Below are 239,022 nucleotides of genomic sequence, written 5' to 3' on the forward strand. Positions count from 1 at the left end.
GGGGAGCGCCGGGACGCGGGGACTGTGCCCGCGGAGGGCCCGGCCGCGAGGGGGGGCGCCCTTCTCGCCCGTGGGGTTTTTTAAGTTCCTTTTCACGGTCAGCCGGAGGGACAAAGTGTCTTCTTCCCCTCCTCCCCTGCTCCCCCGCCACCCTCCCGCCGACCCCGGCCCCGCGGCCGGGTGTGGTCCTTCCTCCGCCGTCCCGTGTCACTGTCCCTCCGTTGGGTCTCGGGTCTCTTCGTTGCCGCCGCCGCCGGCGCCCCGCCGGGCTCAGCTCTGACCCGGCGGCCGCCGCCGCTTCCTGTACCGCGGATCCTGCAGGGCCCGCGCCCCTCACGGCGGGCGGCCTGTATTTATTATTAATTAATTATTATTAATTATTATTATTACACGGTCTACGCAGTTTTTAGGCATCTCCGTTAGGGTTTTCTAATTTTATTTTAAAAGGCACAATCTATAGCTCTTAGTTGAATGTCGCCAGGTATGCTTTCTCTTTTTCCGTGTCTTTCTACAACTGTGTTCTGTGACTCAACTGTATAGTGTTAATATCAGTACAGACTTGTCTAGTTGACCGTATAAATAATGTTTTCCCTTCTCGTAGTCTCTATGGCGTGTCTTTATGGAGAAATAAGGTTCTCACGGGTTCGGTTCCCTTTGCGTTTAGAGAGACCAGGTTCAGGCGATTATATATATTTTTATTATTGGTTGCATGTCGTCTCATTTTTTTTCTTATCCCTACCTGTTGGAATATGTTTGTGAGCATAATGGTCATAAATTATGTTCAGGGTTTCCAGATTTATTTATATGTGGTTAAAATGAATGCTTCTATTTAAAAGGGGAAATATTTCTACATGTGCATATAGTTTTCCAAGAGTGTACCATTAATTGATTGTTGATAATAAAAGCCAAAAGCAAACTTAGTTATGGTGCTCTTCTGACTTCTTGCAGGGGCTTTATTTGGGGGCAGGTCTCGGGGTTATTTCTGATAGAGATCCAAGGCCCATGTCGCATAACCTGAACTGTGTCATACAAAGATTTGCTCAGTAGCATCAATCTCCGTTACCATCAGGAAGACCATAACCTCCCGTCCCGTCATTATTGTCTAATTGGGCCCTTATTAATTATTTGCAAACAGACTGACTGGGGGGAGGAAGATGTGTCAGATTTGACCTTTTGTCACTACCTCGGAAACTGGAGATGGACAGTATTAAGCGATACCTCTTAAAGGGGGAAAAAAAAAAAGGGCAAAAATCACAGTCCCGGTTTGTCAGCGGGCGCAGCGTCACGCCGGCTGGGATTACCCCATCTCTTGTGCTGAATCCCCCTGCCGACAGCGAGGGCAGAGAGCGGGAACAGAGAGCTCCCACCCGGGCCAGGAGCCACGCCGGGACTGGGCTACGTTTAGCGCCCGGCAGCGGAAGGCAGCGGGACGGGACAGCGCCCGGACCGGCCCGCCCCGGCTGCGGTCCTTATCCCGGCTGCGGTCCTTATCCCGGCTGCGGTCCTTATCCCGGCTGCGGTCCTTGTCCCGGCTGCAGTCCTTGTCCCGGCCGGGGTCCTTGTCCCGGCTGCGGTCCCGTCCCGGCCGCGGTCCTTATCTCGGCTGCCGTTCTTGTCCCGGTGACTCCCCCGCATCCCGGCCGGGGGAGCGGGGCCTGTGCCGGCCCCCCCGCGGGACACGGGGAGCTGAAGACACCCGGCGTCGCCAAGTGGAGCAGGCAACCCGTCGAAAACCCTCGGGCAAGGACAGGTTCCCTCGCCGAGGAGAGCCGGGGTCGCCGCTCAGCCCCGTGCCCCCAGCCGGGCACTCGCGGGTTCGCTGAAAGGACGTCGGGGCGATGAACTCTGTCTGACTCTGGCACAGTCCGTGGAAAAAAAAAAAAAAAAAAAAAAGATAAAAAATGTCTGTTTGCCGGTTTGGCAGAGATGCAAACTTTGCAAGGGCCTTGTCATCTGCAGTGTGCAACATCTGCACGGCAGGCGGGGTTGGGGATAGCAGGGTTAAAAATGTGGCAAATGGAGCAAGTGCTGTTTCACTACTAAAGTACTTGAATCATCAGGTTTAAAATGCTACAATGAAGCATGCAGTGTATTTTCTGGAGGAAAACAACTTGAATGCATTTTTTGAATATGTGTTTTGTTTTAATGTGGGCAGATTTTGCATTTTACTTTTTCTTCCAGAAGTGATTCCATGATCTACGAATATCTTTGTTAAAAAGTAAATGGACTGCCTCTAGGAATTACCCAGTCGTGGACTGCAGAGCATTTCTGCTAATGGTGATCTATATGTAAAGGTTTTCCTGCTGGAGAAGCTGTAGTGCCTAATGTGCTTTACCATGGCTGAATTGACCCCTGAGCTTCTAGAGAAGGTGTGACCTGTGTTACCAGTAAAGCAACCAATCAGCCAAAGGTGATTTCAAGATATCTCTCCTGGTCAGACCTTGCTGTGTGAAGATGGGGTTAGATTTTATGGCATGCAGTTGTGATTGGGAAACATCAAAGGATGACAACACACTACTATTTTTTGGCCAAGATCACTACTTTTTCTGCTAAAACTTGGGTTTTGTTTCTAATACAAAGGCTTCAGCTTCCTACAGTAGATCTAGCTGCCTATCTGCTAGACCTCTGTTTTCTCACACTGTAAACTGGCTTGCATTTTGATCTATCTTCTTCCGGTTAAGTTAAATGGGCCGTGTTCTTTACGTCTCTCACAATCCCTAAGGCTCAAACTTCTACAAATTTTTCAGATGTGGAATCACTCTCCTGTTTCTGAAGATGCCTTGCAGAAGGGATACTAGGATAGTACCAAAAAGAGCATTGCCTCTCTTATAAATGGTTCATACAGAGGTAAAATCACTGATCACAATTTTCCACTTAGGTATCTAAACTTATCATTAGTCCTTTTGGGTGACTTCTGTCACTGACCCATAAATCCTTTCCCAAGCCACTGCTTTCTATATTCTGGTCACCCCCACAGCAAGGGGAACCATGGCAGGCCTAAGGCATATGGCACTCCTCTTTCATAAGGAGCAGTGGGCCTCTGCCAGACCAGTTGGAATGGTTAATACATTAACCTTCGTTATTGCTCAGGTAGAAATGGATGGATTGAAAATACACAAAGTTTACTTCTCCTGCCTGACAATAACCTAAGGATTGCTGCTAGAGGAAGGCCATGGGGTATGCAACAGGAGCCCAGGCAGGAAGAGGATGCCAAAAGGCTGCTTACCAGTGGTACCAGTGAGAGCTGAACAGGCAAGAGCATCCTTAATACTAAGAGGTGCTCTGGGGCTCACAAAGCAAGGAAATCTGGACAAAAGGACCTAAGAAGCCAGAAGATGTTCCCGTAAAGAAATGAATTTAGGGGGTTTTATGTTTCTTGGGTTTACCCCCCTGCATTGTTCTAATAATGGATAATTCATTATACAATCCAACTCAAATTCAGTATGAACATATTGCATTTTGAAGAGTTTGGAGGTAAATTGTGTGTTTGGAGCAATTTGAGTGTCATTATTTGCTCTTCTAAATATCAAGAGTTAGAATTCAGGTCTAATGTTGGATTTGACTCTTGCACACACTCTCCCTTCTCTCCAATACTTTAACAGAAGAATTAATTCCGATTGCAGTATGAATCTCTTTGATGGATGCATGACAATGCAAACATTAATTTTGCTACTAAGGAATATGAGGCCGGCATACAGGAAAACTACAATTAGTAAAAACAATCCCTTTCAATTTTAACTGTGTCTAAATTGTTTAATCTTTATGTATTTGCACTGATTTAACAGAATCATCAAACTATTAACAACCAATAGTAAAAGGAGATGTCATGAAAAGCACCTTTGGTCCATCAGAATATCTTCTTAAATACTTTTTTCCTCCCACCTTATTTTGATACTGTTGAAGTGTACCTGTCAGGAATTCCCTGGATGAGCCTGACTCCAGTCAAGGCTGTCAGCTCACTGCTGTGGTCTGAAACACATATGAAACATCAGCTCCTTCTGAAGTCAAAATCTGGGGTTTCTTTGCATGGAAAGCATCCCCGCTATACAGAGGGGGAAGGGGACACAAAACCCACTGTTAATTCCTTGATACCTATGAAACTATTACCTGTGAGTAACTCTCAATGCACATTTAGCATGAATCATTAAGAGTCAAAAAATATCAATGTGTAGATTACTCTCATCATCTGTAGAGCAGATCAGCACTATGAAGGTTATACATCAATGGGAGATGAAGCTTTCTATTTCTGCCACCCATTAAATTTGTTTTTTTACAAGCTATCACCCTACAACTGCTATGAAATGAACTGGTGGCTTCATCCCAGGTGCTACTAAAATCTGGTTCTATCCTAGAAAAACACCTTTGTCCCTTGTGCTTCACACAAAAGCTCATCATGCAGGCCAAGGAATGATTTGACAGGAAAAGTATTTCATTTGTGGGAAATTCATCCAGAAACAGCTCAAGAAATTTTAGCCATGAAATTAAAGCTCATGTTTTCACATTTTAGGATGAAAATTTCCTTAAGAGAGAGGAAATACTCTTTTGGGCTGGTCTTTGTCACGACTGTCATATCAACAGGAAATAAAAATATTTGCACTTAGAAAGAGGTATTATTTCATACTAGTACGACAGGCTAAGGCCTACTTATTCCCATTTCTTTCTGAAAAAGAGGTGGTAAGGAAATGCCAGTGACATCTCTTGTTCCTTCAAAGAGTGTTTAAATTACAGTATTAGATAAAAGTTTAAGTGGTCTGGGGAAGTACAAGTGATCAAAACTCTACCTTTCCAGTGGTCTGAAATCTAATATCAGCACTGAGGCCTCTATCATCAGACTTAATACATGGATGGGGTCTTCAGAAGCATTCCCTTCAGTATTGTTTCACAGAAAGATGTTTATAGAAATAGAATCAATATATCAATTTCCTCTAAGAGGAAAGCCTCTCTAGGAAACAAAGCACACCTTTTATGAATTTCTGTGGTTATTCATTTAAGAGAAGAAATGGAGTTTGTGAAACCTGTGTCTAAGAGACCTGGTCATCTGGCATGGACATGGTATTTGGGAAACCTTGGGTTGAGTTTCTCCTTTCAGAGGCATGCATTGCCCAGAGCACCCAGATGGAACTTGGATACTCAATGTCCTTGGAAATTAATTCCCTTCTTGAAACCTCCTGAGAGAGTGCCTGCAGCAGTCCCTGCCCAAGGACATGGCCACAAACAGCTGTGCTTTCAGGGCTGTCAAAACCCACCGGGTGGGGGCTCATCCCTCTGAGCCATGCCAGGGAGCAGGGGGTTCATGCAGCTGCAGCAGCAGCCCCAGCTGTCTGCCCATTCCCAGCCCACTGCGCTTTTTCCTGATGGCAAAGGAGCTGAGCTACCTGCAGCCAGCTGTGGCACACAGCACTCACATTCTGGGGCTCACTAACAAGAGGAGACAGGAATAATTTCTTCCCTCCACCTGCTTCCTTGTAAGTAACCATGAACAAGCTGGATTGGGCTCAGCATTGGCCTGCTTTCCTTCTGTGATGCTCTGGGATGCTTCCCACCACTGCAGCTTCCTGGGGCTTGTAGGACTCTCTTCCAGGGAACCAAGAACAAAATTCAGCTTCAGTGAGTCCTTGTGTGCTTGCCTCAGCTTTGCAGATGGGGAGCACAGCAGAGTTGCTACAAGGCAGAAATTTTCGTTTTCATTGAGGTTTATCATGACAATGTTAATGGAGTTCAATGCAACGTACAGATACATTCCAGAGGCTGTCACAAGCTGCAGGTTATTCCTACCTTTTTTTTCAACCTAAAGAGTCTGATATTACAGCTTTAAATAATTTCAAAACAGTGTTGTCAGGAGAATTCAGAAGTTCTTGGCCCTGAATTTATTTCACAATATCAAACTGTTTCTAGAAAGAGCTACCAAAATATTTGTGCTGTATTATCCTTAAAAAGGTTACCAAAAGGGGTGAACTCTGAAAATAAGCAATTCAGGAAACTCCATAAATAATATTGCAAACAAAATGCTGCCACAACTAGCATGCAAATATCAGAGGAACTCACTTTAGTAACAAAGTCATATACTTTATTTTAAAACTGTGTGTCTCTTCATTTTTAATAACAAAATCTCCTTGTATCTGGAACAAGAGGTAGTTAAAACTCTATCTGATGCTACTGCATGCACTTGTAATGCATTATGTGACAGCCTATCTTAGAGCAGTGATGCTTTAAACATCCCAATCTAATTATCACTAGGACTATCTCTATGGAGACAAAAAGTTAGATAAACATGGTGTGGGTGGTTTTGTCCTGCTGCAGGAAAAGAGGATGCTCTAGATGGATGTCTAAGCCCTTCACTCTCGTCATGATAAATCCCCACTGGGAATGTAGCACTCCTGAAATATTTCTGGCCTGATTCACTGACTATCAAACTTGGTGCCATTCACAGAAAAGTGGTAAGAAGGATCAAGGGCACATATAATTCAAGAGAAGTGGAGAAGTTATTTATAGTAATTTTTATTACTCAGTGCTGTACTGTGGAATACTAAGTATGAATACTGAAACACTGTAAAGACCAGAGAAATTAGACCAGGCCCTTCAGGTGTTTACTGATTTCATCTCACCTTTCAGTGACTGCATCACTTGACTTCCTTCCTAAACTAGTTAGGAGGAAAAAAATTGGGCTGACACATAACAGTGTGATTGTTTGATTCCCAACTTAGGTGAGCTTAGAACCAGAAAATGGTTCTAGATAGCCCAGTCACTAGATAGCCAAACTGAGACTCATTGCCACAAGATTGGGTTGATGTGAAGATTTTAACCCAATTCTGAAAAAAACTGAGCTCTTAAGTAAGAATATATGGGTGGTACAGATTCAGTTAATAAAATATTCTGAAATATTTCTGACATAAATTTCAGGGTGGAAGCCAATCTGCACTTCCTGAAGGGGAAACCTTTAACAAAAAATTTTCATCAACAAATTTCTTGTGTCTTCTTCTAAATCAACTGTTGCTGTTCAAATCCAGAAATTGATTTAGGAACAGTAGATCAGAAGCCTTAGGCTGTATGCCACTCCTTATTTCAATAGGAGGTTGAAGCATGCCCTCCCAGCTTTCCCTCGTTTACATGTCTTTGTCTTTTTGTTTGGTAATAGTTCCTGTTATATTCACAGGGTCAACTTCAGTCCTGGCCACAGAACATTCCACAGCTGAAGTCAAATAAACCTTCGAAAGTGATTAATTTTTCCTATTATTGCTGATTACTTTCAGTGATCAATACTTTCACTGGTGTATACCACTAATACATTTAAATGTCAATGTAGGAATCAATTAACCTCAATTATTTCCTTTCAAAGATCATGACATTTTGTTGTTGTTGAGATTTTAGGATAGATACACACACAAACTTATGGCTACATTTGTGTTTAAAATTGTACAGAATTATATGTACAAAATCTCATAAGTATAAAATGCTTTCAAAGAATTCTTACAAAATACTTAAAAGGAATAAACCTGAAAATATTTGAACACATAAAAATAGGCATATTAAACCCCCTGTAAATTTTAAACCCAGTCATATGTGAATTCTGAACAAAAAGCAATTTCTCTAACCAATGTAAAACATTAATGATACACGAGAAGATTCAATTATATTGCTCTGTATTGTGATTCTCTGTGATTCATAAAAGGCAAAATTCAGATATGCTATACAATAAATTATCGTTATGATGCGACTACAGTTTGGTCTAATAGAATCCCATTATTTAGAAATGGAAAAAGAAACCCCATTAGATTATAGGCTTAATTCCCTGCCAGTGCTGAGGTCACTGCTCTTTCAGGCTTGTCTATGTGAAAGCTGCTGGTACAGTTGGAGAATCTTCTTGAGCAGGCAGACATACAGAAGGCAAGAAGAACTCTGTGTTGACATTAGCACCCCCATGAATAAATAAAAATAGCTGTAGTGGGTAAATCTTCTTAATCAATAATTTTAAAGAAGAAAAATCTGTTAAGATCTAGTGGACAAATATCCCAAAATGGCAATACACACCAGTAGTGTCAGTATATGAGGATTAAGGGTCAATGGAACCAAAGCCACAATAGTGCTCTGAAATAAAAGTAGTCCTAGCACAGCATGAAGAGCCTTGTAACACAGCTGAATGCATGAGATTTTTCTGGACCTACAGCTGTTGAGAAGTTTCAGCTGGTACTGGTTTCAATGGGATCTACTCAGCAGAACTTTTAAGAACTTTTAAGAATAAAACATTGGGATCAGTTTTATCTCAAAGCAAAATGAGGTAGGAGAAGAAAAGCTCTCTTATAGGCATTTAATTGGGGTAGCAGGGAAGAGAGACAGATACAACAGATTAATTCCCCAAAATTCCCCAGCAAAATTATACCTGTTGTGGGCAGAACAGATGAGAGACCTTTAAAAACTCTCCTTTCTGAGTCTTCAGGCAGAGGAGAAGGTCAGGGTGAGACGTGCTGCTATGTGTGTCTGGAGGACTGTGATCCCACTGAAACTCAGGTGTGCCAAAACCTCCACAGCCTGCAAGTGCAGGCTCAGAAACTCCTCTGTGTGTCTCTTCTGCATTTCCCAGATCAGTTCGGGTTCTGTGATCTCCTTTTCCCCCCAGTGATAAATTAGCCACAAGGGATATGTTTTTTGAAGAGGCTCCTTCAGCACAGCAGTTTCAGGCAGAGGAGAGCTCAGATTTCAGCTGGGTGTCCTGCCGTCCTGGGGGGAGTCATGTCTCCCAGATTTTTCTGCACAGAGGTAAAAGCTGAGACATGTGTCTTTACAAGTGTGGGTTTTTTTCTTACATGGGGGACAGGTGCACTAGAAATTCAATTTATTCTCCTCCATAATAGCTATTTCTTCTGTCACAGCAATCACCCACCCACAAACGGCAGCAGGGCTTCAGGGGATTGTTCAACAGTGCATCCAACCTGCTTTCACTGGTCACTTTTTGCTCGCTGGGGTTATGAATTGTCCCCTAACAGTTCTTCTTCATGAAAACCATTCAGTTCTCTTTTCCATGAGCACCTGGACCCTCCCTTTCCCCCTGGAACCAAACTGCCACACTGCTTAGGGAGTTGCAATGACAGGTGTCAAAATGCCCAGGTGCTACCATCCCTGCCGACAAACCTCTGCTGCTGACAAAATCACCACCATGATTCAAGGAGCTGTGAAAGAAAACTTTACTTATAGCAGGACTTCTATTTATCCTTGATTAAAGGGGATTTGTGACTTTAACAAACCATGTATTAACCATGCTGATGGCTTTTGAACAAAGATATTAAAGTTATAGCTTACTATCAGTAGCAAAGCTGTTGAGAAATAACTTTCCTGTTACTAGGTGAGAAGGCACAAATTGCTTAATCACTTGTGTCAGTGAGTGAGACTAACATTAGTTTTAAAAACATATCAGATACTGCTAATCAGTGCAGCTCCATGAGGACACGGTATTTCAAAGCTCACACCAATTTCATGCTCTAAGAAAAAAACTTTAAAATGTATTTTTTTTTATTTAGCTGCCAAGGTGCATTTTTTAATTTCTAAATTCATGAGCTGAGTAGTTGACTCACTAGTACACAACTCAAACAAATGAGATATCACTGATGGAAAACTGATGGAAAAGAAGATCTGAACAATTATTCAGAACAGATAAGCCATTAGCTTCTCCCAGGACCTAATGATGAGCTCTGTGGATCATTCAGGCTGCAGCCATAATTAAAACTGGTTCTGAGTCATTCTGTTGCAACAGCAAACAACAAAAAGGGAATCTTTGGCAACCTCCATGCAAGGGAGGATGAGACTAGTGTCTGACACAAGTAGGACTGAAATAGTTTTGAAACACAAAGCTGTAAGAAAGAATTGGCAATTTATCACTATTTTATTTAACCAGCTATTGTTATTGTTTGGAAGCATAATCACAGCTGAATAAAGACAATGCTTTTCCACCTTGTGTCACCTGTGGGAAGGTCATTATTCAATTATGCTAAATGTGTTATATTATTCTATTTATTCCATGCTTAAATTACTCAGCTGTTTCACCCACATTCTTTCATCCTGTTGCTTTAATTAGTTGATATATGCCACCTCTGACAGCTGCATTTTTGCATTGGTTTCTTTTTCCCAGTTGAGAAACACAATCTTGTGATACATGATGAAGTGTGAACCCCATTCCACGTGGCCGGTTTGTTCAATCCGTCTCAAAAACTCCTTGGGAAATAAGACCTGATAGGTCTGTGCTGCCAAAAGGAAACCATTTAGACTGTTTATTGCTGTCCTGGGCCACTTTACAATTACAAACAGAATTGCTTATAAACATTCCATTTTAAAAAGAATAGGCATACATACAAAGGTGTTCCTGGCTCTAAACTCGTTGGTATTTAAGCAATTCCAACTACAGTTCTCAGAGCAGGTGGCCTTCTTTTTTGGCCACCCCAGTATTTTCAGGAAACAGCTTCTATTGGTAGAACTCTACACATAGACTTAATTGAGCTGGCTCCTGATTTTACCCTGTTGGTCAGAGTTTTGCCTTCAAATTTCCTGTGTTCTGTCCAAAATTTCATTCTGAACTACCTTCCCCAGTGGCTTACCTCTGTGAAACATCTTCTCTATGTACAGTACTATGTAAATTTTACTGCATTGGCCAGAGTTAAGAAGAACATTCACTTTTATGCCATTTTTTCTGTGTTTTGCCAAACTAAATATTTAACTAACCAACAGCATCTGTTAACATGCTAATAACTGAATAAATAAACCTAATGCAGATTAAACACATTCTGTAATCCAGAGTACTCCTGAGGGACTTTCTGTTATCTTTTAAAGTGACTGGGAGGAGCATGAGGAAAAAAAAAACATGAAATGGGCCCACCTAATGAAATGGTCCCTGCTCTAAGACATACTTTTAAAAGTTAATTAATATTTTTTAAATACTTTGATGAAAATACATGTTTCGTTTGATTCTACTTGAAATAATTCAGCTGGTAATCCTTTTTCGGAAAGCAAATTATTGTTGCTGCCTCACAGCTCAAATTATTACCCAAAGTAATAAGCTTGGCAAAAAAAGCCTATTATTTCAATTCTTGAATAAGGACTTCGTTCACATGTCTAATACCCTGTGTAAGAGAATTAGCAGAAACTCATCTCAATGTGGTCTCAAAAGAGGAAACTAAGCAGACAGCCTTGTTAATTTAGCATATAGACTTGGAATAAAGTACAACATCCATCATCTCTTGAAATTCAATTAAAAATTGGTCTTGTGTCCAAGGAGAAGGAGCCAATTTTCTGCTGGAAGCAGAGTCTTGGAAGATCACTAAAACCCTTAATGGTTCTTTCATTGTGGGAGCCAATATGAAAGAAAAACCAGTTGGCGAGTTCAAATTACCCCTCACATTAAATGCTACAACATGTGCAATCTTCAGCTTGGCCTGTTGCTGTTGATGCAATGCTTTCTGTCACCCTGGACACACAGGGAATTCCAGCTGTGCATCTCTCCTGGTCCTTAAAACCTTCCCACGTGCTACTGGATGCTGCAGCAATGCTGAAGAGGCTTTTGCATGCAGGGTGAAATGCCCATCCTTACCATATGTCGTGTATAGTTCTCGTTCTCGCACAGTAGGTTTCTGCGTGTGATAAAAAGATGCTCGCAAACACACTGAGATTTAATATCTGGGGAAAAGGAAGCCTGAAAATATGTTAACAAGATTTTCAGCATTAAACACAATTTTGTTTCAGATTTCAGCTGTTAAACATCTTAATTTGTTTTGCTTTTTACTCCAGCAACATAATGCTGATACACTCTGACAGCTTGTGACTCCACGCCGAGGAGGTTTCGCAAACCAATCTCTTTACTTGAAATTTGATTCACAAAGTGCCTTAGTCCTTTAGCTGTGTGGCAGCAGTCACCCTCACGACACTTGCCATGACTTAAAGTAGGAGCACGATCTGGGCAGTTTTTCCTTGTTTGTTTATTTTCTCCTAGTGAAGGATTCACTGGGATGCAAGAATCCTCTTAACTATTTAATGTTCTCATCCCTCAATAAACTCAGTCCAGAAAATACTGCCATGCAATGTCTGGCTAAGACCAAAGGAAAGGGTGGATATTTTTGTTTTGAAACATATAATAAACTCCTGCTGCAGGTAGCATCTATGCAGTTTATTTTTACAATATTTGTTTTGAATGAGTTGATCTAACAGTTAATGCACAAATATTTTGGGTTCCACGTTCTCCTTCCAGCCCAACCTAGCTTTGGCTCCAGGGGTAACCTCTGGTTACTCTCTGGGTGCTTATCCTACATACAGCTGCAGTCACTGCTGAGCCAGCAGGACCACTTCTTCAGCTACTGGCCAGCCCCAACCTTGTGTGGGCCATCAATTTTCCTGTGAAATCAGGTTTTTGACACGTGGGGAGTACATGAAGTGGCACATCATATCACAAATCCTGCAGAACAGGCAACAAAAAGAAGAGATGACCACAAACAGCTGCTCTCAGAGGCAGCCCCCCAGGCTGCTGCCTGCCCTTGGCGGGGCAGTCTGCCACCTGCATGTGACTGTATGGAGCATATCTTGTCACATCCCAGCATCCTGGTAGGTGTGCTACATAGCAACCACCTCCAGAGGATACACACCATGTGGACTATTCCTTTAAGTCACTTTATAATTAGCTAGAGAAGCTCATTTGGCACCAAAACCTAGGAAAATACTTTTCTTCCTCTCTTCTCCAGCAAGTAAATTTTTAGATTAAAAAAAATTTGTTTTACTAAGAAAAACTATCTGTTGATCTCTAGGCAGAAGGTTGTGGGAACAGCAGTGTGGATGTTTCCATCTCTCCTTTTCCATAGATGAGACATATGAGCCAAGGTGACATGATCCAGCTGAGAAGTCAGTCTTGCAAAGAAGACCAGAAAACAAACCACAGTTCCTGCCCCACCGTGGCAGGCATCACTCATGAACACAATCTGCTTACATCTTTTAAATCTCCTTTCTTCCAGAAAAGGAACACCTTTTGCCACCTTTTCTATCAAAAGGGCTTTTCCCCAGGAGGGTCCAGCTTGCCTCACCGAGCTGGGAGCACAGGGAATGATTTCCCAACACCTCCAGCTCTGTGCTCCCAGCAGCAGCGATGCTGGCTCCAGCCCAGCCGGCTGCTCCTGCTGCTCTGGTGTAGGCAGGGCAGACTCTGCTGCTGCTGCTGCTTTGTGTGCTGTGTTTCTAGACAGACTGTCTCCACGCTGATGGGCTTCTGGTGTTTTTTGCAGCAGTATTCAGCCTGGTCCTTCTGAACCCCACAGTCACTATGCTGTTAGTCACAGTAGCTGGTAAATGCATGCAAAATAGTTTGGTTTGGTTTTCCTCTCAGTTTCAAGCACATTTGTTGTCAGGTTTTAGGCTAAATCAAATTCACTTGTGAAGACATTCTTTCTCTGCACAAATTAAATGGATCTGTGACCAACATATCCATTTGTAAAAATAGGAAAATAGTATTTTTTCATCTCACAGTGGTGTTTTAAAATCTGATTTAACTAACAATTGAAAAGGGCTTCACTGTTTTCTGGTGATGATGAGCTCTAAAAACCTGAAAAACCAAGGTTAGGTACCTATGCTTTCACATAAGACCAGTGGCTCTGTACCTGACTTGGGGCCTGATAATGATGTCTGTGTATCTGGGAGTGTGCATCAGATATGCTTGAAAATCCAGCTGTTTCCAAAACTCTGACATTTTGTACTCCTGCATTGTGGTATTCAAAACTGTTCAAAATCTGGTCCAGGTTATTTTATATTACTGCAATAATAAGGAAGTAATTGCTATTTGTATTTAAGCTGCAGTTCAGTACTCTCAAAAGAGACACATATTGTATTAAAACTGAAAATAAATAAAATGGTATTTATTCCTTGAGGAAAAGTACTATGGCAGCCCATAGAGAGACGTCTTCTTACATTTGCCTTGGTAGCCACAAGGTTTTCATAGAGTCTCAGTGCATCTTTGACACACTTGGGCTGCTCCAACCAAACTCTTATGCACCCATTTGTGCTAGAGCCCTCCCGCAGCAGGCAGTGCTGCCCTGTTTGCAGGAGTCTTTCCAAAGCCCACCAAGCAGCAATGTTGGTTATTTTACAGCCCTTTGTGCTGACTGAACATGTGCAGGAAGCAGCTGGGAAATGCTGTATTGATCAACTGAGAATTTCTTGCTAAAAAAATCGAAATCCCCAGCATCTAATGGAGAACATTGAAACTGTCTGTAGTAGATGCACTGCAAAGGTGCAGAGAGAGCAGAGGGGCCCTGAGCCCAGTGGGGCTATGCTGAGTGGGCAGCTGTGCACAGCTGGCTACAGCCAAACAAACCTCCTGGCAAACTGGGATGTGCCATGGGGAAACAGCTGCATTTAATTGGCGTGCAGAACAAGGCAGGCTATGTCCTAGGCTGAGAACAAGAGGGGAGAAATGCTACAACTCCACCATTTACCTGGTGAGAGCTTGATCCTTGTTGAAGTAGTTTTCCCAAGACAGATACACAGTTTCTGGAAGTCAGGATGCATGCCTGCTCTGCATACAATGATTTATTTGTCTTTTCATCTTACCCTGCCTGTATCTGGTAGAAATTAAAACTGATCACTTTTGCATCAAAGTTTACCAAGCACAATGTAAATCTTCAGCTGCTGGGGTAAAAACACATGAGCATTATAGTCAGCTGGAAGTGTGTGAAAACAGCCACATGCTTGAATACCCTTGATGCAGTAAAGAGGAACACATCTATATGTTTAATTGTATTCATGCTGTAAACAGATTTTAAGCACTCAAGACAGAGATGTTGAGAAAACCAAGTGACTATATTCACCTACACCTTGTTCAGTTGTTTAACTGTTAACACACAGCCCCACGTGGAAAAATACAGCTGTGAAGTTATTGTACCATCTACATCAATTTGAAGCAATGCAAATATAAATGTCACTGTATATATTCATGCAGGCTTTTTTCCTAGCTATAAACCCATTGCATAGAGGACTTGCAGCTTGTGCAAGTGAAAAGTTTTCTCCTTCCCCTTCATGCCCCACAATGAAAAGAATGCCTGCAAAGGCACTGCCACCCAAGCTCCTTGGAGTTCGTTTTTTCTGAAGGTTTCTCAGAAGTCTATTGTCTGAAAAGATGATTTAATGAAACAAGCCTTGCAAAGCACTATCCTTTTCTGCATAAAATGAAACACAGTGAGGGCATCATTTGGCTGTGATGATTTTGATTCACCACTGTGCATTGCACCAGGTGGGATATGCTGGCCCCCATGTTGCAGAATATTGTGGTGGATGGGCTGCCACCACAGGCAGAAAAGTCAGCTGTCATGATTTTTTTTGAGAGGTTCTTTTAAGTTCTGATTATCAAACCACATGTAAAGAAACTTTAAATTACATATTTGCTAATGCCAGAAGGATATAAAAATACCAATCAACAGTTCCAGGACAAATATAAGAAGAAAGCTACCAGAAAAGATTTGCAGGAAATAAAGACCTCTATTTCTCTAAAAAAAAAAAAATTATTAGGAAAATGCAGCTGTTTTTCCACAAGGTAAACACAGCTGATTCTACAGCAAAATCTTCCTATGACTTTCCACATTGCTGTGGGCAAAAGCACATTAGTCACTACTTTTGAAAGAGATAATGGCTTTTCAACTGCTGTGTCTCCTGGTGTATCTGTGACAAATGTTCTGAGAGATAACAGCTTTGGCAGAAGCAAAGTGGGGGGATGAGAGGTCAGGATGGTTGATTGTCCTCTGCCACTACTTTCCAGCATTGCCATTGTCAAGCAGATGCATGCTGGACATGTAGGTGGCATTCCAACAGAAATGGTTGATGTGGGTTTGTGAGGTGCAAGTTAATTTTAAAATTCAGCTTTAGTCCACTGGAACAGATTTGTAATTACATCAGTTAGCAGCATAGATCCCCTCTTAATGTCATCCTACCTGTTTCAAAATAATAACAAGGTGCAAAATACATTTAGGAGTATGATGAGATATATGTTAACTGGCTTCTTTTTTACATAGAGTGCTGTCCTTTTATCCATCCATTTTAAACTCCGCTGCAGATCTGTGAATACTCAGAATAAAGACAGAATGCATTTCATAGGTCTGTCTAACACTGCTGTCTTCACATTTAACCTATCTAAAGCCTAACTGGGATATGGCTGGGCACAGAGGGTTTGGTCCCAGGAAAGTACCTTTGGAGGTGACATCTTCAATCTGAATGACAGGGACATATTGCTCCACTGAGGATTATTGTAGCACCTCCTTTGAGTTGTGCAGGCTCACAGAGTTTATGAACCACACTAAAGACAACCAAAGAGCACTTGGCCACTGAAAAAAAAGGGACCTTAAAAAAGGGGACAAACCCCCAAGTCCAGGTCCCTGGAACAGCAGTTCCAGAATTACTACATGTAGTTTCCAGAGATATGGATAGCATGTCTCTGTTTTTGTGCTTGTAATTTGACTGGTTTTGTCTATAATCTAATGTAACAGAAAATTAGAATTTAAAAAAAAATCTTTCTTTCTTTTCCTGTTTGATAGGGAGGAAGCCAAGGACAGATTTGCAGTTTTGTTCGTTTTGATTTAGTTTCTAGACCCATGGTTGGCTTCTGCAGGTTTTAACCAGGTCATCTGCTTAGGAAAGAATATATCTGTGGACTGTGGATGTGGCATTAGCTAAGAGAATTTACAGTGCATCACGTGCAGTGAAGCAGATGGACTCCATGGATGAGTTAACAGCCACTTGTAAGATTATCTTAAATAATGGAGGTTTTTTTTTTCCTAAATGACTTAAAACCCCATATGCTTTGGGGTTTACCTAGCTTCACTAGCTACTCTTGCAGAGCAAGATCTACAGAGCAGCAGCTCCCTCTTGCATGTTTAACTCATGCTACATTTTACAAAAAACGTGAACTAGAAAATTGAGATTCCCCCCCGCCAACCCCTCGAATAACAACCTCCCACTGTACTGTGGAAGAGTCATATCCTGTCCTATACCTTCTATCTCTTTTTTTGTGCTCTTATTACTTGAAAAACTTGAGCAGCTTCCAGTTTAGTCATTTCCCCTTATCAGGAAATTCAGATGAAATTACATTCCTACCGGAGGCTTTTAAAACTCTGTAGGAGACCTGTTTGTCCTTACAGGAGATATGTTTTACTGACATTTTTTTTTTCCCATCCAGGTGGTGGTCATCTGCTTATTTCGAGCATCCACAACCCCTTCTGATTTTCACTGCAGACTGTCATATTGTCATTTTGTCATCTGGTCATTTTGTCACCTTGTAATTTTGCTCCCCAGTTACCCAACCTCGTAAAGGGAAGAAAAGGACAGGCTTCCACCCAGTAAATTTTATTGAGTAACTATTTGAGCAGCCTCTCATTACCAGGAAGGAGACCCATCAAGAACTGTACCTAAAGCTAATTTTCTAAACAAAGTGGTAGCTGCCTGCTTTTAACTATGCTCCAGAAGAGCTTTTGGGATAAGGATCAATATTCACAAGGTAAGCAAGCTACTGATGTTCATTACCTGTGCCTAGAGCCTCCTGCAGCTACCAGCACCTGTCTGTGCTCACTGATGACCTCTGCACCAAAACATCTGGTAAGGAGAGAAAAAAAATGAGCAGAGCAAAGTTGGTTGGATGGAGGAAACTGAGCACTTGTCCCAACAGGCTGTGATGAAGGAAAGGAGAGGGATGGAGGCATCACAGCTGGAGGGGAAGTAGAGGAGGCACAGAGCTCTCCTGGGGGGCCATGCACACACAACCCTTTGCATGAGGTGTCTTCTGCTCCGATGTTTGAACCTCAGCTGTAATAACAGCCCACCCCTCTCTCCCATCATCTCCTATTTCTTCCATATGCCCCCAGCTTCATCCCACTGCTCAACAAGCCAGTGTGCTCTCCTGGGGCATGCCAAGGCCCTGTTAGCACTGTGGTTTCTCTAGGGGCCCTCCAGGCAGCCTTTGCTACCTGCAGGTGAAGGGCCTGGGGAATGACCAGGTGACACAACTCCCCATTTATAAGGTATTCAAAATTATTTTGCCCAGTGAATGCACTCCCAATGGTTCCCTTTTTAGGATCACAGATGATTGCACAAGTCACATTCACTAGAAAATAGTAATAATATTAATAATACTATCACAAAAACTCGTACCAGGATTGCCACCATTTTCCCTGCCTCATAAGGGTCACAAACAGTGTTTTGTCTGTGTGCCAAGTAGCCTTGGTGCAGAGTAGCTGGAGCAGAAATAGCTGCCTGACTGCCTCCAAATCCAGCCTCAGAGCAACCTCCAGTGGCAGCGAGGTGTTCCCGCAGACAGGGCACCGATGGCACTGCTGGGAACCCCAGCATGCCTCTGCCAGCAGAGAGAATGCTGGCCCTCATGGACGTGCAGGAATAATGTATGACCACCACCACTGCCATTACAGCACCAGGATGAAAATGAATTAATGAATGAATGAATTAAAAAAAATTAAATTGTCTGTACATCCCCATGACTCATCTAACAGCGGAGATGCTCTACTGGCACAAACCCAAACTCGTCATCCACTTAAGACCCAATTAAAAAGTAGAAAAAGGGACATTGTCAGTTTAAGATTTTGTGTGAACTTTCTGCTGGTGACTGGACAAGTCACACACTTGTTGCAATTCAAGAATTAGTGAGATACCCCAGCATAGGCAAAACTAAGCACAAACTCCAGGATCTTTGCTACGTAGAAGTGGAATTAACCAAATACATATTTGCATTGTCACATATAAAGTGCTTTGTTGAGTGAAGATCTGAACCACAGCTCACCAACACTGATGAAAGATCTGGGGACTCTGGGTTTGCCTCTCTACAGAAAATCTTTTTTGTTCATGTTTTACCACAACAGGCACACATGCTCTTGTGAATAGAGGGCTATACACTGTATTTTGCCATCTCAGCTATGTATTTTTTATTGTCTCATCTTGTATACTAAGTCCTGGGGAACATAGCTTGGCTCAGCCAAACCCAACCAAGCAGAAGCCTGCACTCTGCAATCCAGGTTCATGCAACAGAAGTTAGTTAGAAGAAGTAAAATCAACACCACCAAAGGTAATCAACACTTTATTTATAAACATACATTTACTATAAAAGCTGTTGAGTTTTAGACAAGTTTTCCTAATTTCCAGAGGCATTTTAGAATAAATAAAATAAAGGGAAAATTAGCATAATTGGTATTCAACATTAGCCCCAGCTAGGAGAGCGATCCTTGTCCCTGAATGGACATGCAGATAAGGATGGTCCCCTTCTGGTTCACCAACCTTTACAACATTCACTGGAAATTACAGATGTACTGCATCAATAACACTACATAGCAAGAGTAAGAAAAAATACACCATGAAAATGGGCTTGTAAAATACAGATGGGTTATGACACCTGTTCAGGTTCTTTGAAGTAGTAAGAGGCTAAATAAATTCCAGAACATCTAAAACCCATTACACATATTGTACTTGCTCAGTAATAATAAATCATTTTTTGCAACAAATACATTTACATTGCAGTTCGAATGTAGGAAAGCATTACTTTTTTCTGTGCTCAAAGTTCCTGATTAGAAATGCATGATCTTAATGTGTTTAAACTAGAAAAAAAAAAGGAAAAAAAGAAAGAAAAAAAAATCTTAGCCTGAATGAATTTTCCATGTAAGATTCCAGAGGGAATAAAAAAATCAAACATAAGAAGTTGGCAAGTACGATTTAGAAAACTGTTGAAAATTATGCTGTGCTGGTGAATAGATGTTCATTAGGGGAAAAAATTGTCATTGTCGAGCGCTGCTTCATTTCACTTCACATACAATCAACTTTGCTAAAGCATGCATATACAAAACTACCTGATAGACACTGGGATCAAGTTCTAAGCAGCTCCAGAGACCCAGTGATGTGTCTGCAGTGCGATGTAATATCCCTCCCCCCTCGTTCATGCACTTCATCCCAGCCATGCTCCTAAGCCCTTTGGGCACTTACCCCCACATGAATGAGAAGCAGACCTGACCTCTGAGACAACCAACCCTTAGAATCACTTGGGGACTGATTTTCACATCTACTCTATCACATGGGTGAAGCAGTGCTAGAGACTCATATCGAATAGATGCACAAGCATGCACAGTCTCATTTAAAAATTAGGTTCAGACATTATATAATTACATATCCTTAATGCAGCGCATGGAGTTATACAGATGTACCAAGTCAGTTACAAAATCCGCTTCTTGAAATTCCATGTTGCACACTCTTTGTGGGAAAATGTTACAACAACCACAAGCAAAGAATAAGCATCCTGGTTATCAAAACCCTTTAACAGTAGATCATGCAGGTGGTTGATTAAAATATAGGGTATCACTTTTAGTTCCAAAACATTTGTCTGATTTATTTTATTTTTACTTAAAAATATTCCCCAGGTGAAGTCCATGAAGGACTTCAGCTTTTTGGATTTATTGCATCCATAAGTCATTGCTGACAGTGTGCAACAGCTTTGCATTTTCTAAGGCACAATATTTAAGAAGTAACATGTAACTTTCCAGCAGATAGTCACAATGTCCTCCAACGACATCACATGTGTGTTTGATGACACGCAGTTTTGCATGGTTATGCAACTCACATGCAAGCAACTGTCTAGCATTTCAATAAATAATTGCTACCTAGAGAACAACTCAGAATTATTGCTTCCCTAATAACCACTTCATTTATATTTACTAATACATCAAAAGATGACAGATATGCACATAGATAAAAGAAATCTCTATACATTTAGTTTTATAGTGGTTTTAAGGCAGAAAAAGATCTTTTTTCCCCTCATTTGAAGGTATTTCCGGTAACTGTTCACCAAAAAGTGCTAGGATATTTTACAGTTGCAACACATTCCCTAACTTTGTTTGTGTATTGTTGATACCTGCTGAACCTCTGTTTCAATGAGCAGTTGGATCACTTTAGTAAGGAGCACATGCTTAATCAAAGAGCACAAAGGAAAATTATCCCAAACACAGGCAAGGTGGTTTTTCTGTCTGTGGCTCCAGCCTCCTCCCTGCCCATCCTCCACACTTCTGGGATTTGCTGACTATTTTTGGGTAGTGGATGGAGGAACACAGGCTCAAGGCTGTCTAATTCTCTACCCTGGGGGGTACCCAAACCACACGTGTCTCTGCATGAGAGTTCAACCAAGTGTAATGCTTGCAAGTGAACGAGCAGATGTCCAACCCACTCAAATCGATTGGTAAGTTATGTACCACAGAGAAAAGCTTCACTGCAGCATCGAACTGCAGCTCAGAGACTCACAACTCTGCTGGGTCTGCCTGCTCGGCTGCCTCTCCCCCACATCACCTTTCATTGAGTTTAATAGCAATACAGGCTGCTGAACTTACTAAGAAGGATTGCTCCTGATGGGAATTTTTCCATTGTTAATGGTATGCAGTCTTTAGGTTTAATGAAGGAATCTTTATTTCAGAGAATATTAAGCTATAGACATGAACATTACTTGAGGTACACAAACAAAAAATCCTATGACTAAAGGTGCAATAATTTATTTGTTTAACTTCTACCCTCCATTGAAGGTAATATAAACACAAAAGGCTTCAGAATTACAGGATGTATTATCAAACTAGTCTCTGTATAAAAAAAAGTTATAGCTTCAGTTATAACAGAGAAGTCGTGCTGTGATGTTTAGTTTTTCAAATGCACTGATTAGATACTATCTCAAAATTACTTCTCAGCTCAAGTTGGCATAATCTATAAAGGTTCTGTAAACTTAAACTTTTTAATTGCTAGAAATATTAAAACAAAACAGCTTTATTGCATGTTTATTCTCTTATTACTTTCAAAAGAACAAGATAACAGACTGGGTATCATAAGCATACCTGAAAGTGGTTTTATTTTTATTTATAGTACTTAGGCTTTGCCTTCCCAAACACAGTCATACATACTTTGCAAATTTCTTAAGGAAGCAAAAACCAACATATTGCATTTCAAAGGAGCAGGTGCAGCTTTTTTGTGAGTTTTTAAAAACAAGATGAGAGCCATAATGTCCATGGATTCAAGCTTTTACAAGTGATTGTCTGGAGGCAGCCGATACATATGAGAAGAGAGTTCCTTCTTGAAAGTTATTACGACTGAAAGTCATGTCACAATGTAGTTGGCTGTCCAGCAGCTAGGTAAAACAAAACCAAAACAAGTAATTGGTTACAAATTTTAACAAATACAGACTTTTCTTTACATGATCTCTACAATTTAAAAAAATGCATCTGGAGCTATATATATTTGTGCCCTGTTTTTTCTTTCTCCTGCAAAGCTGGGTCAGCAACTACTACAGAGAGAATTCAGCATAATTCCAGAGGAAATACATTTTCCTTGCCACATGTTGATTGCATTCTGCATGAAGTTTTATCTTATTTTACAGCCAAAGTACTTATGTGTATATTTATTTTAGGCTCTGCAGCAGCAAATAGTAAAGCAAAGGACTGCTGAGCCATCTTCAGCTGTGCCTAGTTTGTGCTACCTGGTGCTACAGACTCCTTGTGCTATTTGACCATATACAGAACCTCATTAATTTATTTCTCACTTTGACTTCGACACTCATCAACCTGTGACCATTCTGTGTGTTTGACATTGAATAGAGAATTTCCTTCCTTGTGAGGTTTGGTGGTACAGAAACAACCTACTGATAAAAACCGCATCCACTTTTATCTGAAAACCAGAAATACTTTGGACCTTGGACCACTACATAATCCTTGATGCTAGTCACCTTTTTTATGATTTATTTTGAAACAGTTTTTCAGATAAGCTGCTGGGAGCCAAAATATTTAATCAAGATGTCCATATGTGTCTCTAAACTACAGTGACTAACACTAGGTTAGACAGAGACTGTCACTCCTGCCCACTGCTGCACAGGTTTCAGATGCAGCCGTGGGGGCAGGAAGGCACGCAATAAAACTACTGATTTGACATTTTTCACCATTATTCCCAGAACTGAAAGACAAAACACTGACATTGCACGAGTTTATTCTTAATTTCAGGTGTGCAGTGTATCAAATTTTAGTTAAAAATTAGCAACTAGTAATATTTGCAATTCTACCAAGACCAGTCCATTTGAATTGTCAATAACAGTTACTGTAGCTTAAATTCAACTAACTGGATTTTGAGATTTTGCATGACCAGTGGACAGAGCAGGAAGAGGCAATTTGTAGTAAAAATTAAGAACCTCTTGCTATTATTATTCTTCAGGAGTCATACACTTTCTCAAAACCTATTTCCTCTGTCATGGTCTTGGTTACCATTCTGCTGGGTACATACAAATGCAAAACATTATTACATGAAACACTGCACACAGCTCTGTAATGCATTTTCTAATAACACTGCTGTAGAAATGATAATGGACAGAGTGATTTCTACAGTATATAAGCTGATAATTTCTTTGACTTTTCATCTATCCTCAAGGGACATCAATTTCTATTTAAGTGAAAAGGACTAAGAGAAAAAGGAAATGATAACTTTTATACCTTCCTCCTCTCTTTTGTGTAAAGATGGATGTGCAAATCTGCATTTTAAGGTTCAGGAACTCATCCACAAAAGGAAGGTTTATAGTATCAAGCACAAAGGGAAAAAGATATTTCTAAATATTTCAAGTTAAATAATAAAAAGTTGATAACATTTCTTAGCAGAATTTAAGAAAAAAAACGCCAAAAAAACAGTTATACAATAGCACCCTCTAGCTCTGCTGATGGAGAAGTATCTCCTTCCTGAAGCATCAGAGCAAAAGTATCCATTTTTCTTTTGGCAAAGGTAGGGAGGTTCCTTTCCTACTCCTGGATTGCTACAGCCAGTGCTTTTGAGAGAGGACAAGGGAAATCGGAAGCAAAAAGAGCTCTAGATGTGCACTTATCAGTTGTAACTGTAGGCAGTGAATATACCAAATAATATTTAAACAGGAAGACAAGAATTACTCCTATTGTTTTGCATCTTACTGTTTTCCACAAGATGGAAACCAGCATGAGCCCTGACCATCACGGGTGACATTGGAGTGAAGCTAAAATGTTCTAGTAATTTGGTATCAGCCACAGAAATCCAGGACTTGGAAAGACATTTAGGTGACCTGCTCTAAGGCAGCAAAATCACAAAGTATTCATTCTGACATGCAATTGTCTGGCTCATTCTTCAAAATTTATGACAAGCAACACTATTTAGCACATATCTAGGAATACCACCACAAGGCTTCACTACGAGTTACAGAATGTTCTCAATATTTCACATGAGCATTTTGTCCACAAAAGGGAGCCCTAGAGATTTAAAAATTGGGAACTTCTCCAGACACAGCCCAGAGTCCTAGACTGGGTAGATTTATCTATATTATCTCATGTGATGTGAGAGGTTCAAGCCTCCAGGTCATGCAATATGTGTGCATAGTATAGGAGTTTATGTTTATGCACAGAAATAGCCTTTAAGTCTGATAGTGCTGAGCAGAGATCCTCTGGGCAAAATTTAATTGGCTGGGAAATTTTTTTCAGATAGGAGAAAATAATTAAAATGACATGGGAAGATTTCTCTTCCCATGGTGAAGCTATGCCTGAGTGTCAGAGCCAGACAAAGCTGCCAGTTAAAATCATGGCCAGGGGATTGTTGGAGGTCCCAGTATTTGGTACTTACTTCTGGATCGGATGTAACAATCATTGCAGTTAAGGAGACCATTTCTAATCCTGACATCTGTGCCACTTGCTGCATCTCCCAGCTGTCCCTTGCAAACACCACACTGTCAGTTTAAGAACAGAGAAAGTAAGAGAGATTATGCCCTACTGTCTGTCACAACTCTTCCCAAATTTTTACTTTTGTTTAAGTAGTTCTTGGAACAGTAAGAAAAATACCCCCTAGAACCCAGCCCACACTCCTGGGGAACACTGCAAATCAGTAAGAGGGTTCTTCTAGAGTCAAAACTGTTTAGGACTAGATTTCAGCAGCCTTCACTTACACAGAAGTGAAGTCTTATTATTGTATGGGACATCAGACTTCGAGGCTGTGTTCTGGAGGCAGGTCAGTTGTGATGGATAAAGCTTAAAGAGGCCAGAGATTTAGTCTGGGTAAATGTTTAAATTCAAAAAAGTCTTCACAAATGTGTAATATCAATTGAGTCAGAGATAATGGAAACAAATACTTTCTGAGTTCTCTAGAAAACACTTTGGGGTATTTCCAAACTGAAAGACTCAAGAACAGTCAGGAAATATTTGTGGTAAAAACCAGAATACATCATTCATTCCATAGTCAAAGCTTTGCAAGCATGGGGCACATAAGAGATGGCTTTGGGACTAATTACGATTTTGGAAGGAAAAAAAAAACACCTAAAAAAACCCACAAGGTGAATAATGTTATATTTAAAAAACAATGAGCACAACAGAGAAATTATATGATGCTTTCCCCCACCCCCATAAGTACAGAAGCTAAGTTTGCTTGCTTGATCACAGGTTTCAGTCCAATTAATGTGCCTGTCTGCAAAATAACACATTATCTTTACAAACACACTTAGACATAACAACCATGTAAATTCCCTGGTCCTCTCATTTTCAGTTTCATATCTACTCTCTACTTGCACTGTGCATGACTTGAGATTTTTCTTGATAAAACAAGAACCATACCCTGAAGCACTGAATATGGAAATAAAGACCGAGTGTTTCAATAATCATGGCAGCTCCTTTTCCAAGAGGGAGACCACAGGTCGAACAAAGCTTCTTCCCACTGACAGACCTAGGAAACAAACATGGCTCTAAGAACACAGCAACTGATGCTAAAATGAAGCCAAATATTTGATAAGTATCAAGAGGGACAGAAGGGGAGGAGGGAGCACTGGAGGAGTTTTCATAAATACACATTGACCCTTCAGCCATGTTACTGAATCGACCTGCATGTCTGCCTTCCAGATGAGCAAGCAAAGGGCTTAAAATGCTTAAATGCACAGCAACTCAGGCACATTTCCCTGCCAGTCTGCTGTGCTAGATCAAAGGAGACGCAAGCCTCTTAACAGAGGCCTGGATGACAGGGAACCATGCCTGTGGATTCACAAAATCACAGAACAGTTAGGGTTGGAAAGGACCTTAGAGATTATGTAGCTCCAACCCCCCTGCCATAGGCAAGGAATCTTCCACTAGATCGATTATCCAACCCGGCCTTTAACACCTTTAGGGATGGGGAGTCCACAGTCTCTCTGGGCAATCTGCTCCAGTGCCACTCTTACAGTAAAGGTTACTTAGACCTAATCAATACCACAGCAATTCACACAAATTACCTGAATCATATTCTCAGCCTGGAAAATTTTCAATTTGTTTACAAATGGACTTGCTCACTGCAAGTCAGAAAACAGGGATGCTATTCTTGCACCCAATCAAGCTGGTGAAGTCAACAGCGACAGTGTAAGTACAGTAGCACAGACCAGGCACTGGCTGACTCATTTCAGTCTGTGATGCTGCATCCATTAAATACTGTAACTGGCCAGAGAAAGCCTGAAATTGGACCTCCATCTGCAATGCAGAAAATATTTCAATTTTCTCCTTCAGCAGTCCTGAAGGACTGTCTAGACCTCTCTCATAAATCTGCTGTAGGTGATAGGTGGGTGAAAGCTCAGAGCCCCAGGAATAACTGGTACCCTTTTTCATAATGGTTTTAATAGCAGTGCAGGTGCCCTCTTCTATGGGTCTCATGCTCTTCACTTCTCTCCTGCCTGTCAGCCTGCCAGAACTGATGCTTGGCCTAGTGAGATGAACTGTTGTTCTGTGTCATCCATGCTTTTTTCAGCCAGTACTGAAACCAGGAGAGAAACCTTGTGATACTTCATGAGATTTGAAAAGACAGTTTGATGAAATCCTATTCAGATAAGCAAGTTTACAATCTCTTGCTTTAAGGTTTTGATGCAGCAACATAACAAGCCACCAACAGAGACAGATCTGGACTGCAGCATGACAAAGAGCCATTTTGGGAAAAAAAGCCAAAATAAAACCCAGACACAGAGAAAGACAGACAGAAGCAGCAGAAAAACTCATCTCAATTAGAAAATTGTCCTTGCTTCCAACTCTTGAGTCCACCACGCACACAGGCAGCACAGACACATGACTGTCTTGTTGCTTCATTATCATATTCCTTTTAGAATAACTTTGCTGGGTTTTTTTCCCCTCCTATAGCCTCAACCCTTCTGGTCCTATGTTATTCCTGAGTTCACCTTTGTTTTTACTTCTTCTCCACTAGCAGAATTACTACAAGAGCAAGTTAAAAATCTTGAATCTTGGGAAGTTTTTAAGAGTTTTCTAATGTTTTAGTGGAAAATGAATTACATCCTATCAATTATTTACAAAACTACGATTTAGTTCAGGAAAAGATCATGCAAAAGATTCTCAGATCAGAATACAGCTGCTAAATAGTATGAAGTAGCTATCACAACTAGTGACCTGTAGCAAGGAAATGATATGCAATCCCATGAAAACTGCAGCTATGGTTAAAAACATAATAAATTGTTCATGTAAAAAATTCCCAATAGCTTCACATCAATGCAAGTGACAACAGGAGGGCTTTTCTCTGAAAAGTGAAGAACAATGTAATTTAAAGAGAAAGAAACTTGCTGTGTTCTGTGTTTATTAATTTACCCTATTTAATAAGCAAATTGATTTTAGTATACCCCAAATTATCAGTGATTTAATCAGTCTAGAGTTAACATTTATTTAGAGTTGGTACACATAACTCATTGAAAGATGGACAGATTGCTTGAGAGAATCAAATCTCTAGGAGATTAGCATGATTGTGGGCAAACTAAAAATCAGTAAAAAAGCAAAATGCATTTCCAGCTTGGAAATGAAAGGAAAAAATTATTTTAAAATCAGCAAGTAAGTGCCAATGTCTAGAACAGATCTTACTCCTGAGCATGTGACTATTTACAATGAAGGCATCCTTTGGCTTACGTGGTCTGAGCTCACACTTTCAAGTTTATACTGTCCCATTTCAATTTTATTGAAACTACAATGATCTAGCAGGTTCTAGAGCTGCTTTCTGAACTGTGTTATTTGAAAACATAACAGTACCAGTGAAGCAGGCAAGAAATATGGGAGAGTGAGCTGCACGTTTATCCCATGGACAGTTATGAATTGCAGCATTTAGCAGACTTAATAGTGCATCCACATAATACTATTGGGATTTTCACTCTGGCAGTTCACCAGCAACTACAAGATGTGTTTGGTCTGCAAAATTCGTTATTGACCTTTAGTACCTGTTGGGTGACTGACTTAGAGCAGCAGGAGAGCAAGGAGATGACGGCCCAGATCGAAAATTCTCATGATAGCCAACCCTGAAATACAGCAGAGAAGATGCATTACTACAGCAGAACAACAAATAAAACCAAGTTTTGTATGGAGAAATTCCAGTTAGTGAATTTCTGGATTTTGGTTCTTAATCTGTTCACAACTGCTCAGTCAGGTACCTCAAGGAAATCAGCCATGTGGAGACTCCTGCCCACCCCACCAATCCATCATAGCTCCTACCATGATGAAGGAGGGTTAAACCAAGCCACCATACCCCACCACACTCTCTGTTGGCCCTTTACTGAGTAAAAAGGAAGCTACCAACACCAAAAAGTGGTTTATTTGGTTAATGGTTAATTTGTATCCATGCTACTCTGAAAGAGTTTAGTGACCAAACCCATGGTTTTTATCAGAAATCATAGGACTGATCCAAACTCTAACAGCTTAAAATGGTTCACAGATTAAATAACAATTTTCTCAAACACATACACAAGCAGTTTATAATGAGGAATAGGTAATCAAACCTCAATCTACATTAACTTTGACTGGATACAACCTTAATAGAGGTAACAGGTCCTGCAGAAGACTGTGCTCATATATATGCTAATGAAAACAGATGTTCATTTCTTGTTACATAGCTTCTTTTTGTAAATATAAGGTAAACAGATACCTTTTTTACCAAAAGAACTGGAGTTACCGTTCAGCAAGGCTTACTCAAAAGCACAAGCAAAGCAGCAAAGAAAAAAGACATCACCAAAATCTACAGCAGAAAGAAAATACTACTCTACATGTATCTTCTTTTAAAAAGTAAGATCTTTAAAGAACTGGAAAGTAACAATCTATATGTGTTTGGAAGAAGTTCTTGGATATCGGCTTCAAAGAGGCAGATATAACCTGACATTCTCACCCTCATATTTAGTTATTTAGTAGCTATAAATGTTTGTCTCAGGCACTTAAAACAAATTCAGCACATGAAAAGTTATGCAGAAGTGTGCTAGAAACGCTATGGAGAAAGAAGTGGGAGGCATGCAGGGGGTGTGCTCCCTCCTGAAATTAGTAACCTTGGTGGGAAAGCCAAACACAAATGGTGTCTTCACACTGCAGGACCAATCAAACCCAAGCAATAAAGGATGCTGAGCAGGAATATAAGGGAGAACAGAGCAAGTAGGACTTCTCAATCTCTTCAGTAACTTTTGTCTTCTCACCTCCTTGCTTCCCCTGTGGAGCTTGGTTGCTGTCCCACAGTCTGGCCCAGGAATTGTCTCTGCCGAACATCCTCTGTGCACTGTGGAGATCGCTTTGTCAACTGCTGATTCCAGGACACATCTACAGCAAGAGGTGGGAAAAACTCAGTATTTGAGGCAAAATGTTTTTGTCAATATTTGCAGACCATCATAGATTGTAGGCACACCACAAAGGAGAGAAATGTACTGTTCTCTAAAACGAACTTCTCAGAAACCCTCCAGGAAGTCAGAGACTGGCTTTGCTACATCAGAAGACCTCTATGGAACATCCTTTTGCATTACCTTCATACACACATGATCTACCCTGCTGCTGAATGGATTTCTGAAAGGGGAACCAGAGACTGAAATTTCTATGGTGCTGGAGGATCCAAACTTCTCAATAGCAAGTTAACTGGATGGTGGTAGAGTCACTTCTCTCCATAAACCTACTGATGAACAGCAACTCCTATGTAATTTTCTTCTGTGATTCAAATGTTGCAGTGACAATTAAAGCCTCACAGCAAAAAGCAATGATCTGGGAGATGCCCAGGCAGCCAACCATTCCATCTTTGAGAAACAGTGCATTACCTTGACCCTGGCAAGATGAATTTTGTGGGGCACACGCTGGGGAGAAGCCTTACCCTGCTGTGTGCCAATCATCTGGTTAAGAGAATGAAAACTTTGCTGAGGCCTATGAAAGACCTATTATCTATTTTGGTATCAAGACAATAAACCCACACGCCTGATTATTTAAGGGCTTAAGGAGGGAGCAAGGATGGGATGCCTTAAAAGCCAAGAAAGGAGTTGTCAGAATACTTGCAGAGGACGAAATTGTTGAAAAGAACCTAGGAAAATCCTGAAGCAGAGTTATTAGCAGACATAGTTTAAAACTGTCAGACCTGTTAAGTCTGCTTAATCACTACTACAAATCTCCAAGGCTATATTGCTGGATAATATATATTCTGCTTTCTTTCTTTCTTTCTTTGTGCAACTTTGATCAAACACTAAGAATACAATAAAACTGAGACAAAGAAAGCAAACCTACTAAGTTTAGGAGATCAAATTTGCATTTGGAGCAAGTAATAACACCGAAAGCTTTTCCATGCATAGACACTTCATTTTTTAGAATAATGATTTTTTTATGCTGAACTGAAAACAAAAATCTAAAATTTGATTTCAAAATTTGCATTCACTTTCTGTCTTTAGTCTACTTATTTACTTTCCACTGTCTGCTTGTATTAGATGGATAATTCGTGCATAATTCGTGCTAAATTTGTGCATTTGCCCTTTTTTTTAGGGTCACCCTCATGACAGCAATGCTTTAGGGAAATTTCTTCCTTCAAAAACATCAATACATATGGGAGCTAAAAAAATAAATTAACTTTAAATGTCATTAGACATTGTTAATGACAAAATTGAGGCAGGTGTCGCTTTAGGCTTGGCTTGAAAAGGTTACATATCACAAGTAGTGATTTTTACTGGACTGAAATGGACATGAAGAATTTAATTAGGTATAAAAACACAAAATAAGTGGTGGAAATATACTCTCAAGATAAATCCTATATGTATGTAAGATTACGGAAAAGATTTGAAGAGAACCATTTTAACTGCTACTGTGAACATGCACGCCTATAAACAAGATATATACCTGCTGCAAAAACTCTCATGAAAACAAGAGGAGTTTAAATTTCACCTTAACATATTTATCTTTGCTAACATAAAATAAATTTTTAGTCTGAGACATTCCAGTTGTGAAGATATATGTGTACTGTCAATCTCCAAAAACCTTTGAGTTAGATTTGTGCTTGATTTCTGTCTGGAGAAGAACACATGCATAGGAAGAGTCTTACTTTCATCCTGAGTCAGTGGCAGATTCAGTCTGGCAGGTGAGCTGCGCTCCATCACTGGCAAGGGGTGCTCCTGTTCACTTCCTCCTTTCAAGATACCAGTCTCTGGGTATCCTGTGAGCACTTTATTTCCACTGCCAAAAAAAAAAAAAAGTCACATTGTATAAATAAAGCCAGGAAAAACGTCACCTAGAATAAAATGGCAAAAATCAGACTTTTGAATATCAGTCTATTTTTTTTCAAAAAAGATTTTCGTTATTGTGTCAATTTTGCAATGACAAAGCAATGAGAAAACTTTAATTAATTAACATGTTTGTCTCCAAATAGTCCAAGTCTTCCTGATTACCTCAAACTGTCACTTAGATGTGCTGAAAATAATTTTGGATTTGTGGAAAAGGGTTTCTTTGACAGAAAAAAAAAAGCTTTTATCCATGCTCCCTATACACTGCTCAGCATCATCAGATGCCTCTTCTCTTTTGTGAAACCTGTTAATTAGCAGTTGAGCAAAGTCCAGGACTTTAAGCACCACCTGGCAAGCCTGGGTATGGCTTTCTGAGATGGCCAGGCAATTTCACACAGGTTCAGAGTGAAAACAGCTATCACTCCCTTAGTCCTTCAGATGGCTTGTGAAATGTACACAAGACACAGTGCAGTGCACAGATGTCTGAGCTGTCTAAGGTCTGGTTGCTGTGACAGCCCCTTGGCAAAGCCATACAAGGAAAAGCCAAGCCTTCTGATATGCACAGCTAGCACTGCGCGCTGCCACACGTGCATCGGTCTGTGGGCCCAGTGAATATTGATCAGGATATATTTTATTGAGCCCATGTTCCAGCATCAGTTGTGGGTACATGTGATATCCCAGAAGCCAACAGAATACAAAGCTCCACAGGTTATGAAATGCTTAAGCTTAATACATACCTCCTCTTTTCTTGCCAGAATTCACTTTCCTTGCTTTTCAGAGATGACATACTGTCCTGCTCCCAGAGTAGCTTTTTCTGCTTTGCAACTTCTTTTTGTTTGCCTTCCCCTGGACAGCTGTTTGAATCAGTTGAGTTCTAGAAGACAGATGAAGAGGGAACAAGAAGCTCCCTTTGAATTTGGCATTGGTGCACACATGGGAAAAGCACAGGCTGCCCCTAGTTACATCATGTTGACACACCTTTAGCATCTCACATTTATATAGTAGAACCATTTGACTCTGGTAAGGCTAACTTTAGATTTAATTAAGACTTTAGCTGAAACAACAACTAGTTAGAGTAAGCTGAACATGAAATAAGTTAGGTACAAATTATGGTGCTAAGGACAGCAAACTGAAACTTTCCATTACATACTCTTTGGCAGAAATCCTTGAATTACTTTGAGAGTCTAGACAGTCTCCCATTGGACTTGTGAGGACTTTGTCAGTGACCTCAGCTTGTTGTCACTACCTAAGAGCAATGCATTATTCACATGCCCTGGGCATCGTCAAAGGGCAACACCAGTCCTACTTCCAAAGTGGTACAGGAGTGACTCATACCTGGCTTGTGGAGCTTGGGTAAGCAATGCATGAGATCCTTCACTTCTGCATGCAGGCAGGGTCCTGGCATAAGCAACTCCACCAAGGAAGTTGCTGCTACACAGCCATGTGGAAAATTTGCCATGGCCAATGCCTTTGCACAGGGATGAGTGAGTACAGGAGGCAGGAAGAGTTAGAGGAGAACCAAATGATAAGTACTCCTAATCCTGAAGTTGAATGGAAAATGGCAGATGACTGGGTGCAGGTGCCTTAGGCAAGAGAAAACTATGTCTGTGAATCCCACATTTATTGTGGTCTCACCTGGGTGTAATTTCCTGATCTCTGCAAACACTAATTAAATGCTAGATGCATTGAATTAAACATTCTGTGCTGCATGAGTAAAAAAAACAAACAGAGAATAAACATTCATCTGTTTGTTTTGCTGCCTTCTAGGAGGGATGATGGGAGAGAAAACGAAGAGAACTGGGGAGGTAGGATTCAGTCTCATCTGAGATATATCTATAAAATACTATTTTGCACTTGAGATTTTGGATTCAGAGAAACGGATTGAAATTTTGTTGGCTTTGGAAGATAATTAAAATTTCACAGCACTGGTTAAAGAACAGAGGTGGCTGCAGAAAGAAAGTATCATTCTCTACTCTAGTTGAAAATGGGATGGTAGAAGTTTTCTTGGAAATACAGCTATTCACTTGTGAAAATCTGTAAGTCATAGCACTCTGAGGTACCACCAGCTAGAGAAGGGACCCAGGGAATACCTTTACTCTTACTGCTCCTAGGCTTTGGCAGCTTTTAGCAAAGGATTAAAATTTGCACTAAAGATGGCTTACTCCTCAGTGCCTTACTCACCACTGTCTTGTTTCCTTCAGTGGTAGAGGAAGAAGAGGAGAGCAGCTCAGCAGAGTTTGAAGAAACAATGAATGGAACTACAGTATCCTCAATTATCTTGCGTTCCTAAAGAAAGAGGATCAGGAGACAGTGGGGGTTAAAAATACAGAATGTAAACTATGAATTTGTGAGACACATAAGAAAAATAAGATTTGGCTATATGCCCTATTTAGATGGCTAGATAAGAACTTGTGGTACCAAGAATAATCGTAGCATCTCAATTTTTAATTTGCTTCAAAGTTTTGCACTTCCATTCCTTTTACCCTGAGATGGAATTTCCAAAACAGGAAAAAATATTTCACTTGCCTGGAACCACTGTTTCTCAGAACACCAGTGTATTAAGTTTAATATGAAAGTATGAAATTACCCTTGGTACATGAGAAACTTATTCTGAAAGTTGAAAACAATTCTTGTTTAGACCACAAGTATGTCCCTCAAGCACAGATGAGAAACCATCTCTTTACATAATGTATAGACAAACTTATAAATATTTTCCCGTTTCCTGCAATAATGACCTACATAAAACAGAAGAAAACCACTATCGTAGAGATTGTTAATATTCTACAACTGCAAGCTTTGAACATCTGTGGATTTTATTTAAAGGCCAGTCACAAAATACCTCCATAATGAAACCCAAGGCAGACAACAATTTCATCTGGAGTTCTACCAAGTCTAGGCACCAAGTACATGCCAAAATACACAGGGCTCTGCCCCTGCAGGAAGTCTGAGCATGCCCAGACACAGCTGCACTGACTCACCAGGCTTGCACAGCAATTAGACACCTCCACCTATGCGGAGGTGCTGAGGATATCTGTCCAAATATTTAAATATTTTTCCTCAACATCTATGGCAGTGTTTAAGAGAAACAATCCTCCTCAGAATTCAGCCTTGAAGAGGACTTTCATTAATTAATCCAGATATGGGATGATTATTTTTGTTACATAAGTAGGTGCATTTAAATACAAAAAAAAAACCAACCAGAAAACAACCTCCTCCTTTGAGCCTTATACCTCCTCATAGTATCTACGCTCCTCCTCTTCAACTTCTCTCTGGGCCTTTTCCCATTCCTCTTTCAGCTTGCACTGCTCCTTCTGGTACTTCTCCTGTACATGGATACAAATGCAGGTAAATTCAGAGCATTCAGTATTAAGAGTAAATTCTGTAGTAGCTCCACAGCAACAATTAATTTGCTAAGAGTGGTTTAATGAGAAGTAGGATAAAATAAAAGGATAAAAAATGGAAACATACATGGGTGTCAAAAAAAGGCTTCTTTTTCACTTTGCCCATTTTCTTCTAGGACTTACATTTAACACTTTCAAACTTCAAGGACTTTTTGGTACATTAGAAGAAGTTTAATTTCTTAGAATTTTTAAAATCTTTGGTCAGAAATTAGGTTTATGCTCAAAAATTTTAATAATTCCTTGTTTATCTTACTATATTAAGTTTCAAAAATGTTTCACAAACCCTGAAACACTGAAACAATGGTTGTACATTAAAAACTTCAGCAAAGTAGCATATAAATAAGCAGATTTTGCAGATACTGGTACTAATTTAGGAGATGTGCCAATACAATTTAACGAATGATGATTAACTCCACAAGTTTAAAAGATAAATGAATAGTGTGTAAAGGTTTCAAGAGAGTTAGATTATAATTAGCTAAGTAGCTTGTTTTCTTCCTTGAAGATTGCTTAAGAATTGTTTTCACAGAGTTTTGTGCAAAAAATTATCTCAGAGAGGTGTTTAAAATTGTTTGCCATTACTGGTTTGAATATAGAGAGAATGGTGACTTCCATTTCCCTCTTACACCAGTTCCAACATCTGTTCAGATTTGTACCACATCTGTCTAATCCAGAAGAGAAGCATTTACTATTGAGAGAACACCCACATGTGCCAGACAAATTACTATGGGAATTTTACACCATTTTAAGAGGTGCAAAATTAGGTGATCACAAGAAAGTGTAGAGATACACAAGCCCTTCTTAAAGGATTAAAAAACCCCATTTCATTATTCTCCATCCTTTGACAGTTGTTTGCTCTTCTGTTATATGGAACAAAGACATGATTACTTTGGGATCAAAGCTAGTCACAGTTTCATAAGACACTCCTGACTGACTGGGTAATTCAGGTTCTCATGTCCACTGCATTTCTTCCAAGGACACAAACATAGAACTTCTAAGAGTTTACCAGTAGGCAAAACTAATGATTGTCTTGAAGATATTTCCCTCTCTCACAAAACCCTCTCAAACCCAAGTCCTTTCATATCCAAATTTAGCTTGATATTTTCCCAGAAGAACCTGTGAACAAAGCAGAATTCTACAAAAAGCTATTAAGACCATAATTTTAAAGAAGAGTTGCATAGGCATCAGGGTTAGACAGTCTTGACAAAGAGGCTCCAAGTAATTAAGTGCTTTGCAGTCTATGCTCAGCATAATTTAAATATAATTCAGGTCCTACATATTTGGTTTAACTCTGCACTGGATGGCAAGACCAAGTTCTTTTGGTCTTTCCATGGAGTGGGGAAGGGAGACATGAGAGTGCCTACATCACAGAGAATGTGTGTGTGTGCTCATTTATCATTCAGAATTTGCTCAAGCATCCACAAAGGATGTGGAAAACATGACACAAGACTCCTAACTTTTGTCCAAAGGGACAATTCAACAGCTGAACCACACAGTGGAACACATACAGTTTCTTCCCTACCTGAAGCAAGCGTTCTTGCTCATGCTGCCACCTTTCCTGGCGCTTTCGCTCTTCTTCTGGATCCCAGGCCCAAAAATTGAAACGCTTACGTGAAGGAAAACCAAGCTATTAGACTGTGACACTACACTTCAATGGCTACCAGAGAAAACTGCACTGTGCCTGATTAAGCTCTGCTGATGATGTTACAATGGGAAATTGAGAAACAGATTAAGGTTCTCTCAGAAGACAATATTCTTAGCTTCACTGACACTTGGGGTTGCCCATTTGTAGCCACATGATAATAGAATCATTTGGTATGCAAAGTCAGTCTTGGGAAACTTCAACTGAAGGGGGGGAAAAGGTCTTAAAGAAAGCTCTAAGCATCACTGAACAGAGCCACCTCCAGGGACTCAAATTTAAAGAACATATTTATTTTGCCTCTCTGTCATCTTCTTTACAACATGAAAAGCAACTTTAGGTTGTAAAAAATAGTCTCTCATTTTATGTCTGCCAGCACAACAGCCTATAACCATGCTTTGAATTTTTATCCATAATTAAATAAATCCTCAGGCTTCACTAAGGTTCCTATTACATGATATGTTTAAAATCCTTATAGTCAAGGCAAGTTTAGATAGTTGCTGTCATATCCCTTTCCACTATAAGTAGTATTTGAATCTCATAGGAAGAGAGTATATCTATTTCTATATGACAAACAGAATGTGAAATACTGTGTACTTCAGAGTAGCATTTGTGGTGTGTTGGGTTTTTTTGTTTCATTGAGGAAAACAGTAGAATTGTGAAGTCCTTTCATTTCTATGCATTTAAAAGACAATGGATAATTTAAAATTACATATTATTTAGAGATTGTGGCTCCAGCAACCAAATACAGTATAGCTAGCTCCACATAAGAGGAGAATGCATGAATTCCAGATTCATACAATGCCTTGATTTGGGTTGTACTTTTCCTCTCACATGTCCATGAGAAAAAATTCTCATACTGATTTAGGGATGTTACAAGACCGTTTGCATAAAAAAATAATTTCTGCTAAACACAAATCGCTGAACCAAACAATAATATAAAAAAGGTACTCACATTTGATTTATCACCAGTATCAGAATCAGCTATTAAAAAAAAAACAGAACAATGAAAGATTAAATTTAACATAGCAAAATTTCATCAGCCTGTAAATAAATCTACATTGTATGTGTATAAGAGCTTCATGTTAGTTTCCTATTTACTCCCACAACCAAAGGCAAGGACTAATTGCAAGCAAATAAATCAGAAAAACCAGATTACACCCATCACCAACAAAACTACTTTTTATCTGGGTATAGAGGAGCACAATATTATCTAATATCAGGTTCTAATCTACCACTAGCTAATGCCATCTACTTCTGGCCACAGATGTTAGCAGTGTTCAGACACTGAGTCTTACCTACCTTGATCCACTTTTCCCTTCGTGATTCAGTGCAAGGAAGGAAAAAGTACAGCAATGCTAAAAGGATGGGACTGCACTATTCAAGAGCCACAGTTACGAAGAGAACCATTGCCATTTTCTATCCAAATGTCTTTGAAAATTAGACTGATTAAAAGAAATTAAGAAAAAAGTATTTATAGGCAAGGGATTTCTTTTGGGTGCCTGAAACCAGAGCATCACAACAATGTGCAACCCAACAGCTCTTTGTCAACTGTGCAGCAGGAATAGATATTTTCTACGAAAGCAAGAGGTAGAACAAGTGCCCATGATCGTCAGCTTTCACCCCAGCCCGGTGTTTGAAGACACCTCTGGCTGGAGCAGCAGAAGGGCTGGAGCTGTTCTCAGCGCCGCGTTTACCTGACTGCGAGAAAAATTGTGAGCGCCGCCAGTTGTTGCGGACCCTAAGCGGAACCATGGCCCCGCGGGGCAGCTCTGCAGGCAATGGCACAGAGACAAAACAAGAAACAGTGTGGTGAAAAGGTGATGACAGACTCTCAGACCTGAGCCACCTTGGCCATGAGAGGGATTTGTCTACAGTCGCTTTGGCTCATGGTGGCTAATTGACAACAGACCTGAAAATCACATGGACTGTCTGTATTTAAATATACTTTTGCAACTATTTTTGCAACTTTTTATTTTTTTGTTTCATGGCACCTGAACTTACATGAGAGCTCTAGCACACTGATGTAAAGGCAGCTACCCTTTTGAGTCTTTGCACGGTGCTTCCATTCATTCCTATTGCAGATATAGATTTTAACGGATTTTGTGAGCCTTTCGATGCTCTATATGCTGTGAACACTAGAGTGCAGCCAAGTGTTTCAGCACCAGTCAGAAAACTGACAAGAGACCTACAACCTGTTACTTGATATTTAGTTTGATTTGCTCTACATAAAATGATACTGTACACAAAGTCTGCTTGGGTAGCATATACCCACTAAAAAAAGTGAGAATTCCATTCCTATTTAGACAATCATAGCGTGGTTTGGGTTGGAATGAACCTTAAAGATCATCTAATTTCAATTCCCTCTGCCATGGCCTGGGACAGTATCCACTGGATCAGATTGCTCAAAGTTCCATCCAGACCAGCTTTGAATGCTTCCAGGGAAGGGGCAACTACAACTTCTCTTTGCAACCCGTTCCAGTGCCTCACCACACTCATTGTAAAGAATTTCTTCCTAATACCTAATCTAAATCTACTCTCTTTCAGGTTAAAGTTTTTATTCCTTGTCCTATTACTACATGGCTTTGTAAAAAGCCCCTCTTCAGTTTTTTCAAAGTGGATCATCTTCAGCAGTTTTAACCTTGAAAACATTAGGCTAATCACTATATCACCTATAGCTTAACAACCTAGGAAGTTCTTATGGAGAAAAAAACCTCAGTTGATTTTTCTCTCTTTCTTCTACAATACCTACATATATGTATATTTAAAATAAATATAAAATCAAACTACCAATCATTATTAGTCTCAAGAAAAACTTAGTCATAAAGGCAAGGGAAAAACAGGTTCTGCATTGCAAGAACTTGTGTTAGGCAGTAGTCAAATTCAAGTATATGGTCAGATATTTATATTGTTCATCTACAAAAAGGAGCTCCACAAGAGCAGCTGAGTGCAGAATTTATCTCCAGAAAATTTTATTGTGAGATAAAGCCAATTGCTAAGTCATTTTCATCTTTGAGCCTCAGTATGAAATACTCATTGACATAATACAGCCTTTACTGCTAGGCCAAATGCAAGTTAGGACTCTCCCTCTGTGTGTCAAATTTCTGCTGTTGTGTTTAAGAGTAATAGCCAGAAGAGTCCTTTTCATCACAGAAGCCACACTACCAATATCAGTCAATGAAACTAGAAAATAACTGTTTTAGCACCAAAACTGTCCAAGTCATGGACTAGGCACATCTCCCTGAACACCACATGCCCATATTCAACTACTGTCTGCTGAGTTTTCCAAATGCTTTTTTCTCACCTTGTAGACCAGAGTTATGCAGAGTAACTTGGCTGGTTTCAGGTAGTTTCTTCAAAAATGGCAGCACTACACTCCCCTTTTCTTCCAGGGCTTTTGCTTTAATCACCTGTTCAGACATTTGGGAGCAGAAAAAAGCATTAAAAAGCAACAGGTTCAATCAAAGGCTTAAACCTTTTCTATTTATTTTCTGAAACAACATTATCAAAGATAAAGCCCCCATGTCCAGAATGACAACAGGGAATTGCAATACTGAAGTCCTGTAAGTAACTGTTTCCTGGTGACATTCACACTGCCCAGCACACCAAAGTCATTTCTCCAACAACATCTAACAAACCAACATCTAACTTACCCAAAAGAGCAGTATGGTCACAGCCATTTGTTACCTCTGCCACCACCAGCACTTGCTCAGCACTTCAAGACGACTAAGAGGACAAGCTCCACTGTCTACACCTTCTGGATACTCTGCCCTCCCAATAGGTGGTGGGACTGGGGTTTGTAGGTTAAGTTGTCATTTCTAGTCTCATCAGTTTACAAGCAGACCCTGAGGAGTTCCTTTTGATGGGGAACTCTCTGATGACCACATGATTTGGCAGTTGAAACAGTCCTTCAGGGTCATGTTTTGAATGAACTCCTGAAGTGACATTTCATGGAGAAAAATACCAATTTACACAATAAACATTCCTGCGTAAGATCTTTCTCTTTTGTTGGTGGTTTTTTGTTTTGTTTTGTTTGTTTTCCCTCTTTTTCTTGCCTGTACATACCTCCTGTGTAGGAGGGAGTGCTGCTTCCTTCTGTTGCTCTGTTTCAGCTTTCTTCACATCTTTCTTGCTTGAAGCAGTTTCCTCTGAAGGGACAGGACTGGGAAGAAATTCTAATCTCTTCACAACAGGGCTGGCACAAGCTGCAGTTGACTTGAATTGCTTTTGATCTAAACCCAAGCCACACATATAAGAGATAATGTTGCAAGGTTAAGGTGCTTTTTCAAATAAAACATACACCTATTTCTTACAGTCCAATTTCTTACTGAATATACTGAATGTTTTGCAAAAATAAACTTTTTTTCTTTAATACAGGAAAAATTAATCTCTCAGAGAAGACAAGACTCAAATAATGAAATTCACCTATCAAAATTTATGTGCTTACATTTGACTTGGGCATCATAGGGCATCCTTCATGGTCAACAAAATCAGTGTAGAAGTAATTTGGAAAGAGTCACACAAACTTTTATTTCAGGCACTCCTCTGGCTGAGATGAGCTGTAACCTACAATGGGCCTACTGAGCTAAGATTTCTTTACTGAAGTTATGTGATGAATCCTACCTTAAGATGTTACAAAGATAAGTAGCTATATGACATGGTCTCAGTGTCAGCACTGGAGGATATTTCAGCTTGCCTGTTTTCACTAAACTTACCACTTCCACTGACAGCATCAGACAACAAACTGCTAACAGGCAGCCTTGGACTGGAATAACCTAGTTGTCATTTAATTCTTAAAGAAAACCAACAAGTTGATGCTGGTTTCCGGGAGAAGACACTAAAAGCACAGAGGTCTACAGCTGACTGACAGCTGGACTGCTGACAGCTGATACCTCCTCTGGAAGCAGAGCAGTCACCAGCACCTCAGCCACTGAATAAGCACTCGGACATCTCTCCAACCTCCTAACGCAGAAACTTCAGATCCTGTCCCTTTTCCAACCACAGCAGCATTGGCAGCTTCTGAATACAGCCCTCTTTGACAGGCTGGGAGAGTAAGCTAAGAAAGAGATGCAGCCTACAACTCCACTAAGAATGTGGACACAAGTAGAGGCAAGAGCTGCTGGTGCCAAGGCAGATGCTCCCTCCTCTGGAGCCGTTCCCCCACCATTAGAGGCATAGACGCCAGAGCATGGAAGTGTTTGGCTTGTACTGAACAGCAGAAGAAGTTGTTTACAAGAAGTTCACAGAGTTTGGACCCCATCTATCCCTCCAAAGCACACATAATGAAAACTCCATGTTACTTTATCATTTCAATTTTTGCAATGCTATCTCAGTTTTCCTTCCCAGACAATATTAAAATTTGCTGTCAATACTTAAGGTTTAGCATTTCTGACAGCTGGGGAGCTGAAGCCAAGATGCCTTTATGATTTGTAGACAGCACCAGCTCATCACTGTTGACTCCTGAGAGGAGAATTTGGTCATTTCATTACAAGACTACACCTTCTACATTACCTGCCAGATGCAATCCAAAATTGTTAAACTATGTACTTTGGCATCTAGGAGCCAAAGTAATTAAGGTAGCTAATGAGCCCTTGCTAACAGCTCATGTGCTTCTAATCTTTGGGGAATGGTACTTCATTGACGTTTGAGGGCAAAGCTCAATTGTTTAAGTCATATTTATCCCCAACAAATAGGAGCATTATGCTTACATACCAACTACAGCCAGAGATCTCATTTACACACCTACTTGACATAGTACTTTTTACTTACCCATACCAAGCTGAAATTTGATAGACTAATTAAAAAAAAACGAACAAAAAGATACCACAAACTTAGTATAATAGCATACAGAAAATAAAGTGGCTACTCAAAGACAGTGTTTCAGAAACACACTTTTGAGGAAAACAGCTTAAAATTCTACCAGCAAATTCCTTTCCCCAGATTAGGAATCATGCATAAAGGCTTTAAGGCAGATAATTAGAAGTCTGCACAATACTGTCCATTTAAAGCCCGTATGGAGACTGAAGTGCCCCTTCTTACTCTTTCTCCCCATTCCTTAATGTTTTGAGGGGAAAAATGTGTCAAACAGAAACTATTACTGACTGGTAGATTCTAGCCTTGCTGCTTTCTGGCAACAGAAAGCTGTGGAACTTGCTCAAATGGTCAAGTGGACAACTCAGGTGCGTCATTTCAACCACAGAATGACAGAACAGCCCAGGCTGGAAAGGACCTCAACAGACCATCTAGTCCTGCCTTTTGTGGGAAAGAGAGCCTAGGGGAGATTCTCTAGCACCCTGTCCACTTGCACTTGAAAAACCTCCTGCTACAGGGGCTCTAACACATCCCTTGGGAAGCTGCTATAGTGAAAGACAGTTCTGACAACATACAATTTCATTTTGTGTCAAGATTACTGATATTTGCAGCATTTTCTAATGAGCCCTGTTGGTACTGCTGGTGATGCTCCTGGCAGATTCCTGACACAGGGTGTGCCTCAACCCAGGCCCGTAAGTGAGGAAGGGCAGGGGCAGTGGTGAGGGCAGCAGCACACCCACCTGGGGATGGGCAGGGGCAGGGTTAGGGCAGCAGCACACCCACCTGGGGATGGGCAGGGGCAGGGTTAGGGCAGCAGCACACCCACCTGGGGATGGGCAGGGGCAGGGTTAGGGCAGCAGCACACCCACCTGGGGATGGGCAGGGGCAGGGTGAGGGCAGCAGCACACCCACCTGGGGATGGGCAGGGGCAGGGTGAGGGCAGCAGCACACCCACCTGGGGATGGGCAGGGGCAGGGGCAGGGTGAGGGCAGCAGCACACCCATCTGGGGACGGGCAGGGGCAGGGTGAAGGCAGCAGTACACCCACCTGGGGATGGGCACTCCAAGGGGGCAGGTGTCTCACTGCTGGGGCTGGGCTTGGCTTGCAGGCTGTCAGCTCCATCCAGTTCCACCGGGGAGGCCTGGAGAGAGGAACACAGCATGGAGTGAGTACGGTGGAAATAAAAGTATGTGCTAGTTCCTCAAGGCAGTGCTTGCTGCTCCTTTGTAGTGTGCTCAAACCACATCAGTGTGGAGCTCAGCAGGGTATTGGGGAGAAGGTTTCAGAGCAATATGTGCCCGTTTGGGTACTGAATGGCTGTGCTTTAATCTCCTTTCAAATTGCTCATCATCAGGCTTTAATGTGGTTGGTTTGGAATAGCTCCTACAAGCTTTTAAAACTGTAGGATGTCTTGGATTGTGTTAGCTGGAGATAAGCATACATTTCACCCCTAGTTTCCTCTTCCAGAATAACACAAAAACATATGCATTAGTGAATAGATAGCACATACTAGGGTTTGGAAAGTGGCAAAGTAATTAAATACTTCCTTTATTTCACGGTTGTCTAAACAATTTGTTATCTGAAGGGAAAAGCCAGAGTTGGTATTAAAAGTAATGAAATACTTGAAACACTATTGAGAGAGGACTGAAAAAATATGGTGAGACTGTATCAAGCCAATAATTTAAATGCCTTTGAAAAGCAAGCTTCCTGACCTGGACAGGGCTGTTGCAGAGTTAAAACCATACTGTCAAAACAAGGGTAACACTTCAGCTTGTCTGTTCAGCAGCTTTTCCAAAAGGCAAATCAAGAAAAATCTGCAGCAAAGCTATCAGCCATTGCCGATAGCTAGCGCTCCTAATTCATCCAAGATCAAGCAAATGGCACATTCAATGGAGGAAAACAAAAAATGTGGACTACTTCTAGAAATAAAAAGTAACATATTTCAGAAATAGCCTATTGTAGACTCTCTTTCCTGTCCTACTCCCACTCCTCCATTTTCTTAACAGCTGCGAAAGAGGAAATTGATGAAATTTCCTCTTTTCTGCAGGCAGGAATCAGACCTCCACCTATTGTATGGATCCTATTTCCTATCCCTGCAGGGACACATGAGCCTATGGTCCCTTATCTGAATGCACCCCATGAAAAACAGACCTGGGCTCTCACAGCTCCAGAACTGGAGACATCTGCTGGCAATGCCAACAGGATGTCAACACCTGTGGACACGCCACAAGGCTCCAGGGAACTTTACTTCTGGCAAAGCTTTTGAATCCCTGCCTCGTCTCCCCTCTGGAAGGAGACACGCTCTCAAGAGTGGCAGGAGCATGTCTAGGAAGATGCCCTCCAAGGAAATGGTGCAGACTGGTGTGGGGGCATGGCTAGGGCCAGTGACCCAGGCAAGCCCAGCAGGCAGCCAGCAGCGCTGGGAACAGGAGAAGGGGCCTGCAGCTGCCAAGCTCAGCAGGACAGGCGCCAGATCACAGCCGTGAGTCTCTAGAAGTGGCAGCGCTTGCTGGGGCTGGCTGTCTGCCATCCTTGCCACTGCTGCCACTTTCCAGGGCACCCTCACCTCTGCCACTCAGCCTCTGGCCCAGGCAAGACATGGAGACACATCTTCCACTTGCCTAAAAGCAGTTCTTGAACTGGATGAGGCAGAAAGCGAAATAGAGTCTCTACAAAGGTAACACTGAAAGTTCAGGACTTTGTCTCTACTGTATCCACCCGTGAATGAATGCATCTATACCAAGAGCGAAGGAAGCGCAGATCTCTCCCTCCATGTCTCACACACTCTCAGGAGGGATGGTCACTGGAGATGAGGCACAGGCTAAAACACTGCCTCAGGGAAATGTTCCAAAGACTGCAAGTCCTGTGCCCCAGAGGTTTATCTCTAGCACTTAGTTGCTCTTTTCCTTCATATAACCCACCTCTTTCTCCAGTTCTTCTGGACACCAGCCTGGTGTGTCACTGAGAGTTTTCATTGCAAAAGCCCCAGCAGAATTGTACTGCAACTAAAGAAAATTTCCCCTTCAGCCTCAGTTCTGGCTCCTGATACAACAGTGGCCAGGGGAGAAACTACAGGAAATCCTTCCCAACCCTGCTTAAAGCATTTATTTTCTGCATGAGGACAGGCAGGCCAGTACAACAGGCTAGCCAGATAGGTCATGCCATATCTGTCCTCAGAAGTTTCCAAGATTTGAATGATCAAGCCCTTAGTGACCTGTTCTGATCTCAAGTCTGATCCTGTTTTAAGCAGCAGACTCAGCTAGAGACCTACAACCTGAATTATTCTGTCATTCTACAACCTACAAAACTGTTAAACCTAAAAAAATGGCTATTATTGAGAGTTAGGATTTGCCCTAAACAAGGTAGTTTTCACATGGAAAAGCAGGAGGCTCCACACCCACTGGTCCAAACCACAAGTCTCCCAAAGAAACTGTTGTAGATTCAATGATTAATTTTTAGATTGAAAATATTTTTGGTAAAACAATGGAATTCACCCTTCACTATCAAAAAGGAACTGTCCAAATTGAAAAATTGAAATAAATAAATACATTCTACCTTAATTTTCACCTCAGGGGCTTTAAAGCTATAAACTGTTGTATTCCCAAGGCCAATAGAGGAAGTGTGAACTATTATACCCACGAAAGTCAATTGCTGATGTCAGCTGCTGTTGGAGAAAGAGCACAGCCACAATGGCCTCTCCAAGGGGATAAAATTCACTGTTGCTCAGTGAATGCTGCAGTGATGCATGATGCACAGACACGATGCACTTGTATCACCTCTGGGTCTAGAGTTACCTCAGGAATCTGAACATGGTGCTGTCATGCAGCTGTCCTTCACAAGCACAAAAACCAAACCTACCCATAGGCTATATCCAGGAGGTCGAACCAGGTGTAGACATAGATGTTATTTATAGAAAAAAAGAGCTACTACTTGCTGCAGGAAACCTGACTTTCCAATGACATGCTGCAGAAGTTCTGTTCCTGCTCACGAGACTTGACTCTTTCTCCTCTCTCTGCTGAGCAATTAAATGCTAGTGACATACAGCTAAAAATATAAAACTGATTAATAACTAATTTATAAAAAAATTAAGTCAACTTCACTGGGGAACTCTCTTATTTCCACTAAATTTAATTCTATTTATAATACCAAGTTAATGTACTATTATCCAGTATTTTATCCACAGGTATATGATACACTTAAGAAAATTCTTGTGCTGATACTATTGATAAAATATCTTTTCTACCACAGACTATCACACTTCACATTTCATAAATATTTGTAATCAGATGATGATGTTATCACTGAACATAAAAAAAAAGGCATACATTTCTTTATACCTAAGAGGACTGTATTTTGACTGAAAGACTCAGTAACCTAGTGAGTGACATTTCTGAGGTGATTCAGTTTTCTGAGGAGATCTCATGCCTTGGGATGAAGGACTGGGTAGCCTCTCAGCACCCTTCTGTCATATGTGTTTGTGTGGGAAGAGGTCTCTTTCTGCAGGCCACAGAGCCATTCCAAACATAGGATGTGCAGCAGGTCACACACCACCACCACAAGCAATGAAGCCTTCAAGAGGAGTATGAAAAACCTCAGTGCAAGGGGGCTCTGATTATCTCTGCCCACATATCAGTCTGGTGTCGAGACCGTCCTACTAAGACGTCTAAAAACTGAAGAATGCTGTCTACTTGGACAGGTGTTTTTATTACCCCATGCATCTGGATGCCCGGGAGTTAAAGCAAATCTTAATTGATTTAACCTTAATTCATGATGAAAAGTTAAATATTGCGATGGCAGTTGTGGTTATGAGCACATCAGTAGCGAGGACGAAGCAACACTGGTGTTCTGCTAAACAAAGTATCCATTTAACAAAGACACAAGCACAAGCATAAAGTGTTCCCAAAAAAATGTGAAAATGAAAATAAATTAGTTCAGTTTTTGCAGATGGGATTTTTTATCACATAAACTAGAATATCAGTCCAAGAATTTTTTTAAGACCATACAAGCCAGAAATGGCCATATTGACTACTGCTGTGGCAGAACTTTACACCCTTAATCAAACCCTAAAAATACAATAACCAGAAATACCTACCACACAAAATATCACAACTTCTGCAAGAATACAAACTCCAAAGGAAGTTACAGTAGAACTTTATTAATCCTTCTTGTAAATTAAATTGAAACATAGCTCAGTTAACACTGCTTGCAGACAAAATAATGTGAAATATTGTTATTGTACTTTCTATGAAAACAGGACAAAACAAGCTGTCTAGAAACAATGAGAATGCAGAGATATCAGAAAGAATCAGATTAAAACTACAATTTAAATTCTGTAAAACCATTCAGGAATTAAATTGGTTGCAACATCAATAGCCACATCTAGAAATTGTCTGACAAATCACAAAACTTCTGTGATTCGAATTCTACTCAAAATTTTTGTACAAAGACTTCCTCATCAAAATTAATGTTGGCAACTGATGTGAGTGATAATGATGTCATAACTTTGGGCTACCACAGCTTAGTTTCTTGCATGCTATGCCAGATATAGTACTACAGCCAGAGCACAGGTTAAATCATCTGCCAGCTACATAATGCTATACTCAGGCCAGCTATTTACAACAAAAGATCAGGGTAATCAGTAACTGACAGAGAACTCTTGAAAATGTTGCGAGAAAGTGTGAAGTATTCCTGATAGTCATTGGAGTTATTACTGCTCAACTGAGGTGCAAAATTATCTTCTTTCACTGACAGACACTGAAACGTACATGGCTGGCGGAAGGACAGGAGATAGGCATGTTATATGTTCATAACCAAATACTGAGCAGAGTTCCCTTCTAGCTACTTTGAAGCTTTGCTGCTCGCAGTTCTCATCCTACACCTTTTTCCCTTTGGGTAGTCCAGCCCTCCGCGCATCTTTTCATGTGTGGTTCAAGGCAAGGCTGTCAATCTGGAACAGACAGACTTACTCTGAGTGTTTCTCATAATGAATCAAAGAACAAAGACTTGCCATACTGGATATGTACAAACCAGGATTTCAGCCCTGCTCTCCTGTAGCTTGGCCAACAATCCTCAACCACAAGAAAGCTTATACTTTAATCTCAGTTCAATCAGTGAATTTTTCAACATGAAGGAGAGTGTTACTTGGATATAGAAAACAAGTGCATTTTGTGCCAAGCATGCAGTGAGTAGAAATGGACAAGTTTAAGCTAGCTAGAGAAAAATTAAAAGAAAGCTGTCTCTCCCCACCACCACCACCTCACCCTGATCTTTTTTAGGTTGCTGCCTATATTTATTTTTTTTTGGTTGATCAGAGCAAAGTTATAATTAGAGCTATAGAAAGCCAATGATTTCTAAGTGCTCACATAAAGATTGGTTAAAATAAAGTGATGTTACTTACTTACTGACAAATTAATTCCCCTACACTAAAATCTGCACAAAAACTGTTCTAAAACAAAACATTTACTTTGCCAACTTCTGATTCAAAGAACTAGCAGATACAACTTCTCAGCATTTGTAGTGTCCATCACTATTCTGTATAATGGGAAGAAAACAGCCTAAATGGCTGACAGGTAGGAGGACCAGGATGAAGAGATGATTTTCACAATATTGCTGGTATTACCAGTGGTTGATCAGTTTTTGGACTTGTGCCCCAGTTTTTCTAACTGCATTGAGAGGTATAGGTATGCTTTACCTACCACCCCTCACAGCACCACATTTCTCCACAAACACCAGTGGGATATTTTCCTCCTGTTTATCCTTTTTAGCCTTTAATCATAGCCAAAATTTCATAACCTACTTTAAGCCAAGGTAAGACTCTTGTAAAATCACTAACACACTATCTATACCTAATACTCTAACTATACTCTAGAGATATATTTTTTGATAATAATTTTCTTTACTGTCCTGCCTACTTGCTGCAGTTCTTTGCATCACATTTCACAGTAGATTTAGGCAGGATGTACGTAAGATTCCCAGTCAGTCTCTGACTGCTGAACATTATTTGATTCACATATAGATGTAGTCCTTCTCTTGTCAAAAAGACAACTGACATTGAGGTCTCACCCACAGGAAATGATCTCTGCGCTTCCCTAGCTCCCCAAAAGCCTCAATGGTATTAGTGCTTTAAGTGGTGCAACTTAAATAAACTCCAGGCCAAAAGCACTGCTGGAGTACAGTTGCACAGCATCTTCCACTGTTGCAGACAATGCCTGAGGGCAGCTAGACATGCAAACTAAGTCTACAGAAGGGACTTCAAAGGGAAGCCTGCCAGGCTGAGAGAAGACAGAACTGGTCCATTTGACAGATGAACTGAAACAGCAGCGGAGCAGCCCTGCGAGGGATGGAGGAGGAGGAAGGGACATGTAAAGAACAGGAAGAGAATCAGAAGGGAGGACAGGAGTGCCATAGGTAAGGTACATATGAAAAGAAATATATATTTCACAACAGAGACCTGGAGCAGAAAATGAATGAACAAGACACAAAACCAACCAAATCTACATGCAACTAGAGGGTGAAAAAACAAACCCCTGACTCACATTTCTTAACAGAGGAACTATTGCCTGTGAATCTTATTCAAAGCATGGGAAGCTAACAAGAACTGAATCAATAAAATATACAAATAAACACAATGAAAGCAAGTTTAGAAATGGCTTTGAAAATATGCTTAATTTGTAGAAGTTTTCTCAAGACAAAAGAGCTTTAGTGATTTCTTCCACTCTAGACAGCTCTTCTTCATCTCAGCTGCTTTTCTATGCCTGTTTCTGTCATTTTCTCCTCCTCTTCTAGAACATCAGAAGGGTTAAGGCTACATCCCTGTTTTTTTTTGTGGGAGGTGATAATGGAGGCTTTCAGAAGGCTTCCTTACTTCTAAGAATGTGTAGATTGGAAGTCCCATCCCTGGAGCAAACATCAAAACTCTTTTTCCCTTCTGGAATTCTGGCAGTGACTGCTAGATGCAGTATCCTACTGAGAAAGAGGTCTTGTTTTATGGGGAGTGGGACATGCCCAGCACGATTTTACCTTTCCTAATCTGGATTCTCAGCCTTCCTAGGAAGGGTTATATCCTTCAAAGAGCAGTTTAGCCTTTCAGGGTATGCAGATGAGGCTGACATTGTGTTAGTTGTCCAAAGTCCAAAGTAAAATAAGTACAGGGAGGAGGCTGAGTGAAGTGAGTCCAAGGTAGCTGTCCAGTTCTTGCAGATAAGGCTCCAGACCAATTACATCTATATCAAGCTGTGCTTGTCTGTGTCCCTTAGCAAAGAAGCCAAGCATCAGTACCATGCCCCATCTCTGTAACCTGGCATCAACAAAGCAAGTTGTTGGTAGTGTTGTGTCCTGTATGCTCAATAGCCAAGTTACTGCTCATGCCTTTGTATGAGGCATGGAAACCTGGAAAATTACAAAGAAGCATCTGGGTAAAGAGAAGTAAACATCCAGAAGAAATAGAACCGGAAGTCTTATTATAGGCTGCCAAATTCCCTTCCAGCCACAGGCAGATCTCCTTCTCTTCTCTCTCATCACTTTCAGTGCATTCCACCTGTTTTTCCATGGAAGATCCCCTTCAAAGTAGTCTGCTCTCCTTGCTCTGCCTTTGACATGCTTAATACACAGACCTTTGCATGAAGCTGAAGTGCCAAGGGTAATTATGATGATTTGCACTACCAAGTCACATTGCTGATGGAATTGTGAGGCTAGTGATATAAAAGTTGTAGTTAGAGCACAGACACTCTGTCACTAGCACCATTTTGGCACATACATTCTCTCTTGTAGGCATCATCAAGCGCATTCAAGCTTACAAAGCAGGAGCTATTCTATAAAAGTCAAGAGTCACATGGAATCTGAGGAGTCAAAGTCTTCTGCCTCCTTTGCAGTATCACCACAAGAGCTAAGAATTGGAAGGAGAAACCAGACACACAGAAAAATTTGCATTCAGCTGTCCATTTCATCCTCAAAGCCGTAGAAAGGGGAGGATGAGAGGGCATCAAACAGATACAAGCACACTCAAGAACTGACAGTGACTTCTGCTGCTGAGTTTCTTCATAACTCTAACTAGGCCTGAAAATCCTAAAAAAGGAGACATTAACACTTTCACTAGGTTACTTTTCTGATTGTCATTGAACTTCTAATCTCCAGCAAGCTGAGGTTCTTTATTCTCCAAACACTCCCATTACCTGCTCTTCTGCAACAGATGTAATGCTTACCTGGCTTTTCCCTCACAATCAAATTGTTGTGACAGAAGCAGCCTCAGCTCTGCTCTCCCTGCAAATCATTCACTTTTGACTCAATACCAGATCTCTCTGACAGGATCAAGTCTGTGCTCATGGCACACCCCAGTCCCCATGATTGCTGCAGGCTCCATGGTTTGGTTGTCCATAGCTAGAGACCAGCATTAAGCAGGGGAATAAAACACAAACCCTTTCTCATGAATGAGCCATCATGCCCCAGGACAGATCTTTGCCTGCTCCCTTTTATCCATCTGGCCAATGGCTGGATGAAATCTGAGATGAAAGAAAAAATTATCATACTACAACTCTCACCACATCTCAAATTCTCTTTGTTGTTACACAGAAAAAATGGTGAGAATTCCCTCTGCTGTCACTTGCTTGCAGCCCTTTTACACGCTCTCTTTGCAATCCTCTCCTTATTTCTTGTTTTATTTTTGCTATCTAGTTTTATTACAGTTTTGTAGCATCTAGATGCCTGCTGTGATGTGCTCTAATTTTACTCCTGCCTTTTTCTCTTGGGAAGAGGGGGAAAGAAAGATGAAAAGGTAAAATTAATTTGTTTCTCTGATAAGGCAGTTAAGAAGCATGTTGGCCCCTCTGAGCATTTCAATAGCTTATCCCCTTTTCTAATGTTTCTGAGAGGGGAATGAAAACCAAATGCTCAAAACTGCCAGCACATCCACATCCTCTTTTGAAAACTGAAAACTGAGACTAATTATAATGGCTCACACAGTCCAATTATGTTGCTGATCTAATCAGCTTACATTAGGAGAAGTGCTGAATAAACCTGCACAATGGCTGGGACACTGAATCAATTTCTCCCTGGCCCAGCACATTTAAAGCATGCTTACCAGTTGCATGACATCTGGAAAAAAACCCAAAACAACAACAACAAAAAGACAAAAAAAAAAAAGAAATCTCCCCAAAATCCCCAGTGGCTGCAAAAAGGTTTTTTAATCTTACCCTCCTATTTTTTTTACCCACATACAAAAGGAAGAAGCCTTTAATTTACAAAGGATTTGGGGTTTTGTTTATAGTTTTTTCCAGGTCTGGACACACCCTTTTGAAAGAAGGCAAACACAGGCACTTGGGTATCATTAGTTAGTGATTAAACACATCATGAGACAGAAAATTGGCAAAGAAAGTAAGGCTGTTTTGTTCGTGTTGGTCTTACTGTTGGCTCTTTGTGCACACTCTGAGTGGCAGGCCTCTGTAAACTGAGCTCAACACTTGGGGGGTCCTTCTTCAACTCTACCGGGGGCTTGTCCCCTCTGGCTACTCCATCAAATTTCAGAGATCTGGTTGGTGAAGGAGTAAATATTACTGTTGTACATTCTTTATCCTTTTCTTCCATGCCGTTGACATTTTCTCCATTCATGCTGACTTTTCCATCTACCTGCAGAATACAGTTAAATAAATATGCTGAGACAAGTAGCATTCAAAGGAATTCAGGAAATCAGGAGTTCAGCGTGATACTACAATCATTTATACAGTCTGTGTTATCAGTGTGGGATGAAGCCAAGCACATATTTCATTCAACAGGCCAAAACAGAAGAAGAACCTATGACCCTAGGGGGCTCATAAACAAAACACAGACACAAGGAAATAATTTTTCTGGATTTCCTGGTTTCTCACATTCCATTCTCTCAGTAACATACAGACACCCTTTGTGTGCATAACAGATCAAAGGATGTTTTAAAAAGATCAATTTTTGTGTTAAATTTAGACCACCAAAACTGCTGAGTTTTGCATTGCCGTATGCAAGAGCCAACTAGGTTCTCCAGGACTAATTATGCTGATGAACTGCTTATGTACCTCAATGACCTCACCACAGTATTAGCAGTCTGTGCTTTTTTGAAGCACTGTCATGTGAACTTTGAAGAGACAGGAGCAGCAGAGTTCATCCACTTGTTTCTTTATTGTTCATAATAGGGAATCAAGGCACCAGCAAATAAAACTGGCCATTTCACTCTCTCCATAAGGCAATCAAATAGATTAGGTGTTTTCCCAAAAATTTACTTCAGGCAATCTGCTTGAAAAGGGGAGTGTGGAAACAGTTTAACTACCTTTTTTTTCTCAGGGTCAAGCTGGCTTCGTCCTCTGCACTGATACAACTTCTTGGCACTTTTATACTGGAATTTCAGAATGGAGGTGGCATGTAAAGACTCCCTTCTATTTGAAGGGCTCCTTGTAGAAGCATACAGGAAAAGTCTTGCAACAGAGAACTCACTAGCCATTCATCTCAAGAGGGTCCAGGTGGAGAGAGACCAGGAGAGGACCAGGTCTCAGTACCACCACATTGCTCCTGCCTGGCCACAGCACAGATGTTTGTTTACAGGCCTGTCAGCAGGTGTGAGCAGTAAGGAAGGCTTTGCTATTCTGTGCACAGAGATCCTGCCTTACTTACTGAGTGAACAGCTTGGATACCTCACTAGTGGCACTCCAACTTAGTTTGTATCATCAGCACCAAGCTGAGGGCAAACTCCTTCCACTGACTTCTTGTACATGTGCATCCAGAGGCTTGTTCTTTAGGAGCATGATTAAGAGACCATCTCTGAGGTGCTGGGCATCCTTAACTCTTCCAGATATGCAGGAAGGTGGAGGCAGTTAGCCCTTGCACAATCAGCTTCACCACCTGTTTCAGCCCTCCTGAGTGTTTTTCAGATGAAAATGTTCCCTCCCTTTCCATACTGACACAATCCACTTAACACAGTACCTCTCTTAGGGTTTATTTCCAAACACAAATGTGAGCAGGAACTGAGCCCCAGGTCTTCTGGGTCTGTGTGCTGGATTATCTGCTGGAGAGGCAGGTTATGAAAGATCTCAAAAATAAAAAGCCCAGGAAAAAACTGGCAGGCCGCACCATCCATTTCAGTGTTTCTGTTTAGACTAAGACATTTTTCTATTTATATTAAGGAGGAAAACCAAGTTTTTGAATGAGCAGGACAGATGCCCTGGCTGCAAAGTTCAGCAAACATACTTCATTCCTTCTGACCTGGAGGAAGTCAACATATTGTCACCAGAGCAAAGAATCATTGAGAGACTGGTGTTTCAAGGGAAAACAACGCTGCAGCTACATGTACTAGGGAATAATTCCTACTGAGACACATCACATTTTTTACATCATGTGAACAAGATTCAGACAGATTTTTTTGTGGTGGCTCGTGGCACACAGGAACCTTCATGGGTTAGTTTCTTCCCATGAAACTAAACTCTTTAATGTGAGTTAGTTATGCAATAACATTATGGTGAAACACACACATATCTTGGTCCTCTGATGAAAAAAGTGTCAAGGATCAGGAAAAAACCAAAGATACACAATTCACTGATACCTAAAAGTTAACTATGGGCATACCAACTGAGGTATAAGAGAAACAGGAATTATCAGTTTCATGTTTCAACTAGGAAACTAGGGTGGGGTGTGGTTTCCACATGAGCTGGGACAGACTTCAATAAATTATGTATCACAGCATACTTTTTTCAACAGCTATAAAAAGCTGACTTATTTTTTAGAACATAAACAACCTGAATACGCATGGTAGCAGTGCTACTGGGATATCAGCAGGGCTTCAGGGCCCTGCAAGTGAATGCCACTTGCAAAGTATGAGCAATGGCAGACAGAAGGGAACCCAAACTCTAGAGGCTGGGGACACCCATGCCATTAGGTTTCACACTGCTCACAACATGACTACTATGAGACTTGGGTAAGCTCTAATTGTAGTACAGGCATTGTGAACAGCAGATGTTTTCGAACTTGACTTACTCTGGTCAGTTATTTTTAATACATCCCAGTTCTTTGCTTTTTCCATCATTGGTTTAGTATCTTAATCCCTTTCTCCACAACCACCCAGTCAAAAGATACACTCCTCATATTTCATCTTTTGGTTTCAGAATATTGTTTCCTATTCTCCTATCCTCTTCTCCCACAAATGTCACAGCTAACTTATTCCCAGCAGCCTTGCTTTCATCCAAGTTCTCTTACTTCTTTTACTCTTATGATCTTTGCAGTTCTTGTGATCCAACAGGGCCTCTCCACCTCTCCCACCATTAATCTCCAGTTACCCTGCTATCCCAGTACCAACTTGTTTCACTGAACTTCCATGTACAACCTAAATCCTCTCTTTATGCCTATGAAGCCGATTTCCCCATTCATCCTTGTTGAGAATCATGTTTAAGATAGAGCATACCTTTGGGCAAGCTGGCTCTTGGCTCTGAAGGAGTAGGGACACCCTTGTTCGGGTATGGCAAAAATCAGATCCCTGACACAAAAGTCAGTTCAGGTCTTGCTTCAATAGCCAGGGCCTCCACACTCCCTGCATCTTCCATTTTGTTCAGAAACAAAAAACAGGACCACATACTCTTTTCTAAAAACTTTCTGAGGAAAAGCCTTACTTCTTTCTTAAATCTCCCCTTTCCCCAAAAAAATTTAGCCTGAGGAAAAATGACCAGCGCAAATATTTCAGTCTGAAGAGGTCAAGATTCTATGAAGACTGGTAAACATGAAGAAACCACTACACCAGGCAGCACAGAGCATGAAGCTGAATTTTATATCAGAATGCTACCACCATTTTCTACATAACTGCATTAAACATTTATATGTTCAGATGGCTTAGTCAAGATCTCTTTGCCTCCTGGTTGCCTTTGGGGCATGTGATGTATCCTACCTTAAAGTTCTTTAAAACTTCCTGTGTATTTTTGGGTTGTGAGTAAGGCTTGGGTGTCAGCATAGGCACAGCCTTGGAGACATTTTTGCTGGGAGATGTGCGTCCTGTTGAACTGCTGGGCTCTAGTTCAGTGGTGGGAACAATGGTTGCTTCAATTGTGGCAGTGAATTTTGGAGCAGGAAGTGACTGTTGCCTTAAATATCTCAGAGGATTTGGGTCTTTCAGTGGGGAATTTGGTTCCACTGAATGGCTTCTTTCCAGAATTTTTGGCATCTGCAGACGCTCAAGGACAGCTTCACTGATAGTGAATCTTTCAGTGTACTGCTGGAGGATGCTCTCAGCCTCCTCCTGTGTCTTTGCATTCTTGTACGCCTCGTGAAGCTCCCGCTCCCTTCTCTCTCTGCAAGGAAGACAACACAAGAGAAACCATCACATTAACACTGGAAATCACCCTCATTTCCTCTGCTCCATCAACATCCTCCCCTTTCCCCCACTCAGGTTTGCAGGCATGGCTGCCCACAGTTACCTATCACCTATGGAGCACACAGAATTTTCAGACATGCCACTACACTGCAGGAAAACAACGTACTTCTCCTCCACGATTTCTCGGTAGGTTTTGATGCTTTTTCTGCGTTCACTCATTCCGTCTCCAGCCAATAACCTCTCCATTTTCTTTCTCTCAGCCTCCTTTTTAATCAAATCCTGTGAAGCACTCCTTCGACGACTCTTCCACCGAGCCAGGTCCTGTGAGAGAAGGAAGGCACCTGAATGCAGAGTTGCAAATAACTAAAAAGTGGCCTCAGGTAACAACAAACTCAACCAGCTGGTTGCAATACTTGTTCTTGCCTGTGGACTAGGCTCCCATCACCTGCAGGCAGCCTTGTTTATGTCAATGACAAAAGGAGATCATGCCATAAATGAAGATGTTGCCTGAATTTTCTGATAACAGAAGGATATAGCAAGGGTTTCATAGCTTCACTGTTTAGTTTGCTTTTGGCAGGACATTTGGCCTAAAAGGACCAGTCAGGACACGCTTTCACTTGGGCCAACACTAGGAACACTAATCACAGAATCTGATTCCCCAGAAAAATTAAGTTAAAAAATTATGTTTGGTGAAGAATTTTTATATATATGGGAAGTAGGGTCTCATTGGAAGAATGGATGCTGCTTCACCATGAGCTACAGCTGCACTGACAGTCTGCCTTGGAGAGCCGATAGTTCTATACTTTGCCCATGCTATCAGTCAGCTATATGAAAATATGGTTGACCCATGACATTTGGGTTTTTTGATAGAATAATCCAGTGCAGCATCCAAATTAAAATTCTTCATCACGGCCACCCTGCAGTATTTTGGATCCAGACGTAAGCAAGAGAGGTTAGGGAGTGATGTGGCTCATATCTGGCTGGTGTGAGGGATGACAGAGTAAAAAGCCTATGGTTTGTATCCAGCTATATAGAGATGACCTTGTTGAAAAAACGATCTCACTCTTTTCGGAATCTGCCTGCCTGAAACTGTGCAGAAGATTGACTGAATCTGGTTCTCTGTCTTTTCTGAAAAACTAGCCTGACACTAAACAAGAGTCACAGGAGGAACCTGTTATGGGCCCCTATGATGTCCTGCATCCTTTATGAATTCACAAATCCTGGAGGATACAGAAGCAAGATCTTTTTCACAGTACAAGTATTACAGTAAAGAAATTTCTAAACCGTAAAACATCTTTGCAGCCAACTTGCAAAGGAACAAAATTTAAATGTATAGAAGTAACCAGTGCAGAAAAGAAAAATAACTTCCTAGGAAACTGAAAGGGAACATTTGCCAATTACTTTTCAACATCAAGGGATGAGTATACACATTATATTTCATGCACTCTAACAAATTTTGGTTTTAATAAAACCCAGATATTCAAAACACATACTCATTTAAATGGCTATTTCACTAATTACATTGTTTCCCAAATATTTTAATTGCATTTTTACTGGTAAACAGCAGAAGGTATTGCAAGCAAAACTTATTAAAATCAGGAAAAAACATCATTACATTTAATTTAACTTAAAACCACAAATTATTGATGTCACACTTAAGGGAATGTTCATTGAAGTACTTCTTCACATGACCTACATATATCAGTCTATAATCCTCCTTCATGAAACATTGGCCTAATAATTTTCCTCAGTTAGTAATTATTCTCATTGAAGTACCAAAGCATTTCTTTATTTTGCTATTGTCTACTGCTTGGAAATTAGTTTTTCATTAGCAAATTTTCAAACATAAGCCCTCTTCCTCTTTTCATAATTAAAATCCAGACATGTTTGTCTTTTCCAGTTCTGATCCTTTAGAATAACAATAATTTTTAAAAGCCATGAAACTATTAATTCTTGGCAAGTTTATAGCATGGGTATCTAAAATATCAGCCCATGACACATGTCTCTATAAAGCCCTCAGAATGCCAAGGACATTCTAATAAAGGTATTTTCAGTACATCTTCAGAACTTTTAGTTCATGGCAGAAGGTGATGAGGGCTTGGAAAATGCAGAAACTTTAGCTCAGAGGATTTTCAATTCAACAGCAGTGTATTCAAGCTTCTTGAATGACTTCGGATTTATTCTTATCTCTGCTGGGAAATTATGACTTCCCACACATAAAGACCTTTCAGCTGAAGTCCTTCATTGTTCTACTAAAAAAAGATACTTATTAGTTGTATATACAATTTGATTTTAACTTTTCCTTAAATTTTCTACCAAAAACCTCTCTAAGGTGTTTCACAGAAGCTTTCCTTGTAATGAGAAACTACCATACCTGAAGAGATGTGTTTTATTGTGTTCTGGGTTTTTTTAAATTAAAAACATTCCCCAATTCCTCACTTAAAACCAGCCCTTAGGAATGAACAGAATTGAAACTAAAGCTCCTTACACTAACTTACCTGCAGATCATGTTTTCCTGTCCTTGCTAATTTTCTGCAGACAATGCCAAATGCCTGGACAGCTTAATAAAACGCATCAAGGAAAGAGGGTTTGGAAAGGCCTTGTAAACCAAGCAGGGTGTAGCTAAAATGAAGTGCCATTTGTTTGCTTGGACAAGATGGAAAACATTACCATTTTCTGTTTCTATGCAAATTTATTAAAGAAAAGGCCGACCTATTTATTCCCTGTCCTACTTAGTCTTGTATTTTGCCACTTTGGACATTGACTAATTAGAAAAGTTAGAGAAGTCAGCAGTTAGAAGTTGTTCTTCCATTTTTAAACCTAATAATAGTTTCTTTATATTTTTTAAAAAAGCAAAATACCTGGTGAACAGGCAGAGGGACTGGAAGATCTTGTATTCTTTGATTTACATCAAATTATGAACTGCTCTGCTTTTAGCAACAATCCACCAAAGGAAAAAAAACTCTCCTGATTATTTTAAGCACTTGACAGCAAGTGCAGATTTAGCAGGTTGTCCTGTTTTTGTCCAGCTGGCTGGCCCCAGTACCTGCCAGCATTGCAGACAATGTTGTATACTCACATCTTGCCATCTGGTCTCATCCTCTTTCAGCTGGTTGTGTATATTCTGCAGCTTCTCATGGCGAGCTTTGCTATGAGGCTGAGCCACAGCTTCTTCTTCACATCTCATGTCAAACATGCTCATACTCCTAAACAAGGGGAAAATAACAACAGGCCCAGTCTTATTTAGAAGCTTATATTACTTCAGCTTGTAAGAGCTGAAGCCACATGAGGGTGCTACAGCAGAATCAGACACCTCTGCTCTGTTACAAAGCTCCCAAAAGCAGCAGTCCCCAAGACAGGCTTGTTAGCATCCCTATGGCTCCCACACAGTACTTCAGGCATTACACTCCTCAACTTCCCATTTTGTTAATCAACCACAACTTTGTCTCTTGCTAAGAAGCACTACTAACTTTACACTTCCTCTGATAGCTCTTATTAAAATAATTTTATCATTCAGAACATTTTACTTTCTGAAGATTTGTGCCCAATGGGTTTTCAAGATCACTTTGATTAACACCACAGATGGAAGTTCCCATTTCAGGATAAAAGAAGGCTTGAGGAGTACATCAGGGGCAGCATGGCTAGCAAAATGCTATTGCTACAAACCCAGAGAAGTACACTAAGTCAAAATGCATGGTACATTCTTCCCTCTCCTTTCCTTCTCTCCCTGCCTTGAAGAAATCCAATACTACCAGCACCAATTTATTAATACAGCTAGCCTAACAAGGAAAAGATGATGTCCAGGACAAAAAAAAAAAAAAAAAGTTTTTTTCTCTATTTATGTCTCTGACCTTTGGAGAGTTAAAGGAAAACAAAGGTTATGGTTTGATGTTATATATCTCCTTCTATTATATAAAGATCTTCACACAAAGATAACATGCTTACTACTCCACCTCTACCACCTATTATAAATAAAACATGACCTCAGTTGTGCCATTCAAAGCAAAAAAAAAAACTTAAAAGAAAGCCATGCAGTTCCACATGAAGTGATTTCACAGCAGTCCTCAAATGATTACCTGCAGCTTTACGTGAGCCAATAAGCCAACTATCAGGAGAAGCACCCAATGAAGATAAAACTGTAGGCAATTGTGTCCACAGTAATCAAAGTGAATAGTCACAGAAAGCTGTGCATATATTTATGAGCCAGCATTTGCATTCAGACAAGCAAAGACAGGAATGCCACTCTCAAGGAAAAACTTGAAAGGTCTGGACAGAGTATGGAAAAGGACATACACAAATTCCATCTTCCTAAATAGGTATTCACTCAGAAATGAAGGACAGAATAAACATCCTATTGCCTTTAAGCAATACAATGAAGTTCATATATTACTGTGCTTCACTCTTTAAACAGAGTGATGAGGGTTACACTAATTTGGGTTTTTCTGTGGGTAGTTTAAAAGTTTCATTGTTCAGGATTGGATTGGAACACGCCTAAATAAAAGAACCTAAAGAGATGGCAAGTGTCATTGTTTTGTAAAACTTAAATATTAGTCATATTTTGCAGACTGGTGAGGTAAGTTGGGAAATTATAACTTGCAATAAAGTCACTCTTACAGGGTTTATTCCAGTTTCAGAGCTTTTGAAACTCACACTAAGAAAGCCTTCAGTGTTCATCGTTTGATACCTTGTGCCTACTGGGTAAAACTGGTTGTGTAGCTCCTCTCTTGTACTCTTTCCTCATGTCAAAGAATTTTTCATTCACATGCAGTAAGAGAAAAGGTAAAACCTGAAATGTTGTTACTGGTTCTAGTAGAGTGCATGACTACACACTCTCTGCCATTTCGGATGGAAGAATCTCGCCTTTCTAGCAGGAGTACCTGGATTTCCTAAGTAAATCTAATGTTTGTTCCCTGAATTCATGCAGGTCTCACGGGGTGCACAAAGACAGCAACAGGTTTTATAACTATTAACAGTGCAGTAAAGAAGGTTCTCTGGAAAAAGCTTTAGCCTTGGCTAGGAGTAGAACTATACACTACAACCCCAGATGCACCTTCTACTCCAGCAGTCACCTCCTGCTGCTGGGCCTTCATTGTCATGGATAAGCAACTGGGTAGGTTCAAACTTCAACTCTGCAGCAACATGTTATTCCACAGCAGTACCTTCCCAAGACAGCAATCTGAAGGAGTCCCATCCCAAAGCCCTGTGCTCCACTCTGACCAATATGTAGTAATCATCAAGGAGAAAAACCTCCTTTCCTGAGGACATGGACAAGGCCATCTGGAAGGTCTACATCAACTTCTCTGCCTGACAAGTTCATCCTCAGAAAAGAATCAAAGAGGCCAAAACTCTGAGCTTCTATCAAAAGACACTTTTCATTATGAGTCCCACATAATTTCCTCCTATTTCTGTCTTGTATAATCTACAAATGGCTCCAGACAATCACTAACACCTCCATGAACAGAACTATATTCACTCCTTCCTCAACCACATGCTGAGCCAGCAGGCATGTAGCACACAAATAGGCAGGGAATATGTAACTGCACCAATTGCACTTGAGCAGTTTTCAAGTTCATTAACTTTCTGCCATTAGAAAGCTCTAGAGATTGTGTACAAACTGCCCTCAAGCAAGAGGCCTTTTTGCTGACCAGTGTACCAGAGCTGCAGTTCTAGCAATGATCTGGGAAAAAGCAGATAACAGATAATGTATTTGGGATGTTGGGATTTTCAAGCTACACTGCTTTACTATCACAAATTACAATTGTTCTTGTCAGCAATATCAGGCAGCAATTTTTTTTTTTTTAACAGGTCTAAAAAAATTTTGGATTAAAAAAATCTGAAGGACTTCAGTGTTTAGATTAATAAATTTAAAAGTGAGAGATAAGGTAAAAAACCTTTTTATGAGACTATGTTAACAATCTTCATGTAAGGCATTTATCATGTTGCTGCATTACCATTTTACAGTCACACTGTAAACTCCAACAAAACATAAAAGATGACAGACTGGCTCAAAATCAGATTCTAGTAAAGAAATACTCAAAAATCTCAGCTCACTATGAGCCTAAACTCACATTGGACTATCATGGTACCACCAGAATTCTCTCTTCCGGAGATGGGAATGGGCCTGATCAGCACCAACACACTAAGTAATGCCTTTTCTGAACCCTGAGACAGACCAAGGCTGATGACATTATATAGTTTCCTCTAACTAGCAAAGGGAACTTTGACAGTCTAATAAAAGAGTCCTTAGTTTTGCTGCTGGAATAAAGAACATCTAGTCTAAGACTAAATTCAAATGACACTTTTCAATGGGGACTTGACAAAAATTTAAAAAGTATTTAAAATGTCGGTTCAATTTATTTTTCCTACTTGAGAACCAAGTTTTACTAGAGTCTTCATAAATACTTTGTTTTCAGTAGGGAAAACACGGTCTTACTTTTATAGGAATTTAAAAAACAGTATAGGAAAATGGTTGCTCTGTAAATTGCAGCACATCTAGAAAGGATGACAATGAAGTTTGAACATTAATTGTTTTGCCTTTTAAAACAAAATCAGAATCAGCCTGGAATAAGCAACATAATTTGTTGATTGTAGCTACTCTCACATTATAACATCAAGCCCATTGCAATGTCTCTTTGAAGGCATCTCCATCTACCTTCTCTTGTGATTGCATTTAATACAGACATGCACAGATGAAAAAATCAATCATATAAGCATATAAGCAGGCTTTCTGAAATAGTTGCAATGTCCCCATTGTTAAGTATAGCACTTCTATGTCATATTGCTTTTTTTATCTCATCCCTTCATTTGACTGGACAGATTCCTGCTGCTTGAAAATGATCATGTTTACTCTGTAGTCAGAGAACAGAGACTTTGCTCAGCATAAAGGTATTACAGAACATATAGATAAACTTAGTTCATGATTCTAAGCTTTATCATTAGAGGGAAAGGTTTAAAATTGTATGTGAGTCTCTGCCTATATTCATTATAAAACTCACACAACTCTCCATACTGTTTCTATTTTGGGATTTAATCTGGGAGACAGAGAAGGTCATGTGCATTTCTGTGAACAGAAGGAAATTAAAGATATTATTAAGTGGGTGGTGCCCAACTATTTCTCTTCTAAATAGCTAATACTTCCAAAGAACTTTTCAAATGACATTGCATACTATTCTGTACTAAAGTTTGTATGCATACATGAACAATTAAAATTTTTGAGTCTAATAAATGTCAGTTCTACTCATTCTATGAAAAGTAATGCATCAAGATGAAGAGCTTAAAAATTGAAATGTAGTACATTATTAAACTAAACCTAACCTGGAAGGGATTGAATGTAAAGTTTTTAAAAGAGATTAAAGGCTCAGCTGAAGATGTATGTGCCTGGTAATTTTTATGAAGATCACAACAATATTATTTTGCTTTCGGATTTCTTTATTTCTTCCTATTCCTCCTCGTACTTCATTTTTTTCTTCAACACCCAGATTCAACCAAACTCTCTTTACCTGTAGCTGATTAGAGGCAATGGAAATTCAGAAGAAAACCAAGACAAAATAAAAGATAAAAAGAGGAAACAATACTTTAAGCAACAGCTGGACATTAGTATTAAACTTAGTTTTTATGAGCTTTTATATAGAAATTATTTTTAACTGCAATGTAAGCCATATTGCATTCCATTTTTCAGTGCTGTCTGAAAAATTTATTTGCCAAAACACTGCAAAATAATAATGATGCATCAACTGCATTTTAAATTAGTAGAAAGATGGGAAAGCATGCAGTGTAAGTTGTTTAAAACAGAATCTTGTGAACACAAGACAACTTACTCTGCGTCATCAGACACAGCAGTTCTGGGGCCGAATCTACAAGACCAAATATAAAATTAGATTGTGTGTAAATACATTAAGTAGTAATTGCAATTGGACCCATATAATTTGCACAACTGGCACTTCTACTAGCGAAGCTGACCAAAATAAAACCATATTGTTCAGGGATTATGTATTCATCGAACAAGACTTACCTGGCTCATCCTGAAGTCAAACTACATGAGAGCACCACCCTTCCCTCCTTAAACACATACTTAAACCCCACATTATAAAAATCTGCTGAAGTACACCCAAAATGTGTATAGAAAATAGTTTTTGAAAATACACAATGTTTTAGCATTTACATTGTGCCATACATGCAATGACTGGAGACAAAACTTAAGTTGCATTCCATAGCAGTGCTTAGTACCATTATTACTGAAGTATGAAGAGACAAATATTATAGCGACAAAGAGACTCACAGGATTTCCTTTTTCTTTTTGTAGGTCTTGCTTTTGTGTTTGGGGATTTATTTTTTTGTTGGTTGTTTTTCAGAGATTTTTGTTTTGTTTTTTCTTTGTTCATTTGTTTTGTTGTTGCCGTTTTTGGTTTGAAGTTCTTTTTTTTGTTTTGTTTTGTTTTTTTGTTTTGTTTTTTGTTAGTTGGTTTTGGTTTCTGTCCTCAAGGCGGGAGAGTATAGCTGGAAAAAGTTACTGGTAATGCACTAACCAGAGGCATTCACTAGAATTATGGTCTTGTTTAGAGCTATGCAAACCACATATTTATATCTGGGATTTATGATAAAAGAGCATAAAGTACAAAATTCAACACTACCACATTTCTAATCATGAAAGAAATAGAATAAACATCTCTCAATGAGCAGAGTCCATTTTAGTATCTCCTCTTCATAAACTTTTCTTGCAATTCGACATATATACTGTAATCAAACATTCCTTTCATTTAGGTTTCAATTAAATCTTTTTAAAAAATCAAAATAAAATGCATTACACAACTATTCTTTTTGTTTCTAAAATGTGCATTACTGACACACAGTGTTTTAGTTGGGACTGAAAACACACCAGGCAATGCACACTCTGAACTGTGACGTGCACACAGGGGTGTACAAGCTGCGTGATTCACACCAGAAAGCTCACGTTTGCAGATGTTCATCCTTGGATGAAAGTGTTTCCATTTTGTTTTCCACAGGAACCTCCTGAAGCTTAGATGTTTGACCAAGGTGGACTTCATTGTGGCCATCTTCAGCCACTTGGGCAGTACTAATAATCTCATCTTGTCCTGTAGGTGGGAGACTGTCCTCCTGCCCTTGCTGCTGTTCTTGTGGTGGTTCTACTGCAGGTTTTCCAGAGCTATTAGTGTAGACTTGTGGACATTTTTCAGGCCTGAGTGAGCCAAAGGCAGTAGTGCAAAGGGATTTATTAAGCAATATTTCAAAAATCACAAATACATAATGAAAAGTGTAACTGTAAGTTAATAAGAACACAGCCCTTAGAAACCCAAATAACTAACACAAGACAAGCTAAGTGAGGCAGGAGCAAAAACCATAATTTTAAGAATCAAATGCTTGCATCATTTTTTAAAGTCAGAAAATAAACTGTCCAGAACACCATTGAAATTTAAAATAATAAGTCTTTTCAACACCAAGTCACTGTTTAATTCTATAGTAGATGAGAGGTTTGTTTTCTCCTGGCAAAGACGTAAGCTAGTTTTTCATCCATGTCTGTACAGGTGCATGCATATCCTTCTCCTCAAGTACTCTGAAGAGACTGATGAGTAAGAACCTTTCCACTCTTGGCTTGCATATGGCTCAGCCACCAAATGATAACTCTGTTCAAACACTCACACAGCCTCAAACATCTGAACAAAGGTGGTTAGAAAGACATTGAGCATTATCAGGAACAATCTTGGGATCTAGATTTCCTGCTAGGAAGTCACTGGCACTAGTTAAACCACAGACAATCATCCAACCCATCACATCCAGCATCTCCATTTCTAGCTGAAAACATTTGTAATGGTTACTTCATATTTAACCAGAAACTTCTGCAAACGTAATGCAAATGGAATTGCTATGTAGATCTGTTTTCATATGTTCTTAGAATTTTGCATCTAGCAGAGCTCTGGTCTGAGTCTCCACATGGTTCTTCTAAAAGGGCTAGAAACCTTATACTGCCTTCTACTGAGCAGAAAGAATTAGCAGAGAACTGAGGACAAGCATGAAAATAACTACTACTGGCCACCAGCAAATCTTCCTGATAAAGAGATCTTGACAAACAGCCCACAAGGCTAGCTAAAAGGGACGGAGAAAAACAACTTCCTTACCTCGTGGTTTTCTTCTCAAGTTCTGTAGCTGTGCCCTGCTTATTCTGCTGCTTTGAAAATGGCATGGGAAGGAACTGCTTAACATTGGGCCCAGGCTGTTTAAGAAAAGCTCCAGTTCTTCTGGCTAACATGTCATCTCTTTGTGGGTCTGGAAATCTCATGTTTTCTGTTCCATCATTCTGCAGCTGAGGGATTTCAAGCTGTTGGCTCTCTTCTTGTCTGATAGTACTGCTCAGAGAGACAAGTGACACTGTTCCATCATAATGCTCACTTGTACAGCAAGTGGCTGCTTAGGCAATGTGAGCTACTGTTACTCAAAACAAAGTTGAGAATGATGGATGATGGACAACTAGGCAAACTAGGTATCTTTAGCCACAGCACAGGGAGTAAGAGGAAATTATGTTGAACCTCCCCACTTACATAGGTGATTAGTTAGAAGTTGGAAATTGCATACAAATCTATGCAATGACTTACTCACTTGGAAGCTGGCATAAAAATCTAGACTAAGCACCATGGTTTGCCAAAGAAATCTCCCCTAAAGATGAAAGACTATTTTCATGCTGAACAACAATTAACGACTAAAGTACTAAAGTATTATGAAAGAAAACAGGATGTTTTATAGGATACATCCTTGTAAGTAATTTTACAAAACAGAACACATGCCATGATGAAGGAGTAAAGCACATCTTTAAAGCCCTTGTGAAGAATAGGACAACACTGCTGACTGATCCAAGATAACCCCACACACAAACCAGGTTCAGAGGGATCTGCTTCTGTTCTCTGACCTTTCTCCTTCCTGCAGAGTCTTCAAATCCTTTTCACGAGCTACAACCTCCTCCTGCTGCTGCTGCAGCAGGTAAGGAGTTACTGACAGGGGAGGACAATTTATGGGAATGGAGCTTGTGGCACGCCTTGAAAAAGTTCCCATCCTTCTAACCAACATATCATCTCTCTCAAAATCTGGTAAATTCCTGTCACATTCTTCCTTGGTGCTTTCTTGCTGTTTGCTCAGATTCCATGGGGTTTGTTTCTCAGGGATGACATCGGAAGCCAGTACAGGTGATGGAATCTTCCTGCAAGAGTCATCTGTACCTGACTTGACTCCTCCCTCACTAGTGATGAGAATGAAAGGAGGGGTGAGACAGATAAAACATTCTCAGGTCAAATGAAAGGTAAGAAAAGGAGTCATCTAACTCAGTTTGCAAATGTTTTATAAACACACAAACTTAGCTGAATGAATTGATTGCTAAAAGCATTCATTAAAAATTCTTGCTGCAGTCAAAGACTGTGATTAAAAAAGCACCAAAGAAACAGAAGATCTGTTAATGTGTTAATGACCCAGATAATTCCTCTCCAGATAAATGCCAGAAACACAGAGCAGCAGTACACCATCTTCAAAAAGAAAGTAAATCCATTAGGTTTAAAAAAGCCATTTTTTGATGATCAGCAAGCTGAATGACAAACTCCTAATGTGCAGAAAGCAGGCAGAGCAAAGTTGCTGGAATTCAAGCAGCAGAAAAATCATGAATGATAGCTCAGCCTCTGAGATACCAGTGACTTCACTGCCCATCAGAAATTTTGAGCAAGCGTTCAGAAGATCTGTGCACAGCATTTTGCACAATCCTAAACATGTTTAGATATTGTGAAGACATCAGATGTCTTCTGAACGAGTTCCGAGTTCATGTGCATAAACAGCTCTTGGGTTTATGCTGCAGTTCACTCCCATGCAGATCAGCATCTGGCAAGAACAGGTCTCATTTATAGCTCAGCAGCACTTTCCTAAACCACACCAAATACCTGGACTCATTTTCTGGCTGAGATACTTCACTGCTGTGTTCAGCAAACCTGGGACTGACAGCAGTGCTTGAAGGAGAGCTTTCAACACCAGAAAGACTCTCCACAACATTTTTCTTGCTTTCCTCTTCTGTTCCACTCTTGGATGAAGTTTTGCCAATGACGAGCTTGTCCCATTTCTGTTGATCAATCTCAGTTACTGGCCCAAAATGCACAAACTTCTGCTTGGGGCTACCAGCCTTTTTGTTTGCTCTGGTTTTGCGGACAGCAAAATCATCATGGGCTACTGCTTTCACTGTGGTATCAGTTGGTGGCAGAGTGTTGCTGGAACATCTGAAATCTTCTTCACTGGTCATAATGAGGAATAAAAGAATGCCCCCACCATGAGATCCTCAGAATAAAATGAATTAAATGCTCCTAAGGTTTTGAAGGGGTTTTATTTTAAAATTCAAGGACACAGGTAAAAACAGCTGTGGCATACTGAGTCTCAAATGGCATATAAAATGCAAAGATACTGCAGACCGGCGGGGAAAACTCAGGGAGTACATCCATGGAAGTACTTCCTAAGGGCAAGGAATATAGCATATGCCCTGTTCCAAATTCAGTTCTTCACCTTAACAAAACCACAGTTTCCTTATCTGCTCATGTATACCCACGCCACACACTGTATGTGACTGCATGGAACTAGAACTTACTTTAGCACTAGGGAGTTACAGTGGCATGGAAGCAGTTACAGCGGCATGTGAACACTAGCAAGGGCAATTCACTTACCCTAAACTAAGCAGACTGAATCCTGATTTTAAGAAATCCCTCAAAAATAACAGAGAGACTGCTAATATCTTTAGAGTGAAAGATTGATTGAGTTTTGATTTATTAGAGCTAAAATGACATACAATAACCACATTGTTAGAAGAATGCCAGAACAGACAGCCGTCTTTAATTGCAAAATGGCATGCACCTAAATAGGAAGGCTAGGAGTTGCTATCCTTTCCTACTGGAGTCACAAATCACCTGCCTATGTTATAGTCTATCTCCATAGGGAAACAGCTTAGAATAACTGCTTTATACTGGCTCCCTTTGTAGAGCTTTTGTTAATAACAAGAGCATACAAACACCGTACAATGAGGCTCCTGAAAGCCCTGCTGCAGTGAGAAACAGTGCTGGTGTATTTACACAGCACTGGAGTACAATGCTGTGCTGATGCATCAGCTCAGGTCTCAAAATAGCACAGAGATATTAATGCAAAGATGCTGATCCTCAGGTAATACTCTCAAGGTATAAAACACCCCAAGTCCTGAAGATAGCTTGGTAAGGAGCAATGTAGTTGCTAGCGTATTAGCGGTACCTCTTGGAACTTTGTGCTGTTCAGCCTCAAGCAGCTTCAAAGCAAATTCAGCCACATGACAAGAGGGACCTTTCTGACACTGTATTAAGAGTATCTACAAGAAAAGGGACTGTGAAACTACTGTAGTGCTCTAAATGATGGACACACTTTCATTTCACAGCATATCTGTACAGATTTTTGGACTCCTCCTGAAAACTGAAATAGGTAAGGACTGGTTGTCAACAAGGCATTCTTCAAGTATAAAATCACAAGCACACACAGCAGATTGTGGCAAACTAAACATGCTTCCCAGGGTGGCAATCCTGCCCACAAGCAGAAACCATACCTGGGCTCCCCTGACAGTTTCAATCTTTTCCAGGTCTCCAGATCTGCTTTTGTTATAGAAGCATTGACAAAAAGTCCATCTTCTTGTAGCTGAGGAAGAACCCTTTGAAATTTCCGTTTCGCCAAATCATCTCTCTCATTATCAAGCTCTTTCACCTGCTGTTCCTCCTCTGACTCAGTCTTCTCATTTTGCAGAAGTGAGTTCTCTTTGCTTGTAACTATTTGTCTTACTGATGCCATGTGCACCCGTCTTCTTCTAATTTAATGCATATTCCAGTTCAGCAAGAAAAGATATTTTGGGGAAGCAATTATAAATCAGTGTCAAAAGAAGAGGTTCAGATCTCAAGAAGATAAAACTGAATTTATAATATTAATTTCACATTAATTTTAGGAAGTAAACATGGAATGAATCATTTGAAGTTCAAACCTCTCAGCTATGCTACCCCCCTCATGCACTACTGAGACCATTTCTTCACATGAATGTCTATTCCCAGCTCAAGTAAGAAAAATCTTTATGTTATTACTCCATTAAGCATTTCTGCAAGAAATAAGCTTTCTCTTAAATAGTTACAAATATCTCATTTGCATATTATTCACACAGTGAAATCAGGTTTTGCTCTCAAACATACTACAGAATTTCTTTCATCTTAAGTGTCATGTCAATAGCATGGACTCCTTGGACTAATAAAATTTGGTTAAGTTCTTCTCAGATGTCCTGCCAAACTAGTAATTAGAAAATGCTAATGTAATCAAATTACTAGGAACTGAACAGCACATTTGACATTTGAAAATTGAAAAGAGCTCCTAAATATTAGAAGTTTTCTGAACATATCAGTTGTTAGTCAAGGTTTCCCACAATATGTATATAGTGGTTTTATCTAGAATCACATCTGTTTGCACAAATAAAACAAATATCCTTGTTTCCTGAAAAAGATCTCTACCTAGAAAATATTTGTGTTCAGCAATTTCTTAAAGATCTGTATCACTGAACTGAAGAAAGAAGAGATTTTATAGGTTGAAGCCTTGTAACCTCTGATCTGTTTCTCAAACCAATGCTGCATAACACACATTAGGACCAGGTGCAACATAATTCAGAGCAGTGTAGCAGGCATATATATCCAGTGCCCTAACTAAAGATTCATCTGGTCCATGTTTTATGCAGGGTATTAAAAGAGTATGAGATGAAAGAAATGCATAGAAAAATGTGCACTGAAAGTGATCAGAAAAAGAGCTGAGATGCAAAATGTATTTCCTAAATTTATTCTCCACTATTCAAGCTCATGACCTGTCTCATGAGCTTAGATAACAAAAGTGTCCTGCCTTTATCTTATTTACACTCACAGACAATTAAAACTTATCCTCATACTCTAACAAAAAATTAATTTGTTTCACTTTATGAAAAAGCATTAGCATTTACTTTAACCTATATGTTATTTTTTGTAGCCAAGACAGCTTTAGGCCTATACAGCAACATATCATGGTGAAATTAAGCATTATAATTGAAAGAATAAGACCATGAATGCACACCTTGCATGTTCCTTTTTTTCCGTCTGCAATGGCTTTTTAACATCTTCCAGTTTACCTTTCTCTTTACTTGTATAGGGTCCAACTAAAAAGGAGTTAAATGGAACTATGTGTTTGGGTTGATTCATTCTGGCTCTCCTGGTGGCAAAGTCATCCTTTTCTAAATCAGGAACTCTGCTGGCTGCTTCATCTTCTGAACCAGAATCCTTTCCTTGATAATGTGTCATGAATGGGTTGTCCTTGCGAAGGATGATGTCTGGGATGCTTCCGCTGTCTTCACATATTGGCTTTTTACTGACACAGAGCAAAATTAAATAAAGCTCTTGATGCACCAGGGGAGGAGAGGGCAGTGCAGCACTCATCTCCAGGTCAAAAAACAAGCACAGTTCATCAAATATGCCCCAAGTTGCTGTTAGATTGCACAAAGCCTAGCTAGAAATAAAACTTATCATATACACACAGCAAATACACAAAGACTTCACGTAAAAAAACCCAGGATGATGGACCTTTACTTATTTTATCTATAGCTGGAAGACTGAGTCAGAATAAATTTTAGCATATGAGATGCAGTGAATGTAGTACCATAACTGGCAGTATTAAACTTCTTGAAAGCTTCAAACAAAAGAAGAAATTAGTGATACTAATACCTGATCCCTAAAAAACATTGTTGAGTCCTTAAATAACATATTTGGCATTTTTCTTAATAGCTCTATTCAAAAAACCCCCACCTGAGTAATCACTGAGGCTGCCTACCCCAGTATGCTTAACTGCTTTCTTCTCACATGCACCATGACTGATTCTTCTCCTAATTAACCTTTTCTTTCCCACAGAATAATCTCTCTATACCAATGCTGATATACAGTAGCTGCAATGATAGCACACCAGTGATATTGGCATGCTGAAAAACATTGCCACCTGCCTTCATCAGAAACACAACTGTCATCAACACAGCCTTGCTGTTACTGAAGATTATGACAATAAAGACACTTGACAGCTGGTACCCATAAAGATTAAGCTTATTTTAACTTTTAAGGGTCAATACTCTTAGGCAAACTGAAAAGACAGATGGCAGGAGCTAGGCAACTCTCACATTTAAAAATCCAATTGTTTGTATTGGTATTTTAGGAAGTTGGGTAGCAAGGACTATTGCATGCAATACTTTTGTAGGCATTTGTTCTGTCGTGTAGCACACCTTGCTATACAAAGTGAAATAGAGGGGATCACAAAGGATAAAACAGACTGGTATTAAGAAAGCAAATCTAAATAGCTCAGTGGTTGCTCCCAGTTTCTCTACTACCTTAAAGAGTGCTTTTTAAAAGCATTTAAAACATTTTTAATCCCTGCAAGCCCGCTACATACAGAACTTATTTTATGTTCTCAGCTGTCCTTTCAAAGTACTGCTCCACAAAGTTGCTGGAGAAACTTATGGGGAAACCATAAACCATCTCTGACAGAGCAGCCTGGCTGGGGCTCAAAGGATATATGAAACTGTCTGCCTTTGCCTTCCCATGCAGCAAAACACAGGATCCCCTGTGAGTGATGCGGAGAGTATGGTCACAAATTAGCTAAAGGCAACTTTTTCCTTAGATCTCTCTGAAGGATCAAGATTTCACTTAAGGCAACAGAACAACACTGGCCAATAGCATTCCAAATGGCAACTGCTGTCCTTTTTCCTCATGAATATTTGTGTTCACAACAGCTTCAGAAACAGCTGGCTCACCAAGTGTTTATTTAGCAAAAACTGCTGGATTTTTCAGTCTCATGTCCACCAATGTTAGTGAGGCTTCAAAGCATCAAATGTAGCATTTCTGAGAGCAGTGTTTTTGGCAACAAAGAAATACTGAGTTACGGTACTCAAAAGGGCAACTAAGACATTGCAATGAGAAACTTACACTTTTAGTATGTAACTAGACTTCAGTAACCCCTTTCTAGGTTGAGAACATTTTCCATTCATTTACTATTTTTTTCATGGAATCAAAGATTATCTGTGACATTTTGGGGCCCCCTGAAACAGTTTATGATGGTATCAAAAGTATTTTTTAAGATCAGTTGACCATGGTATAGATAGTAAAGACTAAATAGTAGATTTAGCTGCACACCCAGCCCCAGCTGTTGCAGAAACAGTAAATGGGTTAATGCTGGTACAGCAGGTGCTTCCAAAGTGACTGCAGGCATTTGCACTCCCTGAAGAAAGGTCTCATATAGGCTTATGGGTCCTTATATTGCATTTCAGAACAATGGAAAGGTTTTGGATTCCTATGCTCTGTCAAGGTAAGAGTCCATGTTATTTTTCAATGAACATATCATAAATGATTGCTCACATTTCTCTCTTAAATTCTCCTCTCAATCATCTCTTTAAGCACACTTAATTATTCTCTTTTTAGGGTGCATCTATGAATGTGATCCTTACCTTGCATATACAATACAGTAATTAAGAGACAGATGTGCAGGCAATAAGCAAGCAAGGAGGATCACATATCAATAAAACATGCAATAGAAACAATTCACTCTTTTTGGAAAGGGGAATTACTTTTTGGCATGCATTTGTATAGCAATCTAATTCAGCTAACTAAAGCAGCTCTTTCCTAGAACATGCTACAGCAATAGAGACAAGCACTTAGACTTCAAGAAAAAAATACATTTGCATACAAGTTCAATTCCTTCCTGTTCAGGACTCAGAAGAGTCCCCTACTGAGTTTAAGCTTTAGGAACAATTAGATGCCTTGTAGAACTCAAATGTCACAGTGGGTGTCCTCCAGAGGTCAATAAGTTGAGTGGAAACAGCCTGTAAACAGCTCTAAGGAACTAAAATAAAACTGACAACCTCAGGTGAAAAAAAATGAGGCTGGTATCAGAACAAGATGAGGGAATAAGAGGGGTGAAAGGAAAAAAAAATCAGAACACAGAAAAACAAGAGGGACTGAGAATTGCTGAGTGCCATTAGTGCATGGAATATTGAACTTTATGCCAAGAAGAGATATAAAATGGAGATGTTCAGAGAAGAATATTAAGACTTTACAAAATACGATTAAATGCTCCCCTGCATCCTAATGCGTAATTCTAAATTACTAAATTCTTTCATTCTCCTCACCCACTATTCTTCCACTTTCACATACAAAGAATTTTCCTTACAGACTTCTGTCCCCTGTGCCTTCTCTGCTGTGTCTTCCAACAATCCCCAGAAGCAGGCTCCTACGCCACAACAGTGATGCCTGGGTTACAAAGCTCTGCTCTTTGACCCTTAGCTGGGACAGAAAACTATCATCTCCTCCTTCTTCCAGCTGCCAAATTCCACAAGTCACTTCCACTGGGAGCAAGAAGGGAAAATTACTTGTTATTTCTCCTCCCTTCTCCATAAGGCATGTAATGACAACAGATTGTCCAAGGAAAGAACCACACATTTGTTCACATTTCCTTCCTTTGTGGACATCAAAACAGTAGATCAAGCACAGAGTTGGAAAAGGGTCTCTCAACATGGGGAGCATCCTCCAAATGCAAACAGAGCTATTTGTTACGCACTGCACTGCTAAACACAAGCAGCACAATGACTACATTTTACTTATTACCACATTACTACCATTAATACTACAGCCTTGGACTATACTTGGACAGTAGAACAGGATTATACTAATACCCCTCTGGTTATGGATTCTCATTCGATTAGCACACTGCGACTGAAGAACTATTTTATGCCAGGTAGCTCCTCATCATTATTACTGGGCTTTGTCAAAAGTAATACCCCACAACCAGACATAAACACTGATTCAGTGCAGCTCAACAACAGTGAGGTAGACCTGAGAAGAGGACATGTAACAGCATATATTCTGTGACTATTTCATCTGCATATGGCATATCTGTATGTGGCTGAACACCAGCTTCACTGTACCTATGAATAAACTGTACCACATACAAGCTGCATTTCTTCCTACTACATTTCAAAGCCCAGACTCTAGAACAGCATCTGCTAAACTACTCACTGTTAGGATTTCACCCCACAACCCACAACAAAATGTTTTGGACAGGAGGACATATGGACACTTACCCTTTAGCCAAACCATTTTGATAATTTGTAAGTGCCTAATCTTCTGGTAGGTTAGGTAAAACTCTACAGGTCATCCCCATGAGCAGAAGAGGTTGAGATGATGCAAAGGCATGGGCTGTGAACCCAGCTGGCATTCAGCGCGCAAGTTAAAGAATAGGAAATATCCAAATTGAACCACATCCAAAGATAAGTAACACAGGTAATAGGTGAATAACTACATAAATTCAATTCTAAAGTCAGTCACATTATGTCTGCTGAACTATGCCTCCATACTTTAACTGGTACATGTGTTAACAAGCACTGTGCTTTTATAGTTCCTGCCATTAAAAATAAATGGATCATTTATTAACACAGCTAAAAATATCAACCACCTAAAAAAGTGTGGTTAAGTAAACATCCCACCAGCAACAAGTAATGTAAGTTTCTGAAACTTTTACCTAGACTAGGCATTTTTAATGTAGAGTTGTAAATATTTTTATTAAATTCAAGAGAGCATTAAGTGGAAGGTAACAAGTAGTCTCTGTAGTAGTTCTCCTGGAGCCTGTTTACATTATGCTGTAAGACAATACAATTTCCCAACACAAACACAGTTAGCTTCATACAACTTTGCAATCTACAGATGCCACATCACAAGCTTTTTCAGACCAAGACCATCACTAGTGATTGTGAGTGCTTAGCAGACTGGATTTTTGTTAGATGTGAAATTGCAGAGGATCAAGGAAGCCCACACTTCAGCCAATCCTAAAATTGTGAAGCGTGCACGATTTCCCACACCGTTGGGCTAACCTGCCGTAGCGCTGGGCTGCTGACATGACCTTAATACCAGCTTGTTCAAGTCTTCTTAACTTTTTGATCTCTTCCACATCTTTCCCCTTGGGTGTTGATGTTTCTTTTGCACTACACAAAGGAGACTGGTCTATGGAGTTTTCCTCACTTTGATTCACACTTAATTGATTTTTAAGGGAGCTTGCTTCAGGAGCTATGGAGCCCACTTTCTCCTCTTCACACAGTCCTGATGTTTCATTCAGTTCTTCTTCTATGGTTTCAGGATGGGGTTTGCTATTGAATTATACAAGGTAGTTTAGTGTAGGCTGTGCCTAAAACATACACACTTATAAGCACATTTTGCTGAAATCAAGATGTCAAAGGATGAATTCTGATGAATAACCAGGGACGATAGTTATGCTCTTTAAAGGAAGTTGCTTCTTAGTCCAAATCAAAAGTGAAGTATTAGTTGACAAAACCAACATGCAAAGTCACACACACAGTCACAGCTATATAAACCTACCAGTGTATTAAATACAACATACAAATAAATTTATTTTACAAAAAACCGTACCAGAAATATTTATTTTGATTAAATATATAAAACATTACTTTTAAGTACAATTTGTCAGTAATTGTCTTGAGAACTGAAACAGATTGTCCAGTTTTTTCCACCCTTGGGTTTGAGTAAACATCCACGTTACTTACAGTAACCAACATCTTGTCAAACACAAGCTATACATTGCATTGTATGGTAAATAATGACATCACAACAATGATTTTCCACTTGTTGCTTTTCTATTTGTTTCACCAATTGCTAAAAACTACTTCTCAGTACCACACCAGCAAGAGATTTATTACAGGATCATACACCTTGTGAAAAGAATGAAAATTGGGAAAGTGTCAAAGCATCACCACTGAGGAAAGGAGAAGGTGGACAGGCCAGTCTTACCTGAAAGGTCTGTCTCCTAGCGGTGAAGTCGCTGTGCTCCAGCTCTTTCGGTACTCCTCTCGTTCAGCTTTCTTTTTCCGAAGTGGAGCAGGTACATAGAAAGTCTGATTACTCTTGTTTGGGAGGTACTGGTTAAAAGGCACAGCTGATTTAGGTTCACCATGTGAGGTCCGCCTTGCCAGCATATCATCTTTTTTTACATCTGGCATCTTTCTGTGTGGCAGGTCAGTTTCCGAGTCACTTCCTCTCCCTAGTGAGGAAGGAGAAAAAAAAAATCCTTTTTATTTTCACTTTCAGCCAGTTGTTTGGGTTATTTTTGAACTATAAATCAGAGAAGACACCACCAAAAAATTACATTTAGCCACTTTTACCTGCATTTTTATTTTAAAATCAGTCACTCATGTTAGCAGTCATAACATCTACACAGACAGTGGACTACTTTTCATCATTCCCTGAAAAATTAATCTTCAGCCACAGGCCACATCAAAAAAAACTTAAGTTAAAACTAAACCAGACTTCTCAATCACATAGAACAGAAGTTCACCTAAAACCCAGATGACTCCTAGTTGTACATAAGGCCATGTCTGACTTGATTCACAATCTTGAACCTAGACTAATACGTGCCTAGCTCAAGCACAAGCAAAGAAAGGTTCCATGTTGTATAGCTACAGAATGGAATATGGAATATGTGGATGTTTCTACACACACATTAACACAGCAATTTGAACACAGACAGTAGCAGCTTTGGTCAAGACCTGAGAATAGCAGCAGTAGATTTGAACCAGAAGGCTTGATGGTCTCTTTCCAGTCTCACTGGTTGCCTAGTCAGTCTAACACACTGCAAAACAGACAGAGACTTGATCCCCAGATGGAAAGGTGTAAGGAGAGAGGCAAGTGATCTCAGGATTTAGATGTTAGATTAATACAATGAAGAAACAAAGTGGCAGAGAAAAATCAAGAGCTGGAGAGAATAAGATGTGGGGTTAGCAGAGCTAGATATTGTTCAAATGAACATTTGATTTTGTTCAAATGAACTAAGCTTCCTGATATTTACAACCCATTTAAAACACTCAAATTTAGGCAAGATTCTGACTTGCAGCTCCCAAATTGTAGGAGTGTGGGAGAAACACCGTAAAGAGCATTTGCAATGTGGAACTGCTCTCATACCCATTTTTGAAGCCACTTCATAGACGTACATTAGATTCCCTGCACCATCACGAGCCTTTTAAAATAATTCACAAAGAAGTTATGCAAAGAGTTTTCTCCCAGCAGTGTAACCTTATCATGGGTCCTGGTTTGAAGAGTGAAATGGAGTGTGTTCAGCCATTTGTCCCATCAGCATTTGTATGTTCTCCAAGTTTGGGGAGTTGATGTCTCTGGTCCTTGGCCCCTTTGCAACACTTGCATATGCAATTAGTTGTTATTTTGTATATGCAATGTTCCCCTTTTTAGGGTGAAGGGAAGCCACTCAGGTTGTGTCCTCTTGTTAATCCAAAACACTAGTAAATTAATAGCTAATTCACTGTGGTATGTACTGAAAAACTGAAAACAATGAAGTCATAAAAATCACAAGTAGCTTGTGTATAATTCAAAGTGGGGGAAGAAAAAGAGGTCTAAATATGCTAGGAATGTTACTCGCAAAGAGCTTTTGCAGTAGATTGAGTTATTCATGATTTGCTTGGAGAGAGATGAAGAATGAAAAGGAACAGTAGGAAAAGACATGACACAATGGAAATGAATGTTAGACAAAAATCACAATGCACTTTTTTGTCAGTAATCTTTCGCTTGAACAATTTTTGTAAAGAACTTATGACAACTAGCACCACAATTGGTACCCTGAATCTATGTCTAAACAAAAAGTGGAGACACCATCACAAAATTACGGGTGTCTGAGGACAGCTTAGGTTTGAAGGGCTGTAGTGTCATTAGACAGAGAAGGGCACAAAGTAAAAGATAAGAAAAAGATCCCCTACTGTTATTTACTATTCTGATTGCTTTTGACTTTGCTCTGGTGTCTATTTTTGTAACACATGAAAACCAGTCTTGAACTGGCAGACAGAAATGCTGAAATAGATAATCACAGTAGTACAGGAATTAGAACACACTCCTCTCCCTTGCTACTGATGTGCCTACCAGCATCCCCATGCTGAGTACTTCAAAGAAAAACAGCTTGTTTAATTATTCATATCTTACTCATGAAATTATTTTCAGCTCAAATCGGCAAAAAAAGTACTTGAAGTCAAAGTACCAAATGGAAGATGCAGCTGTGCTCTACATTTATACCCTTAAGTTTGTTGTTCTGCATTTCCAAGTAGAAGCAGCAGCAGTTTCCTACTACAGCAACTAGTAACAAGCAATTATACATTACAGACATGCAAAAATCCTTCTTAAAAGGATCCATGCACAACTGCTGGCCAAGCAGAGGATTTTATTCTTTGGCAACTCTACTGTGTTTTAAATGACCATTCTACTTCAACACTGGTTTTGTTTGTTTTTTGCTAAGGGACAGACCCTACATGGGATACCAGAGCAGTTCCTCAACAGTGAGACTAATCACAGATGGCATTTGTGAAGGTAGTATTACCTACTGCTTCCACCAAAACTAATCACATTAGGATCACTTAAATAACATCCATTCGGGCTTTTTCTTTCTTCTAGGAGTGGAAGGAGCCATAGTTTTAGTTTGCAATAATATTATTTGGTTTATAAAGCTCTTATTTGAATGGAGAAAGAAGTAATGAAAACAAAATGTTTTCCTCCATCCAGCTTTGCATATAGAATCATGGAATTGTTTAGGTTGGAAAAGACCTCTAAGATCATTGAGTCCAATATACTGTTTCTACCAAAAACTACTCACAGCTGAGTAAAACACTGGCCTGCTGGGACCACAGGAAAAGGTTCAACATAAAAGAGGTCAGCCAAGTTACACCTCACCTGCAACTGTTGGAGGAGACAGCTGTGAAGTTATGGCAGCAGTAAGCAGGGAAAATAGGACACATTAGAAAGTGTTGGCTGGACAAGTCGTACATGTGCACACAGCATCTGCACGCACCCTGGTTAAAGACTAACTTTTCTTTGAAAAAACAAAGAACAAGCTTTGTGTGCTTTCATCTTATTTTGTGCTTCTTACAGACTCAGGAATGTGACAAGATAATATGTCTTAGCAAACAATCTGTGTCAAACAAACATGAAACCTATCTAACATTGATAATACAGCTGAAGTTGACAGGAATCACCTACAGGACATACCTAACTGGCTGCCTACCAGCGCCAAGTAAGCAGAGACACCGGACATCCCTTGAGCACCCAGGATAGAGCAACTTTTCAATTAGGACATGTGAGGTGTTCCTATTTGCCAACACCATGCTTGTCTCATTTGAGAAGCCAGAAGAAATTTTTATAATGTGGAGCCTGGGCTCTGCTCAGTGTCTGAGGGGTCACGAGGCTGTTTCAGGGAATCAGTCTCAGGTAGCTGGTTCTGGATGGTCAACCAGTAACAGCCCAAACACCAAAGGCCACTCAGAGCAGCAGAGCAGATCTCAGCTGTGACTTTCCCAGACCTCTTTCATAACTCTACTGTGATACCAGCTTTCCCTGCCAGCTTTCCAGTTCTAAGGAGTTCCCCATCACCTCAGGAAATCTCTCATATGTCCGGTTATGATTAGTACCAGTTTTTTACACACTGCCAAAAGCAGTACGAACATCTGGTTCCTACCAAAAAGTCTTCCTGCTTTTCCTTTTTAAATTAAATAAACAACATTACTAAGGAGAAGTGATTCATGTGTGCAACGTAACTTCATCTGATGATGAAGTTTGACTTATTCATCTGTTTATCAGGAATGTAACTGCACAGAAAGAGTTTCAATCATGCATCCTTTTGTCCTAAACCAGAATCCTGCTCATGACAGGACCATGAAACCTAAGTGCATGGTCCACACTTATTCCTAGTAAATCCTACTTCATGTAGCATGCTGTGTTTATAATCCTCTGAAAACTCAGAATCAGAAAAGAAAGGCAGAGAAGCAGCAGCCCTTCTGCATGCCTAGAGCTGCCTGTCCTCTCACAAATGTGTACAAAACTCTGATACTGAGAGGTATTATTTTACCCAATTTTCTAAATGCCATAAAAAAATATATAACATTTGATAAAGTGCTGTACATCAGATTTCAAAACTCTGTCAAGTATCAGACATACTCAAGATATTATTATGTCATTTATTTGCCTTGCATTTACTTAAGCAAATATTTTATTCACTACAATTCACTACATTCTGTTCCTGTAATTTTATTTTTTGCTTCAACCTAGTTTGTAAGTTAAAATGAGTCTGCATAACATCCTCTTACACCAAAACCCACTCTTCCCATCATAAAATTACATTGCAATGATGTAACACATTTCCCAATGCTATGCTGTCTTGAGACAAACTTCAGGTAAACTGTTGGCAAAGTCATCTACAGCTCAGGGAGCACAGATCAGCATTCACAGAGAAGTTCTCCCATCGGCTTTGCCCGATTCAGAGGCTGTATGTAACTTCTGAATGGCACATTTATTCCAGAAACATTACTTCTATGTCACAGTGTCACGCTGTGGCTGGTACTTACCATCACTACTCCCTCTGAGCACTACATCTGGAGATGGTGTCTGCTGCGAGCGGGAGCCAAAGGAGTCCAGACTGTCAAAGGAATCATCTCTGCCGTGGCGAGGCGGGGACAGGGAATCACTGCGCTCAGAGTCCCAGCAGTCTATGTAGCCGCTGTCACGAATGCTGCGCTTGGGGCTCTCGATATCCTCTGTTTCCTACATGGAAATACAGCAGGAACGTCTTCATAAAGAAGGCACTGACATACTCGTGAGATGCATGACACATCAGAGAACAAAGCATCTTCCCAAATACTAAAAATCTCCTCCCCAAAAAAGGGCTTCTTGGGTTTTGCCCCTTCTTCCCTTCAAAACAAAGTGCAAGCTTGCAATAAACAAGTTTTATGCTGTTTAAGAAGAAACTACTCTCCTTAGATTAGTACAATGAACTGAGAAAAAGTTCCAATAGACCAGTTAATAAACTGATCAAAAGTGAAAGTAACCTGAAACTTGACTTGTCGTCCACAGTCCATAGCACAGCCAAAGGCACTACAATTTTAACATCGTGCCTGCATCAGGTTTAAGTTTGCTGCTTTCCAAAAGATTTCCCCCCCCTTTCCCCTTGCCCATCTATTCTATCTGGCCAGGACCCCAGCAGACAGCATTTGTTGTTGCTGCTTCAGCTCGGCAAAATAATAAAGCAGTGTGCCCCAGCCTCCGTCTACCTTGAAGAGAAATTCCTGTTATGAAAGAGGGATGTCTTTCTCAAGCAATCAGCAATGAAAAATATGCAAAATGCTTTTCCCGATGCCTCAGAAGAATTCAGTTGTGCTCTTTACTCTTTGCCAGCTCCTGGCTCTGGGGGATATGAAAGCACTTGTAGCTGACCCACATGTTCAGAGCAGGGAGAACAATGGTTGTCTTTGACAGCCCTGTGATTATAAATTCTTTCCAGTGCAAGCAGCACATACTAAAACACTGAAACTCCAGCAGAGGGAAAGGTCAATAGAAGCCATCCTCACCCTTGCATTATAATAAATCCCTTGTTTTAGAGACTGTCTTAACATTAATTGCAATCGCACAGACTGAGAAAAAACAAAAATAACTAAGTTTGTTCAGAGATAAATCTGTTTTTTTCTCCCTTGAAAGTAAGTAAAGTCAGAGATGTGGGTGCCATTATCAGAGTGACATTTTGTGACCCAAAGAGGCTGGAATGTGATTTTTTTTTCCCCCAGAAGCATTTGAATATTAATTCCTAATTAAGAAGCACCCCCTGCTTACCACTAGCTGAAGCACAATGGCTATATTGAGCAGAGCTCTCACTGTCCCTGACTGCTAAGGTTTTACCCATCACTAGTATTGTCAATGAGAAGATCAATCAGGAATATCACAGTATGCTATGGCGGGATGCCTCCACAAAAAGCGAGTTTGCTGGAAAAGTGATGCAGAGTAGAGAGCTCCACAGCAATACACCAGCACTCCCCTGCCAAACAAGAGGGAGGCTTGAAGTAGGACTGAGACATCAGACCAAATGCCCTGCAAACTTTTCAGGAAGAAGGCCTAATTAGTGCCACTTACTACTAATCTGCCAAAATACCACATTAAGGGCAGCAGCAAAGGTCACCTAAGGCCAAGCTAAACCGTGGTAATACCATTAAGTAACCTCACAGTAAACAGAAACGAAAATATATTCTAGAAACAGATAAAATGCATCTAAAATGTTGTAAGGAGTCCTATGCAATTTCTTTTCCCAGTTCTGCTCAGTGAACTAAAATATTGATAGAAATAATAGACAACAAAAATCTACCTCACTGAAATCTGCATGAATTATACACAGCCAAGAACAAATCTACAAATCCTATCAAAGTCCCGCTTGTGACATGATCCAAAAATCTTTTAAAAAATCCTAATTCCTTAAATCGCTCATCCCTTCATACCAATCAGCTATTCTCAATCTTTAGGCACACTTCCATTTTCCTAAATTACTGTATTTGAATGGCACAGAACTGCTCAGCAGCCACAAGGACTTTAACTGGGCAAAAAGCCCCATCCCACATTCACTATCTCCCAGAGTCTGAAAACAGTCCAATTGTGAACTAATGAGTTCTGCAGAACCTTCTTTCAATGGCCTGTTTATGTTAATTTCGCTGCTCACTAAGAATTAGGAGGCAGGCACCAGCACAGGACCCTAGACTTCTGTAAACATGTTCTTTACAGCTTTTCCCTTGGCAAAGACACTCTCTCAACACAATGCCGTCACACAGATGGGTACTTGTCCTGCCTTGAACAAACGTCATCTCTCAAATGCTATCAGTGGGAATGTGCTTATCTGTGGGACTGATAACACCATGACATGACACACAACAGCACGTTAGTCTTTTATATTATCTAATTAAAAACACAGTATGTCACTGAGGAGCAGTTAAAGTGTGATTGCCAAATACAAGATGCATTTGTCCAGGAAGTTCCAACCACTGAATATAATCAAAAAGCCATGGATATTTTGTCATTGGGAATTTCTAGTTTAAAAGTAAAGAAGAATGAGTACTCAAATAGTTAATGAAATTAAAAACAGAGTAGCATGATTAAAATTAGAAATTAATATCCCCTTCAGCATGAGAAGTAGAAAAAGATGAGTCCAAGACAACTTACATCAGAGCTGTCTTTTGATTTACTTATTAAAAAAAGGAGGGTAGAGAGGATTTACAACAGAAAAACTAAACCACACTAAATTTATGGTCGATTTAGTTATTAAATTCTGTGGAAAAAAAGCCAGTAGAGAATGTGATAAAGTGTCTTTTCATCACCCAAGCTCAGCTCTAAAGAACATCAGAGTGTTGCACAGCATGATTAACATGTTATATTTTACAACCAAATCCTCTTCAAATGCAGTAATATACAAATCCACAATTGCCAGTGGGAAATACTGCAGGGGTACAAGACTAGGGACGTGATAAAAGAAGTTGCCAGCAGCCCTCACAGCAGCATCACCCTAAATAAGACTTTTCAGGACTGCAAAATGCTCTGTTTATGCATTAAAGGCATATCTAGCTTTCAGCTTTTATGAGACCTCTACTCTTCTCCCAGCTCCAACATTTGCAACAAATCAAGTACCAGCTTCTTGCTTTTGTCCTTAATTTGCAGCACTCTGCAATGCCCAGCCAGACCCTTCAAAACCACCAGCTCCCTGGAGAATGCTTCCTTTTGCCCCTAGCCTATTTCATCTCACAAAAGGGTTGAAGATAGACCTCCAAAATGCTCTGATGATTAGTTTCATGGGTAAATATCACCTGGAAAAAGAGGAGCCTCATGGTGTGAGATTAAACATTAAAAAATAAATCATGACACCATACAACATTAACATTGCAACAACCTGCACTTTGGCAATTTTTCTGTGCTAGCTCCCTTTTTTGGGTTTGTTTCACCTTTCACACCCTTTGGAGTGTGAACTGCTCCTTCCCCACATCTTCTATTTGCAAACAACTCAACTACTAACTTCATCTTTTTATTGCTTTTTTTATGGCTCAGTCATATCACTCTTGAGTGCCAAAGTCCCAAGCACAGGTCATTAAAATGAAGACTAAAATAAACTTCTCCAGAGAAGCAGGATGCTCTCTCTTCCTCTCCATTTTCACCTGCTTGTTCAGAGGAACTGGGCTCACAAACAGGAATTTTACCCATCTTTTACCCAGAGTTCAGGTTCTCTGGTCACACCAGGGTGTAGGAACTTCTATCAGTCAGACAAGCAATTCTTCCTCTCCAGTGGTGCGGGCCCTGTGAGATCCCAGAATGAAGAGCTGCAGCTGGCACAGCTGCAGCAGCACACAGCTGAAGCAGAATTTAAGACCAGAGTCTCCCATGGTCCCCAAACCCTACTGCCTGTGATGACTTGGCCATTACATGAGGTGGGGAGGAAATAGCAGGCTTTTTGTGGACTGCAGAATGTAACTGCACAGCCTTCCTTGAGCAGTATGTCTAATACAGGCACTGCCAGCACATGGTGCTGCTAATCTTCCACTCTTGCTCCTTGCCCCTTCCATCCCAAAGAAAGGCAGGTTTGGTTATCAGTGCTTACCATTAGCATTAATCATGAGGTTAAGCATCGAATGTGAAGGTTCAGGGCATGCTCAATGAAAAATCCCCAAACCATCCTGCAGCAAACACAATTTTTCCCTTTCAACAGAGATCAGCTCATCATAAACCACCAAATATTATTTCAGCCAGAATTTAGAACTTGGCAAAAACAGATTTATCCTAACTATGCCCTTGGTGAAACATAATCTCCTTCTCTTCCACTTCAGCTTTATTTAAATCCTTTGGTTTGATGCTTTATGTTGCAATACAAAACCAAAAAAAGCTGCCCTTGATATTGAATGTTTTAAAGAAAAAAAAATTATGCTCTTGTGAGTCCCAACACATTACTTTTGAATCTCAGCTCTTCTAGCTGAAACTCGGTGTCATAAATGAAAATAATTCAAACTAAAACATATGGAAATTAAGATGAAAGAGCCACATGACAATTCTAAAGCCCTGTTTGACATCACTTGCTACATCACTGATACCACCATAAAGCTGGCTGTCAAAGTAGTTTTCAGAGTTTGGTAAATCAAAAACATTTTTTATGTAGGTGGAGGTTTACTAAAGAATTTGCACTCCAGCCCCCTCTCTCCTATTTAGCAAGAAACTTTGGAGTAATAATTTGAAGCAAATTCCCATTCCCAAAACATAACAAAAAGATACCTTTCTCATTTGTGCCAGGAAGCCTTCAAACTCCTTCAGGTTCAGGGTTGATCCACTATATGACGTGCAGCTGTTTGCTGCTTTCCCTAGCCAATAAATGGTGACTAATACCTGCAGAAGTTAATAAGAATTAATTTAAGCCATCTACACAGTCCTGTAGCTAAATTTACTTCCCTGCAATATCCCTCATTTATTCTAAACTGCACAGTGGCACAAGATTTTGTTATAAATCAGAACTGAAAGGGAAGTGTCTGTCAAAGGTTAAACATAAATACATCAGGCAACTATGAAAATTTAAACATTCCTACAAAATATGTAACTTAACATATTATATCTTTGGTATTTTTAATAAAAATAATAATGTCTGCCTGGAAAATAAACAGGAAAGATGGATCTGAGTAGAAAAACTAGACAAATAGATTTGAGACTTCTAGAAAACACACATAAATATATTTGTTCATAAATTAAATACCAAAAAAATCCCCAGAGTACTAATATTAGCAGTCATTAATGAAAACCATTAAGACCTGCCTGCCTAAAAGCATATTGAATATGTCCTATTTCAAGGACAGCAAAGTGAGTCCCATTTTTAATCATCTTAATGTAAGTAACAAGATGACATAGGAACATTTATTTCCAGGCTTCTGCTAGTTAAAGAATTGCTTCGCCCGAGATTAATCAAAAGCTTTGAGCATTCTGTTGTTTCTATCAGACTGTAGCATTAAGTTAGTGATTTCGCTTAAGTTCTGACATGATATCTCTCCATAACTTAAAAATCCCTTCAAAACTGGTGAGGGAAAAGGACCAAGAATTGCTCTTGCAAGTAGCAAAGAAACCTGACCTGACACTGCTAGTGTTGCACTTGTTTTAGAAAATGAGAAATTAAGATGCTTAGGATGGTCAAATCCAATACATCCAAAAATGCTGACATTTATATCAAAAATGCAGGGAAAAGCCTTTTCTACACCCACATATGTCTCCACTTAGATTAATGTCTTTAATGATACCTGTGCAGAAGCTATTTGGACTGGAAACGGCTCATCAAAGGCAATTCAATTTACAGTTTTGCACTGGCTAAAAGTGACAAACCATCACCTAGAACTTAGGGCTTTTGTTCATTTAATGCTCTTTATTTCAGCATATTCCATGACATCGCAAAGTATTTAACTGCAGAACAAACAGGAAATATTTTGATGTGGAAAAGAGATGCAACCAATAATAAATAATAGTTACCACTAACTGTATCAAAAAAGATTAATAAACTGAAATGTAGTATTTTATGTTTTGGTGGGACAGGGCCATATACTTCATGCTATATAGGAAACAAGACTAGCAGAAATCCCAAAGTGGGATTTCACTGGGAACAGACATCTCTCAGAGTCTTCTTCCCTAAAACATGCATCCACATTCCTTCTCAGCAGCATGCCAGACTTTTTGTATCAACTTGCTCTAGCATCCCCATTTTTAATTTGATGTCCAAAATTATGCAGAACTGCAGCTGAGGCCCTGTCAGAAAAGGATACAGCATCATACAGACCTTCTGTTTAGAAACAACTGTGATACATAATGTAAAATATGTATTTTATATATAAATACAATTTATATTTTTCTTCAGTTTACAAGTAGTATAAATGTCATGAAATAAGTAACATTTTTTAAAAAGTTCAAAAACTTCTCCCTTTTTACAAAAAAATTACATCCAAATCAATACTACTTTGCTCAATGAAAGGAGGTCATGTTGCTAGTACTGATTTTTTTTGTCTTGAAACAATGTTTATCTGAACTATTTTCCTTTAACCAATACCACTTGATAAATTTAATGCAAAAAAAGTCTTACAGTATACGTTCTCAAGTTAGATGAAAATATTTGCAAATAACAGTATTTCTAGCAACTAGGAAACAGTCCAATTAATTTGCCATTTAGTTCGTTGATGAAGGTTATGGTATTTTTGGTATTTTTATTTATTTCTGCTAGAATTTAATCACTTTCTCTCTTCTTCCTTTCTGTATTTAAAAAAAAAAAAAAAAAAAAAAAAAAGGAAAAAAGGGCAGAAAATTTCACATTTGCAAGCAATTCTGGTTGCCTGCCAGCTGAGGCTGCAGGATCATGCACCTGGAAAGCATATATTGCCTACAAGCACATTATGGAGCATACTTTTGAAATTTCACCTTTAAAGCAATACATCTGTACAAAGACGTTTAGCCAGCGCCCATAAAGAATGTCGAATTCTAAAGCTGAATCCTTCCCCTAAAACTCTGTGCACTGGATGCAGAAGACACTATTCTACTGATGATGGAAAAGACAGGATGAAACAGTTTGGGGGAGGGGGTGGTTTTGGTGTTGTTTGGGGTTTTTTTTTAACCTCCAGTCATGGCAGTTATGATTATTGGCTTTCAAAGTTATTAAAAAAAATCTTGGCATATCCTATCAGGATACAGGGATGTGAGCCAAATAAAAATTACAGCTAACTAACGACAGACAGCTTGCTAGGCTTTAAACTGAGTCCAGAAAAGCTTAGATATTTTCTTTTCTAGTTAACAAATACAGGATCCAATACTATTGCCCTTAGTTTAAATTCACAGGAAAATGGAATTAAATGGAATAATCTTTCTGGGAAAATACTAATTTATTTGGAAGAACATTGAGAAAGGTAGCAAACCTGATAGTAAAGCCTTGCATCCCAATTTAAAGGTCATTTTGCGCCATTTTAAATGCTTTGTGCAACTGTACTCTATGCTTATATATTTGTGAAGGGCTACAGAAGTGTGGCTTCATGATTGAATCAGACTGTTCCCAAAAACACCACAATGGACAGCACAGAAATCACTTTGTTTATCACTTATCTAAGAGTATCTAAGAAGAGACAAATGTTCTCATTTTATTTCTATTGTAAGACTACTTTGCCATAGCAGCTCTACCTAAATTTGCAGCAGAACCCAGTCAGGTTTTTATTCAGAAGGGCTTTTCAGCAACACTCATGTGTACCCAAGTTTTTACTGACATAATTCTTGGTCAGGCCACTGACAAGATTAACCAGACAAAAACTCCAAGTGATGTACTTACATTTTTCAGCTTCCTACTATAGTCAATGTTCCTGGTTGCACACACAAACACATACAAAGATAAAGAAAAAAAAAATCAGAAAGTAGACATACTTTCCAAGAGGCTGTATGCAGCAAATCACATTTTCCCTAACAAAAGCCTACTGAATGCTTCTGCTGTCTGGAAACACATGAAAGTTAAGAAAATGTAGTTCACACATTCATTTATTCATAACATGGGAGTATTTTGTCACCATTATTTCAATCATTAAATTAGAATTCTGGAAGTACAAAAGAAAATGTGTTTATAATGGTCCCACAGTAAAGTAGGACAATGCCAAAATATCTCCTTTAAACAGAATTGTTGATTTCTTAAAAAAGGAAGACAAAAGTTGTCACTGCTAAAATATGTTCTAGAGTTATCCAACAGTCAGATTCTGCTCTGCAACCCATACAGATTCTGGAAACAACTGAACAAGCATAAAAGGCATCACCAAATATTAAAGAAATATTGCGGGTGCTTTTGTGGAAACAAACACTACAAAGAACAAAGTGAATGGACGAAGCAACAAAGACCCTGCCATGTAAAACAGAACGTGCCATGGAAAACATTTATTTTTTAAACGTATACTTAAGCACTCAAACTGAACATTGGCATCATCGTTCTCAATTTATTTTTTTTCTCTTATGTTCATGGAAGAGTAGCAGATTTATGTTAAAAACAACAAGGTGCAAAGTTTGTGCAAACATAAACAACATTTCAAAATCCAGTAAAGAAAGCATTAAAAAATAAAGGAAATATGTATCACATTTAGGTGCTGAAAACAAAATAAGACTACTTGAGATTTAGCAAAGATTGTGTCCTGATTATTTATAGTGCAGTTGTCTTCTACTATAACAGTAAGACCACTCCAGCATTAAAGTTTATCTGAAAAAACCAAAAATAAATGTACTCAAATCTGTTAAAAGAACAAAAGCCTAAATACAGGCAATGGTAAACAAAGTGTATTTTTGATAACATCTTTTTAAACCAATATTTTGTCCACTAAGACCCACACAATAAGAAAAATAGAACAGTCCTGGGTTTTTTCTTAGTAAAATAATAGTGGAAAAGAGACTTAATAAGTCACAAAAAAATTCCTTACAGCATTAGCTCATAACTTTTATAAGCAGAGTGATCCAAAAAATAGAGCTAATGCATGCCTCAATTAATATCTATATGGAAAAAAAAAAAGTTAAAATGTCATTACCTTAAGCATGTGCAATAATGTCATACTCATCCTTTACCACAGAACAAATAATATTTTCACCATGCTTAAAAAAAAATCACCCAAAAAAGTCTTCAAAGAGGGAAAAAATCACCTTTGTGATTTGGGAGTTAGCTAGCAGAAGACAGCCTCCAGCATATTTCTCTAAAACAGTCATGGACTTGGCTTGTACACCTCAACTCAGTTACTCAGCGTGAACTTGGACAGTGCTAGGAAAACATTTGGCTCATTTCCACAGCTGCTTTCTCTGAAGCCCTCATATGCAGCAGAGAGTGAGGCCAGCTCTGTGGAGTTTATGATGCCAGGTTTAACCTGGTGACATACTGAACAGCTCTGCTTTGAGCTCCACCCTGCCTCCACCAAGGTACTCCATTCATCCTCAACCCCAAAAGATGAAGGTTTTCATGAGAAAGACTCTTCCTCTCTGGTTTCATATGCAGATTACGGTTTTATGTGAAGATTATGGGTTGTTTTGCAACTCTCTGCAGTCAATTGTAATGATTTTACAAGAAATCATCAACACCATATTTCACTGAAGTATTACCAGATTTAGAAAAAATACATGACTTAGCCCCCACTCACTGCCATGTAGATGGTAAGAAGAACCTCATGTTAGAGTCAGAAACTTGGGAAGGAACAAAAAATTGTATTCCTTAGAACAAGGACACTGGCCAATTTGATTTTCAGAGTCTTTGAATTTTCCCAGACAATGCCTGAAAACTACGAAAACTTGTCCAGCTTCCACTGCCAGAAAGGAATAAAAAAACGCTACCGAAATTTAGTGAATTGTTTCCATATACTTTTGTAAAATGGATATGGACCAGGACCAGGATTTCATTAGTGATCTTTTTGACCAAATGAAATTAGACCATTCAATCAACTCAGCAGCATTTCCTTGTCTCTAGAGCAATAACTCCTGTTATAACTGTAATATTACATTATAGAAACAAAACTTTCAGGAAAACTTCTAAATAACACCAATTATAAATTTTGTTGATTTTATGAAAGTGTGGGGTGCATTTTCTTTTAAAAGGTGGGGGGGCCTTTGCAATTTGTGTGGCGGTGGGAGTGCAGCTTTTGTGAAAAACTATCTAAATTGTGGCATTTCCAGTTCACACAGACTTCCTCAGCCCAATTACTGTGTCTCAAGCTAAAGCTCTTGCAAGCAAGCGAAGAGACCATGCTTATGTCTGCATCTCATAGAATCTGAGAAGCTTCTAAATGTCCTATACTGCACCGTCAGAACAGTTTAATCTGAAATAACAGAGCTGTGACTTCTTGTTCCCCAGACTACAATATTTTATTAGTTGGGACAGACAAAGAATGCCATCAATTTAGATTAGGAAAACCCCTAAATCCCTCAGAATTTCATTGCCTAACTAAGACAGTACTTTCACAAAATCACAGAATAAACTGAGTTGGAAGGGACCCACAAGGATCATCAAACTGAACTCCCAGCCCTGCACAAGATATCCCCAAGAGTCACACCACAGGCCTGAGAGCATTCTCCAAGTCCTGTTTTACAGAGCTGTGGTTGATGTCTCTGAGACAAAACCTGTTGAATAGAACAATGTATTTGTCCCAACTCTGAAAGTTTCCCAAACCTCTGCTTTCTATTTGCCTTATACAAATTACAGTTCTATAGACTTTTTGCTCATTCTTAAATATTTAGTATTGCATCACATGTACCTGAGGCTGTAACATGCTAGTCACAGACTGCTGCTGTACTTACTTGATGGTTACTCTGTTTGATGTGTCCTGCAGATCACCAGGATCAAAAAGCTGAGATTCTTTAAGTCCCAGTTCTTTGCAGCCTCTTAAGAATAATATGATATTATCCTGAAAAGAGACAAAAAGAGATAAAATCTCAACACCTTTAACTCTTCTTAACTGAAAAAAAACTTACCAAACCAACTTCTCTCTAATTCAGTAACTGCTCATGAACATTCATACCATTAGCTAAATGAAGAACCAGACATTTCCAGTCACATAATTTAAGAAGTCAGTGTAGATTTTGTTTGAAAACCAGATACATATGAAACTTTTTTTCCTTTTTTTTCCTAAGATATGTAACTACAACAAGCTTGTTGATTTGCTTTTTTTCAGAGACATTGTCAACTTTTTTAACTGGAAAAGGCCCACTAATTTCTCTACCTACTGCTGCAGGCTGCCACACAACCTCAGCACGCTACAGAGTAGAAAAAAACGTGATTTTTGCATGGAGCAAGAAGAGTAGCTATGAAAAAGCCCACCACCATTTAAGCAAGCAATTTGTTCAGAAAACACTTTGCCTGTCAGATATGAGCAATCCAGTTAACACAACAGTTCTCTTGCCTCTCCAAATGTAACCAGTTAGAAGCCACTGAGAAAAGAGGTAGGTGCTTTCTCCTGAAATAAAAACCTTGAAGCTACACCACAAGGCCACTGAGGTCTCTAAGAAGAAACAGCACCAATTTCGTAACACTTCTTATGGAGGTCTTTTCAAAGTGTAAAAATTAGGAGTCAATAACTAAGAGAGGCTAAGTAACAACTGATATAAGTCTCTTTCAAACCAAGTCCAAGTACCAAGCACTGACACTTTGGTTTGCACCAAGTAGATGGAATCTGCATGCAGGCATATATAGTTAATACAGGTTTTATACGTATGCATGTACACCACTCCCATGTTACAGCATGGATGTTTTACATGGATAAATCTTGCAGGCCAGTAGAAAATAAATTTTTAGATAGATACATTTCTATATCAGCTACTGCAATGCCAGATGTGTGGACCAGTAAAGATACAATGTACAGCTTGATATTCTCTGAGGGATCTCATCTCAAACCTAAAGCTAAGCTGCCACATGAAGAGTTACAGAGAAGCTGAACCACAGCGTGCGGCAGAGACCTGCTTTCATAAAAACTGGGAAGCAGAGGAGCCTGGTGGTGCTCAGCTCTTACCCACTCTGCATGACAGAGCAGGACTGGGGAGCAGGGTTCTCCCCACATCTGCTCCCCGGCCTTTCCTGGGGCTTGGGGAGAGCAGCCCTGTTTGTTCTGCAAGCAGCATGCTAATCACCGTGGCTCTCGGCATGCCAACACTCTCACACAAAAAGATCGCCAGCCACACCACAGAAAACACAGACTTGGAAATTCAGAGGAGTTCAAATCTCCCTTTCTTCCCTGGCTGAAACTTAACAGCTCTGGAGGAGAGCCAGCAGGGGGAAGGAACAGCAGTGGAGAGAGCAGAGAGCCCATAACCCAGAGAGACAGCATCATTCATGACATGAAAAGATGCCTGTAAAATTTTCCATCTGGCTTACTGTTTGCATTATAATTTTTCCAACTGCATCGTGAATAACTCTTATGTTTAGTCTTTGATGAAGGACAGTCCTGGTCACTCTCAAATGGCTGGTGGAGTAATGTGTAAATCTAACAAACTGAACAAAAATGCAAAAGCATTTAAAAAAAATTCCTAACAATATTTCCAAATTTAACAAAAATATACAGGGCACTGAGGTCATAGTAACCTAATAGACTTAAAAAACAATCAAAGGAGAAGGAATGCTGAAGATAACTAATTGCACCCATCTCCATGCCAGAAATTCAAATCTGAGTTATAATAAGCAGTAACAAAAATACCAGTTATTTGGCAGCCACGTAGTTAGGAAACTCAGTTCTTCTGATGAACAAATGCCTGCTTCTCAAAAAAACCAGCACCACCTACTCCTGCTGGCTACATGCTTTTATTTTGATGGTCATCATACGAATAATGTTTGCCAACAGTCACTAACACTATCACCCAAACAATTCCTCAGAAAGCTGGTATCTTGTATGGACACAAATAACCACATGTGCCAACAAGATGCAATCTGTAAGCCCTGAAAGGAGTTTCTGTTTTTGCTAACAAACTCATAATTATTACTTCCCAATGTGAGCACTTAAAAAAAAATGATTGAAGAAAAATCCGACAAAGAAAATGCTTTCAAGTGATACTCCAGTTTACTCCAGGACACCTGACTAGGCTGCCTAACCACAAGCCAAAAATGTATCTCATACTACTGCAAAACTAAACTTTTCCTGATTTGCTCTGGTACAGATGATACTCACATTTTTTACTTCCATTGAGTCACTGGAGAAAAGCACTCTTAAGCCACTAAAGGGAGAAAGGAGTCTTAAAGTTAAGACTCAGCTCCCAACAAAGCTTTCTTCAGGATTACTACATCTTGCACTGACCAGGTTCTGACTTCTTCAGTTCTCAGAAAATTTTGCTTTCATCTTTCAAGAGGATTTATTGTTCAGTGTCTGTTGGCTGCAACTATGCATTTTTTGTAGTCACCTAAAATGACACTCTTTGTCATCCCCGAAGAAACTAAAGAAAGCTGAAAAAACAGGTTTACTAGTAGAGATATAAAAAACATCCTTACTTTAAATAGGTAACTGAAAAGACACATTTAATGTGCCTGCCCAGCTCCTTACAACTTGGCAGAGTTAAATAGGTCATGCAAATGGGTCACAGTGTAGTGGCAAGGATTTCAGAGTGGCCAGCTGCTGTCCTCAGCTAACAGAGCAGTATCTTTTACAGTGGTCTCAGAAGACACACAACCAGAATTTGGTCCCTCTGGCAGCCCCTATGAGGCACTATCACACAATTTCCTCAATATATTAAATGGAGATGATACTGCTTTTCTCTCAGCCATTACTTTCTGCATCTGCAGTGCTGGAGTAGACAGAGAATTGGTCATTTGGTCAGCACATCATTTCCTACAGCCCCAGAGGATCTGCAAGTGTCTCTTGCCGGCTCATCTTAGTTTTATCCCACATCATGATACAAACAGAAATAATCTTCTGGCTTTTGTCCTTCATACACACAGAGGAAGAACAAGCTGATAGGTTACAGCCTACATTTATTTTGCAAATTTTCTCTATTATTTTAATATATAAGATTTTATGTCCATAAATATCTATATTTATATAGATCTACAAATTATAAATCTGTGATCTATAGATAACACAGATATCTATACAATTTTATCTGTGCTTAATCTATAAAATGACAGAAAGTCTAAATAGGTTGCATAGAGAAGACAAACACTTCAGACAGACCCAGGACACAAACACAGGATACACTGAGGGGTTAAATCCCAACTCTTTTCTGCTTACCTCAGCAGAGTCCTGACAGTTACTGTTACATCAGCACTACAGGCAATATCATTCACTTCTAAGTATAGAAAACCAAAAATTGTTAATGTAAATGTTTCACTATCTTGAATTTCAGAAACAAAAAATTAATCAACACACAAAACTGCCAACTTCCAGGCAAAGCCAGCCATGAACCAGTAAGAAGGGTCATGGACAGATAAGGGTGCAGAGCACTGACTCCCTGAGAACTCAGTCAGAAGGATGCATGGGAAGGAAGCTAAAATGTTCCTGCTCTCATAGCTGGATTTCTACACCATTACCTTTTCATACTTTCTGGTGTATAATCTTACAGGCTCACCTCTACAAAATCACTTTGTCAGGACAATTATCTGAACATAATTGCAGTTATTGAAGATAATCTCTGAAGACAATGCAGAGAGAGTAGATGGTGGGCTTATACCTTCGTGAATGTGGAGGGACAGAATGAGAGAGGGGGAAAAGATAACACACTACTCACTTCTAATATATTTTTTGTTTTAACCTATGTGTTATAAATACGAAAAAATGTTCACTGTACAGCACTAAGTAATTTTCCTCACACACAAAGTGGAGCACAAAATCCTGAACCCTGTAAAAAAATTGGCAGTCGAGCAGGACAGACACCCTGGAAAGTCACCACAAATTCACACAGTAGCACTGCCAACACACAAGATAGTTCAAGCTAGCGAGAATCAAATATTCACAGCAGGCAAATTCTCTCCATAGGATCTGCTGATCAGATGCAATGGCAAACAGCTTGAATTTGGCCCACTTCCATTCCTTTCATCCGCCACAATACATACAAAACAGTCTCACTGTATTCTCGCTGCAAATCGGTTCTGCAGCTTATCACTGTGGAGCCATCGTTTGTCAGATGTGCTACTGCATGGCCCGGATGAGATATTCAGATAAACTTGGGGAAAATAAAAGCAAGCCAAGCTGTATGTCTGCACAGAACACTGAATAAAATGCCAAATTCATGCCACTTCTGCAAGCTGGAGATATTATTAGCTGCCAGTAGCACTGCTCTGTTTTGCAGGACAGCTGCAGACAAACAGGTGGTCTTTTTCATTTCTGGAATGCTGATATTTTCCCTACTCCAGAATTAATTAGAAGATCTCTAAAATTAAAAAAAAAAAAATAAAAAATTCAAAACTGCTCTTCTGAGTAGTTTCCAATAGACTCTTAAAACCCTTTTTTTAGGACTCAACATTTCTTCCTAATTCCCTTACTTTTCCATTTTATGTAAGTCATTAGCGGTGATGATTTATCTTCATAAAAGCAGGGGATCTTGCCTGATCCATCAGGAAAAAACTTTTCTAAGAAAGGTTGGGAACTTTTCATATATATATATATATATATATATATATATATATATATATATATATACACTTACACACACATATATACATACATGCATATATATATATGCATGTATGTATATATATGTATACACATATATATGTGTGGATATATACATGTATGCATATATATATATAAAAAGATGCATATATATGTGTTACTATTTATGCTTTTCTGTGTGTTTAACTATATACATACATTTAAAAATACATATGTGCGTGTGTGTGTGCCTTTTACTGTTCTTCCAATATGCTTTGTTGTATATATAATAAAACTATATAAAAGATTGTTTTCTATGGCAAACTCCAAATCAGTAGATTTGGAAGGAAATGGATCATAGTTAGCACACATTCCCTTAGAAGCTGAGGATGGTTAATCCCCAGAAGAAGGCTGACAGCCTTCAGAACTGAAGTCACCTCCTAGAACAGCAAGGGGGGACAGGGCTGCTTTACACCCCGAAAGGATCGTGACACACAGCAGCCTCACCCACGAAAATTAAACGCTAGTGGGAACAAACCCTGCAAGACAAGATCCCTGGGAGCAGGGAGGGGGAGCAGGACTTACCAGCCCGTCAGCCGGCCCGATCCTCGCCTGCCCAGGGCCGGGACCCCGCGGCAGGGCAGCGGCGGGGCCGGGGCAGCAGCCGGGCCGGGGCAGCAGCGGGGCCGGGGTAGCAGCGGGGCCGGGGCAGCAGTGGGGCCGGGACAGCAGCGGGGCCGGGACAGCAGCGGGGCCGGGGCAGCCGCAGCCCCCGGGCTCCACCCACGGCAGCGCCGCTTCCCGGCACCCGCCCGGGCCCGCGGGGGGACGGGCAGGGCGGCAGCAGCGCGGGGCGCCGATCGTGCGAGCCGAAAGGCAAGAGGCAGTCCGGGGAATCATCACCGCGATGATCAGATTGAATCGGGAGGACACCGGTGGAGCCTTGCAGCGCGCCCTTCAGAAGCTGGCGAAGGCTGCCTTTGCCAAGAAAGCTCAGCCTTTTTCTGCTTCTTTTTGGGTAGTCAAGAAGGCAAAGTGTCTCCTTCAATAACAGTCCTGCTTTCTTGTCAGAAACTCAAAAAACACCTTTAAAACGGTGTGAAGAAATGGGCCAGTTGGTATTGAACTTCAATTGCACAAAACACACCAGAAACCCCAAACGTGACTTTCAGGTAATATCTAAGTCTGCCTGAAGATAAAAATCATAGAATCATAAAGTCATCGAGGTTGGAAAAGATGTTTAAAATCATCCAGTGCAACCATCCACCCAGCATTACCCCTGTAACCCCAAACCACATCCCCCAGCGCCCGATCCAGATGTGCCTTGAGTTCCTCCATGGATGTGACTCCACCATATCCATGGGCAACCTATTCCAATGCCTGTTCATCATACAATGAATTTTTTTCTAATGCCCAATCTGAATTTCTGTCTCACCTTAAAGTCGCATCCTTTAGTCCTCTCACTGTAGGTACAGCAGAAGAGATCAGCCCCCACCTCACTACAACCTCCTTTTGTGAACTGTAGAGAGCAATGACGTCCACCCTAAGCCTCCTCTTCTCCAGGCTAAACAACCCCATCTCCCTTTGGGTGTCTCAGTACCTGACTTCAAAGATAACTTGGCTGGAAGTGCCAAGGTGCTTAGATCCTATTGCTCCCAACCAGGCTCACTGGGGCAAAAACTGGCAAGTGCCTAGAGCAGGAAGATAGTGCACAACTCTGATGTTGCTATTGATTGTATAAAAACTTACAAATTTTCAATAATGTGAATGGAGGCTGAGCAAAGGAGGGAACACAAGCAAGAGCAGACTTCAACCCAACAGGCAGAAGCAAACCACGGGAGGGTGGGAGGGGTGCACACAGCATGAGCACAAGGCTGATGGTATGACTTCACTAGTTAAGTAGGTCCTGATATTACCCCTTGCTACATCAAATCATTATCCCTGAAGGCACAAATAAAACATTTCAACAAATGGAGGCTCAGTCAACTTCCATGTCTTTGGGGGAGAGAGCAGATGATGATCAGATGATGTGAACTCCCTCAGATTTGCCAAACCCAAGATACACCCTAAGATGGCTTTGTTTACAACACTGAAGACAGAACATAGGCAGGCAGGGAAAAAACCCAAAACATTTCCAGGCTACTCACTGGCTCTGATGCTGATGAATTCACAGCCAGATGACAAACAGATGTTAGATTTAACCAGGCCTTGAAGAGGGGATACCTATCTGATGCCATGTTCTATGGTAACAGCCAAGGAAGAGGATATTTCCTTTCCCCTCCTTCTCTGCAGCTAAGTCTCTCAGCTTTTTAGTACCAGATGATAGTGCTTGGTTTGTGAGGGATTTGGTTTCTGTTTTATGACTTCTTCTGTTACCCACCTTTCACTGTTTTAATTTTTTTTTTTTTTTTTAAATAAAGTTCACAAAGACCAGGGTTAAAAACAAGCTCTCATACAGTGAATTGTAGCCAAGCACTCCTAGAAGCCACTGGGAATTCACCTTGCAAATCCAGAGCCAGATGGGTAAAAGAACAAAACCAGCAAAAACATAAGGCATGGTTCCTTTTGCTGTGATGGAAAGGACTGTTATTTATCTCACTCTGCCTTCTTGGTGGGTCTATGAAGTGGGTCAATACAAAAGTTATGGCAGAGTGGGTTGGGGAAAGACCTACAAAAGAGGCAAGAATGAAAGAAACATCACAACATCATGCTCTAGGGGCAACCTGAGCTCCCATCTGTGCCAGTTACTTCTTATCCTTCCTCCTGGCAATAGGTGTGCTGTCTTTTTGAAGGAGAGGAAGAAACGTCCTGAAGAAAAATTTGACCTTTATTTGTACTCACATTATGAGTGCAGGAGTATGACTAAGCTAAACACAGATCACAAGGGTTTCAATCCTGAAACCGTAGGTAGTGCCACAACAGTTCCTTTTGGACATCCTCTGGGGAAACTGGACACGTTCCTTTCTCAGCACATCCCTGCAGCTGTTGTCCCCAAAAATGAGCTCTACAGCAAAATATAAAAATGGGCAAGAAATTCACAAGCAAGGAGAAACTGTTGTTTCCTAAGTTTGGTTTATTTGTGTGTTATTATCCAGATCCAACGTACAGAGTCTGACTATGGATTTGTAAGTACAGTAATTTCACAATTATAAGACGCACCTGATTATAAACCGCACATCCGGGTGTCGGCAATGGTCTTGGGTTACAATACAGAGTGCGATAAAAGGTATCTATTCTATCACCATCTGTTGAGGGTAGGGGCAGTGATCCTTATCTCCGTGGGAGATGTTCTGCTAATGGGCCATCATTTGAAACCAGGTGGGGCATTGTTCTTTATCTTTTCACAACCCATCCTTCTTCCAGAGAGTCATTTTCTGCTAATGGCCCATTGAGTCCCACTGTGTAACTGATAAAATTACTGCATCCCATTGGAAGTTGCTCCAGCCAGGGGGAAGAGCCCAACATTTCTTACCAAGATAAAAACAGAGGTTTTGGGACACTAAGGTAGCCCTTTCTCCACTGGACTCCAGAGGAAAACCGGATTTCTCCACATCACCACTGGACCTTTAGAGGGAAACTGCACCTTCTACAGGAGCACTGCTCCAACTGAATCACATCTGTCACTGCAGGAGGATGCAGCCACCATTTAATGGGACTGCTACCAACACCCTGCCTGATGGGGTGTCAGGTTGTACTCTGACTCTGTCAGGGTTTGGAGTTTGTTTCTTTGTAGTACTGTATTTCTATTTTAATTTCCCTAGAAAAGAACTGTTATTCCTAATTCCCATATCTTTGCCTGAAAGCCCCTTGATCTCAAAATTATAATAATTTGGAGGGAGGGGATTTACATTCTCCATTTCAAAGAGAAGCTCCTGCCTTTCTCAGCAGACACCTGTCCTCCAAACTAAACCAGCAACTTTTCGTTCCTTGTCCGTATATAAGCCGCACCTGATTATAAGCCGCACTTTGGGTTCGGACCAAAATTTTAGTCAAAATGGTGCAGTTTATAATCATGAAATTACTGTACTCAAAAGACAGCCATCCCAAACAAACTGCCTAAAGAAAACAAAAATACATAAACTTTAAATCTAAAGTTTTAATTCATAAGAACCACTACACCAGATATTGTGGAAACAAAATTTAAGTAAAGGAGACCACCAAAGAAACTAACCTGAGCATTAAATATGGGAGAGTATTTTTTTTTCGCTAGGCATACTGCTAAAGCTTATCACTCTGCATAGAAAAAAAAACCCCAAAACAAACAAAAAACAAACAAACAAAAAAAAAACCAGACCAAAAAACAAAAAAACCCTCCAAAAATCAATCAAAAAACCATGGATAAATCAATTTGAATTACCTCATGAGCAATATACCCAAAAGATACAGCCTTTGGGTAGTCCAAAGGAACACCACAAATAGCTTAATCTCCAACACAAGTATGTCCTTCATGTGTTATGTGTAGTCATCAGTTAAACTAAGCAGTGCTGAATAAACCTTTCCAGGTTTATTTCCAGGTGTCTTTCCAGACTCCTGTCAGGGCAATTGTGTGTTAACTCATGGCACAACAGATATTTTTTAAAAACTACTTATGCATTCCTGCTAAGAGGGGTATTTTGGTGGTAAAGATGATTACTTGTGCAAAGCAAATGTATGTGCTAAGATTTATTCCATGTTTTCCTTAATTATACTGGCAAGTCTACAAAAGATAATACCTTTTTCTCACATAACCTGGCTTCTTTTCTCTGCCTGCAGAGCCTGAGCTTCATGGGATCCCTTTGATCACATTTGATATCCCAGGGCACTGATACCCAACACCTGCTTTCTATATTTTGACTTGACTGTAGAGAAAATAACCTTGTTTTCCAGGAAGAGCAGTGTTGACTACTCAAGGGACCCAGCTCCAGGAAATCATCAGATTCAACTTGCAAAAAAACCTGAGGGATGAAGTGGGTCTTGCAGAGAAGGAAACGAGGAAAATTTCTGTGTATCATGAGCCTGTCCATCTGAAAAGGTGTGTCTGATTGTATTATTAATTATCTGGCCAGTACAGGTAACACAAAGCATAATCAGGGCATCTGCATGCTTCAGAGATTACTATCTTAAAAAGTACTTCTCAACCTGTGATCACTACTAACTGCTTTTATTTTTTTTCTGTCACTACATCCAAAGCAGATGGCAAGGACAAGAAAATAAAGGAAACAAAAAAGAACAATAGTGAGAATTATACATAATGGTTTTCTGATACACAAGAACCTGATTAATTAGAGACTCAAAACTGTGTTAAAGATATAGCCTCAATTCTTACCTTCCCCATGTAATTTATCAGCTGTCTTCCCAATCAAGCACAGAAGCAGATTTCATCACAATTGTATAATCCCCAAAATACAAGGTTTTAATGAAAATAGGTGCATGATGAACATAATCTAAGTTTTGCAATTGTATTGGACTAGCTGAGCATTCAAGGCCAGAGAACAGCTGAAATTTTCTTATGCTTATTTTTAAGGTCTGAAGCTGTAAAGGTACAAAAGGAATTGGTACCTACAATTAAAATCAATATTACTTCAAACCTCTAAAACTGAATGTATGACCACCACCTGGCAGCCTTGTAACATTTTTTCTAATTGCAGTAACTACTCCCTTCTAGTATGACTTTAATTTCTTGCCCCTTTCCTTTTACATGATATATTCTCTTTTGCTTAGTATACTAAGTAAAGCTATCTCCCATTTAAGGCAGCAAATTGTAACTTCTCAATACTTGGACTTCTCTCAGTAGACAGCAGTCCACCTCAGGGATCAAGATACTTTGCATCCTGAGCTGTTGGAGGGCCTCTTCATCCCTCTGTCCAAGTACAACTGCTGTAGGTGGGCCTCAAAAGATGCAAGAAAGCTGCTTGTGGGGGCCGGGGACCTGGCAGTAGCTGTTAAAATCAAACCAAATCTCTATTCCCCAAGGCAAACAGCAAAATAGTGAAACCGCCAAGGAGAACTCATTCCTGTTCAGTTCATGACCTCTGCAAAAAAAGCAACAAATTCCACTTCTCCTTTCAAACTAAACATCTACTCTTTATTGCCAAGGAATATGTTTTAATAATCTATGGTGTTCAAGGTTTGATAAACATCAGAAATCTTTTTGCTGCTGTTAAACGATACCTGACATACATTATCCCCACACTCACAGCTTTGCATTTTCATGCCAGCATTACATAAAACCAACTGGACTTCTTAAACGTACAGGTTGGGGTCTCCTTCAAACACTTCTAAAAGAAGCTGTTCAAGTCCAAAAACCACTTTTTTTTTTTAATTGGCTATTTCTACTGAATGAAGTTTCAGCACATTTCCCATGAAAAACCTACCTTGTTGTTTTTACTTCCATTAAAAAATAAATAGAAAACTTTCATATTTAGGTGTCTAGAATTACTTTGGTAAGGAAAAGGAGGGGGAAGAAAATGAATAATTTTCAAATTTCTACAAGCGAATTTTACAGACAATCAAAATATCTGTGCAAAAACATGCTCAGTAAATCAGTGCCCATTTGTGACTTTGACCATATACAGTATAACAGCTTGAGTTATTGAATACTCCAATACTATATCCATGTATCTGTTGTTGCTTTCCCAGAGATGAAAATAAACATTTGGTGTCTAGATGGCATGGCCATAATTATCAGTGATTCTGAATATCTCCAGCTTTGGTGGGATTTTTTTTATGGTAAATATTCATGGCAAGATGAGCTACCCAGTGGTTTGGCAGTGATTTCTTTTCCATTCCTTTTCGACCATCAGTAAGCAGTCTCTATATTCAAGACATAGCCTGGCTATTCCTGAAGCTATTGTAGCTGTAAACCTAGATTGACTACACAAAATAGCCTACTTAAATTACTTAAATTGCTACTGTTCACTAAGTCTATAGTGGTCATGCAAGTATGCCTTTGAAGAGCCATTTGGAAATCAGGATTCATGGATTACATCTGGATGCCAGTGTAATTTGCAGTTGTGAAGACTAAGCTTTCAGGATAAATAAAATGTAGTACAATAATACGATGGATTTAAGAAGCAGAATTTCCCTAAATTAATGGAACAAAATCAATGATTAAAGCAAGAGAGAAAGAACAGAAAACTTCTTTAATATGGTGCATCCCTATTGCAAAGCATTTTCCCAGCTTTTCACAATGTCTTTGTTTTGGTTTCTCTGGACAGCAGAACAGAGGATGGGAAAGGATGTGCCCTCTTACAAGACTGATATCTCTGTTGTTCAGTTTTCTTCAGTGCATCAGAGGTGTACTATTGCAACACTCTCTCTCCCCTCAGAATACACAAAGCAACAAGGGGAGGAAGATGTATTCATCACGTGGATCATACCAGGTCTTTAGAAACAGGACCTAAACAGCAAAGATGTCAGAAATAGCTTGTATTGTTTGTTAGTGAAGGGGACAGAAAAGGAAAACAAATCAGCTATCACTGAGAATTTTTTCTTAAAACTTCAGTTAATACCCTGACCCCTGTCCTTGCCAGACCTGAGATAAACTTTTGTTTCTTAGAAGAAAAGAGCCAATCATGCTTATAATTCAGCTTACCTGGTATAGCCAGTGGCTCCTGCTCACAACAGTCACAAATAAGGCCAGCAGAGATGTTCATGTACCAGCAAATAACAAGCTTCCAACTCCTCACCTACTACTTCTGAAAACTGTTTCAATTTAAAGCCACATAAAAAAAAGTAATAAAATTTAACTGATGAGACTGTATAAAGGAAAATAGTAAATTTTACATAAATATGATTTTTTCCTTTCCTCAACAAAGGGCCAGGACTCAGAGCTGATCAGAGAGTGGTATATCTAGACAGCAGAACCAGTAGAGCTTAGCAAGAATATTGGACCAGGCATCAAAGACCTTGAAAGCAGCTATACTAGCTCCAGCACCAATAAGAAGCTGCCAGCAAACTATCTGATTTAAAGTACTGCAGAGTCCCAGTCGCCAGCCAGCTCACGTCTCCAAACCACTCCCATAGGCACAGATTTCTGGAGAATGCAAATGTTACACATGGCTACCCAAAATCAACTCAAGGCCAGAAGGACTTACTGGCTTTGGCAAGCACTTCTACAGTGTCCTTCCTGGCTACTGGGGAATACATTCATCAGACACAGGACTGCCTTGCTTGAATGCACTGACCCAGCTGACACTTAGCACTGTGCTGAAGCCAATCAACCCTTAAGTCTGGAGACCCTACTAAGAGTTACCTGGGGTTTATAAGGTCAAGAGATGTAGCCCCATCCAAATACAGGGGCTACAGAGCTATGCATCCACCTTAGGTGATGCAGGAACCCTGCCCAAACTGCAGCACAGGAGCCCACCCACCCAGGAGGCACTAGACCCTGGTCACACATGTTTTGCATACTCTTTGTGTATGTGCCAGCTGGCCCAGAGCTGCATAGGGGCTTCAGCATACCTGTGACTGCAGAGACTGTGGAGGGTCAGCTAGCACCTGAGCAGCACTCATTTTCTGGGGCTTTTTGGCTACCTAGAAATTCCTAAATGTGCTGTGTTGCACTGCTAAGGCCATTTGGGCCATTTGCCCTCAAATGGGAAAGGCATTGGCAGCAAGCTGCTCTCCTGTAAGAGATGATGTGGCCAGTCCTGAGCAAGGGTGGGGCTGCCAAACTCAAGTAGACTGCTCAGTGAGTTGCCCACACCCACACCACAGAGGTTATCCAGGGTTCTGCATTCTCTGGCACATCCTAAACTCCACCTTCCATTATCCTGAATAGAGTAGTTGACTGTTTTTCCTCTTATTTACTTCCCTTTCTCAGTCTGGCATTTTTATTTCTCCAACTTGCAAAGCTATAGAAGAGAAGAATATTTCTATGCTGCCTTAAAAAGACAATAAATTGTATTGGAAGCTGTGGTGGAGAACACTGACCACAATCTTTGAAGTTCTCGGCGTGCAATTTACTTACATAATAGTTTGTATTAAGGTTTTAAGTGTTGGATTTCTAGTATTGCTCATCAAATTTCAGCCAAATGAAAAAGAATAAGGAAGGTGAACTATTCTTGGGAAGATAAACTATCTGCAAGAATTTTTGATGCAAGTGTGAGAACACCAATAAATCTCAATTCTTCAAAAATATGTAAAGGTCTGGAATTCCAGGAGTTTCAGTTCTCTAGGATCATAATTTAGAAAGTAAATTTTAATCAGGATTGGGTGGCTCAAGAGATTGGGTAATAGTATTTTAAAAAGCAAGTGATTAATCTCTGATCAACCAGAGGGTAAAGACTAAAGAGCATTTAAGGTCTCAACACCCCTGGGAACTAGCCAACTTAGTCTAATACTGTGGGTGCTGACTCTAGGCAGATTTTGGATTTTCTCACATACAGTCCTCATGCTTATGAGCAGTCTCCTCCAAATTTCATTAGAACTATTCCATCATCCTCCCCAAAATTCTGCATTAGTTATGCCTTTGAAATGCCAATGACATATAGATACTGAATTTGCTGATAACACTGTGCTGACAAATACCTTGCTCCTTTCTGTTCCTTTTTACTACACCTATGTGTTTTTTTCTTAATTACAGACTCCTGAAGGCAACAGATTGAGGTGCCATATAGCATAACAGAAAAGAGGAGATTCGTATCAGCAAGTTGATACTTTGCAGGAAAGTGGATTTTGGTCAGTACTGACTGTGTCATTCAAAGATCTGAGATGTACAAAAATGGAGGCCATGAAAATCTGAAGATACAGCTCCTGAACTCCCTTCAAACTAATATTAATATTGGATGGAATTTTGCTTTTTAGGTTGTTTTAGATAGAATGAAAGAACAAGAAAAAACTGTTGCAATATTGGTGAAGATAAAGCATCACGCATTCTAAAATAATTCTGCTAATACCTTGCTTACTCTAATATTTGCTGAACTGTAGCAGTTGTACAAGAGGATCTAATTATCTTACTTCTTCCTTGTCTAAAATTCTAGTCCACTGACATGTCAGTTTCCACTCAGTCACTATTCAGCAGTGCAAAAATAAAATACAGGCATGTACACTAAGGGAGAAGATCAATCTACCCTGACTTCTCAAAACATACAGAGCAAAACAAAACTCAGCGTCCTGTGACAAACTTTATGTCATGTTACTTTTTTACATTAGTCTGTCACTAAACACTGAATTTAGTTACAAATTTTATGTTCTCTTTTGGTCCACAACATTTACAGTAATTTCACGATTACAAGCTGCACCATTTTGACCAAAATTTAGCTCCCAACCCGGAAGTGCGGCGTACGCTCTGGAGCGGCTAATATATTAACAAATTTAGGAAATTTCCAAACCCAGAAATGACAGCCTGCAAGCGCAGCGGTGCTGCCCGCCCCCAACAAGCGCAGCGGCGCTGCCCAGCCCCGATAACTGCAGCAGCACCGCTCGCCCTCCGCAAGCACGGCAGCGCCACTCGCCCCTGACAATGCAGCAGCGCCGCTCACCCCCCCCAAGCACGGCAGCGCCGCTCGCCCCCCTCAAGCGCAGCGGTGCTGCCCAGCCCCGCAAGCGTGGCGGCAGTGGCGGCCGGGCACGCCGCTCTCCCGCTTCCTGGCAGCTGCAGCGAGGGGGGCCGGGGCCGCTCCCTGGCAGCCGCCCTGAGCAGGGCCGAGCCAGTAAACCCCACCATGCTGCGATTCTGTTACTATTTGGCAACTTTGTTGCATGCGGGTCCTCACTGCGAACGACAGAGCGGCTTATAATTGGGTGCGGCTTGTGTATGGACAAAGAACGAAATGTTTGCCAGCACCCGGAGATGCGGCTTATAGTCAGTGCGGCTTGTAATCATGAAATTACTGTATTTATATACTTCTCTTTACCTCTTTAGAGCTTTTGTAAGAGCTCTGACAGCACTCCTTGGGAACCATTCTCTTTAATTTACCAGTTTGCAACTAGTTTTGCCAATGATTGATGCAATACCTGTATTGGTTCATAATTTTTTTTCCTGAGATATCAGAAAATGCATTTTTCCAATATATAGTATCAAGTCTGTAGTAGTAGTTACTAGTTTTTAAAAATCTGCTTGTATTTTCTTTGAAATGAAACAAACAGTACAGCAGAAACAGTGGATCTGTATCTGGTGCATGTGGCACTCTCAGAACATTTCAAGTTTTCCTTTTCATGCAATTGCTATAGTTTAAGAAGCAACTACTATCTGACTTCCTTAGAGGTAACAGGAGAAACTTAATGAAAGAAAACATCCAGGAATTGTACAAAACTAAAGGCGTTTTTTTCTGCTTTTGCAGATGTCAAGTGAAAGTCCCATGAAATATTTTTCTAGATCAAAAGCTGAGATATTTTATTAGCTGGTGCTACTGACCTGTGCAGACAGTCTTCTGGCACAATTTTCACAACTTGTTTACAGTATCACCTCAGTTATCTAGAACTTCGTGTTATCCCCACCAGGGTCAAATTCCTGACATGTATTAATTACACTGAAAATTGCCCTGGATTACTTGAAACCTCAAATAACTGAACCTATCCACTATTCTCCCTTTTAAATAACAAAGGATGTACTGTATAGTGGTGTTAATGCTTTGTGGCTGATCCCTGTAACTCCAGAAATTAATATATAAATGTCACATTTCTTATCTAGCAGGTCTGCCAGCTTTGGTCTGAAAACCAGGCTTGAGAGGCAGACAGCATTTTTAGCATGGTTCTATTCACTGCTGTGGGCTGCCGGACAGGAGGAGATAGGAAGGACAGGAAGGTTATAACCAAAAAACCACTGACCAGCATTCCTGGTCCATGCACTGCTAGCCAAGGAAACAGACCTGCTTCACAGTTCAGCTCTCTTTAGTTGCCAAAATGACCTTGGATCCGTCCTGTAGTCAGCCAAAGACTGGGTGCTGACTGCACAGTAAGCCTATGTCCCACTGATACTTTTTATTGTGCTGCATCTTCTTATGCCCATTACCAGCAAGTAAAGCCTGCAGCTTCCTCCTGAAAGCACTCACCAAACAGCTTTGCAGGAACCTCTAGAACTTCATTATATCGGGGCTTGAATGCAAAGATGTCAATTCAACGACCTACTGACAACTTAGGTAATTTAGCCAACAGCAGGCATTGGCTCTAAGATCCCTAATGCTGTTGCTAGGCAGAAGTGGTAAAGTTAGGATTGGTTCTGGAAACATCAGGGAGACTCTTTCCAACCAAACTAGAAATGGTATTCAAGGAACAACAGCAATGAGGCAGCTTTCATTAAGAAAAGGTATGAGAAATATCCAGGAACACTTGGTAACACCCATAGGATTTTTTGGCTGTGCAGCCAAGCTACACAGCACCCATCCAACCCAACAGTTATAAATGGCAAGCAGCAAGAGCATCAGTAGCCTGGGCTATCAGTTAAAGGCCTGAAACTTGTTGCCCCACAACAGGTGCAAGGGTAAGTATCACAATCTGGCACTCACTCCAACATGCCTCCCAACACACCAACACCACTTTGCAACATATCAAGTCAAGTAACATCTCTTTAGCAGTAAAAGAAGACCAAATAATACCAACATTATGATTAAAAAATAAGAGAAAGGGAAAGGGGGGAAAGCATCATGTTTACCATTGGCCTTGTGGGGTTACACAAACTTGGTTCTAAATTGTGCATAAGAACTGCTACAATTCAAAGGAGAAAAGCCAAGGTAATGAAATACCATAACAGAATGGACTGAAAAAAGCTGAGCTGAACTCAGTACACACTTGGATGCATGCACACATTTAGCGAGTTCAATACTCTCTCCTTATTGAAAAGCCTGAAAACTCCCTTTCACACATCATGCAGTAATAAATCAGCGTGCACTATTACTCCAAAGAAAAAGACATTCACCATCTAAGTAAGAGTGCTTCCCACATGAAGATGAGGAGGCAGAAACAAACAAATATATGGCAGTGGTGAGAACTTTAACAGAAGGACACCATGCCAAAGAGCTGAGGATTTCCTCTGTGTTGCAGTATTAATTTTCTAGACCACTAGTTATATAGCTTGTCCATAAACGAATGTGTAATTCTCCTACTAAGCTGAGGGGCAGATTTGCACATGATATCACTAGGTTTTTCAGCTTTCAAAAGGTTAATAGTGAATGGTTTTGATGACCCTCAGTCAGATAGTTCAGCCTATCACTGTATTTTCCATAAGCAATTAACTTAGCTGTTTCCTCTGCTGCATTAATTTTAACAGGTTTACAATAGTAGCATTAGACCTCTGGACATTTAAGAGGAAATGCATTACAATTGGAAAGTACCATGCCAAGCAGGAAGCAAGTGGCTTTAATCCAGGAGCAGCGAGGAATGCAGAGACAAGGAGAATTCAGTGTCAGGTATTTCAGTCTCTATGAACTCTTGACCGCAGCACCAAACTACAGGACTTTACTAGGCTCTTAAACTACAGGAATCACTTTGCATGGATCTTTAAGCCACCAGTTTTCCATTGGTTTGCCTTTTTTTGCTTGTTTGCTTTAAGTCAGGGAAACAACTGCAATGTGATCTTTGGAGCAAGATACGTTCCATCATCTGCATTCAGCACATAGGCTGCTGCTAGCAACACGCACATCATTTAAAATAAATCCACGTAAGAGTGCCCGGAAAGGTTTTCAGCATAGAAACAGTATGAACAGTTGCTAGCAGACATTAACTGCAATAGATTTCACCAAGTTGATTTGCAGCCAGGGAGGGGATTAGAGAGAGCATTCTTCTGCCACCATCTTCAGTCCAAGGGCTGGGGTCACAACAGGCTGTTGCTTGCTCTCTTTTCACAAGAGAAGGTCAAGGAAGCTTGAGCTTCCCTGGACTGTTTTGAGGTGGCCAATCTGTTGGTCTGACCACACGTGAAAACTTTTCCTGCTTGCCACCCAAGGGCTTCTCAGGTTAAGAGCTTTTGGGAGGATACCTTTTCACATTTACAGTGGTGCTGTTATCTGGTTATCAACATTGATCTAGCTGTTCCCTGCAGCAGAGGCTACGTGTCACTGAAAAAGACAGTTGGGGATCAGAGATGGTATTTATAGCGCAGACCTACAGACTCCAACCTGTGAGAGGCTTTCCAGAATTAGGGAGTGAGAATACTACTAAGTATAATTTTAAACACAGACAACCTTTAAATGAAGGATTTAATATTGAGACTTTCCTGGGTTCCTGTGTCCTTTGCTTTTGGCCTATAACTTAAGGAGTATATCTAAGTTTAAACTTGGTAGCTGCAGTTTCAGAACTATTTTAAACTGATGGAATGACACCTCTTTTCCCAGCTTGGTGAGCCTCTTCCTTCTCTCCTGCCTGCATTTCTGTTCATGTTGCAAGATGAAGGGTATTTTTTAGCCAGGTCAGTTGCTCACTCCAGCTAATATGAAGGCTAGTGCTGTCATTTGTAGGAATGCCAAATTCAGACCAGCTGAAAGCAGCCATGTCAGGTCTAGTTTTCCTTGCTAAGGACAAAAGGTGATAGTTACTCAGTTTCAAGACATGGATAGTTGTAGCTCTGCATATTTTATGTGTGTTGGCCTAAACACTTGCAGTGCACCTGCTCAGTGCTTCTTTTTATATCCTCATTGCAAATTAATCAATTTTGAAACAGAAGACACACAAAAATTTCAGGTGCCTGGGTACAATTGCAACAGTGCTACATTTCCCACAGGACATAGGCAACACATTCACAGACTCAGGGAATCTAACTCCTTCACTGAAAACTCTGAAGATGGTACATGTCTCCAGAGGATGTGGTATTTGCCCAACTATTAAGAGAAGTCATAATCTTCAACAGTGGTATTTGTTTTGAAGAGTAGAAATCATTGCTCAGGAGGCTCTTTGTTTCAAAGATAGCGGCTCAAGGAAGGCACTGATCCTTCATTAAGTGCAAATTTAAGCTATGTGGCAAATGGCATTTGTTGTTAAACTATTATTTCTTAGATACTTAGAGGTTATTCTTCAAAAGCTTGCCATTTCTGAAATACTCACTCAACTCAGTGTCATTAAACCAACATAATGCAAGTCATGGCTGAACTTGCAGAAGGACCCCAGCATTTGAAAGCAAATCTAACAGCTATTCCAGTGGGCAACCTACATTTTTCACAGATACAAAATGAGCTCTTCCTGGAAGCCAGTTGCCCTCCCAAACCAAGGAAAGACTGTCGTTTATAGTTAATGCCATGATAAGGGCAAGTTTACATTTCAGCTGCCTAACATTATCGTTTCAGCAGTAGCAATGTTTTTCTTTTTGCCATTTTCAAGTGTTATGCCTGAAATCCTCCAGTTTACTAAACCTCCTATGAAAAAGAAAACCAACCAAAAAAACCAAAAAACCAACAACCAACAAAAAAATTTGAAAACAATCATTGCAATATTTTATAAATAACTTATTTGAGAAGTCACTTGATAGCCCTAAACAGGCAAACTCTTTGCTTTTAACTGAATACTTTTTTTCTAAAGCATGCTAAGGCTGGACAAGAAAAGGGTGTCTCCATACAGCAAAAAAAAAAAAAAAAACATTCAGAAAAAGACATCCTCTGCAGTGACCATCCTCTCTTGGTCCTTCTTTAGCCTAGAAAAGGTTCCTCTTGCCTCCAAATTTGCATATTAACATTCTAAATTATTCAGTGAGAATAAAGCTAATTATAAACCTACTGATTAAACACACAGTTGTTGGGAGAGCAGTCTAAAATGAGACTGTGAATGACATAGGGAATGCTTGTGATATTTTTATAACTGTTATTTATTATTTGTATTAACATACTGTCTAGGAGTCCTGGCCATGGAGCAGGACTCATGGGGTGAGGTGTTAGACAAAAACAGACTAACAGATGATCCCTGCCACAAAAAGCTTGCAAGTATTATTAGCTTTTGGCCAAACCAAGTCCTGACATTCTCGGCAGCAGAGCTCAGCAGGTTGAGGGCACAGCTTAAGCTGACTGTGAAAATGCTGCACCTTTGAATCCTAACCAGTCTAGTCTGGCAAGAAGTCTCAACAACATGACAAAGTTTGCATACATCCACAGCAGCTATGGATCACAGCCATCCTTCACATGTATCCTGCAAATATTTACCCATCTTGGCTGGTGCTGTTCTGACCCAACAAGGAAACTGTTCAGGGCATCCTGGGTACTGAGAGACTTCATCTTATACCAAGGGACTAACTCCTGGACACTGGCAGAAAGCGCCAGTATCCTTAGCATGACAAGGAGTGGTTCCTGCCAAAAACAGCTTAGTTTATTGAGTGCACTGTAAGCACTCCAGCCAAGGAAGCATCCAGAAGATGGGACTTTAGGGCCAGCAGTGAGGCTGATCTGCCGAAGTCCTGGCTGAGTTCTGGCTGGGGCCACTGGTGCAGGAAGCCCACAAAAACCCCTGAGGGATCAATAACAGGCAATTTGGAAACAAACAAGGTTCTTCACTTCAAGTTTCACCTCCAGCCATCATAAACACACCACTGCAAGCTGGTAGTTGAGGAAAGAAGTGATCGCCCATGGATGTTAGGAACAACTCATGAGCCATACAGAGGTGGTGAACATGAAGGCTACAAGGAGTTGGCTGAACTCACTTCTCTGAAGTTGTGTGTTACAGCTCTGACCATCACAAACAAATAAATAAGGTGGGGTTATGCACCTCCCTTTGTTTTGTTTGTTTGTTTTTCTATAGTACATGCCTTTTATTAATTTCCTATTATTTCAGCCTCTCTTGCATGCATATATCAGATTATAGTACTTGGAAGCCAGGCAACACAGGCTGAGCACAAGTGCAGCACTAGAATGTCTCCAGTACATTTGCTGTCAGATCAATTATTAGTTTCCAGCATCAAATGTTTGAGAATTTTGGAACCAAACCCCATGCAATAGAGTAAGCACAGCCATTTTAATTGATAAAATACTAAATGAGATGCCAGCATCGTATTTTGCATTTATATTACTAGTTTAAATGGAGGAGAGCAATGCTTCCTGGACAGCATTTGTATGGTTAATTGGAAGCAATAAAAACCTTCAATCCAGTTTAAAAAAGAAAAATAGCTGAATTTCCATATAAACTTTTAATTTTTATTTGTTTGTGTCTCGTTTTCCCCGCAGTACTGCTTTCTCTGTGCTTTCTGCCAAATTTGAACTGGTGGCTGTTTTCCTCTTCTGCCATGAATTAACTACAACTTCACTGCAGATTGTTCCATACAGACTCTGTTTACAAACAATGTGATTAAGAAACACCTGTTACTTTGCTTTTATATTCTTTGTGTAACTTAGAAATGTTCATGAATACAATATACAGCTAAATTCATTAAACAGGAATTTTATAAGGTCCAGATTAATTCTGTCCAGCTCAGATGGCACCCAAGGCAAGAAAATCTGAATGAAAAATCAATTTGAAGGCAGTCTAGAAAGCTAGGGGATTAAAAAACTCAAACACAAAGAATACAGGGACATGATACTAACCATTAATTTTTTTCAAGGATACTCTTGCTTTAGTGAAGAGATTCATTATACATTGCAGTGTGTGATGAGCCAAAGCACACAGTGCTGCTCTCATCTACTGGCCAGACCCTAAATATTCAGATTTCAGAACTGAAAGCACAAGAGATGTAGAGAAACCACTTACTCTCTAGCAAGGAACATCCACAGAAAACACGGCAGAATGGTTTGCACAGTATTTTGCTATGCTGTTGACACTTTGATTTCCGTCAACATTCACAAAAATGCTTTTGGAATGTGAGTGCCAAGAACTTATTGTTTTTAGATAGTCAGGAAATTTTGCTTCTGTTTACTTCACATGTACCACAACATACACAGCAAGACTTTTTTATGAACACAATTGCACTGGGAAATGAATATGTTCAGCAGAGAATAGTAGTACAAAACAAGGAAACAGAAATTATCATATATTATGAATCGATATATTACAATAGAAGCAGGTTTTCTCCAGAAAGGACTAGAATTAAAGGGAGAGTGATAAATTTGAAAGAAAAAAGCAAGAAGAAAATTTTTAACAAAAAAAAATAGGAACAAGGAGGTATGAATGAAAAAAGTGATGAAAATAATGCATATCAAAGCGCGTCAAAGTTTTGTGTATTTCTCTATCTTTGCTGTTTATTTTAACTGTGTGAAACACATGATATTTTTTGGGGGTCTTGTAATTTGATTTTGAGGTTCATACCTGAATGAAGAAACAAGATCTCATTTGCTGAATTTAATTAGTAGTGCAAACTCCTGAAAGCTAACAATGATGACATTTCTTTGAAATAACATATAAGATAGAAAAGCCCTAAACTTAAAATTTGTGCAATATTACAGCATAAGAATAAACTACCAGCACCAGCAGACAGATAGCTGTTCTTAATAGGAGTAATAGCAAGCTCTCAGAGAACACTTTGCCAAAAGAAACTTCCTAGGAAAATAATGAGGGGAAAAAACCCAACCTCGCTTTCAAATGAACAAGCTTTCTTAAGCAGCATAATACGGCTCTGTTCATCTTGGTGCAATAACCATGCAACCAGGTAACTACTGCAGCTCTATTTTTTCCAGTGCTATATATCATACATATGTCACAAAGTTAAGGACCATAAGCAAACTAAAAACTGGATGCCACTGCAACCAGATTTTTATTCAGTAGTGCTAGAACATGAGCCAAGAGCCAAGCTAAAGTTCATCTCTCCATCTTTGTCTTGACTATTTCCTCCTATTATATGTGAGAATCGTTCACACAGCCTCTGAAGTAAGTGTCTGAGCTCCTGTGGGGATTGTTCAAGGAACTGAAGTAATGCTATAAACTCCCCTAAATCCTGTCAAACAAAAGATAAGGCAGAAACCTTTTCTTTTCTCACAGAGTGACATTATTCAGGGACAGGAAGCAAAAGCTGGAATCTTTTTAAGGAAAAAAGAAAGTCAACATACAGTGGTTAGTAATATACCGCAAAGCTTATCTATGGCGATGCTGGTAATTTTTATAGACTAGATAATAAGGTATGGAGGTACACAACTGCAATTAGTAGAAACCTTAAAAATTAGTTGTATTCACTATGAATGTCATACAAAATGAAAGAAACCAACAGCAACTCACTGAATAAATTACTGGTTTTGCAAAAGTCGCTCAATTATATCATTGTACCCTAATACATCTTTGCAAGTCTTCTGCAACTCCAGATGGTTTTTTAATTAAGAACTTACCAAAACGCTTCTCCAGCCTTCTACAATTAAATACGTGAAATGATGGTGCTAGAAACTTGACAGTCTTAGAACAAAGATGCTCAGTATCAATTTCTCACATGAGAAAATTTTTTCTGGCAACAAGGCTTTTAGTAAAGCCTATTATTCCTACCTATGCCTAATATGTTCTTTGAATGTTTTGTGAATTTGCTTTGTGGTGGGAGCATTAGCTTTCAGGATTAATGAGTACTGAACAAGAATGAGAAAACATTTCATCAGATTTAATACTGTAAGTCTGAATACCAAAGTAGTGGTCCTACATTTTCTTTCATTAAAGCAATGTATCATTTCTGATGTGATAACAGAAACAGTCGGCACTTCTGGAGATCAAAGCAAGTTACAAACAAGCCTGCCAAGCTGAACATATGTAATTCTATATGTAATGCTGCGTACAATTCACATCCTGACTTGCAACTAGACAAAGATCATCTTTATGTATTTATATGGCCTGTGTTAAGTATGGTGGTGTTCAGATTCTTGAGTTCTTAATTTAACACCACAGCACTATAACCAATAAATTTTACTTAAATGAGTGATGTTCTGGTATGCAAGATCTACAAATAAATTATTCCCTGTTAAAATATATGAGCAAGTCATAGTGAGAATTTCAGTGTAACTGCAGATTCATTTAGTTTTAATTGCCAGGAAAAGTTTGAAGAATTCAGTCTGTCAACACTGAAGGAGTTATACATAATACTTACAGAAGCGTTGTGAGACGTCACTCAAACAGGCAAAATTTTTACACCTGATGATACTTCCAAGTGAACACCTCAGCATGTGTCTGATATGGGCTTCAAGTTCACTGTTAGTTTCCTTTAATAAAGGACACTTCTTAATTTTTCCTTACCATAACAAAGGAGAAAAATAGACTATCATCTGAAGAATTAGACTGAAGTAGTCGTTTTGCAGATCTGTATAACTGTTTGTGTCTCTAGAGGCTAAAGATGAAACAAAAGGCACTTTGAATACTCCACAATTACTCATAAGTTGCTCCTACTGTGTATGAAAGAAAACATACCTATTGTCTCTCCTAGCACAATAAATACTTATTCTATCAGCTATGGGAAATAAATTAATTCAGTTACAATAATTAGGTTACACTTTTTAGGCAGTAGCAGTATCTAGGATTTTAAAGCACGTATCTCATACAAGGAAGAAAAGGCACTGAAGTTTTCACAGCACTAGAAACTTGTACTTGAGGAAATCACACTTGGGTGAAATAACTGGAAAGAAGTAACTATTTAGTATGTGAAGCCAACTAAAACTAAGATAATAAAGAAAAATTGGCAACTAATAAGGGAATGTCTTTCCTATAGAGTCAACTACCTAGGAGGTATAACTGCTTCTGGACTATAGTGTCAATATATTTTTTTTTTTTTTAGACACATAGGCATGGTATATGTAAGTGAAAAGAAAAGGATACACTCTATGCTCAAACACATCCTTTTAAATAATACACCATAAATAAGCCTAACAGACTAGTTAGAACACTTGATCATTTAAATTCACATGCAATCCACTATAACTACAAATGGCAACAAAATCAGCAGGTATGAAATGAGACATCTTGGGAAGCTAGGGGAAATTTTGTTAGTTTATTTTGTTGGGAGAAATCTAATCACAGAACACTAGATTAAAACATCCATTGGTAATGTTCAAGAACTCAGAAACAGCAAAATTTTAAAATAGCCTAATTACTTGTTAGGAAAAACATTTAGAAAAGTAGTTACAGTAATTTCACGACCATAAGGCGCACCGGACTATAAGGCGCACCCCCAGGAGTCGGCAAAATTCGCAACTTTGTAGATCAGATAAGGCGCACCGGACTATAGGGCGCACTTTTTTTCTTTTCAGCGAGGCTCCGCCCCCAGCTCCCCCCGCGTGTTTGCTGGACGAGGCCCCGCCTCCATCCGGCAAGCCCGACCCCGCCTCCAGCCAGGAGCCCCGGCCTTGCAGCCCCGCAGGCACCCAGCAGCCCCAGTCCCGCGGGCACCAGGAAGCCCCGGCCTTGCCTCCACCCAGCAGCCCCTGTCCCGTGGCCCCGCGGGCACCTGGAAGCCCGGTGCTGCCGGCACCCAGCAGCCCCGGTCCCGCGGCCCCACGGGCACCCAGCAGCCCCGATCCCGTGGCCCCGCGGGCACCCAGCAGTCCCGGTCCCACAGGCACCCGGAAGCCCCGGTCCCGTGGCCCTGCAAGCACCTGGAAGCCCCGGTCCCGCAACCCCGCGGGCCTTGCAGCCCCGGCCTTGCAGCCCCGCAGGCACCCAGCAGCCCCGGTCCCACAGGCACCTGGAAGCCCCGGTCCCGCAGCCCCGCGGGCAGCCAGCAGCCCTGGTGTGCGGCCCCACGGGCACCCAGCAGCCCCTGTCGGGCAGGCACCCAGCAGCCCCGGTCCCATGGCCCCGCGGGCACCTAGCAGCCCCGGTCCTGCAGGCACCCAGCAGCCCCCGTCCCGCGGGCACCCAGCAGCCCCGGTGCTGCCGGCACCTGGAAGCCCCGGTCCCGCGGCCCCGCGGGCACCCAGCAGCCCCGGTCAGGCAGGCACCCAGTAGCCTCAGTCCTGCAGGCACCCGGAAGCCCCGCTCCCACCGGCACCCAGCAGCCCCAGTCCCGCGGCCCCGCAGGCACCCGGAAGCCCAGGTCCCGAAGGCACCCAGCAGCCCCAGCCTCGCCTCCACCCAGCGGCCCCGGTCCCGCGGCCCCGCCTCCAGTCAACAGCCCCGGCCCCGCAGGCAGCTGCAGCCCCGTGGCCCCGCCTCCACCCAGCAGCTGCGGCCCTGCCGGCTCGCCCCGCGGCTCGCAGCTCTCACTTCTGGGTTTGCAAATTTCCGAACTTTGCACATCAGATAAGGCGCACCGGACTATAAGGCGCACTTCCGGGTTCAGGGGAAAATTTTAGTCAAAAGGGTGCGCCTTATAGTTGTGAAATTACTGTACTAAAGAATATCAGATGACACAGTATAGAGGTAATAAAGCCACTTTACAGCACAAAAATAAAGATCTTCTGTATCATTAGTAGCCTGAAAACTTATTTTTTCATAATGCTTTGAAGATCTACATCTTGTAGGAGAGCTTTATCTCAAGGAATGAGAAAAATACACACAATACATACACTTTTTTCTATGTCCTTCCTACTATAACCACCTTACCATTGGGATTTTACATATGAATAAGGAAACAAACCAATGTAATTCAATATCATCTTCTTAAAACAGTCATAACAAAAATTGAGTCTTTCCTGAAAGTGAGCCAAGGAAAAGAAAAAACTACACTACTGGTACTTTTTTCAGCTGTTTATATCAAATATTCCTTTCAAAAAGGACTGCAAAGGAATAAAACTAGGTGAGTTTTAGAGGCAAAAGAAAGGCACTCAAGAAAACTTTAGAAAAAGGGTGATGGGGCCCAAAAATGAGATTCTAAAGCCAGGCAGAAATATCATGCAGAAATATCCTTGTCAATCTACAGGTTGAAAGACCCAGCCTCAAAGGCTGTAACATTATAGAACATTGCATTACATTATAGTGTAACAAAATTATAGAACTAATTTAATAGCAAATGTAATGATTTCTGATACACTGAAACTTTTTAATGCCTTTTAATGCCCAAAGGAATATTTACTTCACCTATCAACAAGTAATATATTCTTGATCTTGTATAAGCCACAATGTGAACAGTGCCAAAACACAAAGGAACTATGTACATATATGATGAGTCTAAATAGAGAGTGGCCACCTTCCACATGCTCAAGGACCCTTTTATTCCCAATTACTACTGAAGGTAAAATCAATACAGACAGATTTCTATGTGGCTAATGCTGTTAGACCCAACAAGTACTCACACCCCCACCTTCTGCCCCAGCAGCAAGCACAGGTCTGTGCCATCACTTGAGGTGACCCCCTGAGCACCCAATGCTCCCAACAGCCCACGAGCTGTCAGCACATCCTCTGTGGTCTTCCTTGCTTGCAACAGAGTATGGCCAAATTTTGCTCTGCCCTTAAAGTCAACATGAAACAGTTCCCCACATAGTCCCACAATGAATGTTATCTGCAGACTGTGGTATTTTGGGGAAAGGGAAAATGAGACAAAATATACAAGTACAGTTTTATTCCTTTTCAAAAACTATCTTTTTGTGGCGGTGGCTTCTAATGCATGCATTCCAGTTTTTCTAAAGCTAGTGCCACAGTTGAGACATGATATATAACCAAGAAGATCATCTTTCTCTAAAAATATACCCTGCCACTTGAATACTGCCTACTTCTGGAAAAAAAAAGACTGAAAGGTCTTAAGGTGACTACACAGAACATTCCTATTTCAGAGGACTGTCTGAGTTTACTGGGCTAGAAGAGTTCAAATTACAAAAATAATTGCTATCTGAATCACATAGTCAATGTACAGGTGCAAAAAGCAGCACTAAAATACTTTCCTCCATTTGATATACTCACCAAACCTGCAATGGGGGTCGGCAGTCTATTGATCTTTTTTACCAATCCTGGCTTTATTGCATTCAGCAACCTGTTACGAGAAAGGAGTATTTTATGAGTGGTAAGTCACAAAATCCAAATTATCAAATATTTCCTCCCAGCACATAAAGATTTCAGTGTGACTGAAAAAAAAATATCTCTACCTTCTGAAAACATACATGGACACCCAAATTGCATCAATGAAAAGAAGAAAGACTAGGATGAATATCCACAGTACAGTAACTCAACAGTATCTGTTTTAAATTCTAAATTGATCTAGACCACATCAGTGACCCAGACAGATTCTGGGTGAATTTTGACACATGAGTCTGCCTTACCTGTGTACAGGCAGATCATGCCTGGAAGGGCCTGAGAGTAGAAACTCAGAAGGCATCCAGGTCTGGCAGTTTCTGCACTGCAGGAAAGTGAGAAAGGATGTACACTTCATAGGTGGCCTATTTTTTTCATGTTAACTTGACATTAAATGCCATCCTTTCATATATTGTGTTGAATGGAGGGCTCCATAAATCATAACTGAGAGAAGACAAATAAAAAGGGAATCCATAAACCCTCCATCTCATCATGAATACACCATTAGGCCAGTGATACCACAATTCAACACTATTCAGGGTCCAAAGATTAGCAACCCCCCAAAAGCAAGTTCCTCACCACCCATGAGCATGCTATGAAATGTGTCAATGTGGCTCATTGTTAGAATACTCAAAAAATTTACCAAGCCTCTAAAAGTGGGGAATTTTAATTGTAAAATTGTGTTGCAACAAACACTATGTCTTCACCACCCTTCCCCCAAGAGAAAACCATAATGCCTTTTATCCAAAGAAAAATTCAACCAGTTCAATCCACTGGGAAGAAAACCATCAGGTCAAAATATGGACTTAAAATTCAAGATCTTTGAAGAGAAAAAATCATGTCTGCTTAAATTTAAAACTGTCTGAAAATTAGAATAGCTCTGTGGAAGAGAGGAACCTCATTTTGGGCTGACATGGTCTCCAAGACCAGACTTCTCTGCTCACAGTGTACTATGGTGGTAAAATTATTCATATTTAATATTTGAGAGGTCTGGCTGAGAATTTTATCACAACAAAAACAATATTCCTTTCAACTAAAAGCTAACAGTCTGTGATGATTTCCAGTTCCCTGCTTCTGAGTTGGGACAACAGGCTATGTGCCACTGCTCAAAGCATCACCAAGAGCCATCTCTCCATAGTGGCACATTATTTGTTGCTTGATTTCTTTGGACTGTGGCAGTTAGCAAGCTCATGAAGGCATTTATCCCTCCTGGAGTGAATATTCAATATTATGAATATTGAAATGATAGCTTTTCCTCACCTCTTTCCCTTTGTGTCTCCCTGAAACAGTATACAGGTTGGGTTTTTGCAATCACTTAGACAGAACAGGGAAGCAGAGTGGGAGATGCTATTCTCAGTTTTCTATAATCATAGGTAATAAAGCTTCTGTTCCACTTGTCCTAAACTGTATGCATATTATTACATTCTTGAAGTCTCCACATCTCCAACACCATCATATATTGGGAGTAGCATCAAAACCAATATGAACAATACTTTTGGGAGTTGTGGGCATTTTTTTAGCATTCTTGAACTTAAGAACTCCAAGCTCATACAGACGGCTGTACTATTCTTCTTCTGCTTAAGGTAGACTCTAACAGTTATGTCCTAAAAACAAATGAATCAATATACTTCTATTTACAAAAAAATCACTTTTCTTCATTAGAAGAGAACTGCCATTGCACAGATGTAAAATAAAATTACTTTTCCCCCCCCAAATTACTATGGTACTTTTTAACCTTACACAGCAGCAACTTTGTAAAACTACTATTTTCCATTTAGCTGCTACACCAGGCAATTTCAGATATCTTTTTTTTTGCCAGAGGACTTCTTTCTAAGTACTGTAGCTCTCTTGTGGTTTCAATCCTCAGTCTGCCTATTCTGTGTCAGGAAAAAAAGGAATATATTAGCTAAAGCATCCCATTTTCTTTATTACTCAAACGTGAATGCGTCAGCACCATAACCAATATTGCAGGTGCAGATTAAAAGTCATAGGCAATAACAGAAGGCAAAATAAAGAATTCTTATTGGAAACCTCAAATGCCAAAACCCATTCTAAATAAATCTTCAAAATGGCTTGTACAGAACTCCCTGTGAAATACAGGAGTAGCATAAATTGAAAGGAAGGTAAGAAGTAGGGAACAAACAACATTTTAGGTCACCATTTGGAGGCTGAAGAAAAAGGAAATGCAAGATGGAAAACCCTGAGGAAAAAAATAAAATTATTATTAAAAAGTTTGTCTCCTGTTGGAAACATTTCTAAGCAGTCTGGCACCAAATCCCCCAGGACTTGCTTGCTGCAGAATATGTCAAAAGGAGGTTTCTTCCAGAGCAGACCAACCGTTTCTGAATTATTGCCTCATCTAGAGCAACAATCCAGATGCCAAAACATTGAGTGGTTTAAGCTTGCTCTGCTACCAAGTCAGCTGAAAAGTCATGCTGTTCGTGCAGCGTCTCAATGGTTGCCTTCACTCTCACAGTTATTGTCCATCCCTGTGTCTCAAAAATCCACTAACTATACCTCTTCTGATATAGGCCTGTATACACAAACTAAATTTTCTGCGCCAGTTTAGACTTTCATAGAGCATGTGTCTTGATTATGTAAAGTTTTATCAGCTCTGGTAGGTTTCTGTTGAAATACTGGACAAACAAGACCAATCACTGTTTTGCACTGGGGACCTGGCAAAAGATCCTCAGCCGTGGCCCAAGGGAAAGACTCTGCAGGTGAGAAAAAACACCAACCCACACCTTCTCCTAGAAGCCCCTCACAACTGCAGCCTCATGTTTTCTTGCCCCACCAGTCCTAACCAAAAGACTTGGTTGCCCTAGGCCTCCTGTCCCCAGTCATGCCCTAGCCTAAGGAGTTTTCAGGAGAGGAAACCTGTAGCACATGTCTTCCTCTGGCAGCCCCAACTGCATCTGCAGCTCCAGCCTGTGCTCTCTCCCCCAGTCCTAATCCCAATCCTTGACTCATTTTGAGTGATCCCAAGAATCCCACCAAGCATCCAAAAGACAATAACCAAACCAGGATACAACTAAGATTTTTTAGGCTTCATCCGCAAAACCTGAGCCTCTACATTCACACCTGACCTATTCTCAGAACCTTCAGGCTCTCTGTGGGGATTTCTGCCCACTACCCCTAGCATTTATGCACCTGTCCTGAGGCAGAATAATCATCTGTGCTTCTCAGAGTTCTCTCGTAATTTTCAGTCCAACATAGACTAATCAAGGTTGGAAAAGACCTCAAAGATCACCAAGTCTAACTGTTAACCCAGCACTGCTGGGGATGGTAACTGGGCAGCATGTTCCAATGCTTTACAACCCTTCAGGTGAGAAAATTTTTTCTAATATCTGATCTAAATCTCCCCTAGAGCAACCAGACACTCATCCTCCCTTTTACCCTGTGCCAGGTGCTGGCTTGGACTCTCCAGAAGCTACCTGTTAAATGAAGCAGAGTAAGACATTGCATAGAAGCTAAGATCTTAGACCTATCTTATAGAAATAAAAGGGCATGATGGAAGTGGAAAGCTGCTCTAGTCCCATGCATAGGGAGAAGCTAGGTCAATTCCTTCCGCTGATAAAAAGCCGCTCTCATAGGTATGGGAAGAATCAATTGCTCTCCTCATGCTGTCTCCAGGGCTTGGCATTCCAGGAGATAAGCTATCTCCAAAGCTGGACAGACAAGCTAAAATCAGCGCTAGCCACTGTGTGACTAATTTATTAGACCTTCCTGGGGTTTTTTATCATGAGTTAAGAATTTGAAAAACTTCTGCCATAAGAGAAGGCGTTTCAGGCAACAGTTGATAAAAGAGCTAATGAAAAGCACCAATAAACTGCCCATGAAATTCTTGTAAGAAAGCGTCAGTTAAGAAAATATTCGGAGGATGGCTGCCAAAACCCAACCTCCAAAAAGACCTTGATTCTAGAAGGAAATAGAAGAGAAGCATTTTCAGAGAATAAACTTCAGAAACGGAGAAAAGAAATATTGAAGTGATGTGTGTTCACAGATCAATCCAGGCTGGAGGGAGAGGTATCCAACAGAACTCTTTGCTCAAGAAACAGATCATATTCCTAAAAAGAAGACCTGACTAATGATCTGATCTGAAAGTAAAAGGGCATTTCATATTTGAGAATTCAGGAAATTCTATCCACAGTAAAACTTCACAGAGACATTTCTCTCTTCAAATTAAGTTTTACAGACTTATATTCAAACAATCAGCCTTTCAGCACTTGATAATTATTAGCCTACACAGCCTCAGTATCCACGTATTTTTAACTCATGCTCTAGTGGCAGTTCCAAAATGCCCCCAGATATTTGAAAAGGACAGAAAAATCCACTACTAGTCTTAAAGATGAACAAATCACCTTGAAACAGTGAACAATGAAAAGTCAAAATATTTTGTTGCAAAAGACATGGCTAAGGAGTTTCAAAATATAAACATGTTCCTGGGGTCACAAAAATATTTTTGGGAAAACATTCTTGAGTGATTGCTAATGATGCCCCTGACATCATTTGTTTAGAATCAGATGAACAAGGTGCTTTTTTTAACAAGCAGGACAAAACTGACTTTGTCCTATAAAGGGCTCACAGTCCAGTCTAATATGTGAATAAAGACCCATGCAAATATGTAGTATTGACAAAACAATATTCCAAACACAGGACTGGATGAGTTGCTCTGCCAAAAACGAAAATATGAAGAAAATAGAGGCCTTGCAAACATCTCAAGGAAGGCAACAGGGAAGATTGCAAGCAATTTCACAAGCTATTTATACAAAACCTACAATCACAACAACTGATGATGTGAATAGCATCTCATGTACCTATAAATTTACAATTCATGCATCGTTTTTACACTGGGTAGCAATGGCCATGGATATGCTTTCTAAAACTGCTAAATATGCTTTCTTAAACATACACTCTAGAAAATCTGAAACTTCTCACAGGATTACCTTGCCTTGCATTTGAGCAACACTCCTTTTGAGTTAGTGTCCCAGTCTCCTGCCCTGTCAAAAACCTAGCATAAGTGAAACTATTCAGTCTGCTGAAATGAATTTTTAAAAAAACTTAAATACAAAGTCATTCTGTCTGTATTCAAGTATGCCACCCACTGGCTATTCCCTTCTTCTCATCATGGGCTTAGCATTAGGGTTTTTGTTACCTTTGGCCTCTTACCTGAAACATATTATTAAATAGCTCTTCATTATGAAACAGCAGTAAAACTTACAGATTAAGGACTCTGTATTCATATAAAAGTGTTTCAAGCGTCCTCACATGAACCTAAATCTTAATGCTTAATGAGCCTTGGGGCCCATCTCTCAAACCTGGAGACATGCCAAATTCACGATGCTGATAATGTTTTGGCTTTACAGCACAGAGCCTGAAAACCACAGGAGAACACCAATTCCTTCTCACCTCAAAGCATGGGTCACATTCAAAACTTTAAATATGCTTGTGAAACTCAAATACCTTCTTAGCTTCCAAGAATAAGAAAGTCAAGCAAAATACTAATTAAGCATAGGGGCTGGGCATCTACTGGCTTCTCCACTGTTCACTACACGGTCAAGTGCTGTACTGAGGCCCATAACATTAACAGACAATTAGAATGACATATCTGAAAAATCCTATCATCTACAAAGACTATTTGTTTTCCCTTACCAGATGACGTAAGTGACATTAACTCACAAGAATAACAACTGAAACACCATATATACAGCAAAGGCTGTTCTTCGTACCTCACAGTATCACTGACTTGGAGCACAAAAGTTTTATTATTCCACAGCATTACACTTGTACTGATCTGGCACATAGCCAGCCCTTGTTGAGAACTGCATTCATGCCAGCCCAAACCTTGGTCAGATGCACTAGAACCAGGATACACATTCAAAGAAACTGGTCTTTGAGAAAATGCAGCTCATTCATCACCAAAAACATGAAGAACACAAGCTAAGGGGATTTCTTACTTATGGAAGAAAATCATTCTCATGACAGAATAAATGATAAATTCCATTAAGTAATTCTCAGTTATAATCACTTTCACTTCACTCAGATTTGTAGCCACTCTTCACATTTTCTTTAAACACTATTAAAATAACCTATGTGCATGACTAATTTCTCATCTTTCTTATTTAAAAGTAAAACCTAAAAAATTTCTCATAGTTTTTAAGAGCATATATTCCAAGTATGCACAGCAGAAGAGAACTGCCTTTCCTATATATCGTCCTACAGGAGAAAAAATGTAAAGCTTTTTCTTTATTTCACTGTACATATGCAATTTTACCAAGATTACTTAAAAACAGTAAAACATCTTTGCATCTCCTCTTTCAAAGAACAATTTTAAAAAGTTACAGAGTCAAAGAGTCCCAGTTTCAAAGAATAAGTGTAGTTTCTGCACATTTTACTAAGTTACATAATGTCATGTGCTAATAGATGAAATAACTGTCTCTAAAAAACAAAGAAGACCTTGGAAAAGTGCTCATAAGTTGTTATCCAGAACTGCACAGGAAAGTGACATCCATCTTTAACCACATACAGTTAGCCCTTTTTCACTTTTATATGTGTATGCCATTATTTCTTGAGATATGCAGTTAAATATTTGTTAGAAATTTCATGCTTGAGAAAAATCAGATTTAATATGCCTGCATGTACTGCTATAAATTGATTTGAATAGTTATGTAAACCAGACATGCAGCTAAACTGTTCTACATACAGAACTCGAGGTATTACACACAATCATGACGTTGTTTGACTCTACAGAAAAGACAAATAATTTCTGCTAATATCAAATTGGATACAGTTTTAGTTCACTGTTTAGGGTCTTTTGCGCAGGATCCGTATCCCAATTATTGTTGTTTTTGGTTTATGGTCTGGTCCTGTTCCTTACATTAGAATCTCATTGCTACTAATACAAACTTTCAGGGTGATTGGATTGCTTGATTCTGGAGAAAGCTTGAGAGAAAATACAATCCCAGTTGCATGTCAGAAGTTCTAAGAGATATATTTGATATATCCTGTTTGGATAATCATATCAAAGCAAGCAATTAACTCAGATTTTTGAAGTCTCACATCCCTACAGAGACCTCTTTAACTACTGAATGCCCAGCATGAAGGAAGGAATCCTGCAGTAGCAGAGCTCAACAAGGAGAGGTTGGCAACCAGAAGAGGGGCAAAAAAATTGAAAATACATTTGCAAGGATGTTAGAGCAGTAACAAGTGGACAAGGTTGCAGCAAGACATGCATTTTTTCTACTTGTAATAATCTCTAAGCTTATTAATGGCAATGGTTGCATGGTTATAAATAAAAGCAACCTTGACTTCCTTACCTGCTGTTTCAAAAAACGCAACAGAACCACCCAAACCAGCAGAGCAGACAGAGACAGGATATGCATTTTTTTGGCAGTCAACCTTCATTCAGATGCCTGAATCCATAGAATAGGAACACCTAAGCATTGCAACAACGGGATCTAATTTATTTCTGATTAATCCTCTAGCTTCTTATGATATCTGGGTCAAACCTAAACATTAAGTCTATGTAACAAGGGAGAAAAAAATATTTAACATATGCTGGAGCAGCAGTAGGGGAATTCCAGAGGTATTTCTTGTTACAGGTGGTGTATTCCTGCATCATATAGCTTTCAGCCATGACCCCAGGAAGGCACATTTGCCCACCCATGCAGAAACTCTTCAGTCTTTTCATACGAGAATTTAATTCACAAAGCATGAACAGAGCAAGAATGGCCTCTGCCTATATAGCTATTATATCCCTGCTGAAATCACCATCTGCACTGATGTCAGACAGCTATGCTAAAAAAACATGAACTCATTTCAGACAAATAGAAGTTGTAGTGACTGGGTTCTGAGCACAGCTGGGTGAACAATTAGAGTCACCACTGTCTGGGCAACTGCACAAGTAGGCTTTCAAACAGCCAGAGAGAAGAAAGGGCTTGTGTTGCTCTCATCTGTTGACTTGTTACTTTATGGCATCCTGCATTGTTTAAATTTGCCCCTCAGCTCCTCAGCTGAGTGCGTTAAGCTATAAAGTTCATACTGAGGCCAGATTGAAATGCCAGCCACAGCACAAACACTACCAGAGGGGCAGGTGCAAGGCTTGTGTGTTCCTGTGGCAAGCATACATCTGAACTGCCCTGCTAGTCAGGATAGTGCTCCTCAACACATTCATCCCAAAAGCTTGAGCTTTTGGCATTGCACAGTTGCATTTGTTTTCATTTATTAAAATATGTGGGTTGTTGCTAGATATGAATGAATCATTTATAACCAGTGTAGTGATGTCTGCTTGTGTCTGTAGACTGTCTAGGACGCTGAGATTGGGATCAAGTGGAGGCAGGACTGGCATTACTGTGCATAAAGGTCAAACAATCCTGCTACAGACAGAGACAGAGATTCCCCCTGCATTCTTTTGCACAGACCAGTCTCTTTGGGGAGTGGACTCTGGCATAGTAACTTCCCCATTCCCTTCTGCAAAACACCTGCAAAGCCAGAAGGTAACTTGAGATATGTTTGGGACATTTAAGGCATGCTGACTGTGTCCCCCCTCCTGGCAGCAGTTTCCAGTCCTCTAGCTGCTTGGATCCCTCAGAGCCCAAGCCAGCTTTCAGTCTTCCTCACAAAATACAACAGGGGAGGAAAACCCTGGACCAGTCATGTGTAAGTTAAGCACAGCTATTCCACATTCACATGGCCATCACCCACACAAGTGACTGGCTATGAGTTGCCAGTTAATGCCATTTGCAGTGAGTACTGTCCTGTGGATGAGGTAAGAGGTAAGTTTGCTTTTCCCTAAAACATCAATAAATCAGATAAACTCTGTTCAAAAGCAATGAGTTCTTCCATCTTCAGAAACCAACACAGCTATAATTTGTTTCTTGTCTTCTGAAGTTGCCAGAGACTTGTATCAGGTTTTCATCTACTTGTTGAGGTCAGCTTCAATGAAAGCACAACAGACTGGAAGGGAGTTAAGAGAAAGTTTGTATGCCACATTTTTTTTATTAGGTACTCTGGTAATTTTCCAATACATCACAAAAACCTGTACAGAAAGACAATATTGCTTGTGGCAGCATTACAATGCTTCTTCACTGAGCAGCAGATAAAAAATTAACAATCAGTGCTTCACTTGCCAAAGTACTTTTTGAAGATACTCTAAAAGTTCTCAGTGACCCAAAAATTTCGGTTGAGTTCTCTGTTTTATAGTGGACTTGGAAACAGTGAGGAGTACACTTCTACTGCTGGTGCTGTAGTTTGTTTGCCATCAAGAAACTAAACTTGAAGGCCAATTTGGTGGCTTTCTTGTTAATGCTCTGTAGCCTAATAGAGTTTTACACACTAGCTACAACTTGCTAACCAAGAGCAGGGTGCAATACAAAGTTAATGGCTTTTAAGATTTGAGGCTGAGGAGACAGATTCCTTCACGCTGATTTGCACTGATCCACAAATGGTAAATGAGGACAAACAATTTGCCCAATATCACAGAACAGTTATGTAGTATAATCAAGTGTTGTCCCTTGACCTGATTATGACTGGAGCTCACAACCTTCTAAGAAATACATATTTAGTAGTCTCATTAGCAAAACATTAGTTAGTTAAGCCTTCCATCTTAAAGATTTACAGCATTTAAATCAGACTACCTCTGCTTACTTGCAGATAAGATTACAATCTAATCTTGAAATACACAGCCCTTGCTTTTCATGCAACACAATTCAACCTTAACATTTAAAGAACACTGTGAAGTGATTCAGCACACAGCACTTCCCTTCAACGAACAGAGGAGAGAGATTTTGTGTGAGGTAGCCCTTAAATACAAAGAGGTAAGCTCCTTCTGAATTACACAGCTTTGATCAACAATAACAACTACTTCCCTCCTCCCAAAGACACTCCTCAGCAAAGACACGCAACTATAATCAAAATAGATCACATCATTTCCTTTCTATTTTTTCACCTTTAAAAGCTAAAGTTCAAGCTGTCTGATTAATGACACCAGTGAGACATAGAACAGTATTTACACAAGTAAGTTTCAGATCTATGGTAAGTTACCTAGAGCTGAGTTACAGGATATTAGCTCAACTCTACTGCTGAAAACACCTTCCAAGTTCCAGTACCTGGAATAGCATAAAACTTTAGCAATAGCTGCAATAGTCCAGCTATACATCTCAGGAGATCTCCTTTATAAGTATGGATTCAGTCCTGAACAAGTTTCATCATTCTGGTGTGCAAAGACAGCTTTTATCAACTTCAGTGACAATCCTGCATATCCAGGGAAATAAATTGGTCCGTACATGCAATCCAGATCAACAGATTCTCCCAAATGCCTGACAACCTGATTTTCAAAGGACTGAGGGTATCAGGGCACATTTCCAAATTGCTCTTAGAAGTCACCAGCTTTGGCATGTAAACCTATAACAAGGTTTTGGGAGACACTTCCAAAAAACTAGGCATTAGAAGCACAGAGAGAAATGTGCAAAAGCTGACTTGTGTCTCTCATCCAAAAATTACAAAACACATCATAGAAACACACCTTTAGGCAAAATATAGAGGATGTCTAACCTTTACAGAATCTATTAAAGCAGCTGTGTATTGATGGTGTTCAGATGGCTAACTCCTGACAGCACTCAGACTTGGAGTCAGTTCAAAATGCCTCATTGTAGCAGAGACGTCCACAGGCAGGTGTGGAACACTGTTTGCCAATCTGTGGTTAACAGCGTTAAATAAAAGGAAACCAAAAAACAAACTTTGGTTTTGTTTTTTTTTTTTGCATAACTCAGCTAAGGAGCTGGGGTGGAGTAAAAGAAGCACTTCGTAAAACCTGTTTTCTTTAAGCCACATTTCAACCCTCACCATAACAATAGCTTTGGCACTGAAATGCTACTGCAGTGAAATACCGCTGCGCACAATGTCAAAACTCTCAAAAGGAAATCAACAATGGACGTACCAGCTAAGGTTGTGTTCCACTTTAGTCAAGGCTCAAAACTGTAAGCATTACTTACTCACACAGAAGAATGCCGTTTTCTAATCCGGAACGAAAATCTTTCTCACCAAAACTTCTGCCCGTCACTTGCTGCAAAAGAGTAGAGGGAAACAAAAGAGTGACATCTATTAGTAAGTGAGTTTTACAAGTGCAATTCATAATATCCAGTTAAGAGCAAATACTGTGTAAGGAACATTGCAAAGGACTAAGTCATGTCCATTTCTCCTTCCCATTTCATCAAGCTATTTAGCCTATAGGACAAAGTATTTGCTGTGGCCAGTGCAATTGCAGATTATAAAAGAACTGTTTCCTAGCAATAAAAAAAAAAAAAGACAAAACAAAAACGACAATGTAATCTTCAGAATATTTTAGAAGTTTTGTTTTATAGTGCTTTGAAATTTAAAACAATTGCATTTAGACAAACTATATATTTTTATTGCTCTTTTTGCGCCGCATTAAACATTTTGTACTGGTCTTGAGCTTTAGTCCTTAACTTACCATCTTTATGGAGTAAGCAAAGACAACTGAAAGCACTGGCATGAGTTATAGCCCCTCAGACACATGCCTCAATACTCATGGTCATATTAAAAGGTACCACATCAGCAATTCAATCACTCAGTGGAAGCTAAGGGTCCCCCCAGGTACACTCAGACCAGGCGACATACTTTGCCTTACAAGCTCTTAAGCCAGTCTTGCTGCTTAGGGATGGACCATCTAGAAACCTTCCAGGAATCCCAATCTTGTCTAAGGGTGCTAGATGCTAAAAGAATGACTGAACCCCCATTTATGACTCACTACTGTGTTGACAATGTCTTGCCATTCATCCTCATGTCATTCTCAACAGATGATAAGTTCAGTTCAAAGTAAAGAATACTTTTTATTATCATCACAAAAGATATAAAAATAGTTACAATGTTTAGAAAGCAGAAACAATACAAAGGGAAAAAAGGTTCTAATTGTCCTACAGGAGGTCTTCTCTTTACTCAGGCAAAACATTTACTGGATGCTTATAGAGTTCTCATGGCTTGCATCCAATCTTTCAGCAAGATCCTTTCTCTGTGTGCTGCTTCCACCATAGAGAACAGTGACTTAGGGACACATCTGTCATTATGTCCCTGTTTTCTCCTTGCTGTTATATTCAGATATAAGACCCTTCCCCTCCCAGTTTCCTGTCATAAAGACAGCAATTTATAAAAACTGACAAGTTTGGCACTATCTCACAGGATTAGCGAATGCATCAGTTTCAGAAATGCTGGTTATAGCTGTGCAATCTTGAACAGAGAGCAACACTTTTTAAATTGAAATGTAAATGCAAAGCCGAAAATCTAATCCTTCACTGAATTATAAACATGTTGTGTTGTTCAACGTGAAGGAAGTTCTTCCATACTCTGAAAAATGTATCATAAGGGCATCAGTGAACAAACATATCTTATGCAAATGCATAAAGTAGAACAAGGCACTGTGTTGCACTCATATCTCTGAAAAAACCACATGTACAGTAATTTCACGATTACAAGCCATACCGTTTTGACTAAAATTTTGCTCCCACCCCGGAAATGCAACTTACACTCAGGAGCGGCTAATATGTGAATAATTTTCTGACATTTCCAACTCTGGAAGTGCAAACCAAGGTGCCGAGTTGAGCACCTGTCAGTAAAACCTGGCTTTACGCAATTGTTACAAATTGGTTACTCTGTTGTGCTGCGGGTGGATCCGGGCTCCGTGCCGGCAGCATGGGGAGGGGAGGCAGGGGGCTCCCTCTTGCTGGCCCCGCGGCTCGGGGGTAGGCAGGGGGCTCCCATCCCCTCCTGCTGCCGCCGCCATGGGTGCCAGTGGGCTCCATCCCCGCCTCCCACCACCGCTGCAGGTGCCGGCGGGCTCTGTGCCCCCCTGCCACCGTGGCGCAGCGCCGGGCCGGGCTGAGCAAGCCCAGCGGCAGCGGCGGCTGGCCCCGAGTGGCCCCGCCGAGTGGCCCCACCGAGCTGGGCCACCTGGCCCCGTCGGCAGCCCCGAGCCCTCATGGCCCGAGCTGAGCCAGTAAACCCCGCCCTGCCGCGATTCTGTTACTATTTGGTAACTTTGTTGCACGCGGGTCCTCGCTGCGAACGACAGAGCGGCTTATAATTGGGTGCGGCTTGTGTATGGACAAAGAACGAAATGTTTGCCAATACCCAGAGATGTGGCTTATAGTCAGTGCGGTTTGTAATCGTGAGATTACTGTAATTTGTAGCAAATGACCTTTAATCATTTAAACTATATCTAGTCATAATAAATCATCTCTAATCTTGATCTGCTGCGACATGGGGAAATCATGACAAAAAAAACATTAGCTTTTAAGATTAATTATAGGTGGAGTGTATCAAAACTGACTTCTGTTTCATCCACAAGATATAGTACAGAAAGGAGTAGGAAGAGCTACTTCACAGCACACTGACTCCAAGTGATTTTTTCATCTATGAAAAAATTAAAGAAAAATTATAGTCATCCTATTTTACTCCTCAACACCAAATGTCCCAGGTATGGAGATCAGCCTTTTTATGCATTTGTTGAAGACCCTCGTTTAGCAGGAAGCAGTACTGAAACTGTTACCACAATTCAAGTAGAAATCTACCTGCCAAAAGCTGTCACATGAGTATTGCTGTTATTACTGATGATGTAGGAAGGTTTCATACATAACTTCTGTCTGCACAAATAAAATCATGAAATACAAATGCACAGCTGGCACATGAATTCATCCAGTGAGAGGTACAACACATACTGACAGGAGGTGAGGAAAGACAGGAAGGTCCAGGAACAGTGCACGTTTGTTTGAAAAGGAACTGGAAGTAAATGAGCCATGGCAAGGTTTATGCCTGTTCTAGATGATGCAGCTGCAAAAGGGAAAACATTAATCACCTACAGGCCTCCTGATTTAGTCAATTAAAATGTAAAAGCAGTCCAACAGAGAAAGGCTAGAAACTAAAAATAAGCACAAAGATGACATTATAAATGACAAAGATAAACTCAAGGGGCTTAGAGAAGCATGAAGCTGGATCCGCCTTCTCCAGAGGAAACGAGAGCTCAGTTGCTTGGCGTACACACACACATACACCTTCCTCTCTGCAGGGGCCACTTTAGGCCATGCCGTCATGAACAACTACTGCAGGCCCACAGGTCAACCTGGTGCACATTGCTGAGACAACCTCTGTTCAGCACACCCAGAGCAGCAGGAGACAAAGGGACTTCAAGCAAAAGGATTGGCACTCCTGTATTTGCACACAAACAATCTCACAGCAAAATGCGTTCTTTACCCAAACTTCAGAAAAAATGAAAGCGCATGAATTAGTCACAATATCACAATAATGCTGCACACATCACAGGACTGTGCTCATGTTATTCATATAAGCAGTGGTCTGTTCTCACTAGCTTATCTTCCATATCAGGAACTAAAAGCCTCCAGTTTGCTGGATGAAACTCTGAAAACAGTAACACATGAGGACTGAAGGATAGCATTTGCAGTGCTTCCACTGAACTTCACTTGAAAAATGGAAATTGTTCATCTGCAACCAGGTACAGAGAACTGCAAAATGGAAGAATAAATCTTTAGCCCATTAACTTTCATAGTACAGAGAACTGGTGTTCAGAACAGAACCTGCACAAAACCAGTCATGAACAGATGGAAGGCACTCTGTATTCTGGACTGCTGTCTTCAGGAAAGGAAAAAAGAAAAGTAACACACCAAACCCCAAGATGTTAACTGAGAGAACTTTTGAGAACTGGCCTTTCTTTGCAAGGCCAGTTTTCAGACCGCCACATCTTAAATGCCTTGGAGACACAACTCCATCTTCCACCTTGCACTCTTCCCACCTCACTGTAGCTGTGCTGGCACAGACCAGCACACTTAGGCAGTGCAGGAGGAAGCAGGATAGATGGAAGAGTTCCCTATCCACCCTGCAATAGCAGAATACTTGCCATTGCAACTCTTGCGTGCCAAAGTTAGAACAAAGTACCTTAAAGACAAAACACAAACTGTATCTTTGCTAATGATTAGCAGAGCAGCCTCCCACTTCTTTAATAAGTTCAATAAAGCTGAGTGTAAAAAAGTTGCATTTCCCTGTCATACTGGAAATTAAAAATAAAGAACAGAACCAAAACAGTATCATTTATTACTGTGTGCTTCATCTATGTGAGGAGGTGTTGTTTTTATTTATCATCTGGATGATATTCCCTTCTCTGTAAAAAGCTACAGCAATTATTCGTGTGTCAGGTGCATTTCTCAGTTTCCCTGTCACTTAACAACAGAAAATGAACCTAAAATGAGTAATAAAAGTTTTTCATGGCAATAACTTTAATACATATTTGCATACAGTGACACTTGGTATATATTGTATTGTTGCCGATTAACTGTTTTGCTCTTTGCAGTTACACAGGCTGCGAAATTTATATCATCAAGGATGGCTGTCATCCAGCCACTAACCATTGCCATATTGTACAATTTTACTTTCCCAAAGCTTCAGTTTATGCATTTTATACTGCTGCTGGTTCTTCCTGAGATGGAGCTTGCAAAGCCTCTCATGTCAAAACAGCTTAGGGGCATGAAAAAGAAAAGGTGACAAATTAGTGAACAGATGCTGGCCTCAGGTGAAATTTATCTAGGTCAACAAGATATAAGTAGTTGAATAAACACTTGGTCATCAGGGATAACACAGTGAAAAAAGTGAAAAAAATTAGAGACACAGCAAAAAGAGGTCTTTGTTTCTCATTACATATTTTTGAGCGCTTATGAAGCATGACAGTAAAGAGAGGAAGATTTTCAGAGTTTCTTAAGCTGTTCATTTCTTTTTATGTGAGTATGTTGCCTTTCCATTTTGTACAACCATTATTTTCCCCTAAATTATATTTTTTCTTAAATGGAAAAATCAGACCCTGCTACCTAAGTAGGAAGATATAACAGTAAGGCTTAAACTGTAATAATCAGGTATGTATATAGAAAGCATTGGACTGTACAAGCAACAGGGAGCGCAAACCACCAAAAGAAGCATGACAGCTTTTGGGGCATCAAGATTTGGCTCCTCTAGAGCAATGAATGCCTACTTTTCTGTTTCTGAGTTATAATCTGAGATAATAAGACGAATATGCAAGTTAAATTCCATTTCCATAGGCAAGAGATTTCTGTACTAAACAACCCTGACTAGTTAAAGCCAGCTTCACCCTTGCAGCCCAGAACTGCACCACATTGCTGTGACAGTGCAATGGAGCCCGGAGACCCTTCACTGGCTCCTGGTTCAACCACCTATCAATGTCTCTGTCTGCAAAAGTGGACACAACACATCATCTAGGCATGAGTTCCCTCTCTCTTACCTCACAGACACATTTAAATGGCTAAAATCATAGCAACAGAAACCAGTCCTGAACAGCTTTATTAAAATAATAAGAAGCCACTTGATTTAGTACAGAGAAAACTGATGATTGCATGAATGGAGATTTCCAGGGGCAACAACCACTGATCCAGCATAGCTGTCTTCCAGGAAAGCTGAATGATGACAAGCACTCTGCTCAAAGCCTTTCATGGTTTTACAGGATTGAGGTAATTTGCCACTGAAATCAGTAAAAGAACAAACAAATATCTGTAGTGTGTAATTCTACTCTCAGGGACAAAACCAGCAGGAGCTCAGAATGACTAATGTGGCCAGCAATGAATCACCTGAAATTCTGTGGTACAGTACTTGAAAATTTAAAGAATATATGGGAGAATGACAGGAGATTTCACACTTAGGGAACAAGATTAATCTGCAAAGAAAGCCCTTAACATTATTTTTAGGTCTTCCACTTCCTGGTCACTTAAGTTTAACTGCCATTTGCAAAGTTAACTGCTTGTGCTGAAGTCCCTTTTGTTCTTTTCCTCTGACTATTCACCCTCCTATTATTCTTTAATGAGACAAAAAGCTGAGTCGCTCTTTTTATACTTCATATAAACCTCACTTTTTCTAGCAGCAATGGAATAAAATAGCATATTCTCCACTATTTTCTTTATTCCTTTCTACCACACTGCTGATCAGGTCAGCGGACAGTTTGTTGTCAACATACAGCATGGATAAACCATATCCACTGATACAAACACACTCCCCTTTGGTGGGCCCAATTCTAAAGGAATTATATTCCTCACTAAAGGAATAATTTAGTTACGAAGGGATGCTAGTAACTGCTTTTTGTTTTCCATGAAGGGAGCAACAACTAAAAAACCACAACAGCTGGGTTTTTTTCTGATCCTTTGCATAGATTAACGAAGACATGATCCTATGAATGGACACCAATATTTGAACCGGCTCAGTTAGTACTTTGTTTAGGAGACATGACAAAAGAAATACTGAAAGCATAGTACATACCACCACCAGCAGCAGTTTTACCTTACCTAAGGCTTTAAATCTAAGCCTGGGAAGATTTTGTCCTTGCTAAATCCTGCCTACCACCAGAGCTTTCCACGCTGAAATTCTGCACTACTAACAGCGGTATTAAATATGCAGGATTGCCATACGTTGCTTGGATTTATGATCTTGCAGAGCCGTGCACATTTCTGCCAGGACATCTGGTAGTGTAATCCTGTTTGGCTGGCAAGCTGCTAAGGAGCGTTAAAATTTAATGACAGAGTAAAATCAGCTTCCTTTTCATCTCCCCTCCCTAATTCTGTTTGTATACATTTCCAGGTGCATTGCCAGATACTGCAGCCTTCCCTTTGGGGTGGGGTTGGGCAGAAAACATTTCAGTCAAGGTTGAACATTTTGTGAAGAAAGAGAGCAAAGAGCATGAAGGGAACTTAAAAGTGACTTCTGTCAGATTTCTCTTGGCTGCAGCACATGCCCTGAAAGTTTCACCTAGCATCAGGTCATCTGTTACATCCAATTTGTATTTGACAGTCAGTAGATCGGCATTGCATTGTTTTATGGGCAACCAGACTCTTATATCCTATGTTATCGAAATTAGGTACCAGATGACAGACATGACAGACCACCCTAAGCTGTTTTTAATCAATTGTTCAATTTAGGATCCTTTTTATTGCCTAAATAAATAAATAAATTTTAAAAAGTGTAATCCCTTATTTCCTATCCTGTGGGATCCATCATCCCTTTCTTAGTTTTAATGGGAATTAAAGAAGGGGAGAATTGTAGGGTTTTGCCACAAATTTATCAGTAGAGTGAGTGGGGAGAAGGAAAATTAAGCACTATTTCAGGAAAATGACTTGCATTTGGTAGAAGGTATGTCTTACCATAATGATACATTCTTTAGCCGTTTGCTCTTTTCTGTAAAAACAAGACTCCATGAAGATGGTCAGAGGAGCAGAGATCAGAGGAGCACAAATGATATAAGGTCAACAGGTACAAGAGACCAGAAGACAAGCCTGCACTTCCTCAGTCCAAGGCCCTCATTTAATCTAGCCCTGTCTGCCTGGACTGTCTGGCCCTAGTCTCTACTCTGCCTGGAGAAAGCTCCCTGTTCAGCTGTCCCTTTAACTACTCCATAACCTATCCCGCTTTGGGGTGAGTCACAGTGCCGGTTCCTGCACCTTTGAAGGGAAGAGGAGAAGATGACTTGTAATTACTATCATGAACATCCTTTCCCAAGGTCTTACTTTCTTATCCAACCAAGCTAAAGAAGCAGTCTGCTCACTGACAAATGAAGGGCTAATTAAAGTTATCATGAATTTGCTTTTTGTGTGATTCCCTGGGGCTTTCCATGGACAGACAAGCATTCACACTGCCTTTTATTGTGCCTCTTCTGTTACAAACAGAAAGAAAAGTGTATGCAAGGAACTCATCTCAAAAGCAGAAACTGTTGATTCAGCTCTTATTTTTTTCCCTAACTAATCCTTCTTGAAGCTGGAATCAGTAGTGATGATGGGAGATTACTCAAGCTCTGGCTACTGAAAACAGAGTAGCTGTCCCACAAATACCTATTTGCCTTACATTTTATCACTAAGTCAAGATGTTTTTAGCAAAGGACAGGAGAATTTTTTTTCCTTTGTCTCAGGTTGATTACATTAGCAACTGTCCAGCAGAACAGGAAATTTGCTTTCTGGCCATCTCTAAAAGACCAAGGAATCAAACCAGACTTTTTTTTTTATCCTTAGACTCCTTTTTCTAGGTCAAGTATTTCATGTTCTTGAAAAACTGCTCCTCCAAGATTTATGCTATGCTGTATCATCTATATGTTGAAACTGAAGCATCTGTTAATATTTTCTGTTTTCTCTCTTTCAGTTTAGAAAGTTTAGACAGTCCTGAATCAGAAGTGTTTGAAGCTGTCAGTTGCAGCTACAGAGGCAGAGCAAAACATAGCACAGACAGCAGACTCCTCGTTGAACTCAACATCTTGTCTCACCCTCAAAGCAATGAAGAGATCAACAGCTCTGTAGGAGATGATAGGATCACTGCAGTATCTAGATTTGCTAATCCCCACTTTACATTGCTTTAACCTATTTTACATTAATTGCTGCATTTATATTTTACAAGACCACTGAACTACTTCTTGGACAAGCAGTTTTTGACACCAGCGTGTTACTTTCTGCCAGGAATGTGCATCTTGGCAGACAACTTTAAAACTGCACACATTTAAAGCTGCACAGAGACAGGAATACAAACATATGAGATGCTCCAAGTTAGAGAGGCCCAGCACTAGAAGCACTTCAGCCTATCATTAACTACTGTCAGAGAGACTACCAAAGCTCAGTACTATTACAGAGATTTTGCAATGAAAAATGTCTGGTAGGAAACACCAGCTTCCCTTTTTGAAGAAATTAAGTGTTCACTTGAGCAAAACATTATTAAATTTAACCATCCATTTAAAGATGACACTCAATGTCTTAGGTCTCAGTGAAGCCTCTGAAATGCCAATGATGAGCATCAGTAGGCACCAGTCTACCTTGAAGCTTTTAAATTTAATACCATCAAGTCGTTTCAAGGCAAGTCCACATGTAAAGTGTCTCATTTACAGTCTGTGAAATTTAAATAGATATCTTTCTATATATACAAAAATATGGCTCAGCAAGGCATTTAAGACTTGATTTTCCAGACAATAAGCCTGGAAGCCTAGAGCAATCAAAGCAGGAAATACCATGGGGAATAGAGATGTGTCGCACAAACACTGCTGAAAGGCATAATTCTATCTGCTATCAATATAGCTCTTCAAAACTTTGCTCCTTTCAAATAAAAGGGAAGAGGTAAACCACAACGCTTTTGAGAATAATATCTGAGCTTCTTGGATGCTTCTTCTGTACTCTAGGTCCTCCCTTGGCACATTCTCCAGCAGGAACAGGGCTGCGTGCCATGGTTTTGCAGCCACTTGCACACAAACCACAGAATTATCAGCAAGTAGTTCTAAACAGGAAAAACAGTGCATTTCAAAAATCACAGACTGAAGGAAAATTATCCACTTTCCTGCAGAAATAAAGCTAACCTTAATTCAGTCATACACTTTTGAGACTTTTTTAAATAACTCTTGGAAAGTAGATCTGCTTTGTCCCTGCTTCTCTAGACACAAAGTTAAGGAAATGCATTCTAAATGCTTTTCCAGCTAAGCCAGTTTTCAAGCATTTGGCTACCAAGCATGGATAAAACTAAACTCAAACGAATTTAGGAGGGCACACAGTCAGGACAGCTGATCCCAATTGACCCAAGGGATATCCCATACCATATGGATCATGCTCAGCAACAGAACCAGAACGAAGCTGCTGCTGGGGGACTGTCTGGGCATTGGCAGGTTGATGGTGAGAAATTGTCTTCTATTGCAACACTTGCCTTTGTTGGGTTTTATTTATCACTCTTCGTTATTTTCCTATTCATTAGAATGTAGGATTATTTTATTTCAATTTTTAAATTATTCTTACTTCTGCCCATGAATTTTCTCACTTTAACCTTACCAATTCTCTTCCCCTCATCTTCCTGGAGGGGAGAAGTGAGTGAGCTGTGTCGTGCTTAGTTGCCAGCTGGTATTAAAACACAACACAGACACAAAAAGAACACTGTCATAAGCAAATAAAACCACCAGAAACTAAATAGGGAGGTATGGTGAAACAGAACAATTATATCTCTCTAAATTATGATGACATTACAAGCAGATAGAAAACCCACTGCAGCCTCTACTGGAATAAAATGATTTTCTGTTCTCTTCAACTCTTCTCCACGGCTCCTTTGACCCAGATCCTGAAGGATGGGCAATAGCCCTGCAAAAGGGAATAGTGACTGCAATTAATACTCCAGACAAGAAAAACACTGTAGAATATCTAGAATCAACTGATGTGTTAGAGCACATGGATATAAGATGTTGGTAGATTTAACTGCCTATAAATAGAAAAGGAAGTACTTCTGTAAGATTTCAAACCACAGCTTACTCTTGAAAAGACAGTTCCAAGAGCCGTCGGCATCTTAAGTAGAAGAACCTTTATTTATTTCTCTGTCCTCCTCCTCCTTCTCCCAAAAGTTACAATTTTCTCCAATTAAAGACTGTTTAGACCCATCTTTCAACAGATTGCTCCCACAGGAGCTAGAGATCTTGCAGTGCATTATGAGTACTAGATTGAAAGCCATTTTTCATTCATCTGATTTAGCTGGAACAGGGCAGTTACAAATAACAGCAACAGTAAGAGTTTCCTGATAGTTCATAAATCAATACTGTTTTCCCCTGCAATGATAAATATGATAACATTCACAGACCCTGAGCATCAAATCAAGACCTATTTACTAGATTGCCCCTGAGACAAAACCCGGGAATGTTACACAGGGTAAGTTGTTGCTCTTTTCTCCTCTGTTGCTGCAGATATAGGGAGCCTTTGTTTGGAGGACACAGAAAGCAGAGGGAGAAAGGGAGAAGGATTGATGATGCATACAACAATAATAAGCACTGCTCTTTTTTATTACTAGAGCACCTGTTGCCTCCATCAGTTTTGGCTCATCCATTATGCAGCAGACCAGCCCTGACAGTTCCAGAAGCACCAGCTCTGAAGACATGACAGACCTGACCAGGAAGCAAGACACAGAATGTGCACCTCTCCTATCAGATCAACAAGCTGTACTGGGGCTCATTCTATGCCCTGTTTATTGTTGGGTGAAACAAACTAGGAACAATTATACTTCAAATATAGTCAGAGCAATAAATGAAATTTGCCTTCTATAAAATTTAACAATTTTGCCTTGTAGAAAATATATTCCTGAAGAGGAAAAAAAACCCCTGACAATTATTTTACTACTGTTACTCTTATTTTTACTTATAATGGAAATCATGTAAGGTCTAAAATGGACTGAAAGGAATGCAATTATTTCACCATAATGCTTCAATAGTAGAAAAGGAGACTATTAAAAATATGCTTAGCATTTCCAATCTAAACAATAAGAACTGCAAGTTTCAAAACAGTCACTACATTTCTACAATTCCAAGAAATCTTTTCAGTTGGCCACCTCCCTGACAGAATCAGACCTGTCCCAAGGACATTTTCACTCTTACCAATCCAGAGTACCCCACTCATGCCAAGAGGGCAACTCAAATGCCACATTAAACATGAAGCACTGTCAGGAATCAACATTGAAAAGCCTGTTTAAATATCATCAGAGTTGGATTGCAAAGCACTTTTAGGAATTGGTTAATTTACAGTTTTCAGATGTCAAAATGAGAGGAAAAGGTATGATTGACTGAAGTCCTTTATCAGCACATTGGTTTTCCATGTACTTCCTGAGACTCAGTGTACACTCAGCAACCTCCTTCTATATCGAAATTTTAAAAATCCATAGATCTTCAAACTCATCATTAATTAATGATACTGTTATATTAAAAAGGGAAATATTTTCTTTAGGTTACTTTCCTAAATAGGTTGTTTTCAAATTTCACTTATTACTCAGATAGATTAAATTAAATTAAAAGCAAATTAATATCATCAACTTTCTCTGTTTCTTTTTAAAAGCATATAGTACTGACAGTGTTATGCAGCACTCATCAGTAATATTGTAGGTGCAACCATGGATGAATACTGCTGTCATACAAATTGGAAAATGAACCAGAACTGTCGGAACAAGAATACCTGCCTAATATACAAGCAAAATTATACACAAAGAAAGGGGAAAAAAATCAAACAAACCCTACACTTTATTTAAATAATCCAGATATCAGCCACAACACTCTTTTGAGAAGGCATTCACATACAGGAATTGTATTTCTCTCCTGTTGTTTTTTAATGTGACAACGTATCCGCATGACAACAGGAGCTTTGTTGTTGAGTTCACATGCTCAAACAGTTTTTCAGTCCTGTCTGTCTGTAAGTGCACCAAAGCCATATTAAAACCTGAGATAACCCCTGTGATGTTTTAAAAGGGAAAGCTCAGGAAGAGCCCAAAGCTTCTTTCTCTGGCTAAAATTAAAAGTGTCTCTTGCAATCAGCTGACTTTATTAGGTGCAAATTCTAAACCTCTCATGCTAAATATTGCCCAGCTTAGGCTGGAAGAAGCAGTCACCTACAGCAAGCTACCAGGAGCAGCTGCTTGATAACAACCTGTCATCTGGAATTAAGGGCAAGTGTTTAAGACTTCCCATGAGAGGGGAAAAAAGAAAAGGAAAAACACAAAAAAATAAACTGACACAGGTATATTTGCCATGAAAGCTCCATTGACACCTCCCTGAAATTTGGACAGTTTCACCTTAACAGTCAATCAGTTTTCTGAATATTTGCTTATTTTTCACTCCATGACTAGGGGCTCAGCAGAATACGAAAAGGTTTATATGGAGTTGGAGCGGGTGGTGGAAACTCAATGTTATTTTGCCAACACTGATCTGCTGAGACATTTGCAACCACCACATGATTTAAACTATGCCACTTAATCTGTCTTGAAGTTAATTTGTCTTCTGGTATCAAGCCCACTATTGCTGGTTTTGTACATGATGAGAGGCACCAGATATCTGAGTATGAGCGGTCTCATTTCAGCCCAAACAGGAATATCAGCACAATCTCCAACCATCTGTTTTTACCATACCCTGCAAAGTTGGCCGAACAATTTTAAGTCCACTACTTTTGTAGTGTTTTGCATACTCTGTGCTCTGACTCCACATTTTAAAAAACTGTTAGAAAATTTCTCCCAATTAGCTTTAAATGATGCTTGTTTATACTTGCCATTCTCTACCTTTCAAAACACCACTGAATTTTACCACTTAGCAATAAAACAAGATACTTTTACACTAAAAGAAAGAAAATTAATTTTCTTGCTGCCTCTACACTTGGTGGACAACAAAGGCATGGGAGCAGAAGGAAGAGTGCTAGATGCCTTAAACACATAGTATGGAATCCCATAAATTTTGTGCATTTCACTTTCAGATGAAATCTGATTAATTTCTCTAGTTTCTTAAAGTTTTGACTTGGGCAAAAATAAGAGGAGACACATGAGGATAAAAATAAAGTTGCAGACAGAAAGTACTTTATGCATTAGGAGCCACACATAAGTCTGTTTGATGCAAGTTAACTCCTACAGGAAAGCACAGCTGCTGTCTCCAAGAGTTAGAAATCCCACATTCATATAAACTCTAGCAACATAAGAAGAGGCCTCACATCATTTATTCGAGTGATTTAATTTTTGTCTTGAGGAACTGACACCACATAACGCAAAGGCATTTGCATTAGTACAAATTAACAAGTTAAATAAACTATGTCTCAAGAGCTAATTGTCTCTTACTGCCTGTCTGAAGAATCATTATATAATGGAACAAAATCGGATGTCTACTAATATGAAAAAAACAGATTTGACATCAGAAAAAATAACACTATTTTTGTATGTTTCACATCCAAACCACAAACCAGCAAGTATTCGAATTTTTTCCAAGACTAATAAAAGTTAAATTACTTTGCGGTCTTTGGTTACTGGGTTAAAACCAGATATGCTCCTTTAAAACTTAGTCTTTACGTAGCAGGGTTTACAATTTAAACCAGACAGCAAATGTAAATGAACATTGAGACATTTGAAGTTGGGTTTTGAGCACTGTTCAGCACCCCTCTACCTAGGTCTGAACTGTCTCTTGAACCATTTCACAAAAGCACATTCTCTTCATGATTCAGTTTTGCCATTTTGTCCCACTCCCTCTCCAGTTTTACTCCATCCAACGAGATTCATTTTGGCTACTTGTTATAACAACTGAAGCAGGATTCTCTAGAGACAAGAACCAGATTAAATGATCTTGTTTTTTCCCAGTTTAGTGGTTTTCTTTTGTGCTTTGGATAGCAGGAGAAGATGGAATGGTTCTATAAAATCAAGTAGACAAATTGAATAACAAATATACTGTCCCTTGCTACATCATCAACAGACAGTGATGTCTTTTGCAGACTTTGTATGTAGAAGCACACCACTACATCTAGATACACAAATCTGCATTTTGTGTCTTCTTTAACATTTTGCAAGATAACCTTTGCAAAGCTGAGCAGAGGTGCTTACTAGGATAAATGGCAAGGTCCAGACTTGTCCAGGGAAAGTCAGTGACCCATATGATCACACAGCACCCATTACTCTTGTGATTTATTCTTATGAAATAAACTCAATGTGGATAATGAGAAAAAAAAAAAGAAAACAGTAAATGGAAAGACCAGAAATCCAAACTGATGCATTTGGATGAGTTGTCACAACTGCATGTGGAGGAGATAAAACCAAAACTGAAAATACAAAGTTTGTTTCAATCTATTCCTAATGTTAACTCATGATCCCTTTACCAACATTGCCATGACCCTCTTCAAGCAGCTCTGGTTTGCTTTGCCATGCATGCACCATTTTAAATTATTTCACTCTTGCTATTATAGTCACAGTAATGCATTCTCTCTAGTTTATCCAGTTTTCTACACTAAGAATAGAAAATAAGTATTTCCACTCAGGAGAGAAAACTAACGTCTAGATAAATATGTCTCAAGCTTCCATTCTGGTTTCTCATTAATTTTGAGTTAGGCATGTGGTATTTGAGCCAAGGTAATAACAACTATCCCAACTTGTATTATAACTAGCAAAAACCAAACCGTTCAATTCTCAACAGGGAGCTAACTGTGCCTTGACCAGTTCAGCTATTTCCAGACCATTTCTGTATCAGGGTTAGAGAAGGTGCTACCTCTGCAGCTAATAACTCCCACGCAGAGCAAGAAGGTTGAGACCTGCTGCTTCTTTCAAATGCCCTAAAATAAACAAACCCCTTTGTTCCTTTCTCTTGTAGTAACAGAAGTGACCAGATGGGAAAAATCAAACAAAGGTTTTCCTGATTATATCCATTTTATTATAAACAGCTGTTTTTCTCCAAGTCATTGTTAGATCTTACACAATTTCTTGATGGTCTTATGCACAAAAGTCTGCCAACAATCATTGTTATATCTATGTATATAGAAGGCTTTTAAGTCTTCATATTGCTGATTTGCATTCATTCATCAGCTAAATACAACTAACAATTTAGCAGACAAGATGATCTCTACAGCTAACACATTTTACAGGTTTTATCAGTTTGCAAATTCACAGAGCAGCCTCCCAGGGACCAACACTTACATGTCTCACAATCAAAACAAACAACATCTGCGGCTCTCAGAAGATACTTAGTAAACAAAACAAGGTGTGTGCTGACTGCAGCATTAGGATAAACAAATACCATTAAAATAATTTTTTCCCATACTTCAGAAGTCAGAATTATTTTCAGATTCTCAGGAGCAAAACACAACCTGAATCTCTGCTCAAAGTCACCTAAATGCTGGGAGATCAGCCCTAAAAAGGACTCTGAACCAGTACCTTTCTGAATTTTAAAAAAACAGCAATTTGTCATAATCACCAAACAAGATATTAATAAGGATGTTTGCAATTAGCTTGGAAAAAAGAAACATCAGCAATAACCCTGCCAGATCTTAGGCTGACTGCAGCCCCAGAGAGTAGGAGACAGCTGAGCAATATTGGCAGAGCCTCCCAGCATAAAGCCTGAGGGTGTGAGAAAGGAGAGGAAGTGGAAAGGGAAAGGGTGATGGTTTCCCAGCCCCTTCCAAGATTTTTGTCTGCAGAGTATCTGTACGTGTTAGCAAAGCCCCGAGGTTATGCTGCTGACAAATAAACTGTGTGTGGCTCGTGTCCATGTGTGCCATGTGTGTGACTGAACAAGCCCTGATGCACCACGCCGAGCTCACTCGAATCACAAACTTCAGCCTCACCAGTATCAGTGGTTGCCACATCTAAGCTGTGCTAAGCAAATTATGAACGTTTAATTCTATTTTTATATTCACTAAATCTTTAAAAACCATGTAGTAAATTTAAAAAGTCTGAAAAACTTAACTTGGTTTTGAACATTGAACATAACCTATACTGAAGACTTTTGAAGGAAGCTGCAGAATAAAAACAAACTTATATTTTAAAAATGTGTTTGGAAACATTTCAGCTGCTTTTCTTTCTAGTATTTCACATGTAACTATTTGTGGTTTAGCTAGGAATTTTTTAATATTCATTTGATTCAATGAACAGATGCCAAAGCTTCATCTTAAAATTCTCTGTAAGAGTTTAATTTATTTAAGAAAAGGAGGTAATAGGTTTTAAATATCTAAGTCTTCTTCAAAAAAAAGCCCAGAAACAAAACTCAGCCAAAGGTCAGGCTTGTTAAACACATATATCTATGAAATTCAGATCAAAACACTGCTTCCTGCAATTAAAACATTTGCCACATTTCTCACTGGGCTCAAAATTCATTCCTTTTGCTATTGAGACAGAGGGTAAAAATGAACTATTTTCTAAAACTAACAGTTTAGAAACATCCAGCTGTGCAACTTCTGAACTACACAGAGCCACACCAAATATACGCGTGCTCTGGAGAGGTCACCCTCCTTGTTACTCATATGACCGAGGGATGAGATAAAAACAGTTATCTGATCCAAAAGTCAGGAAATGCAATTCCCTGTTACACTATAAGCCCAAACCCACATTCCAGCAGCTCCCTCAGCCACTGCAGGACCAGCCCAGCACCACCCAGAGCATTGCTGGAGACCTTCCTGAGCCCCTGTCACGTCAGCTCTCCGGTCACCATCAGCTCCTGCCAGTGCTCCCCTTCCCAATGTCACCACCAAATCCTGAAAGGAACTTTGCAGCCACTCCCAGCCTGACTGTGAGAGGTCGTTAAGGAATCCTAGAGAAAAGTGGAACTCAGCAGGAGGAGGGGAAACAACATAACATTATATTACATTACATTACATTACAGCCAAAACAAGTTCCCCTGGAGTTATGATGCCTAAGACACAGGTGTCCAGGTCTAGTTTGCATCTCATTCACAAGTTGCTTGGTTAGACAAAAATCTCAACATACCTATTGCATTATACAAATCCAGCTTCTTGGCTAGGATTTTCAATCTCTCTTTGCATGGGGACATAATTTTGTTGTTTTTTTAAAAATTATATTTTATGTTAGCTATTTAATCAGCAAATTGTTTAACAAAACAACACACTTCTCACCAGCTTTTAAAATCTAATCCTTTTTCTGGACCAGCCTCTCATGTAGTACAGTTACTTTACACATATCAGGCCACCCAATTTGTAGGTATAAGCACTTACATGTTAGAGATGGAGGCACTCTTGCAAAAAAAAAATCCTTTTCAAGTCTGTCAGGCAAAGCAGAACACACAAAGAAAGGAATGTAGGAACCTTAGACTAATAGTTCTGTAAAAACAAATGCTAAATCTGCTCAAATGTGTTATTAATTAAAAAGAAGTCTCTTCTGAAAATTGAATATTTTTTTGGAAGTCCCCTAACACTACAGAAACAAATAGAAAGTTTTCTATACAGTTAAAAATTAAAATTTCTTTCCCTACATAGAATACAGTGATCATTTTGTTTTAAGAAATTAATCTGTTATTCAAAACAAAGTACTCTCAGTTCCTGAGGCTTCTGTTAGTAGTGCCGCTAAAAAAACACTCATGCCAACAGCACAAAACACATTTCATGTACCAATCTGCATTTGCCACCTCAGTTACTCTCTCTGGAGATGAGCTTTTCTCTACTTCTCAACTCAAAGACACAAGGAAGCAGCATTCTTCCCTCATATTTTTCTTCCTTTCTCCTCTCAGAACAATTCTCACCTTCTGCAAGAGCACTTTTCAGTTCTTCAGAAAACTATACAGAATCCAATTCAGTAGATTTTTTGATCGAGTCACAGTTGATTACAGCATCTTATTTATCCTAGTAAATACAGAGAATATTCTGGTTAAACTGTTACACAAAATCCAGTAAGCTGGAACCAAAAAATGTAATGGAAATCTGCACATTACCTTTTGAAGTAAATGCTGTTCCAAGGAGTGAAAAAGAACATTTATATAAGCATTTCCTCCTACACTATCATGGCAATATCTTTGTCTTGTGTTATTCCCAGATGGTCACTTGTGTAGTTTAGAGGCTCTACAGGAAAAAATCCCTTATTTTTGAAAAGGCCCTTAGAGGCCAAATAATTTTTGTCTCAAAGCTGAATCAAACATCTCAAATTCAAAATATTTGAAGTTTATTTAAAATCAAATTCCATAATATTCAAATATTTTTACATTAACCATTGCCATGAACACTCCTCAACAGCAGTGGACATTCTTCCCTTAGTAAATCCAAAGAAAAGTACTCCAAAAATAATACTTCAAAATATAAATAAATAAGTTAAGCAACTTTTTCTGTAATTCTGCTCCAAGCTTCTATACTCTCAGGGAACTAGATCTGACATACATTGACACTTTGTTATATTAACCTAAAACCCCCACACAAGCAGTTACACTGATGCAGAATAGCCTGAAATCACTTCACACTGCCTTTGAAGGCAGGCACCACAGGAGTATGCATAGCAACCAGGAACCACCGAAGACCACGATTCCTCGCCCGTTCAATGACATGGAAACCAATAAACAGCCTCTTTCTGTATCAGCATTAGATATGGATTTATTACTGGCTCTGTTAAGAATTGGTTTCTTTTCTACTTGAAAATGTCACGCTGAACTAAATGAGGTATTTTTTATTAAAAATTTCTTTATGCAATAAATAATTTAGTCTGCTCTATGTATGAATGAAAAACTAGCAGCCATCTAAACGAAGTGTCACATGCCAAGACGGCTACCAGAAAAATGCCAAGGCCACTAAGCCACAGGAGCAAAACTCACACATTTCAACCATAGCATGAAAAAATGCTCCCAAAACTTGAGCTTTGAAGTGCTACTAATGAATAGATGATACAGCAGAATGCATAATCTATGGAAGTCCACTTGCATAACACAGGACTTAACGGGTTAAAAAAATAAATGTAACACCAACTAACCACCCAAATCCAACAACCAAAAACCCCCCAAACAGTATGCTATGAAAATTTAGGTGGTCCAGAGGATTAGCACACTCCTGAATTTCCTCGTGGTGCTTGAAAAGCATGCTGCCATCACTTGCAAAGAGGTCGCATGCCTGACGCTGCCTTTGCAGCACCGCGGCTCTGGCCTGTTGGGCCGGTTACCAACAGGGACACAGCAGAGGGCCTGAAATGTGAGAACTGTTCACAACTCACTGATGGTCTGCTGCTGGTCAATGAAGAAAAGCAACCTTGAGAGCCTGGAAGAGACTGCTTACAGCTGACAGCAAGACAAGGAACAGTAAAAGGCGCTCAATGCGGCCTAGGAAAGTAACACCATCCACATCACAGGTACGCAGGCCTGGGCCTGTAGGCAAAAGGACAAGACTCGTCTCCAGGTTCCACATCTAATGAAAGGACAGCAACTCCAGGGCAAGTGTGAGAAGGATGTGAAGGAGTTGTCATGGGAGCGCTGGAGCTGTGCAGTTCCTCTTTCCCACCAGCTACGAGGCCCTGTGTCAGTACCTGCGCGCCCAGAGAGGCTCCCCTGCCCCTCCTCCTGCAGCCCAAGGACAGAACGGCTCAGCAACCGCCCAGAACCACGCACGGGAGTGTGCGCGTGTGCTCCTCACAGCTCTGGGCTGCGCTTCACTGGAGCTCAACACCTACTTGTTCAGCAATGGTACTAAAATGGTCCTTCTGCAAATGGATTTTGAAATCTGAGGTACATACAAGTTGCTGTCTCTTTCTGCCTATCCCTTGTACACCTTTAGAAGTTGAATTTAACTAGCCTGTGTTTCCAGCTTGAGTAATAAAAACCTTGTGCTGCAAACTCCCGTGGTGAGGGAGAACAGTTCTTGCAGTTGAATATACTCCGCCAGTTTAATTGCAAAAGACAAACAAAAACAGGAACAAAAAAAAAGGCCAAGTTGCTCTTTTTGTATCTCATGCAATTCTTACTTCTCCCTCAATTTCTTTGATGACCAATGAACTCTGCAAAAAGTTCTGGCGGCTACTTTGTCCTTCTATTCAAGCCCATAACTTGCAATTTAGTAAAGCAGTTATAATTAGCTTTGGGATATCTGAATGACTTGCTATTTGTCCCAGGGAAAGAACAGTAACAGAGCAGAATTGCTTCTTGCAGTACAAATGAAAATGAAAGAATATCTGTTTAGCAGTCAAATACATCAGAGAATCATGTTTTTCACATGACAACCTTGGTCGGAAGTAGATTATTAAAAAAAAAAAAAAAAAACAACAACCAACAAACCTATGCACTTTTCCCTTTTACTTACCTTTCAGAAAATATTTGCTAAAGCGTTCTGTTTATTCCGTGTCAGACAAAATCCAAGCACATACATCCAAGCACAAAAATCTACATTTTCAATTCCTACATTCATGAAAATCTTATTATTTTGTTCATCCCAGATAGATAACTAATTCCTCTGCCTTAAAGATAATTTATATTCATTCAAGTGTCCTCAGTCCTATTCTTTCCATTTTAAACAATGTATTTTAAATTTTTATTTTATTTTTTTCTCACCAATATTGTTTCACTTAGTTATGATACCCTAAATATTAACTGAAGCCAAACCACCATTTACTTCACCCCCACTCATTTAGTGCTAGCTTTCCCAAATTCATGAAGGTGGCTGTCTGATAAAACAGACAAGGCTCCTTAACAGAGACCCACCAAGTATTCAGCTGTAGACCATGGAAGTCACAGAGAAATTTCCAATGCCAAGCCAAAAAGAATTATCTTTTTACTCTCTTGACAAACTATTGGGTTAGATTGCATATTTTGCAAACAATTTTACACAGTGAATATGTCACCAGCATGCTTTTGTTCTATTACTTGAGGGGCAGTACAAAAGATTTCAAAATTTCAAATAGTCCAGCAGTTTCTCAGCCTGGCTAGGCACATCCCAAATGTGTTTTATATAGAGGGCAATGTTGTAAAATGTACTCTGGCACCTTCAGCCTACTTTTCACACCACAGAGCAACTCTAAAAGGATTAGAGGATTTTACCAGGATGCAGAGATGTATACTTAGGAATCAGCAGCAGCAGTATAAAAAGACTAAAGCTGTGCTCTATGTGTCTGGGTGTGTGTTTTCATCCTTCTGAGCTTCCTTTATTTATGAAATTAATCATCTCTAATAGTAACTTGCTAGTGAATGCAAGCTGCTCTTGACAACATGGGAAAGACTAATGTCTTACTCTTAAGAAATCTGTGATACTCCACACAAAGTGGATGCCCTTTTAATAATGACTAACTCTTCCCTTCACCAAACAGACTGGGGGTGGAAAGAGGAATGTGTTGCTCTTTTCTTCTGCATTCAGGCAGTTCTGCTGGAGGAATGCTGAAGAAACACCATCCTTCTCATCAAGCTCTCAGTCACATCATTCTCTCAGGCAAAGTCATTTGTCTACACTTGCTTTAGTTTGCAAAATAAACACTAAACTTATCTCAGGTAAGGATCTAAAACTAGCAGTCTCTGTAAAATAATGGAATTGATTCTGGGTGTTATCAGCTTCATTTTGTATCACATGAGTACACTACCATCTGTTGATGCATATAAAGGATAAGGTATACTTCCAGCATAAAATCTCTCATTTGGAATTTAGCATCAACTACTTCATTCCGTTTTCTCCAATTAGCAGTGCTACTCCCCATCCAGTTAAAAGAACAGGGTATGTTTATTTTTTGGACCATTCTAGCACCAAACAAACAAAAAATTTTTGTGATCAGTGAGAAGATTTACAGAGAACGCATTGAGCATAATATTTTGCATTATGTGTGAAATACCAGATCATTAACCTCTTAAGAAGCAAGTCTTCCACACAGCTTCTCTGGGCAGAGCTTCAGACAGGTCTTTCTTATCCACACTAAAATTAAATTGGATCATCATCTCAGGAAGCAGCCTGCCTACTAGGGAAACAAGCAGTCAAACACATACAAGCATCAGCCTATTAATAGACAAAACCACAGTTGCAAGGCAATAAATACTGTTCTTTACAATTCATGCTGATTACAAGTAAACATAAGAGACAAAAACAACTTCACCTCCCAACAATTCAAAAGCCAGCTCATTGGCTGTTGAAAAGTCTTGATGTATGAAGAGTCAGGAAATGAAGGAGTTGGTATCCACAAGCAACATAAACTGAAAAGCAAATGGCCTTGAAATATAATTTCTCCAGAAATGAAAATTATATTTGGAATGGGAAATGGGTACGTAATCAATTTTTTACATATACATGAAGTCTTTAGGAGCAGTATATTTTCAATTATATTTCAGGGATGGCCTGTTTCTGGTTTCCCATTAGAATCTGTGTTAATAATTCTCATTCTCCAATGAGCCTGGGGCCGAGACACCACCTCTTCCTGCATGCAATACATTACACTGTAATAATTATGCATACATCAATGAGTTCTATCTTTACTCTTTTTTTTCATTCTTTATCAAAAGATTCCCAAGGCAGGACTAACTGCTCGCTCACCCAGAGAAATTGTTTGCACTCTAAACTCACTCAACCTCCTGTTCTTAAGACTGTTGAGCTGCATGATCGTTAAACAATGAAGAGCATTTGGAACCAGGAGAGTTTTAAGTCAAAGGACAACACTGACAAAGGAATAGGCACACTTGTAGATGCAGTCACTGATACATGTTTTAAATATATGTTGAGTTTTCCATCCTCTCTAGTCTTGCATGATGAGGTATCTTCACAAAATCTATCCTATGACAACAGCCAAGATTTTGGCCACATCCATATACAGCAAGTTTCCTCTCTCAACTACTGTAGATCCATGAATTTGTACAGTGCTCTTCTGTGTGCCTATACAAACTCTGAACTGCAACATACTGATTTCTGTTGGTAATATCTCAAGTCTGAAATTCAGAAGTGAATGAAGATACAATTGTGCTTTAAGTTGTGAAGCACAGTCAACCCCACTGCAGAGGAAGGTGTAACAGGTTAAATAAGCCAGTAAATAAGATCAATACAAGGCAATTAACTATTTTTCTTCTATCTTAACTCACGTAACTGCTCAGGTGTACTGAAATATAATAAAAAAGACAAGGATGAAAACTCAAAACAATAAATTACCAAAGCTGTTTTCAGCAATGTGTTTAGTTACCACGCAATAATCCTGGAGTGAATAAACACTAAATAAAGGTTAGTACTGACCAGCTGCCCTAGAAGAGAGCCTATGAATATGTAGGTAAAGACCAGAATTTGTGCTGCATCTTAGAAGTAAGACCAGAAGGGCAGACTAAATATTAATACTAGCTTTTGAGTGCTTACCTTCAAATTCACTCTACTTTTTTAAATACTGCAAGTTATGTCAAAATATTGAATATAAATTTAAAGATCTCTTATGAATGCAGCAACCATATTAGAATGTTCATCAGAAGATTGTTCACTGGTAGATCTTTTTTGAACCATGGCAGAATTTGCACACAGAAATCTTAAGTATTCAGCAAGCCCTAAAAGCTGCAAGAAATTCAAAAAGCCCTAAAACCTGCAAGCTAAATTAGGCAAATGATTCATTGTTTGTAGGTCCTTTGAAAGCAGCTCCTACATACAAACACATAGCTTCCCAAATGATTTCTGTATGAAGTGCTTGTAATTCCAAGAAAAAATGTCCAAAATAAGCACACATTTCCAAGAGTTGCTCTGAAATGCCAAGTGGACAGCCCATGTCTAGAACAGGCAGTGTGGATATTTAGAAAAGTAAATATGAGCTACCAAAAAAATCCTCAATTCTACAGCAGTTTTGCTTCATGAAGGACAAAAGTGTTACTTGAAAGATGATGTGCAAACACAGTCTGCATTGCCAGATCTTAGATATCTATGTCTCTTAGAACAGATGGTTCACAGAAATTCTGCTGCAGGCAACTCTACAAGTTGATTTTAGGTTTTAGGTAAAAGAAATGGTGTGCACAAATACTGAACCTCAAATGCTTTACTAGTCACAAGAAACAAAGCTGTGCTTCAGGCAAATGGCAGTAGAACAGCTGACGAAGTACATACCTTCAATGCATTTTATGTCCCATTTTGTAACAAACAAATATCAGTATATGACATCACTGTGGATCAGTTGTATATGAAATCACTAACTGATCAGTTGTGGATCAGTTTACACATAAAAATGTGAAATCACTTTTATGTTTTATCAAAACAAGTTACTGTAGGCACCACGTTCCCTCTGATCTCACACGTTTTCGTGCTTATTCACAGCAGAGAGGAGTGGAGAACCACAGCCTCAAGAAAATTTTTACATGAAGATGATTGCATAGACAAAAAAGGTCCTGACCAAGCAGGTCAATGTAGTTGGACAATCAAAAGTCTGTTGCAAAGCTCCACAATCCAACTCACACAAGGATTCTTGGCCTCACCTCTGAGATTCTGAAGCTGACAGACTGAATGCCCTGCTCTGCGGTCTGAAGACTGTTAAGAAAATCTTGCATCTTTCACTAGTTCATTCTTTTGCACTAGTCATCATCAAACATGTTCAGCAGCTGGATAAACAGAGGTTTGTACTGAACAGAAACATTTCTTTTGATTTGCAATGAAAACCATTACTGGCCATCACAGCTCACCTGATATGGAACCAATAATAGTTTTAAATGTTAGGCATCAAAGGAGCCTTAAGCACAGAATCCAGTCTGAGTTCTGGTATTTATGCCTCTTAAGACACATATTCAACAAAGAAATAATTTCCACTTTTGCACATGTAAGACTTCTCATACCTGTGTTGCAGTCCTGACTAAAACAGGATCCAAAAACAGTACTAGCCCTAAGCAAAAATTTAGGGAGGGTTTTTTGTTTTGTTTGGATTTGTCCATGAGGAAGCAATAATCCTCCTTAAAAGGAATGCATTCTCTTCCCATTTCCTTTTTTCTGGGGTTTTATTAGATACCTAATGGACAACTATGGGCACTTGTCATCTTCAGCCACCTCATTCTCAGTTAAAGGCCTAAAGACTGCTTGTGGACAGAAGCCAGAGAAATCATGTTTTGGCCTTTATGGTCTCTCTTATCATTCCTTTCTGCCTCACAAAATAGGTGTCCCTAACAGAACCAAGATGTTTAAAGTAGCTGTGAACCTCTACAAGTCCAGCTAATGATAACTACATAAAGTCAATGACAGAAGTGAGTCCGGATGGCTTTCTGTATAGCATGGCACAAACAATCAGATGTATTATGTACATCTTCCTCTGCATTTAAACAATAAAAAAATTAAATCATACCAAACAACCAAATGAGCTCAGCAAAACACAATAGGTCCTGTCACTGTGTATAAGGACTAAAATGCAATTTAAGGCCACTGCAAGGCAAAGGGCTGTGGAAACCTGCAAGATGTACAGTGAAGCAGAAACCAAAATTCAAAGCTCTAGGATAGCTCATGTAAAGAAAGCTGGGTAACTGCCAACAGTAGTAAAGGAAGAAGACAGCATGGAATCTCAGATGAAACAGTGTTAAGCATAGTTGTATGTGGTTGGATTGATACTGATGTATGAGCCTGGAAGTCCACAAACTTCCTGACAGAAAGCTACATAGTCATAAATCTAGGCAGATGTCTACAGAAAGACACAAAAAATGGAAGGATCAGCCTTAGTCACAACATGCATCTGCTGAAGAACACCAGTAGTAAATGACCACCAACTGAACTAAACAGTTACTAAGCAGTGGTCTTTCTGTCCAGTCTGTTTTCCACCTATCTGGCAGACTTCAGTGAATTGCTTTCTAACTTGTCTTAAAGAACACTAAGGGAGACAACATCAAAAATCAAGGAAAAGAACATTCGCAGCACCACCCTCAGCCACTGAGCCAGTTATCTCACCACATAAGGCAAGCAAGTTAGTCAGCCAAAATTTACCTATGACAATTCAAGCTGACCATTTCTAATCACCTCCTCATTCTTCATATAGCCTCAAAGAGCTTCCAAGTTAATCTATTTCTGCCATAGTCTTCCTGCAGACAAAGGTTAGGTCAATCCTCCAGTGTCACTCTCCTTCACATCTGCCTCTTACAGGATCACTCCTACAAGTTTCCTGAGCAAGTTGAAGCCCGCTCTCCTGAAGTCCAGTTGGTTCCATTATTCTCTTTCTTTTCACTGATAATTTTAAATGTCATCATTTCACAGCTGTAGCTGCCAAATCTGTCATCAACCCAAAATCCATTCTTAATTACCCAAGAGTAGTGGGTATGACAAAACAGCTCTGCTAGTCAGTTGTTCAACACCAGTGTCTCAAAAGCAATCACCAGGAATATGGGATATGCCAGCTTCCAGCCAACAGTGTCATCATATGGAAAACCGTATTTTTTTGCATAAGATCTGGTGAGTTGACAGTCAGAAAGCACAGTACTCTGGCTTTGCTCTTCTCTCATGATGCATAGAGGAACCAGCTTTATGGAATAGAGGACTCCACACAGACTATTTCCTGGACACAACTTCAGGAATGACTTCTACAAGAGTTCAATATAATTTTAGCAAGCATCTGAATTCTTTGGAGGCTGAAAACCTTAATTTAAGTGCATCAGGACCATGCACTTACATCAGCCTAGTTTTTCAGTATTAAGAAAATGGAAAGAGAAGAAATTAAAGAGGCAGTCATGGAATTTGACAACACTGTCTTTGTTTATCCTTTTGATTAATTTCAGTCTCTGGCACACACAGAACTTCCAGAAGGATTTGACTGTCACAGACAGAAACAGGGTCCAGATGTCTACCACTCAAATAACAGAGCCAGTGTAGAGTTGTTGGGGAGACAGAGTGAAAGAAATCTGGTGTATTTACGTTATGTTTGAGTATTAAAATATGATTTTCTAATGAGAAAGCTGAATGAATGTCTGGATTTTGACACCAGAAGGATTACTCTGAAAAACTGGAGACTGTTAAAAACTACACTATGTCTAGATTAATGTTCAAGCACTCTTTTATTTAAGGTCAAGTGTAGATCAAGCAAGGATAAAATATGGAGGTCATCTTCCATAAGAAGGTCTTCACCAGGAATGCTTCTCTCAGGCCATTCAAGTGGCAGAGTTCTGAAATCACTTAGTAGGCCATCTCCTCTGCTTGGGTGGGCACTCATGCCATGGGTCACACGATCATGTTTACAGATCCTGCAGAAAGCTGCAACATTTAACATAGCTGTTTTGGGCCTTTGTGGACAGTTTCTTCCAGCTTCTTAGGGCTTCTGCTCCCTGCAAAGCTCTCTCATTCGCTAGGAGCAGACTGTCAGGAGACATGCACACTCCTTTTCCAAAGTGGCTTCATGTCTGCTCTTTTGATAGTCTACAGTACAGATCATTCAGCTGAAGAGAGAGGTTTGCCAATATTATTTATAGTCAATACCTTTCCCAATTAAATGCTTGGCAGCCCTAGCCATACTTTGAGCTTACTTTCTAAAGAGAGCTGTATGGGAGTCAAAGGCAAGAAATGAGACATCATACTCAGTATGAAACACCATATGAAAACACTGAATCATCCAGTTTGAAGAAATAGAGCCAACAGAGACATGCACACCTCCAAGAGGACTTCTGGAGCAGTTATGCACAGAAATACTCTTTATTATGTCCCAAGCTACCTTCCTGATATTAGAAGTCACTCTACACTTAAGATCCAAGTTGGAAGTTCAAAGTAGACTGCACAGATATCAGCAACAATTACAGAAAATTTCAAGAATGCATAATCTTTATAGACACCTGGCAAAATAGTTGTTAATGCTAAGACCTAGAAATTCTTGCCAAAGAGGCTTAAAAATAAATAAATAAGGAACTTCAGTCATCTGACATGCATTTACAAAATTGCTGTGGAAATAACAGAGTTGTCCCTGTGTTCTGTCCTCACCATGCATTCTATAGCATTGTTAGGGTTGTATCAGGCCCACAGAATCACTACAGTTTGGGTGCAGCTCTGGAAAAGAAGTATAAGGAGGGAAAACACTGAATGAACAGAAGGAAGGACTGGAAAGCTTAATGATAATGCCCAGTAATTCAGCTAGGTTGTAGTAGAGCACTGCATCAACATGATTATCAGCAGAGTTGGCAATATTTTTCATACATACACCTTACCTGACCCCCAGCATGTGATAGAAGTTCTACATGCCCTTGGTCTATTCTCTGTAGAACAAATAATACTTTCCTTAAGAACAGAGTAAGTTTGCAATTTATACTCCCCCTTCCCCTTCCTATACTGCACATATTTGGTCATTAAAGTCAGAGATTATGAGATAAAGCTCTGTACATCTGTGAAGGTCCATCTATAATCATGAGGACACAATTCTATTCAAAAGATATGTAATACCCTTCATACATTTTTCCTCGGTAACATCCTTTCATAATGAGGGATAGAAAGACATGGGCGCACTTCTACCCAGTGACTGTCCTTCATCCTTTATCTCACACAACCGCCTCTATTATGCAGTATTAGCAAACAGTTTTTGAAGTTTTCCAGATCCATTTACAAGCATAAATATTCTTAATATATGGCTACAAATGTGTGGTCACAAAACTCACAGAGAATGTGGTGAAGGGATTGAAACCAAGGCATCAAAACAAGTTGAAAGGCAACCAAATATAAAGGAACTTGAGAAAAAAGTTTCCTTTCATGCAAAAATAGGGAAGTCTTTTGCAACTGTTGTTATCACTGACTACTGAAAGTCAAATAAATAACATATTAAATGATATTCCATCTTAAAAATTGCATTCTGTCTGCTCAACTTCATCTGAATTTATCCTGTAGTATTAAACCAGTTTATGTTTGAGTCAAAGTAAGTGTTCAGAAACCTGAGAAAGAGAACCAGTTCTATTTCACGATATTGAAAATGCCTTCCACTATTGAAACCTACTAGGACTTGAAATCCTTAAAACAAGAAACAAAAATGTTGCTGTTTCCTTTATTAGGAAAGAGAATAGAATTTTCTGAGACCATCTTTTCAACTTAGTTATGACTGTAACATTTTCCTGGCTTATATAGGCATTCTGATGTCTGCCTGTTTATTTTTATTTAGTTAAAACCAATCAAAATATATTGAGGTTGTTACCAAAATGCACACATGGCACAGGAGAAGGCTTCATGTGTGTGCATTAAGATGACAAAAAAATAATTAATAGTTTAAAAATTCATGCAATACCATTCACAAATGAAAATCTAAATCTTATAATTATTAAGCTATCAATAACGGGGGACAAAAATAAAAGACCAAAGCTCAAATACAGTTTGAATGCAGCACCTGAGAACTATCTGAGCTCTACCCATTCAATTATATAAACTATATAGAGAAAATGTTGTTAAAATATTTCAATGTCTAATTAACAATACAATACAACAATACAGCAACTTTTATAAAATGGCAGAAACAAGCTATGCCTACATCAGCCCAACTTCAAACAGCCTAAGCTCAAACCAAAGGAAAGTCAAAATAGAACATATTTATTTAGATTTAGTAGGACAAGACTAAAATATCCACTTTACAGTGAAACACAGTTCCTTATTTTTACCCCCTGTGAAAATGTAAGATGACTCCAAAAAGCCCCAAAACCAAAAGTGCTGTCAATGAGGTCTTTGCTCCCCGTCCTTTCTGCTCCTGCTACACCCAAGACACAAGTCTTTCACAACAGTATGGATGCAGCCTGATGGATTCCAGAAAACTGACCTCTTCAAAAAGTTTTTCCAGGAAATGTATTTGGCATGCTAGTGATAATTTCCTCTTCTTGACAAGCACTCCCTACTCAACAAAAACGTGTTTGGCGCACAACTCCAGAGTACACCTGTGCTTTTTACTCCATTCAGCAGATCCAACACTACAATCAGCCTCACTGATCCAGCTACCCAAGCTGTACTCAGATGACAACTGTTCCATGATTTTCTTCCACTTGATTTCAGGTAAAATACACCCAAGAATCAGCAAGTGTGAATTTCAGATTAAAAAATTCAATAAGGAGTTTCTAATGAATCTCCAATATCCCTCTTACCCCAAAAATGGGACATTCTACTGAATTTAAGACAAGTACTAGGCATGTCTGCTGTCTCAACCTTAAAACTAGATTTAGGATTAACAAACCATACATTTCAAAAAACATCTGACATCAAAACAGGATTCAAGTGTGGACAAAAGCTTGCCTCTATCACAATGCAAAAACAAGGAGCAAGCTACAGAGAAAACAGGTTTGCCTCAGTGATGTTGTAATCTTTACAAAATTAACTTGAGCAACAAAATAAAAATATTTCAATTTGACCAAGACTTCCTGATGCCCATATAACAGTCTCAGTTCATGCTAGCTCAAAGCTGAGAGACTTGAAGACATACTACACACCAAGACATATGTGATCTGAGACTTTCATAAAGTTTTTCATTGTTTATACAGTTGGTAACCATTTACTGCTAAAGGCAATATGCAGTAAAGGGTTTTTTTGTTGAGGTTTTCCTTTTTATTTTTTTTTTATGAGTTGATACCACATGTTTTCACAGACAAAAGAAAAAATTCTCTAAAAGCCAAAGCAGCCAGATTCATTTTGGAACGAAGTTTGCAAAACCCGATGAACCACATCTGCAGAGTAATGATATAAAGTGATTCTCCTCGTTCATAGTTCTGTGTACTAATGTAAAAGTTTATCCCTTTGTTTTACACAGAACTGTCTCTGAAAAAGGCTCCTTCTGCCTTGGATACCATCTAATTAGTTTACTCCATACCCCACTAAAACTGGTTAAACATTTCCACTGCATCCACCAAACCAGAGACTACATCCCATGGGATTATCGTGACACCTCTACAAAATTTAGCAACTCATATGAAACTGGGGCAGGCAAATGAATCACGAATAACCTGTAACTCTTGCAGCAAATTTTGCTGGCTTGGAAAATCAAATATCTTGGACTAAAGCAGTTCCACAATGACTTGAAGGAGTTGCACAAAAGTGCAACTGACTCCGTCTCCCAGCTCTGAGCAGTTAAGCTGCCTCATTTCAAAGAAATTCCACAAGTTGGCTCTAGCTCTAAGCATTCCACATTTTAAGAAGTGTTGGGGTTTTTAAACACAAGCCTGCAATAGGAAGCCACACATATTCATAAACTGAACTCTGAAAGCAAGTCACAGACTTGACCACAGACTACTCTGAACCAAAACATGGAAGTTTGACAGGAAAGCACAGTCTATTCCTACAAAAGAAGGGCTTCAGTGTCTTACTAAAGAAATGTCTTGGGAAATCCAAGAAGCCTGTTTTGTCTCTCACTTCATCTGTTCATTGTAGGGGGGAAAAATTCCATCTGTGCATAGAAAGTTCTCCAATCCAGCACTACAGACTGCATGCTGTTAAATTAGTGCATTCATTAGTAGTGTTTTGGAAATGTGCCTACACATTGTGTGGGGAGGAGGAAGGATCTTTCATTTTTTAAAAAATAGAGAAAGACAGAGAAAAATTGCCCCAAGCTGGTCTATCCTATCCTAATATCTCAGCACCACCAAAAAGTATCATAGAACTTCCCCTGAACTTTTACATGAAACATATTATCTCAGGCATCAGAGTAACTGGTAGCACAGTTACAACTTGATCATACGGGATACATCTCCTAAAAAAAGAGTATGCATTATGCATCTTTGGCATATTGTTGACTTCCTTGCTTTCCTTCGTGATCTTTATTTATCCTGGCACAAGCATGGACAGCTGTCCCTCCTCACAGCCATGGATACATCACAAAGAATAAAGCTAGTTAGCTTTTACATTTTCAAAAGCAACACAAGAAAGCTCCTTTCCCTGCACTGACATAGGTACCTGACTCTAATTGCCTTTCCTATTTCATTTCACCTACTGCCAAAAACTTATTTGAGTATGATCATCTAGCGTAAGAAGTCACTTCCCCACTTTTATCCACAGTTGTGAAAAATTATTGATTACTTTCTTATACAGCCATTTAAAATAATTAATGAACTTGGGTTTTGCCACCCTGGCAGTTGCATCTTCTTGGTGTTGACTATACTGACTGTGTTTTGACACTTGGCAAGAAAGGTGATTCCTACCAACTAACCTTGCTACCTTACTTTAAAGGGCTTTCCATTAGGAGCTCAACCTTGGGAGCCCAACTCCACTGACTTACAGGCTCCTAAGAAAATTAATAACTTCATTTCCTTGATGCACCGTATAACTTAAGGCATCTAACACTACTTAGCTTTCATTCTTCACTCCCCAACTTTAAGACCTGACAATATTTCTATATGCATAAATATGCTCAAGATCCAGTTTTACATTATTTGTATTTCAGCCTTTGCCTATCCCACAATTTTAAAACTCCTGCCTACATGTCTTCCATCTGGGGATCCAAGTTTAAAGAAGATGGAGATCGTCAACAAAGTACCACTCAAGCCTGAATCTGCAAGCACTAAAGCACATCAGCAGTTTTCCACATGGAGATAGAAGTCCTCTGAGTGCAGCAGAACTACTCGGGTGTGTAAAGTCTCTTATGTACTTAAGCACTTTAGGATCAGTCCTCAGTTTTTAAAGCAAGTTTTCTGCCAAAATGGCAAGGAGTTCTACAACAATCAGCAGTTCTTGGGAGATTTCCTCTTCTTGTTCTATATCTTATAAGAACAGCTGTACTGGAGAAAACTTGGCCATATCTGAATGTCCAGACAGGCTCCAAAACCACAGGTACAGGCTCCAAGCCAGGCATGCATATGTTAAGTCTTTCTGAAATTCGATGAGATTCAGGTTTTCTCCTTTCTCCAAGTACAAAGCCACCCACTACAGAAGGCACAGTGATCAGCAATAAAGCTTCAGGAAAGGACATGTATTTGCTGCTCACATGGTACAGTCAACACTATTAATGAGATTTAGAGTTGAGACAATTTAGCAAGACTTTTTGCACTGTTCTCACTACTGACTTGTCCTATTGTATCAAGCTTAGAGTGTTTTAGTACTGCAGGTCAGTAGGGAAACAAGAAAACTAGAGCATGTGTTGTGTGGGCAGGGTCCTCGAGGGCAGAGGGCTACCTTGCTGTATCAGTAGAAAAGACATTTGTTCACAGCATGATTACAGTATTCCACACACTGTAATCAGCAAACACTGGCTGGAACAACCCTGAGAGTAATTCCTACTGAAGATTTTCGTCTTTGTTAGCTTTACCAGCTAGCACGAGACATGAAGCAGGGACTCCACTAATTCATAAGACCTCTACATCTTTCTCAGTTAAAAAACTTGGCTCTAAAAAAAAAATAGTTCTCACCTACCTTGTGGTACCATTTTTCAGCATACCTGTCTTTGGTCTCCTCCAACAGAAAGTTTGCAGTTAGTGAAACTTTTAACAAGTCAGACTTTTTTTTTCCTGTCATCTACCACTGGGAGAAAATCTGGATGGAGTTCTTTATATCTTTCTTCATTCATTTATATTAATTTGACAAAAAGCATATTAATTTGTTCATATTACCTTATTAATGAGTTGTAAGACTTGAAACCACATATTTACTTGCTTATTTGAGTCTTGTAGCACATACACATTCTACAAGTCACCACAAATGTATGTACATAGTCATGATCTAGGAAGTGGAAAAGGTGAAACAATTTTAGATTCTAAAGTTTATGTTATGATATTATTGCCTCTGTGGCTAAATTGTTCCTTTAACCAGTTTTTGCTCAGTCAGCTCAAGACCAAATTTGCATTGGAGGGTGATCTTTATAGTCTTATTATTTTACAAGACCACTCAACTGTGTTCATGTGTAGTAACACATAATCAACCGTGTTTTATTAAAGGCTACAAGAATATTCTATTTTATGCAATATGACTCAAGTCCAAAAACCAGAAGATATCAAAATGGCTTCACTTGAAACAACAACTAAAAAATCAACCCTGAAAAACTGCTTATTCAAAACCTGAAACAGTCAGGATTGGAGAATGACAGAAAAAACCCTCAAATTATAAAATTATAAAATTAAATTAAAAATACTCTCTAAATCACATTCCAGCAGCTACAGATTATTCACTCCTACACACCAACTCCCAGGTAGCACCAAACTCCAGTACTACAACAGTGATGTCTTCACAACATGAGAAACAATTTCTAGAATTTTGCAGCTTGTAAGGTGCAGGTGGAGAACATAAAGTGGTCTCTAATGCTCGAAACAACCACTTTAAATTCCTTGTCTGTTGTTTGCTTGTTGGAGGAGTTCAGTAATCTCTAAGGGGGTAACTTCAGTAAGGATCAAAAAACTCAAGTAAAACCTGTGATAGCTTTTCATGCTCGTATTTGTACTTTGACTCCCTTAAGGTACAAATTGAACTGTATTATAAGGTTATTAAAAGTCAAGAGAAAACAAGTTCTCAACTCTCTAGAGCTAATGGGTTAAAACAAAAGTTCAGGACTCATGGATTAGCATAGAAGCAGTAGATAAATTTACTGACACCTCTATCCCTTGATAGTTCCCAGTCAACAGAGACTGGCAATGGACAGCAGTTTTGTGCTATATATGGCTGGATTTGTCTCACCTAATTGCAGTGGATTTCTCCCAGCATCTTGTAGGTGGGGGCTAGTGAGGAGACCCTACATGGGATGACTAGTTAAATTAAAAGGTGTCCAAATAGCCAAACCATTTGTCTTGGCAATTACCCACAGCAAAGTCCCAAGATGATTTTCAATCAGTATTTTCTTGGCTAGCAGTTTTCTTCCTCTGCTTCCCATCAGAGGCACTGATAATGGCAAAGAGCACAACGCACACAGTATGAGAGTAGCACAGGTACTGCAGGTGGGAAAGCTGGGCAAAACCTACTTCCTTTCTAAAGGACACAGATTCTTCAGGAGGAGTGGGAAAGCTGGGCAAAACCTACTTCCTTTCTAAAGGATACAGATTGTTCAGGAGGTGTGGGAAAGCAGGGCAAAACCTACTTCCTTTCTAAAGGATACAGGTTCTTCAGGAGGTGTGGGTGTGCATTTCTAACAAAGCCTTCACCATAAAACTGACATGGACTTGAGAACTCGTGAAGAACAACAGGAGCAGGCTGGAAAACAAAAGTCTTTAAAGTCAAGGAAGGAGCTTGGTTTTCCTCTCTCTGCTGGACAGAAGAGCACAGTTTGCTATCCCAACACAGCCCCCCATAATTTTGTCAATAGAAAGAGTATTACATAAAGGATTAATCTGATGGAAATAAATGATACAGAAGATTATGTCATCTTTAAGCTTTACTGCTAGGGAGGCTTATTTTGTTTCCATACAGAGCTCCAAACACTCCACTCTTTCAGAGCATTAATTCCAAGTATTTCTCTGCTTTACTCTTCCATGTCAGAAACAAAACAATGCCACCCACCAAAACTTAGGCATTGGTCTCATTCTAGACCACAATAAAATGCTGTGGAGAGTCAATGCTAACAGGATGAAAATCAGTCAGCATCTTTCATAATTTTGGAGAGAAAACAAAAAATGCAGACAGAATTGCACTAAACTTTTTTAAGACTTGCAAAATTTAAAAAATATGTTCATTCTAGCATTCCCAGAGGTCATCCCGATATGTATTTTGTTTAAATGCAAGTAATATTGGAGAAGGAGAGAGCAGAAAGGAAAGTGGTCATACCATATGCATATATCTACAAGTGGCAACACTCCCAAACCTGCCATATAGATTTATTGCATCATCTGTGGCTCAGTCAAAATTCATTAGCTCCATATGACCATATGTGAGTATGGGAGAGTGTGTGTGTGCATATTCACACATCTGCTTTCAATTGCTGCACTGAGGAAATCCTACACAGTAGACACATGAAATGTCTTTACAACCTGTACCAAAGTGTGAAAGAGACAGAAAGAATGTTAGAGAGAGAGAATTTTTTTTCTCCCAAAAGGAGGACTGAGCTGCAAAAATGAGTCACTACATACCAAGATTTTTTCACATTTATGCTAAAGCATCAGTAAAATTTTGGTTTTGGGACTGAAAGCAGTATGCTAGGATGAGGTATACAAAAGATAGGTGGGTTTTTGTGGGAATTAGCAACTATTGTCACACCAGCTTCTTGAGAAACAACTCAAAAAAGCTCAATTCTGTTAGCCAAGTCCTCAGTGAAGACAAGTGTGATGTGATACTAAGTTCAGTTGCAATAAGCAGGAAGATTCTCTTTTCTATATTCAGCTCTGACTATAATAAGCAAACAGAAGGTGTAAGGGCGTGGGAGAAGCCAATTACGTAGCTCAAAATCTTAAGACCTAGAAAAGGCTCCAAAGGACTCTGCACTCTCTATTCACTAAATCTTGTGCCATGTAATGGGCCAACTCAACTTCAAGTGTCAGGTACCCCAAGGACCTAATGAAGACAGCAGTGTCCAGCTCCAATCCACCTGCCAGGGTTCTCTGCTCTACATGAAGCTCCACCAGAGAATGACCAGAGTCTTCTGATTCAAAGAACTGTTAAATGAACAAGGTCAAAAGTGCCTACAAATGTTCTTTCATGCCAGACTGCAAAAGAAATAACTACTTTGATCACAAGCAACCTACAAGTCAGAGAAAGTCTTTGACTTCAGTCCCAACCTTGATGGCAAGAGCATCCTACCTACAATTCTTACTAAAGAGTTTGTGTACATAAACTGAAAGACAGCCACTTTCATCTATCTAGAAGTCATATAAAAGGGAGGACTCCTCCTTAGCTGTAAGTCTCCACACAATGTAATTTTGCAGTTAGTAAAAGGTAGGAGAGCTGTCCTAGCCCTTTGTACATTTAACAAACTTTTGCATCTCTGCCCCAGTTCTGGTTTTGAAGCAACACGCATAGGTCTGAAGGAGAATATAACATATGCAAGTGGTATTTTACATAATTTTACTGGAAAAAAAAAAGTTTTAAAGGACAAATAGGATTCTACAAAATAGTAGCTTGTATCTATGGTTATCCATGGTTCTCTTTGCTGATTGTTTCTTGTATTAACTGGGTATTTAGCATTGCCAAATCTTTTCAGATTTGCAGTTCTTTTTGCAGAGCTTCTATGCCAATTCCGTTTGAAGATGAACATCATAAACTACTTGGGAGGGAATTTTTAAATGAAACCAAGGAAGAAACAGTAGACATTTTCAAAGCTACTAGAATTCTACAGAACAATATTCATACAAACATCTCCTCAGTCATTTGCTCTTGTGAAATAGCTTTAATTATTAAAATTTTCCTGGCAGAACAACACTCCTCCTCTAGATGTTTTCTTGTCTCATGTAAGTCTTTTAGGACAGCAACTACAACAACTATAAATAATCAGTGTATTCTAGGAGTCAGGTGATTATTCTAGTTATGTGTCACTGTGTTTTCTTTCCAAAAACTTTTCAATGTCATGCAGAGAGACATTTTCATACAGAACACTTAAAATATTGAAGAAGAAACATAGTAAAGCTATTGAAAACTGAATACGTATACTAATATCCTGGTTACACATTGTTAGTAGTATTCAGAGATAATGCCATCTGAAAAATGTTATTCTGGTAATAAGAAGTTGTCACATTTTTCAATATCACAGTTTTGTTCAGCACCACTAAAACATTTCTTTGATCTTTATTTCCATTTATGCTTTGAAGATGCTAATCAATATTTCAAACATGGAAGAGAGAAAAAAAATCTATACATTTGTATGTATCTGCTGTATTCCAGATATTTTAGAAGCGTGCAGATAAGAGTGATTTTTATAGTAAGGAAAAGGAAATGGGCAATTTTAACCTGCCACTTGAAAAGTTCTCCCACAAAAAACTCCACAGGGAAGTAATTTTGCTTGACTACTTGAAATGGGATATTCTTGTCCAGGTCTTCTATCGTAACACTATTCAACACAAAACAAAGGCTACCCAATCGTGTTACTTGTCAACCAAAACTTAGGCCAAAATCACACTTTTATCAGCAGTGCCATTTTTCCTGTCCAGTGTTATTTCCTGGCTCTCTCCTAAACCTGGGACCCTTCCTGCCAGCATGTACTCTGACCTATAGAGCTGAGAAAACTAATTTACCAGCATAAATTTGCTGATGGCATTAAAAGCCACTAAAAGATGGACTATCCAAGTACATAAAGCCTCCAAATTATTTTTCAGAGGATTTAAATCATTGTGTTACAGCTGATCAGAAAGGCTGGTAAGATACTGATGAGACAAGATTTATGGAAAGTCAAACCTCAGCACTACTCCAAAGATAAAAATTTGTTTTACAGTAATTTCACAAATACAAGCCGCACCAATTTGACTAAGATTTTGCTCCTAAACCGGAAATGCGGCTAATAATCAGGAGCGGCTAATATGTGAATAATTTTCTGACATTTACAACCTCAGAAGTGCCAGCCAGAGTGCCAGTCGAGCTGCTGCAAAGTCGGCATTTTGCGATTGTTACAAATCGCTACTCTGTTGCACCATGGGTGGAGCCTGGCTCCCTGCAGGCAGCACGGGGGGCGGGGAGAGAGGCGGGAGAGCTCCCTCCTTCCCTCCTCTGCCTCAGCCCGGGGAGAGATGGGGGGGCCCTGCACCGCCATTGCCGCGGCTTGGGGAGGCGGCGGGGAGCTCCGTCCCCGCCACTGCCGCTGCGGGAGCGGGGAGGGCTCCGTCCCTGCCTGCCACCACAGGGCAGCGCTGGGCTGTGGTGACTGGGCCCAGTGGCAGCAGCGGCTGGCCCCCAGTGGCCCCGCTGAGCGGCAGCGCCGGGCTGGGCTACCTGGCCCCGTCAGCAGCCCCGAGTGGGCTGAGCCTGCACAGCCCGAGCCGAGCCAGTAAACCCCGCCCTGCCGCCGTTCTGTTACTATTTGGCAACTTTGTTGCACGTGGGTCCTCACTGCGAACGACAGAGCGGCTTATATTCAGGTGTGGCTTATTTATGGACAAAAAACAAAATGTTTGCCAACACCCAGGGATGCGGCTTATACTCAGTGCGGCTTGTATTTGTGAATTTACTGTAATTTATAGTCAGAGGCCAAACATAAATCTATCATTTATTGTTTGGCTGCCCCTTCCCCAGCAGGAGCTTGAACAGTGAACTGCAAGAGGCCATTCATGGTAGGGCCATAAAGAACAGCAGAGTATTCTTTAATTTTTTTGAATTTTTATCTTTTTTTAATGAAAAAGAAAGACAGATCCATAAGCTTTTGCAGGAACTATTTGCAGAATGTCCATTCTCAAACTGTGCCTTCTCCTTGCTCTTGACAGGGCGGATGTGTCTGAAGGAGAACAGTTACTTTCCAACGAATTTCCAATGTCTCCTTCCCTTAGAGTCTAGTGACAGGGGGAGATTGTTGCCACAGGCTTGCGACCACCAACCCAAGAAACTCACTGACTCAAAAGAAGAGAAAGACTTAGCATGGGGACTAAATATCATGAGAAGCAAGTAGTCAGTGAGCACTAATTTCTTTGTTCGCTAAAATGTATAAATTATAAGAAGTTTAATAAAAAAATTGGTGTGCTTGATTTGTGGAATACTCAGGCTTGCACAACTCTGAAAGAAATAACCAATGTCTCTCTTGTTGCACACCAGGTAACAAATCTGGTTTTTGTGGACAACACTCTGAAAAGCCACTCAAAGCTTTCCCTTGTGTTAGCACACACCTACTTCTCAAATTAACCATCTCTCTACCTGCTGCTGGCTTACTGCAGTGCCTTTGGTCACTGTAATGCAGAACAGAAAGTCACCATGATCTGTGTGAGGCAACTGGCAATGCCAGGACTCGAGGTCTGCCTGGGGGTGCTACATGTGAGCTGGGTCACCTGCTCAACACTCATCTGTACAGTGGGACTCAATGCCAAGAGCAATGGCAATAGCATCTCTTCAATTAATATAGCAACCTTTAGCTTTAAAACATGAGAAAATTCAGCAGCAACAGTGCTGTCCCAAAGTCCATTCAATCTTCATTAATAATGCAAATGCATTAACGTTACGGTTAGAAAAAATACAGTGGAATTTGTTTGCTAGGAACACACTTTAATTGATGAGCCATGTAAAGCTCAGTGGTTGAACTGGACTTTTGAAACGAGTCTATTACCAATTTCTAAATTAATCAGTGGTAGTCCTTGTATGAGACAGCTGGCACCTGTATTTCCTATGGATATATGTTAGAAGCACTCTTCCAATAAACTGCCAATACTCAAAAGTCAAGAAAACAATAAAAGAATTCTTTGGTCAGTAAATCTTTGAACAAGAGCCTTTATTTTCCCCTTGCTTAAGTAAGAGGAGCTAGAAAGCAAAAGGATCACAGCATCAGTCACAGAGAGAAGAACTGCATAGCAATGAAAGCTTTCAACATCCCACAAGAAAGCAAGCCAGGAGGATGCAGGGAGGTTTAAGTAACTGCAGCTTAAGAGTGCTTTTTCACATCACAAACTCAACATAAATGCTCACTAAGAATGCCACTTAGCTCCCAAAACCTGATTTACAGCCAGACTTTCTGAATTTCTGAAGGATTTGATTTTTTTTTCTTTTTTTGGTAATAAAGACTTTAGCATCATAATCCTGCAAATAGGAAACTTCTGCTATCTCAGTCTTTCAGGACAGCGTGTGCATGATCTTGTTGTTTTTAGGAGCTGGCAGAATATTAAACCACTAGGCAGATCTATAGGAGCGAGGGGATTGAAAAACAGAGAGAAAACTTGCGGGGTGTAGCTTTCCATAGATCAAATGGTATCAAATATATCATTGTGCAACCATTTGTTCCCAGTTCTATTGCATGCCACAAGCTACAAGCAACATGATAGCAGTTTCTAAATTTGTCCAAAAGGAAGAAGCTATTTGGACTTGTTGCAAAAGCTTAAGGATAGAGGACAGAAAAAAAAAGCTCCAAACAATAGAGTTGAGACCTGAACTGATTTGAAGACCTCCCTGGTAAAAGATAAACAATACTCTTTGCTACCAGATTAATTCCAGATTAATTGAGACAGCTCAGCCCAGCAGCTGTAAGCCATGTCACAAGAGCACAGCACAGCACAAGGCAGGACTACCCCAGCTGCCTTCCCTGGCACGGACAAAGTAGTTTAGTGAACATATATATGCCAACAAGCAACAGAGATTTGAGATACCCTTATTTTACTCACAGAAATTCAAAGACAAGAAAAGCTGGGGTTTTTTTTCAGTAAATTTAGGCAAACTGCTACAGGAGCACCTTCTTCTCTGCCATCCAGTGATGAAAATGAGCCACACACATCAACTGCATATAAGAATGCCCAGAAATGCCAAAAATGTAACAACTGCCCCTTAAAGGGGGGAAAATGAATGCTGAAGGGAAGGAGAAAAAAAAAAAAAAAAAGCAAGCCACATGCAAACCCAACTTGAGACAGCCACATATAAATACAGATTCCACAGGGGATGGGGAGGGGAGGCTGTTGATTAAGAAAGCATAGAAAAATACAAGACCAAACTCAAGAATTCCAAAATGCGTTGCCCCTGTAGAGTGTCTCTTGAGCCCATTACAGGAGCTCACCTCATTGCAAAATTTGTTTCCCTAAATATTCATCCCCTCTAATTGACTGATGTGCAGAAGAAAAGGGTGAAGACATCTTTACCTTCACTGAAAGAACATTGGGTTATCCTGTCAAGACAAAGTTGCAGTCCTCAGCCTACATTTTCCTTAAAATCCATGTATTTCAATCATCATCCTGCAGTCCTTGAAGTTCTAGGTTTGGATTTTATTCTTCCCACACAGCTAATTTTTTCTCATCTTTGAACTAAACAGAAAAATCCTGAGAGCCCACTTGTGGCCCCAGGAGCCCTGCAGAGAGATGAGCAGCACAGTTGTGCTGAGATGAACCTCAGGCACTGGAAGGCTGGGCTGGAGCAGCACCTGACAGCTCATTTGAGAGCAGCCACTTCCCTTAACCAGACCGCCACTGCAGCACAGTCTTCACCTCATAGCTCTGAGAACAGCAAGGATACACCATTTTCATGGTTTAACTTAAACACAACAACACTTAAAAAACATAAATGTATGTGCCCTTTCTTTGAGCCCACTGCCCCTGGGAAACCTAGAGGTATGGTCAGTGAACCTGTCCACCATGTTTGTTCCTTGATGGATGTCATTACAGCAGTGGAAACAATCAACCAAATATCAGTTGCAATGGAATCAGGCAATGCAACCAGGCATTAAATACACATTCTGGTGTATTTTGACCAATTACATGACCAATTACATTTCCAGTTGACACTTTTTCAAATATATAGCCTCGCCTGGAGGGTGTTGCTGAGCCTGCTTAGCATTTGAAGTGGACTAGCCAATCTCTAGGATGGGTTTTGGTTGAAGGTACTGAAGAGAGCAAGACATCTCCATGCCATCGATTCTGATGGTTGTGTGGTCAGCACTTAAAAACAGAGGGGAAACACTGCAAGTCTCATGGTCAGGAAGAGTGGCTGACAACAGGACTTTTTTGAGGCCAGCAAACCATCTGGACGAGGCAGAGGAGGAGGGAGAGAATCAGGATCTGGGTAGAGAGGGAGGAGGAGGGAATTCCAGGAACAGTTGGACGTGACAGGGTATTTGGTTTCAGTGTATGTTTTCGAAAAGGAATGGCATGCTTGAAGATGGCCACAGGCGTCACTCAAGCTGTGCTCTCAATATAGCCGCCCCCTTCCAGAGTATTCCCCATTGAGCTGCATCAATGATACAGCTGGATGAGTCTTGTCACCAAACTGAAAGGCCAGGATCTGCACTGCAGGCACTCAAATGTCCCCATTTATTACAGAACATTTTCTGGGCACCAGAGTTGGCTAACAATACCCTGTCTCACCTCAGATATCCTAGTTCAGAAGGCACATTCCCAAGTCCAGTTGGTGACAATATTCATTTACCTGTGTGCCTACCCCAGAGGCAGATTTTACACAGAATGCTGCAGAAGTACAGCTGTTCCCATATATGATGCTATTAGCTGTTATTAGTGCTGTTTGGACAGTGTCAACTAGGTACAAGTGTTTCCTATTGATTATCTGGTTAGACTGTGTACATAGACCATGGGGTAACAGTTACCAAGAACTAAAGGACTCATCTACTTAGCTGTGCACTAGGTAATTTTTCCACTCTAATATGAACTAAAATCTACAAAGAAAGAGATAAGGAGAGAGGGTCATTCTAACACCAGAGAAAATTACAGTAATTTCAGGACTATAAGGCGCACCCTTTTGACTAAAATTTTGGCCCAAACCTGGAAGTGCACCTTATACTCCGATGTGCCTTATATAATGGACAAAGTTCAGAAATTTGCGAACCCGGAAGTGTGAACCGTGAGCTGTGGGGGGAGCCAGCAGGGCCGCAGTTGTCGGGTGGAGGCGGGGCCTTGGCCAGCAACCACGCAGGGGGAGCCGGCGGCAGATCCTTGTTGCCAAAAAAAAGTGCACCTTATAGTCCAGTGCACCTTATACATGGGCAAAAGTTCAGAAATTTGCTGACACCCGGAAGTGCGCCTTATAATCCGGTGCGCTTTATAGTCGTGAAATTACTGTACCTCCCAGAGGAACCTGCCTAATAACTCTTAGGGATCACAGTTGCAAGCCCCGGAAACCATGGAAGTAGGGAAATGCTGCTACAGGGGCTCGGTGCCTTGGGTGGAAGAGCTGCATGCGAAAGATATCCTTAACCTTACTGAAGCATCAAGGGTCTTCAATGTGCTATACAAAAACAGTACCTGGGGGCCTTTTGAAAGCCAAGTTAGGTCAGAAATCTGGTAGATGTTCCCATTAGAAGCTAAGCATGTTCCCAGGTTCAGCAATGATGGGGAGGATCTCTGTTATAGAGAGTTAAAAAAGAAAATCCACAAACAGGCTATTTTCCAGGATGCCAGCCAAGTACAATGGAAAAGGATGCTGGCTGTGCTCTGACTGCCTCACCTCATAGCAAAGGCCATCTTTGAGGTCAGCCCTCAGAGAGACAGGTGGTCTTTTGGCTCGAGTTGAGGGCCAGCCTACATCAGGTGACACGAGCTGCCTCCAGCTGTGTGAAGCTGGTCACTGTTCTCATTCCTTTAACCACAAGCCCTTAACTGAATGTAAGGGAGAGGGGTGAAATGGTCAGGTGTCCTGCACCTACACATATTCAACATTGTATACATGGTTAGATGGAATAAAACCCAGCTGATGACTGACAATCAAAATCGTACTTCAGCCCCTGTGTGTCATCCTGACTCATAAATGCATGTGAACAGTTGTAAAATGAACTTCAACTCAATTTGTCATAACATTGTTATGTTGAAATTAATTTTCCCCTGAAATAGAGATGGTGTTGCTTCTCATGCTGGCAGTCACAATAATCTCCGCAGGAACTGAATTTATAGAACCAATTTAACCTTCAACACCATCTTGCCCAGTCAAAAATTAATATGCCAAGTAAATAGTTTACATAAAGCTCAGATATTCAGTTCATGTGAGACAACAATCTAGTTTTTGACAAAGTCAATGAAGAAAAATTCTAGCTTTACAATTTTCATTTACTGCCTTTACTTAAGTATCGGGAAAAAGCCCACCAAGTTCTTTAAGAGGTGGTAAGATATTGCAAAGTTCTGAATCAACTTTGTTTATTCAAATCTATCCCTAAGAGTTTCTTAGCAAATCTTTTCTTCCATATGCACATGTCTGCTTGTTTATTTTCTCCCAATTTATATTTGTTTTCAGAATTTAGGATCTCAGTAGCATCTAATGAGCAAACTGAGTATCAATAAAACACAGATTTTTTACTCAAAATGCTTGATGTTGTCCTAATACCACATTAAACCAAACCACAACAGGACTTACAAGAGTCATAAGACTCCCGGGCAAATGCTGTGAGACCCTATTCAGAGAAATCAAAGGAAAAAAAGCTATGAGTGGAACTCCAAAAACATATCCTACTGCCCAAAACCTCAACCCTCAAATTTTCGAGCAACTAGATAAACACTGGTCCATTGTGGCTATCTTCCATAAGGCTTTCTGCAAGGGCACCCAAGAGAGAACTTGGGGAGTGAGCCAGCTGCCTACTCTCACCCTTTGCAGAATATATAGCCTGATTTTCAAAGATGACAAACTGATGGTGCTCACATCAAATTAAAGAAAAGCTCCAGATAGAATGATCATACTCTTGCCAGAAGGATATAAATACCTTCTTTACTTTATTTGAGGCTTTATCTAGAGACCCACAGGATAATGTCTAGCTCAAATTAGTGCAACAGGCACAATCCAGTTTCAAAAAGTGTGCATTTTCAGTTTTTCCGAAGCCACCTGGACCTACAGGATTTAACATCAAAAGGCATTTTGCTTAGTGCCTGATTATCAAGTGCCTGCCATGCAACTTTCCACATTCTCTTTGCCATCAACAGAAACCTGCACAAAGCTACCTTGTGCTAGAATCTCAAGTTTCTTCTCTTTTTCCACAAGAGACACTAGCTGCAAGCATTTTCCCAGGGTTCCAGCCAAAACTTTTGTTCTGCTTACCTGTGTCCCCATTTGGGAGCCTATCCTCCACTTCTACCCACTGTCATAGTGCAAGTATTGTTCTGAGGGATGATTTCATGCCAACACACCAAAAGAGACTTGCATGATGTAGTCCCTGTGCTTCAAAGAAAGACAGATAAGGTTTCCTTTCTGATCAACACTTATCTTGTAAAATGGTAATAGGAGTCTTACAAATGGCATCCTAAAACTTAACTTAAATATATAGCTTTCTGATTCCCTGGAGCTTTTTTTGTCAGATAAACCAGTTCATGTTACAGTGACAGCATGATACTATCGCTTTGCGGTTCCTAGAGCCTTCCAAGCTGCAGAGAAACATGGCATCACATTGACTGCATGGTTGGTGTGCCTGTGTGCACATTTAACACACACTTCCTCTTTACGTCTCCCAGTTTCATGAAGAATCACCAGCTAGTAGGACCTGAGCTTATTGACAGTTAGCCTCAAAAATAGTTGGTATATTTTACAACTGAAGGGTTGTATGTTGAGACAGTGCTGTCCCTACAACTGCACTGACCCTTCTGGGCTGTTACAGGACTTGTGCCTGCTCAAAGTCCTATGGGGTCAAAAAAGCAAAATAGTCAGCTAGAGTTGTTTGGATTATTCTGCATGTCATTCCTTTAGGGATCCTTTATTTTGCCAAATACCCACTACCTAAGAACATTTGGTTAAGCTCAAATACAAATACAAAACATTACTGTATATAACATTATTATATCAGACATACCACTTAGACTCCAAGTCATCCCACTTCCATGACACTTAATTGATTTATTGCCTACCAATATTAAGTCAAATTTATTAAGGTTCCTTGTCAAACTTATTATGTACCCTTCATTACAGTGCACTTTCCATTATTACAGAGACATTCATTAATTTCTGCTGAAATCACTATAAAAAATTATATGCATCTATTTATAAATGTACGAAACAGCCTTAGGCTGTTTTCACATCTCATAGCTTGATCAAAGTAGGAAAATTAAATTTGTAGATTTTTAAATTTAAAAATAAAGATCCCTACTTTAAATCTACCACAAGGCAGACATTTTAGATGCCAGAGTATTCCAAAAGAATACTCTTGTATGATGATAATAATGGGCATAGTGGGTATTAAATTTATCATTTCACTTTATCATTTATCATTTGACTTTTCATTCCAATTACAGAAGTCACCTATGATGTTACTGAGATAAAGCAGATTTAGAAAAGCATAGTCATAACAAACAGATTCCCTACCAGGACAAACTGGCAAAATAAGCTTCCACAGCCTTTTTGATAGAAAAAAATTGATCTAATAATCTTCATATGTTGAATTTCAGCCAGAAATTCAGACAACCTGAATACCAAGGAACAGATGATGCTACACAGTAGGACAGATGTTATGGGCTGGCCTCCCCAGCCCTCTCTCCTACTACCACATGTCTTTTAAAAACTCCTAATGTATGAACGACTAATCCATCATGACTTCTTACTTCCAAAAAGTGATCATAAGCATGCAAAATGTTACATTCCAATTGAAATGTATATAGCAAGCCAGAAAATTTGTGCTGGACAAGCTCTTTAATTGTCTTTATCCAGGGAGGTGAAGATAGAAGATCTGCAATGCTAGTCAGAAAAGCATTTATAATCACAGCAGTTTATCTTCTATTAGCAAGGCAAATAAGTCATTAGGACTGTACCCTGATAGAATAAAAAAAAAGTTTCCTAGTTATGGGCATTTCAGCCCCACTTCTTCCCTGTTAGAACAGTACCAAACCTTAGGATTCAACAGCACCCAACTGCTCCTTCACTTTGGCTGGTGCTAAGTTCAAAGCACACAGTCCAGTGAGGTATGAGAGTGAGGGAAGTGAGAAGACAAAGAAAAGGAAAATTGCCTGAGAATTATTAAGAATAAAGATCTGGTATTAAAACAAGACAAATTTATTATGTTGCTTATATCACAGAAGACCGAGACTGAAAAACTTAGGAACCAGCATTTCAGGCAAGGACAACGATATTTCCTTGCCTGTATAATTTGCATGTGGGCAGCAAAAGCAGGAAAGAATTGCAGGGAGCTGAAAAGATGATCTTATATTTCAGCCAGCTACACGCCTGATCTGAGATCTGAGTCTTGGCTTATGCCACTGTACTCAGTGGTGTCACCCGCGCAATCAGTGGTATCAAGATTCGATAGCTGATCACTAGTCACACACTGCTCATTTGCTAAGAGTGCTCGGCATCCCAGCACAGGAAGAGAGCCATAGCCGTGCCTCTATAATGCTACAGAATGCTAAGTACATGGCAAAGAATACAAGGTCTTGAGAGTCTCAAATTAGCATACAGTCTTGAATCAATTTCTCTGTACCACAATTCTGGTACTTACAGTGAAAGCATGAAATAAGGTTCATGTTTGCACAGAACTTTTTTGCAAAGATACTTTAGTGATGAGCACCACAAAAGTCTGAGAAAATAATTCCATCCTTGGAATTTGGTTTGAACTGCAAACAAAGAGCATGGCATAGGACTGCATGTTGAACAGTGAGGAGAAAATGAAACACTGAATAGCTGTTCATTGAGAGCTGTGCTATTCATTCTGTGCACTAAAGAGATACTCAGGAGAAACACAGCAGTGACCATGTATTTAATATGCATGCCCATGAAGGGGAACTGAGCTTGCAGAGACAACACTATTGTGTTATTTTAGCAGGCCTGACCTTGCAAATTTCATCACGTTCTCCAAGACTGAAGACAGAAACATATTACTGAGATAATTCTTATTTCACTTGCATTTAGCTGTCTTCAGTAAGATCAGGCTCTGAGGTGCCATATGAGGGGGGCAAAAACCTGCCTGTTTTCTAAAGGAGAATACAGCACACCTCTTGATAATTTAACATTTTTAAGCTTGTACATGCAATTCAGTCTAACAAACGCTGCAAGCAAAGATCAAGAGATGAAGTGTCAAAAGAGTGGTGAGACAAAGTATACATTCAAAATAAAATTAGCAGTAATAAAACAATTTAAAAGCCCAATGGAAGAAAGTTTGTTGTCCTCTCCTGAAGTCAAACAGTTTGCCTGTGCTCTAGTGGAGGTTAAACCTTCAGCATTAGCCCAGAAATATCCTACATATACAGGAAACCATCATTTGCATTAGTATTCACTTTTCTTACAAGCTCTGCTGTTCATGGGGGTGTGAAGCTGGGTTTTCCAGTACTTGCATACATGAAAGCTCTACTGGTGTAGAAAGTAAGATATTCTTGGAGGAATGCACAGAGTTTTCCTCAACTCTCTGTGAAATTATACCAACTGACTTCTGTGGTATGGGAAGCTATCATAATGGATTTTTAAATTATCATTAATGTACTTAAAAATGCAAATAATTTTGTTTCCCATTTGGATGATGAAATTTACTTTTGCTACCCTAACTTGAAGCCACAACAGAAGATAGAAAACTGACTAATGCCAAGTTACTCTTAGCACATTAAATTTCTATTACAAAATTAGAAGTCTCCTGTAAAAATTTAAGTATATAATCTTATGGTAACAACAACTACCAAAAAACCCAGAAGGACTCACTCTATCTAGAGTTACAAAACTTACCTTAAAATCAGAAAACAAAATTACTAAACATCTGGATTCAATAAGGAAATGAGACACTATCACCAAGGGTGCAAATATACAAAGTACGGTCTTTCAAGACACACAATTATGAAATCTCCCAACGAGGAGCCAAATAACAATATCATCTTGAGCTACAATCTCATCTCCAGTCTGGGTCACTTTCAAAGGCTGTCAAATTCCAAGCAGTATTTTTAACACAAGTATTACATAGTAATCTCTGTAGTCTGCTTTATAAAAATGAAAATGGAAGCTGGCTGATGGACTTTTGGGCACCAATGGGCTTTGGCTTTGTAGGGCAGGGCTAGCAGCTTTTACTTTAACTGCAAAAATAACAAAGGTCCAGAAAGTTCTGTTCCACTTCCAACAAGCTTAGCTGGATCATCTGCTTGGTCTGCAATGTGACCCTAAACCTATCCTTGGGATAGCAAAGTACATCACAGTATAAAGAGAAGGAATGGGATTTAAATTATTTGGTCTTTAAGAGAAGGATGGATATATAGATTGATTCTCTCATTTATGAAAAAAAAAAAAGTATTTCTCAGTGCTTATCTAGGAAATCTTTCTGCTGATGATATTCAAGGAAGCAGGTCATTTTTGACAGTCTTGAGTTTTAAGATGAACCTTCTGGTAACAGACATGATATAAGAATTTTATACTTTTTCAGTACTATTTAACACTGTTGTATCTTTCAGAGACAGAATTCTGTTGTGCCAGTTCATACCTATGAACACGTCTGCTTTTCCAAAGATTTTCAAATATAAATTGGGATGTAATCCAAAATTAGTAGTCTTAAACCAAAGTTAAGTCTAAAAATATAATACAAGTCAGCTGAACAGACTGTTAGAAATTTGTCTCCATCTGAAAGGGACATCAGTTCTTTTGTCCTTTTATTGAAGACTGTTCCTTTCAATAATAAAAACCATCATTTTTTTTCCTTTCATGCCCATGGTTAGCCCACAAGAGTGCTCTCACCAGAAGCATACCAAATTCATTCAATGCCCTCTGGTAGCAGGACAAATTGATAAGCCAAGGGAAAGGGCAGATATGATAAAAAATAAAGGGTTATCACAATTCTTTCTAGAATTACACCAAACATTATAGATTCAAGGTGTGAGTAGGTGGCACTACAGCTGAAATTGGATGCAGACCATGAGAGAGTAACACACAAGCTTAACATTCTCTTCATTATGCAATAGATCCAAGGCCAGTAAGAAACATATTAGTAAAGAAACAGATGTTCTGAGAACATGCAGCCCAGACAGAGTTCTTCCTTTTACCTGCTTAGCAGCAGTAAAGAAGTCTGCAGAAGGAAACAGCTTTTCCATCCAGTCTGGACTAGTGCCAGGATAAACTAAGCTACAGATCCAAAAGAGAACTGATCCTTGATTTTAATTACAGGAAGATTGCTTATACGTTAGTTTAAAACTACAACTTTCAAAGCATAAGACAAGTTACTATCAGGTGACTGCCAAGGAGCAGAGAAGTGAAAGAAATGTCCTTCAAGCACCAAGTATCCACAAAACACAAAGCACTCTCCTCCCAGCCCAACTGTGCTGGCAAAAACCACTTTTTTACCTCCTTGAGAGCTGAGGACATCAGGTTGAAGGGACACCACCTGTACCACCAGCACTGGCAGAAGGAGGTAGCACCAGTGTCATCACCACCACCTTTACAAGTAAGTAATTTCACAATTATAAGCCGCATCTCCGGGTGTCAGCAACATTTTTTTCTCTGTCCATACACAAGCCGCACCCAATTATAAGCCGCTGTGTCGTTTGCAGCGAGGACCCGTGTGCAACAAAGTTGCCAAATAGTAACAGAATCGCAGGATTGGGGGGGTCTACTGGCTCGGCTCGGGTTGTGAGGGGCTGCTTACGGGGCCAGGTGGCCCAGCTCGGCGCTGCCACTCGGCAGGGCCGCTCGGGGCCGGCCGCCGCTGCCGCTGGGCTCGCTTGCCCCGGACGGGCGCTGCCCCGCGGCAGCAGGGGGGCACGGAGCCCGCCGGTACCCGCAGCGGTGGTAGGAGGCGGGGATGGAGCCCGCTGGCACCCACGGCAGTGGCAGGAGCGGAAGGAGTACCCCCACTCCCGTGGCAGGCAGGGACAGAGCCTGCCTGCTCCTGCGGCGGCAGGCGAGGACGGGAGCCCCCTGCCTTCCCCCTGGGCCGCGGGGATGGCAGCATGGAGCCCCCCGTCTCTCCCCCGGGTTGCGCTGCCTGAATGAGGGAGTCTCCCGCCTTCCCCCACCATCCTCCCCCCTTCGCTGCTGGCACTGAGCCAGCTCCACCCACCGCGAAGCAGAGTAACCAATTTGTAACAATCGCGAAAAGCCAGGTTTTACTGGCAGTTGCTCGATTCGGCACCTCGGTTTGCACTTCTGGGGTTGGAAATGTCAGAAAATTATTCACATATTAGCCGCCCCTGAGTGTAAGCAGCATTTCCGGGGTGGGAGCAAAATTTTAGTCAAAACGGTGCGGCTTGTGATCGTGAAATTACTGTACTCTCCTCCCAGGATCTTGCTACCCATGGGACCAAATCTGGAAACTAAAGCAATCACCTTCAGAGACTGAACAAGGCAAAGAAATGCAGAGTTACCTTCTTGCTGCTCGTGGACTTCACTCAGTGTTCAAGGAACAGCTGTATACAGAGTCCCAAGCCCACACATGGAACATGTGTCACCCCAGGAAAAAGCAACCCTCACCATAATCTCGCGCTTAAAGTTCTGGCTTGAAAATATTGTGGGGAAGGGGAACAGGTAAAATTGAGGGTATTTATAGTAAATTTTTATTCTTTGCCCACAAAGCAATTAAGTTGGAACTCCAAATATGAAGAATGTAGGGCAAATTTAAATTTTTAAGTGCTGTAGAATTACTGGTTTAATGGTCTGCCAAATGACAGCACAGCCCCAGCAAAGAGTTCTGGCTGCAGAAAGCCCTTAATCCCAATGAATAGCTAACTGGGAATAATGTCAGCAAAACAGCTGTTAGGATGAAATGCTGTTCAAGTCGACTAGAAGAATAACTGCTAGAGTTGGAAAGCAATATGTCCAGCCCAAACTCAAAGCAAAACCAGGAGTTCACACCACAGTTTAACTAAAATCTGCCTCCACCACCTTCTATCTTAAAAATAGGGTTCATGCAGGACAAAGACAGAAGCAGTAAAGAAGCAAATGTTCTCTTCAGAAACAGATCAGGGTCAATTTGGAATTACAGTAATTTCACGATTACAAGCTGCACCTGATTATAAGCCGCAGGTCTGGGTGTCGGCAACATTTAGGTCTTTGTCCATATACAAGCCACACCGGATTGTAAGCCACACTTTCGTTCGCAGCGAGGATCCGCGTGCAACTTTCACAAAGTTGCCAATTAGTAACAGAATCGCATGATCACGGGGTTTACTGGCTTGGCCCTGCTCAGGGTGGCCGCCAGGGAGCAGCCCCGGCCCCGCTCACCACTGCCTCCGGGAGGCAGGGGAGGGGCCTGCCCGGCCGGTGCTGCCGGGAAGAGGGAGGGGGCGTGCCCGGCCAGTGCCGCCAGGAGGAGGGAGAGGGAGTGCCCGGCCAGTGCTGCCGCTGCACCCCCCGGGGTCGGGTGGGCTCCGGCTCGGCTCGGGGCTGCTGCTGGCTGGGACTTCCGGGTTGGGAAATTTCCAAAATTTGTTCATATATGCCACTCCTGAATGTAAGCTGCACTTCCAGTTTGGGAGCAAAATTTTAGTCAAAATGGTGCAGCTTATAATCGTGAAATTACTGTAATTTGAGAGTTGAGTTCAAGTGTCTTCCAAAGACATGATCTGGCAAATTGGTATCTGGCTGTACTCATGCTTCTCACTTTCTACTGTGGGAGAAGGGAATACTAAATGCAGAACTCTCAAAGACACAACTTCACAGAAACAATGTACCAGGGAATCTCTGTTAAGCCCTGCTGAGTAACTCACTCTAGTCAGAATTGCTGTCAAATATTTCCAGTAGAAAGAGCTACATCTTGCCTGCAACATGATCAGGGCCTGAGATCTCCCCTCCAACCAGGACTTCCTGGGGAAATGGAGATTTTACAGTGGATTAGACACGCCTGATCTAGCTTATATTCTCTGAAGTGCTTGTTACAGGGTGCATTCTGTTGAAGCTCTTTATCCAGGCTCTGCTAATTCTCATTTCTTCCCATGTCTCAACTAAATTTCTTAAATATCTTTATTTCTGTGCAAGTTTACAAGAAAAACCTTGAAGTTATATGCACCAGGATATGAAGATACAAGGGGCATGGATGACCAACTGCACACCAATTACTCAAGTAAGCTTGCAATAACCATTACCCAGTATAAAGATATTTTAAGCCCTTAATGTACATGGGAGGCAGAGAGCTGGCAGAATCCATGTGAAAAACTCATTGAGTGAGTGCCTTTTGCCCCCCGATATTTCTGTGCATTAACAGATGGATTACTGGGCAGTCATTTACAGACGAAAAATCCCCCAACATTGTCCACACAAGCAGAAAGTAAAATGATCCAAAGTCCTTCAGTCAAAAGCCCTATTTTAAGTTAGATGAGCAAAAAACAGACTGTTGATGAGTTAAAAAAAAAAAAAAAGGCATTTTGCTTTACTAGTAAGAACAAAGTTGTAATTCTCCTAACTTGTATTTGTTCAAATATTCTGTCACTGCACTGGGAGTGAAAGAGCTATAGCTACCCCAGCCCAGAAATTCCCAAATGTTCTCTTTCCCTCCAACAGCCTCATTAGACTTCTGGCAGGAAGAAATCATGGCTCTGAGGAGTAGGACAAGTGCACAGGCCAACACACTTGGCCTCAAGCTCAGTCGTTTACAAGACATTTTCATGGCAACCTATAAATGCAATGGTTGTGGAAGACTTGTCAGGCAGCAGCTCTTTTTATCTCATGCCATGTCCTAAGGAGTTCTGCTGTGATACACCTCTGGACAGCATAGGACACGGGTGTGCACATTTGAAGTGACCTTCTGCCCCTGCCAGCAGCTTTCTACATTGTAGAAGAGCCATTTCTCTAACTTGCTTTTTGTTGAAGAAATAAAAGCTTATCATCAACAGAGTAGCAGCAAGAGTTTTTGGAATCTTGGAAGCATCTCAACTTTGTTGATTCTGCCACATCTGTTTCACCAACCATTTACAGCTTTCATGCTGTAAATGTTGCAGTTCTAAATTTAAAACACTCTACCTCCCTACCAAATACAAAAATAGGAGCTTATGTGTTTCTCTTTTCATATGTTTTTGTGCACAAGATTCTTATGTTTTCCCTCTCAATCCTAAAAGAAAACTTTGACCTGGTTGAAGTTGCATGCACTGAAAAATCACTGCTCATAGTTAACACTGACAGTGCTTTCTCCATGAGCACTTTTTCCAGCCGTACCTATTTCCTGGGTGTACTGGAGGCCAGGTCAAGCCATGGGAAACTATTGCTTTGATACTCCATACCAGAGCTCCTCATCCTGTGCAAAGCCTGTCCCCGCTGCTCCTTGTGAAAATCAGCACCTTCCAGTCACACAGCCTTGCACCCCAAGCATGCAATGATGGCATGCAACTCCCCTTGCTCTTCACAGAGACCCCCCCATGGTCTTCCTCCTCTTGGGAGATACCAAGAGACAGGAAAAAGGCAGAAAACAAAAGCTTTCAACACAGTTTGAAATTGCACCACTTCCAGCAAGTCTGCTCAGGCTTTGATCTATTGATTTCAAGGCCCTTAATGTGGGAAGCTGAAATGCAAGTTTTTCCACACAATTTATTAATAAAAAGAAAAGAAAAAGAAAATACAATATGGCAATGGAGAACTAAGCATTGCACTGAAAAACTAAAAAATATTGGATGTAAAAACCACAAGTATCAGATCTGCCTATAACCACAATATGCACTCAAGAGTATTGGTTGAAATACACAAATAAAAAGTACAGGATCAAAGCTATTGTTCACCAGTGCAATATCAGAGACACTAGTGAACTACAATGAAGGAAAATTATTGGATAAAGTCCTGCAAGCACTGGTAGACAAGTTTTTTATTATATCTTACTGGAATGTCACCCGGAACTACCCCTGTGAATTTTCATTAAATTGTCCCATACATATCTATATCAGTTTTGCTTATTTTCTCCCCTGAAGCTACTAAAATGAAGCAAAAGGAGTGAAAGGAATGAAGTTACAAAGCATTTATTACTAAGATGCATTTTTAAATAAAAATAGGAATCTTCTTCTGTTTAGGGTACTCCAAGAAGGTTCTCCCACCAATTGCAGTGCATCCTTCATAAACTGCATGTCCTTCACAGATGTGGGGTGGTGCTTGTAGTTGGAGGGCACCCATAGCAAGTGAACATCTGCAAATCTAGCTGAGGATTGCTTGCTGGGAGAAAATAATTATTGAAAGATAAACAAGGGAGGTAAAATTACTGCGATGTTGGAGCCCCGAAGCCTGGGAGTTTTGAACTTTCTGTGCTTTCTGGCACTAATCCCCAAAACAGCACTGCTTTTGACTTGAGGCCTTGGAGAAGGTTTCCAAATTTGAGTGATGCAGTAAGAATCACTGGTGTGTAGTTTGAATAGAAGCGTGTACAGTAAATTCACGAATACAAGCCGCACTGACTATAAGCCGCATCTCTGGGTGTTGGCAAATATTTCGGTTTTTGTCCATAGATAAGCCGCACACGAATATAAGCCGCTTTGTCGTTCGCAGCGAGGACCCGCGTGCAATTAGTAACAGAACCGCGGCAGGGCGGGGTTTGCTGGCTGAGCTAAGGTTGTGCAGGCTCGGCCCGCTAGGGGCCGCTGACGGGGCCAGGTGGGCCAGCACGGTGCTGCAGCTCGGGGCCGGCCGCCGCTGCCACTGGGCTCGGTCACCCCGGGTCGGCGCTGCCCCGCGGTGGCAGGCAGGGACGGAGCTTCCCCTGCTCCTACGGCAGCGGCGGCGGGCGGGGACGGAGCTTTCCCGTGCCCGTGGCGCCGGCGGCGGGCAGGGACGGAGTTTCCCCGCTCCTGCCGCGGCGGCGGCGGGCGGGGACAAAGCACCCCGTCGGCTCCCCGAGCCACGGCAATGGCTGCGCGGGGCTCCCGTCGGCTCCCCGGGCCACAGCAATGGTGGCGCGCGCTTCCCCCCCCCTCCCCGGGCCACAGCAATGGCGGTGCGCGCTTCCCCCCCGCTCCCCGGGCCGCAGCAATGGCAGCGCGGGCTTCCCCCCCCCTCCCTGGGCCGCAGCAATGGCAGCGCGGGGCTCCCGTCGGCTCCCCGAGCCGCAGCAATGGCGGCGCGGGCTTCCCCCCGCCTCCCCGGGCCGCAGCAATGGCGGCGTGGGCTTCCCCCCCCCTCCCCGGGCCGCGGTAGGGGCGGCCCGGGTCCCCCCTCTCCTCCCCGGGCCGCGGCAATGGCGGCGCCGGGCCCCCCCCAGTCTCTCCTCTGGGCTGTGGCAGAGGAGGAAAGAGAGCTCTCCCGCCTCTCTCCCCGCCCCTCGTGCTTCCTACAGGGAGCCAGGCTCCACCCGCAGTGCAACAAAGTAGCGATTTGTAACAATCGCAAAATGCCGACTTTGCAGCTGCTCGGCTCAGCACTCTGGCAGGCACTTCTGAGGTTGTATTAGCCGCTCCTGATTATTAGCCGCATTTCCGGTTTAGGAGCAAAATCTTAGTCAAATTGGTGCGGCTTGTATTCGTGAAATTACTGTAATATCACATGGCGAAGGGTTTGGAATTTAGGGTTTTAGAATACAGTAATGGGTATGGAACAAGATGGAGGTTCTGGGGAGTTGGTTCTTCTTCCTTCTGCTCCTTCTTCTTCTTCTTGATTTTAAGTAGTAGTTGTTGGTTGGATAGAAAATACCACATCACAGGTCACGGGTCAAAAGTATAAATAATGTAAATGTTAGCTCTTAACTGGACTTGTAACAAGGAAAAGACAGCTCTATTTTATTATTTTTAGCTTATTAGCTAGAAGTGCTGTAGCGCTCATTGTACAATAGATAAGAATTAATAAACAGCTGAGTCCAAAGACAAAAATCCTGTCACCTGTACTTCAATCCCAACTCTGACTGAAGACAGAAGAAAAAATAAGCTAGCCACTAATACTGCAACTTCACCATCTTTATTTTTAACACTCTGTGCTCCCTTTATGCTCATCTCCTCACAGGACATACCTCACCCTTCGCTGTGCTGTGCCAATCTGAGAGTCTCTGGATGTCAGGAGCAGCAATATCACAGCTGCCTGTGCTGGAACCACTGTTGGAACCACCACCAAGGACCAGCACCTCCACTCTGAGCATGGCCATGCCCCTGGGCCATCCTGAGAGACCCATGTAGCACTGCCTACAGCCCTTACCACCAGCAGGCAGAAGTCCTGCCTTGACATAAAGTGCTCCTCAGCCCAGCACCCTCAGCAGAGCAGTGGCATGGGCAGAGTGGCTCTGGTCCGAGGGAAGGGGAAAACAAAGTCCCAGCAAGACTGAAGATCTGCATGTTCATAATTAAAATGCTTAGAGGGTACTTTTTCTTCCCCTTGGAAGAGGTAAGATGTTTCTAATAAAGGATCATTTGAGTCAATTAAACTTTGTTGAGTTTTGGTTTTTTAACATGTTATTCCAAAACTGAAGGCCCCCTTGTTAAAATAAAAACTGGTTTTGGGAGGGGTAGGATATTAGGCTAAGGTTTTATATAATTTCTCTGAACTCAGGCAAGATTCACCTTTGTGACTTACTGATTATGACACCTTCTTTTCCTTGCAAGCATAATTTTTTTTCTGGAAAACAAATTATTTCCTTGCCTGTCTTTAATTGATCCAAACACTGTCAGAAGACAGACACTGCACATGCGTACTCCTAAATTCATAGCTTCCTTTTTCCAAACCACAACTTTAAAAAACAACTCATCAGAATCAGAAAAAGGACAAGGGAAAAAAACAAAAAACCAAACCAAACCAAACCAAACCAAAAAAACCAAAAAAAAACCAAACAAAAAAACACGTGCATAGTTACTCCCTTTTTTTTTTTTTTTTTTTTTTTTTTTGTTCTGTTTATATCACATAGTTACATTTATGCCTCTGGACAGAAAAAATTTCCAGAGTTGTTTTTGTTGCAGCAATATACGTGAGTTAGCCCACTGAAATGAATCACAACAATCACACAGAAACAAAGCCAAGGGATTCATGGCTGATTATCCTGGCACACTGGGCATCCCTGCCTGCACCAGCCTGACAGACACAAGGCAGGCACTTCTGCCTCTTCTCATCCCTCCCCCTTTCCCAAACACAGTCAGAAAATGCTCACTGACAAGTATCAGACTTCAGCTAACACACCATGACTCTTTTTAAATTGGAAAATACAAGCAAAATTGCCATCAAAGGCACGAAGTTAATATTCAAAACCAGGAATTCATGAAAAAAAATGCGGAGAAAGACGTCAGTGCTTTTTCTCAGACACAGAAGCTTCCCTCTCTGACAACAGACTTAGAAAAATCTCTTACTTAAGAATTTTCTAGATTAGTAGAGTAGATATTTGGACAAAGGATTTTCAGTATTTCTTGGAAGTAGAATTGAAAGGGAGTGTCCAATACACCGATACTAGATAAAAAATTTGCAGAAGAAATTAAATCCTTATGAATTCCATAATTTCCTTGAAAATTTATATGAAGGTGAAGACTAAAGTTAGAGCTTTGGATTTGGGAGTTACATTTGTTTTAAGACACATAGCAAGACCTCTAACCTCCACCAGAGCCACAATCTGCTGTGATACAACAGGATAACTTTGTGCATTTCATGGAGAACAGTGCTGGCAAAGCCCCACAAAGAGAATTTTAATCTCAATCCCCTGTCCTCTGTAGCCATGTAGGCATTCTGCTCCCACTTGAAATCAGTTATTTATGGGCATCACCCTCTGCTTTTGCAAAAGCAAGGTTGTGCTTCTCAAGACAGAGAACAGTTAAAACTCTTTGTGCCAGTCTGTGACCTGGTGCTGAACTACAAATTCCTTTGAGTCCCTTGGCCTTCTAGTTTTAGTGGAAAGATCATTCAGAGCTTTTTCCTGCCACTCTGGAAATACAAAGGTCCCAAAATGGAAGACCATACTTTTCTTCCTCAGTTCATAACTTCTCCTTCCAAGCATCCCATTCCATGTGAAGGAATTCGGATGATGCAGTGCTATCAAGCATTATCAATACCTTATGTAAAACACTTGACCTGCATTTTTGCTGAATGCATGTTATCAGAGTTAAAATAGATTTTTGGAACTCTCATGTATTAGTCTTTCCATAGATTTTGCTTCCTCATTGTTGGTGAGAAAAACCTGAAACACAGTGATGTCTGAGGAACTGCAAGTAGCAGCTTAATTTATTTTTTAAATGATACTGTAATCCATCCAGACATTTGATTGCTTCTGACTGCAACACCCTAGGGAGATCTACCAACATGAGGAGGAAAGGAAACTGGAGGGAATGTATTTACAGTATCAGGATGAGGTCTCCTGGATTTTGTACATTACACAAAGTATGTGCAGCCACTTTCCATATGGCTTGCAAATAACTGAAGGCCCGGGATTCATCTGAGGACTGTGGAAAAGTCAAATGGAGGTAGAGAAAATTTGTATGTTGGAACAGCATAAAGAAAAGCCATCACAGAGAACTTTTTCTTTGACATTCTTCCTGAAACTCACGGTGGGATCACACATTGCAAAATCCCTGTCTTATTTCCATCATGAACCAGGGATCATGCAGAACACTCTGTGAAGGAGCAATTAATGAAGAGCATTTCTCTCTTACCTTACTCATCCATCCGTTCAGAGCAGAATTAAAGAATTGCTTCCCCTGCCTCCATCATCCCTAGCCTGTGAAGTGCTCTGTGAATCACTGACAATGATGCCAAAGCCAAGAAGCCACAGCAGTATTATTTTTCAGAATCTTAGCTTGTCAAAGTTGATTTCAAAATCAAGCTGTCTTTGGTACTAGGCATGAGACCTCTGAATAGCCGAAAGTAGCAAAATAGGGTTTGTCTTCAAATGAGCAAATGAAGAGGATTTTCTTCTTTCCTCATCAATCAAGAATTCAGTGGACTACTTTAAGCAAATTTTAACATCAGATGCAAGCTCTATTATTAACTCTATTGTTTAGTTTTCCAGGGTGAGAATTGCGGGCAATAATCATCATATATGCATACAATTGAAGAAAAACCCTAGTTAACAGTAGCAAGTTACACTGGGACTGAGCAGAGTGACAATCAAGGTAAAGGATTCTTTTAAACAACTAATACCACAAACAAAAAGCCTCTTAAGGATTTAGCATCTAAACTCTGAAGAATTAAGCCTGCATGTCATCCTCTCAAGATCTGGAAAGGATGGGAAATTTAAATTCCTTAATGGTCAATTATAGCAGTGCACAATGAATTAAATAACAACTGAAAAAAATTCAAACCAAGCCAAATAAATAAGTAATTTTTACAGTTTCCTATAATCAAACAGGTTTAGTAAAAAGTTAGATTAGAAGTCAAACATATGTCACATTGCCTTGATGAGTTTCTACAAAGAAAACTCAGTAGCATACCCTGAAGATGCCTGCCATAAGCCTTAGGAATTTTGCTTTTGTATAAAGAAGGATCTTGCTTATATAAACAGGCTCTTTACTACAATAACACAAGAGCAAAGTAAAGTAGCATTGAAAATAAAATCAAGTAATGCTTATTGACCCACTGTCAAGGAGTTATAGATGCACAGAATAACCACGTTGCTAAGGACCTCAGAAAGCCTTTAGTCCAACCTCCTGCTATGTGCAAGTACAGCTCTCGGGTCTGGGCAGGCATTCCCAGCTTTGTCCAGACAGGAATGAAGCATTCCAGGGACAGTGTTCTCCCAGCATTTCTGGTTAACCTGCATCAATGTACGGCTGGCTGTACACAGTGAAAAACTTCTCCCTATATCATGGCATAATTTTTCCTATTTTAATTTATGACAAGGATCTCATCTTCCTGTCACACACCTCTGTGAAATGTCTGAATCTGTCTTCTCAAAAACGTGCTCTCAGGTACAGGGATGCTGCTGGCATGTCCACACAAAGCCACCTCTCCTGAAGAAGCCCAGCTCCATCACCCTCCCTCTCATGGCAAGTATCCTAGCCCACTTCAGCCTGGGGGCTCCCTGCTCCGTTTCCTCCAGCTTATGGATGTCCCTCCCACACTCTGGGCTCCAAAACTGGATGCAGTATTCCAAGAAGGGCCTAGCAAGTTCCAAACAGGAGCAAACAGCCACTTCCACCACTACCATCTCCAGAAGATCACGAAGGGGTAGCCTCTCCTCCTGCTAGAACACCACAGGCTTGTACCCAGCCTGTTTCCCCACAGATTCTCCCCGTCCTTTCTATCACGGTTGCTGCTCCAGCAGTCAGTCCCCATCCTGCCCCAGGTACAGGAAGTGCATTTATGCTGTTTATAAAATAAAAGGCTGTAATAAGCAGGGATTTCTTCATTTCAAGTTGTGGTACATTACTGTTCTTCACGTTCTGACAAGGCTGTCTCAAGGCCACCACCCTTTCACCCAGGACAGTAATTAACATAGCTGGGAGAAGTTTCAGTTATCAATTTTAATGTCATGTTCCTGGTGCCATGGTATCTGTTGTACTCATTGTGCTCTAAGGGCCTGAGCGAGCCAAGTCTTTGTTCTTTAAGTAATAATATTGGAAGGAGGAGAAGGAGAAGGAGAAGGAGAAGGAGAAGGAGAAGGAGAAGGAGAAGGAGAAGGAGAAGGAGAAGGAGAAGGAGAAGGAGGAGGACGAGGAGGACGAGGAGGACGAGGAGGAGGAGGAGAAGGAGAAGGAGAAGAAGAAGAAGAGGAGGAGAAGGAGAAGGAGAAGAAGAAGAAGAAGGAGAAGGAGAAGGAGAAGGAGAAGGAGAAGGAGAAGGAGAAGGAGAAGGAGAAGGAGAAGGAGAAGGAGAAGGAGAAGGAGAAGGAGAAGGAGAAGGAGAAGGAGAAGGAGAAGGAGAAGGAGAAGGAGAAGGAGAAGGAGGGAAATCTTAGATCTTCATGCTCACCAAAATGTTCCTACCTTCCACCATGCAGGTGTCCTTTTAAGTGACACTTTCACCCCATAATTCTTGGAATGTTTGCAGAGACTGAATGAACAGAATTTTTCATTCATGGATGAAAAGCTCCTAGACTGCTAGATTTTCCAAACAGAAGATAATGTAGTTTTTATAACCTGATAAGCCAAAACATTTCAGAAGCTAGAAAATTCTTCTGTATCTACTACTTAAGCTCCATCTTTGAAAAGATTTCACCTTCCTTTCTAGAGGACTAAAGCTTGCCTTAAAAAAAAATTTTAAAAATGTAGCTACTAGCAGAACAAGCACAGTGACCTTACACAGCTGTGCTAACTGGTCTCCACCACCAACTGCATAATGGCATCCCAGACTGGTGTTAAGGTCAGATCTTTTACCTATTTTAAAGTTTCAGTACTGAAAGTAGAAATTACTTCAGGTTTGGGACAATTAAAAGTTCAGTCCTGCATTTCCTGACATTATCCCTGCATCAATAGTATTGTTGTTCTGATTATTTTCACCCCTGTGCCAAGCACTACTTGTAACATGGCTTAAACAGACCTCATGACAAGGGAACTGGGTTCATGTATACAGCACAGGAGGTCAGCTGCCAGGCAACTGGAGAGGAGAACATTTCTAGGTGGTAGTCTGACAGGGTCAGAGAGTTTGGGGGGTTCTTCTACCCCCATTAAATCAATTTAGCTCTCATTCCACAGAATGACTAATTAAGCCAGAATGAAGAGCATCCCCTCTGTCCTGCCTGCAGTCCCTAAACACTGCCCAGGAGGAGATGAAGAGATAGCAGTGAAGCATTTCTCTCCAAGTCCAGTCACTGTAACCACAGTAAAGCTATCCTGCATTCACATGCATCTAGGGCCAACACCTTTTGACTCTTCACAGTTACCTTACACTGTGGGAAGAATTTTTCTGGCCTCTACTTCAGTTTGTCCACCTATCAGGCAACTTGTCTAACACATTTGCATAGGTTTCTTCTAGTCTGAGAATACACTTGCTCACTTTAATAAATTAATTCTCACAAAGTATATCAGTAAGACACACCTCCAGCAGAAGAAAAAGGGCTAAAAAGAAAGAGAGGCTAAAGGCTGAGAAATTTGACCTGTGAACACTGCTGGGAGGCTCATTCAACAGCTATTCTACAATATTTGATTAATAAAACTATTCGGTTTTAGAGCTTGGTGCAACATTCTACACTTAAGTGGTTGTATTGAAATACACTCATAAAGTAGTTAAACTGAATTCTCTGGAAGTGCTTGCTAGAGAGGATGTCTGTTGCAATTAATGCATTCCTATCCAAATAATGGCATGACTGTAGTGGCACCCAAAGGTCCCAGTTTGACTACAGGCACCACTGTTCTAGGAACTGCATCAGTGTTCGGAGGAACTGGAGTCCCTATTCAAGGGTCTTAGAATCAGCTTCACAGAAGAGTAGATGTCTACACATGTTTGGAAATAGAAACACTCCTGCAGGACGCAGGTCACTCGTATACTCAGTGAATCACTCAGCTTCCCCAACACATTTCACCAAAAGAGCTTTATCTCTGATGTTCCTCAAAGGTCGTACTGCATTCCGAAGATCATATAAACAAACTTGCAAATTACTCAAGTTCCCGGCCGCCACTGCAGATGCTCCAAACAAGTCCATCACCATCAGGAAAGATTTGCTCAATGAACTTCCTTCAACACCTTTTAAGTTACATTTTTGCAGCAGGAACCTCAGCTCTCGGAGACACCCTATAGAAACCTTGTTTCTAGACTTCAGGTTCAAGCAAATTACATGAAGTTTATTTGCCTGAGTCACTTCCCTGAATTTATGAGGCATATAATTCTCATACTCTTCCATAGAGAACGTAGTGCAGGAGCGGTTTGCCTATGCTGCTGTATTATGTGACACATCTGGAGGCACTAGGGAATGAACATGGTCCTAAGCCTCTCCTAGAAGCAGCACCACTGTTACCAACTTAAAGCACCACCTCAAATACAAAAATCTTAAAAGTGTTTTGCTAAAAGGCAAAAAGAAGTAACAAAACACCCAACAAATTTCTCTGGCTGGCAAATTTCTCCATAATACAAGAATTCTCCTGGGGAATGTATATAGGAAAAAAGCAGCAGATTATTAGAAGTTGATAGGGTTCAGGCTTACACACATCTAGAGGGAATGATAAAGTCAAGCACTGGTCACAAGGGACAGAAAAACACAACCAGTTTATTATTGTCATACAACTATAAAGGAAGTATTCTTATCAGCTGGCAAAGTTTCTAAGGAATACAAATCTATGGAAAAAGCCATCCCTAATTGAACCAAGTCTCAGCAATGAGGAGAGAGCATATTAATGAGGCAAGGCTAGGAGGCACAATGAGGAGATAACAATACCCCCAGGAGTTAGACCAGTATTAAATGTGACTTTATTACCGTATTATTCTCCTATGAGTCTTTACAGCAAGAATAACTCTGTTTATACAGATGTTCTTTCAACCACTAGTTATTCTAGATTAAACAAGCATATATAGAACCTTGGTATTTTAAGATTACAGACCACTAGATTAAATTAGATTTGTTATTTTGCTGTAGTATGCCGCTAGGCTTTACAAGGTTGATATATTCTTTCAGTGAAACTGAGACGCACTAATTGAAATGAGATACCACACCTTTAATAATGCAGACTGATGTAGTTCTCTCACTGAGTTTTTCATACAGTGCCTTTATTTTTAATTCCTCTGAGTGCTAGTAATAAGGTGCATTTTATCATTAACAGGGCATTCTTCACTTAAGAAGTACAGGTCAAGCTAAATTAAAACAGACTATTTTGCTGTTAGAAGAGAGATGGATAGATGATATTTATGCAAAATTAAGCAAGCCCAAAGGGACTCATGATCAAAACTCGACAGAATTCCAAAATCCCACCTTCTGCAACACAGAGAAGAGATCAAATCTATTACTTTAAATACTCTCTTACAAAACACAGATTGTTAGATAGATAAACAGCCTTAGCAGCAGGTCAGAGCTCTGGCCTTTTTTCCTGCTCAGGTGAACACAGTGCTACTGGGTCAGAGCCCCAGGGAGAGGCAAGAGGATTAGTACAAGAATCCACAAAATTTCAGTGTAATTCAGACCACCCTACACTGCACCATCCAGATTAAAGTAATGCTGGCAGAGAAAAATTAAGGCTTCTGGCACCCAGAAGACCATCTCTGGTTAAAAGTGACAGACCCAAGGAATAAAGACAAGATCCCAGTGGAACGGAAGTTCCTTGATCCTTGCAGATCTAAACATTCATCACTTAATGTCTTGGCTGCCCATCTGCAAGAAGAGAAGAAGCCTCCCCTTCCATTCCCACCAGAGGAGAAATGCACTACAGACCGCAGGGTGGATTTCTGCAGCCCTACAACAATAGTGACAGTAAAAATCCTCACAGGAGGATTTAAACCAGATGAGAATAGAACAAGCAAGTCACACAATTTAATCGTTAGAAATAAAAATGCACAGTAAGCTGGGAGAGTTTTCAATCTGCCTATTTCAACTTTTATTTTCTTTCATGGCACTATTTTACAGCCTAAGACAAGTTTTAAGCTGTCTTACACTGCTAACATTTTCACTAGTTTGTCTGCTCCTTACAACAGGTTCAATAACTCTCCTTGCAATCATAACAATTTCTTTTATTTGAGAGAGCTACTTTAAATGGTCAGAAGAAAGTTGGAAGACACAACACACTGGACATTAGCTAGGCCAGAGAATAAACTGGTGAGACACAAGTACGGAGCCAGATGAAGCAGATGGATTTAGTAGCCAGACACAGCATGACCCCCATTTCTGCCTTTCATGCAAATTGATAGGGCTTGGCACACTGAATGTTGATACCTTATCATTTCCTTTTTTTTTTATTTATTTCTTTTTAAGACTGACATTACTTTTCAATAACTTTGCAGTAGCATATCAAGTTCTGCATAATTCAGTCAGTTCAAATCATCCAGATTTAGAAGACTGAATGCTGACCAGATTTTTGGAAGAGGTAATAACCCTCATGCTCCAGAGCTTAAGCCAAACTGGGATTAAAAGGAAATACAATGTGTTAGGCAAATTAAGGCACATTTGCTTCACTGGCAGCTTCTTCCTTCTTTCTCTTAGTGGGAGAATCAACTCTAGGCACTACTGGAAAGGCAGATGCTTCCCTCTCACACCACAGCCACGGCAATGCTCCAGGCTCCTGACACATTCCCCTCAGGCAAGGGCATGGTTGCAAAATTAACAGTGCATTACAGTTCTGTCATTCGTGCATCATGCAGATGATGCTTTAAAAAGTGGAAGAAGCACAAGAAATTATTGACACCTTCCCCTGTACACATGAAACTCTTGGACTTGCATGGAGGACAAAGAAGTTAAAGGGCCCTCCTGCTCTGGTCACCAGGGCCTGCATAGCACAAGAGACAGGCATGAGATTTGCCACAGTGAACTGCCCAAGAGAGAAGTTTCTGCCTGACCCACAAGGTTCTGTTCTAATACAGGAAGACTTATATTCCCTTAATTATTATTATCATGCCTGGAGTGGCAGATGACAGCTTTGTTATCTGCAGAGAACTGCTCCACCATTGAGTTCTTGGCTTCATTAGCAGTCAGCAGGACTCATGGTCACAAGGTATTTTTATACCATATGTATGATGGAGCCACGTGCCTCTCTCCCCTGGTCCTCTGTCATAAAGACGGATATACAGAAACTGCCATATTCATCTTCCCAAGACAAATGGTGTTTACGTGCACTTCACGTTTCCAAGCTGCATGCTCACCTTTCCTTGGCACAAAAGCCCTTCTTTTCACATTCATCGTGGTTCCTCTGCCTCTGCTCCTACACCAGCCAGATTCACATCGTGTCAGGGCCAATTCCCTGAAGACTGACACAGCATTACTTTTCCAATAGATACTGGAGTAAAACATCACAGCCTGAAATTCCCAAGGCTTCACAGAACCCTAAAGTCACAAGGATTTTTACAACCTTTTGCCTAGTCACTTTCAGAACAGAGAACCCACTGAGGCTTTCTAAAAGCTGCAGATTACATCCAAAGCCCACAGCTGAAGGGAGCAGCTAGCCTGGTATCTGGGTTTATGCCACCTTCACGCATGTGCTGTACCGGAAATCAGATGGAGAGCTATTTTAAGCGTCTATTGGCACATGCCAAAATATTTAACTATTAAATTCGACCCACCACCTGCCCATCTTTCCGTTTTACGGCGCGAGCAAGCACAACAAGCGCATCTATTTTTTCTACCCTGCTTGAACAGCCAGACTAAATATCTCTCCTTGGCGGGCTGAGGGACGGGAACAGGGGCAGCAGGGCTGTCCCCGGCCTGGCAGCGGTGACGGCCCGCCCCTCGCGCACTGCGGAGCGCTACCTGCGCGGCCGCCGCCGCCCGAGGCCGCGGGGAGCCGGGGCCGGGCCGGAGCTGCCGGCGGGGCCGGGGCCCTTCGCCGCCCCGGGAGCCCCGCGGGGGACGGGGGAGCATCCGCGTCCGCTCCGCGGCTCCGCGCACCTGCCCGGCTCGTGTTTACAGCCGTGCCGTTCATCCCAGCGCCGGGGGCGGGGAGGGGAAATGCGATTAGCAGATTAAGTTTGGAAGGGACGGGAGGGGGGCGGGGGCCCATCCAAAGGCGCGCACCCTGCGCGGGGGCTGAGTGGTGGCTCGGTCAGCCCCGGCTGCTTTCCCTGCAGGAAAAGATGGGGAAAGCGGCGGGGAGGCCGGGATGGAGATCAGTGTGGAATAAAACGCCCCCAGTCCCCGGGGGGGACGGCGACCGGGGGGGGAAGGGAAGGACACCGGGTTGTCCCGCGGGGTGTCCCCGATGGGGTCGGGCGCCCGCACCCCTGCCATCCCGCGGGCTTACCTCGATCCACTTCTGAGCCTCGGTGAAGGCCAGCTCAGGATGGGGGGGCTCGGGAGGAGGCTGAACCTCTCCCAGCTCCAGCCCAGGACTGGCCATCTGCAGGGCCCCGGCGCGCCGCGGCTGCGGCGGGGGAGAAGCCAGGCACCGAGTCGCCAGCCCGGGGTGAGCGGCGGCCGCAGCGAGGGAGCGCCGGAGGCCGCTGCCCGTCTCTCCCTGCCTCTCCCTGCCTGTCCCTGCTCGCAGCCGGCGGGGCGGGAGCCGGGGGCGGCGGCGCTCCGCAGCCCGGCTGGCTGCAGCTCGCCTGCGGTCACCTCTCTCCGCCGGTGCCCCGTCCGCCCGCCCGCCCTGCCGGCTCGGTCCTCCCTCGCCTGCCGCCCCGCCCGCCCCGCCGGCGGAGCGGAGCTGTGCTGCGCTGTCCTGAGCTGCCAGCTAAAAATAAAACAGACGGGCGAAGCCGCTTTGCCTTCAGCCCATGCAAATGCCCGCGCCGCCGCCTCCCCGCCGCGAGCATCGCACCGCGGGCGGCGCTGCGACGGGGGAGGGAGGGCGGGGGACTCGGGCACCCCGCGTGGGGGACGGGGACGGTGATGCCAAGGCGCTCCCTGCTTGGGGAAGAGCCGCTCCCCCCACCCCGCAGCTCCGGGGGAGGGGGAGACTCGATGGCAGGGCACCCCCTGCTTTGGGGGGCGGCCAGTCCCCCACCCTCAGCTCTCGAAGGGCATCCAGCCGCGCACGGGGAATTGCTGTTTGCGGCTGCTGCCTTCAACACCTCATTAACCGCTGTGGCTGCGCGGAGCAGCCGAGAATGGCCATCCCCGGGCGGGAAAGCGCGCTGCTCCTGGGCCGTCCCTCAGCTCCGCCGAGGGCCGGGGACTCGGCAGCGGGAGCGGAGCCCGGCAGGTGCCTCTGGCACTGCGGAACAGCTCCTCGGGCTGCGAGGGGCCGCACTGGCCTTGGGGAAACGCGTGAGGGTCAGCACAGGCCCGGACTGCGCTTGTCTTCCTTGAAAAGCAGAGCAGGCATCAAGGCGTGCTTAGAAATATACACCATGGGTGAAAACGTCCCATCCTTTTATGCAGAGGAAGAAATACAGCTCTGTCCTGCAGAGACTTGCATGCTGAACTTACATGGTGCAAGTAGCTCAAGTAGATGCTTTTTAACCTAAGGTTAAGCAAAGAAGTTTCCAAAAACAGAAAGAAATTTTTTTCACTAGGCATTTTAAGACAAGTCCTAAAAATCTCTCACAAGTGTTCAAAAGACAATCCAGAGTTACTTGCTTATATTCATGCAAGCATAGAAAGGTGTCTGTGTGTTGGAAATGCAGGTGTGTGAACCTTAACCCCTTAAGGTTTTTTTGAAAGGGGTCGTAACTGGCCACTTCTTCAGCTTGTGATAGGTGTCAACAAGTTTTGACAAGTACCAAACTGTAGGATCTACTTTTCAACGTGCCCTTGGTTTGGGCCTTATTTCCCCTCAGTTCAGTAGCTGGGATTTTGAATCCTTTGTGTTTTGATAGTCAACAAAAATTACCAACTCTTAAAACATAAATATACCACAAAAGTGCATATATTTGACTCTGTTTCCATTCTAGGAATTTGTCTTTATTGTTCATTATCTCTATTTTCAGTCTTTGTTTATTGCTTCAAACATGCTGGAGTAACAAAGGGCCTAAAAACAGGATATAAGGTTTATAGGGATTTTTCTGAGAACTGCAACTAGACAAAAACTGGGAGAATGGGTAATCTAATCTCAAATATTTAAAGATAAATAATAAGTGTATTTTGAAATACTTATGCTAACAACCTATTTTCTGATTCTTGTAATATTTAAATAACATTGATGTTTATCAGACAACAATTAGATTCATTCTCCTGGGGCAGTGAAAGACTAACAATTTAAAATAATTATCCTACCTCTTTTTTTAAAATTATTATTACCGTGCAATATCAAATGCATGATTTTCCTGTCTGGTGATCTCAACATCACCTCTTGGAGAACTAGAAGAGCTGGCTTGGTCTGGGGTAAGCACCATACCAACAAGAGCAGCATTCAAGACAAAGACCACCACCCTGGACCTCATCTAGAAGTGAGGGGTGAGCATTCATTTCCCATTTATGCAGTCAATTTTCATGGATCATTAAAGAAAATGTGCTCTGATAGACACTTCTATTTATATGCTTACAGTCAAGCACACACAACTTTTTAAATTTATTAAATCCTCACAGCGGCACATGGATATCGAGTTAGTGCAGTCTTTAAAGAGCCCTGTTATGTATTTAAGAGTTTAAAAGACACTTTGACTGGCAGTAGGAATCTGGCCACTTCTTTTCTAATCCTAATCCTGAACCAGCTTCTCATTTGGTCAAGTACAAGGCAGCATCCCTACCTCCCTGTTCCCATGGAAACGCACTTCTAGCATCAGCCCAGCTTGCTTTTTTTTTTTTTTTTTAAATCACCATCTGCCTGTGGAGCTGTAGGGCTTGCTCTAAGCCCCTTGAATACCAGTCACAGGTTTTTCAGTGATTCTCCTTTCTGTATTATAACCACCCTGGCAACTGCAGAAGACAAAATATGAAAACTAGAATGTTAGAAACTCCGGCAAGGTTTTCTGAAGATCACTCAGTTGCTCCTAACCAGAAACATTGCTGGAAACTTAGTGGTGGAATTCGTAGCAGCAAAAAAATAGGAGATTTTTTTCTTGAAGTTCTTTTCAAAATTCTCTCATTTAAAAGCAAGTGCTTCAGTTTAACTTCTTTTTTCTTTCCACAAAAAAACTCAAGCCAGCACTTCAACAATCCTTATCAACACACTCATATCTGTATTTACTAGACAGGGGAAAACCTCTGGGGGTGCAGGTATCAGTGACAAACTGCATATCTTTGTTCAGGTTCAGCTGCCCTTCCCAAAAGCAGACTGTGCCTATGCATAAGTAAAGTAACTGTAGAAAAATGCATAATATACTGGTTATGGGAGAAAGCAGAAACCGAGAAAGAGTGTCTGGGAAGAGGAACTTTCCTGTTTCTTTTTGTCTTCAACTAGCATCTAAAATTGTTAAGCCTCTTGAGTAGCAGGAGCAGAGGTTTAATAAGGCCTGACTGCTGTTATGGCAGGTCTGATCTTATCCCATGGCAGCAAGGAAGCTGTGTCCTGAACAGCTTCTGCCACTATAATCTGTCTCCCTGAATGAACTAGTCTGGTGCTCAGGACCAAGCTCTCAGCAAAACTACTCCTAGATGGCATCTTTGTGCCCTTGCTACTCTTTCTAGCTGTACCTTTTTCTTCAAAGCCAATCTGTCATAAATGCTTCCAGCAACATGCATAACCTCCATTTGAAAGACATTTCTTCTACCAAAAAGCATGGCACAGAGAACAAATAGGTGAAAGACCCAAGGATCATATATTTCTATTCTATTTTACCTTGCTCATTAATCTTTTCTTTGTGAGCTTTTACCGATGTGCCTTAAACCAGCAAGGCCCCTGGGCTGTTTAAGAAAGGAAGTTATCCTGCTGGCATCAGGGCTTTTCTGCCTCCTTCTCTCCTTCACAATCTGCACCCCAGGCTGAAATTCTCTGAGCAGTACTTCTTTTTTCTCCAGACCATAATGGTGATATTTTGGGATGTTGCACAGTCCTGGGCCAGATCTCCAGAAATCTGAGCCGAGCTATAAACATACTGTTCTGGCTAAGTATCTTTCCTGCTTGCTCAAGAACTTCTATACATTCCTTTGTTTTGCTTGTCTTTTTTGTGCCTTTAAGAAGTCACTGAATATCATGCAGAGAACTTGAGGTTGTATGGCATCTATTGCAAAAATTCTGCTTGGAATTCCTTCATTTTTTAAAGCATAAGCCATGGGTAGGCACACCCAGCACAGCTCTGTTCAATCTCCAGATAATTTCAGAGCTGCTGTGTCTGAACTGCCATGGGCCTCACTGTTGTAAAGAGCAGCGTGGCTGCCTGGTGATGCTGTGGGAGCTGGACAGCTCTGGCATAAAGATGTTGGTATTAATACTGCCCATCTCAACAGGTATTTACCCTGCCAGAAAGTATTTGGAGATTTTTTTATTGACTTTACTGATTTGACTTTACTGCCTTTACAAAGGCAGTCAGTATTTTCATTTGTGTGTGCATTTTCACAGCCTGTCCTGTGTGGAAGGGTGAGTTGAGAGATAAGCTGAGTGAGCAGAGGAGAAGAGCCCTTAAAGCAGCATGTATCAAGGCAGAGGAGGATGGTGGAGGAGATGGTTAAAAGGAGTTTAGAATTCTCTTCCTTGATAAAACTAGATTCAGAGACAGTTCTACTCCCAATGACATGCAAGCTGTGTTGGAGAGAGGGCTGGTAATAATATCCACTTGGAAGCAAGGCACAGAAAATCCCTACTTTTGAAAAATTACTCTTTAAATGAGCTTTAGTTATTTTTAATTCTCATGAAAAATCAATGAATCTGTGACCATGAGAGCATGTTGATTTTTCCCAACCACTCAGACAAATGTTGTGACTTCACATTTTATTTAATCAGGGCATCTGCTGTAGTATATTTGCAGTGTTCAGCATTTGGCTGACAGCATCTGTTTGTTTATCCCAGCCATGCTGTCTTCTATCACAGTCACTTTCTCTCTGGTACCACTCATTCAGCAACATATTGTCAGGCTTGGCATTGATGTTCTGTGGCATTCTGGGAATTACAGGAGTAGATGGATCATCTGAATTTGCTCTTTCCTGGGAGAAAAGCAGGATTATCCCTTCTCATACTGTTCTGGAAGAAGGTGAAGCCCTTTGTGAAGCAGTTTTTCTCTATATTGATTTTACATTGATTTTTGAAAGCTAGTACAGCCAATTGTCATCTGTTAGCTGAGTACCATTTGCTATTTTCCTGGTTTTCTGTCTTTGCATTTACAGTAATTTCATGACCATAAGGCGCACCAGACTATAAGACTCACCCCCCGGGAGTCGGAAAAATTCGCAACTTTGTAGATCAGATAAGGTGCATCGGACTATAAGGCGCACTTCCGGGTTCGGGCCAAAATTTTTGTCAAAAGGGTGCGCCTTATAGTCGTGAAATTACTGTAATTAATTTTTTTAGATTTTAAAAACTGTTGAAACTCCAGGATTGGATATACTATTGGATATGCTATTTAATGAGCTATAAGCCTAATGAGTCAGAGTGTAGGTAATTCAAAATGAGAGGTCATGTGCATAAATGCATGTAAATATTCAATGTCATTTACAAGCAGCAATTTTGAGGGGCTACACCATCCTCTCTGTTCCCTGTCTAAGAAATCCCTTATTAATATCTCTTTGTTTTAAATGCTGTTTTGCATTTAGTTGTGAGGTTTTCCTGCCTGACCTTCCTTTCTGGCTTTGAGACTTGCTTCTGCCTCTCCTGGAGGCCTCCAGATCCCAGGCTGACAGCTCTGCTAATGGCACAGAGCCTGGCTTAGCTTCTCCTTTCATCCACAACCATGGCCAATTCTCCTACTCACCCAAACAACCATTTCCTTCCTTCTTTTTATTGTTCTCATCAAGACCTGCCTTTCCTCTGGTATAGGAAATTCCTATATCCAGCCTCCTCTTTAACAAGCATCTCTTTTTTTCTCTGTGAGCCTGCTTTCTTTTGTCCCAGTTTGCCATAATCTTGTGTCTTTCACCTCCAGTATGTATCTCAGGTATTTCTCACTTCCTCTTGTTCATATGTAGTATGTGGATGGAAAACCCAAAACATAAAAAAACCATGAAAACCACTGGGAAAGAAAAGAGAAGGCCAGTGAAAGGAGAAAGATCACAAATAAGTGATAAGTTACACAAGGTTAAAAAGACATTAACTCGGTTGACAAGTGAGCAGTAATATAAGAAAATAAGTGGAGGAGTGGTGAAAGGGAAGTGAAGCAATCAGGAAAAAATAGGTACCAAGGTAAAGGGAATAATAAATCTGAGCACAGAACCAGTGAACTTGTCAGAGTATCCTTTCATTCTGCATTGCAGGATCCAAGTCCATATATGTCCTTTCCAGATCCTCTCATAAAATATATGTCAGATTACAAGAGGAAAATGTCCACATGCCCAGACCAGCAAGTGAAAGGGTACTCTGAAGGAAAGTGTGGCTCTTCCACCCTGCTCTCTGCTCCTAGGGTTGCATAGCTCTACCCTCTTGACAGGTCAAGCCGGGAAAAGGATGTGGCAGGACAATGGGTCTTTCACCAGCTGTTATCAAAGATCTTTTTAGCCCATTAAAACAAAAGTGCATTGATGGGGAGGGGATGCTTATAGGTTTGAGTACCTGCCAATATGACATCCTGTTTCTTTAATGTAAAGACAACAAACAGCCTTCGCTTCTCTGCTGAACTGGAAGTGACACAGAAGCTCAAAACAGCATTTCTCCTCCAGTATTTTTTCAATTTTGACTGCTTTCCAGCTACTTTCTCAAAATTTCCTTCATTCAGGACTGGAAGTGGAAGTGGGGGTGCTCTTCCAAACACACTCTGGTCCAGAGCAGGACTCTCCACTTCCAGGATGAGTCTGCAATAACCTTCCCGCTGATTTTGCACTCTGCTCATTCGAATGCAGGATCTTCCCCCGCTACCCACACACCCAGTACACACATTACCTGCTCCCTTTTACCTTCCAAAGTAAATTGGCAAGCACAGGAAGCTACTCAAAATTTTCTCAGTGAAGAATGTGTTTAGAGGGGTTTTAGTACCCTCAGAGAGATGTTTCTCAACACATCTTTCATTCTGACACCATCAAGGAAGGGGGTCTTTTAAGTTGCCTAACATGCTCAGAGAGCACATGCCAGCTTCAAGTTCCATGAGTACAGCGGAGTCTGACTGGGCTCAGTCAGACAAGGAGAGACAAGGAGCCAAAGTAGGTCGTTCAGGGGGTCTACAAACCTCTGCAGCAAGCTGTGGCCTCAAACAAGTGCTGTGGTATTTGGGGAAAGAGAGGGGATGTCATGTATGAGACAGCATGCAAAGAATGCAGTCAGAACCTTTTGCCAAACTGGTGAAAAACGGGATGAAAATCAAAAACTGTATGTGGGAAGAAAAGGTGATTTGAAAACCAGTTCCTAGCTTCCAAAGTAAATTCCTGGGTATTATATTCATTTTGTTGGTGTACAATAAATTTTGTGCAGTGGTGGCATAAACATATAGTACACCAAACCACATTGTTTTCATCAAATGAGCAAAAAGAATAGCAAAAACCCCTCTCACTGATGTTAGAACAGCTATTTGCTAGGTAGCTGCTGGTGTAAGTTTGAGAAATGTGGGAAAATCCACGTCACATCTAGTCTTTAATTTTAGCAGTGACTTGCATCATTCAGAAAGAACTGGTGAATAATATCTTCCCTCTCCTTTTCTTAGTAAATAATTCCTGTGCAGAAGATCAAAAAGGAAAACCTGTACCTGAAATTAACACTGGGCTTTATCCAAATTTGTTTGGAGTTTAGCTGGTTGGCAGCAAATTGGAATATTCATTTGTTCAAGATAAAGAAATAGGCAAACAAAGGTGGAAAATGGAAAGGAAAGGGAGAAGCAGGTCAGAAAACAAGAAAAATAATAAAAGACTTGCCTCCATGCAGTAGGACTACAATGCATCTTATTTAGCAACAGTATGATTTAGTTCCACAGCACAAGAATATTAGGGGTGGGGTTTTTCTCCTTTGATTGAACATTTAAAGGACAGAATTTAGCAGAGGATCATGTTCAGCTAGCAGCAGAGAAGGCAGAGTAGGATATAGGTGAGATTTTTCTCTGTAAGCAGGCTCTTTTGCTCAGTGATCTCCTTCATGACAATCCTTGCAGAACAAGACACTCATCAAAGCCTGTGAAGGTGCTTTTGTACCACAGGTACCATTTCTGGACAGATGGGATCTGCTGTGCCATCACAGACATGGTTTGTCACATATTCATAAGAGTCAGGGCGTCAAAGACAGTCATCAGTCTTAACCCTATTATGTTTTCTTTGTTTTGTTCTACCCATCATTTCAAAGCATAGAGTATAATTTGTAACCCTGCCTAAATTACTACTGTGAGCTGTGAGATAATTTCACTATTTACACATACCTACCAGCTAAAAACTCGTTCACCAGAGATACTGGTGGTGAAAAATGTAAATCTAAGTCTGACTGTAGATACAGAATGCTTCTTGATAAAAATGTCTAACACCTACTATTAAAGAAACAAGGAGTACTGTTAATATCTGTTGGGCCTCCCTAATGCCTTTCAGCACTCTAAGGGAGTAACTTCCTCTGCTGTCTTCTGGACCTCTTGGAGATTGTACTGGATTTCACTGAACTCCACAGGAACTTTCCTGAATCCAAAGACCCTATCCTGCAAGAATATGGATGCATTACAGCCTTCCACACCTCTCGATGCTCAAGTGTTCATGTAAGTTTTTCACTTTGCTCTTTTGAGCCCAGCCATAAGATGATTCTGCTCCCAGCTGGCCAGATGTGAGCCACCTCCAAACCAGTAGCTCCAGTCAGAACCACTGATTCTGGCTTAAAAATCTGGCTTATGTGCTTGGGTTTAAACCCAAGAACCATGGAGCAGATTTTGGAGCAGAGTTTGCTCTTTTCCAGCCTGCTTCAGGACTGGATGTGATGGTGCAGGTCTGCCTGTTGGGCCATAGTCCATGCTGACAAATTGTCAGGGAAAAGAAAGATACTATACTGTTGAATCACTGTCTGAGCTGCTAAATTATTTGTTACATGAAGGCTGCCCACCCATATGAAAGTGGAGCTAACAAGATTGCCAAGAAAACACTACTGTTGAATACAGCCAAAAAGGATTATGAGCATGGCCCTTAAAATAGCAAAACTGGAGAGGGGGGTGGTTCCTTTAAAGTAATTTTCATAACTTTCTTTTATAATTTCCTCTGTAATTATATATTTCTCTCCAGCAAGGAAAGGGCCTGAAGTTTTTCCCTAATTTGGAGGCCCCAGTGCTCTTCTATGGGCATTCACAAGAAGCCCAAAGGTCAGGAAAATTTCGAACAATCACTAAAGGGAACAGAAAATACTTTCTGATAATTGATAATCTACATTACTGAAATGGTGCCAGATACCCGTTGACTCTTATTCTCAGGCACTTTTTGGCTTCTGGTGGGACTGTCTTTCACAGGAGCTCCTGATTAGCCAGAAGAAAGGACAGACAATCCACGGGCTCCAGAACTATCATAGTTGTGGTTGATCCAAGCTACATTTTTTCATTAATCACTGCTTTTTAAAAGGGCCATATTAGCATTTTTTTCTTCTTGAAATACAGTACTCATTGTATGTATCCTCATTGTCCATTCACTTCAGGGTTGGACTTGATGCTCCTTGTGGGTCCCTTTCAACACAGGAGATTCTGTGATCTGTGACTGTGTTGATGAACCATGTCCAGGAAACTGGAGAGGGATTTTGATAAGACGTTAAAGGAGTTAGATGCTCAAATCTCAAAAATTAATGGGGTCAAGCCCCTAAGGACTGGAATTAAAGAATTCCAGTCCTAAGACATCAGTGACCCCATGTTTGCATAGCATGCTAGTGTGGGAGAACAGATTGTGGAAGATTAGGAATGGGGCTGCAGCCTCATCCCTATTGGGGTGCAGCCGTGTAAGACTGAGCAGCATTGAAGGAGAAGAAGCACAGAATGTTGATGTGTATTGACCAACCACAAAAGAGCAAAAGGGCACACTGGCGTTATGCATGTGAGAGAAAAGATATAAAGGACTAGGAAGAGAGAGGTAGTGGTGTTGGAATTAGCAGGTTGTGCTGTGAGAGGAAAGAGTCGGTGTCATGCGATGCTGTTCCTCATGGGATTGCAACAGGGAAAAGGCAAGAAGGATTTGATAAACTGCTGGTGCTTGCTACTATCTTTGGTGTCAGCATTTTGAGCTCACAGTCAATCAGGGGAAAGGTATGAAAGTTTTTAGATAAGGGACTGATGCTTGTACCAGTTGTGAGCCCACTGTCAATGCAATTAGAGTCCCGTGTAAGGAGCGATGGCAGGCACCATACCAGTAGTTGAGCAGAAGGTCAAAATGAGGGTGTATCTCTAAGTGGCTGGAGTGTTACTGCTAAGGAAACATTTTAGAAGGAGGCTGAAAGTTCAGGTCAGACAGCACAGGGAGCACTAGAGTAATTAATAATTTGGCAGACTTCAGGATCAAGGTTTTCTACGGGACAAGGGGCCTTCAGTTAACTTTAGACAGTGTGCAGGATGATATTTCTCTGAGAATTAGTACTTTAATCAGGTTTCTGTGCTGAATTAGGATATGCCACATTTATGTCTGTAAACTACTTCCAAACTACTTCCAGCTTGATTTTCAATCAAGATTCAGTGCAAATGCTTCTCTGCATAGACCACTTTGCAACCACAGTGTAAAAAAGATTGTTGTGCAGGAAAGATGATCAGCCTCTGGAGCACCTTGTGAGACTGGCCAGCATCTTACATGCCTCAGGGAAACTGGGAAATCATGAGCCTGTCAGGAATAAACTCAAACCGTGTTGACAATTAGGACCTGTGGGATCTTCATCCCAGTGTGTAAGGGAAGTCATATAAGTGGTTCCACAGAGTGGATTTTCCAGCCGTGAAGAGGGATGGGCTATCAGCTGTGGGAGCTCCTGTAACATGGGACAAATTATACTTTGAGGTGGCTGGTGTCAGCATAGCACTCAAGTTTTCATGATATAAACCTAGAGGAGGAAGACACATCTGCAAGGAAAATGGAGTCTCCTGTTTGGAATGTATGACATCTTAGAGGAACAGTAGCTCTTCAAGGCACGTACTATGTCAGTCTGTGGGTATGTCCCAGCATCATCAGGTGGCTATAGTCTTCCCTTCCACTTTCTACAGTAGTTAATTTCTTCAGCTTCTGAAATACTGTGAAAAATTTTGAGTACAGAGCACTGAAATTGGCCTAATAGGAGAAGCCAGCTGGAAACCATCATAGTGTGCATAATGACATGCTGGGGGTGCTGTGCAGAAGAGTAAAGCTGTACATATGCTCCATTAAACCTGCCACTTCTTAGGGCTGCTTCATTGCAAAGACTGTGATAGCTCTTATTTTCAGAGAACTTGAAAGTGCTGGGGACTCCAGAAGCAATGCAGGGGAAGGAATACACGGTGGAGAAACTCCAGCCCTGGGGCAGGTGAAGAGCTCTGAGGGAGGAGGGAGACAATCTGTTTCTCTGTGGGTAGATATGGAGCTCTGGGGTTTTTTTCCTAATTCTGCTTCACTCCCCTTGTGAACTTGGCAAGAGCACATAGGTTTTCTGAACATGTTTGTATTTTTCAATGCTTGTGACTGTGAAACCCACAGGAGACAGAGGAGGTTTCTGCACCCCACTCCAGAGAAGAGGCTGGACAGTGAGAAAATTGTACCTTAACTTCTGGTGTTAATGTCTTATCTCCCTCTAAAACTTCTGGTCTTCCACGCCTGAAAGGAAATTACTTAATTGAAACTCTCTGTATTTAAAGCTTGTGATAATACAAAAAGCCATCCCCTGATTCACCTCTTCTTACAAAAACACTGTGCAGAAGTATGGAGGGAGATGTTTACATCAACAGATACCCTCAGTTTATAACACAGTGAATGATTATGAAACTTAGGACTGACTTTCCAAACCTGTGATTGTAGCCCAGTTAACACATCCTTTACAGAAAACATGCACAAAAATAAGGAAATGAATGCTTAAAGACATAATAAATCTCTTGCTCTCCACCAAATAAATGCACTGTGCTTATCAGCTGTAAACCATGGCCTATTTCTTCATGATTGTAACCATAAATCTGGCTCAGTTACTGTATACATTCTATATCCCTTTATTTAATTTTGAAGAATACTACTCTAAATTTCCAAAAGATAAAGGCATTAATTTTTTTCATAGATATTTGCAAGTTATTAGTCTGGGTGATAAAAGCAGGAGAACTGTCAGAAAGGAAGTTATATAATGACAATTCACTCTAAAATTACATATGCAACTGAAGATGCATCTGAGATTGAAAATTCAATTTGATGTTGCTTTTATAACATATATATATACATGTATATAGAGAGAGATTATTGAAAAAGGAACATAAATCTTTGGGGACCATGACTGAAGGAGTTATGCAGAAATATTTCTTTCATTTGAGCTTAAAAGGGAATGGTGTAAATGTGTAACTGCTCCTTTGCTTTCAGTGGTGAGGTGATTGTTGGTGTTACAATAGGTTAAAGCTGGAACATTTAAAAAGGCCACCTTGCTGTAAGGTGAGCTCCGTGTTCTGAGAAAAGCCAGGCTGCTGGGCTGTCCCTGTGGATTTCATTGTCCCTGTGGATTTCATGAAGTGTTTTGACTCTGAATGGAAGTAATTTGTTGATACTCCTGTAAATTTGACGAACAAACCTTTCTATACAGGTTGTTTTTATTCAATTATATTTTTAGAAATGTTCTGTGGTTACAAACAGAGTTTATTGAGTTGGTGTATTTGACCTGGTTTTATTGGCAATGATGTTTGCTAAACTACCAAAGAGCACTGAGGATGCTGAGAGTGCCCTTTATTCAAGGTAGTGTTGAGACAAAAGAGGTTATGTGCAAAGAGAGAGATAATGGCGGGAATCACATATGACTTGTCATGTGTGAGCAGGTGTTTTTAGTTAGCTCCTGCTCTTAATGACAATAATTTGCATATTAATTGCTTCAAATGTCTTATAATGTATTTGAATTTATGTTCACTCTGGAAAAATTCAGAAATTGTTTCAACCGGGACCATCTGATTTGCTATGGATGTTTAAAGTTCATGTGCAAAAGCAATTGAAGAAACTCACCAAAGAAAAATCTGTCAAACACTACCATATGTTTAGCCTCCTTTTACATTCTACCCCAAGTTCACATTACTGATGATTCACAGATCCTGCATGAGGATGCTTTTTGATCAGATCCTGTAAAATGCTATCATGCTCTTGAAATCACACCCGTGATCTGAGGAGCATCTCAGTGTTACCGACGGTTTTGAGGGATTTTTTTCACCCTGAGTGTGCTTTTTGAGATGGCATAACGTTGATAGCATCAGAAAAGTTTTGGGCAGGGAAACGACGCATTCGGTAAGTTACAGTGCCATCTACAGACAGAACACAGCACCAGCCGGCAAACTGAGGTCTCCCTTCCTTCCCAAACCTCGTTTTGTACCTTCAGCAACCACGGCACTGTTTTAACTATCAGGTGAGACTAAACACTGAATCCAACAGGAAACCTGAGCACTGCACTCAATCTTCAGGCACTACTAAGATACTCAGAAAACTTGTTCAGCTTTCCTGCCCTTAGGCCAAATTTTGTTGTGACGAATTTTTGTTGTCACTGTTTTGTGTTTATTTTTTTCTAGATGGTCTCCATCTCCTGGTAACAGAGAATTGCTTGGTGATCTGAGTTAAGGGTCAGGGTACTCAGACTCAGCCTTCTTCTTGCCAACTGAGCAAAGTACTTAAATGAGGCTTTGCACAGAACAGAACTGACTAAAGTCTTGTATTTCTCAAAGTACATATCTGTTATCACACTGTGGGAAAGGCTCAGGTGGGAGGTTGGGGTCTGCCTTCAGCTTCCTTGTTTTTTCTGCATCTGATGCCTCTGTATTTTAGCAGCTGTATACCACCACCAGATAATCTTGCACAATAAAATGTACAGATCTCTGAAATACATTTTGCATAAAGAAACTGGATATACATTAAGGCAAGGAGAGATGTTGCCTTCATGGTAGGAAGTCAGAAACTGGTGTGAAAGAGTCAGAGTCAAATCCAGTGACTATTCATTGCTTTAAAATGGGGGACCACTGCAGGAAGAGAGAACCATTCACCATAATGTGCCAGATAGCTTAATAGCTAAACTTAGTTAAACATAGAGTGATTCAGTGTATGTTTTGGCAGCAGAGCAGAAGAAAACGTCTAGCCAGAGAAGTGACATAACCCAGGACAGCCTGTCTGGTCTCTTTCTCTCATTCAAAAGGGCATCTAGCAGTAGGAGACTATTCACTGTAGGAGTATTAAGCAGGGATAAATATCTCCTTCTTGCCATCACAATGTTTAACTCCTTTTGGGGAAAAACTGTGTCTAGACTCAGTATTCCCATCATTAAGCAATGCCCTCCTCTGTAGGGCAGTGCTCCCCAGCCATAAGCCCCTTGTTCCTCCCATTGGTTTTGTAGAGGATCATGCTGCCTAACTGAAGGCCGAGATTTACTTGAGTGACAAAATGTGTGGGAGCAGGGCTTTGCTTTGTGCTCAAGAGCAGTGGTGGCAGAGCAGGGTGTTGAATGTAAGACTGGTCTGACCACCCGGCCCTCCTACTTTTTTCTACCACTTGTCCACAGTACTGTGGCTTCTCAGTGAGCATCCTCATTGCTTGGACAATGACGGCTTTCTTGCCTCTTATAGGTTTGTAGGTTTTTGTTAGCGGAATAAAAGAAGATTCAGGACCTAAACAGTACAATGTGCCATCCCTGAACACTTTGTCACCAGCTCCAGCTGGCTTAGGAGTTGGGTTTATGACCCTGAAGGAACTGGATGAACTGATCTTAAGCTAAATGAGAGGAATTTTTAACTCCAGTTACTTTTTACTGTCTTCTTGTCCAAACTTACTTCATTCAAACCCTGATTCTGGAGGATATAAAACTGGAATAAACAGCTTCCCTGTGCAAGTTAATTTCTTGTGCCTCTTTACATCACTATGGTTTCATTTTCAACACTGGCAAAAATCTACTTGCAAAACAACTTGAGAAAATGAAAACAAAAAACCACAAACCAAAAATTAGCATACATTTTCAAAAGAAAAAGGTTTTAAGTCTTTGACTACTGAAAAGTACTCTTTATTAGTTATTAATGGAAAAAGCTGTGTTATCTTTTCAAAACTTGTAGCCATAAGTTTGGGGAAAATACTTTGAATGGGCATGCAGAATCAAAATCTGTCTTCCAGCAGGACTAATGCTTATGATCTTAAACCCAGGGAGGTAAAAATCACTCTTAAACCCAAAATCTGACTAGCTGAGATGAGAGCCTATATGCTGCCATTCCAGAAGGACAGACCTGTAGTTCTTTCAATGCAGACATTTTTCCTATGCCTGTTATGTCAGTGAATACTTTCTTTTTCTTAATGTCCACTAGGCTGTAGAAAGTAGTTGACACTCAGCAAGAATAAGGGTATTACAATATAATTGAGATGAAGTTCCATGGACTCTCTTGAGCAGAGGTATTTTTGCACAATCAAGAGAAACTGTCTCTCCTTGAGATACGGTGGGAATAGAGAGGATATTTTAGGTCATGGACCTTTGTGGAAAACATGCCCTCACCAGTGTGTGCCAGTTAAACTCCACTATAGCTCATGTTTTGTGGCTGCTTCGAAGAAATGCAGACCTGGACTGCTTCTGTCCATCTGTAGTGTCTCACCCTGAAGGCTTCCCAGACTAGCACACTTAGAGATGTACTAAAACAAACACACCTGGGCCATGAGATGTAAATGAAACTCATTATCAACTCAAGTTCAAAATCTGTGTGTTATAATACAGTACATTTCTACAGGAAAAGACCACTCCAGACCCTAAACATTTTTTCAGATTAGCTATAGTTCCAAATTCACTAGGAAATGAGAGGCCTGACCTTCTGTATGTGGGCTGCAGTTTTATGTCTGAATACCATGAGCATGCACAGGCTGTAGTTTTGGAAGTTTTTTTCCAGTATTCCATTCCAATATTTTCTGTGCCTTTTCTTCCTTTAACGCAGAAAGGTCAAGAAATGGCATGAGTTTTAGATCATTTTTCCTACACTACAGGTGATTTTTTTCCACAGCTTACAAATTGTATGCATATTAGTATTTGCAGATTTTTTTCCAGCTAGTTATCTTATATATGCTGGACAGAGCTTTATGGGTACCACCATGCACCCTTTTGTTTTGTTATAGATTTCACTGCCTGTGCTGTATCTGCTAACAAAATGCACAAACATTTATTTTGCCCCAGATAAAATAAATATAAATAAATAAACAGGTGTTGAAAAGCCTTTCTAGTGCTTGCGTCTGTGATTCCCTCCTGAAACAAAAGTAATTCTGAAAGCTTTACTGAAAGCTTGCTTTGAAAGTGAGTATTTTTGCAGACTGCTGACTGCAGTACTACATTTGCTAAAGAGATGCAGTCACACAATGGTTTGCTTCTGTATTATCTAGGTCATGGGCCAGAATTCTGGGTGCTAACACTTTCCATTAAGCTGAATTTGTTGGTGCATAGTGCAGCTATTTTCCTTTTTAAAGCTGGTCCTAAATGGGAATGCTGAGTGGCCTGCCTAGTTTAACTGGTTTTGGTTCTATGTAGAGTCAAGGGGCAAAGTCCTTCCCCTGAGGGGATGGCCTCTTATTCTGCCATGGCCAAGTGCTAACTGGGCATTGAAGTTCCCTAACTTATGCTCCCTACCCCACATATTCACCACTGTTGATTTTTACAGAGTTTGTATGGTGATCCCTGAAGGGTTTGCAACCCTACAGAAAGAAAAGTAGTTCAACAAAAACCAGCTATAGCTGGTCTCTTTGCACAAATTTTAGCTAGCAAGAGCCTACAGTAATTTCACAACTATAAGGCGCACCAGATTATAAGGTGCACCTCCAGAAGTCAGCAAATTTCGCAACTTTGTACATTATATAAGGCACACCGGACTATAAGGCCACTCTTTCTTTTGCAGCGAGGCGCTGCGCTGCTCACAACAAAGTAACAAATTAGTAACAGAGGTGCCTGCAGTCAGGGCTGCCCTGGCGTGGTTGCAGCTCGCACTTCTGAGTTGGCTTGAGGTGGTCACCGGCTCCCTCCCTCCCCGCGCAGCGGCTGGGGCCGCCTGCCTCCCTCCCCACACGCTGCTCCTGCCGGGTCGGCCGCTCCAGCCGGGCCGGGGCTGGCGGCTCCCTGCCCCCCAACACAGCTCGGTGCTCCTGCGGCGCCGCCCCGCCCCTCGCAGCTCCCACTTCCGTGTCGGAAAATTTCACAACTTTGTCCATATATAAGGCGCACCGGACTATAAGGTGCACTTCTGGGTTCGGGCCATAATTTTAGTCAAAAGGGTGCACCTTATAGTAGTGAAATTACTGTAATTTAAATCCTAGAAATGCAAACCACAGAATTTAAAACCTAGTGTATTCCAGGAGTCAGTGTATGGTAAACTTCCCCTAAATTCAATGCAGTAATTGTTCTTAATTTTATTCCTAATCCTCTTCCTCTTACATGTGAATATGCTTGTGAGCAGTAGCTCTATCTCAAGCATTTTAAAGCATTACCATACAGGATGTATTAGCTGCATTTAGGTTTTATGATTTCTTATCTAGCCTTTAATGTTTTAAAAATAATTCTTGATATTGTTATGGTCCGTTATATTTTTATGATATATATATAATGATCCATGTTAGATGATGCATATTTTACACAATGTGCATTAAATCTCTTATATACATAAGAGAAAATAATGGATCTGTGTCCAGACAGTGGTTTGTTTAGGACAGCACAAGAAAATCTAAACTGTGTGGCTGGTTCTGGCCCTCATTGCTTCTAGACCTGCTGTTTTATCTGGAGAGAGCCTTTTCTTCACCTGTTGGTTCATATTGTATGAGGGGTTATTGCATAGATGTAATAAGGATACCTTGGCCTGACTGCTGAAATACTGAAAGGACAAATATTGAGATCTTGTGATAGACATGAAAAATATTGTGGGACTGGACAAAGCATATCCAACTTATTATTTCTTAAGAAGCTTTACAGAGCTTATTTCTTAAGAAGATTTCCAGCAGCATTCTTATGGAAAAAAAAACCCAGAGAAGGAAGTTGCTCTGTTGGTGGTCACTGCTGGTGAAAAGTCCAAAAATCTCCTGTCTGAGAATGAAGGCAGAGACAGCCCACACAGGTCTGCGCTTTCTAATACACACAAATATTATCTATTATGTTACAGTGTGCAAATATGCTAAAAATGCATACATTATTTATACAAACTCATGTTACTGCTATGGTAAAAAGTACTTGGGAAAGAAGTTGAACTTGTGAATGCTTACACTTCAGACTATGGTTACTTTGCTGAGATCCACATTTTCTGCCTTGTTATAATTCATAAACATTGGATTTAGTCAGGGTAAGTCTTCTTACAGCTTAACTGTAATTTCCTGTGGTAAATGGAGTCAGATGAGTGAGGCTATGAAATCTTGGAAAAGTATGATCATTACAAGGAAAGTCATCCCACTTGATGTAGTAGAATTGGTATAACTTTGTAAGAAGGACAGGCAGTTTGTTAATTCCCTGTCCAATCCAGAGTGAAAAATACCAAGTGAGGGCTTCTGCTTGAAAGCAAATGGACTTTTGCCCTCCTCATGCAATGAGTTCAGGCTCTGAGTCTAAACAGATGTGGAAAAATCATCAGGTGTCTGACTAAGGCAATCACTTCAGCCTATACATAAATTCAACCATGTGCTAAAGCCTAACTGAAGGCTTGATTTCAGTTGAGATCAAGAGCTGAGGTGCTCTGTAAAATCTGACCCCAAGTGCTAGACAGTACTTAAAAATGTATTCGCCTGTTGTAGCCTAGGAGCTGAATTTAGTGAATGTATTTGAGCAGGGAACTTTTCCATGCCCCATGAAATCTAATGTACCAAATGACATTTCCCAACATGCATGTATCAAATGAGTTACAAATAAAACCTGTGTTGCTGTGGAGATAATGTTTCAAATTTTGATTGCACTCACAGGGACTCAAGTGCAGTTGTGGATTTTGTTTCAAAAACACCAACTAAGTTATAGGGTAAAAAAAGTCCGCTTAAAATTTTTTGACGCTGGCAGGAGAAATATCTCAAGCTTTGAAAATCAAAGAGATTTTAAGCTAATTTCTTCCTACATTTTTTTTAGTCTGTCAATGAGTGTGTGGCTCTCAGCCTGCAACACAACAAGCGTCCTCCCTGCAGGCGACAGGCAGCAGTCCCGGGCTCTCCTGGGACCATTCCCTACTACAAGCCTCAGGAGTGACACTCAGGAACTGCACACATCCACACTACAGCTAAGCAAAGGATTAAAGTCTGTCACCTGACTGACATGGATCCCTGCAGCAGCTGTGGCAGACAGACCATAGAAATGAAACCACTTTTGTAAAACTCGTTGTACAAGATCCCTGGCTGCTTAACCAGCAGTTTCTCATTGCCCTGAAACACAGCATTTTCACAAAGAGCAACAGTTTTCCTAAACCCTCATAGCCCAATCAGGGCCATGAACTTGCACTGGACTGATTCAAACCAAACAGGATTTTGCCATCTTTGGGAAAAGTTTTGAATGACCTTTTACAGCAGTTTGTTGTCACTTTTGCTGGTACTGATCATTTTTAAAACACAATAGGGATTACTTTATGATTTCTTCTCAGAGGGTCATGAAAATTGAAAACCAAGTCCCAAACTGTGCATTTAGAGAAGATCACATTCATAACAGCACTGGGCTGCATCAAAAAGCTGTAACAACTGTTTTCTGAAGTTGGGAAAAATTAGCCACTCAGCCTCTTTTCTCACATTGTTCAGTAAGAATCAATCCTGAGAAATGTGTTGTTTATTGACATGAGTTTACCTTCAGGGCCATTGTTCAGTGAAAAGGAGAAAGAAGGGTCGGTAAAGGCAGATCAAGTATCAAGCTAGCCAAATAATTGTATTATTTTCTGAACCATCTTGTTCCTGCATCAATACTTCTTCAAACGATCAGGAGTATGGCCACAGCCTTGCCACCTGACTCTTTGGTATGTCAGAAAGCCTGAATACTGCAACTAATCTTCATATAATCATCTGCAGTTTAGATTTAGGCATAGTCCTCAACTCCCCAGTGCTGCTAAACATTTTTGTGGAATGAGGAGGGGAAAAAGAAGGAGAAGGTAGTACTTCTTGAATGTTGAGCTGCAATATACGTCTACTGGAAAAATATCTTCAGGCATTATAAGGGGACGCAGGGGACTGTGTATCAATACAGACCTCTTTGCAGACAGACTTGAGTTCACCTGATTGTTCTCCAAGTCAGTCAAGCTGAGGTTAGTCTAACACTAAGCTTTAGCTAACATGTCCAGCTAAGAGGGAGGGTGTATTAACTCAGGCCCAAAGCCAAAGCAGAGTAAATATAAGAACTCTCCCTGCAAAAAAAAAAAATCAGGGAATCTATGTCTCCATTCCTTACTTGCAAGATGGGGATAGTTAAGCTGCACTTTTCCCCCTCTCAACACACCAGGAGTAGAAGCTCTTCTGTTAACATGCATACTTATGAAGACTTGAAAAGAAAATGCAACTCAGTCTGGCTACAGTGCTGTAAGCAATAATACCTCTTAGTATGGTATAGAGTGTTCCTAAGCAATGGAATTGACTGTCATGTTTTTATGGTACCCTGCTGGAAATGTTAAACTAGCTGAAATACCTTTGCCTAGTCTGGTTCCTCCAACATCATGCAGATCTCCCTTTTTGTATCTTGCTGCAGGCCTTGCAATATTATCTAACCACATCTGAAGCTCCCCTAAGCAAAAAGTATGGACGTTTCAAATCAGTTCTACATAGCTCATTATTTGTTCACTGAGCTTCATCTAGCACTATATTTTTGATGCACAATTATTTAAGGGATTGGGAAACTTTACTGAACAGTCTTATGCTGCTGTTGAAAAGATGACAATTGAAAAAATGTCCAGTAATTCTTTCATTTTTCCACTTTCCCCATCTTTCAATGCTCTTTTCCCCCCCAGGGCACCCCTAGGGATGTTACACACATCCTCAGGGAGGTCTCCTCATATTTCAGTTTCTGATTCACTGACTGTGGAAATGCTCCCTCAGGTCTTTCTTTGGCCTCTGCCTTCCCTAGCTCTCTGTGAAGCAACAGCCCTCCCATCAGTAACAGAACCTGCACCTCCCCCTAGATGTATTTGCTGCTGTTCCTGCAGCCATTCTTGTCCTTCCACCCCAGACAGAGAAGAAAACCAGCAGTCAGCAGCATCAGCTTCCAGCTCCTCCTTCAGGGAACAACTTCCCCATGCAAAGCATTTCTGTTTTCAATGAGGATTAATTTGCCAAGTTTCAATCAGTTTCCCTGCACTTCTTGTCAGCTCGTTCACTTTTATTGTTTTCACTAGGTTTCGGAATTTTTCGGGGTTTTTTTAGCATTTCATTTCTTCAATTTCTTCTCCTTTCTCTTTGTTTACCTTTCTTCCCTGATTTCAGAATTTGGAGTACAGTAATTTCACGACCATAAGGCGCACCGGACTATAAGGCGCACCCCCCGGGAGTCGGCAAAATTCGCAACTTTGTAGATCAGATAAGGCGCACCGGACTATAAGGCGCACTTTTTTTTTTGCAGCGAGGCTCCGCCCCCAGCTCGCCCCACGCGGTTGCTGCCTGAGGCCCCGCCTCCACCCGGCAGCCATGGGCCCCCGGGACCATCTGGACCCGGGAGGGGCGGTGCCATGGGCCCCCTGGTCCACCTTCACCCGGCAGCCTTCAGCCTTTGGCCAGCTGCCGTGGCACTTCTGGCTCCCCCCACGGCTCACAGCTCACACTTCTGCTTTGGCAAATTTCGCAACTTTGTAGATAATATAAGGCGCACCGGACTATAAGGCATACTTCCGGGTTCGAGGGAAAATTTTAGTCAAAAGGGTGCGCCTTATAGTCATGAAATTACTGTAATTTTGGTACCGTTTGGTTCTTTTCACTCTCCCTCATTTCATCTCAGTCCATTTGGTTCTAGTCACTCAATTTCCAAATTTTCTAGGTTTGTTTTCTACTGCATTTTATTGGATCATATCTCCATTCCAGAGCATTTGTTCCTTTCCTGAAAGGGAATGAAAGTTCCTGACTTCCTCAGTTCCTGAGACTGGAGCAACTCTGATCACTGCTCTAATTTTTCATACTGTAGTAGGTATGTAGTAGGTAACCTCAGGCAGCTTAACAGAAGCTGGTTGTTAAATTCTGGTCCCTTACACACTTGCAAGGATGGAGATGCTCCCATTTCTCTGACAAATTGTTCCAGTATATTACTTTCCTAAGAAGAAATACTCTTCTAGTTTCCAAATATCCAGAATTGAGCCTTCCAAGCTGTTATTTGTAGTTACTGTCCTTTGATAGACCATCTCCTACTACCAGGAAAATATGGCTTTGTCATCTTTGCAGTTGCCCTTGATGTAGTTGTAAGCTACAATTAGACCTTGCCTTAGTCTCCTCCATGCCAGACTATGTATGCTGAGCTCCACCAGCCTCTCCTCAAAGGCCACATGCTTCCTGCCTCTGTAGCCTGCTGCTGGGACCCTCCCCAGATTCCTCCACATCCTTTTTGGACTGGGTGGGTGTCCCAGAACTGAACCGCTATTCCAGGCACAACCTCACCAGCGCTAAGGAGTAATGGGTAGTAACTTCCCTCCACCTGCTGGTCTTGCTGTTCCCAGTACAGCTCCCAACACAGTCTGTGATTTGCTCTACAGGAAGAGCACTCAGCATAGGGGCTTATATTCAGCTTGGCGCTTGCCAAAAGCCCCAGGCTTTAGAAGGGCTGAAACTCAGCCCATCACCTCCCAGCCAGAGTGGCTCTAGCCAGGTGCCAAATTCTGCACCTCACCATTTTGAACTCTATGAGGTTTCTTCTAACCCATTCTCTAATCCCTTCAGATTCCTTGGCTTCAAAGCATTTGGAATATCAACCACTTCCTATAACTTAACATCATCCTGTACGTAAAAAATTACAAAAGGTCAGTGATATTTTATGTCCTTTGGTCACAAAGGAACTTTAATGCTGTTACTATGCTTCTGCATTTTTCTCAATGTGTGTTTGTTCTCATTTAGTCCACAGTTTCACTGAGCTCAAGTCCTGTCATCAGCCTCTTCTTGTTGCTGGCAGCACCAGGAAAAGGATCCTGTGACTACAAGTTTATTGTCAGTGCTGTTTGCTCCCAATGCCCACCACAGGGCCTGCTGTCTTTGCATTAATGGCAGAGGATATGAGTGTGTCTAGTTCCTTTTTCAGCTAACTGCTTCTCCATCTTAAATATCAGAGCTTGATAAACTGGTCTGTGTGTCAAAAGCCAAATGCTGTTGCAGTTAGTCCCACACTTTCCTTAATTCCCAAAAAAATAATTCTATTTGCAAGTAAACTGGGGATCTAAACCAAAGACTATTCATACGTGTAAGAGGCTTTGCATGTTGCATTATGCCTGACTTTTGATTAAGATAAGGATTGGCTATTTGGCTCTGAAATCAGAAGTGTGCTTAAGCATATAAATGATTCCACTGAAAGCAATAGGACTAGCTGTGCACTTAAGACAGCATCTGGATCTGTCATTGGTCCCAAATCAGACTTGTTGCTTTAAGTTTCCCAATGCTGCCATCTACAGAGTAAGATGACTGCAGCTTTCAATAGGCAGGCAAGAAAATGGTTACAAAAATGACAGATTGCACACAGCAAACCTTGGTAGAGCTATAAATTAGCAATGTGCATGTCTAAACAGATAGGTCTAAAATCCTACCTGAGACTCTTCAGTATTTCTCAAGTATTTCCAGGGATAGTTCTATATATTAACTGTTGAATGTCCACCTCTGGAAGGCAGCAGAAAAATGCCAGGAGCCTGTTAAATCAAATTAATTTGCTCAATAGACTCCTCTGTCTGGAAGAGAAGCAGTCACTGGTTTCTTCAGAGTGGGCATAAAACACAGTATGCTTTGCAAGCTCCTGCCCTTCTGAACAATTTTCCCAGGGAAAATTCAGGAAAAGCATGAAGGGCTTTAGATGAGAAGTAGAGAGGGTGAAAAGAGCAAATTTACTTAAAAAGAACACACAGGAAATAAAGGAAAAGTAACAGTTCCAAATGGAATGACAGATACAAGAACAGAGTTGAGAAAACAAGGAGTGACAAGAAAAGAGCCTTACTTCAGCTAGATGTGCCCAAGAAAAAATAATAAATGATAAGAGCATCTTCTCATGAAAAGTGTTTTGATACATAGTACTCTCAAAAACAATTCTTGTCCCAAACATGTCTGTCAAAGTGTGAAATAAAGGCTAAGATTACAATTAAAAAACTGGCAAGTAGGTAAAATAAGCTAGAAAATATGAAAAAGCATTTCTTTTTAGGTTATACATGCCTGATATGGCTTTTAAACATCTTCCTGGTTTTCTGTTTATTCAATAGAATTTTAAGTTGTCAAATACACACTTCTATGCGTTGTAACATTTTCCTGAATGCAGTAACACATTTGGAACAGCTGCACTGTAATATTGCAACATCTTCCATCTATTCAGCTTACAGATCATCACCATGGTTTGAGGTCTCTATCCCAGCTGCCAAGATCTTGGCCATCCCCAATAACTTGTCTTCCTCTTTCTAAAGCCCAAGGTGTTTTAAAGTAAAGCCTAGCTGTTTGCTAAGCCCTTGTCATCATTTCTACAGGGGACAACAGCCTAGCTAGTGATGTTATACATAAGTAGATAGACAGCATTCATTCTTTAGTTCTCCTCTTTATTTCCATCCTTTGAAACTATACCTGGGACCAGAATGTGAGAAAATAAGAAACACAACAACCATTCCTGTTTTTTCATGAGGCCTAAATTACTAAAATGTTGCCTTTTGGTAGATTCGTAAGCCAGAAGCTTGAGCAGAATGAAAAAAAAAAGTTTATGAAACACTGAAATAACTTCAGTAGTCCCACTTGTACAGCTAATTAAAACAAAAATGCAAAATATTGGACTGCTGCAAAGGTTATAATATATACAGCAGTGTCTCAAAGACATTTTCAGGTTTCTTCAGCTTTGGCTCTACACTCACAGCATGTACCTCCAGTAATTGCCCTGAGGGCAAGAAGAGGGTCCCCTGCAGCACTAAAGCTCACTGCCCCAGGTAAGGCAGCCAGCTCACCTGCACTTCTCATGCTCCTCCTCCTGTAGCTGGTTTTTACCACGCCTTGCACTCTCCTGTGCTCATGCCCCTTGCAGTTCCTCTCTTGCTGGCTGTGTTGCTAAGCAGCCTGAGCCACAGGCAGGCTCTGAGCCTGCGCTGGATCAGCAGGATGCAGCAGAGATGTCCCAGAAGGCCTCTCCCCCCAACCCTCAACTTCCACTAACAGGCAGAAGATGATGCTGTAGAGGATGATGACACATAACAGACCTTTTCTTAGCCACAGTTTTCATCTCCCTGATAACAGAAACTGAAATCACTGATGTTTAGAATTGGAGTATCCTGAGGTTTAGTAAATCCTTAGAATTTAAATTAAAATGTGTTGCAACTCTTTGCCAGCCTCAGCTAATTATATGAACAGTAAGAAGGCCCAGTACAAAACTTCAACTCACACAGAGCTTTAATAAAAGCCTGAATTACCCTTCAATAAAGCCCTGAAGCCAGAACAGCATACCTGGAGCACCAGTGGCCACGTAAGACTGTTACCCAGCATTGTATAAAATGGTTGCCAGGGACAGACTGGGACTGCATTAGAATAAAAATCCAAGTTAAAGGGTGTTTTATCCCTGCCTACAGCTACCTGAAGTGACAGCAGGGAGCTGCAAGAGCAGTAAACAGCAATCAGGTAAAAATAGCTTCCACAGATCATGGCTCATGCCAAAGAACATGTACTATAGATTAAATTTCTTGCCCTTGAATCCAAAGTTTCATCCTTCTACTAGAAATTCATGTAGTGTGGGTTTCTCCTTTTTAAGTAATTCTGGATGGGTCAAATAAGTACAGCCTCTTTAAAGATCTTCATAACAGAATCACAAGTCAGTAAGCACACATAGCCTAGCCCAGGATTGGGTCCTGCCTCAGCCAGCAGGTTTGGTTTAGCTACAGGTAGGGAAAATACCTGCTCTAACACTGTCTCCTGTAACAAAACATAACACCAACCAACTCAGTGGGTATTGTGTGGCTTGCAGCAGTAATACAGACTACATTAAGGTGACATTTGAATTAGTTTATCACCCCTTACCCCACCAAAATAATGTACTCAGGGTGGCAGATTGCAGCTTATGAGTTTCAGACTGGACATTAGCAAAAGCTTTACCAGAAGGGTAGTGCAATGTGCAGCACTGCAACATGTTACACAGACTGGTGTCTCTCCATCCTTGAAGGCCTCCAGGACATTAGAAAGAGCAATTGCCCTGCTACCCCTGAGGTTAACTTTTTGCTCAGAGGAGGGCTCTGAGAGTCTTTTGAAAAGAAGGCTTACAGGGGATGCCACACAACTCCTTTTGGAGAAAGTTAGTCATCACTTTAGTCCATTTAGTCTTCCAGCAGAACAGTTTATTCTCATTAAGGACAAGGAAATATCAACCAACAACTCAATTAACATAACACAGATCAAACAAGCCCTGTTAAGCATTTTCTACTTAACATGTGAAAAAAGAGTCTAAAGGTATCTGATGTGTCCAAACCGTTCACATTAAAACTTGAGCTCATCCTTTAGCATAAGCTCAGCTGATGTTGCTTCTGTGTATAGCAAAAGGTGGAAATAATTTAAGTTACCAGAACAGCTGTGTTTAACAAGTACTGAAGCACTGGAGTTTAAACTGCATTTACTGGTGTGCTATTAAACTGTTTTCCTTGCATCTCTTCAGAGTCTTAAGCAGACTTGCAGAAAGCCACAGCAGAAAAACGAACTTCTCCTTTTTCACGTTCTGTAAATTGTCTGCAGATCTTAGCAGAATCCTTGGGGATGAAAAAATACAGCTGCTTAGACTAACCAAATACAGTTTCTGTAGAGAGTAAGTCTTTGCAGTTCCTCTCTGAGTCCCACCAACTAAATTATAAAATCTTATAGCACCAGCTAATAAATACACTGAACAGGTATCTAGCTCTTAGGGATAGTATCTTTAGTAGCCATAAAGTTAGCAGATTTAAGCACAGACTTGTACAGTACATAGGTACAGCCACCATATACCACATGCAGACTTCTCACCTCTTTATAAGACTTTTTATAAGCCTTGTTTTCAGGGAAACAAGCAGCAAGGGGGAAAACTTACCTTCAACAGCAAGTCATCAGAGCTTGTGCCATGGTTTACAGGAAATGGCATACGGCCATCTGTGAAAGAAATACTTCTGAATTAGCAGAACTGAGCACAGAGGACCCAAACAAGTATACATATGATGATACTTGGGAAGTCAGAACAAATTGTCAATAGTCTGAATGAGACAGAAAAAACTGCTCTCAGCTACAACAGGTGACAACATGCTTTAGGCCTTCAGTGTAACCCAGCACCAGTTAAGATCTTCAGAGGAGAATACAAATTGTGTTTTGTCTCTGAGAGCCTCAGCAAACAGTTTAATTAGCACAAAGTATCTTGCTTGAGCCCCCAACACTGCTGTGTAGTGTGAAGTAGGCCCTGTCCAACTGCAGGGTTCACAGGATCTTACCCAATTCATACAGGTGTCCATCCACGTTGACAAAAAGGATGAAATGGAAGTTCACACTGTTGTCCTCAACCTTAGGAGACACCATCAGGTATATTTGTTAGATTGAAGCTAGTACTGCAAACCAAATTTGTGATGACGTAACAGAAGAAACTTCAACAAGAAAGCAAATGACTGAAAAGTTAAGCTCAGCAAAGAGGTCTGAGGCAAGACTTCTACAAGGTCAAGTACCAGAAATCCTAATGTAAGATATTATATGACTGGGTCTTGATCCAAATTTTCAGTCTATGTTTGGGGAAGAAATCCTGAACAAGCATTCAGCCATGAGTCACTCATTTCTCCTTCCTCATGAACTGTAACAGCTATCTGACAGACAAAATGTAAGTGGTGGTCTACCACCTTCATTAAACACTTTTCCCAAGATTTTACGTGTTCACGTCTTACCCGACATTGTCCTTCTTGCGCAACAGAATTGTGGACTTCTTGGATAGCCTTAAGAGAAAAGCAGGTACAGGTTACAGATCTCTAAGTGTTGATAACAGCAATTAGCAGTTTGTGTAGCTCATATACCTTATTATTTGCCAAATGCTTAGCTCTTTCTTCAGGAGACAAATCAGCTGTTTCATCAAGAAACTTCTTCAGGGCAGACCCCTCCTCTGCACACGATAATCAAACATTTTATTGAGTATAGGTAAAACATCAGTCACAGTTAAGATGCAGCCCACAGTAATCAATGCTTTTTACACTAACTACAAGTCATTGCATTCAGCCTGTAACTAGCTCCAACATAAGTACATTCTAACTACCACTTAAAGTAAGCTTTTTATTCAGAAGGTATTAGTAACAATCTACACAAAAAGTTCTTTCAAAGAAGAGTGCTTCAATGTACTCTGGATGTTTGTTTTGAAAACCATTTTCAAATGGGATTTAGCTTTTCTGATTTCCCCACTGCACATTTGGCAGAAATGTTCAATCCTATTTTGAAGAAATTGAAGAAAGGCACCAGCTGTAAGGACACATACCTAACGGAATATGGATGGAACAGTCTCACTGCCTTCAAATGAAAGCAGCACTTGCTCATGACAGGCTTACTTTGGTTTTCCAGAACATAAATTACTACTGCAGTACTAAGATGCGCTGAGATCTAGCATACAAAAGATAAGCTGCATCATTGCTTCACCTATCAAGAGTGCGCTATTCCAGTGAATCCTTTTTAAGAATAAAAGCAAAACTATGCTTAAATGCTCACTGATTTCCACATGTTTTCCTTTGTATAAAAAGGAATCCCACACCACAGAAAGGGTCTAAATTCTCTTAGAATAATGGCAGTTGTATTTTGCAGCTCTAGTCTCTGAACAACAGAAGAATCTTTTTCTGTAGTGCAGAAGCCACCAAAACTATTACCTTGGTAGGAAAAAATTCATTACAAACCCTCATCTATACAACTTCTCCAGCAAAAAGAAAACATGTTTTAGACTGATTTACAGGCTACTCTGAGCACACTGATTTACATTAGACGTAAGTAGCATGAAGACCTCCATCTCATCTATTGACATCAAGCTTAATGTCAATAACTACTTCTGAACACAGTACTTCCTAATTACAGACAGACTTTGGTCAGCCCTGCCAAGTGCCCTTTTCCTCTGGCACTGCTTACTAGGATAGTACCTCTGCAGCTAGCAGACAGGAGTCGAAGCACAGTCCCCTCTGTGTTTCAGGCAGTCCACATGCCCCTCTCCAAGAGCTGAAGACCTACTTACTAAGTGAAACAGTACAGCATGCTTTAACTTGGCCCCACAAATGCCCCACCTGCCTCCCAATAGCCCATACCCATTCAATCTGCGGTCAAAAAAATGGAAATTCAAGCACTTCAGAACATTCATACTCACCAAGTTTCAATTTGTCTTTGTTATTAGCAACTGCATGTATCAGACCAATTGTCCCACAGGAGTTGCTGACAGTCTGCTTCAGGAAGTACACTTTGGAACTGATCTCCTGGTCCTTTATTTTCTCAGTCTGTTGCTTCCTGAAGTTTTCATGCTGCAAACATGCAATTGTGTTAGGCATTTCATCACAGTCCTATCTTTGTACTGTGCACTGGACAAGTAAATTGTTGTGCAGGAGAATCAGTATCAGGGCTAGAAAAGATTTATTCAGAAAGTCATCTCTGTGGCACCAGTAAAGCACCATATGTCTAAACTGGATTCAGGCCAACACTTAATGGACTACCTGCATGATTCAGTCATATCCAAAGGTACTGTTCTCAGCTTCTCCATCTGTGCCATACACTGTAAATAGCTTAGGGTGGGAAGTAATATAATGGATAGGCCCTTTTATGTCCTCTCTTAGCTGCTCCAGTCCATTGAACAAGGCTACTCAGCATGTCTCTACAATAGACCTTTTAGAATTATTTGCCTTCATGAGCCCCTCCCCATCAGAACAATGTATAAACTGTAAAATCCATTGCTATTGGAAGGTTATAATCTTTCTTTTTAAGAACCTGTTAATTGAATTTGATTTCATCTCCTTATTCACTTCCTTAGCATCAAGTTGTTTGAATATATATATTGAAGAAGTAATGTAGGCCTCTCCAGATCCAATGATTCAGCATGGTAATGGAATTGCTATTCCTCAAAATCAAGATCACTCATGTTTTGTTTTTTTTCCCCTCAATCTGATATACAAAGCAAAATCTCACAGGAACACTGGGATGGAATGAGCTCAGCTCAGTTGAGGCTCTTTGGGACCAAGCACAACACCGCGCCAGTGCCAAGCCCCATCCACGCCCAACCATCTGACGCTTGGGTGGATGCCAGCCGCACTCCAGACAGCGGCGGAGGGGACACCCACCTGCTCGGTGAGCGGGAACAGCAGCAGCAGCGCGCACGCCGGGCTGGGCACGGCGCGCAGCGCCTCATCCTCGAAGCCCAGCACGTCCACGAAGCGCCAGCCAGGACCCACCCCGAGGCGGGACAGCACCTGCACGGGGCACAGAGAGCGGGTGGCCCGGCCGCGACACGCCCGTCCCCGCGAGGCGCGGCCGCGCCAGCCCCGCCGCGCCCGGTGACACAGCACAACGCGCGGCCCCGCCGCGCCACCTGCCGGCCGCGCCCGCCCCGCGCCGCTCCGCAGGTGCGGCCGCGCCCCGCGCAGCGCTGCCGGCGGGGCGGGATGCCGAGGGATGGAGGGAGGCTCCGCTCCACGCTCCGGCGGGGCGGGATGCCGAGGGACGGAGGGAGGCTCCGCTCCACGCTCCGGCGGGGCGGGATGCCGAGGGACGGAGGGAGGCTCCGCTCCACGCTCCGGTGGGGCGGGATGCCGAGGGATGGAGGGAGGCTCCGCTCCACGCTCCGGCGGGGCGGGATGCCGAGGGATGGAGGGAGGCTCCGCTCCGCAGGTGCGGCCGCGCCCCGCGCAGCGGTACCGCCACCGCGGCTGGCGCTCCCCGACAGGGAGGGATGCACAGGGATGGAGGGGGAAAGGGCGGCGCCCTCCCGCCCGCGGCGGTCCTCCGGAGGCGGCAACTCACTTTGTTCAGCATCTGGAAGACAATGCGGGGGGTGAAAAGCGTGAGTGCCGGTGAGAGACGGCGTCCCACCACCCGCTCCGCAGCCCCAGCCCTGTGCCCGCCGCCCCTCGCGCACCTCGGGGTTGATCTCCATCGGCTGCCAGGCCATGGCTGCAGCGCGGCGGGAGCCGGGAAGAAGGCAGGCTGTGCCCCACGCACGACGATGTCCCCCACGGCAGTTCCGCTGCCGAGCCGCTGGCGACGCTGGGGCGCGGAGCCGCCCACCCGGCTCTTATATAGGGGCGGGCTGGCCCACTCCGCGCAGCGCGGGGGGAGAGGGAGGAGCAGGGCATGGCCGAAGCGCGGGGGGGGCTCAGGGCCGTGAGGCTGGGGCCGGGGCCGGGGGAGCCCGGTCGGGGCTGCGGGGCCCGGTCACGCCGCTCCCGCGGGAGCGAGGTGCGGCCGGCAGCCAGAGGGACCCCGGCCCCCTGACGCTGGCGTGGAGAAAGTGCTGGAAGCAGGCCGGCAGCGTGGGCAAGCGGCTGGCATCACCCAGGGCAACAGGTTTGTCCTCCACCATCGGCCCAGCCCCTGGGCATCCCGAGAGCCCATGTCTACATTCATGTGCCTCACCGCTCCTGAGCGTCAGACCCTGTTCTGTGTATGTTGTGTAAAGTATACAACGGTTTTGATATTCAACAAAATCATGAAACACTTATTTTAAAATTTCCAATGTGATTAATCCGACATGAAAGTCTCCCGTGTGCTGATTGTATCTCTGCATTTGGACCAACCCCTGAACCAGTCCAGTGAAGCTGGTTAAAAAATAGCGGGCTTTTAATCTTTTATTCATGACCTGACAGTTTCTGTGCACAATGTCTTTGGACTAGAACATGTCTGAACAAGGAAACAAAACCAACCTGCTCAAAATGCTAGAGATCACGTGGACTCCCAACAGCTTTTCAGATTTCACTGGTAAACAGCCTGATGGGAGCCTTGTGGATAAGCGAGATGCTTCACAGTTGTCTTTCAAACAATGCAAATACTGAACAAAAGAGTCAGCTGAATGTCTGCAGTCTGTTTGGTTTTGATGACTTTCTTCCTTTGGTTTTTCACTGTGTTTCAGAGCGATTTGGGCCCCAGCGCAGCAAAATTTCTAAGTGCCTGCCTGATTTCAAGCACATTTAAACTAACTTTAGATCTATTGCACTGTAATTTAGCGGGGGATCGTTTACATCAGGTGGTTGCACACATGCATTTTTGAACTAAGACCTATTCATCAACATTACTCAGTTTACCTTGAACTTCTTGGGAAAAAAGCCTAGAGTTAAACTTTGAAATGTGGCCAAAAAAAGTTCAAGATGCAGTCTCACACTAGTTCTACCTATAACAAGACTTAGTGAAAGAAAATCAGGATAGCAAGGCAGGCAGGCCCTGTATTTGTGGCCAAAGCTAGGGTGTTTCCAGACCGGATAAAGCCTTGAGCGACCTTGTCTGATCTTTTAGCTGATCATACCTGGAGCAGGAGTTTGGTCTAGAGATACCCTGTCATGAAGTATCCCATGATGCTGTGATTTAGTCTATCACGGTAAAAGGAGGAGCAGTACACACCGTTCAAAACTGAGGATTTCTGGAGAGGATGGGGCAAAGTTTCACAGTAAATGACAGTATCATTTATTTCTGCTTTTTTCCCCCTTTACTGTAGCTGAAAACAGTCTTAGATGACTACAAGCAAGCTATAATGGGTCCAAAATATAAATTCTATATATGGTATCTTTGACTATCTTTCTGATGAATTCTTAATGCACTGTAAGATGCAAGGATATCAAAACAACTTGAATGAGCAAGTCCAATGCTAATGGTCCCTGACAGGTATGTAGGAGAGTCTGCATGCAGCACCTTTGAGAGGATAGCAAAATACTCACCTTGCAGCCTACAAAAGGGAAGACTAAAAAGGGCAAGAAAATCCTATTTCTGAATGGTGCAGCAGCAAATGGTGGTTATAGCAATGGCAGTGCTTAGATCCCTAGGTTAGTCATTCCTGGGATGGCTCCTGTGTCTAGGCTGTTGAAAGAGACTGCAGTTGTGCAAGTGTAATTTCAGGCTCTGCATGCCCTGTACAGGAAGTGATAGCAGAACCGTTTCTATAGAAGAATCTGTCAAATCTACCAATACACTAATTTTAAAATAAACAGTAAGTGTAACAATATCAAACTTCTAAAACTGCATAAAGATGCCTGTTTGCAGAAAGTTCACATAAGAAGGGAGTGCTGTGTCATATGCAGCCTCCATCCACCTCATTGCAAAGAGTAAGGAAGTCTCTGGACCACCTTTCTTCAGAGAAGAAGATAGATGTGCCTAACACATTTAATCCATTTCCATTACTGCAATAAAATAAATACTTGCCTGGACAAGAGACTGGATGTATTTGTGAACTCTCTGCACTGCCCAAATGTAGTAATAGTGTTTGTGGTATTAAACACTATTCACAGTGTTAAGATTTTGCTCAGATATCAAATCTAGAAAGTGTGGACAGAGGAATCTTTGTTATATATGCGATCTTTTGGCAGATTGCTTTCTCTTAGATATAGGACGTGGTGTCAGTATTTACCTCTTCACCATATTCCAGTTAAAGGTTTACATAAGAACTAGATCTATACTTAAGGCCTGTTCCTGAGTTCGGGGGATCTCCAAACAGAAGCACCTATAACAAGTAGGGTGGCAAAGCTGGCCTTAGACAAGGCAGAGCTCCTGAAATGGAAGCTGGGGCTATATACTATTCTTTAGAAAATAATGTTTCTATTGTCCTGCCAAAATCCAGGCCCTGAGGCAGTCCAAATCCACATCTTCTGCAGTATTCTCACCTACCTAGCAAACATCTCAGACTTGTGCTTTTCTTCATTTTCATTTCATAATGACTCACTTCCCAAAAGAAGGTTTCCAAACCCATTCCTGGAAACCTCCTTAATTCCCTACTCACTACCTTCAAAACAAACAATTCTTGTCCACAGCTGGCTGCCCAGGGCAGCAGGATGCAGGTACATGGTTGTGCAAGTGCAGGAGCCACAGGATTTACTACATGTCACCATTCTCCTGGTAACTGCACATTTGAATTTACTATACAGTGAGTGCAAGGTGTTTGAGAGAACTGTTCTGATTTAATGTAAGTACCTCCACTGGCTTGGGGATAAATCCTGCTTGAGACTAAATCCTGGCTGAAGTAAATCCTGCAGTTTTACCATAGCAGTGTGCTTGAGAAGGATTGATTTACACACAAATGCAGCATCCCTGCATGTGGATGGAGCAATGTTGATGCAGTGCCATGCTCCCTTTGGCATGCCTTCTGCTGTGACAGTGTCCCTGAAGCTGGAAACTTTGTGGGTCTCAATCCTGGCTCTTAAGGCAGGTCTGGACTGAAGCTGTGGCCCAGAGAGAAAGGTGTGGAGGGAATAAATGTGTCCCTGGAATGGCAGGATTAGGCTGCTCTAAATCCTAAACCCAACCCTAACACAGATCCAAAACACAGCATTGTGACGGATGCTATGAAGAAAACTAACTTCATCCCAGCCAGAACCTGTGCACTGTGTCACAAGGTATCAAACATAAAACATATCTGAGGCCTCTGCAGGGACAGTGGCTGTCAGGGATCTGTGTAAGCCTATAACATCCCCCCTTCTCTTCTGGTAAATTGTCTGGAGCACAGCAGCAATTCCTGCATGAGAGTGCCCCAGCCTTTAATTAGAAGATCAGAGGGATCAATAGGCCAAGCAGTTGAGTGCTTTTATAGAGTGCCAGGGTCCATGAAAGATTTGAGCAGGAAGAGAGACTGAATTGTTTCAGAATTGCACCCACGTTAATTTAAATACTTATGTGAGGAGTCTTGGTAACTGCAAGTCATGCAGCCCAGCATGTGGGGAAGTCTAAGTCCAGTCACTAGTCAGCACCTGGCTGTCAGCTGCTGCTCTCTAGGTCCATGGGCCAGGAGCTCTGGGCTGAAACATCTCAACAGTCAAGCAGAAGACTTGCAAATGAAAGAAATTCAAAGCAGCTCAGAGGTGAGTTTGGAATGGGGAAAAAAAAAGCTCCAAATCTTTCTTTACTTAATGTAAAGGTTGGAAAAGTTATGTTCTTGTATTCCCTTGTCCACAACAAACATATGTTTTGACTAGAAGATGGAATAATTAAGGGCTTCTGAGGTGGAGACATACTGAAGGATGTGAACTCTGGGTCTGACCTGAGATGAAGACCAGCTGGAGAGGGATAACAGAAGCAATGCAGATAAAAGTGTCAGGCTGATGAAAGGGGCTGCCCTGCCAAGGACTGCCTTTGTGTGTATTGACTGCTAGCAGTGACTCTGCAATTGCTCTGAACTGCAGCCAAGTCCACCAGCAGGTAAAGAATGCGTTCTCCAAAAGGCAGGAGCTCTTCTGGACGTCTGTAGGTGGAAGTGTTAAACTGCTGAAATGTAGCTTTGAAGACTTGCCTAAAGAGTGCAGCCATGATTTCCTTGATTCCAGATCTGGCAGGATGCTGATGGTTCTTCACTTAATTCCTGTGCAAAATCATGTCCACCAAACACTGATGGTATCTATCAGAAGCACAGCAATAGCATGCTTTGTTTCATGGTAGAAGTAGGGCAAACAGAGTGATTTCTTCCTCTTTTCACAAAGAAAGGTGGAAGGGACATCACTGTTGACAAGGGTCTCTTAGTTTCCAATGAAATGATATACTATCTCGTCATGAAAGATATGAAAATTTGCAAGGCTGGTCTTAATGGATTAGAAAGACAGCATACTGGCACATGAGCAATCAGCATCTGTCTCGTTTCCCTCAAGTGCTTTCTTTTGTGATGTTAGCAATCTATCCTTTTTCTTCTATGGACAAGAATAATCCATCTTTCTAGTCCTGTAGTAGAGAACAATCCCTGCTTCCTTCTTCTTTGTTTTGTTGACTTAAGCATTCTTAGGATTAGTGCTTTTATCTTGAGATATAAAATACACATTTCAAGAGGACTTCATTCTGTGCTATGATTTAGCATAATACATGTAATAGCTGATAATAATGAATTTTAATTCTCATGTAATACTTGGATGATCTGTGATTAGGACTGCATACCTACTTACATTTTCATCCAGAGAATGCTTTCCTCAAATTAACAGGCACAAAATGAAACAAGATGAGCCATGTGATTTTAAACTATTGGTTGTGAGAGACGTAAATAGCAGCCCTTGACTCTTGTAATACACTCTTTAGTACAACACTGTGCCTCTTTCCAAGCACTGTGTTGTGCCAGGCCATCCTGGGGTAACCCAGTCTGTTTCTCCCCTGAAGTCTTCAGTCTCTTCAGTAGCAATTTAGCAAAGCCTATCCTTAGATTTGTTTCTGCATGCTCGACAGCCATACAATAGCACACAGAAAGCATTAATCTCTCCCTGAGCTCTGGGACTGCTGGAAGAGCTTACCTTAGACAGGATGAGTTTCTTGTGAAACAAAATAAAAGGCTCCTTCAAATCAGCTCTGGAGCACTAGCCACTTTTAAGCTGGAGGAAAGTAGCAGAAAACAAGGAGCGATGAGAAATGTTGTCAATCAATTGAAAGGATATCAAGACATTGACTCAGCAGTACTTTTACAGTAATAGAGATGCACTTCCTCAGGCTTATGAGGTGCTTAGAGAAAGGCACAAGCCACCTCCCAAATACCTCTTTATGTCAGCAGTCTCCAGTTTCTAGAATTAAACCTTTTCAGGGAAAGGGCAGAATATATGCCTTAAGGAGCAGCTAGGGATCTAAGCTCTGGATCAAGTCTATTGTCACCTGTGCTCTCTTTACATGCTAGTGTAGCTTTGGTGTTTCTGGGGGAAATGTGAAGAGAAAATGAAGAAATTGCCTAGCCTGTTGTTGGATGAAGAAGGGAGAAGTATGGCTCTACCACAAGGGACTAGCAAGGGGTTTTGTGTCTGTTGAAGAAAAAAGAAAAAGGGGCTTGTCCAGCTTGCATGACAGCAAAAGCACCGATAGACAAGGACTCTCGTGTGCAGGAGGTTTATTGTGAAATCTTGTAACTACTCCAGGTCAGCACAACAAACCATCTTACACTATGTCCTGGATGTCAGCTATCTTCTCTTGGAGAGAAGGAAAAACAGATTGATAGTGATGTAAAAGGCATTCTCTCATCCTGTCTTTTGTATGCCAATAGAGACCTTAAGCGGAATTCAAAGTAGTTGACACTTGAAATCAGTGAACAACAAAGCCGCTTCATGAAAATAAACAAATTTAAAAAAGAAAATCCCCAACCTTTTTTTTTTTTTTTTTTTTAGCTAATTTAGTCACAGAATCCTGAAAGAAAAGGTAGTTGATGGTTGCTTTTTCCACATAACTGACATGGTCCTGTATTCTTGCTGTATTTTATGAGTAATATTTTGGTCAACTGTCTCCATCTGATCTTTATAATATATGTTCACCCCTACTTACAGAAATTCTGAAGTAAATTGTGATCAGCTTAACATGTTCTCTAAAATCTTCACTTGCATAACAAAAATGTCCCGACTAATACAAGCTACCCTTAGCTCCTACTCATCAACAAGGACAGATGTAGCACAATATTTACACTAACTTGTGCCAAAGAATTTTCTTGCTAATCAACATATGCACATTCTTGAGAAGTGTGGGGATTTTGTTTTTAATTAGAGAAGTACTCTGATCTAAAGCTTTAGCTGCAGAAAGTCTATGAGATGTTCAAGCACGGTTCTCCTGTTGGAGCTACTTCACCTGGGGAGTGATGTTGGCACAGAGCTGCTGCCAGTCCAGTGAGTGAAGCCAAGAGCTTGGAGTCCCTGGATTGCCCTGAGTCTGCCCTGAGCCTGCCTAACTAGTCCTGTCCTGAAGTGGGCTGCATGGGAAAGACATTTTCTGCATCTGAGGCAGTGCCAAACTACCTCTTCTTAATTACTCCTAAGGCATACCTTAGAGTTCCTATCCTCTACATATACTTGGTGTGCAGGCCTGGCACGGTAGTGACTCAGAGCAGCACAGCTTTGACTCTTTCTCACTGTAACCATGGTAGATAGAAAGCCTCACAGACCCAGATCTGAGCTACTCTTGCTCCTCCACCCTGTAACAACATATAGAAGCATTACAGTAATTTCACGACTATAAGGCGCACCCTTTTGACTAAAATTTTTTCCCCGAACCCGGAAGTGTGCCTTATAGTCCGGTGCACCTTATATGATGTACAAAGTTGCGACATTTGCCACCCCAGAAGTGCGAGCCGCAAGGGGGGCGGTGCTGCGGGACCGCCGAGTAGCGATGAGGGGGCAGCCACGGGCAGTCCCAGGCACTGGGAGCAGCACGGGCAGGAAGGCAGGGAGCAGCCCCAGGCACAGGGAGCAGCGCGGGCAGGAAGGCAGAGGGCAGTCCCAGGCGGCCCCAGGCACCGGGAGCAGCGCGGGCAGGAAGGTGAGGGGCGGCCCTGGGCAGCCCCAGGCACAGGGAGCAGCGAGGGCAGGAAGGTGAGGGGCGGCCCTGGGCAGCCCCAGGCACAGGGAGCAGCGAGGGCAGGAAGGTGAGGGGCGGCCCCGGGCGGCC

At 40.9% G+C, this 239,022-nt stretch overlaps 2 protein-coding genes across 2 annotated transcripts; both read right to left on the reverse strand.

Annotated features, from left to right (window-relative positions):
* Nucleotides 1–19,071: 19,071 nt before the first annotated feature.
* On the reverse strand, nt 19,072–200,820 carry LIMCH1 (LIM and calponin homology domains 1). The gene is made up of 35 exons (XM_033060793.2): nt 200,582–200,820; nt 132,411–132,481; nt 121,312–121,381; nt 92,921–93,027; nt 89,943–89,973; nt 86,879–86,989; nt 82,162–82,357; nt 77,561–77,810; nt 76,630–76,902; nt 71,805–72,095; nt 70,279–70,533; nt 68,612–68,956; nt 67,600–67,926; nt 66,815–67,042; nt 65,632–65,877; nt 64,499–64,534; nt 59,761–59,887; nt 56,848–57,002; nt 56,259–56,658; nt 52,769–52,990; nt 43,418–43,511; nt 40,625–40,791; nt 39,864–39,969; nt 38,257–38,331; nt 37,515–37,543; nt 36,443–36,526; nt 34,753–34,845; nt 33,704–33,808; nt 32,260–32,396; nt 31,345–31,475; nt 29,477–29,597; nt 28,241–28,318; nt 25,629–25,737; nt 24,649–24,751; nt 19,072–22,156 (listed from the first exon to the last, which is right to left on the reverse strand). The coding sequence occupies exons 1-35, from the start codon at nt 200,675–200,677 to the stop codon at nt 22,131–22,133; spliced, it is 5,295 nt and encodes a 1,764-aa protein (XP_032916684.1). The 5' UTR covers nt 200,678–200,820; the 3' UTR covers nt 19,072–22,130.
* A 25,981-nt stretch (nt 200,821–226,801) lies between these two features.
* On the reverse strand, nt 226,802–231,935 carry UCHL1 (ubiquitin C-terminal hydrolase L1). The gene is made up of 9 exons (XM_033060349.1): nt 231,575–231,935; nt 231,460–231,471; nt 230,781–230,909; nt 229,820–229,970; nt 228,501–228,586; nt 228,375–228,422; nt 227,934–228,003; nt 227,543–227,601; nt 226,802–227,228 (listed from the first exon to the last, which is right to left on the reverse strand). The coding sequence occupies exons 1-9, from the start codon at nt 231,605–231,607 to the stop codon at nt 227,142–227,144; spliced, it is 675 nt and encodes a 224-aa protein (XP_032916240.1). The 5' UTR covers nt 231,608–231,935; the 3' UTR covers nt 226,802–227,141.
* Between the last annotated feature and the right edge of the window lie 7,087 nt (nt 231,936–239,022).

This window comes from Catharus ustulatus, chromosome 5, assembly GCF_009819885.2.
Source record: "Catharus ustulatus isolate bCatUst1 chromosome 5, bCatUst1.pri.v2, whole genome shotgun sequence".
Lineage (NCBI taxonomy): Eukaryota > Metazoa > Chordata > Aves > Passeriformes > Turdidae > Catharus > Catharus ustulatus.

Excerpts from the sequence above, each read along its gene's own strand:
- LIMCH1 (XM_033060793.2), bottom strand. The coding sequence starts at position 200,677 with ATGGCCAGTCCTGGGCTGGAGCTGGGAGAGGTTCAGCCTCCTCCCGAG. Across the intron at positions 77,811-82,161 it reads GCTCAGAGGGAGTAGTGATG|GGAGAGGAAGTGACTCGGAA; the intron begins GTAAGTACCAGC and ends CTTCCTCACTAG. Across the intron at positions 68,957-70,278 it reads AAACTGTCAGGGGAGCCCAG|TGAAGAAGATTTCAGATGTT; the intron begins GTATGGTTTCTG and ends CATTATGACCAG.
- UCHL1 (XM_033060349.1), bottom strand. The coding sequence starts at position 231,607 with ATGGCCTGGCAGCCGATGGAGATCAACCCCGAG. Across the intron at positions 228,587-229,819 it reads CAAAGACAAATTGAAACTTG|AGGAGGGGTCTGCCCTGAAG; the intron begins GTGAGTATGAAT and ends TATCGTGTGCAG. Across the intron at positions 227,229-227,542 it reads CTGATGACTTGCTGTTGAAG|GATTCTGCTAAGATCTGCAG; the intron begins GTAAGTTTTCCC and ends TTCATCCCCAAG.